The 288,358-nt window shown below is 45.3% G+C and overlaps 2 protein-coding genes and 1 non-coding gene across 4 annotated transcripts; 1 reads left to right on the top strand and 2 right to left on the bottom strand.

Annotated features, from left to right (window-relative positions):
- Window positions 1–110,990: 110,990 nt before the first annotated feature.
- Window positions 110,991–185,721, bottom strand: LOC146339432 (sodium- and chloride-dependent betaine transporter-like). 2 transcript variants are annotated; one of them, XM_084809358.1, is made up of 15 exons: window positions 185,569–185,721; window positions 164,043–164,257; window positions 158,095–158,229; window positions 155,485–155,625; window positions 152,677–152,764; window positions 149,743–149,875; window positions 147,987–148,121; window positions 142,976–143,079; window positions 141,120–141,244; window positions 140,496–140,608; window positions 138,501–138,638; window positions 136,079–136,181; window positions 125,441–125,541; window positions 123,654–123,824; window positions 110,991–112,684 (listed from the first exon to the last, which is right to left on the bottom strand). In XM_084809358.1, exons 2-15 carry the CDS (start codon window positions 164,251–164,253, stop codon window positions 112,532–112,534), a joined length of 1,851 nt encoding a protein of 616 aa, XP_084665484.1. In that variant the 5' UTR covers window positions 164,254–164,257; window positions 185,569–185,721; the 3' UTR covers window positions 110,991–112,531. The 2 variants fall into 2 exon arrangements, with proteins under 2 accessions (XP_084665484.1, XP_084665485.1); XM_084809359.1 differs by lacking the exon at window positions 185,569–185,721 and adding an exon at window positions 185,165–185,228.
- TRNAS-AGA (transfer RNA serine (anticodon AGA)) lies at window positions 129,521–129,599 on the top strand. Its single transcript has one exon. It is a non-coding gene; the product is annotated as a tRNA-Ser (tRNA).
- A 35,031-nt stretch (window positions 185,722–220,752) lies between the features above and the next one.
- Window positions 220,753–285,736, bottom strand: SLC6A13 (solute carrier family 6 member 13). The gene is made up of 14 exons (XM_084811716.1): window positions 285,526–285,736; window positions 273,347–273,481; window positions 265,354–265,494; window positions 265,004–265,088; window positions 263,264–263,396; window positions 247,113–247,247; window positions 239,455–239,558; window positions 237,649–237,773; window positions 235,974–236,086; window positions 232,987–233,124; window positions 228,201–228,303; window positions 227,376–227,476; window positions 222,463–222,633; window positions 220,753–220,950 (listed from the first exon to the last, which is right to left on the bottom strand). The coding sequence occupies exons 1-14, from the start codon at window positions 285,734–285,736 to the stop codon at window positions 220,828–220,830; spliced, it is 1,818 nt and encodes a 605-aa protein (XP_084667842.1). The 3' UTR covers window positions 220,753–220,827.
- Window positions 285,737–288,358: the final 2,622 nt, after the last annotated feature.

Here is a 288,358-nt window from a genome sequence, read left to right as displayed (position 1 = left end):
AACCTGAAACTTGGCATGTGTGCTAAGGGAACCCTAGGGGGGTGCACCTCAGGGTCATTTTGTTTTTAGATGCATTAATTAATTTTAATTAATGTAAATGTGTTCATGTGGTTGAAGCCTGCAATAACATCTTCAGCCACTAGGGGCAGACTTCCCTAACCAGCACATAACTTTGCAGTCCATATAGTTTGAAGTCAGGAGAGATTAGTAGGCTGAGGGAGTCAGTTATATGCCTGCCCCCTCCTCATTGCTGTGAGTCAGCCCCCCTCTCAGGAGAATGGAGCGGACAGGCCCCTCCCTTAAGGGGCTACAAGGGTGCACCTGGAATGAGCCATGCCTAGGGGTGCCGGTGGGCATTACTTCACTTAGACAGGGTGGGCAAAGTGTGCCCAACTCTGCCCATTCACACCTTGGATAGCTCCTTTAGAGTTCTGACTGGTTCTTACTGAAACCCGGAGCGGATGCACTTTCCCACTGACATCAGAGCCACCAGACTCCACTGTATCCAACTAGACTGGGTGATGAGAATTACAAGTTCAAACTGGTTGCCCAGACTCCTGAAAACCTGCTGCCTAAGAATTTAAACCTGCCTTCTGCTGACACTTAACTATTTGATCCTGGCTGGTAGGAATTGGAAACATTGAGATCTGCTTCCCAAATCAGAGTAGTGTTATCTGGAAAAGATACTAGCAGGAGATAAAGAGGTCTGTCAAGGTGCTCAGTGGCTACTAGCCATACAACGGCAAAGAATGGAGCCTCTACTTCCAGGCACTGTAGCCTACAAGAGGGGATGAGACCAAAAAAGTTGAGGAAATAGCCAAGGACAGAGGTGAGCTGGTACATTTCAAGAAAAACAAAACCTTCAGGACATCTGCTTGCTCTTTGAGAAATAATCTCCTGGAGAAAAGATCTTGGCCATTTTTTTCCTCTTTAAGAAAAGCATATCATTATTCATTGCCCTCTAAGGCAGGTGTTCAGGTTTCTATTAATTGAAACATGTTGGGCTTTTGATAGCTCTTCAGAAATAAATCTTCAGCAACAGTTTGAAGCACACTCCTTTCCTTATGTGTTTTCACAACAGGCTATAGCCAGCTCTCCATCCAGCCCTGTGTATCATCTTCCTAGAGACATCTGGCCAGACACTATTGGAGACAGAATGCCAGCCTAGATGGAGCCTTGGTCTGAGTCATCAAAGCATTCTTATGTCCTTTTTTAAGAGTTGAGAAATTGTCCCTTAAAAAAAGAAAAAAGTAAATTCAAATTCATCCCTCATGCAGATCTGGAGTTGGGAATGTGTTGGTGGTCTGCAACTCCCATCAGCCCTAGCCAGCATATCCAATGGTGATGTCTGATGGGAGTTGCAGTCCAACATCTGGAGGGCCATATCCCCATCCTCAGGGCCCCATGCCTGCTTTAGATATTCTTGGGCTGATTCCTGGTATTGAGAAGTTCATTCTGAGGGTCACAATAGGCGATGATGATGAACAACAAAGTGCCATATTTGTTTTTCATGAATCTGCCCCATTCTTGTATAAAGTGTAAATGTGGGTTACCTAATATTGACACCAAATGAGATGTGTGAGGGAGGGGTGCTGAACCCTTCCCCTATTTACCTCCCTACAGTGCATTACCCAAATTCCCTTTCCCACCACGCAGCCTCGTATTGATACCAGAAATGAGTCAGTCTAGGAGATAAGTACCTAAGGTGCTGGACTACAAAGGGTAAGGTTGAGGGGGGAGAGGATTCGGTTCCACTTACCCATGCTATAGCATCAAAGAACACCATGGGTAAGTGGAACCAAATCCTCTTACCATGGGTAAGTGGAGCCTTGCCCAACCTGTTACCCTCCAGATGTTTTGGACTACAGCTCCTAGCATTCTTGGCCATTGGCCATACTGGCTGCTATTGATGGGAGTTATAGTCCAAAACTTCTGAAGGGTGCCTGGTTGGGGAACGCTGAAGCAGAGCATGAAGTGAATGTCACGGGTTCAAATCTCAACCATGACCATAGTGCAAGGCATCAGACAAGCCTCCTCTCCCACTTATTTCAAAGATATTTGAATTATTTCTCTACAGGACATGAACACAATGTTGTATTAACAGCTCTATGTCAGCATAAACTATAAAAGAAAATAAAAAAGAAGAGAGCAAATTTGGCAATGTCAGATATTTTTATTCAGTGACTTCTATACATAGAAACATTGCGTTGCTGGCCTCCTTGGAGTTATATTATTATACGTTCCACATGCATCATGATAGTGAACCAGAGGTTTCACAACATGGTTTCGCAATATTCTGAGCACAAACATGAAAAGAGATTTAAAACTATTCCTAGAATAGTTTTAAATAGAAATTGAAGACTGGTGGTGCACCTTTGGGGCAAATTTGCCACAGCTCAAGGCCACGGTACAAGAAGAGAGGGGGCTGTTCGGGGGGTTGTTCAGACTGCTGTGCATCTCCAGCCTGTTCCTTGGGTGTGTTACATAAAGGCAGTGTGTCCCTTGCGCCTCTTTGAAGACAGCCCCTAGTGTGGAGAGGTGTAGCGCCTAGGGTGCTGCCGTTCACAGCAATTGTCTCCATCATGGTGCAGAACCTCCGGTCCAAGGGCCAGCGCTGGCTTGTCTGGGGTCTCAGTCCAGCCCTCTGAGGTTCCCCAGATGGCCACACCCTCTTCCCTGGCCACGCCCTCTTCCCTGGCCATGCCCTCTTCCCCTGGCCATGCCCTCTTCCCTGGCCACAGCCCCTCTGCTGGTTTCCCAGGTCTTGCGCGGTTTTCCCCCCATGCTGAAAGGCTGAAATGCCTTTCCTAAGGCTTAGTTACTGGCAGTGAGAACTTTACACTAAATTATGCTGGTAGTCCCCCCTCTTTTGTATTTGGTCCCACCCCCTTTGCCTTCTGCCCCACCCACCACTGGAATGTAGCATCCGAGAACTTCTCCAAAATGGGATTTGGCCCTTGGGCTGGAAGAAGTTCAACACTCCTGGTCTACATCACGGCAAAGTATTTCCTACGTACCATAATTTGTATAGCGCAACCCTATGCATGCTAACTCAGGAGTTAGTCCAATTTCATTCAATGGGACCTACTCCCAGGTATGTGCGCATACAGTTGCAGCCATCCTTCACTTCCCCTGCTTGGCAGGAGCAATGCATGAACATTTGGACCACCTGCCAAAGTGAAAGGTGCTTCATGCTGAACAGCTAAGATTTCAATCCGTATCTCAATGTCAGCTATTTTTATATGGTGGTAATAATAATAATAATACATACTTATGGATTCTTACATAGCTAAGAACCTTGGCATTGTACAAAGCAGAGTTCAAGTCAACAGACCCTGCTGCCTGCAGGCTTACAGTCTAGAAAATGCATAGAGAAAGATAAGGGAAGGAAAAAGAAAAGCCGGAGGGGGCAAAACTGCTTGGCTTAAAACTGGAGCTTAACTGAGGAAAGCCCTGGAAAACAAATGCAAGGACGTGTTTCTCAAAATCAGAGAGGGAGGGAGACTGTACCCCAGTGCAGGCATTTGGTGGTGTACTCACATGAGGGCTAAAAGTGCAGAGGGAGTGTGGGCGTGCATGAAAGGTGCAATGTTGCGGTTCCTCAGCCCCCTTCAGCCTTTCCCCTCAACACAGAAAGGTCAGGTACAGAGTGGGTTGGGGAGAGAGCTGCTGGGCATGGCTCAATCCAACCCCCTCCCCACTTTTACCCCACATGCGGGTAGGCTGAACGCCTGCATAGGGCTGCTGTCAAATGAAGAGCAGTGGCTTGAGTATCCCTTAAAGGTTTTTTAAGGATCCCCTGAGGGCCAATATTCATGTTGCGGACCAAGGAGATTCCTTTCAAGAGGTCACATAAAGAAAGGGGCCCACAAAGGAGTAAGATCATTCCTGCACATGGTCCTTGAGGGGGTCCATGTCAGGTCTGAAACCACTAAAAAAATGTGCTCTGCTACAGTCATCTTTTGTTGATTGAAACCAGTGGGAGAGATGTGAACATGATGAGAGGTGGCAAAGGAGGTCAACAGGCATAGTGTGAGCAGCTGCAGAGCAGACCGAGAGGTTTTCTTCTCCACCTAGACAGCAACCTCAGAGATGCTCCCATTTAGTGAAGTCTTTGGTTACAGTCCATTGCTCTGAACAGTCATGATCACATCTTGTGTCAGCTGGATCATCAGTTGAAAACACTGGCCAAAGGATAAATGAAGGGGGGGAGGGCGGGCGGGCAGGCAGAGACCGATGCAAACAAGCTTGGCACGAAGAATTGATAGAAATGGACACACCAAGTGTTTGTTGCTTGTTGTTCAGCATTCCATTGCCGTCGCCCTTTGACAAGGCAACTAATTCCTGTTTTTGCTGCCCAGTTATAGAACAGACTCCATCACAGCTTTCCCCAACCTGGTGCTTGGATTCCAACTTCCATAATCCCCCAGCCAGGCTGGGGAAGTCTGCTGCAGACCATAAGCAAATATATTCCTCTATAGATATAGTTGTGGTGACAAATGCCTTACTGCAGTGTGCTCTGCATGGATTTACTCCAACATGTTCTACATGGTGGGAGGGGCCATAGCTCCATGTGACAGAGCCCACGCTTGACATGCAGAAGGTCCCAGGTTCGATCCCCGGCTTCCCCAGGGAGGGCAAGGAAAGAATCCGGCCCGAAACCCTGGAGAGCCGCTGCCATTCAGTGTCGACAATACTGGGCTATGTGGACCCATGGTTCTGACTCAGTAGAAGGCAGCTTCCTATGTTCCCTGTGGTGGCTGCCTTTGAAAAGCCTCTGGAAACTTCAGATGGTCCAGAATGCGACCCCAGCAGTTTTGGCTAGGGATTGTCCTTGAGGGTACCTAAGACCTATTTTACGACAGCAGCACTGGCTTCTAGTTTTTTCCCAGCCGCAATTCAAAGTGCTGGTTATTACCTTTAATGCCCAAAGTGGCGTGGGCCCAGGATATCAAAAGAACGGTCTCCTCCCACACAAGCCTGTACTGCCCTGGAGGCTGTCCCCCCACATCCCAATGGGGACAGAGAGAGGTGCTTCTGGCGGATGCAGAAAAGGGCCTTCTCCATGGCGGTGCCTAGGATATGGAACTCCCTCCCTTGGAAATCCATTTTCCTCCCAGCCTTCCAACACCTAGTTAAGGCATATTTGTCCCTGTAGGCGTTTGACCTGCCTGACGGAGGCATTTTACTGACCTGCCCGCTTGTTTTTAAAGTCATTTTTATCAGCTGTGATGTCTTCGGTTTTGTTATTTGCCTGCGTTGTTTTTTCCCTGAAGCTTCACGAATCATTTGTGGTTGTCTTTAACCCATTGTAAGACACCTTGAGCACTGCATCTATATTGGAAGGGCAGGGTATACACCCTCCACATTCATTCATTAAGGGTGCAATCCTATGCACGTTTAGACAGAAAAATGTCCTGCAATTCCAAGCATGCTGGCTGGGGCATGCTGGGAGTTGCAGGACATTTTTTTTGTCTAAACGTGCATAGGATTGTGCCCTAAACCTCATAGTTGGAATCCCAGTAGGTGAAGCAGATTTGCCCAGTAGATGAGGGAGGCATCCATAGCCTCATTCTCCCACCACAGATGGGAAGAACAGCTGCAAAGTAGCTCGGCACCATTGTGAATAGGGATGGGGGAGAATTGCAGTTCAGTTTTGATAAGAATTTACCAAAATTTGCAATGGTCTCCATATTTTGCATAAAAAGAATTTGAGATTAAAAACAAAATTAAATGTGTGTGTGGGCAAAACTGACCGTTTTTTGTCCATCCAGGCCCAGAGATATGAATGCTTAGCTCTTAAAAGTTTGGGTTTGAATCCCTGTGCATTTAACCATGTTAGTGCTGAACTGGAGTTACCAACTCTGATTTTTTGACAGGCTTATCTATAACAGCTACATGATGGGCACCATGGTCCTCTCCATGCTGGGAATAGTTGTACCTATTGAATTTGGCTGGTGCAGATGGAGGAGAAATTTCATTCCAGTCGGTTTTTCACAAGAATTTACCAGAATTTGCAACGTTCCTCATAGCTGGGAGAGAAAGAACTGGAGGTTTTTAAATTGCAAATGCAAGAGAAAGCAAAACTGATCGATTTGCCCATCACTGGTTGTGAATAGAAGTTATTTAATAAGGCAGGATATTATGCCATCAAGAGAAAGGAAGACTCTCTCATGCTCAAAATCAGAAGCAGCAAAAATCTCCTTTCCTGGATGAGGACTAGAAAGCATTTTGCCCAACTTTCCTAGCACTGATGTATTGTTTTGGGGTTGTTGTTTTTTTACCTCTTTGCATTTCTACTTCAGTAGGACTGAAATGGCCTATAATCTTGCCTTCTTTGTCAGAACCACTTTATTCTGCATCAACATCTCCTTTCCCTCGGAGCCTCAGCTCTGTTACAAACTAATCTAGGTTTCTTGCAGAGGGGAGGGCAGGGCACAGCCTCACATGCAAATCTCCCTGCTGCCACCTGCTGTTTACTGCCACTATGGTGACTCAAAGGGGGAAAAGCAATGGAGCCCAGATGGTGGGCTTCCTTGCTATAAAAATAACATTCCACTGCACTGGGGAGGAGGGTCGTTGATAGGCCAGGTGTGCTCTTTTACAGAGCACACCTGGAGAGCTGTCAGAGGCAGTCCCCTATTTGAAGGTGTCCTCTGTTTGAAGGGATGCCCAGGTCAGGTCAGGTTTAAAGATAAAGAACCATCAGACAGGTGAGCCAGGGGCCTTGAAATTGCCCATCAATAGTCAGCAGCACCTGGACAGCAGTGGACTGAGCAGGGACACTGCTCACCTGGTCAGTCTTCTCCCTATGGGGAGATGTATTGTATTTCTATTTAAATTATAGTTATTCTTTTTCTAAATTTGTACCTATACGTATAAATTCGCATGCGCAGACAGTATGCAAATTGACATCGTCTTTCGTCCTCCTTTTCAGCAATACTTAGCGGCCAACCTAAGGGTCAAAGTTAGGGAAGGGTGAGAATTTTGTCAGGTTCATTTTTTGAGCAGGACTTACCACACTTTGCAAGTTCCTTCATAGTCTGGAGGGAAAGAATTTGAGATTTTAAAAACACGCCAAGGTGGGAGAAAGCAAACCTGACAGATTCGCCCATCCAGGCAGAGGGCTTTGAGTGCTTAGGTCATCATCATCTAGCTTTGTATCCCTGTGTATTCAGCCAGGGTTGTGGTGCTGACATTGGGTTGCCACCTCTTTTTTTCCTGTGGGGCTCCTCATCTTCAACAGCTGCACGGCAGGCGCAACAGGGCCCTCCCCATGCTGCCAATAGCTAGGCCTCCTGAATTTGGCTGGTGCAGCCGGGGGAGACTATTGCTTGGTTCACCCTTATAAGAACTTTGCAAATTTCTTCATAAATGGGACAGAAAGAACTTGAGATTTAAAAAGCCTGAATGTGGGAGAAAGCAAAACTGACAGATTTTTCCATCCCTAGTCAAAATGTAAAGGGCTACTGAGCGCCAGTGTGGTGTAGTACAGTGTGGTACTGAGAGCCAGTGTGGTGTGGTGGCTAGAGTGTTGGACTGGGAGCCAGGAGATCTGAGTTTAGTCCCCACTCAGTCATGGAAGCTCACTGGGTGACTTTGGGCCAGTCACAGACTCTCAGTCACAGACTCTCTCACAGGGTTGTTGTTGTGAGGCTAAAATGTGAGGTAGGTTGGGCTGAGAGTCTGTGACTGGCCCAAAGTCACCCAGTGAGCTTCCATGTAATCTTGTGAGGTAGAGGAGGAGGATTATGTACGCCACCTTGGGTTCCTCAAAGAGGAAAAAAAATGGGATATAAATGTAATAAACAGACAAACAAACAAACAAATAAATAAAGTACAGAATGGGAATGATCTACATTACTTTACAGTTAGGGTGTATGCTTAAAGAAACCTGATATGTAATGTGTGAAGAGGCCCTTAAATGAGGTTTTGGATGGATTCTCTAAAATAGCCTTTCCCATCACAAGGGAGAACCCACTCTTTGTTCACAGGACCCCTCCCCATACTCACATAGATGTAATACATTCTGGGTAATGCATAGTATTTGTTTCATTTTTCTTAAAGTACCCAAACCTCTGCAGTCCTATTGTTTTACATTTACCTTGGATGCACTTTGCATCACTCGCTTGTCATCGCTCGCTTGTCCTTAGCCAACTGTTCTTTAATTTTTGGCTTCTGCCAATTCTTTGCCCTTCACCATAAATGATATTACAAGCACAGCAAATAAAACCTCTCCCAATTTACTCCTCAACCGCTCTTCATCACGGATGCTCTTGGAAGTGAATTGGGCGAAGGGGTACTCATTTGGGTTTAACGTTGGATTTCTTTAACCTTGATGTGGAATATAGTTTGTGTTGCACATAATAAGCCAAGGAAATTCCCTCCTGTTTTTCAGCTACAGGTCTGTTCATCCTTCACTTGGCTTCCTAGCTTGTAGATCATAGAAGATCATAGAATAGTAGGGTTGGAAGGGGCCTATAAGACCATCAAGTCCAGCCCCCTGCTCAATGCTTGTACCCTGTGTGAGATCAGCAATAAGGTCTCACAGTCGTGCAACACACCCTCATGCATCCATTCTGCTAACTGAAGATGCCAAGGAAGCTGGCCAGACCCCAATGCGAGCTTCGCAGGCTTGAAATCCTCACCTCAAACAAGCAAGTGTTATGAGGCCCCTGAATTGTTCTCTGGCTTGGATAAAACCTGGGCCAGAGAAGATTTCCTGGCTTACCACCTGACACCTAGGAAGAAAGATCTCTTCTTCCTTTCCTGCTCTGATGGAAGAACTGCCCAGAGAGCTTCAGCTATTAAGCGGTATAGAAATGAAATAAATAAATAAGAAATATCCTGGTAGCCGCTGGGAAATGTAGCTCTCCCAAGGGCAAATGCAATTTAACTTCTGAAGTAGGATTGGCTCAGAAGATGAACCAAGCTATTCCTGATTTTTATAGATGATAGATGGATCATTTTCATCCTGATCTAGCATCAGCCAGTGGGTGGGCAAGAGTGGCTCACCTCTACTCCTAACGCTCCCCCTCCTTGCCAAGAGAAATTGATGAGTCAATCAGGAGACCCTGCATTTATCTGAACACAGCATCTCCCTGACCTCATGGAATAGAACCTAGGTGGAAAAGATTGTGTGAACCCAAGGCCAGCATCATGTTTCATCTGGGCCCAGTCCGGGGGTGATGGAACGTAATGAGTATGCAAGGCTCTAAAACAGGGGTGCAGAACCTCAGGTGCATGTGCCAAGTCTGGCCCACCTGGGGCCCCAATCCGTTCCCCAGATGGCCGTGCTCCCTTCCCCTGGCCCCATACCCTTTCATCCAACCAGCTTTTGGACAGTCCTTTCCCCCCATTCTGAAAGGTTGAAATGCCTTTCCTAAGGCTGAATTACCGGCAGTAAAATATTTGAAGCTAAAATATGCTGGTGTTTTTGATCTTTTTGCCTGCTGTTTTTGCCTTTGGTCCACCCCCGTTTCCCTCCAGCCCTGCCCACCACTGGAATGCAGCCCCCAAGAGCTTCTACAAACTGAATTTGGCCCTCCGGCTAAAAGAGGTCCTGCTCCCCTGCTCTAAAAGGATTGAGCCAGGGGACCCAAAACCTTGGAGACCAAGGAGGTAGTTTTCTGTTTGCTTTTCCTGATCCTAAAAAAAAAGCTAATTTTTAAGCAGTAATGGCCTTGAAGCTAACTAATTTTCCTCTGTGTGAACACATGAATTTTGAATTGAGGTGGAAGCTTGAAAAATAATTTAGTATCTCTTCTCTAGGGGATTTGTATTCAAGCCTATCTTTGTTAGGATCAAGCAGATTTATTTAATTATCCAGGCAGTCTGCTGGAAAGGCCACAAGCCTGATTAACCTCAGCCCTTTGCCTATCTTTCTTCTAGACATATTTATTTATTGTCCTCACATAAGATCTTATTCAAACCCATCAGCAGAGACAGCTTGACCTCACCAGCTAGCCTCAGCTCTGCACTGGGAGAAAAAACAAGAAGAAATTACACTGTTCTGGAGCAAATTATGCAAAATGAATAGGAAAGACTATATCAAAAAGAGGAAAACTTCCTAATAAGTCTGCTTTCAGCTGCAAAGTTATCGTTTCTCCATTTCCTCTGACATCAGTGTGCAATGAATAGAAACAAGGCAGTACTGTAACTGTTCTACCCTACAGGACAGGAGGAAGAAGGTCAAGGAAGCTTTCTAGTTGGAGGCTCGGTGGCTGCTTTTTGCTAAAATGGGTGAGGATCTCCCATTATATCTAGACTCTAAATTTTAGAGCAAGGAATAATTTTTCTCCTCAATAGGATGACTTATGGTACAGTCCTATGCATGTTTATACAGAAAGAAGTCTGACTTATTTCTGTCTAAACATGCATAGGATTGTAGCCTTAATGACCCTGAGTCCCCGCCGCCCACTTCCCCTGTAGTCTGTGAGCTTTTCTCCATGAGGCTGTTAATCTCCTGTATCTACTTTCGGTTTCATCACAGAATTGAGAGCACTTTCTGCAAGTTTTTTTTAGAGCAAGAAAATGTGGTATTGTTTGTGAAAGCAAAAGAAACACATTTTCCACTTGTGCATTTGTGCTATTCTGCTATACTACAGTGCCACCTAGAGGATATGTAGCAGAAAAGCAGGAAAGGAAACGCTCTTTGTGTAGTGCTCGGATCTCAATTCTGCGGCAAGAGTAGATACAGTGGAATAACAGCCTCCTATTGAAAAGCCCCAAAACTTGCAGAAAGTGCTGTTTAAAAAAAGAAGTGAAACTGGATGGTCATGACACCATCTAAAGGACCTGTAAACAACCGTGAGTAGGGAATAATGAGGACACAATAAATGCCTCATGGAGAAAAGCTCTGTGATGAAGCTCACATGCCTGTTTTCCATTCCTTAGTACTTCCCTAACCAAAACTTACTGTGAAAGACTTTGGTTCCCACTTTCTGTCACTATCATTACAGTCTCTCTCCTCCTCCTCCTCTTCTTCCACCACCACCCATAGCCAGTCAACATCCAGAAACTTCCCAAGTCAGCCTTCCTGATTCACACCCCACACCTGCTGTTAGGGATGGTGCGGACGCCCGACTGGGTCTGGGAGTCTGTTGGGCTCCCTCCCTCTCCCGCCCGTGCCCCCAGACTGCACCCACCGAGCCTCTGGCCTCGTTCACCCCCTTCCGGACACTCCCCGCACTCACCTGGACCTGTCTGCAAGTGCCCGCCATTTTACACAATATTAGAAGCATAAATGGCCCATTCACGCCTCTAATATCGTGCGTATCAAGCTTTCCTAGCCCAAATTTGTGCATATTTAAATATGTGCATTTTAATGACCTCCTTTTTTCCAAAAAAATAAGCTCGGCAAAATGGTGGGCGCTCACGGATGGGATCCAGGGTGAGTGCAGGTGGCTCAATGAGCTCGTGGGGGCTTGAGCATGGGTCTGGGGGGGGGAGCTCAAATGGGGGCAGTACTTCAGCAGGTGCCTGCCAATACCGGACAGGGGTGGGTTCATCCATCCCTACTTGTGTTCCTTCTCCAGTCTTCCCAATGGACTTCTCCCTTTGCACTTTTGTAGAGGGCCCATAGCTCAACGGCCCCAGGTCCCAATCCCTGGCATGTGCAGGTCAAAGGCTCAGGTAGCAGATGATAGGAATGCTGTCTGCCTGAGAACCTGGAAAGCCACTGAGAGTCAGAGTAGACCAGCCTTCCCTAGCCTGGTGGAAATCAGTGGGATAGATGATAATCAAAGATACATTATAATCTTGACATCATTCCTTCTAATACCAAACTCTGGTGGTGAGTGCCAACAGCATTGTAGCCAAAATGGTGCTACTGAGAAATAAGAGGGAGGCATCACCATGCTCAGAGGAACCCCAGGGTTTTCAGAAGTACACAAATATTTTTAAAAATCAGATGGGGGGGGGGACAAAATAGCCCAATGAAAACTGAGCATGCTCAGTAGCCATGGAATGTTATTTTCCATGCATTTTCCAACAAATGGAAAATGCAGGGCAGGATGGGGTGGGTAGGAGAAGAGTGGAATTCCCTGCTTTGGGGGGGAGTGGCTGGCTAGAACCCTGGACAAAAAGACTTTGTTGCAGTGCAAGTCCCATGTTTTCAAACTCTAAACAAACATTTCTCACTTCAAGCCAAATCAACCACTAGTCACAGAATCCTCAGACTGCCTTTGCTGTAGAATCATAGGCTCATATGGTTGGAAGGGGCCTACAAGAGCATCAAGTCCACCCCCTGCTCAGTGCAGGAAGCCTGATTCCCAGGCAGTCTCCCATCCAAGTATTAACCAGGGCTGACCCTGCTTAGCTTCCGAGATCAGATGAGATCAGGTGCATCCAGCCCTTTGAAGAAGAACCACAAAGAGGATCATGGCACTGCCACACTATTCCCTGCCCCCAGCCCCATATATGAATTCAAGATGGAGTTTTTCAGGAAATAGATGGATCTTGACACTATGGTGTTTTGAATTTGTCTCTCCCCTTAGCTTGTGGCAGGTAAATCCTCGTTAAGGAGAAGTGTTTTAATTTATTCTCCCAGCAGGATGCAGATGATGTGTCAAGAAGTTGAAGGTGTCGAAAATCAAATCTCAGGATAGTGACTATGAACACTGGCAATTAGATTTTAGCAATAATTACTGGAGAGGTCAGGGTGAGAGGCAAGAATCCCGCTTCATCCTTCCCTCAGGAGTACCAAATCCTGCTAAGGACAGCAAGAAATAATGCAACACAAACAGAACCTTTGCATTCTCCTTGGGTTGGCTGGCAACGACCCCACATCCTCAAGAGGTCATCCAAACCTGGAATCTCCCACTTGAAGTCTGATTAGCATTGGCATTACTTTATTTAATCGTAAATACAATAGGCTCCCTATGGCAGTGGTGGGCAGACTTCAGGCTTCCAGGATCTACTTTGTTTTTTACTAGAACCTGGAGATCCACCAACTGTAGGGTGGCCAAGTGTCCTACTTGACAGGGGACAGCCTTCTATTTGGGCTATCAAAGGGCAGTCCTATATTGGAAAGGCTGGCCAGTCCAAGGGCAGTTAACAGATCAAGAACCATAAGAAGAGCCAGCAGGGGCCTTGAACTTGCCCATCCACAGGGAGCACCTGGACAGCAGACTGGCAGGTACACAACTCACCTGGTCAGTCTTCTTCCCCAGGGTGAGATGTCTTGTATTTCTATTTAAGCAACAGTTATTTTTTTTCTAAATTTGCACCTATGCATATACATTTGCACATGCAAATGTTATTCAAGATGATGTTCTCTTTTGCCCTCTTTTTTAGTGATGAACTTATTTATTTTATTTTATTATTAAATTAAACTTCCTCCTTTTGGGCAAGACGTAGGTGGCCACCCTGACCAAGTGGCTCAGGTGGGAGGACATAAGCTAAGACAGCCTTCCTCAGCATGATGCCCTCCAGATGTTTTGCCTACAACTCCCATCATCCTTGACTATTGATCATGCTGGTTTGGGCTGATGGGAGTTGTAGTCTAAAACTTCTAGACAGTACTGCAGGGGTGATCAACTGTAGCCCTCCAGATGTTTTGACTGTCAATTCCCACCAGCCCTAGCCAGATAGCCAATGGTGAGGGCTAATGAGAGTTGTAGGCAAAAACATCTGGAGGACTACAACTTGTCCACCCCTGACGTTGGAGAAGGCTGCGCTAAGAATTATGGAAAAGGGTGCCTCTGAGCATATGCTCAGCCCAGAACTTTGTCATCAGTACTAGAACCAAGCTCATCAGTCCTTTCACACAAAAATACATTCCTGGTTTCCCCCCAGGCCCCCACACATTCCTTTTCAGCAACCCAACTTAGGGTCTGTGGAAACATTTTAGTTGTTGCTATTGTTACACAACTGGGAGCCAGAAACCCTTGGTGATCTACGGCAAATCATCCAGAGATCTACCGGTAAATCTTGATCTACCAGTAGATCCTGATCTACCTTCTGCCAACCCCTTCCCTATAGATATGATGGAAAAAGGGAATTGTGGTAGGAAACTACTTTGTAACCATGTATACATGTTTGAACATAAGGCACTGCTTTATTCCAAGTAAGCCATTGTCCTTTTGTGTATTCAGCTGCCTGTGGCTTTCAAAGGTGTCAGAGAAAGCTCTTTCCCAGCCCTGCTACCTGAGGTCATTTAAGTGGTGATGCCAAGAATTGAACCTGGAACCTTCTCCATGGAAAGGATGTGTGCTGCCTCTGAGCTATGGCCTGCTCTCTTGTTCTGCAGAGGCGCAGTATTACTCCTTCAGTCCCTGGAGGACACAATGACCCCTGTTCACCCTGCCCACCCCTCCCTGTTGATTTCCATTTCTCTCCATTACTTACTTTTCCAATCCTCATTTCATTCCGTCCCATTTCTGCATCAGTTTGCGACTTCTAAAAAATGCCTGCACTGAGATCTGGATGCATTTTCATGCACATTTCTTTTAGCATATGTATTTTGTATGCAGTATGCCCAGATATGTGCAGCTAATAAATCTAATAAATAAATAAAAGAAATAAGAGAGCAATCCTATAGCCGCTAGTCAGCAGCTAGATGGCCATAGGATATGTGGTTTTCTGGGAACTGACCTTGGAGGCCACGCTCCGAGGTTGGTTCCTGGAGAACCAACCTTCCCCGCTTCCATGCTGCCTCGCAGGCAGCACAGAACAACCCTAAGCTCCACACTCGGAAGAGGATGGGGCGTTCCGGGGCAAAATGGGGTATTCCGGGAAGCGTTCTGGGGTGGGGAAAGTGGAAATGCTGGTATGACTCATCCTATGTGTTGTCTGGCAGCCTCCTCCCCCGCTCCGCCTTCCTGCACCTAGACAGCCAAAATCAGCTGTCTAGCCGCAAATGCAGGGCAGGAGAAGCGCGGAGGGAATGATCCCCTCTGTCCTTCTCCTGCCCTACATTGGATAGGTGGTCACCTCCAAGTTTGGAGGCAGCCCCCTATCCCCATAAGATTGCGCCCTAAATAAATTTTATTTTGGCAACCACTTTCCTCTTATCTAATGTTTTTTGTACATGTTTTTCACTAATGTACTTATTTTTGTGTACAATTTTCCCTAAAATATGCATTTTTGCATGTGTGTTTTGTTTTGGTTCGCATATTTATTTGGAAACTGCAAACTTGGTTAGTTCTTTTTGGATTGTGAACTGAACAAAATTAGTCCCCATCCCTATGCCCCATCCCTTCAAATAATAGAAAACTGCTTGACTGTTGATGTCCAAAACATTACTCATAACCACATCTGATGAAATCATCTATCATTTGCAGTAATAACATCACTGTGTACAGTTCTCCAAAGAAAAATAATTTATACGAGAAAGTTTATATTGGTCTCTTTTGGCCTCTGACTTCCATGTGTCTGTGTGTGTGTGTGTGTGTGTGTGTAGGATTTCATCTCCAAACATTTTAGCTTGCATTCTTACATTAAAAACAGGCAAAGCTGTTTTGATCACAGGCTAAACTGGATTAACTACTAAGGTAAGTAAGCTACAGATCAGCATCCCAGATAAATTTGAGGCACTTTTGTGCTCTCCTTGGTGTTTCCCAGAATGGATAGCCATTGTTGAATTCTCCTATATGTCTCCCCAGTTGGAGATGGTAACAGGAAACAGGAAGTACAATAAGGAATACCCCATTAAAGAAATACTTCCTATTGTAGAGGTTTAGAGCTAACATTAAGCCGCATACAAATTTGCTTGTTTGGTGTAATTTATTCTCAGATGGAGAGGGAAGGAGCTATGAGCCTATGATGTCCTAATCCTTTCCGACAACTAGAAGCCCTGCCTGGCCCTATCCATCTTGCCGAGATTTCAAAGTCATAAGGACTAGATGCTTGACGTTAAAAAGTAAGAAAAAATAATTCAAAAAGTGGGAATCTCTGGATGAGGAATTCCATCATCAGTGTATACTAAATTGCATACTTGTTGCACTCATGGAAGTAGAGAATACATAGCCTAAGGAACACCCTCCTCATCTCCAGTGTCTTTTTAATTAAGTTCTATACTTCTGGGCCATTCAGATGCTTAGAGGCTGAACCAAGCCCAATAGATTTTTTTTTTAAGATGTCAACCTGTAATAGACATAGATTATAACCAGCAGACCAAAGGCCAGGCATTCATATCCCATACAATCCCCTGAGTCATTTAATCCTCAAAGACAGAACGACTTTCTATGAGTTAATGGAAGAGCTTTGGCAAAGTCAGAAAGAAGCTTAAAGAATAGCTTTGAGCATATGAGGAGGGATGATGGGTGATGAGGATGAAGTGCACAGAGTGTCTGAAAAGATGTGGGCCTGAAGAGCGGAGCTGGCTGGGGAGGATTCCGGGGGGAGGGACGGATCGCCTCCCCACCACCGCAGATCCCTGGAACAGAGCCAGGTAAGTGATCCGCCCACCCCATCTATGATTACTTAGGCTGCAATCCTATACACACTTACCTGGGAGTAAGTCCCACTGAATTCAATGGAGCTTACTTCAGAGCAGACATGCATAGGAACACACTGCATGTCATGACACCTCAAGACAAAGGGCATCTCTACACCAGCCTAAAATCCTGCATTTAAAACGGGGCTTTCTGTAGAATCACGACTCCCTTTTTCACCCACTTCCTTTCCCCCTCCCCCTCCCCTTTCCCCCTCCTTCTCCCCATATCTGAATCTTCCATTGTCTTTCATTGATCTTGCTCTTCTTCTTGCCACTTTTCCTCTTTTCACAGGAGGGAACTCAAGCGGCACATAACAGGGTAATTTGATAGCTCATTATCTGTGATCTATTTAAAAATGGAACAGAGGGCCTTTAGTGCGGGAGTGTCAGGGTGGACACTGAGCCCATAGAATCCCAGAGTAGTTCTGATTCGGAGGAAGAGCAGTCGCTCCTGGGAGAGGAGCGCACCCCTTTTTCCCAGGGCCCGCAGCTGACAGAGATTCCTCCCACCAACATTGCTAGATTAGAAAGCAGTCCAGGGAGTGACCCAGCACCGATAGCAGACTGGTTGGATGCGTGGTGCAGACGCAGAGAGTGGTGCCAAATGGAGAGCGTGGAAAGGAGGCGTAGCACCCAGTTGGCGCTCAAAGAACGGTTGCGCCCAGAGGAGCCAAGGGAAAAGGGGGGGATTCTCCCTAGTCCTTATATTCAGGGGTCTGCCAGTAATTGCCTTTCAAACGGGGACCAACTGTTTCAACTTAGGGCATAGGGATGCTGCTGCTCAGATCTAGTTGCTACCTGTAGAGTTATTAAGTTGTAAAAGAGGAATAAAGCTTTGAAAAGAATCCCTTTGTCTGTGTCTGGACTTGGCTACTGGATTAGACTGAGAGAGCCCTCCAAGGAGCCCTTGACAGGGATACACCCTGGAGGGTCATGGCGTCATATAAAGAGCCCACAAACCTCCGTGAGGGAGCAATCTCAATCACAGGATAAAAGCTCTGTGTGAAGAAAGCCTAAACTGACAGATAGGTAACAGTAACCAGTAGAGAGCTGTTGAGAAATTCGGTATCTTACATGGACTAGTCCAGTGTTTTCTGCATTCTTACTGTATGTGGTGAGATGGACAGAAAAGTATTCACTCTTTGTGCAATGTCTTTGACATAACCCCTTAATCCTCCATTCCAAATGTAACCAAGTTGTATTTATGTGTAACTACATTTTTCCAAATCCTTCCCTTGCTATCCTTGTCTTTCCCTCTCTCCCTCTGTTTTTCCTCCATTGTCTATTTGAGATAGCGTTTTGCCTATGAACCTCTGTAATGCTGCTTTTGTACAGATGGTGCTAAATCAGGGGTGGGCAGCTAGGGATGTTGGAGAAATCCACAACGGAACCAAATGAGTTTGGATTTTCATGAATCTGACCTGTCGATTCCACATCAGGCCAGCTTCTTCCCTGTTGGGCAGATTCCACAGACTTTTAGACCACTTTTCTAACTTTCCTGAATTTTGTGCAAATTTCATCATAGAAACATATGCAAACAATTTTTAAAAGTGGACAAAAATGCGCATTTCGCCTATAGGCTAAACATGAAATGCGCATTTGGGGGGAATTTGCACAGTTCTGCATGTGCAAATTTGTGCAAATTCAGAAACCAAAAAAATCTGATTTCGTGGATGGGTGGATGATGGAACAAAAGGCATCTGACAATACACAAAACACAGAATGGATTTTACACAATCTGTACATCCCTATGGGCAACTTGTGGCCCTCCAGATGTTTTGGCCTACAACTACCATCACTCCTCACCACTGGCCATACTGGCTAGAGCTGATGGAAGTTATAGGCCAAAACTTCTGGAGGGTCATGTGTTGCCCACCCATGTTACATCATCATTACAATGAAACTTAGAATATTGGATCTATACCTGAGTAAGCATTTGGAGAAGGACCACCAGGACAAAACAGGAAAATAAATGGTTGTTGTTGCTGTTATCACCTAGTGGGAAAAGAATATGGAGATCAGGTTTACCTGGCTGATGTTGGAGAATCCAATGAGGTAAGAGATTAAACACACCACCGCGATGAAGATTTTCTTCTTCGCTCTCAGTACGTGCGGATACTCATCCATCAGGGCTGTGATGAAGCCTTCCACAGTGCAGAACTGTTGCAATTCACAAAATTGCAACCTCCGTATTGAATCTGTATCCCCTTTCACCTACGCCCCCGGCGAACAGGGCCGCCCTAGCTCTTCGCCTCAATCTTTACATCTACGCCATCGCTTGGTTCAGATGTAACATCAATCCATGAGAACAAGCCTTCAAAAAAAAATGCTGAAGAAGTGTTCTCATGTCATATTTATCCGTTGAAAGACCCTGATGCTGGGAAAGACTGAAGGCAAAAGGAGAAGGGGACGGCAGAGGATGAGATGGCTAGATAGCATCACCGATGCAATGAATATGAACTTGAGCACGCTCCGGGAGAGAGCGCAGGACAGGAAGGCCTGGCGTGCTATGGTCCATGGGGTCACGAAGAGTCGGACACGACTGAACGACTGAACAACAAGTGCGTTGCTTCCAGTGGTATGGAAAAATGCCTCAGACACACAGGTAGGCTCTGTTGTACTGACTAAATGATATGTACAAAAGCACATTCCCAGTTTCATTTCACACAGAGCTCAGTGTGATACAGCTGAAGCAAGATATCATAAGGTAGTTCTTTCCTTACACACTAGTAGTGGTGTAGAGGTTAATTCTGAAGTGCTCATCACCACAGTCCCCAGAGCCACACCCCAAGGGAGATCCCCAAAATTCCAGGCCATTCAGCTGCGCCCATTCTTGGTTGCTGTGGTTCACATCTGGAACTCCCTCCTTGAACATACATATGGTGCCATTTCTCTCCTGTGCTTCAAATCTGCCCTCAAAACCTGCTGTTTCCATGTGACTGCTGCCTTATCCACTTAATGCTCATTCCCTAATGGAACCAACCATTCTCTAACAAAACGAGGTATGTGTGCAACAGATTTTGAGAGCAATGCCGTAGCCCCTAGACCGGGGGTGGGCCACGTGCAGCCCTCACAGCCCCCAGTGTGGCCCCTGCCACCCCCGTCCCAATTTGCATTAAAAACAAACAAACAGACAAGATGGCATCCGGAGCTGCTTTTTTGTTCGCAAGCTAATTTTGACCCTTCTGTGACTCCGTAGCAGCTATGGATGCCTTTTTATTTTTTTATTTGTTTTTTATCCCCCCCCCCCGTTTCTGGCAGCCATAGGGGGTGCAGCCCATGGGGTGGTCTGGGGGGCAAAAATGGCCCCCAGACCTCCTGAAGCTGCTCATCCCTGCCCTAAATGGTTTCTGAGGGGTCCTGGGATACAGCAGATCTCCTCCTCCAAGGATGGAGCTCTGACCTTGGAGGAGGAGATCTGGCTGTGCATCACCCCCTCATGGGTTCCAACACTGAGCTTTTTCTCCCACAACAACCCAGAGGTCTGTGTTTGGTTGTCGCGGTAAACAATCCAGCATCCCTGGGCTGTTACGCTCCTCCCATTTGCAGCAGGAATGATCAGGCAGCCAGGAGTCAGCATGCTTGTTTTGCTGGCACTTTTTCACAACTACCTAGGGTGTTTAAAAACCCTGGGTAGTTGTGATGTGCAAACCAGGCCATTGTGTGTTTTACCAACAATGAATACACAATCTACAGAGAATATGACCATAATTTAATTTTGCTTATTTGTTCATTACTTGCATATGTGGAGCAAATAATTTTTGCAAGAATTCTTGGCTTCCCCCAGTGGTTTGACTGGTGAGGCAGCAGGACAGCTCCGAATCCTTAATCCAAGAGGCTAGTGTGGTAGGCCTTCATGACATATACAATATTAACGGTACGGCCGATGGGATGGCTACAGACAGCTCTCAGATGTCACTCTTCAGTGCTTTCTTGTATAACACAACCCTGTGGGGCACTCCAATGTGCAAGGTGATTAAGAAGCAACACTAAAAGTAATTACCTTTAGAAGCATCTAAGAGAGTAGCGAGAGCTGTCACTTTAAAAGTATCTGGCAGCCACCCTGGGGGAAAAAAGCAGCTCTCAAGCAACTCATGTAAAATTAAATGCTTTTTTAAAAAGGCATTTAGTGGCATAAAAAAGAATAATGAATGAAATGAGTTGTTCGGTTAGCATTTGTATCATTTTTAAAAGGTCTCTAAATTATGAACCAGGTCAAATTCAGCTCCAGCTGCATCTCCTATCAGTATTAACTTATAAATAGCTGACACAATGAAACAAATGGATTTTGTGGTAAAATGAAGGGGCACTTTTTCATCTTAAAAGGGTGGGAGGCAAAATAAATCTGAAACCAAATCAATTTTTCATTGATTCACTAAGAGTTGATCTGGACACACAGCAAAATCACGTTTGTTTTTTCCCCTGGATTGTACTATTCTAATAAGAAGGGTGGATTGAAGAATCTCAGGTCTGAGGACCAAGTATGCTTAAAATCCCAGTCTGGCTATCCAGGGTCCCCCAGATGGCCACCCCCTTTCCCTAGGTCTCAGCTCCTTTCCCCTGACTGCTGACTGGGGTTTCCTGGCTTTTGTGTATTTTTTCCCCATTGTAAAAGGTTGAAATGCTTCTCCTGTGGCCTAGTTACTGGCAAGAAGAGGTTTAAGCTAGTCTGCTGGCATTTTTGGTCCTGCTCTTTTTGCCTTTGGCCCAACCCCCTTTTGCCAACAGGCCCACCCACCACAGGAATGGGGCTCCCCAAGAGCTTTTGCAGAATGGAACGTGGCCCTCAGGCTAAAAGAGGTTCAACACCCCTTGGCATATGTGCATTCCCTGCCCCTGCATGAAAAAGACCTCTCTGAGCCTACAGATTTAACAAGTCAAGGAAAGCCATCCGTTTGCATAACCATCTCAGGACTACCTTTGGTTTCATAAAAATTAACTTCTGCTCCAGCACTTAGGGCCAAGCAGACATTACTTTGAAGGCTAGCTAGTAGCTATGTGTTTTTCTATTTTACTTGAGATTAAGCACAGGGGGCGGGCAATTAGGATTGGGCTCCTAGCATGGGGGGGCTTAACCCTTTCACCTGCAGATTGGGGATCCCATGCCTGCAATTTATATTGCCAAATAGTGATCCATTTGATGTAAACGCTGTATTTGGCAATAAAAATTGCAGGCATGGGGTGGGGGTGGAGGCGGATCAGGACCACAGCAGGGGTGAAAGGGTTAAAGCCCCCAACCATGAATCCAGACTGGGGGCCCTGTGCTTACTCTTGAGTAAAGCAGAAAAAAGAATTGCTTTAATGTAATGTAATATCTGCTTTGGGTTCCAGAGTTTCCACTGGTGGTTCCCCAGACCTAATCCCAGGCTGCATCCTGCTCTTTCAGTCCCACCTTGGGTTCCCCACCTTTTCCCAACCTCCTTCTCCCTGAGCAAGGACAACTCTTTGCTCCCCCTGCCCCCCCCCCCAGGTCATGGCTAAGAGGCAGGGGATATTGGGACATGAAATCTCTAGACTCAGCAGTCCTATCAGAACAATGGAATTGAAGGCTTAACCTGATGCTGCAGCAGTGAAAGAGTCTCTGGATAATAAGAGCCTCTTGGCTCACTACTCTGTCACCTCAGAAAAAAGCAGTGATCAGCCTACATCCTGACAGTGACCTCTCTCTATGCCAGAGGCCTCCAGCCTTTGGGGGTTGGTGGGCTCATCTGGCATTTTGAGAGAGTGTTGTGGCTGTTATCACAAAATGGCTGCCAGGGGGGCTTGCCCAATCATAAAATGGCTGCCATGGTAGTCCTAGCTGTCACAAAACACTTATTTCCCAGAAGGCAAACTGGTGAGACTAAAAGAAAGGTGACTTGCCCATGAATCTAAGTACCAGTCAGAGCTACAAAACACAAAAATTGCTCTTTTGAACCCAAATAATAATGGCACTGGAGGGCGACGCTTTGCTTTGCAACATGCCATTGTCACCATTTTTAAAAAGAATTAGTTTTTAAAACATAATAAAGTAAAATCAGCAGGGGCAGGGAGTCTGGCAGGCACGAAGGGGGACAAATTGGTGCCCTCAGGCACCACACTGGAGACCCCAGCTCTTCGCTGTCTTTGCATAAGCAATGGAGATAGTGATCTCCAGATCTCCTGGCCATTATTTGAAACTCTGGCTGGCAACTAATAGAGATGCAAATGGTTTTTATATTATGCACATAATGGGGGGTGGGGATGGGAAAGTGAGGAGGGGGAATGGAATGGAGTATCCTCAAAAAGGCCATGATCAGCTGGCAAGAAGCCCAAACAGCAGCGCTCCATGCTACAAGAGTCTCTTGCAGGTCCTACTTGTACAGCTTATTGCTAGAAAAGAGCAATACAGACGACATCTTTGGTTCTTGCCCCGATTCATGTTCTCACAGGATTCTTTTTTTTTTTAAATACCTTACCTGGCTGTCAAGCCCAAGCATCATTGACATTGAAAGTAAGAGAACTGACCAGCGGGGGGACATGGGCAGCTTGGTGACGACCTGGGGTTAGGCGAGGTCGAGGAAGGCCAGTCCTGGACTGCAGCCAACAAAACACATGGGACGGTTCTTGTATTCTTTGCCTTTTTCAGCATGCTCCAGACATGAAGCACAGCAGGGTTAGGTATCACTGATAAGCAAAGGGGTGGAGCCAGGATGGACTGGATTCCAGGGGCTCCTGTTATTACAAGATTTCTCCTCTACCATTGCGCAGAAAGATCCATGGTGTAAGGTGGAACTGTAATTTAGCGCAAGGAGAGTGGTCACAAATTCTGGAAGTAATAATTCAAATAGTTGGGTTTGATCTTAATTTGTAATAATAATAATAATAATAATTTAGAGGAAGAAGAATGTAAATGTTTTTTATATTATGTACAATATTGTACTTTTAAGGTTTTTAATCTTTGTAAACTACCCAAAGAGCTTTGGCTATTGGGCAGTATAGAAATGTAATAAATACATGAATGAATGAAATTAACAAACAACAACTAAAATTATTACTAGGTGGCCTTTAAGGGTAGAGTCAACTCATAATAATAATAATACTAAGATCCATTAAAGGCCTGGAGAAAGGGTACAGTTTTAACTGCCCAACTAAGGACCAAAATAGACATTACTTTAAATGTGTATCTAGCAGCTACCTCTTTTTGGTTTTCATTTTTACTCTAGAGGAGGTGCAGGGGTCCTGATCTGGATCAGGACCCTAGTGTGGGAGATACAGGGGCTTTTAAGATCAATATTGGGCCTGCTGCACCTACTCTTATGTAAAAATGAAAAGAAGACATAGTTGCCAGACACACATCTAAAGTAGTGTCTGTTTTGGCCCTAAAACTCAGTGAAGATGGATCCACCCTGACCTCCCTTGGGAGGAAGTTGCATAGATGGGATGCTACTACAGAAAAGACCCGGTCTTTGGTACCTGCCAGTGTAACCTCCCCTGGTGGCCAGGTGGCCATGTGCCCTCTTTTACAGAGGACAGTCCTCTGTTTGACAGGCTGCCAGAGGACTGCCTTGTATTTGAAGGGGTGTCCAGTCCAAATCCAGTTTAAAGATAAAGAACCATCAGAACTACTGCCCATCACCAGTAGTACCTGGCAGCAGGCTGAACAGGCAGACACTAGGGTGAGATGTATTGTATTTTTATTTAAATTATAATATTTATTCTCTAAATTTGCATCTATACATATAAATTTTATGCAAATTGCTGTCCTCTTTTTGGGCGATTCAGAAACAGCTACCCTACTTGGTGGAGGGACATATCATAAGGCCTGTGATAAAGAGCACAAATTAAGGGCGGGCTCAGATTTGGAATGATAGGAAACAATCCTTTCTAAAAATTCTTGTTATGAACCTTTTGACTGCAGCCAAGGTTATCTCAGAAATCTAGTAAGGAGTGCCCAATTAATAGTGCAATCCTATGCAGGCTGACACTGAAGGAAGTCCCATTGAATAAAATAGGGCTTACTCCCAGGTAAGCACATACAGGATTCCAGCCTAAGTTCTTGAAACTATAGATGAAGAAGAAATGGAGTTGTTACGCCAGTCTCAGCAGTTGGATAAATGGAAACATTTTGCAATAGTACACACAGTGTAATTTTATTTCATTCAACAGAACTTTGTTTTGTAAACAAACAAAAATAAACTTTCTTGCAGGAATTGAATCTTGGCGCTCCACCAAGATCATCGCCCACTTAGCAGAAATGAATATGATATAGTAATAAATAAAAATACTATATAATTCATACAAATTAAGCACTGCCCCATGACCCTTGACAGCATTTGGAGCACATGGCCCAATGTTTAGGTAGACATGTAAAGATTTGCTTATGGAGATATTGACATATTGCTGGTATACAGTACACTGGTAACCCTACTTGACAGACAAGCATAGGCTCCCTTCCCTGCTGAAGAGACTGTACCTGAGGATGCCAACACGGCTATTGACTTCTTGGTGATGTGAGCCATAAAGCCAACGATGGAGAAAATAACAAATCTTGCAAAAAAATGCTAGTTGTGGAAATTATGCCACAAACAATGACAGGGTCTCTGGAAAAGCAAAATGCCCTTTAATTAAGTAATTAATCAGTGTAAGAAAATGCCTACCCTGCCTTTCAGCCCCTAAGGCAGCTTCAGTTTAAAACACAAAAATATAATGGGTTGGATCCAAAACTGTCATGAGCAGTAAAGCACTTTTGCTTATGCAAGACAGCTCCACTGTATTCCTCAGCTTTCCCCATCCCATGCAGTTCCAGAGGGTCCGTCAACCCTCAGGAGAAGCTTTGGGCAGACACAGGGGGCTGTAGTGTGTGTGTGTGTGTGTGTGAGCCAGGAAAGCCCTTTGCACAGGTGGAGTTCTACTTGATCTTCTCTGGATCCAACCCATTAAAACAACAACAATGAGATAAAACCAAATAGTCATAGTCAATTTATTTGTACACCGCATTTTCCACAATATGTTATACTCAAGGCGGTTCACAAAAACAAATACAGGGCTTCTTCACACAGAGCTTTTATCCTGCTATTGAGGTTGCTCACTCACTTAAGTTTGCGGGTCTTTATATGATACCATTAACTTCCAGGGCGCCTTCTGCACTAAATGACCTTTATTCCATTGTTTAAAAGTTCGGAGATAATGAGCTATGAAATTACCCCGCTTGTGTTCCACTTGAGTTCCCTCCATGAAAAAGGAAAAGCCTCAAGAAGAGGAGCCAGATCAATGAAACATATGGAAGACTTGGATAAGGGGGAGAAGGAGGGGGAGGGGGAGGGGGAACAGGAAGCACGTGTCAAGGGATCTTGCATTTAAAACGGAAGCAGAAAGCCGCCTTTTAAATGTGGGATTTTAGGCTGGTGTAGAGATGCTCACAATGACCATAGTAATACATTACCAGTGGTGTAGTAATAAACTCTGACGTGCAGGTGCTCAGCCTAACGGTCCCCCATAGCCACGCCCCCAAGGAGAGTCCCAAAATTGCAGGCATCCATGTTGATCCATGTCAACAAATCAGTTCTAGGAGTTTTCATCTGCTAGGAGCAGGTCTTTCGTACAGCGAATGGGTCTTAATTGCCCATTCAAGAGCAAGCCACCCTGAAAAGTACACCACGTTACAACAAGGAACAATGTGTTGTTGCTGGAAAAATTTATTTCCCCCCAGCTGCAATGAGGATTGCAACTAAGCTCAGAGGGAACAGAGAAGCCTGAATGAGGTGGCAGATGACATCAGTGTCCCTGCTAATAAAACAATGTCAGCACTGTGTCCCTGCAAGACCTGGTTCCACTACACCACTGAACGTTGCAGTACAACATTAACTCACTTAAACTTCATTTCAAACATATAACAATTTAAGTAAGCGCAAGATGTACTAGGTCAGTAAACAATATCCTGTACCAATAACAACATATACTTGCATTAAACAACTCACTGAACAGTTCATGTTAAGAGAACTAATAAGATACCTCATCCACATCAAACTCACAATGAAAAGGGAAAAGAACCTCCACCCTCAAGCAGCAGAAAGAGACCCTCCGCTCACCAGGGTCCCATGTCCTGAGCGGAGAAAGGGCACCCTCATGGCATCTCCCCTCTGGCTGCCTCTTGGCATCAGAGCACCAAGATGTTGGGAATATTGCAGCCTCGCCAGCAAGTTACAGGAAGGGGGCAGTGTTGCAATTAGTTTGTTCAGGGGAATTTTGACCACAGCTAGCCCTAGAATCTCTATAGCCCACAGTGTGGTTTCCTATGATTTCTTCCTTTTGCTCCTCCCCTTCCTTCCCCCACCTCCCTCCCTCCCTCCCTCTCTCTCTCTGACCTCCTCCATTGCTGGGAGCATTGTGTTTGCTCTCTCGCTCCTGCCAGTGTTAAGAACACACATGGACTGAACAAGGTCTTTTTGAAACTGTACGCTGTACCTGCATTTTATGTGCAAGAATACTCTGAGTAAACTACTTTATCTTCCCTTCACTGAAGAAAGGTGTAGTCTCATTTTTAGCCTTGTGTGCATGTGGGACTGGTGAATGCTCATTCTGTTTTGCCTTTTGTTTTTTTCTGCTAATTGCCTTTCTAACAGGAGGCGTCCATACGTAATTCCTATCGCAGGAGAGACAAGATGGAAAAGGCCTCTCACTCGGCAGATGTCCTCAAGCTGTCCTGGAGGCAGCACAAATACCTCCACACACACCCAACGTAGCAGCCCCTCCCTTATGAAGGTTCTTAGGGCTGGGGTATGTGGCAAGGCAGGTGGAAACAGCCACACTCAATGACACACACAGTCTCTCTCCCCTCACTAGACAACGTATCAGTGAAATCCACAAAGACAACATAGCTATGAAATCAAGGAAACAGCAGCATGAGAGGGCTAGAAAACAGCAGAGTCCATTAAGAAATACATTGCCGCAGCATGAGCTTAAAACAGAGCAAAGGCACAGTGGAGCAGAAATGTCCTTGATTTGATGCCCTCCTAAATTGCAAGAGAAAGGAGGCCACCAAAACTCATTCAGGACTCGGAGGGAGTTCCACAATCTGGGAGCCACTACTACTGTGGTCCTGTTCTTGTGTCCCTACCAAGGGGAGAAAGAAGAAGCCCGATGGTCCTAGGGAGGAAATTCCAGACTTGCAGTGCTACTACTGAGAAGACCCTGTAACTTGGCATCCACCAATTGAATATCCCGAAAGTTACCGGCCTCAGTACCTTAGGACCAGGGGAAATATAGATAAATGAATCAATGAACAGGAAAGCAGAAATGTAATTGGCACGGAACATTTTGAATGTTCCGAATGTTTTGAAATTGTATAACGGCTGGTTGCCAAAAAATACAATAAAATGCATCTTGATCTTGATCCACAGTGGACTTTGAAATAAGCAAGTATGCCAGTGACAGCATGGAACAAAAGAACGTGCTTGAGCTTGCACAGAGGATAAAAAGTAAGATAGGGAAATGAAAGCAAAGAGGAAAAGTCCTGTTCAAATGTTCATGCAACAGCTTGGTTGCCACCACAAATTGTTCCTCCCTGGTTGGATGAAGAGACTTAAATTCAGCTTGAGGATGATAAGCAAGGCCCTGGTTTCTAGTTAATGCATTGAGAACAGGTCAGGAAAGGGTTTAAGAGGTTTTCCCTGTAAATGTTTAAAGCCTTTTCAACCCTCTCCTGATCGTGTGTGTGTGTGTGTGTGTGTGTAATCTTAATTATGAATAAGGAAAGGGCAGCAAAGCCCATTTCTGAAGGAACATCTCATGCTCAGTGGCCCCGAGAAAGACTCTTCATAATAGAAAGGTTGTACCAGGAAAAACAGAGAAAATTTGGGTGTGATCAGCAAGTCGGAGGAAATAGCACCAGACAGAAATGGTTAGACAGCCTTTGCGAATGAGGCAAGAATGCGGCAAAACAGCAATGAATCATGGAGGGTTTTAAGACACTTACTGGAATGGGCAATTTCTCATACAGCAGTCTCCTGCTTGTAATGAGCAATTTGTGTGCCCCTAAATTAATCATCAATAGGAGGAAGGCCTTTGCAATCTGCCCCTTTGCTTATGAATGGTTATTTGGCTACGAGAGTTTTTCTACTGCTATTCCAAATTCCTCTTTCTGTAGTTCTCTGGCTGACAGTTTGCTTAGGAGCAATGGCGGATGGGGGCAGCTTTTGCCCCTTTTCTCCTTGGGCCCTGGATCCAGCTTTGGGAATGGACTGAGTCCTGTAACAAAAGTAGTGATGGGTGAGAAATTTGTTCAGCTGTCAGTTCAATATGAATTTACCAAATGTGCACGTCCTGAACCAAAATGCAAACTGGAATGCAGCTTGCTGTAAAAAAATCCATACATTTGTGAAGCTTGCAGTGCAATTCCGCCCCCCATATGTATATTTCAAAATAAATGTGCCCAACATTTGAAAACATGTGCACAGAAATGTTCTGTTCATTGGGAAATCACTTTCAAATGCATACATTTGAAAAAATGTATCAATCTTATTTTTAAACCTCTTCAGTTGCTGGGTTGGCACCCTCTACTGGGTCACAGCCTGACCTAAGGTGGGTTGCAACAGCAACGCTTGCACCATACACGTTTATGGTGAAATAGTAAGAAGAGGGTCCCCAAATGCATGTTTAGGCCAAAGATGGGTCCTTGGTCTGAAAAAACTACTCTTAAGACATTTGTAAAAGCCCTACTTGGCCCCAGGACTTTCTATACATAAACCAAGCAGGTGCAATGTAGAGACTAGGCTGCAATGCTAAGCACACTTGCGCTGAACACAGCATGACCTGCTCCCAAGTAAACATGCATAGGATGTGGCTGTGTAACAGACTGAACTATGACCAGAAAGACCCTGGTTCAAATCTCAGCTCAGCCATGAGCTGACTAGATAGCCCGAGGGAAGCCACTCTCTTTTAGCCTCAGCACACAGCCCCATCTGCAATAGGGGAATACAAATTGTGGGTTGTATCCAGTGTTCATCTAACTTAAGTCCCGTTCATTTCAGCAGGCCTACTCGAAGTAGGACTAACATTGAAGACCACGCAATGATTGGAATTACAATAAGATAATGTAAGTAAAGTGCTTGGAACACTTGAAAATTCTATATAAATGCTAAAAGCAGCTTTTCCCAACCTGGTGCCTTCCAGATGTGTTGGACTGCAACTCCCAGCTTCCCCAGCCAGCATGGCCGTTGGCAGTCCAACACATCTGGAAGGCACCAGGTAGGGGAAGGCTGGCTAAAAGTAGTAGTAGTACACACAACAGACCTATAGACATCATTGTGGAACCTGTTGTAGCTTCCCAAAGCAATCAGAGACCCCTAGGCCATAAGAGAAGATCTGTGTGCTGCATCCATCCAGACCTGCAAAGGAAGAAGGTGGCTTACCCGCTCTGTAGGCTGAATGTCGTCTCCTGGCTCACAGACTTAGAGGTTGTCACACCCAGTTTAGAGACTGTGTGTCAAAACATTTGTGAGAGCAGGATGCCCCAGTCTGACCTGCTTCCAATACATCTGATCTAACCTCTAAGCCAGACTTCCCCATCCTAGTGCCCTCCAGATGTTTGGGGCTACGACTCCCATGAGCCCTAGCCAGCATGGCCAATGGACACAGATGATGAGAGTTGTAACCCAAAATATCTGGAGGGCACCAGATTGGGAAGGCGGCCCTTAGCTTGCCCTTAGGAGATGGCCAGCAGTGGTGATGTCATCATCATTTCTCTCAAGCTTTCCCCATTTTGAGGGACATCCTGTTCTCCCAACTGTGGAAAGATGGAGGTAGATGGGACATATGGACAGGTGTTAACTGCACACCAGAAAGGTGGCAGGCCAGTCAAAAGAAACCCTGGATCTCAGGCCCAGCAGTGGGCAAGAACATTGAGCAGATAAGCAGGCAGACGCCAAGTCCCCTGGCAGAGCACAGGGACAGCCCGGTGGCTTCATTCAGCGACAAAGTGACCAGAGGGACAGAAAGCAGCCAATCATCTGGTTGGCCCTCTGAGGTCATCTGACCTGCCAGGCCAGGAGGACTGTGGGATGTTGTGCAACTGTGATAGCTGGAAGTGCCCTCCTCTGACTGGCAGCCCTGGTAGCCAGTGTATGATCAGCAGAAATCCCACTTCAAGCTAGGGATGGACGAAAGTCCCTTACCTGGTCCCGCAGCTTTTTTTGGGGGGGCGCGCTCCGTTTCTCCCCCCGAAATTCTTGGCGGGTGGGGAGGCGCCCCGTCCCTCCCTGCCGAAATTCTGGCCGGGGGGAGCGCCCCACCTCTCCGGCCCCGAAAGAAAAAAGTAAAGTAAAAAACAAAAACAAAAACGTGATAGGCTACGTAAATCTTTACATAGCCTATCAAGGCTGACTTTGGGGGGGGGGAAGCACGTACGCAAATGGCGGCGCCCATGGGCACCGCCATTTGTGTTCCTTATTTGGGCACGTGTAGTCTACGTAAACATTTACGTAGACTACGGTGAAAATAAGGGGAACGCTACACTATTTGCGTTGCCCTTATTTTCGCCGTGGTCTACGTAAATCTTTACGTAGACTACCCATGCCAAAATAAGGAACGCAAATGGCGGCGCCCATGGGCGCCGCCATTTGCGTACGCACTTTTTTTTTTTTTCAAAGTCAGCCGTGATAGGCTACGTAAAGATTTACGTAGCCTATCATGGTGTTTTTTGAAAATCTAGCCGTGATAGGCTACGTAAATCTTTATGTAGCCTATCACGTTTTTGTTTTATTTTTTTACTTTACTTGGAAATGGTGGCTGTGGCAGCCGGTTAGAAGACCGGCCGCCGCCGCCACACCGCCGCCACACCGCCGCCACACCGCCGCCGGGACCTGCCGCCACGAGGGACATTCGCACGAGGTAAGTCCCATCCCAGGGGGGGGCGGACCGTTTCTCCACCAGTTTTGGGGGGCCGAATGCGTTGGCATTCAGCCTCCCGGAGATTCGTGGAGAAATTCTCCGACATCCCTACTTCAAGCTCCACAGAGGAAATAGCAATGACAGGCAGAAAAATGAGCTGCCCTCTCCCAGCTCTCTGTATAGTAGACTACACAGCAGGAACTGCTTACACCTGCCTCCTGGATCTGCCCCAGACAGTGACAGGGCCGGATAACTGCCTGAAAGGAGACAGCCCAGTTCCTATGTTATCCAAGTGCCTTGTTTTAAAGAAAAATCAGCCCTTTTCGTTGCTGTGCCACCAAATTTCAGCAGCAAATTGGCATTTTTCCCATTGCTCTAGTTACATTATGCCAGCTTTGGTTTATGCTAGCACAATGTCATTAGCACTTGCCTCAAGCCAATGTTGGATAGTAACCCTTGAGATTTTTTTTTTTTTAAGTTGGATGTCGGAGAAACTGAAACTGACAGATCAATCCATCCAGGCCCAGAGCTTTGAGTGCCTCATGTTTAAAAGTCTGGGCTTGAATCCCTATCTATTCAGTCGTGTTAGTACTGAATTAAGGCTGCCACGTCTTTTTTCTGACAGGCTCCTCACCTTTAACGGTTATATGGCATGCAACCTTCTCCTTTCCATGCTGAGAATAGCTGTACCTATCAAACTTGGCCAGTGCAGATGGGTGAGAATTTTGTTTCAGTTTGTTTTTTATCAGAATTTACCAAAATTTGGAGATGTCTTCAGACTCAGGAAAGAAAGAACTTGAGATTTAAAAACAAAACAAAAAACAAATGCAGAAGAAACCGAAACTGATGGATTTGTCCATCCCTAAATTTGTGACCTCCTTTGGGCACACTTTTGCTGTGAGAACTTGGCACATAACTAAACTAAACTTTAACTCTATTATGATGCTTGTGTGAAGCCACTGCCATACAAAAACAGTGTCAGCAGCTTCCATACGTCAGACGCAGTGTAAGAAACAGCCTTTAACGACACGCCAGGGCATTTAGAGGATGTTATTTTAGAAATATGGATCTAAATAATTCAGTTCTGATTTCCATCTTGGGTTTTAGAACTTGCTGGGACAATTGGCTCCTGTTGTCTATAGCACTAATTAGTTCTACTGTCACAGGGCAGGATTGGACAGGAATACAAACAGGGCTGGCCCTACCATTCGGCAGAGTGAAGCAGTTGCCTCAGGCAGCAGATGCCGGGAGGTGGCAGCGAGGTGTTGGAGGAGAAAGCTGTGGGCCATGAGGCCTGCTCTGCACCCCCTAAGTTAGCCTGCAGTCTCCAGGAACAGTGGAGGATGCTGTCCCATTTTCAGTGTTGAACACAGATCCATCTGCCAGTCCAGTTGGCTTTTGCACATGGAATGGGAAGGGGCATCATCTTCTTCACTTTAGGAAGCAAAAGGTCTTGGGTGCCCCTGAATACAAAGCTCAGACCGGGAGCGTTTGCTGAAATCTGGCATAATGTAAAAGGGGATTCCCTCTTTGGCTCCTGGCAAGGTGACTCCATGAAAGAAGAGAATAAATGACATGAAGTAAGGGTAGGTAGCTGAGAAGGGCACAACCTGCAGGCAAGCGAGAGATATTTTGGACGTTGTTGTTAAATGTGAATCTGAAACGAGGTTGCCTCAAAATTCTCCTCCATTAATTATTTTCGTGATTAATATTTTCTGAATATTCCTTGGGTATGATGTCACCCTGGCCTTGGGCGTTGAACTCTTAGGTTAGAGGTGCCAAGATAGTGATAAATCAGACTCAAAAAGGTTTACTTACAAGGAGTACTTTATTGGGTAACTTACAGCACACAGGCGTACCCAATGGTTGGATCACATAGCTTCTCTGAACCCCGAGCCACTGGGCACAATGGGTCTTATACTCTACAGGTTAGCAATAAGCAGCGTTTCAGCAGCACGCGCCCTTAGCGTTCATTCTCAGCATAGGCTAGCAGTGTTTGGTTCTCAGGCACAGCCACCTGTAAATAGACTTTGCTTCCCAGGTGCATCAGAGATAAAGACTCTCCTCATTAGCAAGGAATGCACCAAGAAGGCTGTTATCGGCCTTTTGACTCATCTGCACATGCTCAGAGGCTTACTACCATGGGAATTGCACCAATAATGAACTTAAGCAAGCATTATGGACCTCTAGGCCCCTCTAACACTATACATGACTTGGCTACACTCCTGGGGCCAATATGAATGTAAATATTGATTGGTTTTTAAGTTCAGCAGCAGCGTTTGACAGCTAAACTTTCTATAGTAGCAACTAACATTTCCTGATGGTATCTGACAGCTGACATGCAGAAGTTGTCTGCATTTGATTATATCTGACATTTGCTATATGGGATGGTATCTGCCCACTAACATACATACAGTAGCAGTCAGCAGTTGACAAAACCTGGTCAACATTTGGTAGTATCTGACAAGCAGTAGCAGTCAGTATTTGACAGTATCGGATATATAGCAATCAGTATCTGAAAATCTGTGAGAGTTGATATACTATAGTAGCAGTCAGTATTTCATAGCATCTGACATGCAATTGTCAGTATGTGGCAGTATTTGGCAGCACACGTGCAACAGCAGTGAGCATTTGATAGTATCAGAAAGCAGATTTGCAAGATTTTATATTATTTTAAATGTATTTAACCCAAACAGGCAGATCTCAAATTGCAGTGGCAAATTTTGTTTCTGAAAGGTGAATGTTGAATTTTGGGTTCAAGTATTTGTCACTACCAAAATCCTTCTTAAAATTTGTCAGCTTTCAAAATGTTGCGAAACTTCGTTTCAGATCTATTTACAAGTAATATGGCAAGCAGCCATTAGATCAAGCCACAAGCGTCTTGGGTCTGAAAAGTGTCTCAGGCAGGCTGAAAACCCAGAATCTCTTGTCGGTTTCTGAAGTTGTGCCATGAAGCCTTCCACAGCTTTAAAAGGGCCAATTTGCATTAAAAATGGTTAGCTCGTTGAGTTTAGGGTGGCAGCAGTGGAGGATGTTCAACAAGAAAACTATGATGACGTTTGCTGTTGTGAAAGCTGAGGAAAGAGGATAAAAATTGGATACCAGTACCACCCACAGCAATTTTGCCTTGAAATGTAGCAACCCTAATTATAGGCACTTGGGTGAAAAAAAACTGAATCTGGAGGACATTTCATCATAAAGGAATGAATGCAGCAATCACAAGTAGCACTGGAGTACACAATTAGCACAACGTACCTTTCCAGTCCACTCAACACCTGTCCAGATGCAGAAATAGATCAGAAACCAGGCGAAGGCGAGTGTGCCAGCCGAAGGCCAGCAGACGTTACCTGGCTCCCCCAGGCCTCCAGAGAGTTGATGGATATTTCTCCTGCAAGCAGGGTGTAGGGCAGGGCAGCAGGAGAGAAATCGGAACAATTGGGAGCCACAGAGGCTGAATCATTAGAATCTCCAGCTGTTGATAGTTGTTGATAGATGGGATGCCAAGAAATATGAAGGGGAGAGAAAAGAACACCTGGACATAGGTAGGGTGGCCACTTACACATTGCCAAGAAACAGGAAACGCGTCACCCCAAAAAGATGAAAGAGGGTATAGATTTGCATAAGTTTTGCATATGCTTGTGCATGTGTGTGTGTACAGAGAGAGAGTGTGTACTATGGGTTGGATATCATTTCCATGAGAGGAAGGGACCTTCCTTGAGAAGAAGGGCTTCTTCGTGGAAGGTCCCCCTGCCTGATTTTGGGGGATCCCCCCCCCAGACACCACAGCACAGCCCTGACTCTCTGTGTAGCATTTTCATGGTCTCCAGACTCTCTGTGTAGCATTTTCAGGGGGCTGGAGGGCCTACCATGGGAAGGAGGAGGCTGGGAATTCCACTTCCACCAGCACAGTTGATCCAGCTTAAATCTGGATTCCACTGTATAATTTAAATAGAAATCCAAATCACCTCCCTGTGGCCAGGTGACATGTGTGCCTGTCTGCTCAGTCTGCTGCTGCCCAGGTGACGGTTCCCAGGTGTTAATGGGCACTTTCAAGGCCCCTGCTCTCTCACCTTACGGTTCTTCATCTTTGGCTTGGACGGGACTAGACTGCCCTTCAAAGAGAGCTGTCTTCTGACAGCCTGTCGACTGGTGGATTGTTCTCTGTAAAGCAGGATACATGGCACCCCAGCACCGCCCACCCCCAGCACCCACCACTACTGTAACAGTCCAGCAGCAAAACAACTGCCTGGCCCATTACACTGCCACAGCCGCCACAGCTGGGTAAGCCCGCTTGCAAGCGTGTGCAAGGGAGAAAGGAGGCTGGCGGTTGCTGGAGCACTGCTTCTAGGGGTCCAAGTGTCAGCATGCGTGGGGTGGGGCAGGCAAGGCATCAATCCTGCTGGACCCTGCTGGGAAGCATGGGCCCCAGCAAATGCCCCACCATGCTGGGTGATAATGATACTAGCCCTCCTCCAAAAGCCAGGTTAGAGAGAAGGAGAAGGGGAAAATACACCCACCAAATTTTGACACTGCTATTATTTATATTTATATATATATATATATATATATATATATATATAAATAAATAAAACTGGCAAATAGAGGGAGAAAACGTGGAGGCAGTGACAGACTTTGTCTTTCTAGGCGCAAAGATTACTGCAGACGCTGACTGCAGCCAAGAAATCAGAAGATGTTTATTTCTTGGGAGGACAGCAATGACAAATCTTGATAAAATAGTGAAGAGCAGAGACATCACACTGACAACAAAGGTCCGCATAGTTAAAGCAATGGTATTCCCCATAGTAACCTATGGCTGTGAGAGCTGGACCTTAAGGAAGGCTGAGCGAAGGAAGATAGATGCTTTTGAACTGTGGTGCTGGAGGAAAATTCTGAGAGTGCCTTGGACTGCAAGAAGATCAAACCAGTCCATTCTCCAGGAAAGAAAGCCAGACTGCTCACTTGAGGGAAGGATATTAAAGGCAAAACTGAAGTACTTTGGCCACATAATGAGAAGACAGGACACCCTTGAGAAGATGCTGCTGCTAGGGAAAGTGGAAGGCAAAAGGAAGAGGGGCCAACCAAGGGCAAGGTGGATGGAGGATATTCTGGAGGTGACGGACTCGACCTTGGGGGAGCTGGGGGTGATGATGGGCAACAGGAAGCTCTGGCGTGGGCTGGTCCATGAAGTCACGAAGAGTCAGAAGCGACTGACCGAATAAACAACAACGAATATATATATATATATATATATATATATATATATATATATATATTCTAGTTTTGGGATTTGGATGCCTCTCATCTCCTGTGTCACTAACATTGCATTTGAATATGGATGACACATCTAAGGCCTTTCCTACAGAAGGCTAGTGGGAGGATCCTGCCCCTCCCCACCTCTTCCCCATCCCTCTCCCCCGAGCCCCTGCACTGATGAGATGACCCCAATGCTGGCAAAACCTGACTTAAGACGTACTCCCAGGACTCGGTCACAAAGCTGGCCAGGTTGGTGGTGTCATTCAGGGAGTAGTTGGGAAATCATCTGTCCATGTTCCAGGTATTTCCACAGTTCTGCCATGGCAGGTCCTGGGAAGTGAATGGGAAAGAGAGGCCATGTTGAATGTCTGCTTCTTACGGAGATACAGCACAGGAGACCGGCTACAGGCATAACTCTGGCAACTCTGTTCTCCACCAAGGACTTGCTTCCCTGCAGTTCCACACACACCGTTAAAAAGCTCGTAACTTTAAAACCTAAAAACCTTACAGTGCAATCTTACACGTATCTACTCAGAAAGAAATCAGAAAGGCACCTAAGAGCAGGGAGGGAAGAAAGTATCTCAATGCATCTGCTTTTTATTGCTGGTAAACCTTTTGTGTGTCAAGATCATGGATGGGTGAGAAATTTGTTCGGTTCGCACTTTAATGTGAACTTATCAAATTTGCACCTCCCAAACTTACACACAAACCAGAATGCTGTTACGCAGTAATATGCATACTTTTCTGAATTTTGTAATGCAGCTTAGAAATAGAAAATGCATTTGTTGTTGTTGTTGTTCAGTCATTAAGTCGTATCCGACTCTTCGTGACCCCATGGACCACAGCACGCCAGGCCTTCCTGTCCTCCGTTCTCTCCCGGAGTGCGCTCAAGTTCATATTCATTGCATCGGTGATGTTATCTAGCCATCTCATCCTCTGCCGTCCCCTTCTCCTTTTGCCTTCAATCTTTCCCAGCATCAGGGTCTTTTCCAGTGACTTTTCTCTTCGCATCCACAGCTGAGTGTCCTTTCGGCTTTGGCCCAGCCGCTTCACTCTTTCTGGAGCTACTTGGAAATACCCTCTGCTCTTCCCCAGTAGTATATTGGACACCTTCCTAATTGAGGGGCTCATCTTCCGGTGTCATCTCTTTTAGCCTCGTGATACGTTCCATGGGGTTTTCTTGGCAAGAATACTGGAGTGGGTTGCCATTTCCTTCTCCAGTGGACCACATTTTGTCAGAACTCTCCGCCATGACCTGTCCGTCTTGGGTGGCCCTGTACGGCATAGCTTATGGCTTCACTGAGTTATTCAAGCCCCTTTGCCACAACAAGGCGATGATCCGTGAAGGGGAGAAAACGCATACAAAAATGTATATAATAGGGAAAGCGCACACAAAATGCATATGTTAGGGAAAAGTGTACACAAACACATTTTTTCAGGGGAAATCACTAGCAAAACATGTGTACGTTGGGGAAGTGTGCACAAAAATGCATATATTATGAGAAATGCACATGAAAATACATACACATTTTCAACTGAACTCTCAGGAAAAAAAACTGGCAAGCAGATGCAGAAACAGGTTTGTCCATCCCTGATTGAGACCCACTCGAAATTCACAAAAACAGAGTGTTTTCCATTTTTCTTGTCTCATTGTTAGTCCATTGTTAGTTATTATGAAACTGTTATAAGGATCATTCATTAATAAGGTAACACCTATTTATTGTTTGAATGTTATTGTTAAATTTACAAGTTGTTTAAAAAATGTCTCCAGTTGCTTTTATGCTAAAACCTTTTACCGCTGCTTAAACACTCCCCCCCCCCCGTCATCTGGAAGCGGAATTAAAATAGTGGTTCCACACAACACTTAGGGCACAATCCTATCGGGATAGGTGGTCGCCTCCAAACTTGGAGGTGACCGCCTATCCAATGCAGGGCTGGAGCAGCGCGGACGGGGATCTTCCCATCCATGCTTCAGCCACCTTGCATTCGCAGCTAGACAGCCTATTTTGGCTGTCTAGGTGCAGGAAGTCAAAGCAGGGTGGGAGGATGCTGGACGATGCATAGGAAGCGTCAGGAAGGCACGTCTGTCCGCCCTGCCCTGGCCCGCCCCCAGGAACGCCCCGTTTTCACTGCTCTGCAGTGCTCTTATGCGTGCGGAGCGCGGGGCTGATCTGCGCTGCCTACAAGGCAGTGCGGGAGGGGGTGGAGGTAAGTTCTCAGGGAACCGACCTCAGAGCGCAGGCTCCGAGGTCGGTTCCTGGGAACTGAACTATCTTATGGCTGGCTAGCCGCTCACTAGCAGCCATAGGATTGCACCCTTAATATAGCACTATTCTATCTGGCAATGTCCATCCCTGTGGATAAGATCCTTCTATAATGACTACTCAGAAGACAGTCCTGTTCAACAAAGGTAACATGCAATGTTAATTAACAGTTTTCTACTATTCGCTTCTGCCCTTTTTATTGCTTCCTGTTGAGTGTGGCGGTGGGATTACTGATGAATAGTCTGTTAATTGCTCCTTGCATAACCAATCCCATGATACACACCAAAGCAGACAATTCTAGATTAGGTAGCATTTAGCAGGATTTATTTAACTGGCTAAGCTTGTTGTAGTGTTCTGTTGGAAGTCTAGTCTTGTATTTTATAATCATATGCATTTTAGAGAGTTTTCAATTTTTGTAAGCCCCTTAGAAATGTTGTCCTGTAAGAGGGATGTCAGAGAATTCCACCACAGATCTCGGTGAGACCGAATGCCAGTGCATTTGGCCCCCCGAAATCCATGGCGGAATGAAGCACCCCGCCACCCCCACGAAAGGTGCGCGAAATGGAGCACTTACCTGCTGCCGTCCGTGCTGACTTGCAAATGGCAGCCGCATCTGCGGACACCATTCGATTCCTCATTATAGCCGTGATAGGCTATGTAAAAAATTACATAGCCTATCATGGCTAACGCAAGGACGTAAGTATTTACGTAGCCTATCACAGCTTAACTAAGGGAACACAAATGGTGGCGGCTACAGTGGCCACCATTTGCATTCCCTTTTTTTTTTTTGCTGTTTTAGCCTACGTAAATATTTACGCAGGCTATTACGGCAAAAAAAAAAAAAGGAATGCAAATGGCGGCTGCTGTAGCCACTGCCATTCGCGTTCGCTGTTTTTTGTAGGTTTTTTGCTGTAATAGGCTACGTAAATACTTACATAGCCTATCACGGCAAAATACAGGGATGCAAATGGCGGCAGCTACGGCAGCCGCCATTTGTGTCCCTGCAGCTGCCCAGCAGCCAGATGTCTGGCTATGGGCGGCCCCGCGGAATTTCCGCGGAGCCGGCCGGAGAGAATTTTGGGGGGAGGGACGGAGCGCCTCCCCCCCCCACGAATGTCACCCTTCGAAAAGGTAAGTGACTTTTGTACATCCCTACCTGTAAGGAAGATGGAGACTTTAAAATGGCTTTGATCAGCTGCTTCACACAACGACAGGAAAACATGTGACTGCTGAACTGTATGGGCAGTCGTGAAAGGCAAGGAGCGATCTCTGGGTTAGAAGCCAGTAACCCTAACTGGAACTGATGAGGTAACAGATGGTCGGGCAGCGATATAATTAAAGGAAGTAGGAAAATCAGATAAAGATGAATTAGCAGTAGCAGAGCCTGGATCTGAGGAAATGAGCTCAAGAGTAGCAACAGAGTCTCACTTCACCTTTTCCATTAGGATGGTCGAACTGCAGTTTGGAAACCTTTTCTGGCCCCTTTTAAAGCTGCAAGCCCAGGCACACTTAGAGTTACTTTAGAAGAAGTCCAAACCATTCATGAATATGGCATAATATTAAGTTTAATATTAGGAATAATTATGCACTGACTATGTCGGTTTCCAAACAGACTGCCAAGTTAAGGAAAGCTCTTCAAGAACTGTGAACTGTGGGACTTTTCCCCCCTCCAAACATGTATACGATTGCAGCCTTACATAATTTTCTAACTCTGCTTTTCCCAGCTTGGCACCCTCCAGAAGTATTTGACTACAACTCCCCTTATGATGGAAGTTGCCTTCCATCACATGGAGGGTGCCAGGCTGAGGAACATTCTTCTAACTTAACAACTTCTAGAGGAGGGCCAGTCAAGCTGATGGGCATCAAACTGGATGCTGGTTTTGGTAATATTGACTTCCTTATTGGAACGATGATAATATGCACATTACTGAATGCCCAGTTTCCATCTTCTGGTCTTACCCAGGCCTGAGAGCTACTTATGGAACTGGGAGAGGCAACAGCCAGGCAGCTGGGCAGGAAGAAAGGGGAAGAAGAAGTCATCTCTGTAAGTATCTGCTTCTGCAGAGCCAGATTGAAAAGAAGGGGGATCCACCTGAAAAGAAGGGCCATGGCACTAGCTGAAAGGAAAAGGGGAGGAAGAGGCCAGAAGCTTGCTTGATGCCCCAGGCCAGGGGAGGGTAACCTGTGCTCTACAGTTATTTTGGCCTACAACTCCCTCACCATTGACTGTGATAGTTAGGCCTGATGAGAGCTGTAGGCCAAAACACAGGTGGGCAACTCAAATTGCTCTCCACTGCTCCTGGCCATTTAAAACTGTAGGTACTGTTTTAGCCAGACCACAGCAGTCTCATTAGAGAATGCTTGCTTCTAGATATTCGTTCCCATCCTTTGAGATCTGGTGGTGCTTCCTTGCTCCATGTTTTCCAGTTTCCTGAGTTTCATAGGGACATGGAGGAGAATGGCTTTTCATGTAGTACATCCATATTATGGGCCTTGCCCAGGAGAATCAGCCAGGAGACATAATAATACTTAGCCTCACCTACAACTCCCATCAGCCCTAGCCAGCATAGACAATGGGGAGGGATAATGGGAGTGGCAGTCCCATCTGGAGGGACACAAATTGCCCACCCCTGCTTTAGAGAGTTCAAAGTTCCACACAGACGTTGTGTCAGTATTAAGTCTTACAACAATCCTGTAAGGTACGTAGGTCAATCTCCATGTCACTGACACTTCTGGCTTCCTTTGGCAGACAGCTGAAAACCTATTCTGTGGTGGCCGATTGATTTCTCTCTCTTGCATTTGCTTGACTTGCATTTCTTGACGTGTTTGTCAAGAAATTTGCTTGGCTTGCATTTCTTGACTTGCATTTCTGCTTTGAGCATAGTTTTTTGACAGAAAGGCAGCAATGGCTGCAATCCTGTGCATACCATTGAACTTGGGGGTGGGGCCTTCTCTCTTAGCAGACATGGCTACATGCTGCACTGTGCTGCACTGAAAAACACTGTAGGTTTTCAATGCACAATGTTCAAGAGAGATGCCAAGTTTGTAGGCAACATGCAAACAGATTTCACACCATGACCTACACCCCTTCCTGCATTCTGGTGTCATTAACCCAAATCAAGTCTTCAGGAGGGTAATCTCACCTCCTCCGTTCTTGCCACAGAGATAAGGGAAACGCCAAACATTGCCCAAGCCAGTGGCATATCCTATGCAGGAGAGCAGGAAGTTTGCCTTTCCAAGAGCTTCTGTCAGGGACCTCCTTTTAGTTCTTCCTCGTGGTGTCCTCCTTTTCTGGAGCTGTGGACTCTGGTTCCTCAAGGACAGCTTCCTTCACCTCGGAAGGGGAGTTCAACTCCACTGACATGTTGTCGATCTTTCCCATTGCTGCTTACATTAGCTCATGGAGGTGGGGAAATAGTACCCTCAGAAGATCGGGATGGATCAGAACACTGGACAAATTCGTCACCAGTTCCTGAAAGTTGTAAGAGAAGTTATCTTGGCAGCTAGCCTACAGAGGGTCAGGCTTCTCAAATCAAGCTCTACGTCAGGGGTGCAGAACCTCGGGTTTGGGGGCCAAATCTGACCCTCCAGGTTTCCCTTGACCACTGATCATTTGGTGCTTTCCTGGCTTTTGTGCAGTTCTTTCCCTGCTCTGAAAGGTCACAATGCATCTCCTAAGGCTTCATTACTGGCAGTAAGGGCTTTAAGCTAAGCGGTGCTGGTATTTTTGGTATTTTGGCCCTGCCTGTACAGGCGATCTGCTGGGACACCCCTCCCACAATGCCTGGAAGGACCCCCTCAGAGCCAGGCATCTTGGCCTGGCTGGCTTTCTGAACAGCAACGCTGCTGGCTGCTTCCTCCCACCATGCAGTTCATGGTGGCAAAGGTAAGTGGGGGGGAGGGGAAGGGAAGGCGTGGGGCTGTGACACAATAAAGAGAAGAGTTGGGGGTGCAACGCAGCAGCAGAAGGGGACGGGGGAGTGTCATGGTAAGGTGAAGGGGTTGTGGCCCAGGAAAGGGAAGAGAGTGGGGACACAACATGGTGGCAGGAAGGGGAAGGGGGTGGAGAGTCATGTGCTCTTTGGCCTCAGGCAGCGGGAGAGCTTGCGCCAGGGCTGGCACTCAGCAGGTGCCCAACCATACCTACTCTTGACGCCAGCCATGGAAACCAAATGGATGGGTCAGTATCTTTGAAGCAGCACTTGAAAGATGGCAGAGACAGCTTCTTTTACATACAAACATGCTGAGCTATGGCCCATCCTCAGAGGGGAAATAGGTCAGCAGCTGTCAAATATTTTAAAGGACGTCAGAAATAAAAGGGAGAACAATTGTATGATTTATCCACTGAGAGTAAGACAAAACAAGCTTTAAAGTGCTGGAAGGTGGCCTTAAGCCTAGTATTAGGGAAAACTTGCTAAGTATCAAAGCAATTGTGCAGTGGATTGCACATAAGGAGGGGTTGGAAAAGGTGTGGAAAAGGGCAACCAAAATGATGAAGGGGCTGCAGCCACTCCCCAGTGAGGAGAGGCTACCATGTTTGGGGCTTTTTAGCTTAGAAAGGGGGGCATGATAGAAGTGTAAAATCAGGCCGGGTGTAGAGAATGTGGATGAGGTGACGTTTCCCCCATTCTCTCTTAATTATACCAGAACCCAGAGTGATAGAATGCAGTGTAATGGTGGGAGATTCAGGACAGATAAAAGGAAGGACTTCACACAGCTCATAAACTATGGCATTTGCTGCCACAAGATGCAGTGATAGTGTAGTAAAAATGTAACCTAAAAGCCATTGTATGTGTCTTATGCAGCACATAGTACTGTAAGAGCTGCACATGCCTGGAATGAGCAGACAGTAACCCTAAGATAAGGTTGCTAAGCAAACCGCTGGCAACCAATCAAAAGTGACACGCTGGCTGAGGAATGCAAGCTGAGGTGATAAAACTGTAGCGCGGAGGTCGCCCAGGGTCGACTCTGCTTTTGAGCGTGAGCTCCTTTGTCGAACTGTTTGCAAACAATAAAATCGAGTTGGACCCAGCCTGAAGTTGACTCTCCTCTTTGGGGCAAATTGGACTAGCCTCCAGGGGGCGAAACTAGCATTTTGTGCAACAAACTGGCGAGCTGGTCAGGAGTCCCTTGGACCACCCTGGGGTCAAACGACAGAACCGGCAAAGGTGCCTGTGGGGCGCGCCGGACCGCCTTTGAGGTCTGCCACGGCACCAGAGAACGGGGGTCAGGACACCCAGGAGGTTAAAGGCGTGGACTCCATTGATTGAGTCAACCAGGCTGAATGGGTCTGAAGAGACGGCACTAGGGTGTTGGGCAGAGTAAGTACTTGATTTCCCTTCTGTCTTTCTGTTTGAGTTGCCTTCGGAGCGTCTGAGGTTTGTCAGACTCTGTGTAAACGTCTAAGGTTTGTCAGACTCCGTGTAAGTGTCGGAGGTTTGTCAGGCTCCGTGTATGGTTTCAAATAGAGGTAGGCACAATGGGGGCGGGTAGCTCCCGTTTAGAAAGCTCTGCCACTCCCTTGGGATGCATGCTAAAGAACTTTAGCAAAGTCAAGCGTCTGAGGTTTGTCAGACTCCGTGTACTAAGATGTCGAAAGGCAAGCTGGTTACACTCTGTCAATTGGAATGGCCAGCATTTGGAATTAGTTGGCCAGACATAGGATCCTTTGGTGTAAATCTTGTAAATGCTGTATATAAAAATGTGGTGAATAATGGGCAATGGGATCAATTCGCCTATATTGATGGTTGGTTGAATTGGTGCGGAAAGAATCCCCCTTAGTTACAGAAGTGTAAATGTGTAAATGTGTTACTGGCAAAGGACCACAGGGGCAAGAGACCCCGGGTGGTGTCAGAATCAAGTAGTAAGAGATAAATTTGCCTCAGGGAAGGTGAGGTTATCAGCATTTGGATGAGTGCCAACCCAAATCCACTGAAGGCGAGAAAAGGTTGAATATAAAGTTCAATATTGTAAAGTCATGATGGTATGCTCCGAGGTGAAGCCCAAAGCCCCTGTTCTCCCTGATTCAAGCCCCACAGAAGGAGCTTGAAGACTGGGAGACCCTGCCCAAGGTGCCCTGAGCTCCCCCCGGTCTGATTCGGTCTGTTAGGTTGGGAGGAGAGGTTGTTGGGGGAGGGAGGGGGCCCTCCAGAGACAGTTTGTCTGCCACCGTATCCAAGTTTGTTAGAAGAAGCAAAAGCAGTTAAAAAGTTGCAACTTCTGAAGAAAGAGATTTGTTTGACGACTTAAAGACTGTGGCAAAATCAAGAAACAAAGACAGAGCAAGTTCTTAAAATATCAGGGTCTGTGTAAGCTTATCTCTGTCAGCCTGCTCAGAGCAGAGCCAAGGGGGACTTGCCTAACCCCCCTTCGCCGTGGCTGGTTTAGCCTTAGCAAGCAGAGAGGGTGGAAGGTGTCTGTGAGGACCTGACAAAAGAGTGAGATTTGCAAAAAAAACCAAACAAACAAGAAAAGCATCACAGCTGGAAAGCTGAGCAGCACTGCTCTGTTCCTATCTGTGGAGGAATCTAGAAGAGGTGTAAGGTTACACCTTCCCCATTCGAACTGATGAAGAGACACAGAGCTTTTGTTAAAAACATCCCTTCTTTATGGCCCAAAGCCTTCTTTGTTAGAGGCACTCTGCACATGGACTGGAACTTTAGACAGTTAAAGACTTGCCATAAAAAGTACTGTGAGGCTTGTCATAGCCTTAAACTCCCGTTGTTGTAGATTGTGTGTTTGTTTGTGATCAGCTCAGTGTACAGTTTGATTTGTGATTTCAACACTCAGATAAAAAGCTGCATTTGACTGAAAGAACTGGGTATATTTAGCCTTGAAAAGAGAAGACTGAGAGGAGATCTGATAGCACTCTTCAAGTACTTAAAAGGTTGTCCCAGAGAGGAAGGCCAGGATCTCTTCTCAATCATCCCAGAGTGCAGGACACGGAATAATGGGCTCAAGTGACAGGAAGCTGGATTCCAGCTGAACATCAGGAAAAACGTCCTAACTGTTAGAGCAATATGACAATGGAACCCATTACCTAGAGAGGTGGTGGGCTCTCCCACACTGGAGATGAGGCTGGACAGCCATCTGTCAGGGATGCTCTGATTTGGATTCCTGCAGTGAGCAAGGGGTTGGACTCAATGGCCTTGTAAGCCCCTTCCAACCCTACTATTCTATGATTCTATGATTTCCAAGGCTTTGATTTCATTTACCCTAATGAAGCATACAGATACAAATTGCTAGAGATTTACAAACAACAAAATGGCAAACAGCCTAACTTGCAGAGAAAACAAAGAGTTAAAACTGGTGCATGGCACAGAGAATTTGAAACATGATTTGCAGAACAGGCAAGCCAAAAGATAAGTGTGCCTGTTACAAGAGGGAGGCTATAGTAGCCATAAAAAGGGGTGAAGCCCCCGTATGAAGCTTTAACAAAAATATTACCCACTAGAAGTGGACAATTAAAATAAAAAAGGCTTTTCTTAAATTGAAGCAAGCCTTAATATCACCGCCTGCTTTAGCCTTATCAGACCGCAGATCATAAAGTTTTTAGAGCTATGGTGCACATGAGAGCACATAAAAAAGTGCCATTCCTGGAAAAAGGAAAAGGCAATGCTGGCAGCCACCATGGGCGGAGATATAAACAGCAGCTTGAGAGCACAGAAGCGACCGGGGGGGGGGCAGAAAAGGAAAGGGCCGACCGGGGCTCAATAAATGTGCGTATTGCCGAGAGAAGAGGCATTGGAAGAAAGATTGTCCAGAGCTGAAAGAGAAGAGAAAAGAGACTCACCCTGAAGGCTGCCAAATGCTGGCAGGGTCCTCCAGTGGGGGGGAGTCTAGCTGAAGGGCCACCACCCTACGAACAAACGCTCGGGAGAATCCCAAGGTAAAAGTAAGGGTTGGTGGTGAGGACTATAAAGCCCTAGTAGATACTGGAGCCACATTTTCTATGATCCCTGTGAAGCCCCCCGGCAAGAGAAAGTGGAAAGCATGTAACTGTAAAAAGAATTAAAGGGGAAAAAAAACTAAATTGCCCATGTGTAAGCCCCTCCTCACAAAGATTGGAAATAACATACTGGAACATGCCTTTGTAGTTTCATCTGCATACCTGGTTGCCCTCTTGGAGCGGGACTTGTTAACAAAACTGCAAGCTAAAATCTTCTTCAGTGATAATCAGATTGTAGTACAGCTGCCAGCAATGCAGGGCTCAAATTATCGAATGGCCCTTCAAGCAATCAAGATTGTGTCAGAGGCCAAAGGGACTGAGATTTTAGAGAATGTTAATCCATGTGTGTGGGCAGACAGAACCCCTGCCCGACCAAATGCATAACACAAATTAAAATCTTCTTTAAAAAGGGAGAGCCCTGTGTGCGTAAGGCAGTATCCTCTGAAAAAAGCCACCTGTGCAGGCTTGAAGCCGCTCATTGAGAAGTTCAAAAATTATGGTTAGTTAATAAAGGGATCATCCCCCTTTAACACCCCGATTTTGAGTGCGCCCGAGGCAGATAGCACCTCCTTCAGGTTAGACCAAGACCTGAGAACAGTGGCTGACTGCCCTTTGTGCCTCAAAAATGATTCAAAGATGTTTGAGCCCCCAGCTCAAATGAGAAGTCGCCCATGCGCTTACTATCCTTTTCAGAGATTTCAAATTGACTTTTCAGAGTTGCCCCAGACTCATGGCTATCGGTACCTGCTAGTAATGATAAAAGCAATTGACTGCACCGCTCAGACAGTAGCCAAGATCCTGTTAAAAAGTAATCCCTAAGCTCTTGTTACCTAAAGAGAGTGAATCAAATCAGGGGCCCCATTTTGTTGGACAAGTGACGCAAGTAGTGGCCCAGGCATAACTAACTAACTAGAAGCTACACCCCCCTTGGAAACCTCAATCTACAAGTCAAGTTGAGAAGATGAACCGCACCTTAAAGACAATGCTCATTAAAATTTGTTTAAAGATTAAGTTGAAAGGCCACAGGCCTTGCCAATCACCTTGACTCGAGTATGGTGCGCCCCCAAGGGAAGTATTAAATTGACACCTTTTAAACGTTCCATAAGTGCCCACCTCGGATATTACCTATGGCTGATAGCTTAAATGTGAATTTAAAAGTAAAAGTTTTAAGATTCAGGGCTATGTTACTGCTTTGCAGTCTGTTTTGTTTTCACAGGTTTGCGACACCGCACCAATCCTGGCCTTTAGATGCTCCAGTGCATAATCTCAATCCCAGCGATTGGGTGCTAATCCAGTCCTAGAAAGATGAACCACCTACCAAGAAGCAGAAGGGTCTCTTTCAGATCCTACTTACCACTCCCATTGCTATGAAAGTCACCAAAGAAAAGAAGTGGATTCATCACACTGAATAAAGGCATCACCTGCACCAGAGAGGGTCACACCGGAAGCTGGCCCACCTGAAGGTCACCGTTGGAATAATGAACCCCTTAAAGGACTCAAGTAGCTCTACAGAAAGAGGGTGCTCTAGTTTCAAGGGTTCCTGATGAACGGAACAAAACTGAGTTCCAAAAGTTAAAAAAAAAGTGTTTTTGTTGTCAACATTCTAGTAGCTAGAACAAAGGCATCCCAGGCCTCACTTGCTGTTTAGAGAAAACCGTCAATGCCACAGCAATAATAGTTTGCGCCTTTAAGTGCATAGTCCACCGCGGGACCAAAGAGAGTATAAATTTAAGAAAAGCCTTTTGAGGGGGGAATTGTAGTAAAAATGTAACCTAAAAGCCATTGTATGTGTCTTAAGCAGCACATAGTACTGTAAGAGCTGCGCATGCCTGGAATGAGCAGACAGTAACCCTAAGATAAGGTTGCTAAGCAAACCAATCAAAAGTGACACGCTGGCTGAGGAATGCAAGCTGAGGTGATAAAACTGTAGCGCGGAGGTCGCCCAGGGTCGACTCTGCTTTTGAGCGTGAGCTCCTTTGTCGAACTGTTTGCAAACAATAAAATCGAGTTGGACCCAGCCTGAAGTTGACTCTCCTCTTTGGGGCAAATTGGACTAGCCTCCAGGGGGCGAAACTAGCATTTTGTGCAACAATAGCCACCAACTTGGATGGCTTTAAAAGGGGATTAGGCAAATTCATGGAGGATAAGCCTATCAAAGGCTAATAGTCATGATGACTATATATTATCCCCAGTATCTGGGGCAGTATGGCTCAGTATGCCAGGTGCTGGGAAACTCTAGTCAGAGGGTGCTGTTACACTCATGTCCTGCTTGTGGACTTCCTAAAGGCTTGTAGTTGGCTGCTGTGAGAACAGAATGCTGGGCTAGATAGGCCTTTAGCTTGATCCAGTACAGCTCTTGTTTTGTTATGTTACATTATGTCAGCTCCTAAGAGTCATGTCCAAGGTGACCTAATTACTGTGGGTTGTGATATAATATGGCTGTCAAGCAAATGGGGTAATTTGTAACATGTTCTTCTACCGAAGGTAGCTTAAGGGCACAATCCTATACATGTTTAGACAGAAAGAAGTCCTACAGCTGTGAGCATGCACCGGCCAGACATGCTGGGAGTTGTAGGACTTTTTTCTGTCTAAACATGCACAGGATTGTGCCTTAGGGGTATTGGCTGAAAAGCATGGTTACACTTAAAGAAACTCTAACCGTGTTATTGTTTTCACATATGGAGGTTCACTATGACAAGCCCAGAGAGTCACCATGGCTGAATCTACACATAGGAGTTATACCGTTATCATAACTGTTGGTACACACAACACCCATGGGCACCAATAATTAAGGTAACGGTACCATAACGGTACATCGTTATGAACATCGACATCTTGGGAATCAGCGAACTAAAATGGACAGGAATGGGCGAATTTAATTCAGGTGACCATCATATCTACTATTGTGGCCAAGAATCCCTTAGAAGAAATGGAGTAGCACTCATAGTCAACAAAAGGGTGGGAAAAGCAGTACTGGGGTACAATCTCAAAAATGATAGAATGATCTCAGTACGAATCCAAGGCAAACCATTCAACATCACAGTAATTCAAGTCTATGCCCCAACCACTGATGCCGAAGAAGCTGAGGTTGATCGGTTCTATGAAGACCTACAACACCTTCTAGAACTAACACCAAAAAAAGATGTCCTCTTCATCATAGGGGACTGGAATGCTAAAGTAGGAAGTCAAGAAATCACCGGGATAACAGGCAGGCATGGCCTTGGTGTACAAAATGAAGCAGGACAAAAGCTAATAGAGTTTTGCCAAGAGAACACGCTGATCATAGCAAACACTCTTTTCCAACAGCACAAGAGACGACTCTACACATGGACATCACCAGATGGTCAATATCGAAATCAGATTGATTATGTCCTTTGCAGCCAAAGATGGAGAAGCTCCATACAGTCAGTCAAAACAAGACCTGGAGCTGACTGTGGCTCAGATCATGAGCTGCTTCTTGCAAAATTTCGGCTGAAATTGAAGAACGTAGGGAAAACCACTAAACCATTCACGTATGACCTAAAACATATCCCTTATGGATATACAGTGGAGGTGAGGAATAGATTTCAGGGATTAGACCTGATAGACAGAGTGCCTGAGGAACTATGGACGGAGGTCTGTAACATTGTTCAGGAGGCAGCAACGAAATCCATCCCAAAGAAAAAGAAATGCAAGAAAGCCAAGTGGCTGTCTGATGAGGCTTTACAAGTAGCTGAGGAAAGAAGGGAAGCAAAAAGCAAGGGAGAAAGGGGAAGATATATCCAACTGAATGCAGAGTTCCAGAGAATAGCAAGGAGAGACAAGAAGGCCTTCTTAAATGAACAATGCAAGGAAATCGAGGAAAACAACAGAATGGGAAAGACTAGAGATCTCTTCAAGAAAATTGGAGATCTCAAGGGAACGTTTTGTGCAAAGACGGGCATGATAAAGGACAAAGAAGGCAGGGACCTCACAGAAGCAGATGAGATTCAGAAGAGGTGGAAAGAATACACAGAAGAACTATACAGGAAAGATCTTAATGTCCTTGATAGCCATGATAGTAATGTCCTTGATAGCCATGATAGTGCGGTCACTGAACTTGAGCTGGACATCCTCGAGAGTGAAGTCAAGTGGGTCTTAGGAAGCATTAGTAACAACAAAGCTAGCGGAGATGACAGTATTCCAGCTGAGCTATTTAAAATCCTAAAAGATGATGCTGTTAAAGTACTGCATTCAATATGCCAACAAATTTGGAACACTCAGCAATGGCCGCAAGACTGGAAAAGGTCCGTTTACATTCCAATTCCAAAGAAGGGCAACGCCAAAGAGTGTTCAAACTACCGCACAATTGTGCTCATTTCACATGCCAGCAAGGTGATGCTCAAAATCCTACAAGCTAGGCTTCAGCAGTATGTGAACCGAGAACTACCGGAAGTACAAGCTGGGTTTCGAAGAGGCAGAGGAACTAGAGATCAAATCGCCAACATTCGCTGCATCATGGAGAAAGCAAGAGAATTCCAGAAAAACGTTTATTTCTGCTTCATTGACTATGCTAAAGCCTTTGATGGTGTGGATCACAACAAACTATGGCAAATTCTTAAAGTGATGGGAGTACCAGACCACCTTACCTGTCTCCTGAGAAACCTGTACGAGGGTCAAGAAGCAACAGTAAGAACCGGACATGGAACAACCGAGTGGTTCAAAATTGGGAAAGGAGTACGACAAGGCTGCATATTGTCACCCTGCTTATTTAACTTATATGCAGAGTACATCATGAGAAACGCCGGGTTGGATGAATCACAGGTCGGAATTAAGATTGCCGGGAGAATTATCAACAACCTCCGATATGCAGACGATACCACCCTAATGGCAGAAAGTGAAGAGGATCTCAAGAGCCTCTTGTTGAGGGTGAAAGAGGAGAGTGCAAAAGCTGGTTTGAAACTCAACATTAAAAAAATAAGATCATGGCATCTGGCCCTATCACTTCCTGGCATATAGAAGGGGAAGAATTGGAAGCAGTGACAGATTTTACTTTCTTGGGCTCCCAGATCACTGCAGACGGTAACTGTAGCCATGAAATTAAAAGACGCTTGCTCCTTGGGAGGAAAGCTATGGCAAGCCTAGACAGCATAGTAAGAAGCAGAGACATCACCTTGCCAACAAAGGTCCGTCTAATCAAAGCTATGGTTTTCCCAGTAGTAATGTATGGCTGTGAGAGCTGGACTATAAGGAAGGCTGAGTGCCGAAGAATTGATGCTTTTGAACTGTGGTGCTGGAGAAGACTCTTACGAGTGCCCTGGACTTCAAGGAGGTCAAATCAGTCCATCCTAAAGGAAATCAACCCTGAGTGCTCATTGGAAGGACAGATACTGAAGATGAAGCTCAAATATTTTGGCCACCTAATGCGAAGAGAAAACTCTCTGGAAAAGACCCTGATGCTGGGAAAGACTGAAGGCAAAAGGAGAAGGGGACGGCAGAGGATGAGATGGCTAGATAGCATCACCGATGCAATGAATATGAACCTGAGCACACTCCGGGAGAGTGCGCAGGACAGGAAGGCCTGGCGTGCTATGGTCCATGGGGTCACGAAGAGTCGGACACGACTGAACGACTGAACAACAACAACCATAACGGTATAACTGCTATGTGTAGATTCAGCCCATATTAGCAGAAAGAAATCAACTTCCTTAAGTACACAAGAGAAATCCTGATGAAAAAATCTCTTCCAAGAAACTGGCACATATGATTTACTGTAGGAACTCTAGGCCTGGAGCCCTGAAACCATTTACCAAGCCAGTAAATTTCATTTAAACCTATGCCCAAGGTAATGACTCAGTAAATCTCCCAATCAGTTTCTTCCCTGGCTGCCTGGCTGGGCAGAAATAAGATTGTCATTTATTGGGGTTAAATGAAGACATCTTGATGAATGGTCAGTCATAGCCTTGCCAGTGCTGCCAAGCCAGAAGAGCTAGCAATTGTCCATGATGTCTCAGAAATAGCTTTCTTTCCAGTGATTTAGACAAATAATTTCTGCATCAAAACCAAAGCCTTTCTCTGATTAACTCAGAGGGCCAACTCATGTATCCAAACCAGGTTGAGTCTGTGATAGGGATTGCTGAATCTGTCAGTTTAGCTTTCTCCTGCATTCAGATTTTCTTTTTTAAAAAAACCCAAGTCCTTTCTCTCCTGAATACAAAGCACTTTGTGAATGTTGATACATTCTTATCAAAAATGAACCAAAACATTCTCATCCCTCTGCACCAGCCAAATTCAATAGGTACAGCTATTCCCAGTATGGAAGGGCTACATATGCCTGCCTACCTGCCATATAATTGTTAAAGATGAAGAGCCTGTCAGAAAAAAGTGGTGGTAACCCTGATTCAGGATTAACATGGTTGAATACATAGGGATGCAAACCTAGGGGTTCATCACACAGAGCTTTTATCCTGCTATCGAGATGGCTCTCTCTTGGAAGTTTGCGGGCTCTTTAGATGATGCCGTTACCCTCCAGGTGTCTCCCACCATTTCCTCCCACCTATCTCGTGTTTTCCCCAAACGCAAAAAATGTGGTATCTTTTCCATCCCACGGAACAGGAGTGCCATGACCTCAGTGTTAAATTCTCCAATAGCGGAAGAAACTGCTGTGTCTGCCTGCTGTGGGAGTTTGTTTTCTGTTGTTGGGGGTGCAGTCAGGATGAGATTTGACAGGCGCGAGGGCAAGAATCGCCTGCCGATTGCGTCTCCTGCCTCTGCATTTCTCAGTTGGAGGGAGAAGAGGGTAAAATGCCTCCCTGCAATGAAGGGAGACACATCTGATCCCCCACCCCACCAAGCTCAGAAGCAACATCCTCTGTTGTTTCAGAGCACCCCATTAAGTTCAGTGGGGCTTACTCCCAAGTAAGCGTGCTGAAGGTTACAGACTTACAGGGTGATCTCAGAAGTAAGTCCCATTGAATTCAATTAGGCTTACTCCCACATAAGTGTTCCAAGGGTTGCAGACTTACAGCACAATCTTACATTTTATGTCTACTCGGAAGTAAGTCAGAGGTTTCCGGGGGTTGTGAGAAAACAGTACAGCAGAAGGTAAGCTACGAAAACAAGACTCCCCCAACCCTTCCTTTGCACACATGCCGAGGAGGGAGAAAGGCACTCCTGCAGTTCAAACCATGTGGCTGTGGCTGCCACGTAAAGGAGCCCTTCCTAATCCTGCAAAGAAACCGAAAACAGGAAGCTCTGGAAAGGATGTGGGTTTTTGCGGGGGGCTTGCTTAATGTAGAAACACCCCTAGGCTTTTAAGAGCAAAGCACTCAAAGCCCTGGGCCTGGATGGACAAATCTGTAGGTTTCAGTTTCTCCCATATTCTTTTTTTTTTTTTTTTCATCTGAAGTTACTTTTGTCCCAAATATGGAGATCACTGTGGAGTGTGAATGCAGGTAAATTCTGATCAAAACTGAACTGAAGTGAAATTCTCACCCGTTCTTATTTGAGTCATAAGGCAGGCTGAGCTCAAAATAGGGTGGAGTAAGCAAGTCACAGCTCAGCCTTTACTGAGCCACCACCAAACCTGCCTTGTGTTGTCACAGGAAATGTGACTTGGTTTATGATCTGCATGTGTGTATGTGTGGTGAAGTGATCTTGCCAGATCTTGTACTGAGCCCATCTCCACTCAACCCACGTACAACTATGGTCATGCAAATGAGCTGTCAGTGCTGCCTTTATGAGATGGGTGCTGCAACAAATGCATTTAAAAGCTCATCTTTGCAAACTCCAAGCTAGGGATGTGGTGGTGGGGATAGAATTGCGTTTGGTTTGCATTTTGGTAAGAACTGACCAAATCCACACTTCCTGAACTCAGACGCAAACCAGAACGCAGTTATCCATTGGTTTTCACAGTTCTGAGAATTCTCTGATTCACTTCTCCATTTTAAAAATTAGTACAAAAATGTATAAAAAATGGGGGAAATTGTGTACAAAAAAAGCATACATTAGGATAAATAGCACCCAAAATGCATATATTAGGGGGAATGGCTTGGCAAAAAATGCATTTTTTTTTTAATAAGTGCTCACAAAAATGTGTCTGTTAAGCTTAAGCAAAAGGTGTACTAAAAAAGATTACGTATTTTCATCCAATCTTTTTTTTTTTTTAAGGTTTACAAATTGATGCAGAAACAGGATGGAATGAACTTGTGATTGGAAAAAACACACCCTGAAAATGAAAGAAAGCTAAATGGACAGATTCTGCCACCCAAGCTAGCCTATACAAACATGCAGTTGTGCGCATGAATTACATAAATCTGCCTTTTACTGAGATAGACCATTGCTCCATGTCCAGTAGCACAGTGCCAGCTCCAGGTTTTTGCAGGTCCATGGGCAAAACACACCTAATGGGCCCCCTCCTTCAGTGAGTTTACCTTCTCACAGCCATTATCACCAACTGCCATTGTTCCTCCTCCTCTTCCTCATTATTTCATTTCATTCATTTAGTATATTTCTATACCACCCCATAGCCGAAGCACTCTGGATTGTTCACAAAAATTAAAAACCATTAAAATACATTATATAAAATATAAATCCATTCACGTAATAACATAGAACAAATAACACACACAACAACATATATCTTAAACAAAAACAATCAGCCAGAGACAATCAAGAGACTCATTATACACTGCCAAATGCCTGAGAGAAGAGGGCAGTTTTAACCTGGCGCCGAAAAGATGACAATGTTGGCGCCAGGTGGGCCCCGTCAGGAGATTATTTCGTAAATGGGGAGCCACCACCGAGAAGGCCTTCTCCCTTGTTGCCGCCCTCCAAGCCTCCCACAGAGGAGGATCCTGGAGGAGAGCCCTAGATGCAGAGTGCAGCGTGTGGGTTGGTTCATGCCAGGAAAGGTGTTCTGTCAAGTACTGTGGTCCTGAGCCGTGTAGGGCTTTATAGGTCAAAAACAGCATTTTGAATTGGGCTCGGAAGCATATAGGCAGCCAGTGCAAGTGGGCCAGAATCAGTCTTATATGTTCAGACCTTCTGATCCCTGTTATCAGTCTGGTTGCCGCATTTTGCACAAGATGCAGCTTCTGAACCAACTTCAAAGGCAGCCCCACATAGAACACATTGTAGTAATCTAACTTGGAGGTTACCAGAGCATAGACAACTGAAGCCAGGTTATCCCTGTCCAGATAGGGGCACAGCTGGGCCACCAATCAAAGCTGGTAGAAGGCACTCGGTGCCCCTGAGGCTACTTGAGCCTCAAGTGACAAAGATGGCTCCAGGAGAACCCCCAAGCTACGAACCTGCTCCTTCAGGGGGAGTGAAACCTCATCCAGAACCGGTTGAGCACCTCCATCCGGTCAGGAGAACCACCCACTAACAGCATCTCAGTCTTGTCCGGATTGAGTTTCAGTTTATTAGCCCTCATTCTAGTCCATTGTTGCCTCGCACCCAGGCACCGATTTAGCACATCCACAGCCTCACTTGAAGAAGATGAAAAGGAGAAACAGAGCTGCGTGTCATCAGCATACTGATGACAATGTACTCCAAAACACCAGATGACCACACTTAACGGTTTCATGTAGATGTTGAATTACATGGGGGACAAAACCGAACCCTGTGGAACCCGAAACTGGAGAATCCACGGGGCCAAACAATATCCCCCAAGTACCACCTTCTGGAGCCGACCATCCAAGTAAGAGCAAAACCACTGCAGTGCAGTGTCTCCCGCTCCCAGCTCAGACAATCACCCCAGAAGGATACTACAGCCGATGGTATCAAAAGCTGCCAAGAGATCAAGGTGAATTAACAAGGTCACACTCCCCCTGTCTCTCTCCCAACATAGGTCACCATCCAGGGCGACCAAGGCTGTTTCTGTGCCAAAACCCAGCCTGAACCCTGACCGAGATGGATCTAGATAATCAGTCTCATCCAAGAGTGTCTGGAGCTGGTTGACAGCCACCCGCTCAAGAACCTTGCCCAGGAAAGGAACATTTGCCACTGGCCTAAAATTACTAAGATTTTCCCAGTCCAGGGAGGGTTTCTTTAGGAGTGGTCTCACCACCGCCTCTTTGATGTGGCCCAGGACCGCTCCCTCTTGCAAGGAGGCATTTATCACCTCCCTGGCCCAGCCAGCTGTTCCTTCCCTGCCAGTTTTTGTAAGCCAATAGGGGCAAGGATCTAATATGGAAGTGGTTGCATTAACCAGTCCAAGCACCTTGTCAACCTCCTTACTTGTCTTACTTGTCAACCCTTGCTTAGTCTGACAGGCAGGGAGCCAGTGAGCAAGTCAGCAGTGGCATCTCTTGCTCCTCCTTCTCACCACCATTGTTGCCTGGACAAGAGCGAGAAGCAGGTGTGAACAGGCAGGTTGCAATGGTGAAGAGGAGGGGCAACTCCAGGGGGCTCTTGTCAGTGGGCCCCTGCTGGTGTGTGGGTTCTCAGCAAGTACCCAACTATGCCTAACCGTGATGCTGGCCCGGCCTCGCACAATCACTTCTGATTGGCACTGGCCCTCCACTGCTTGGCACTGGCCTCAAGCAGGGAATGGGGTCTTTTCCCAGCCTTGCCACCTGAGATGCTGGGCATTGAACCTGGGGCTTTCAACATGCAAATAATACACTCCAACACTGAAATATGGGGCCCTCTCTGGGTAGCTCTCTAGGTAAAACTGTCCCTGCTCAGTAACACTTGAGAATACAGTTAGGGGAGAATCACATGATTAAATGTTCTCCCATATTACACTCCCAGAAGATATGTTTTAAAAACCATTAGATGTCAGGGAGAAAGATTCTAGCTTAATTTTCTCTCTGATTTATGTACAGGATTTCTTTATTTGATTGTGTGGAAGCATTCAAGCTGACAACACACATACGCGCTGCCCACAGTTCTGAACTGGTACAGTCTGGCATCAGATTTACCCTATGATCTGCTGTTTATGTAGACCAGACTTCAGAGATGTTTCAGCTTTTATGCAATATAATGGAAAAAATACATTTTGCACTTTCAACAATTATTTATTTTATGGTTTATCTGTCTGAGAAAGGCTGACTGTTACAGGACAGTCAATATTTTTTTTCTCCTTTATGTTTGCATTTGACTAACATTATACCAACAAATATGATTGCCAATGCTTTTCATCTCAAGACATTGCTATGTTTTATTGACTGAATATATCGATGGTACTCCAATTTAGTTTTTGAAAGCAAAAGCTAACAAATCTTATAATAAGCTTGAAATTGCCTGCAAAGCCACTAGCCATTTACTGCGCAAGCATTCTAGCTGTTCAAGATCTGGGGTCAGCAACAGAACAATGACAAACAGCACAGCTTATGGTGATGGAAGTGAGAGGTCAGTTTGGATGTCTGACTGAGAAGAGGCTATTGTGTGCATGGGAAACATATACACATACTGTAATCATAGAGGTTGAGGTCAGGGACCCTAACTGGGGGAAGAATCCAAGAAATAGAAGAGGTATGAAATATGACATCCAGAGGCAGAGTGGCTTAAGGAAGGGAGAAAAGAATAGGCAGTGAGCAGAGAAAGGGCTGGATACATGAGCCAAAGTTATGTATTACACTTCTAAACCTCTTAAAGAGGCTCACATCGGGTTTCCAATGGTCTCCAGGGAACTAATAGAACCAGACCTGCTTAGCTTCAGCAGTAGAGTTGTATCATATGCCTTTAGACCATCCTTCCCCAAACTGGTGCCTACCAGATGTTTTGGACTACAACTCCCAGCATTGATAACCACTTGCCATGCTGATGGGAGTTGCAGTCCAAAACATCTGGAAGGCACCAGGTTGGGGGAAGTCTGCTTTAGATCATTTTCTAGGCATAGAGAGGCACAGAAAAAGTGTGTGGTGGGGAGAGGTTTTGGGGAGGAGGGAGAAACTCACACAGGGCCTAAGAACAGCATTTCCCTGGGCAGGATGGTAGCCTATAGCTCAGACTAAAATGGATCTGTACATCCAACAGCCATTCAGAAGACTTATATGGCCTAAGCATAGCCTAATAATAATATCAAGGGCTCCTGAGAGAGAAAAAAATCAGAATGTGCTTTTCCCCAATGAGGCAAAATCATCACACAGTCTGTAAGGGCCTTATCAGCTGGTTGCAATGCTAAGCAAATAGCGATTGCTCCAGGCAAGTTGGCTGTCATTAAAACGGCAGGGCAGAAACAGATGTCTAATTGAGTGAACAACAGCTCTGGCTCTCTAATGAAATTAATTATCGTGCTACCTGTCTGTAAAAAAAAGAAAAGAAAAAAAAGAAGGCATCTCGATAGCTATTACAACTCCGCCAATGAGGCAAAAATATTTTGCATGGTAATTCTTTCTGATATTTTCTCTCTTTATTCTAGCTAAGGTCATTTTACATTCTTGACAATTTTGCCTTTCAGTTAGTTAATGGTTCTCGCCTCCACAAGCTGAAAGCACATTTTAAAGAGTCATTCCTCATGAGTCTCGGGATTCTAATGTTTCAGCAGAGATGGTGCTTTTCTCCCTAGATTTTCTAAATCTATAGTATGACAGAAATCCTTCCAAAATTAGACCAAGGCTCCAGTACAGAAAATTCATGGAACAACAGAAGCAGTTGAGGCACAAGCCGGGGTGGGGAACTATAATTGGATAGTGGGGGGCAGGATCACCCCCACTTGATCTTCTGTGTGCCTGATGATGTCACTGGCTGTGGCTATGCTCTCTGGTATTATTTGATCCCTGGTTGAAGTCCCATCTGGAGCTCCTCTAGCTGGTGCTTCCTTTGGAGACCTGGCTTTGCCTGCTCCACGTCTTTGGAGGAAGCTCTTAGCACACCGCTCCCCCTCCCAGTTGGGATGGTGAGCAACTCACTAAGGGAATTCCCACTGTTATCTCCAATTATTGATCGGAGATAACAGCAGGGATTCTGCTTTACACACCACTCCCCCTTCCAATGGGGCAGGGAAATCCCCACTGTTATCTCCAATCAATGATCACAGATAACAGTGGGGATTTTTCTCCCTGCTTGCCCTGAAGGGGAGGGGGGTGAAGCTTAGGAGAGGGGTGTGGCCTTGACTGAGGCCCATGGACTGGATGAGCTGGCCTGGTAGGCCAAATTGCCCCCAAGCAGGCGGTCCCCCCCATCTCTGGCTTAGGCAATGCCTTTGCTTGCCTCCCCCTTTGGCCCACCTCTGTTTGAAGGCATGTGGTGTCCTCTGTTTGAAGGGCTGTCCAGTCCAAGTCTGGTTTAAAGGTAAAGACCCACAAGAAGGACAAGACAGGGGCCTTGAGATTACCCACCCACATGAGCCTCTGGACAGCAGACTGAACAGGCACGCAGGACACCTGGTTGCAGTCTTTCCCACTGTGGTGAGACATACTGCATTTCTATTGAATGTATAGCAATTATTTCAAAATGTGCATCTATAAACACAAATTTGCATATGCGCCCGTTATGCAAACGGATGTCCTTTTTTGGTGAAGTGTTTCTTCTTCTGAGACAATGTGTATGTGTTTGCCCTATTAGGCCTCAGAAATGGAGGGGTGGGGGTTAACAAGCATCCTGCTCATTGCTCCTGCTCTGCCTTGTTGTTTCCCATCGATGGTGCAAAGGCCTGAGCTGCCCCCCTCAGCCTCCCACCCTCCGCCATATACAGTGGTGCAACCAGCACGATCTCACAAAGCTTCCCTGGTTCGTTGCAAGACTTCCTGGGCTTCCTGTAGGTGGTGTTGCAGTGCGCTGCCATGGCAACAGGGCTGCAGCTCACCCTGTCACTCATTTGTGGCTCTGGAGGAATACATGGCCCCTTAAAGGGACCACACATGTTCCTTCCTCACTGTAGATGATTGATTTCTCTTGCCACCTGAGATGGCAGGAGGGCATGATGGGGAAGTGGTGTCCAGACTCCTCCCACAAGGGCAGTACGGCACCGTCCCAGACAGTAGCTCTTTCTGCCATGTGCCAGGACTCGGATCACCTGCCATGGCAACTCTTTCTTTTTGAGCATAGCATTGTCTGGATTGGGACTCAAGGGCTTCAGAGCCAAGATGCATATTAAGCAAAGTCACATGGTGTCGCTCTTGCTGGAATGTACCATTTCAGTCATGTAGTTGATAGTTAGGTAATATTCCTTCTTTTTTATTAGGTTAAAATGTTTTGTTATTAGCATTGCACTGTAATAAAGTTACACTGGGTTTCAATATTGATTGTTTTCCGTTTGGACAAGAGTTGCTTTATAGATCAATTGATGGTGGAAAGGTGTCAAGGTGTGGATCAATTGATGGGAAGGCAGGATCTAAATATTTTAAATCCAGTCGGTAAGTTCTGAGGTTCAGTTAAGGTGAATCTATTCTCCTGCATGTTGGAGAACAGGCAATCACTTTCAGCACCTTGCCAGAACAAGATACAGAAAGCACAGGTGCTCATAAATAAACAGGTTTATTAATAAGGTTCTATAGAGCTCTAGGCAGGGCTCTTAATACAGGTCTGCAGCAGGGTTCCTCCTAGGCCAAAGGAATCCTGGAAGTGTCCTGCTGTCAAGGGCTCCTTGGAGGGCTCTCTCAGTCTAATCCAGTAGCCAAGTCCAGACGCAGACAAAGGGACTCTTTTCAAAGCTTTATTCTTCTTTTACAACTTACAACTCTACAGGTAGCAACTAGATCTGAGCAGCAGCATCCCTGTGCCCTAAGTTGGAACAGTTGGTCCCCGTTTGAAGGGCAATTACTGGCAGACCCCTGAATATAAGGACTAGGGAGAATCCCCCCCTTTTCCCTTGGCTCCTCTGGGCGCAACCGTTCTTTGAGCGCCAACCGGGCGCTACGCCTCCTTTCCGCACTCTCCATTTGGCGCCGCTCTCTGCATCTGCGCCGCGCGTCCAACCAGTCCGCTATCGGTGCTGGGTCACTCCCTGGACTGCCTTCTAATCTAGGAGTGTTGGTGGGAGGAATCTCCGCCAGCTGCGGGCCCTGGGGAAAAGGGGCGCGCTCCCCTCCCAGGAGCGACTGCTCTTCCTCCGAATCAGGACTACGCTGGGATTCTGTGGGCTCAGTGTCCGCCCTGACACCTGCTATGGCTGGATCAGGCTCATGTTAAACTAAGAGGCAACCCAAAAGCAAGTCAATCGACAGGCAACAGTCAGAAACACAGTTTTATCAGGCAAGAGGGGGCAATCCAAAAGAGAGGTCTGAGGAGCAGCCAAGGTCAAAAATGGAGATAAACAATCAGATGCCATATGCAGTCTGAGAAGCAGATTCAAGAGGAGGCCAAGGTCAGTAATGCAGAGATTCAGTTACAAGGCAAGATTAGGAAAACAGGCTCCAAGGCAGTAGGACGTGGTAGAGACCTTGTTTCTAGCCCTGGCTAGGAAGACACTGAAGGCTTTTAACACTGAAGCCTGCTGAGCCACACCCAGGACTCCACTGCAGTACATTAGAGTTCTCTGGTCAGAGCCTTACTCATGAGAAGCCATTTTCTCCTGAGGAGTATTTCCTTGCAAGCGAGCAGTTCTTCTCATGGGAGCCCTGTTGCTTCAGGTGACGACGCTCCTGGTGGCCGGGGGTTTGGCTTAGCCTGTGCCTCAGCAAGCCAAGGGGTTGTTCAGCCTCTGCCTCTGAGGCCTCAGAGGCGGAGTCCCCTTCCCCTGAGGGGGATGGACCTGCAGCCATCTCCCCCAAGGCTGGGCTCCTCCTGGTCTGGTGATAGTGACTGATCTGAGTGCCCTCAGTTTCTGAGAGCCCTAGCTATTCCTCTGAGGAGGCTTCCTCCAGTGGGGGCATGACAGGGAGGGAAGAGTCTGGAGTCTGGGCTGTACTTACAGGGACAGGGACAGGGTACAGAGACAGTTAATTCCCTGTACCCAAATACAACATAGATGTATTCATTTCAGATCAAATATTCCAGAATAATAACAATAATAAAAAGAGTATGCTCCCATGACTGTTTCATAGAATCATAGAATAGTAGGGTTGGAAGGGGCCTACAAGGCCATCGAGTCCAACCCCCTGCTTAATGCAGGAATCCAAGTCAGAGCATCCATGAAAGATGGCTGTCCAGCCTCATCTTGAATGCCTCCAGTGTGGGAGAGCCCATCACCTCCCTAGGCAATTGGTTCCATTGTCGTATTGCTCTAATGGTCAGGTAGTTTTTCCTGATGTGCAGCTGGAATCTGGCTTCCTATAACTTGAGCCCATTCTTCTGTCTCCTGCATTCTGGGATGATCGAGAAGAGATCCTGGCCTTCCTCTCTGTGACAACCTTTCAAGTACTTGAAGAGTGCTATCCTATCTCCCCTCAGTCTTTTCTTCTCAAGGCTAAACATGCCCAGTTCTTTCAGTCTCTCTTCATAGGGCTTTGTTTCCAGTCCCCTTATCATCTTTGTTGCCCTCCTCTGAACCCTCTCCAGCTTGTCTGCATCCTTCTTAAAGTGCAGTGCCCAGAACTAAAGTGCGGTGCCCAGAAAGTTTCCCTTTCATGAACTGCTGTCCTTGTTTGTGAACAAATCTCTCTCTAGAATGGCAGTACCTCATGCTACCATCCTCTCTCCCCCTCCCACCTGCACACTGCCCTTTCAAGATGTGTCTCCTCCTGGGCTCCCAGTTTCTGAATTTCCTGACTCGAAAGCTTTCCCTCCAAATCACTTTTCCTCAGCCAGCTCCCAAGGCTTTTATTCACTAACTGGGTCACATCCACCTTAAAGCAGCTCCTGCTGAGTTGAGGCAGGCCTGTGCCCAAGGGACATTAGATTTCAAAAAGCAGGTCGTGCCGTCTGAAGGAGGGCCTCAGTCCAGACATCATTCGAGAAGCTCAAGTGCCCTTAACAAAGAAGCCAGTGCCCTTATTAAGAACTAGACATAGCCCCAGCAGGGCACATTTGGAGCCCCTGAGATGCTACAGAACGAATAACAACAACAATATGTATAATAACAAAATATAATATAATATAATATAATAATATAAACCAGCTTCAGCAGCTCTGAGCATGTGAAGGTGCCATTGCAGGGAACGAATCACAGTGAAACCCTGAACTTGAGCTGCATACATCTGGGGACTGCTCCATTGCAGCTGTCATCTCCTCAGCTTTCCCTGTCACGGGTGTCTTTCTTTCTCTCCTTATCACTGCCATGCCATAGTATCCCTTCTGTCTATTTCTAGATGGGGTGACACATCAGATATCTCCCATTCAGCATCCGTTGTTGCTACACCGGCAGATTTCCTCAGACATGCTCTCTCTAAACAGAGTTGGCAGCTGCATTTTCTCTTCCTCCTCATAGACAATACACTTTCCAGAAAGCTGACTGAAGAAGGCCACCATTGGGGGTTTGGTTCTGCTGATAGTGTGACCAGGTGTCCTACTTTACAGAGGACAGTCCTCTGTTTTGGAGAGCTGGGAGAGGATAGTCCTCCATTTGAAGCTGTCCAGTCCAAGTCTGGTTTAAAGTAAAAAAAAGAAAAAGAGGGAGAACAGGGGCCTTGAAGTGGCCCATCCACAATGAGCCCCTGGACAGCAGACTAAGCAAGCACACAGATCACCTAGTCAGTCTTTTCTACTATAGTGAAATGCCTTGTATTTCTATTCAAATAGTAGTTATTTCTAAATTTGCACCTATACATAAGCATTTATCTATGCAAATGTTATGCAAAGTGGTGTCCTCTTTAGTCCTCTTTTTTGGCAATGTGTAAGTGGCCACCATAGTTCTGAAGAAATGTTTTGGTTACGACTCCCCTGAATACATTGAGTCAAAAGTAAGCCCCAGCCAAGGCTGGCCCAAGAAGATATTTTGGTTCCTGAGGCAATAAATAAATAAACAAATAAATAATCCAAATTTTACCTTCACCTCACTAATTAAGGGCACACAACTTCACTAGCACTTTCTCCTGCACACACCTCATAGAAATGAGTAGGCGGAGTGCCAAGAACACTGCTGTCCTGTGGATTTGCCATTTTGTGAAGTTGTGTGTTTTTTTTAATGGCCTCTCTGTAACGGCTGTTACATGCCTTGGGAAGAAAATATTGGGGGTGAATCCTTACAACAGCCCTATAAGGTAGACCAGTGTTATTGTCCCCAAGCACAGCAGTCCCAGTCCCTATTGGGGGTGAATCCTTACAACAGCCTTATAAGGTAGACCAGTGTTATTGTCCCCAAGCACAGCAGTCCCAGTCCCTATTTTCTTATCCCTGGTAACCACTGTCCTCATTGTATAGTATTTAAAATGGTGACTAAAATGTGCATTGTCCCTGTTGGGAGAAATCCTGTTGCAGGGCTTTGCTTTAGAGCACTTCCAGTGAGCTGTATATAAAACCCCATTTAATAAGCATGTTATTGTTGTGAGCAGAGGGTTGGACTAGATGACCTCTAGGGTACCTTCCAGCTCTCTGATATTATGGTTGTACAATGGGGTCTGGACAAGAAAAGGACTGCTGAAGTGGTCAAAGCAGTTGGCCAGGGGGATTCTTCATGACAATGAAAGGAGACAGAAGGAGAAGCCAATTATGGCTTACTCGAATTTTTCAAGGAGTCGGCTTTGCTCTGCGCAGGGCTCCACGAGCAAGTGTATTGCACTAGTAAAAGTCGCTTCACAGAACATACTTCCAGGGGGTGGGGGGTTGGAGTGAATGTCATGTGATGGGCAGGGGCTGCACAACCAATAAGAGAGGCTCCCCCCTCTAGGCTCTCCCCCCCCTTTACCTTTGATAAAATCCCAGGAGGTTTCCTCCTGTGTTGCTACATAAATCATTCTCCTTCTCTCTGTCTCTGTCTCTGTCTCTGTCTCCCTTCGCCAGCACTATTTACCCTGTTAAAGTGCTCCTTCCCCTGAAACTGATGATGCTGGGAACAATCTCCTTCTCCCCGCCCCCCGCGTTATTTAATCCCTTGAAGAACAATCACTAAAAGAACACAATGTTCTTTCTGCCCAGATCAGCTGATGTTGCAATCAATCAAAGCTTCAAAGCTTCGACATTAAGGCTCCTAAATGCATTACTTCAGTTCATGGGGATCTCAGTAACTTCGGGAGTGCACATTTTGGAGACAAGCCTCAATGCAAGTTACTTATGTGTAGACGCACATATGTTTGTGCTGGGAAAGAGGGAGGGGAAACAAAAGGATGGGAAACCAGCCCCCTTTCTAACTCGATGCTGCGCAGGATCCAGTGATCGAAGGTGGAAGTGGTTACTTCCGAATGGCAATAAACCAAACAACAGAGAACCGCAGCTGTGGGGAAAGCGCTTTACAGCCTTTCGGGAATTAGTGTTTTTTAATCTGCTATTTCAATTGAGGGGGATTTCTGTAAATGCTGGTGTGCGCATTCAGGGGACAAGCCTCATTGACAACAATGGGAGTTACTTCTGAGTAGACACTAATTGGTTTGTGCAGGGATGGGAAACACACAGGAAACCCCCCTTGACCAGGGTCACAGTGAAAAGCACACCCCTGGGCAGGGCTGGCATACCTGAGGTCAATGCAGGGGATGGGGCACACAGCAACTATACCAGAGAGAACCCAACTTGAGGGAAAGAATCGGACTTTAAGCAGTCTCAAGAAATCCTGTTTTTCTGTGATAAGCTCCAGGGAGGCTGCCTGATGGCCACAACGTCATATATCCCTAACAATCTCCAAATGCAGCCAGCTCAGAATAAATTGCTCATGGAGACAACCCCCCAAGTCTAGCCTGGCATAGGTTATGCATATAGTCCACCAACTTCAAAACAATATAATATAAATAAGAAATAGTTGCATAAAATATATAGACTGACATGAAATAAAATACATGAAATTGAATCTCCTATCAACATAAGAATAATCAGGAAACAATCATAAATAGTCTAGTCCAACAATATCTGGAAGGCCACATGTTCCCCACCTCTGGTTTACAGGGCCTCAGTTATCTCTGCCTTTTAAAAGTTTAGAGGGTTAGGGGCACAACCCTATGCATGTTTAGACAGAGAAAAGGCCTACAACTCCCAGCATTCCCCAGCCAGCCTTGTAGGCCTTTTCTATGTCTAAACATGCGTAGGATCGCACCCTAAGACATTAAAATGTGCAAAGAAAAAGCTTTTTGGTATTTGTAAATAAGACATCCCTCTGTTAGAGTCCGAACATGGCAAACCCATTGACCAGAGGGAACTGAGCCCCTGAGTTGCCCTACCCAGAATGGATGAGAATTTTGTTCGATTCATTTTTAAAAATGAGAACTTACCAAAATTTGCAAATTTCTTCATAAACGGGACAAAAAGAACTTGCGTTTTAAAAAAATGAGTTTGGGAGAAAACAAAACTGACAGACACATCTAACTCTATATGATAGGCAGAGATGACTTATCCTTATTCTCCACAAACACACACACACACACACACACAGCCAGGGCAAGGGGTAAACTAGGTCAGTGTGTGAAAAGATCAATAGACTTGCAGTTGCAATCAGACAGACTCAGAAGAGAGTCAGGGCGCTGAGTTTTGGACTCTGAAAGCAGACAGCATCTTGGGATACTGTCTGTCTTGTTGGAGATCTTATGAGGGCGCAACAACCAAAATATGCAATATGTTCCTAAGATCAGCCTCTGTACCAGAGGACTGGAAGATGGCCAATGTAACATCAATATTCAAAAAGGGATCCTGGGGGGATCTAGGAAATTACAGGCCTATTAGCTTAACATCTGTTTGGGGTAAATTGGTTGAGGGCATTATTAAAGATAAAATTAGTAAGCATATAGAAGGACAAGCCCTGCTCAAAAAGAATCAACACGGCTTCTGCAAAGGTAAGTTCTGTCTCACTAACCTTTTAGAGTTCTTTGAGAGTGTCAATAAACATGTAGACAGGGATGATATGGTAGACCACGGGCTATACTTCCTGGAAGATGGGCTGTTGGCAAGGGATGGGGTGCACCTCACAAAGGATGGGAAGAATGTGTTTGGCCACAGCATGAAGAACTTCATCAGGAGGACTTTAAACTGAATCCTACAAGGAAGGGAGATGTAAAGCTGGGGGTAACAATGGACGTAGGCTCATGCACTGCAACAGAGAGAATATCTCTAATAGCGCCCAATAATAGTCTTCAGACACATGTAGGAAGAAAGCCAGACTATGAAGCACATGGTCTTCGATGTCTATATAGTAATGCCCAGGGTATGGGAAACAAACAGAACAAACTTGAACTCTTAATTCAAGAGGGAAACTATGACTTGATAGGTATAACTGAGACTTGGTGGGATGACTCTCATGACTGGAATACAGCAATTGAAGGATATAACTTGTTCAAAAAGAACAGGAGGAACAGAAAGGGAGGTGGGGTTGCACTGTATGTGAAAAATACATATCTCTGCACAGAAATACAGGAGGATGAGCTTGGTAGCCCCATCGAGAGCATCTGGATCAAAATAAATGGAGCAAAGAATAAAAGGAACCTGGTGGTCGGAGTCTACTACCGGCCACCCAATCAAGGAGAAGACAAGGATTAAACTTTTGAAAAGCAAATAGCCAATGTTTTAAGGAAGCATGATGTAGTAGTAATGGGGGACTTCAATTTCCCTGATATTTGTTGGGAGACAAATTCTGCAAAACATGGCCCCTTCAGGAAATTCCTGACTTGTGTGTCGGATAATTTCCTCCTACAGAAAGTAGAGGAAGGAACTAGAGGATCGGATATCCTTGACTTGATCCTAACCAACAGAGATGACTGAGTGGATAAAGTAGCAGTTACAGGAACTCTGGGGGAAAGCGACCATGTTGTACTTGAGTTCTTGGTTCTAAGGGAAGCAAAAGCCGAGTGTAGTCAAACGCGTACCCTGGATTTAAGGAAAGCTGATTTTAATAAACTCAGAACAATGATCAGTAAGGTCCCATGGCAAGCGACGCTAATGAGAGAAGGAGTCCAAGATGGGTGGAGCTTTTAAAAAAGGAAATTCTCAAGGCACAATTACAAACAATTCCAACAAGAAGAAAAGGTGGAAGACAACAGAAGAAGCCAATGTAGCTTCACAAAAAGCTTAGAGATGACCTGAAAACAAAAAAGGACACATATAGGAAGTGGAAAGAAAGCCAAGTAACAAAGGAAGAGTACAGGCAGGTAGCACAGTATTGCAGGGATGGCGTCAGGAAGGCTAAAGCTGAGAATGAGCTGAGGTTAGCAAGGGATGCTAAAAACAACAAGAAGGCTTTCTTCAGCTACGTGCATAGTAAAAGGCAGAGGAAAGAAATGGTTGTTCAGCTATTAAATAAGGATGGCAAAATGATAACAGATGACAAAGAAAAGGCAGAGGTGCTCAATTCCTACTTTGGCTCAGTCTTCTCCCAAAAGAGGGTCTATGACCCCCCTGGCAAAGGCAAAGTACAGGCTGAAGGGGCAGGATTGCAGCTTGAGATTGATAGGCAAATGGTCAAGGAACACCTAATTACTTTGAATGAGTTCAAATCTCCAGAGCCAGATGAACTGCATCCTAGAGTCATAAAGGAACTGGCAGAAGAACTCTCGGAACCACTGTCTATTTTCTTTGAGAAATCATGGAGGACAGGTGAAGTGCCAGATGACTGGAGGAGGGCTAATGTTCTCCCTATCTTCAAAAAGGGTAAAAAGAAGGAACCTGGGAACTACAGACCAGTCAGTCTGACATCAATCCTGGAGCAGATTATAAAGCAATCCATCCGTAAGCACCTTGAAAACAATGCAGTGATTACTTGAAGCCAACATGGATTTGTCAAGAACAAGTCCTGCCAGCCGAATCTGATCTCATTGTTTGATCAAGTAACCTCCCTTGTGGACCGTGGGAATGCTGTAGACGTAATATACCTCGACTTCAGCAAAGCTTTCGACAAAGTGCCCCATGATATCCTGAAGAGCAAACTAGCTCAAAGTGGGCTAGATGAAACAACGATCTGGTGGATCCACAGTTGGCTACAGAATCGGACTCAAAGAGTGCTTATCAATGGGACCTTCTCAAACTGGGGAGAGGTAACGAGTGGGGTACCACAGGGCTCAGTTCTGGGCCCAGTGTTCTTCAACATTTTTATTAATGACTTGGAGGAGGTGGTGCAGGGAATACTGATCAAATTTGCAGATGACACAAAATTGGGTGGGATAGCTAATACTTTGGAAGACAGAAACAAAATTCAAAGTGATTTTGATAGACTGGAGCACTGGGCAGAAAAACAGAAAATAGAATGACATTTAATAGGGATAAATGCCAAGTTCTGCACCTAGGAAAAAGAAACCAAATGCACAGTTACAAGATGGGGGATATGTGGCTCAAAAACACTACAAACGAGAAGGATCTTGGAATTGTTGTTGGTCACAAGCTGAATACGAGCCAACAATGTGATGTGGCTGCAAAAAAGGCAAATGCTCTTTGGGGCTGCATTCATAGAAGCATCGCTTCCAAATCCCGGGAAGTACTAGTTCCCCTCTACTCAACACTGGTTAGGCCTCATCTGGAGTACTGTGTCCAGTTCTGGGCACCGCACTTTAAGAAGGATGCAGACAAGCTGGAGAGGGTTCAGAGGAGGGCAACAAAGATGACCGGGGACTGGAAACAAAGCCCTATGAAGAGAGACTGAAAGAACTGGGCATGTTTAGCCTTGAGAAGAGAAGACTGAGGGGAGATATGATAGCGCTCTCCAAGTACTTGAAAGGTTGTCACAGAGAGGAAGGCCAGGATCTCTTCTCGATCATCCCAGAGTGCAGGACACGGAATAATGGGCTCAAGTTACAGGAAGCCAGATTCCAGCTGAACATCAGGAAAAACTTCGACAATGGAACCAATGACCTAGGGAGGTAGTAGGCTGTCCCACACTGGAGGCGTTCAAGACGAGGCTGGACAGCCATTTGTCAGGGATGCTCTGACTTGGATTCCTGCATTGAGCAGGGGGTTGGACTTGATGGCCTTGTAGGCCCCTTCCAACCCTACTATTCTATGATTCTATGATTCTACATTGTTTACTTGGACTTCCAAAAGGCTTTTGACAAAGTCCCTCACCAAAGAATCGTGGGCAAACTTAGTAATCATGGAATAAGAGGACAGATCCTCTTATGGATCAGTAACTGGTTAAAGAACAGAAAGCAGAGAGTAGCAAATTTTTGTGAACCGCCCAGAAAGCTTTGGCTATTGGGCGGTATAGAAATGAAATAAGTAAGTAAGTAAATAAATTAGCAATAAATGATAAATTCTCCCAATGGAGGGAAGTAAATAGTGGGGTCCCACAGGGATCTGTATTAGGACCAATGCTTTTCAACCTGTTCATAAATGATCTGGAATTAGGGGTGAGCAGTGTGAAGTGGCCAAGTTTTCTGATGACACCAAATTATTTAGGGTGGTTAAAACAAAAAGGGATTGTTAGGAGCTCCAAAAGGTTCTCTCCAAACTGGGAGAATGGGCATCTAAATGGCAAATGTGGTTCAATATAAGCAACTGTAAAGTGATGCATGTTGGGGCAAAACATCCCAACTTCAAGTATAGCCTGATGGGATCTGAGCTAGCGGTGACCGACCAGGAAAGAGATCTTGGGGTTGTGGTGGACAGCTCAACGAAGATGTCAACCCAGTGTGTGGCCACTGTAAAGAAAGGCAAGCTCCATGTTAGGCAAAATTAGAAAAAGAACTGAGAATAAAACTGCCACTGTCATACTGCCTCTATACAAATCTATGATGCGATCACACTTGGAATGCTGTGTACAGTTCTGGTCACCACACCTAAAAAAAGATATTGTAGAGCTGGAAAAGGGCAACTAAAATGATCAAGGGACTGGAGCATCTCCTCTATGAGAGAAGTTTACAACAGCTGGGATTGTTTAGCCTGGAAAAAAGGAGGGTAAGGGAAGTGTACAAAATTATGCATGGTGTGAAGAATATGGATAGGGAGACATTTTTCTCCCTCTCTCATAATACTAGAACTTGGGGTCATCCCATGAAGCTGATTGGTAGAGATTTAAGATAGATAAAAGGAAGTCCTTCTTCACACAGTGCATAGTTAAACTATGGAATTCACTACCACAGGATGTAGTGAGGGCCACCAATTTGGATGGCTTTAAAAGGGGGTTGGACAAATTCCTGGAGGAAAAGGCTATCAGTGGCTACTAGTCTTGATGGCTATGTGCTACCTCCAGAACCAAAGGCAGTGAGCCTATGTACACTAGTTGATGAGAAACGTGGGTGGGAGGGTGCTGTTGCACTCATGTCCTGCTTGTGGGTTCCTGGTCGACAGCTCGTCGGCCACTGTGTGAACAAAATGTTGGACTAGATGGACTCTTGGTCTGATCCAGCATGGCTCTTCTTCTGTTCTTAATGTTCAATGGATTTTGGACTATCTGTTGGAGTGTTTAAGCTCCAAATATTACAGAACACCTTAAAACACTGCATTCCTGAAATTTGTCATTTCTCAGAGAACTGGAGTGTGTGTAACACTATGTTACCAATGGACACTGTTGGTCCTGAACTGATAGCCAACATTCAACCAACAACACACCTATTTTTGCCTTTTAGGAGATGCCTTTATTTGCATTTGTTAATGTGAATTGCTAGATGTCCCATTTCATAGAATCATAGAAACGTAGGGTTGGAAGGGGCCTATAAGACCATCGAGTCCTACCCCCTGCTCAATGCAAGAATCCAAGTCAAAGCATCCCTGACAGATGGTTGTCTAATTTCATCTTCAATGCCTCCAGTGTGGGAGAGCCCACCACCTCCCTAGGTAATTGGTTCCATTGTTGTATTGCTCTGACAGTCAGGAAGTTTTTCTGATGTTGAGCTGGAATCTGGCTTCCTGAAATTTGAGCCCATTATTCCGTGTCCTGAATTCTGGGATGATCGAGAAGAGGTCCTGGCCTTCCTCAAGTTCCTTTAATCAAAAGAACAAACTCTTTGAATTTTGCAACAGTGCAGGACAGGTGATTACAGAGTAAGAGCATACACCAGATGGTGTGAAGTCTTCAGCCATGTGTGATGGAGAGGATGGGGCTGAGCTCGTGACCCTTGATGTGAATACTGGGGTTATTAGTGTGTCCCTATTTTTATTAGAGCTTGGCTGAAATGTCTTAGAAGACTTTTGCCAAAAAAATTCTCTGGGAACATTTAGCCTTTCCCCACTGCAAAAAAGAAAGCCATTTTGTTGAATATTTACCAGATATTCTCCACCATTTCCCCTCCCATAATGTCCTGCCTTGGAGGGCACAGATGAAGGCCTACTCGTGAGTTCATAGCTAAGGGAAAATTGAACTGCAAAGTTCTTGGCTCCTATCTTGCACTTTTAGCAATGATGTGAATTACGCTACACTCTAATTAGAGCTGCACACAAACCCACAAGCACACACACACTGCCCCTATTTCCAAGGCTGGGAATTAGGGTGGCCGCTTACACATCACCAAAAACGAGGATGAAAGAGGATACCAATTTACATACAATTTGCATATGCTAACTTATATGCATAGATGCAAATTTTGAAATGATTGCTATAATTCAATTAGAAATACAATATATCTCACTGTGGTGGGGAAGATTGTGACCTGATAACCTGTGTGCCTGCTCAGGCTGCTGTCCAAGTGCTGACTTTTGATGGGCACCTTCAAGGCCTCTGCTTTCCCTTCCTTCTTATTTTATTACTATTACATTTATATCCCACCTTTTATCCTCTTGCAAGGAACCCAAGGCAGTGTTTGTGATTCTCCTCCTCTCCATTTTATCTTGTGAGGTAGGTCAGGCTGAGAGTCAGTAACTGGCCCAAAGTCGCCCAGTGAGCTTCATGGCCAAGTGGGGACTAGAACCCCGATCTCCCGTGTCCCAGTCCAACACTCTAACCACTATATCATACTGGGTCTCCAGCTCTTCTTATGGTGCTTTACCACAGACTTAGGCCAGATCTGCGCCATATATTGATATGATCCCATCATGGTGACACTATATTCCTCATGCAGATGTATACCTTGTAGCGCACACAATGACACCTGTTGCAGTATTTTGGATAATACAGAATAAAAAGCAGGAAATAATGCTAGAAAAGCAGCATATGGAATGCATAGTGTGCCCCAACAGTTATCAGTGCACCTCAATACTGGTAAAAAAGCACTGGTATAGATCTAGCCCTGGACTAGCCCTTCAGATAGAAGATGCCTTCAAATAAAGGACTGTCCACTTGACAGTGTTTCAAATATAGGACCATCCTCTAACAAGTAGGACACATGGCCAGCCTACCAAGAATATTGTTGATGAGTAGTTATCCAACAATGCAACCCCTGTACATGTCTACTCAGAAGAAAGTCCTGTTGAGTTCAGTGGGGCTTAGTCCCAGAAGGACACAAAACTGGGCATGCTGAGACAGAAAAAAGTCCTACAACTCCCAGCATTCCCTAGCCACCCATGCTTATTATACATGAAAAACGGGCTTTCTAGATGATAGGGAAATACACATTTTGAAATGAAGGGTGCAGCACGGCAGAACCAGGCACCAAACTACATAGAAAAGGCTTGTTATCCTATCACTCCCCTTCATGGATCACTGCCTTGTTGTGGCGAAGGGGCTTGCGTAACTCAGTGAAGCCATAAGCTATGCCGTGCAGGGCCACCCAAGATGGACAGGTCATGGCAGAGAGTTCTGACAAAATGTGGTCCACTGGAGAAGGAAATGGCAACCCACTCCAGTATTCTTGCCAAGAAAACCCCATGGAACGTATCACAAGGCTAAAAGATATGACGCCGGAGGATGAGCCCCTCAGGTCGGAAGGTGTCCAATATGCTACTGGGGAAGAGCAGAGGGTATTTCCAAGTAGCGCCAGAAAGAGTGAAGCGGCTGGGCCAAACCCGAAAGGACACTCAGCTGTGGATGTGTCTGGTGGTGAAAAGAAAATCCGATGCTGTAAAGAACAATATTGTTTAGGAACCTGGAATGTCAGATCAATGAATCAAGGTAAGCTGGAGGTGGTCAAACATGAGATGGCAAGATTGAACATCGACATCTTGGGAATCAGCGAACTAAAATGGACAGGCATGGGCGAATTTAATTCAGGTGACCATCATATCTACTATTGTGGGCAAGAATGCCTTAGAAGAAATGGAGTAGCACTCATAGTCAACAAAAGGGTGGGAAAAGCAGTACTGGGGTACAATCTTAAAAATGATAGAATGATCTCAGTACGAATCCAAGGCAAACCATTCAACATCACAGTAATTCAAGTCTATGCCCCAACCACTGAGGCCGAAGAAGCTGAGGTTGATCGGTTCTATGAAGACCTACAACACCTTCTAGAACTAACACCAAAAAAAGATGTCCTCTTCATCATAGGGGATTGGAATGCTAAAGTAGGAAGTCAAGAAATCACCGGGATAACAGGCAGGCATGGCCTTGGTGTACAAAATGAAGCAGGACAAAAGCTAATAGAGTTTTGCCAAGAGAACATGCTGATCATAGCAAACACTCTTTTCCAACAACACAAGAGGCGACTCTACACATGGACGTCACCAGATGGTCAATATCGAAATCAGATTGATTATGTCCTTTGCAGCCAAAGATGGAGAAGCTCCATACAGTCAGTAAAAACAAGACCTGGAGCTGACTGTGGCTCAGATCATGAGCTGCTTCTTGCAAAATTTCGGCTGAAATTGAAGAACGTTGGGAAAACCACTAAACCGTTCAGGTATGACCTAAATCATATCCCTGATGAATATACAGTGGAGGTGAGGAATAGATTTCAGGGATTAGACCTGATAGACAGAGTGCCTGAGGAACTATGGACGGAGGTCCGTAACATTGTTCAGGAGGCAGCAACGAAATCCGTACCAAAGAAAAAGAAATGCAAGAAAGCCAAGTGGCTGTCTGATGAGGCTTTACAAGTAGCTCACGAAAGAAGGGAAGCGAAAAGCAAGGGAGAAAGGGGAAGATATACCCAACTGAATGCAGAGTTCCAGAGAATAGCAAGGAGAGACAAGAAGGCCTTCTTCAATGAACAATGCAAAGAAATCGAGGAAAAGAACAGAATGGGAAAGAGTAGAGATCTCTTCAAGAAAATTGGAGATCTCAAGGGAACGTTTTGTGCAAAGACGGGCATGATAAAGGACAAAGAAGGCAGGGACCTAACAGAAGCAGATGAGATTAAGAAGAGGTGGCAAGAATACACAGAAGAACTATACAGGAAAGATCTTAATGTCCCTGATAGCCATGATAGTGCGGTCACTGAACTTGAGCCGGACATCCTCGAGAGTGAAGTCAAGTGGGCCTTAGGAAGCATTAGTAACAACAAAGCTAGCGGAGATGACAGTATTCCAGCCGAGCTATTTAAAATCCTAAAAGATGATGCTGTTAAAGTGCTGCATTCAATATGCCAACAAATCTGGAACACTCAACAGTGGCCACAAGACTGGAAAAGGTCAGTTTACATTCCAATTCCAAAGAAGGGCAACGCCAAAGAGTGTTCAAACTACCGCACAATTGCGCTCATTTCACATGCCAGCAAGGTGATGCTCAAAATCCTACAAGCTAGGCTTCAGCAGTATGCGAACCGAGAACTACCGGAAGTACAAGCTGGGTTTAGAAGAGGCAGAGGAACTAGAGATCAAATCGCCAACATTCGCTGCATCATGGAGAAAGCAAGAGAATTCCAGAAAAACGTCTATTTCTGATTCATTGACTACGCTAAAGCCTTTGATTGTGTGGATCACAACAAACTGTGGCAAATTCTTAAAGTGATGGGAGTACCAGACCACCTTACCTGTCTCCTGAGAAACCTGTACGAGGGTCAAGAAGCAACAGTAAGAACTGGACAGGGAACAACCGATTGGTTCAAAATTGGGAAAGGAGTACGACAAGGCTGCATATTGTCACCCTGCTTATTTAACTTATATGCAGAGTACATCATGAGAAATGCCGGGTTGGATGAATCAGAGATCGGAATTAAGATTGCCGGGAGAATTATCAACAACCTCCGATATGCAGACGATACCACCCTAATGGCAGAAAGCGAAGAGGATCTCAAGAGCTTCTTGTTGAGGGTGAAAGAGGAGAGTGCAAAAGCTGGTTTGAAACTCAACATTAAAAAAACTAAGATCATGGCATCTGGCCCTATCACTTCCTGGCATATAGAAGGGGAAGAAATGGCAGCAGTGACAGATTTTACTTTCTTGGGCTCCAAGATCACCGCAGATGGTGACTGTAGCCATGAAATTAAAAGACGCTTGCTCCTTGGGAGGAAAGCTATGGCCAACCTAGACAGCATAGTAAGAAGCAGAGACATCACCTTGCCGACAAAGGTCCGTCTAATCAAAGCTGTGGTTTTCCCAGTAGTAATGTATGGCTGTGAGAGCTGGACTATAAGGAAGGCTGAGCGCCGAAGAATTGATGCTTTCGAACTGTGGTGCTGGAGAAGACTCTTACGAGTCCCCTGGACTGCAAGGAGGTCAAATCAGTCCATCCTAAAGGAAATCAACCCTGACTGCCCATTGGAAGGACAGATAATGAAGCTGAAGCTCCAATATTTTGGCCACCTAATGCGAAGAGAAAACTCCCTGGAAAAGACCCTGATGCTGGGAAAGACTGAAGGCAAAAGGAGAAGGGGACGGCAGAGGATGAGATGGCTAGATAGCATCACGGATGCAATGAATATGAACTTGAGCACGCTCCGGGAGAGAGCGCAGGACAGGAAGGCCTGGCGTGCTATGGTCCATGGGGTCACGAAGAGTCGGACACAACTGAACGACTGAACAACAACAACAATCCTATCACTCCTTGTTCTCTACTCCAATAGGAGAAAATACTCTTCTGCAACAAGCACATCTATTTCCACCTGACCAATGCTGCGAGCAATTCACCCAGTGGTTTTCTTAACAAGTAAATAAAGAAATAAAATATGACTTCCTTGGGTTCTTTGCCCTTGCAACCTTAACAAATGGTTGGCAGGGGACTTCAGTTCTTTTCAACAGCTCAGAACTAGTAACATAACTACCATGTTTTGCTTAAAAGTACAAAAATAAAGTGCAATAAAATAAAATGGTTTCTGCTGCTCCTTTGTTCTTCTCATTTGTTACGTCTTCAGGCATAGCTAATTATATTGCCATCCCTGTATTCACTCAGTCCCCAAAGGGTTTTTCACATTTCACCTTCTATGCTATTGTTTTCTTAATAGGCCTTTCTTTCCTTTTTTAAATTCCTCCAGTTTTTCTACTCCCCCCCCCCAAATTACTTATTTAAAAGTCAGTCTTTCAGTTGTAATTTAGATCCTGCTGTCAAATCAAGGTGGACAGACTGAATAACTGGTAACAGAAGTTAATTAAAGTGTCAGGCAATTTTAGCATCAGGAAATGGTCTGTTCTGGCAAGAACGTCGTGGCCTATTGACAAGAACAGCTAAAATATACCTCACCTCGCATCTGGAGAACTAAAGTGACCCCTCACTCCTTGCCTGGAGAAAAAGAAAGGCTCAGTGGTAGAGCAGCTGCTTTGCAAGCGGAAGGTCCCAGGTTTGATCCCTGGCATCCTCAGGAAAGGCTGGAGACGTTGATGCCTGAAGCCCTGGAGAGACTCTGCCAATCAGTGTCAAAGATAGTGGGCTAGCTGGAACAATGACCTGACTCAATATATATGGTAGAAGGCATCTTCCTGTGTTCCTTATAGGAGTGCCCTGAATAGAAGGGAGCATACACACATATGTGTGTTGATGAGGTGGAGAATGTGCCTGATCTCGTCTGATCTCGGAAGCGAAGCAGGGTCAGCCCTGGTTAGCACTTGGATGGGAGACAGCCTGGGAACCGGGCTTCCTGCATTGAGCAGGGGTTGGACTCGATGGTCTTGTAGGCCCCTTCCAGCCCTATGATTCTGTGTCTGTGTCTGATATGGACCTCTCTCTTTTTTAGCCTCATAACAGTCGTGAGGTTAAACAGCCAGTGTGGGGTAGTGGTTAGAGTGACGGACTGGGACTCTGGAGATCTAGGTTCTCGGCCCCACTTGGCCATGAAACTCACAGGGTCAGTCACTGACTCTCAGCCTAGCCTATGTCACAGGGCTGTTGTGGGGATAAAATAGAGAGGAGGATTATGTATGCCACCTTGGGCGCTTTGGATGAAAAGCAGCATATAAATGTGACAAATAAATAAATAAGTAGAAACGTGAGGTTGAAATTGAGGGTCATGTCCTACACTGTCCCGTTTGTGAGGGGCCACATTAAATCAAGCTCCTTGCTACTTGGGTTGGTGTCTACACCAGCCTTCCCCAGCTTGTTGCCTTCCTGGGCAGATAAACTTGTGGATTCCCGCTCCTTCAGCATCTCCTGACATGCTATCCTGCAGTGGTAGATTCATGACTGTTCAAAGGAAGCATCTCTTCACACAGCACTTCCATTGCTGCATCGCTGACTGCCATTCAGCTGTTAAAAGCACTGGAACACCAGGAGGAACACGCACACACACACGCACACGCACACTGACAACCGCAGGCTATGGTCCTCATCTCAGGATGTCAGTAACCAGTAGGCCTCTTTGGAGGGAGATGCAGCCTACACATTTTGCAAACCAGAGGAAAATAAAACACACTATACATCCAAAGGACTTGCATGTTGCGGGTGTGCGACCAAAGTTAGACAGACCCCTGCAAAAGCACTGATGAAGGCACCAACTAACCATACAGTTGTCGCTGTGCCCAGGGATAGGTCCCTATTGGATCAGATCTCCATGCAGAGAGTTTCCCCTATGAATTCATGCTTAGAAACCCAAAGAGACACCTACCTTGTATCAAGGTCTTGCATAGGCTCTTTTTGTGGTTGCTGGGGAAGCTGAAGAGAGCATCTGGCAGAGGAAACACATCCTGGACACGAACCTTCTGCTTTGTGATGCACCCCACACCCACTTTGTCATTGCTGATATTGAGGAACCGCTAATGAGGTTGGAGCTCGTGTCTGATCAAATCAGTGTTCCATGTATGGGATTGGATGCTATGGAGGGCTGGGAAGGGAACCAATCCCACATGTTCTTGCAGCCATGGCCTGGAGAGGAAATGATTCAAGGGCATTCAAGTAGAGAGAGAAAGCAGAGGGAAGCATTGCCAAGCAGAGAAAGAGATGCAAAGAGCTACAGAAGACCAACATAAAACAGGAGTAGGCAACCTCCAGATGTTTTGGACTACTACTCCCAAAAGCCCTGGCCAGAAAAAGCCAATGGTCTAGGATTATGGGAGTTCTAGAGGACACCAGGTTGCCAGTCCCTGGGGTAAAAGTAAAAGTGGCAAAAACCACTGGCATTAGGAAGGACAGAGATGCACAAGGGGCAGGGAGGGGCAAAGGAGCAATGTTTGAGAGTGCCGGGATTCTTCAAACATCTCCTTACAGCTTGTCTCATGCCAGATCACTGCTTGCTCTGCACAACAGGGAAAATGCTCAAATCAAGTTGCAATTGAACATGAAATGTGTGCAAATTTCCCCAAATTTGTGCAGCTTTTCTCCATAGACTAATGCAGAGCTGTTTCAGTCTATGGGAGAAATTTGAACAAGTTAGGAAAGTTGTGGAAACCCAGCATGAACATGTAGTCAGCAATTTACGAATATTTTCAGCAGCCACGTGCTCATGCTCGCGGTCATGTTCGGGGTTGCAACCAGGTATGCTGGCATGCTTTGTGAGCAAAGATGAAATTCTCATACATCCCCGGTACGGGGCAACACATTTGCTGAAGCAGCAGATGGATGGATTTTTCCTTTCAAGCCCCCCCTTTATGGCTATCCTTCAGGCCCCTTCATGGGTGCCTCCCTGTGGTGCAGCTCCATGGGGCTTTTCATGCAGCTATGTGGGCTGGACCCACAAGTAGCTGTTTCCAATCTGATTGCCATTCTGCTGGGCAGGAGGGCAAAATGACCGCATGGGAAATAAACAAGCCATTGGTCCCACCCATGTCACTGCAGTCATCATACTGCACACACTGCAGCCACGGAAAAGGGGTCTCCTTGCAGCCATAGGTGGGTCTGTGAAGGGAACCTCGGGGACAAGAAAAGCAAAGGAACGATGGAGAGTCCTTTGCAAGGAGGCAAGGAAACGCATCAAGCATACAGGACAGAGGGGAGGGGAAGGGTAGGAGTTCTACTACAGTAGAGAAAGAGACAGGGGGAAGGGAGAGATGCATCAGTTACAGGAGCAGCAGTTCAAGTTGTCCAAAACTATAACATCATGTTGACTTAACATTCAGTGATAGAGAGGCCAAGTTACCTCAGTTTCCGGTCTCGTGTCCCTATAAACTGATAGGGCCAAATTCAATTGTGCTGCCAGAGAATGGACTAGGTAGGTGTTGTATAATAAATGCCGGGCAGAGGTAAACGCATGTTTGACTTAACATTCAACGTACTGAAGAAAACCAAACAGGGCTTGCAGAAGTGACCACTGCAAGTGGGAAGGTGAACCTGATGGGCCTGGGTTTCAGGTAGGGATGTGAGAACTCCCTGCTGCTCTCCTCTCCTCCCCTTCGTCGAAGCACACAAGTGATCAGCGGTCACCACCATCGATCATCCCACGAACCATTTGCGGCTTTGCCGGTTTTTGTTTTGACTCGGGAATCCTTTGCATAAAAAAGGACAAGTTCACACACAAAGCCTCGAATTTGCGCACTTTTAAATCTCTGAAATGCACGCTTTCAGCTACGTATGTGCAAAATTTCAATTGATTCATTTCAGTTTCAGTATTGCTCAATCGCCATTCAGTTCAGTCAGTTCGCCATTGCAATGATTTTGGGGAAGAGGGAACATGAGGAGTGTTGAGTTGTTCTTGCAATGTGCTAATTTAGCCTGCCCTTCTGTCACAGACACCCCCTATCCCCCCAGCAAAAAGAAGAAGCTGGCAGGGTCTCGTGTTTCCCATTCAACAATGATCTTTCCATGTAGTGAATGAATCTGACCATTTTTCATTCTGTAATCCATTAGCATGATTAGTCATCTCTATGACCCACTCTTTCAGTCTGTCACTGCTCATTGATTCGCCCGCTGCCTGAACTCTCCTCTCCTTTGTTTTACTAATATGCTGTTCCTAATTTCCTTCCCCCTTGCTACTTATTTTATCTAAGGAACGTAGGGAGGGACTGGCCAGTGGAGATGGGTAAGAATTTGGTAGGGGTTTTTTGGACAAAAAAAACCAAGGTTTTGACTAGAATGTTTGCATCATGATTTTGCCTCCAAAAGTCAAACCCTGCAAACATATTTGCCAAGTGCTGGGGGTGCATTTGGGGAGAGGCAGGCTGGATGCAACAGGACTCCTGTGCCATTAAGAGCTGTATCGAAACAGTGATTTCAGAAGGTGCTGCATGGTACGGGTTAGTGCGGCTGGGGAGAGAAAAGCTACAGATGTTGGAACAAATTTGCTATAGTTTAACCATCATGGGGTTGGTTAAACGGAGGTTGGGATTCCTTGCAGAAGATGTTGGGGGAGGAGATCGTGCACATGTGACCTTGGAGTTGCACCCCCACACTTCTGTAGTCTTGCTTCTGTAGCCTTGCTTCCATTTTGCTAATGCTGGGCACTTGAGTCTTTTGTTGTCTGAGAACATGCACAATTATATGCTGGTCTGGTCACTTCAGTGCTGCCATCACAGATTAGCAGGCATGGGAATTTTTTTCACACTAACTCCTGTCCGGTCTGCAGAAGAGGGCTTATTGCTTTATGCTTTTGTTTGGAGGATGCTGCTCTTACAACTTGTAGCTTCCTCTCCACCTGTACTTTTCCTTCTCTCTCTCTCTCTCTCTCTCTCTCTGTGTGTGTGTGTGTGTGTGTACCCTTGTTTTGGTGGGTGGGGTTCTGATGGGGTTCTGATGGCTTTCACACTGTGACAGACACAGAGAAATGCTAGAAGCAGAAATACAGAAAATGAGGTTTGTGCACATTTGACATTTCTAGTCTGCATGACTGGGAAGGAGGCACTGGAGGAAAGATTACGTAGGTATGTTGGTCTGCTCCTGGCATATTTCTTGGGCTGTCCTTTTGGTTCTCTCACAGCCCAGTGGTCACCCCGGCCAAGCTGAAACACAAACACACAAAATTAGGGATGTTAGAGAAATCTGCCACAGACGCCAATGAGGCCGGACTCCAAAGAATCCGGCCTCCGGAGTCCATGGCAGAATGGAGCACTCACCTCCGTCTCCCTCCAGAATCCTCGTGAAGCCAGACGGCGATCCTGCAGAGCTGGCTGCCGACTCCATATTGCTGGTGATACAGCCAGCCGCCATTGCCATGCCATATCGCTGGCTGAGTGAGGGCTGACTCTGGATGCAAGTGGTGTCTGCTATGTCATTTGCGGCCGTAAAGCTCTTAGATTAAGGTAAATGCTGCCGTAAATGGCTGCATTTAGCTTAAACTAAGGGCTTTACGGCCACAAACAGTGCGGAGTCCACCCTCACTCAGCCAACGATATGGCACAGCAATGGCGGCTGGCCATATTGCCAGTGATATGGAGCTGGCAGCTGGCTCCGCGGGATAGGCACGGAGCGGTGCCGGTAGAAGAGGATTCCAGGGGAAGGGACAGATCGCCTCCCCCCTGGGCGGATTCCCCACTGGGACGAAAGGTAGGGAATCTGCCCATCCCTACTCAAAATGCCACCACAACCAAAAGACCAAGACCACACTGCCCTTTTTATTATTTATTTATGTTTTTATTTATTTAGGTATTTCATTTCTATTCCTCCTGATAGCCGAAAATGTCTGGGCCGCGTTCACAAAAACTAAAACCTCAGCTCGTTCTCAGCTTTAGCCTTCCTGACACCATCCCTGCAATGCTGTGCTACCTGCCTGTACTCTTCCTTTGTGGCTTGGCCTTCCTTCCACTTCCTATATGTGTACTTTTTTTGTTCTCAGGTCATCTCTAAGCTTTTTGTGAAGCCACATTGGCTTCTGCTAGGAGGAGGCTTGCTGAAATTAAAAGCTGATCTCTGCTAGAAATGATGTTGATGATGCAGAGAGTCCCTGCTAAGGGGAGGAGGTCTCCTGGCCTGTAATAACTCTGTGGGCTCATTTTGTCCCTTTTCAAACTCAGGGTGCAGTTGGCCTCGATCATCTCTCAGGTTGCCTGGGGCAGCAGCCGCACCAAGAGCTGATCCATTTGGGTTCACCTGGCACAGCCTCCTCCACCATGTCCATGCTCCTCTCAATCACTTGGGGAGCCGGTGTGATGTAGTGGCTAGAGTGTTGGACTAGGAGTCAGGAGACCCAGTTTCTAGAACTTCTAGTCCCCACTCTGCCATGGAAGCTCACTGGGTGACTTTGGTTTGGGCCAGTCACAGACTCTCAACCCAACCGGCCTCACAGGGTTGTTGTTGTGAGGATAAAATGGAGAGGAGGAGGATTATGAAAGAAAGAGTGCCTCTGATCATAGGCAGATTCATGTTCTCTCAAGAATTCACAAATACAGCCTCCCGCACACACTTCATAGTGACGGAATATATACCACAGAGATTAAAACCACATCATTTCTTTTTTTAAAGATTGAGCACTGACCACGCCTACTTCCTGTGGCATACATCCTATGGCCCTCCACAAAACCATCCCTCCTCATTTTTCCATGCTTCAGCAACTCTTTATAAAACCAGATGATGTATTCTATTCCTGTTCATTGCAAGTCTCTTCTGCCGCCACTGTGATCAAGCTCTGGTTGTCTTCTCCACCCCAGAACACTTAATTTGTGCCAATACCTCCTCTCCAGAAAACAGCAGAACTGTCTGTTTTTAACCATATACAAAGTGCCTTTTCCTCACTACTGAAGTCAGAGTCCATGCAAAACGAAAACACACAACCCACAGAATGTAGGGGCCCGGGGGAATCAACCAGAGAGGACAGAGATGAATATGGGGGAGGGAACAATAGCAGTGAGCAAACTACTTAATGGGGGGGTGTTTTTCGGCCCCTATACTCGCAGAGAAATAAATGTGTCCTGGCAGCTGCGCAATTATTTCTTTTTCATAGAGAAAATGCACATATATGAAATCTAATAAATGCACAACACAGAAAGGTTGTGTCATCAATGCAATTCTCCCCCCCCCCCCATATCTATATGCTCAAATGGGGAGAAAATGTGCAAAAAATAAAATGATAGCCGCTGGCAGCAAAGCACTGCCCAAAGATATGCATGCACATATTGATTTATGAATGAAGGAGCAATGTTTGTGAGATGCCATGGTACCTAAAACCCATTCCAGCAGCAATCTGACTACTTGTTATTGGCAAGGAGAATACTTTTCAGAACATGAAGGAAGGACGGTTGGAGTAATTCTTGCTGTGCTGAAAAGGCATGTTTCTGTCTTCTCTTATCAATATTGCAATGTGTTGCTGGTTAAAGTCCTCACACAACAGTACTCTGATATGTACAGCTCCTGTTAAATCATAATGAGAAAATGAGGGGAAAAGGAGAGCTTTTAAAAAATGCACTGCACATTCAATGGGCCACAAGAAACTCTTGCCCTGCACAGCAGTTCTTCCTACTCATGATGGTCTTCCAGCTGTTTCCTATGAGACATTGTGAGCCTTGTTGGGGGGGGGGGGTTCTGATGGCTTCCACACTGAGACAGACACACAGCAATCATGCAAGAACTAGAAATAACAGAAAATTAGGGTTGTGAGCATTTCACCCCACTGACAGAAATGCCGGAAGCATAATTGCAGAAAATGAGGTTTGTGCGCATTTTCACTCTGCATGACTGGCAAGGAGGCGGTGAAAGATTTACGTAGGTATGTCAGTCTGCTCCTGCTGCAAAGCCTAGCACCACGCCTGCTGCACCTAGAAAGGGAACTTCCCATTTCTCCAGATACATATAGTCTATAATTCCCGCTAGTGTGACAATAGTATCACCATCATGGGCACATTTCTTGGGCTGTCCTTTTGGTTCTCTCACAGCCCGTCCAAGCCGAAACACAAACACACAAAATGCCACCAGGACCAAGAGAGCAAGACCACACTGCCCCTGCCGCTTTTATTATTTATTAATCTATTTATTTAGGTATTTCATTTCTAGTCCGCCCTATAGCTGAAGCTTTCTGGGCCGCCGTTCACAAAAATCACAACCAAAGAGCACGCAGTAAAACAATTATTTATTTCCCTGTTGAAAAGCACTGCCCAAATAAATGCACACATATATTGATTTATGAATGAAGGAACTATCTGTTTCTTTCCGTAATTTCTGCTTGTGAGCATATTCTCTCAAATGTTGGAGTGAGATTTGCAACATAATAGCACATCTTTTTGCTCGGTGGCTATCTCAGCTTGCAATGTTGAGGAACAGTACTTTCTAATTGTTACGCAGAAATTGAGGGCAATGGCCCATTTCAGTCTGAATGAAACAACCGCCATTCAGATAGCAAGCGGCTAGCTTGCTCTCATCTGATTTATGATTGAAGAAACTTTTTTTTTTCTTCCTGTTTTTTCTGCTTGTGACGATATTCTCTCAAATGTTGGAGTTAAATTCTAAGTTTTAGGAGAGATTTGCAACATAATTGCACAGGTTCTTGCAGCGGTGGCTATCTCAACTTGCCACTATGAAGGAATCGTTTCTAATTGTTATGCAGAAATTGAGGGCAATGGCCCATTTCAATCTGAATGAAATGACCGTCAGCTTGCTCTCATCGATTTCTATTCCCCTCCTTGACGCTTCCCCACCCCCCACAACACCTGGTTCTCTCTGTGGCTGAGGAATTTCTCTATTCATTGAATGCACAAAATCAAAAGGGCCCTGGCAGCTGCAGAATTTCTTTCAGCCTAAAAATGCGCATATATGAAGACGCGCACGTTGGGGGCAAATGCGAAAAAATGAAGGGCAAAAGCACAAAACCGAAGGGATAGCCACTGAAGCCATTTGCAGAGCAAACGATCGCTGAGAGCTGGGGGAAACTGGCAAACAGGATCGCCATAGCGCCTGAGACTTCGAGGAAATCTCTAGACTGGAACAGAGCAGAGTCGGGCAAGGGAGAGTTCACGAACTTCACTTCGGGGAGCCGAACAGAGAGACAACAGGCAAACACAAAAAAGGAAATGAATGTTCGCAACATCCCTAACTAAAAGACAGTAGGCAAGCCTTCCTGGTAAACCATTCAATTTGTCTGGCCAAGCTAGGCTTTACCGAGGCCCTGGTTCCTGCGTGGGAAGCTGGATCTCTGACCCTAACCCTACATCTAAGTCTTCACGCAAATTCTCTTGTTCAACTAAAACATCCCCCCATCCATACAGCATACTAAAAGAGAGGGGGCAAGCCATCCTGGTGCCTCACTCAGTCTTTCTGGCCAAGATCAGCTTTACTGAGGCCCCAGTTCCTGCCTGGGGAGCTGGGTCTCCCCAACCCTAACCCTCCCTTCAGTCATAACCCTAATTTTCTTGTGCAACTGAAACATCACACATCTACACAGTATACTAAAAGACAGTAGGCAAATGTTCATGGTGGCCCACTCAATCTGTCCAGACAAGCTAGGATTTAACAAGACCCTGGTTCCTGCCTAGGAAGGTGGGGCTCCCCAACCCTAACCCTAACTGGAGTCTTAACCCTCATTTTCTCGTGCAAGTAAAACATCCCCCCATCCACACGCTGTACTAAAAGACAGTAGACAACACATCCTGATAGCCCACTCAGTCTGTTTCACCAAGGTAGGCTGCACCGAGGCCCTGGTTCCTGCCTGGGAAGCCCAGTCTCCCCAACCCTAACCCTACCTTCAGTCATAATCCTAATTTTCTTGTGCAACTGAAACATGCCCCCTTCCACAGGGTGTACTAAAAGACAGTAGGCAAGCCATCCTGATGGCCCACTCAGTCTGTTTCACAAGGCTAGGTTTCACCGAGGCCCTGGTTCCTGCCTGGGAAACCTAGTCTCGCCAACAGTAACCATACCCTGAGTCTTAACCCTAATTTTCTTGTGCAACTAAAACATCCCCCCTTCCACACGGTGTACTAAAACACAGTAGGCAAGCCATCCTGATGGCCCACTCAGTCTGTTTCACAAGGCTAGGCTTCACTGAGGCCCTCGTTCCTGCCTGGAAAGCTCGATCTCCCCAACTCTTTTTTGTGTGTGGATATAATATTTTTTATTTTTTTTAAAAAAAGAAAAACAAAACACAACAACAGCAACACAACAACAATATACATACACTAAAATATCTCTTAAGATTGTAAGATATCTACCTTTGGCTCCCCTTACAAAACAAATGCTTATTCTTATTCTCTAGTTCTTATCTTAGTTGTATATCATACATTGAGTTCACAGACATTATCTCCTTTCTCCTAATTTTAACAACAGCAGAAAGAAGAGAATCGACCATCTCAAAGTTCAAAATCCACATACATAGATATCATTTTTCTCTATTTCTTGTACAAATTCCATAAAAGGTTTCCAATCTAACATAAATTTAGTTGTTGACCCTTCTTTAATTATAATAGTAAGTTTTGCCATCTCTGCCAGCTCCATCCTTTTCATGATCCACTCGCTCACAGTTGGTATTGTTTCATTCTTCCACTTTTGCTCATACAATAACCTTGCAGCCATTGTCATGTAGAGAAAGAGGGTTCCACCCTTCTCTTTTACATGTTTATCTGTTAGTCCCAATAAAAAAGTTTCTGGGTTTAGTTCTATAGTAGTCTTTAATATTCTTTGAGCTAAAGACTGCATTCGTTTCCAAAATGTTTTAGCTTTTTTACAAGTCCATCATAAATGATAAAACATTCCCTCTTGGTCTTCACATTTCCAACATTTTCCAGAAACACTTTTACACATTTTAGACGATTTAGATGGTGACATATACCATCTATACATCATCTTATAAAAATTATCTTTAAGACCTGTACATAAAGTAAATTTTAAATCTTTTCCCCACATACTTTCCCACTCTTCCATTGATATATTATGACCAACGTTTTGTGCGCATTTTATCATACAATCTTTACTTGTTCATCCTCTGTCTCATGTTGTTGTTGTTCAGTCGTTAAGTCATGTCTGACTCTTCGTGACCCCATGGACCATAGCACGCCAGGCCTTCCTGTCTGCCGCTCTCTCCCGGAGTGTGCTCAAGTTCATATTCATCACATCGGTGATGCTATCTAGCCATCTCATCCTCTGCAGTCCCCTTCTCCTTTTGCCTTCAATCTTTCCCAGCATCAGGGTCTTTTCCAGGGAGTTCTCTCCGCATTAGGTGGCCAAAATATTTGAGCTTCAGCTTCAGTATCTGTCCTTCCAATGAGCACTCAGGCTTGATTTCCTTTAGGATTGATTGATTTGAACTCCTTGCAGTCCAGGGGACTCGTAAGAGTCTTCTCCAGCACCACAGTTCGAAAGCATCGATTCTTCGGTGCTCAGCCTTCCTTATAGTCCAGCTCTCACAGCCATATGTTGCTACTGGGAAAACCATAGCTTTGATTATGTGGACCTTTGTCGGCAAGGTGATGTCTCTGCTTCTTACTATGCGTCTAGGTTTGCCATAGCTTTCCTCCCAAGGAGCAAGCGTCTTTTAATTTCATGGCTACAGTCACCGTCTGCGGTGATCTTGGAGCCCAAGAAAGGAAAATCTGTCACTGCTTCCGTTTCTTCCCCTTCTATATGCCAGGAAGTGATGGGGCCAGATGCCATGATTTTAGTTTTTTTAATGTTGAGTTTCAAACCAGCTTTTGCACTCTCCACTTTCACCCTCAACAAGAGGCTCTTTAGATCCTCTTTGCTTTCTGCCATTAGGGTGAAATCATCTGCGTATCTGAGGTTGTTGATAATTCTCCTGGCAATCTTAATTCCTACCTGGGATTCATCCAACCCGGCGTTTCTCATGATGTACTCTGCATATAAGTTAAATAAGCAGGGTGATAATATACAGCCTTGTCGTACTCCTTTCCCAATTTGGAACCAATGGGTTGTTCCATGTCTGGTTCTTACTGTTGCTTCTTGATCCTTGTACAGGTTTCTCAGGAGACAGGTAAGGTGGTCTGGTACTCCCATCTCTTTAAGAATTTGCCACAGTTTGTTGTGATCCACACAATCAAAGGCTTTAGCGTAGTCAATGAAGCAGAAATAGATGTTTTTCTGGAATTCTCTTGCTTTCTCCATGATGCAGCGAATGTTGGCGATTTGATCTCTAGTTCCTCTGCCTCTTCGAAACCCAGCTTGTACTTCTGGTAGTTCTTGGTCCACAAACTACTGTGAAGCCTAGCTTGTAGGATTTTGAGCATAACCTTGCTGGCATGTGAAATGAGCACAATTGTACGGTAGTTTGAACACTCTTTGGCGTTGCGCTTCTTTGGAATTGGAATGTAAACTGACCTTTTCCAGTCTTGTGGCCACAGTTGAGTGTTCCAAATTGTTGGCATATTGAGTGCAGCACTTTAACAGCATCATCTTTTAGGATTTTAAATAGCTCAGCTGGAATACTGTCATCTCCACTAGCTTTGTTATTAGTAATGTTTCCTAAGGCCCACTTGACTTCACTCTCGAGGATGTCCGGCTCAAGTTCAGTGACCACACTATCATGGCTATCAGGGACATTAAGATCTTTCCTGTATAGTTCTTCTGTGTATTCTTGCCACCTCTTCTTAATCTCATCTGCTTCTGTTAGGTCCCTGCCTTCTTTGTCCTTAACATGCCCGTCTTTGCCCAAAATGTTCCCTTGATATCTCCGATTTTCTTGAAAAGATCTCTAGTCTTTCCCATTCTATTGTTTTCCTCCATTTCTTTGCATTGTTCATTTAAGAAGGCCTTCTTGTCTCTCCTTGCTATTCTCTGGAAATCTGCATTCAGTTGGGTATGAATCCCCTTTCATCCCCTTCCCCTTTCTCCCTTGCTTTTCGCTTCCCTTCTTTCCTCAGCTACTTGTAAAGCCTCATCAGACAGCCACTTTGCTTTCTTGTATTTCTTTTCCTTTGGGATGGATTGAGTTGCTGCCTCCTGAACAATGTTACAGACCTCCGTCCAGAGTTCCTCAGGCACTCTGTCTATCAGGTCTAATCCCTTAAATCTATTCCTCACCTCCACTGTATATTCATCAGGGGTATGATTTAGGTCATACCTGAATGGTTTAGTGGTTTTCCCTATGTTCTTCAATTTAAGCTGGAATTTTGCAACAAGCAGCTCATGATCTGAGCCACAGGCAGCTCCAGGTCTTGTTTTTATTGTCTGTATTTAGCTTCTCCATCTTTGGCTGCAAAGGACATAATCAATCTGATTTTGATATTGACCATCTGGTGATGTCCATGTGTAGAGTTGCCTCTTGTGCTGTTGGAAAAGAGTGTTTGCTATGATCAGCGTGTTCTCTTGACAAAACTCTATTAGCCTTTGTCCTTCATATTGTACACCAAGGCCATGCTTGCCTGTTATCCGGGTGATTTCTTGACTTCCTACTTTAGCATTCCAATCCCCTATGATGAAAAGGACATCTTTTTTTGGTGTTAGTTCTAGAAGGTGTTGTAGGTCTTCATAGAACCGATCAACCTCAGCTTCGTTGGCCTCAGTGGTTGGGGCATAGACTTGAGTTACTGTGATGTTGAATGGTTTGCCTTGGATTCGTACTGAGATCATTGTATCGTTTTTAAGATTGTACCCCAGTACTGCTTTTCCCACCCTTTTATTGACCGTGAGTGCTACTCCATTTCTTCTAAGGGATTCTTGCCCACAGTAGTAGATATAATGGTCACCTGAATTAAATTCGCCCATGCCTGTCCATTTTAGTTCGCTGATTCCCAAGATGTCGATGTTCAATCTTGCCATCTCATGTTTGACCACCTCCAGCTTACCTTGATTCATTGATCTGACATTCCAGGTTCCTAAACAATATTGTTCTTTACAGCATCGGATTTTCTTTTCACCACCAGACATATCCACAGCTGAGTGTCCTTTTGGCTTTGGCCCAGCCGCTTCACTCTTTCTGGCCCTAGTTGGAATTTCCCTCTGCTCTTCCCCAGTAGTATATTGGACACCTTCCGACCTGAGGGGCTCATCTTCCAGCGTCATGTCTTTTAGCCTTGTGATACGTTCCATGGGGTTTTCTTGGCAAGAATACTGGAGTGGGTTGCCATTTCCTTCTCCAGTGGACCACATTTTGTCAGAACTCTCTGCCATGACCTGTCCGTCTTGGGTGGCCCTGCACGGCATAGCTTATGGCCTCACTGAGTTACTCAAGCCCCTTCGCCACAACAAGGCAGTGATCCATGAAGGGGCCTCTCTCATACCTTAACAGTAATTTATACACTTTAGCAATAACATGTTCATAATTTGTACACAGTGCTGTTTCAAACTCAGATTCTGTTTGTTCAAATCCACCATTTTCTCATCTATTTTAAACCTTTCTTTTACGTTGCAAATATGAAAACCACTGACATACATGACCTTCTTCCAATAAGCTTTCCCTTGATTTTAACTTATATTCCCCTTGTAACAGTTCCAGTAAATCATTATATCTTATCCATTTATGCATGCTATCAAATTCTCTTCTATGCATTGCTTCTTGTGAAGATATCCAATGTGGTATTTTTTGATAGAACCTTAATTTATATTTATTCCAAATTCTTAATACAGCCCTTCTTATATAGTGATTATTAAAATCTACATTCACTTTTGTTTTATCGTACCACAAATAACCATGCCACCCGTATCTCAATTCATGTCCTTCTAGTTCTAAATGTCTTCTATTTTTCAACGTCACCCATTCCTTCATCCACATCAAGCAGCAGGCAGAAAAATAGGTTTTAAAATCTGGTACTCCCAAGCCACCTATTACCTTTGCATCTTGTAAAATTTTTATTTTAACTCTTGGTTTTTTTGCTTGCCATATAAACTTTGTTATATCTCTCTGCCACTGCTTAAAAGGAAATCCGATATAATAATGGGTATCAGTTGAAACAAAAATAACATTCTAGGTAATACATTCATTTTGATCATTGCAATTCTTCCCAAAAGTGATAGTTGTAATTTTTCCCATTTTAATAGGTCTTGTTTAATTTCATTCCACACTTTAACATAGTTATTTTGAAAAAGCATACAATTCATATTTGTCAAAAGGACTCCCAAATATTTTACTTCCTTTTCAATTTGGTAGCCAGTCCTATCCATCAACTTTTTTTTTCTTGAACATTCAATTTTTTGTTAAAATTTTTGTTTTCTGTTTATTAACATTAAACCCTGCCACTGCTCCGAATTCTTTTAATTTTTTCATTAAAATTTCAATTCCCTTTAACGGTTCTTCCAGCATAAACACCAAGTCATCTGCAAAAGCCCTCAGCTTATATTTCTCCTTTTTAATCTTTATTGCTGTAATTCGATCATCTTGTCTTATATCTCTGTTCAATAATTCTAAAACCAATATAAACAATAGTGGTGACAATGGGCTAGGGATGTACAAAAGTCACTTACCGTTTCGCGGATCTGCTTCGCGGGGGGGGGGGAGGCACTCCGTCCCTCCCCCTGGAATCCTTGACCCAGGGGGAGGCGCTCCGTCCCTCCCCCCGGAGTCCTGCCTGGCCGGCTCCGCTCTGCGGGGATTCGGTGGAGCCGCCAGCTGGCTCCGCCTGCAGCCGGATATCTGGCTGTTTGCATCCCTGTACTTAACCGTGATAGGCTACGTAAATATTTACGTAGCCTATCACGGTAAAGTAAAAAAAACCGCATATGCAAATGGCGGCTGCAGGTGTGGCGGCAGGTGCGGCGGCTGCAGCTGGTCTCCTGGCCAGCCGTGGCCGGGCGTAGCGTACGCAAATGGCAGCGGCTACGGCAGCTGCCATTTGCGTTCGCTATTTTTCGCCATTATAGCCCACGTAAATATTTACCTAAGCTAGAACGGCAAAAAATAGTAAACAGAAATGGTGGCCGCCGTAGCCACCGCCATTTGCGTATGCTGCGCCCGGCCGCGGCCGGACAGGAGACCAGCTGCTGCCACCGCACCCACCGCCGCTCCTGCCGCCGCCCCCGCCGCCACACCTGCCGCTGCCGCACTCGCTGCTGCTGCCGCCCCCCCGCTGCCACCACCCCCGCCTCCGCCCCCCCGCCGCCACACCACACCTGCCACCGCACCTGTCGCCGCACCCGCCACCACCCTGCCGCCGCCCTGCTACCATTCCAATCTCCCATTAAATACCAACTATCAAAAGTTAGATCCATGAATTTGGATAAGAGATCCTCATAAAATTCCGCTTTGTGGTCATTAGGTGCATAAACCCCTAAAATCAACATTGATACACCATTCAGTGTAATTTTAACTCCCACAAAACAAACTTGTTCGTCTGACAGTACCAATTCTGGTCCCAAATGTGGCTTAACCCTAATTTTCTTGTGCAACTGAAACATCCCACCATCTACAGGGTGTAGTAAAAGACACTAGGCAAGCCATCCTAATGGCCCACTCAGTCTGTTTCACCAAGCTAGGCTGCACCAAGGCCCTGGTTCCTGCCTGGGAAGCCTAGTCTCCCCACCCCGAACCCAGACTTCCCTCTTAACTCTAATTTTGTTGTGCAACTGAAACTTCCCCCATCTACACAGGGTACTAAAAGAAAGTAAGCAAGCCATCCGGATGGACCACTCAGTCTGTTTCACCAGCCTATGCTCCAACGAGGCCCTGGTTCCTGCCTGCAAAGCCCAATCTCCCCAACCCTAACTCTACGTTCCATCTTAACCCTAATTTTCTTGTGCAACTGAAACATCCTGCCATCTACAGGGTATACTAAGACACTAGGCAAGCCATCCTGATGGCCCACTCACTCTATTTTACCAAGCTAGGCTTCACTGAGGCCCTGGTTCCTGCCTGCCAAGCCTGATCTCCCCAACCCTAACCCTACCTTCTGTTTTAACCCTACTTTTCTTATGCAACTGAAACATCCCCCCCCCCATCCACAGGGTGTACTAAAAGACAGTAGGCAACCCATCCTGATAGCCCACTCAGTCTGTTTCACCAAGATAGGCTTCAACAACACCCTGGTTCCTGCCTAGGAAGCCTTGTCTCGCCAACCCTAACCTTAACTGGAGTTTTAACCCTAATTTTCTTGTGCAACTGAAACATCCCCCCTTCCCCACGGTGTACTAAAGGCAGTAGGCAACCCCTCCTGAAGGCCCACTCAGTCTGTTTCACCAAGCTAGGGTTCAATGAGGCCCTGATTCCTGCCTGGGAAGCCTAGTCCCACCAACACTAACCATACCTTGTGCCTTTTTTTTTCATCTATAGTTTTTATTCTATTTTTTATCTTTATAAATGAAATAAAGAATACCAACAACATAATCACCATCTACAGATTCCAACATTACAGTATTTTTTGGAGGACACAGCAACAACCAAAAAAACAAAAAAGAAAATATAAAAAGGAAAGAGAAGGAAAATGGAGAAGGAACAGGAAAACAAAGGGAACAAGAAGTATTTTTTTAAAAGTTACATAAAAGGGTTAAATTTAAACTCTCTTACATATAAACTTCAAGTATCACTCTACTTAAAAGATTATACCATTACCAATATGACTATTCAGTACAGCCTAGGTAATCTATCTTATTCCAGTAACATATCCACAGACTTATAGCAAGGAAACAGGCATACAATTCCTTTCCCCTAGCCATAAAATGCTTTTCAACTAACATATAATGGTAAAGCTAAAATCAACCAACCAAGAATATTACTAATCATATTCTCAAAATAATAATAATAAGAAGAAGAAGAAGAAGAAGAAGAAGAAGAAGAGGAAGAAGAAGAAGAAGAAGAAGAAAAAGAAAAAGATAAGGAATCCTTAATAAATTCCAAGGATAAGAGAAAAAAAAGCAACAACAATCACTAGCATATTTTATACTATCTATATTTTAGATAGTATCATTTCTAAATATATATATGAGTGTGTATATTTCTATACACCCAGAAACTGGAATTTTATATACAGTATTATGTCTATTATTTAAAAAAGGAGATAAAAGAAAATGGAAGGGGGAAAAAATGGATATATGTAAACAATAATCTCTGGCGTACTGCCCAGATCTTGTAACCCAAACAGACCGACAAGCGATAATTGTTTATACATTCCCAGCTCATTGGACTGAAGAAGATGTCTCCCGTGCTTTACCAACAAGCCAAGCTTCTGCCATTTCATGATTTAAAAACTTTTTCATCTGGCCTTCAAAGAGAATGCAAAATGTGGCAGGGTATTTTATGTGATATTGTAAATTCATTTGTCTTGCCTGGTTTCTTGCCTTAGTGTATTGCCTTCTTTTATCAGCGATTTCTTTAGTGTAATCTGGAAATAGCATAACTTTATCTTGTTTTGGCCCCCCAAAAAGATCTCCCCCCTCTCTTGCCAAGTGCAGGATGTAATTTTTTGTAGAAACTCTTGCGAACAGAACTATAACAGTAAAAGCAGTCCCTTTAACACTACGCACCAGACTTGGAACACAGAATGCATGCGCAATGTCAAGTAAATAATCAGATGGCAAAGCAAGTAGTTCATGCGGAATTTATCCAATAATTTAGACAGGCTTACATCAGTGGGTAGTTCTTTGATGCCAATAATACGTAGGTTCGCTCTTTGAGTGAGTGCTTACAGTTGAGAAATTCTAGTAGACAGGATATAAGAAGCTTCCATTGCAAACTCTTGAGCTGACATCCGATCTTGCAGGCCATTAACTTTGGACTCCGTCTTTTGCAGCAAAGTATTAATTGGGTCCACAGCCCCTTGAAGGGCGGTAATGGAATCTTGGATTGTATCCAATCTCTTAGCCTGTCCTGACAGTTGAGAAGACAAAGTTTTTATCAGAGCAAGCAGCTCCTCAGTATTTCCATCATTTCTAGGAGCCTTTGCCAAGGGAGGTGTGTGTGTGTGTGTGTGTGTGTGTGTGTGGGCAGGGGGTCGGCGGTGGTCCCATTCCTTTTTTCCTTCCCTTTGATGTTAGCATCCTTCTCTTTAAACAAATTTTGCAGGTCCTCAAATATTGTTGGTATTCTTTAATCCATAAACAATAAAAACTAAATTTGCAGCTCGTCAGCCCTGTGTTCTCCTAATTAGATAGGAGTTTCAAAACAGCTTTGAGTAGGTGTCTTTGCTCCAGAAAACTAACATTGAAGTCCAGCCCTTCTGCTGCTATGCGAAAGAAGCTACTATTCAAAGATTTCATCCAGGTGGTACTCTTGCTTCCTCATTAATTCCAGGGGAAGATTAAAAGGTTTTTCAACATTTTAAAAGCTGTTTGAGATAGCGTCCCGTGGAGCCTCCGCAGAATGCTGCCAGGGCAACACTGGCTCCAAGCGGACGTACCCTACCTTGAGTCTTAACGCTAATTATCTTGTGCAACTGAAACATCCCCCCTTCCACAGCGTGTACTAAAACACAGTAGGCAAGCCATCCCGATGGCCCACTCAGTCTGTTTCCCCAGGCTAGGCTTCACCGAGGCCCTGGTTCCTGCCTGAGAAGCCTAGTCTCCTCAACGCTAGCCCTAACTTGAGTCTTAACCCTCATTTTCGTGTGCAACTGAAACATCCCCCCTTCAACACGGTGTACTAAAACACAGTAGGCAAGCCATCCTGATGGCCCACTCACTCTGTTTCACCAGGCTAGGCTTCACTGAGGCCCTGGTTCCTGCCTGCGAAGCCCGATCTCCCCAACCCTAACCCTACCTTCTGTTTTAACGCTACTTTTCTTATGCAACTGAAACATTTCCCCCCCCCCCCATCCACAGGGTGTGCTAAAAGACAGTAGGCAACCCATCCTGATAGCCCACTCAGTCTGTTTCACCAAGATAGGCTTCAACAACGCCCTGGTTCCTGCCTAGGAAGCCTTGTCTCACCAACCCTAACCCTAACTGGAGTTTTAACCCTAATTTTCTTGTGCAATTTCTTGTGCCCCCTTCCCCACAGTGTACTAAAAGACAGTAGGCAACCCCTCCTGAAGGCCCACTCAGTCTGTTTCACCAAGCTAGGGTTCAATGAGGCCCTGATTCCTGCCTGGGAAGCCTAGTCTCACTAACCCTAACCCTACCTTGAGTCTTAACCCTCATTTTCGTGTGCAACTGAAACATCCCCCCTTCCACATGGTGTACTAAAAGACAGTAGGCAAGCCATCTAGGGGTGCACGAAAGCCACTTACCTGGTCTCTCAGCTTTTCGTGGTGGAGGGGAGGCGCTTCGCTGCTCTCCCCGCGAAGTTCAGGCCAGGGGGGGAGGCTTCCCGCCTTGCCCGGCTGAAATTCAGGCCGGGGGGGAGGCTTCCTGCCTCAGCCGGCTGAAATTCAGGCCGGGGAGGAGGCACCTTGCCTCGCCCGGCCGCGAAATAAAAAGTTAAAAAAAAACAAAACACGCCCCCGTGATAGGCTACGTGACGATTAACGTAGCCTATCACGGCTAGATCTGCAAAGTCAGCCGTGATAGGCTACGTAAATCGTCACGTAACCTATCACAGGTGACTTAAAAAAAAAAAAAAAAGCTTGTACGCAAATGGCGGCCCCCATAGGGAGCCGCCATTCGCGTTCCTTATTTGACCGCTGTAGTCTACATAAATCTTTATGTAGACTACGGCGAAAATAAGGGCAACGCAAATAGCGTTGCCTTTATTTTCGCCGTAGTCTACGTAATCTTTACGTAGACTACAGCGACCAAATAAGGAACGTGAATGGCGGCTCCCTATGGGGGCCGCCATTAGCCGTACGCGCTTTTTTTTTTTTTTTTTTTCAGTCAGAACCAGTCAGAATTCTAAAGGAGCTATCCAAGGTGCAGAATGTTTCTACCATGCCAGTCTGGTCATTTAATACATTGATCCTGAGAAAGGAGGAGGAATACAGACTCCTCTATAAAGAACAGATATATGGAGGCTCCAGGACCAGCAGAGAGACATGATAGAAAAAGCAGACAGTCCATAGGGCAACTGTCTCCAACTGGGTGGCCTCCAGATGTTTTAGATTACAATTCCCATAAGATCCAGCCAACAAAGGCCCCAATGTGATGCCCTCCCAATGCTTTGAGCTATAAAACCCAGTAGCCCCAGCCAAAAGCATAGTCAATGGTCAGGGATTATGGGAGTTATAGTCCAACACAAAGGCACCTGGAGAAAGCTTTCACAGGGAGTTTCAGCCAATCATGGCTCCTTGACAGGGGTGCACCTGTATGATGCATGAGTTTTCAAACACAATTGTCTCATTTACACACTACATTTTAGGTATACAGTTAAAATGCAGAGGTGTACACCTAAAAATGCAACATGTGGTAGCCTTAACAAATACACTGAATGGAGAGAGCAAGAAGTGACGGAAGGAGAGATCAGAGAGAAAATATAGTGGGGTGAAGAAATAGAAAAAGATTTTTTGAAAAAAATTACAGGTGAAAACAAGGAACGCTGTGCATGGTAGATCCTGTTGTCGTTTGCTCATGTGACCTGTCGGCAGGAAATGAGCACTTGTTTCTGGTCATATGATTTCATCCCCCATGGGGGAGTTATTGCTGTCAATAGAATTGGACAGTTGGAAATTGCTTTGCAGTCACTTCATGGGTCGTACGTCAGTCTGTTGGCAGAATTACTGCTTGAATGCAGCTGACACTCGGGATGTCTGAGAATTCCGCCCAAATTTTAAATGGGATCGAGTTCTGACAAATCCGGTCCGCTGAATCCTCCTCGGAATGGCGCAGCCCAGTCGATCCGGAATGGCACTCACGCGGACCCTTTTTTGTGTGTCTGCCGAATGGCAGATTTTACAAAAATAATTACGAAAAGAAATCCGTAAATCGGAAATGGAGGAAGAGGAACGCGAACGGCTTTACTGTTTTTACGAGGCATTTTTCCTGTGAGACAAGGCTTTCTTTCACTGGGGCTGAGTCCTGAAGTAGGGATGTCAGAGAATTCCACGATGGATCTCGGTGAGGCCGAATGCAAATGTATTCGGCCCGCCGAAATCCATCGCGGAACGAAGCCCCCGCCTCCCCCAACCCACGAAAGTCGGGCGGCACAAAGCCCCCACCCCATGAAAATAGCACAAAATGGAGCACTTACCTGCTTCCGTCTGCACTGTCTTGCGAATGGCGGCTGCCCTGCAGCCACCATTCACTTCCTCTTTCATGCTGTGATAGGCTACGTAAATACATATGTAGCCTATCACGGCTAATGCAGGGATGCCTTTTGCGTCCCTGCGGAGGCCGTGATAGGCTACGTAAGTATTTACGTTGCCTATCACGGCAGGCTAAAAAAAAAACCCATACGCAAATGGCGGCGGCTACAGCCGCCGCCATTTGCGTTCCTTATTTTTGGCCATCTTAGTCTACATAAATATTTACGTAGACTATTACGGCCAAAATAAATTGGAATGCAAATAGCATAGTGGGCGCTATTTGTGTTCCCCTTTATTTTCACCGTAATAGTCTACGTAAATATTTACGTAGACTAAGACAGCCAAAAATAAGGAACGCAAATGGTGGTGGCCGTAGCCACCGCCATTTGTGTACACGGGTTTTTTGTTTTACCCAGAGCCCTCCACGGCCAGAAATCCAGCTGCGGACGGCTCTGGCTTGGGCCTGGCCAGCTGCTCCACGGAGCTGCCGCGGAGCACAGCCGGCCAGTTGGGGATTCCGGGGGGGAGAAACGGAGCGCCTCCCACCCATCGAGGATTCCAGGGGGAGGGATGGAGCGCCGCCCCCCCGCCGTGAAGCAGATCCGCAAAACGGTAAGTGACTTTCGTACATCCCTATCCTGAAGTCCACGGAAATCCTCCATCTTTTCTGTTTATTGCCTGTGGAGGTCAGGTCAGGTCAGGTCAGGTCTGGTGTAGTCAGATGAGGTGAGGTCAGGACAGGTCCAGTGAGGTCAGGTCAGGTCCAGTGAGGTCAGGTGAGGTGAGGTCAGGACAGGTCCCGTGGGGTCAGGTGACCGGAAGTTACATGGGGAATCCCCACGAAGGGCTTTACCCTTTTTACCAAAATAAATAGGCTTACAGAGACTGATGGCAGGCACGCGAAAAGGATTTTTCGGCGGTAGTTACAGAAGTATTTACATAAGTTCGGGGAGCCGGGGAAAAAACGGGGGAATCTGGGGCATGTGGACGGAGGAACGGGGCGGCCCTTGGCTCTGAGGAATCCTCGCGGAGCTTAGCCGCTCCGCCAGGATTCTAGAGGGAGGAACGGATCACCTCCCCCCCCCCAGCAGATTCCCCACTGGAATGGACGGTGGGGAATCCGTACATCCCTAGCTGACACCTCTGCCAAGGGTAATGGCAGAACAAGCTTTCTCCCCCTCCTCGCCCATTTCTTCCAAAGAGGGCAGAGGGGGGAGTCTTGCCGATGTTTTATCGAGGTTGCAAAGCAGTCTCTATTTATATAGTGGCAAGCAAAAGTCTCACATGCTTGCAATGCCAACAGTGATCTATTTATTCAACGGGATGCTGTCACAACTTGTACATCAGACTAGGGCAATTAAGAAACCAGAAAATGCAGGGACATTCATTCTCTTCCCCAATGCTTCCATGTGCATGTGTCATGCCAAAGAGCAGACAGCACGGAAACGTCACACAGTCATATCATCATCCCTTCCCCTTTGGCTAAGCCAGTGTTTTTTGGGAACAGGTGCAAAGCTCAGTGCGCTCCTGCCACCCTTAAGCATCACAGATGAACTCAAAGCAGGATATGACTGGCTGGTGTCACCTGATTTTTAAGGCCAAGGAGGCGTCTGGACTGTGATGCCCTCACTTGAACTGCACCCAGCTCCCTCCTCCAACCAGAAGCCCTGGTTGTACAAGAACCAGAGCACCCAGTCTGCCAAGATAGCAGGGCCTGATATCTTGGCTACTGAAGAGGGCAATGGTGCCCTTTCACTAGCAGAAATGATCAATGCCCCCTTTAAGAGGGACATGCATCACCTGCTGATCTAACAGGCATCCCACACAATTTGTTTTCTGCCATTAGCTGAGGGACCTCTGGGTATCTGTAACAATGAAGAAAAGCTGGATACTTTTAATGAACCAAAAAGTGTCCTTAAAGAAAAAGGCATAAAAGATTAATCCGGTCAAGTCAAGTTGACTGAAGGGTTTTCTTTGCCTATAGCACATAGCAGAGCACTTAGTGCTGATGGCACTTAAAGGCAATTCACATGTTTGGTGGAGGGCGGGGTTGAGAGGAGCCTGTGGTACAGTCCTCCTGGGACTGTGTGCCCTTTCAGAATGCAGGCAAGTGAGTGTGGGGGGATGATTGGACTAGATCCATATTTTCTCCCCTGGCAGGTTTGAATGCAACCAACAAATGGACAAAGGCCAAGTTTCAGGTAAGTATCTTGATGATGGCTTGCTTATAGGTGGAGAATTCTCCCTTTAAGTCCCTTTCTTAGCCACATCCTACCCTTCTAATGTTGCTCCACAAGGTTTAGTATATTATTATTATTATTATTATTATTAGCAGCAGCAGCAGCAGCAGCAGCAGCAGCACATTTCCAGGATTTTGGCCATTCACTTGACTTACAAATAAGATTATGAAATCAAGTTGGGTTAGTCAGTTGGCTGTGTCTCTACTTAGCTGGCTGGAATGGTGGCAAACTGTCTCAGAAGTTGGTTAGACAGCTGGTTGACTTGCTGTCTGCATTGTTAGTTGGCTGTCCCATTATGGGACCAAATACCAATGGGGAAAGTGGGCAATACACTCATAGAATCATAGAGTTCGAAGGGGACATATAGGTCATTGAGTCCAACCCCCTACTCAGTGCAGGTGTAGAAGAAATAATTTATGGAAAATAAACTTTATTAAGCAGATCTCCTGTTACCATGACAGACTCCTACTGCCTGTCTATATTTAGGTCCACAGAGATGTGGTTTTCCAGTTGATGAGAAGGACTCCATCAGTTTACACTCAACACATTTACTTTATAAATAGATGCTCATGGACTGTATTTTAAACATTGATTAACAACAAGCAAGTGTATTCAAGACAACTATAGAATGAAATTGATACCTTGGTATTTGTTGACAAAGGTTACAAAAGGAAAAGAAAACACAACAAAGCACAGTGCATACATTACCAATGTAGATTTCTGCCCACAGAGATTACTTCTTGCCGGGAGCAACCCCACCCAGTATCTACCCTTTACTTTTATAGTTTTACACTTGAACATGATATGTGATATAATTGCTTACTGTGCTCTAATTGGCTACTGTACTCTTTTAATCCTGCCTCATCATATTTATTCATAATGGATGACATTTTGTTTTTACTTGTACAGTTGTATAGAAATTTCCCAACTTGTTCATTGTGGTTTTGACCTGGCTGGGACAGGACCTTATTTCTTGTAATCTTCTCCCTTCCCCAGGTCATTATTGTCTCTTCCTGACAGTAATAGGTCAAAAGCACACTTTGGTTCAAACAGCCAAAGCTATGCCTCTTTGATATGCCTGAAATAACCATTTCCTTAAAATTACCTAGACAGGAATCCAGTTTAAAACATCCCTGACAGATGGCCGTCCAGTCTCTGTTTGAATACCCCCAGTGAGGGAGAGGCCACCACCGGCCTAGGAAGTTGGTTCCTTTGTCTGACTACTTCAACCATTTTTCCTGATGTTCAACCGAAATCTGCATTCCTGTAACTTAAGCCTGTTATTTTGTGTCCTAGTTGTGGATGACAGAGAACAGGAGCAAATCTACATGGAAATGGTTTTTGAGGTGGTTCAGTTTAAATACTGGTTTTCATGAAATAAGGTTAGCTCCTCCCAGGGCAAACGGTGGTCAGTAATGCAGTGTATACCTTTCCAAAATCCATTTGCATGGGGCAAACAAGTAGAACTGAATATCATCAAATGGGTAGGTGCGGGGAAGTGAGGAGGCTTCCTCTCCCCCACCCTCAGTGAAGCTTTTAAAATCAGCAAGGCTCTGCATACCTTTGCACTTCCATACATAACATACATAAACCTCCTTATGCTCCCCTCCCCACTCAGAGAATATTTAAAGGGACAGGCAGCAATTGAGCATGGGGTCGTCCTTGCAAAGCAGCAGGGCTGACTCCTATCCCCAAAGCAATGAGTTACTTCTGGGTAGACATAAGCCTCCACCCCATGCAACTCTTCCCTTCTGCAAATCAGGGCTGCTCCAGCCCACGCTGAAGCCAGCTGAGGTCACATGGACTCCCAAACGGCACTGAAGTCACTGTGACTGGAAAACCCACCACAAATAGAGTTTAAGAAAACAAAACAGATTTAGGGCAAGAAACGGCACATTAGCTATGGGAAGGGGTATGCATCCCCTGACATGATTGACTTGGGAGTGGAGCAGAACCAGAGTAAAAGCAACCCAGGTTGCAGCCCTCTTCTGTCTGACAACTTTTTAACTACTTGAAAAGTGCTATTATATCCCACTTCAGTCTTCCCTTCTCAAGGCTAAACATATCCCATTCCTTTAATCCTTCCTCATAGGACTTAGTTTCTAGTTACTTGATCATCTCTGTTGCCCTTCTCTGAACTCATTCCAGTTTATCGGAACCCTTCTTAAAGTGTGGTGTCCAGAACACAGTTCATTTGTCAGCTTCCATCTCTGCACTCAGGTGACACCTTCTGTCTCCTCCTGACCTCCCTTTAAAGCCCCATCTGCCACAGCCAAGAAATAGCATGGCCAATCAGAGCAGAGATCAGCCATGCCAGGGTCCAGCAAGCTCCTGCTTGGGTAACGTGCAGTTGGACCCAATGCAGAATCTAGAGCATTTATCTGACCATCTGGAGATTCTGCACTCCAAAGAAAAGGAATTAAGTGAACCCATCCAGTTCAATGAATCTCAGAATATGGGCTGGATCTAGAGAACTTCACAAGGAGTTCCATATGGCCCAGGGAGTTTTTGACTTGTGTTTTTCAAGCAGCAGCCCCTCATGTTACATGGCAAAACTTTACCAAACTGAAAGTGAGAGGAGTTTCAAAAGGTATATTAACAAACTTACTCTATGTAAAACATACTCAGCAAATCCAACATTTTAAAAAGATGTTAAGGTGCCATGGTTTCTGTTTATCTCCTATGGCACGGTGGGCAACTTCAGAGGGCCTGGGGTAAATTTGCACACACCCCTGAACCCACTGCAGGCTGTGCCCACCCACCCCCACTGCTGAAATTGCCGCTGCCAGATTTGGTGACAAAAAGCCGCATTTTCACTTTAAAATGAGATGTGCGGGGAGTCTGCACCTTGTTTCAATGTATAATTGTGCTCTCAGAACCCCGGAGGGTGCGAGCTTGCATTAAAACAAGGCCCATGCTCCACACATGCCTTGTTTTAAAGGGAAACGGCTGCTTTTTTGCTGCAACCGCACGGCTGAAATTTGGCCGCAATTCAGTGGGAGTTGTGGCATGTCAGCATCAAGAATCAGGTGACACAAGCAGCCGATGAGATTCCATTTGATTCAGTAAAGCTGTTGGCTTTTGCTGGACTCCTCAGTCTGACATGTTCCTTAGCTAACCCACCCCTCCTTGCCTCCAGGCCACCAACTTCATTCCCTGTCTGGACCTAAGAGCATCACATGGGACTTTCCCAGTGTGACCATTTGCAACATGGCAGCCACAACCATACTTGGTGTTGCCTAATGGTTCCTTAATATGTTGCAGCTTTGATGGAGCTTCTGGACATCCCATAAGCAGCGTGGCTGGGAACCCTGCCTACCTTCCTCTCTGGGAATTCCTTTCCTTTCTGCGTGACTTTCCACACCAAAATCTTGACAAACTGGAAAAGACAGACTGCTCTAAAAATAAACACCTTCCTGGGTGGAAAAGGTTCACAGGGAGGGGAGACAGAAAGGCGCCTGTATTCCATAACCAAATGAAGGCTTTTTAGGTGTTCCTGTGTTGTTGTTTTCTTTTGAAGTGTTTTTAAGATGCAGTCGTGCTTGCCCCTGGTTCCCGAGGGTGAGCTTCCACTTCCTTGACAAATGCTGTGGTGGTAAATGAAGCATAATGACAGCTGCTGCAGAAGGGAAAAGCAGTAACAAGAAGGAAACGGACAACCTTCTACTGCCCATGATGGGACAGAGCAGGTTCTGTCATGAGCAGAAGTAATATTAACATCAGGAAAAATGTCCTGACTGTTAGAGCAATACGATAATGGAACCAATTCCCTAGGGAGGTGGTGGGCTATCCCACACTGGAGGCGTTCAAGACGAGGCTGGACAGCCATCTGTCAGGGATACTCTGACTTGGATTCCTGCATTGAGCAGGGGGTTGGACTCAATGGTCTTGTAGGCCCCTTCCAACCCTACTATTCTATGATTCTATGAAGTATTGTCCACAGTCCCACACCATGCATGCATGCTACTCTGGCAGCCTTGTCAGAAGGGGGGAATGTCTGTCTGTCTGTCTGTCTATCATCTATCTATCTATCTATCTATCTATCTATCTATCATCTATCTATCATCTATCTATCCACTATAGATATTATGGGCTGCCCATAGGCATCTAATTGGCCCTGTGGGAACAGAATGCTGGACTAGGTAGGCCTTTAATCTGATCCAGTAGGGATCTTCTTTTGTTCTTATGAAGCTCCCATACACTGACTTTTGGTACATCTAGCCCCAGACTGTCTACCGAGCCTGGAAGCAACAACACATTCTGAAGGTCTCAAACAAGTGCCTTTCTAAGCTCTGATAGCTGAGATCTTTTGGGGTTAGAGCAGGGGGTCCCCAGCCTTTTTGGGTCAGTGGGCACATTTGGAATTCTGAGTGAGTGTCATGGGTGCTTGGACAAAATGATTGCTGGAGGTGCTTGCTAATTCACACACTGGATGCTGTGGTGAACATGGCTAGCCATAAAACACTCATTTCCCAGAAGACAAACTGGTGAGACTAAAAGAAACCTAACTTGCCCAAGAACTAAAGTACAAGGCAGAGGTGGGGGCTGAACTCCAAAACACAAAACCACTCTTTTTAACCCAAATAAAGGCAGTGCTGGGGGCAGCACTTTGCTGTGCAGCATGGCAACCTTTCAGTTTGAATTTTTCAGCTCTCCCTGCCCTTTTGATGATAACACATGCTCTGGCCACACTTCCCAGCCAATGCATGATTAGCCCTGTCTGAAGGGGGTGCAGTCTGCGTACGTAGGGTTTCCTCCATGGCGGTGGGAATCCTGACTGACCAAAAAAAAAGGTTGAGAGGAAAATAAGGGGAACGCAAATAGCGTAGCATCTACGCTATTTGCGTTCCCCTTAGTTTCGCCGTCTTAGACTACGTAAATGTTTACGTAGACTAAGACGTGTCAAAATAAGGAACGCAAATGGCGGCACCCATGGGTGCCGCCATTTGCATACGTGTGTTTTTTTTCTTTTAAATCAGCTGTGATAGGCTACGTAAACATTTACGTAGCCTATCATAGCTGACTGCAGGGACGCAAACGGTGGCGGCTATGGCCACCGCCATTTGCGGACCTGGCCGGCCAGGATTCGGGGGGGGAGGGACAGAGCCCCTCCCCCCCGGCCAGAATTTCAGGGGGGAGGGATGGAGCGCCTCCCCCCCGGCCAGAATTTCGGGGGGAGGGATGGAGCGCCTCCCCCCCCCCACTGCGAATCAATTTCATTAAAAGGTAAGTGACTTTCGTACATCCCTAGCTTAGGGCCTCAAGCACAGAAAGCATATTCTCTATCACCAAACTATGGCATCTCTCCCCCTTTCTGTTTTGTATCTCTTTGCACCCAGTTGGGCAGGAGGTAGATCAATGGTAGATTGCTTGATGATGATTTGCAGTAGATAGGGACACAAACATGACTCTCTTTGTTAATGGTAACAATAGCACCAATGTAGTGTTTCCTTTCCTCCAACTAAATTAGGCTGTTAGAATCCCTGATCTTTGTAGGTTACAATCCTATGGCTATTTACCTGGGAGGAAGCCCCATTGAACTCAGTGGGACTTACTTCTGAGTAGACATGAGTAAGATTTCACTGTTAGTAACTTGAATGTAGATTGTATATGCAGGTGAGGTGCATGGCTTGTTGGGTGCAGTAAGCGCCAGTCTCCTGAGCCACAATTTTGCATCTTACTCCATACTTGAGCCACCAGTTTGTGTTGGCTCCGATTGGGCTGGACTAGATCTCAGGGTTCTAAATGGATCTCACAAGCCTGTCTTAGAATATTGCTTGATATATCTTGCCAAATGATGACTTTGGTCCATAATAAACCAATACCTATTATACCTGGGATAGAGCAGCATAGTGCTGTGCAAGGTTCCAGTTTTTTATTGCTGGTCCTGCTTCCTGTGCCTTTAACAGCAGCCTGGCTTGCAGAAATTAAGCAAGATGGAAACTCATCCCATTACTTTACTTTAGTGTCAAAAAGGGCAACGTCAATATCTCAGTGGGAATTGCTTCACCTGTTTAAATTGTAGTATGCAAAGTTGTTGTTAAAGGTGTAGAACAAGTCCCCTAAAAAGTCAAAAAGTGGCAATTTACCTCCAGTGCAACTTAGACTGTCTTCTAGCCAGAGCTTACTCACTCCAAAATTTTCATAGCACATCATAGGCTAACACAGCATAGGGTTGAAAGGCAAATTATAGGTCTACTCCAGCAATAATTTTAGCTGCCTTCAACAAATCAAGGCAAAGTGACCAATTCTGATGAGGCAACAAATCAGTTGTGGATTCCATCTGACCTTCTGTAATGTATTAGTCAAAGGTTTTGTCTAGCTATTAAAATGAAGCATGGGCTGTGTCCAAGTTCACGACTTGAATGCTCCACTTCTTCCATTCTGTTCCATTAACTACTATTTGATCACACATCTGAGTTTCTTTCTTAGCCAGAGGTTACATGTTTCTGACCTCCTCTGCTCCATAGGAAAGCAAAATCAAAGCAAAAAACCAAAGCAAAACCCAGCACTACACCATAATTAAAGAAACATGTTTATTGAGCATATTTTAAGTGCAAAATTGGCACCCCACACTGGGTGTCTTTGGTACATGCAAATATTGTAAACAAGAGTCTGATTGCTTTTATGCAAATTTGTATTACTGATAAGGTTGAATGTGTAAAGGGACAAGCAGGAATGTGTGGGGCTCTCCCTGCCCTTTTGATGATAACACATGCTCTGGCCACACTTCCCAGCCAATGCATGATTAGCCCTGTCTGAAGGGAGTGCAGTCTGCGTACGTAGGGTTTCCTCCATGGCGGTGGGAATCCTGACTGACCAAGGTTTCCATCCCTGTTAGAAAATCCACACATGTAGAAAGGGCTGATCACACATTGGCTGGGGAGTGTGGCTAGGACTCACAGTGTCATAGAGGTGATGGGGTTACTCCCATATGTTTCCACTCGCCCCTTCACACATTCAGTACCCACAGGTACCAAACGCCTGAATAGGGTTCTGGTCTCCTTGAAATTTGGAACGTTGGCCAGATCTATACCTAGTGTCATATCATTACAATCCCATCATGGTAATGCTATATCCCTCTTGTGCATTTATACCTCATAGGACAACAATGACATTTGTTGTGGCATTTTTGGATGATGTGAAATAAAAAGCAGGAAATAACAGTATGGTATACAGAATGTGTAATGTGCCCCAACAGTTATCAGTGCATTTTAATGCCACTACAAAGCAGTAGTATAGATCTAGCCTTTTCCTCCTTTTGGTAGAAGAACCTGACAGCCCCAGATCCTGATGCTTACATCCTTGCTACATCTACAAGGAGATCCTATGCATGTTCAATGAGACTTATTTCCAGGTAAATGTATGCAAAGGTTTTGCTTCTTTTTGTAGCAGAACAAACAATAAGTGTGGCTGTCCCACAGTGGGCAGAGTACCCTCTGGTGGGCCCCATACCATATTGGTGGGCTTCCAGCCATGGCCTTACCTTGTGACAGAAGTAGGCAGCTATGAGCCATCATTCTGAGCCCTGGTTCTGAGTCATTGTGGGACATTTAAAATGGTAGCTTGTAGACACAGCTGCCTGGCACAAGGGACCAAGGCAGGAGTCAGTATTAGCTGTCAAAGGGTGCTGAGTGCTGATGCCAAGACTGGTCCCACATCTAACTGCTCTTCAGCCTTTTTGGTATAAGAGTTTACCTTTCCAGGAATGGCCCTTACATATCTACACGGCCTTTAATCGTATCAATATGACAATTACTAGAGTAGCCAACTGGCCAGAACAATTGGTCTGGTCTTTAGTAAGCTGTTCCCTTTAGCAGCTGGTCTTGGGACTCATAGAAGGGAGGTGACCTTGCCCGTATTCCTGAGTGGTGCCTGGGACCTGGTATGAAATGTAAGTGGCGATGAACCTATTGGGAGTAGTGACCATGATGCTATCCTGTTCAGCAAATCTGTCGATGGAAAGTTGTCAAGGAAGCCTATCGCAGGCTGGACAGCTCAATGAAAACATTGACTCAATGTGCAGCAGTGGTCCTCCTCCTGCCACATACATCCTCCTCCTGCCACAACCTCATCAGCTCTTTTCCTCTCTGCCTACTGGAGCAAAGAAAACAAGTAGCAGGCAAAAGGGAAGTGTGTTAAATACACCTCTAGGGCTGTTAAAGACATATGATACTTCATGAGGTTGAAACTGGGCTGGGATGCCATTGAGGGTAGGGGAAGTAGGGGATTGCCCATTATTTCTCAGGATCACCTATATCTTTGGTTATTGTATGTGGATAAAAAGCAAGCATAACAAAAGGTATTAAAATGCCTTCCTTCCTTCCTTCCTCTTTCTTTGTTTCTTTCTTATTTTGCAATTAATAGTGCAATCCTATGCATGTCTACTCAGAAGTAAAGCCCACTGACTTACTCCCAGGTAAGTGAAAATAGGACTATGACCTTAATCTTTAATAAATCTAAAAACAGGCCGTTGAATCTTGCCCTTCCTTTACTGGAACATGAAATAGCACCCCACAAACCTGGTACCACTAGTTCCAACTGCTATTTGGATAAATTATGTTAAAAGTGAGGGTTAATAGTAAAATTCACAAGCAATATTAAGGCAAAGGACTATGGCTGCAATTATATATACTCTTGCTTGGAAGTAATTCACATCGATGGGTTTGTAAAAACAACCCTTTGTTGTTTTTACAAGCCCTTTTGTTGTTTCCACTGCAAAAGAGTAACACAGCTACCCCTCTGAAAATGTTAGTGGAGTTCCCTCTTGGTGTTTAGGGTGTTGCAGCCTTCTTGGACTTGGTGCCCTCCAGATGGGTTGGACTACAACTCCCATAATTCACAGCCATAGTTCTCACAATTATGGGAGTTGTAGTCCAACACATCTAGAGGGCACCAGGGCTGAATGTACACATGGCAGTTATACCATTATCATACCATTATCATAACTATTGGTGCTCATTGGTGTCATGTGTACCAATAGTTATGATAATGGTACGATAATGGTATAATTGCTATGTGTAGATTCAGCCCAGGTTGGGGAATGCAGGGATATTCCATTGACATTGAATAGGAGTGAACCGTTAGTTACATAAGAAACAAAAGAAAGAACCTCTTTGCACCATATTTGTTATTTTGATTTGACATGTATTTTTTTTCCACTTCTTACTTTCGCGTCAAGAACCATATGCAAGCCTTTTATGTCACAAATGCTAAGCTAGTATCTGCTGAGACGTCAACTTTGGTATTTCCTGCATGGTCCCGGCCTGTGCTAACACAGTTTTGGCATTTCATTTTATGGCTGTTCCATTCAGTTTGCATTTCTCTAGTTTTCCAACAATCCATGGATGTCACATGGAGCTGTATCAAATGAGGTATATCCAAGCTGAAATACTGCCAGCTTTTCTGCACTAGTCTCTTCTCAAAGAAAAAAGAAAGAAAGATCTGAAGTGGCTTTGACACATTCTTTTTATGACAAACTCGTCTTGCATCCAATTTATCACTTTCTTTTCCTTCAGGCCCTCATGTAATGGGAGAGCCTGAGTGATCAGCTCTGATTTTAAAGTCCCAATAGGGAACTGTTGCAACTTTAAAAAAAAAGAAACTTCACCCGTAGCAGATCTACGTAAACTTTTCCCCAAGTAAAAAAGTAACCCACCAGATTTGTCAAGGGAGCACACATCCTGAGGTTCGACTATGCAAATTTGGCTGAGCTGGCTTATTTTGTATAATTTATAGAGCTTCCAAGGTTCAGGTTTGCAAAGAATTTGACATGTTTTGCCAAGCAGTGGAGGTGGCGGGAGAACTAGTGAATGGAGACTTGAGATGGCCAGCTTTTACACAACCTTTTCTGGCAAACTCACCTTGCTGCCAGTTTATCTCTAATAAAAAGAGGGGGATATATTTCAGTGGCAGAGCACATGCATGGCATACACAAGGCCACAGATTTAACTGCTGGCACTGCCAGTTAAAAGGATTTCAGGTAGCACCTGAGCTTTGCTCCCTCCCCACACAATTTTACAGCTCCACAGTGGCTGTTCTACTGGTGTGAAAACAACTAGAGCTGTGCGCCAGTGGACTCAGTGGCCAGAGAAATTGCACTGGGGGCGGGGGGTGATAGATAAAATTTCTCCAGGAGGAGGAAAAAAATCTCCAACCATTTCTGGGGGTGGGGCTCACTGTTACCAGCAGCAGTAGCGCAGCTTCTTTCTTTTTTCCGAAGTTCGTTTTTTTTTTTTTTTCCGCTGCCACTGCAAGTAGCAACATCAGCAACTGTGTGGCCAGCCGGGCAGCCAATTTGCATCCCCCACAATGTCATTGTGAGGGGGGCAGGGGGCGTGAATAGCAGCCACCACACAAGAAATATGGCGGAGAATATTCAGAGAAAATTCAGCAAACTGGCTTTCTTTTTCTAGAAACTTTTCTAGGTGGGGGAGAAAAAGAAAAATCTGAGAAATTTCCTCAGAAATACATCTTCTGAGAAATTTTGGCCCAGCTCTAAAAACAATGATAGGCTCTGCTCTGGTGGATATAATCAGCTGCTAGGAAAGCACGAAAGGAAGGAGATGCTACCATCTTAAGTGACCCCATCTCTGGTAGGCAAAGAGGCCTGGAGAGCACCTCATCGCAGGTGTAAACAGAAGAGGGACCTTTCTAAAGAAGTCATTCCCTCTGAGCTTTAGAAATGGGTTTCTTTCTCTGTCATGATGAGCACTTCCTTTTTGGGGTGCTGGCCTCCTGGCTTGGAGATGTCCTGCTGTCCAGAGAAGACAATCAGGTGCTTCTTTGGCTGGGGCAAGTCTTCTGATGCAGCAGTGAGCTGGTGTAACCGCTGCAGAAAGACAAGCAAGGGAGCAGACGGTGCCTCTGTTAATTAAGCTGATAGACAAACTGACACCCAATAGCAATCTATGTCAATTGCTGTGGGCAAAGGCATTGCAAGAGCTAATCCACCCCATTTCCTAATGCATACTTTTTGGAATGCACATCTAAAAGAGAAGGAGGGAAACAGCTTAACATTCTAGTCCACTTTGCCTTTGCACTCACTTTTTGTTGATATTATTGCAGTACACAAAAAACAACCAGCAATGCTTACGGATGGGTTGATAGATGGAGTGATTGTAAAAATACAGGATTAGGGAAAACCTCAAAGAATCCTGTGGCACCTTAAAGACTAACGTTTATTGTGGCATGAGGCTTCGTAGGCAAGGGCCTCACCTGTGCACCAGCAGTCATTGCTGGTTCCATGGGTGTTGCAATAATCAACTATTTCAACTACTCCCCCACTGAACAGGGCAAATGCATGTTTGGGTTGCAACAGCAAACAGTCACTATTTCTAGTTGCCGTAAATAACGGTGCCTTGAAGCAGTTGGTCATGGAACCATCTCACAGGGAGGTGATTCTGCACTTAATTCTGAGTGATGCCCAGGACCTGGTGTGAAATGTAAGTGGATGCACTTATTGAGAGCAGTGACCACTGTGCTATCATATTCAACACAAACATACACACACACACACACACATATACTTGTGTGTGTGTGTGCGTGTGTGTGTGCACATGCATGTATGCATGCATGCATGTGTGTGCATGTGTGTGTCTGTGTGCGTCTGTGTGTATGTAGATGGAAATTGCTAAGGGGGTCCAGCACAGGGTGGATCATTCAACGAAAGCATCAATTCAGTATGCAACAAATAGTGAAAAAGGCAAATCCATTTAATCATGCTTTGGATTATTAGGAAAAGGCTTGAAAATAAGACCGCCGCCATTGTCATGCCTGGATATCAGAGGTGGAAGACCTGTGGCCCTTGAGATGTTACTGAACTCCAGTTCCCATCAGCCTCAGGCAGTATGACCAATAGTGGGATGATGGGAATTGTAGACTAACAATATAAAGAGCAGCACAGGTTATCCACCCTTTCTTTATATGAATTGTTCTATTTATTTATTTGTTTGCTTGCTTACTGCTTTTGTATGCCACCCCATTATATAAAGGTCTCTGGAAGACTTAAAATAAACAAATATCAAAACAATTTAACCACAAAATAAAACATAGAACCATAAAATCAAAACCAACATAAAATGCAACAACAAAGCAAAACCCACAACACCCCACAATTAAACACAGAGATTTAAAAAACTGACATCCATAGTGTAGCCACATGCAGGTGTTTCCATAGCAAAATTAGTGTCAGAATTTGAATCCGGGACTTCTGAAAGCTTGCCCCACCTCAGAAATGATAGCGTAGGGAAGAAAGATGCAGAAAATGAAAAGGGGATTGGAGCACCTTCCTACAAGGAAAGGCAAAAGCAAGGCACGCGGGGGGGGGGTGTTATTCTTAAAAAGAAAAGACAACTAAGGTGGGGGGGACATTATAGAGGTTTATAAAAAGTTTACATTGTGAAGAGAAATTGCTGCTCAGGGTTCTGGGAAATAGATCCAGGGCTCAAGGCTACAGGCCCAGGCTTAGCAATGCCCCTGGTGATGGCCACTCCTTAGATGGCTATAGTTAAGCACATAAACTATGGCACTCACTACCAAAAGATGTAGTGATGGCCACCAATTTGGATGGCTTTAAAAGGGGGTTAGACAAATTCCTGGAGAAGAAGGCTATCAATGGCTACTAGTCCTGATGGCTATATGCTGCCTCCAGTATCAGAGGCCCTTGTACACCAGTTGCTGGGGAACATGGTTGGGAAGGTCATGTTGCACTCCTGTCCTGCTTATGGGTTTCCCGTGGGCAGGTGGTTGGCCACGGTGTGAGCAGAATGTTGGACTAAATGGTCCTTGGTCTGATCCAGCAGGGCTCTCCTTATGTTCTTATGATCTTATGGCTCTAAAAGGGGATGAGACAAACTTGTGGAGAATAAGTCTATGAGCAACTGTTAGGCATGATAGCTAAACGTATGTCTCACGTTCAGAGGCCATATGCCACTGAATGCCAGTTGCTGGGGAACAACGGTCAGGAGGATTGCTGCTCTCATGCACTACTTTTTGGCTTCCTGGAGGCCTCTGGTTGGCCCCTGTGAAAATAGTCTTATGCAGCAGGTACATTTTGCAGCTGTCCTTGGACCATAGGGAGGTTTCCCCCCTCTATTCATAAGGCTGAGAGAGAAATTAGTTCAGTTTGCATTTGAATGCAAACGTACTTAATTTTGCACTTTTGAGCCACTGTGTGAACCGAAGCTCAGTTATCCTTCGAAATTTGCACTTCTTCGAATTTTGCATTGGAGTTGTCCAACCAAAAACGCATATATTTGGGAAATAACTTTTAAACATGCAAAATGCTTGCAAAAATGTGTAAATTATGCAGAAATTCATACCAAATACACGTATTAGGAGACGTCTGCAAAAAATGCTTATGAAGTTTCATGCAAACCTTTAAAAAAAAACACACATATCTCTCAACATTCAGAACACACTGAACTTAAATCTGGAGAAATTGTCAAAATTCCAGATGAACTGAATTTAAGACTGGAAAAATGGGAAACTGAAATTGACAGATTTGGCCATCCCTATCTTTTCACCCCATACCTACTTGTGGAGATTGTGCATCCTCCCTGATGCCGACCAATTGCCATCTTCTGCCGTCTATCTATTCCATATGATTTCAGATTATTTCATAAACTCTGATCCTTAACCCTGATGTCTCTGGAGCACCTACTGAACTCAGTTTCTATATTTTAATCCAATTCTGTCCTCAGCTTCGGATTCCAGATTTGCTGTTTCCGTTGCCCAGGAACCTTCCCTCAGGACTGATTCCTGGTAAACTTCATCATGTACATTTCCTTCAAAAACCCTGATCCAGTCCCAACTATCCTTATCCTGGCCACCAAGCAGGTCTCTGTTATTATGTATGATATTTTCTCTTCAAAAATGCCTAGTGAATTGTACAGTCATGCCCATTTCACAGATAAAAAGCTTGAAGCATAAAGGCTTTGAACTTCAGTGGGTCATTTGCAGCCATGCGTTCAGGCAGCAGCAAGTGGACTCCAGGCAGTAACTTAAGCAAGAGTGCTCCTACAATCATTCCACTACCAATTCAGATAACTCCTCCACTATGGAGTACCACGCAGACAATACAGTAATGGTTTATTGCCAGAGTAAACAACAGCATAGGTTCAATTGTTGAAGCTCCATGAGAAGTCTCTGCTTTGGTTATATTACTCAAGATCTGAGGTGTCAATCAGGTGCCAAGAGCATCCGCATGAGAACTACCCATCTTAAACAAAAAATTAAATAATTAGCATTCTTCTCCTTCCCAGACTGAATGCAGGTGTTTGCATAGCTCAGCAAATGTCAGAATTTGACTCTGGGACTTTTGCAAACTTAACTAAACTTGGCACTTCACAACTTCAGGATTCAATACTTTGTGGCTGGTTCATGGGAAGTCAATTACCCCAGCTGTGAGCAAGATGAGGCCTGCAAATGTGTGATGGATCCCAACTCCTAAGGATCCCGACATCTTTTCTTTTCTTGTATTGCTTCCTTGCTTGGTAAAGTCTCTAGCTCTCAAGATTGTAGACAGACATTTAAAAAACATGATAGCAAACATAGTACATATATCCACCCGTCTCTCTCATTACTGGCATTCTACAGGTAAGTAAACATGTTTTTATTTTACAAAGTGTTTCCCAGGTCTAATTATGTAGTTACTGAGATGTAGAAGATGTTTCTATAAGTGCCTTCTAAACATAGTGAACCTAGAATTCTGCATGTAAGCAGAAGGCCTCAAATCAGAATGATATATCCACAAGGAATGGAGTTGTTAATACTGAGGGTTTTTATAATTTAATTTTCACAGCTTCTCGCAGATGAGAAGAAATTCATAGAATTGCTGTTTGCTGTGAAGCATGCAATTTAGATTATTTGTTTCTGGAATTGATTCAAATGGTAGACAGCTCCTTCCATGCCCCACTTCAAATATTAGTGTGGAAGTGACTTTTAATAATTCCAGTATGGTTCATACTTTATGGGGCACATGGCAGAGAGATCTGTTTCTCTGTCAGTGGAGACATCTATCTATTGAGAGAAGATTGACTTATTTTGCTTGTATCAGCATTTCTCCAATCTTTTGATTCCCCATTCCAAACTTACTTTACTTGCAGACCCCCTAAACCCAACACTGATCATTTGTTCCACACCAGGACCTAAGGCCCAGGGCAAAATCCAGCCAGATTTTTTTTTTGTACCTTGGCAAGTCTTGGAGTTTCCCCCAACCTGCTGATAATTTCCTCTTGTGCATAGATGGTGCCATTTTGTCTACATAAACAACAGCACTCACCTGAACATTGGAAATAGAAGGAGTGATCTAACAGGACAGCTCTAACCCCCTTTCTCAAACAGCATACAGGAAACCATCATGAGAACAAAGCAGCAGCTCTCCCTGAAATTCCTTCTTCCATGGTGGAGATGGGGATGGTCCTGTGGGTGAAGTCATCTCCACAACTCCATCATGGATCATCAATGAAGGAGAGTGTAGCATAGTGCAGTCAGCCTAACACGGTGGATAGAACAGCTTTCCCCAACCTGGTGCCCTCCAGATGTATTGGACTGCAACTACCAGCATTCCCAACCAGTATGGCCCATGATATAGTGTAGCATGCTGGCTCGGAATGATGGGACTTGCAGTCCGACACATCTGGAAGGTACCGGTGGGGAAGGCTAAGTTATGTTGGACTTAGAACATGGAGACTGGGGTTTGGATCTCTGCTCAGCTACAAAGCCAGGAGCCATTCAACCAACCCAGGCTATCAGAGGAAGGATCTGCTTCTTTCAAAACTCCCTATTCCTCCCTGTCTTGCCCATTCAAGTGTCCTTCCTCAGAGTTTGTCTTGTGTAGACAGGGGAGCCAATATTGGCCTACAGTGGTTCACATCAGGGCAGGGTGGTCAATACCCAGGGATTGACTGGCACACTGCAGCAGCAGCCCCCCGCCCCCCGTGATTTTGGAAGGAGACAAGGTGTGGAGGGAGGGTGCACCTCACTCACAAGCAGAATTGTGCTCCTGGGAGGCTTCTGGGAGTACGATCCTGTTTCCAAACAAGGCATGTGCTTCCCATGCATATTGTTTTCTTGCAAGATCACTGCTTTTTTGCTGCCACCACCGCAAATTCAGCAGGGAGCAGCTGGGGCAGGAGGCCATGGTTTACATAATAGAACTTGGCTTCTCAATAGTTCTTCACAGCTTGCATTTCCCTAGGAGATTATCTTAACAGTTTAATCAGGGCATTCTTGTTAAGTCGTGTCCGACTCTTTGTGACCCCGTGGACCATAGCACGCCAGGCCTTCCTGTCCTCTGCTCTCTCCCGGAGCGTGCTCAAGTTCATATTCATTGCATCAGTGATGCTATCTAGCCATCTCATCCTCTGCCGTCCCCTTCTCCTTTTGCCTTCAATCAGGGCATTATCCTGTGACAAATCACTAAATGGGGGTTCTGATGCCACCCGATTGGGTGAATGGTGCCACAGACGCTGGAGTTATTTCTACTGGCGTGTATGCCTGTTCTACACAATGACCTTCTCTGTACAAAAGTCTTACTGTAGGGTGGCCATGGGTCCTACTTTATAGAGGGCAGTCTGCGGTTTGAAGGCACCCTCTATTTGAAAGGCTGTCTGGTCCAAGCCCAGTTTAAAGATAAAGAACCATTAGAAGGGAGAGCAGCCAGGGGCCTTGAAGTGGCCCATCAACAGTTAGCACCTGAACAGCAGATGGAGCAGGTAGGGACATGGGTCACCTGGTGACAATCCTCCCCACTATAGTGAGATGTATTTCATTCCTGTTTAAAGTATAGTAATTATTTCTAAATGTGCATCTATGCATGAAATTTGTGTCTGTTAATATATATGTAAATCTGTGTCCTCGTTTCTATTCTTTTCTCCTCCACCATATCTTCCTGTGATAATTGTACTCTCCCAACTGCTTGTGGGAAGAAGAATATCAGCTGATTGTGGTTTTTAAGGATGGGGTGTGTGGTTAAACTATATATTTTTTTAAATACTTGAATGGTAAAATATATATTAATTTCCCTATTATGAGGCCTGGAAAGTATCGGCAATTAAGCTTGGTGGACGGGTGAAGCTGTTGAGAACCTTACCCTGAGATAATCTAAAGGTCTAGATTTTATTTTTAGTGGAATTAAGTAGCTTCTTTGAAAACCAATCTTCTTGTTTTTGTCAAGAATATTAATTTTATTAATATTTGTGTTTTCCTAATTCCTAATGCTGTGCAGGATTTTCCCTAGGCCAAATGGATTTTAATTTTTTCTCCATTATTACTTTTATTTTAGTAACTGGTTTGTTTTTTAGACATTTGTTCCATTTGTATATTTAATTGTTTTATTTTGGAACATTTCTCTCATCTGCATAAGATAACCATATTCTATGTTGCTTGTTATGGCCTCTAGCAAGGACAATAAATTGAAATGTACAAGCTATTCCATTGTAAATGGCTTTATGTTCTCTTATGTTTTCTTTATTTTAATTATCTTAGGGCACAATCCTAAACATGTTTAGACAGAAAAAAGTCCTACAACTACCAGCATCCCGCAACCAGCATGGCTGGCTGGAGAATGCTGGGAGTTATAGGACTTTTGTTCTGTCTAAACATGCATAGGATTGCACCCTTAAGCTGCTTCTACACTAGGGCCCATTAGTGCTGCAGAGCCTCTGCTGTTCCACAATCAGCTGGAAGTTTCATTTCTTCAGGTCTGAAACAGTACTTTCAGTTTTGAGGGATCAGGATATATAAAGAGAGCCAGTAGAGGGAGCTGGGGAGACCAGAGCTTGAAGAAGGAGCAGGAAGAAGCAGCAGCCTAGATAAGACTAAGTACAGCTAGGGTAAAGGAATTTGCATCTTGCAACTTTTATTCTCTCTTAATGCCTTTTGTATCACTCAGCTCTATTATGTAAATACTTTTAGTTGTGATTTGTTTGCTTTAATTTACCAGTAAACTGTTGTGGTTAAACCCTGTGTCTAGAATGTCAATCACCCCACACCTACAGCCTAAACCCCACGTTATTGGAAAGGGGAAGGTAAAAGAAGGAAGGTGGGACTCTTAAGGAGGCAAGAGTACCTTAAAGAGTTGCACAGGTGTCCTAAGGCAAACCCTGACAACCTTCTTAGCGGACGTTTTTGTGATAAGAAAAAAGATGGAAGAAGTGGTGGGAAAACATGGGAGAGTTACCAAATCCCATGCACCAAACACTTAATTTCTTCTGGATCCTCCCCCAAACCTCTGTGCTTGAGGCAGGGCACTTGCACAAATTCTTGTCTGGAAGCACCATTAAAATTCAAAATGCCCATCCACACAGCAAAGAGTAGTGGTGAAATGCCTTCTGTTGAAAAGTAATGGGGGGTAGGGACGAGTAGGTGAGTTAATTAAAAATAGTAATAATTTCAGGAACACAATTCTGATCTAGAACCCTAAAACATTTTAAAAACAAAATTCACACAAGTGCTGCAAATTCATTAAAAGTCATAACCATCACCAAAATCTCATCTTAAAAATACCAGAATTGCAACTCAGAAAACCCTAGAATGCAACAGACTAGCAACAATATGGTCCAAATTCTCCATAATAAGTGAGTGAATGAAGGATAGCCATTTCATTGAAAACGACTAGTGTGGAAGCAGCCTTAAATGGTTAATGAATATTGTTTTAATGTTGTTTTTATTGATTGTAAATCACCTGGAATGTTGCAAGCAAAAGAGTGACTCAGATGTAAGAAATATTACATTCATGTCCTGCTGTGGGCTTTCATAGCCATCTGGCTGGCCACTGTGTGAACAGAATGCTGAACTAGATAGGCCTTGACATATAAGCTGATCTGTGGTTGCGGGGTGGGGTTGTTAATTGGTTGGGTGCTATTTCTTTCTTTTATTATGGTGCTCTGAATTGTGTTTTTAATTTATTTGTTTTTATGTCATGTTTTAATTAAGATTTTGTTTTTAATTTGTATTTTATTGTTAGACACCATGAGTACCATTTTCTGGTGGAGAGAGGGGGATATAATAAATAAATAAATAACAGAGAATTTAAGAGTCAGCTTTAGATATTTATTTTCATTCCTTTACAATCTGAAGTGTGGTGTCACTAGGTCACTTCTCCAATGCAGTCAACTGAAAACAGTTGAATTGTAACCTACAAAAGTGGTAGGAGGGAACCATCAAGGCAGAGCCCAACTCTTTCCTGAAAATGCCTTTTCTCTCCTCTCCTCTCCTCTCCTCTCCTCTCCTCTCCTCTCCTCAGAAATCAGCTGCTTGTCAAAACTTGCACAAGCCATTCACTCCCTGTCAAATGAACTGCATTTCCTTGGCCTCACAGTCACCTTCTAGCTTTTCCTCAGGTAGGTGCCCTTTTCACCACACACATGGAAATGTGTCATTGAATACCAGGTAGTTGTGGATACAACCACCTGGAAACTACAAAGACTCTAATTCATAATATAGCATTTCTCTTATTTTTCCTTCCCATTGTATTTTTTGTTCATTTGAGCCCTTTGCCTCCTCTGCGTGTTTCACTGAAGGCCTTCCTTCCTTTTCTTCACTGTCTGGGGTTTTGCCTTACAACTTGTCCTCCTGAGGTGGACATTAAATCAGTGCCAACATCTCACCTGTCATTTCTCATTATGTTAGGATCCTTAGTCAGTAAACAAAGCCCTGCAGGCACAACATCACCTACCCAGAGGTCAGAGCATTGAGAAGGGCACCCACCTTCTCAACCCTCTGAAGTTCATTCTCTTCAGTCCTGGTGTGAGATTCCCCAACCTTTTGCCTCTGCCAGTTGAATTACTTCACCAAGACACACAGATACATCTCATGCTGTGAGATGCATGTCTATAAGACTGTGTTTTCTCCTTCTCAAATGATCTGTCATGCAGATTTTCATAGGCCAGTAACAATGATAAAGATTGTTTATCTAAGATCCTTGAGAAAATTCAAAGTTCACCCCAAACTATGGTTTGTATTAACTATAGTTTTAGACCAAAGCAAGGTTTGACCTTTCAGATGTGCAGGCAAACTATGGTTTAGGACTGCTTGGTTGTATTCATCTGCTCAGTACCAGTGGCAGCTGGTAACTCCAGTTCTGGAAGGGCTGTGATTCCATTCAGAATTTTATTTCCACCAGCCAAAACTCTAACAGTGCTATCCAAGGTGTTAAAAGTTGCTGGTCAAAGTGCTGAACCCTATTCCCAGAAGGGGTGAGCACCTTGGATAGCACCTTTCAGCACCTTGGATAGCACCATTCAAGTTTTGGCTGGTGGTGACTAAAACCCTGAGTGGAACCACAGCTAGGGATGCTGAAGAAATCTGAGATGGACTAAAACGAGCTCAGATTTCTAAGAATCTGACCTGCAGAATCTGCTGCAGAATGGCCCTCTCAGTCCATGGACTTTCAGATTTTTTTTTTACTTTCCCAAAATGTATGCATATTTATTTATAAGAAAATATGTGAGTTTCTGCTGAGGAAAAGTTGAATGGAATAGTGGACAATATGCTAAATATTATGTACTAAGGTAAATTATGTGAATTGTTATGAAAGTGCTCACATAATTATTTGTGTATCTTTCTGCATGACAAAAAAAATTGCATCCATCTGTGAGCAGATGATGGAACAAAAGGCGCCTGACAATCTGCGAAACACAGATGGAGTGGATTTTACACAGTCCATACAGCCCTAATCACAGCCTCTCTGGAACAGGAGCTGTCAGTTGCCACTGCTCAATACTCCTGTCCTTAGAGGTAGAGCAACAGCTATAACTATGGTTTGTCAATTCAGAGTTGGCACAGAGTGTGGTTTGCCAGTTGACTTCAAACCATGGTTTCTAATTCTGGTTTACCAAGTAATTGCATTTCAGATATCACTTTAACTATAGTTATGCTTCCTTAACCATAACTTGGTGTGGTGTCTGAACTGAGCTCATTTTGTTTAGTGGTCTTCCATTTCTCAAACAGTCTGGTGCTATTTGCCCATCTCCTAGAAGCAATGGCCCTGTCAAAATCAACCCAAAGTGACTGATATACTAGCAATAGGTTCTTGGTAGAGAACAGGATGCATACCAAACTATGCATGTTTTTAAATATAAAGATAAATGCTTGGAGTTCCTGCAATTAGGCAGAATTAAGGGTTAGGTCCTCTGGAATGGGGCCACGGTGGCTTAGTGGTTAAGAAGCTGAACTGCAGACTGGAAGGTCGGCAGGACATCAGTTCGAGACCCAAGTGCTGCATGACAGAGTGAGCTCCCATCTTCAGTCCCTGCTCCTGCCAACATAGCAGTTTGAAAGCAAGAAATTGCAAGTAGATAAATAGGTACTGCTTCGGTGGGAAAGGTAACAGCGTTCTGTGCACCTCGGTGTTCAGTCATGCCGGCCACATGACCACGGAAGCGTCTTCGGGCAGCGCTTGCTCTTCGGCTTAGAAATGGAGATGAGCGCCACCCCCTAGAGTTGGACACGACTGGCTGGGGACACCTTTACCTTTACCTCTGGAATTACCACTGTGTCAAACCTTGCCATCATATAATTCATGTTCCATGCACATCTCACAATGTGATGGAGATTGGGGTGACTTTCTCCCATTATGAAGAAGTACTGACCCAGCTGTTAGGGAATGAGACAGTACTAATGCTCAGCAACATCATGGCATGACTTATGATGTCACAGAAGAGCAGTGAGTCTGGGACACAAAAAACAAAGGCATTTCTGAAACCACCAGTTTTATCCCCTGTGAGGCAACTGACAGCCCTACTCAATAGCCAAGCTAGATTCTGTGTCCTCGGAGATGCCACACTCCCTCTTACCTGCTTGAATGACCCTTTGGTTTTCAGAAGGCTGAACACAATGTAGAATGGAATGCAGACCATAGAGGACAGTGCCATCAACCAGCCCACAGCAGTCCCCCATGGTGGATATTCGTACACATTGTTGTATCTGAGTGGTGTGTATCTAATAAGTGAAAACAGGAAGGTCGCCTGAAGAAGACAAGAGCAGACAGCATGACAGCTAGGATAAGTGGTACATTAGAAACATGTACAAAGAGATAATTCATGAGAAGGGAAAGGGACTGTATATTTAACTCAGAGCCTCTTAGAACAACCATTAAAAAAAGACAACTGAACTCCAGCCATGTCAGCCCAAAGTGAGATGGTTGTGAGGATCCACTAGAGAAGGCAGAATTCAGCCCAGATTTAGCTTTGGGGCTTCTACTCTAAATACTGTTCTTTCAGCACATGTAATGGGATGCCAACAGTTGAATGAGGCTGCAGGAGCCATACCTGGATAAAGAATTGGAGTTGGGGCTTTCCAGCCCTGAGGTCAGTGGCTGGATCCAGCACGTGAAGTGTAGCAAGCAGCAATTACTTGCTGACCAGGTGAAGGTAGACTCCTACTCCTACTATTCTGCCTTACATTGAATGTTCAGTCTTGTTTCACTAGATTCCTCTCCCATACATTTTGAAAGAAAGTATATCATTGTAAAAATCCAGATGTGCAGAACCTATTTCAGCCCAAGGGACAAATTACATTTTGGAGAAGCTTTTTGGAAATGCCTTCCAGTGGTGGGTGAGGCCAAATGCAAAGGGGTTGGGGCCAAAAATACCAGGATATTTTAGCTTAAAGTTCTCACTGCCAATAACTAAGCCTTAAGAGTGGCATTTCAACCCTTTAGAATGGGGAAAGAACTGTACATAACCTGGGAAACGGCCAAATAATTGGTGTTTGGGGAAAGGGGATGTGGCCAAAGGAAGGGAACCTGGCCATTTGGGGAACACAAGTGGGCTGGATTTGGACCCCAGGAATAAGGTTCTGCATCCCTAGCTTAGAACTTGGATACCTAAAGGACCACCTCCTCCAAAATGAACCAGCTATCTGCTCTGATCATTGAGAGATGGTGCATCCCACCATCATCAGTGGTTCAGCCGGTGGTGATATGGCAGAAGACCTTCTCCATCGCAACACCCAGAGTATGGCACTTGCTGCTCTACTTGGTACCTCCACTGGGGGTATTCCAATCCCATTTTGTTTCAGCAGCCATATGGTCGGGCTGATGTTTTATCCAACTTTTGCATACCTTCATTTTCTGGATTGTTTTATCTGCTGTGGCATTCATTAATATTTTTTTTAAATACTGCTGTTGATTTCTGGTTTTGCTGTTTACCTCTAAGCTGCTTTGAGCGGCTCATGAGCTGGAAAAGCAGGATATAAATACTTACTTAAAAAAAATAATACTACAACAACAGTGTTGTTGTTGCGAGAAGGGAGATGGGGGAAGAAGAGCAAGGAAGACTATTTCCTCCCACCCACAGCCAGGTGAGTGGAGGAGAGAAGGAGTTCTTTTCTGGCGCAGATTACAATTTGAACCAGAGAAGAGCTGACGAATGAGTGGGGGGGGGGGCGTGCATTCAGAATACTGGAATGCTTCATGAATGTACCAAATTTGTATTCTAAACCACATTGCCAGAAAATTCATCAACATTCCTACAGAAGACCAAGAAGCTCTTTATAGGAATTCTAATAAACATTTCTTCATTCCAATACAGAGATCACTCGATTAATTAAATGATAACACAAAAAAACACAATGTACCTACCAGACAAACCCCAGGTGTGAGAAAGAGCCAGCAGTATTTAACCAGGGGCCATGGCCGGTAACCAATCATATCCTCAATATTGTCATAGAAACGGTCTGCTCCTTGACCACCGCAAAGAAAGAGATGATTTTTTAAAATCAACATAAATTTGTAATATTATGGACCTCTGAAATACAGGCCACAGGTTAAAAAGTGTACTAATAAATAAAAATAAAAATCCAGACAATCATAACCCTACACTGTAATTCATTTGTATGTTTGCATTCCTTTTTTCCTTCAAGGAGATCAGGGTGATATAAGGTTGTTATTCTAAGACAGCCTCCTCAACATGGTGCCATCCAGATGTGTTGGAATACAACTCCCATCATCCTCAGGCAGCATGGGGCCATGCTGGCTGTGTGTGATTAAAGTTATAGTCCAGCACATGTGGAGGGCATCCAGTTGGGGAAGGCTGATCCAAGAGATTGAGGTACAATTTCATCAGCTTCCTGGCTGTCTAGGGTTTTGAACTGGGATTTCCCATATTTCAGCCCAATACTCTCCAGCCATTTCACTATGTTGGCTAGGACAACACATAATGAAATAAATTGAACAGATCTCACCAAGATTACTAAATATATTCATATTAGGCAAGGAAGATGTAGTATTAACAAATATAAGGAAAAACAAAAGCCTTTTATATTCGTTTATTTCAACGTTTGTGTGCCTGATGTTCAGGGCTAACCCTCCCAAGATGGCTCATATCCTACTGATACATAAATAATCCCATGCAGTTCATTATAAAATGACATATATAAATCGCCATACTAAAACATTAGAACGTGATCAGCACAATCTTATCTATGCATGTCTACTCAGAAGTAAGTCCCCCTGAATTCAGTGAGAATTACTTCCCTGGTAAGCCTGCATAGGATTGCAGCCTAAAAACTTCAACACAACAGCAATTAAAAACAATACAGAGCATTGCAGGTATTAATTAAAAGCTGCTTAAAATAGAGCATTATCGTTTTGGAACACCGGATAGGGCTCTATTGGAGGTAATTCCTTTCCCCTGCTGTAACTATGTTTTTGGAAGGTGTTTTATGGTTTGCTGTTTTTTTGTATCTGGAGTGAAAAGGTTTTATTGTTCTTTTACCTCTTTATGCAAAGTTGTTTTATATTCCATACTGATAGCTGTTCTTCTATGGATGGTCTGTTTTAGTGGCGTTCTTTAGTCATGAGGTTTGTTGTGTTATACGTTTTTCAGGTGCTGATCTGTATGGAATTGCATTGTATTGCATTGCAATGCAATGTATATTTAAGCTAATAAAGCAGATGAGCCAAGGGCCACTGAGCAACTGCACCCTCTACCTCCTGGGAAGAATATCACAATAATCCAGTGGGAAAGACCAGTGGTCCTTCACGTGGTCCTCTTTTGTGCTCTGTTTGGCTGATGCAGTGGAGGCTGGGGGTGCTGATATCAGTGGGGCAGTGAATCCAGTCCGGGTTTTACTCAGAACCAGTCAGAAGTCTAAAGGAGCTATTCAAGGTGCAAAGCACCTTGGATAGCTCCTTTGGAGTTCTGACTGGCTGAAACCTGGAGTGGATTCACAGCCCCACTAACATCGGAGACCCCAGCTTCCACTGATAAAATAAGAGCCACCAGCTTCCACTGGGCTGATGCATTTCCCCCTTTTGTCAATGCCTAAGTGGCCACCCTGCTCTCAGCCCCTAGAAGGACTCCACCCACCCAGGCTGGCACTGGATGCTCCTGGGCAAGAAGTATAAGAAGGCTTCCTGTTGCAGCAGCTGAACCTTGCTTGAGCAACAAGGTTTCCTAAGCTCTGGCTTGCTCCTCTGTCCTTGGCTGTGCTTCGGTTCTGGCTTGCTCCTCAACCTGGCCTCCTGGGTTGGCCTTTGGCCAACTTATTGTCCAGTCCAGACTTCTGGCTTGCCTCTCAACCCTGTTTTGTTCTGACTTACTCTTCAGTTCTGACTTCTGCCTTTTTCCACAGCTCCTGGTCCCTGGCTCACCTCTGTTTGCTGCCCATGGCCCAGAGCCCTGACACATGTTGATGTGATGGGTCAGGGAGGCCCTCTCCTTTCCGCAGATTCAGTGATCTTATGAAGAGCTAGGGATGTATGAGGAATTTGTTTAAGTTCGTTTTTTATCAGCCTTTTACCCAGTTTGCACCTTTGTGGACCCTCGGACACAATCCATGCAATGTGTGATTGAAGTCCACACATTTCCGAGCTTGCAATGCGATTTGCGGACCCCCAAAAATGTGTTCGACTGCATGAGTACTTTTGAAAAATACACACAAATACACTTTGATCAGTGGTAGAAGACTGTGTATATTTCAAAGATGTGCGCAATTGATGTGCACATTTGGGAAAATGCACATGAAAATATGTATGGATTTTCATGCAGAAAGAAAAAAAAACAAAGCTTGCAATCTGATACAGACTTGAGTCAGAAGGCGCTTCAAGATGGAATCTGGAGAACTTCAGTGAGCTCAAGTTTTGCTGATTTGCACATCTCTATGGAGAGCACCAATGAAAAGGGTTTTTTTTTTTGGCTGAGTTGAAATAGCCTCTCCAACTTCACAGCTTCACTCATGGGCAAAAGTTGCTCTGTCTAATTAGACCATTTATGCCTGTAATTTTGCATAAACTCAGCTATTTACAGCCACCATTTTATACAAATGGTGATTCCCGTAAATAGCTGACCCACCGTTTTTATGCAAAATGGTAGTTCATGGACAAGCAGGAAACCCTACGCTTGCCAGACTCGGCCCATGCGGAAACAGGCAAGTGTGGGGATCCATGGACTAGTGTCCGGGGGGCTGAGCCAACAAGAAATTGCTGAGCTCAAGCCCCAAACAGACTCCCAGGACATCCCTATCTTCTATATTCAGGACCAAAAATACTTTTTTTTAAAATTAGATGTGGAAGAAACCAAAACTGACAGATTCGTCCATCCAGGCTCAGAGCTTTGAGTGCTTACATGGGAAAAGTCTGGGTTTGAATCCTTGTGTATTCAACCATGTTAGTGCTTAAATTGGGTTCCCGCCTATTTTTTTCTCACAGGCTGCTCACCATTAACAGCTATATGGCAGGCAGATACATCCTGGTCCCCTTCATGCTGGGAATAGCTATTGAATATGGCCAATGAAGATGGATGAGAATTTTGTTTCAGTTTGTTTTATATAAGAATTTACCAATATTTGCAGAGTTCTTAATATTTGGGAGACAAAGAATTTGAGATTTTTTTAAAAAAAAATGAATGTGGGAGAAAGCGAAACTGATTCGCCCATCCCTAAGAATGCGTGTTCCCCACATTGCGTAGGAAACCGCAGTGCTCATCCTTGCCAGAAGAGAGTATTGCCCAGTTGCCTTGGCAACCCAGGCATGCTTGCCTAGCTTCTGGCACAGTGTTACGGGTGAGCATGAGCGTTTCCCAGTTGCCTAGGCAACATAGGGGCCCTGCCTACATTCTAGTACTGTGCTGTAAGCTAAGCAAGCGTCCCTGCATTGGAGGCAAAATGGATCATCATGGTTGGTAGCCAGAGAAAATACACACACACACACACTACAGTGGACTTCGCCCAGTGGCAAAGGTGGATAATTTTAGACTCTGAACTTAATGGTCTTATGAGGGAGGCTCTTTAGATGCTCATGTGTATTACTTCACTTATTTTGCAAAGTGGTTGTATAGCCCTGCTACGTCTGGGGACTCTCCTGCTTGTTCTGCTAGGTGAGGCTCTTGATATCTGCCCCCAAATCCTACCCTGATGGCACCACTGCCAAAATGCACTCCAAATTTCACATCAAATTTGTAGGCAATACTGCCCAGCTGTACTGTATTCAGACCTTTGGTGAAGGCATAGAGGACAAGACTGGGGACTGTAGGCCCAAATCTTGCTCCCTGCTCTATATATTCTGTGAACATGTGAAAAGGTCAGTTGTTAAACATCATTTGTAATGGTCCTGCTTGTAGCTCTGTATGTTGAAGTTAATACTATGTTCTTGAATTCCATCACAGAACCACAAAACCAAGTGTAATCTCTGTTTTCATCTCCAGGCTCTATTTCAACTTTAGGCATTGTGGCTTACAGTAGCTGGTTAAAGCACCTGTCTAGAAAACAGGAGATCCTGGGTTGGAATCCCAGCAATGCCTCAGATTCCTGTCATTCTTCTGTGGTTCCCAATTTGGGTGGGGCTTGGGGGCATGGCTCAGTGGTAGAGGCCATTCTTTGTATGAATAAGGTCCCAGGTTAAATCCCTGGCATCTCCAGGTAGAATTGGAAAAATCCTGCCTGAAATCCTGGAAAGCCGCTGCCAGTCAGTATCAACAATACTGGGCTAGATAGACCCATGGCCTGATGCAGTATAAGGCAGCTTCCTATGATCCTCTGAAACCACTCAACAGATCTTAACCAACAAGGTATCATTAAATGCCCATGTTATTTAGACAAAAATGAAAGTGAAATTTAATAAAAGTTACGGAGCTGGGATTCAGATTCTAAGGTCCAAGTGTTCAAATGCATGCCTCCAGGACATACAGCACCTAAACTACAGGCAGCCAAAGGCACTATGACCCCCTCCCTCACATACATGCCTGCTATGGTGTCATAGAATATTAGCCAATGGGCTCTAGGCAAGATCAGATGTCAAGTAAGAAGTTTTATGAGAGAACCTATCATAATAGCAGGCTTTTAGCTAGTTAAGAAGAAGGGAGAGTCTAAGGAAAAAAGAGAGGCCCTTTAAATCAGCAAAAATGCCTAACAGCAACAATTTGGTCACGTGCACTTCCAGTTAGCAGCATTGTTAGTGCTTTCTTTTCTGACCCATTTCCTGCAGAAATGCTACATTTCAAGGTTTCAGCAAACCCATCAAAGGCAAAGGGTGATGTAGTAGAAAATGATGGAACCTGACATGAATGGATTTACCGCATCCTTGGAAGGGAAGTTGGCATGCTCTTTATTTCCAAAGATGATGAAAAAATTAATCAGGCTTAAGGACTCATCAGTTCAGTCAGTCAACACTGCTCTCCAGTAAAAGTGAAACTGGGGAAAAGATGTGCCAGCCTTCTCTCCCCTCCCCCAAATCATCTATTTGGAAGGATTATGTACATTACTGGAGAGACGGGCCTTGAATAACCCCGCAGGGAGAGCTTTGTTTAAATAGATGGAGGTATTTGCTGTTATCCTGGACAACCTAAGGCACAGAATACTGGCACAATGCAGCAGTCTAGGCAATCAGAACTCCTGTCTTTGACAGCAGCATGATCTCATTTGTTTCAAGAAAAGACAATTCCATAACCAGAATGTAGGGATGTGCAAGTCAGCAAAACTCAAGCTCTCTCAGGTTTTCCAAAGTCCACTTCAAAGCTCAACCCATGTCTGTATCAGATCCTGAACTTTGTTTTTGTTTTTCTGATTTTTTATGTGCATTTCCACAAATGTATGCATCAAATCTGTGCATTTCTTAAATGTACACATTTTTCTCCCATTGATTAAAGCAAGTTTGGGCTCATTTTTCAAATGTACACATTTTTCAAACACATTTTTTTCACTCTACAAATCGCAAGCTTGGAATTCGACTGCAGATTGCATTCAAGTCTACATTCAGGTCCAGAAGTGTGAACTGGGTAAATTCTGGTCAAAACCAAAGTGAAATGAATTTGTCATACATCCCTACCAGAACGTACATGTCTGCTAGCTGTGTGATTAGGTTTCTTCATGAACATGTCCTACAAATCCTCTCGTGTATTTTTGAGGCTGTAATTCTATACACAAAGGTTGCACCATAAATCAGTTCCCCACGATCTGAAACTTGAAGATGAACTCATCAACTTGTGGCTCTAAAGGTTTCAGTACTTGCAAAAACTTCCAGGCCCCACAGAACAGACACAAAGGCCAAATGCTCCTTTACAACCACTCTGGCAACGTATGTTCTGCAGCCTGTCTGGGCTATATTTTACATGACATCAGTTTGCACTACTTACAGCAGAATTAGGCTGAAGATTCCTATACAGTCTTTTTTCTTTCTTTATTAGAATCCCGTCTGGTCCCCTGATGTGTTTTCAGTTTACACAGCAAGAGTGCAAACTCAGGCATAACTCTTAATAGTTAAGACACAACTAGCCAGTGTGAAGTGATCCTCCATATGCACTCTTGCTTAAAAGAACACTCCTAGCATTAATCCCAGCAACCCCATGGCCATTTTTGCAGGGGGGGCCTTCCCCCACTGTTGCTGGTGCTGAATTTCCTGCTGCCACCATGGCAGTGGCAAAACCCCAACAATTTTGCAAGGAAACAAGGCATGCACCCGTGCACTTGGTTTGCAAGCAAAAGTTCTGCTTGCAAACCAGGTGCATGCTCCCTATGCACCTCGTTACCTTGAAAAAAACCAGCTTTTTTGCCACTGCTGCAAATTCAGTGGCAAATTCAGCTGTGGCAGCCATTTTGGCAGGGTAGGGCATGGCCTGTGGTGGGTTCCAGGGGACAAAGTTGCCCATCCCAGGGCTAACTGGCCCACCAGAAATTGGACAGTGGTCCAGCATTGGATCATGATGATCTACCTTCTACCTGCTTCTGCTAGCCACCCTGCCTGGGCAGCCACCCTACAGCATGAGTGCCAAAACACTATGATAACTAAAGTTTAAGAGCACATTTCAAAGGTTGAAATTAACCTTTAATTAACCTTTAATTGAAACCTTTAACCACCATTAATGCAGTTCCATTGGTAGAGGCGTTCAGAGCACCGTCTGATCCAGTTTTATTGGATGAGTTTCAGTTACTGAGGCCTGAGGATGCGGACAAGGTGCTTGGCCAAGTCCGATCGACCACTTGTGTGCTTGACCCTTGCCCTTCATGGCTTATTAAATCAAACAAGGAAGGGATGTCCGGCTGGGTCCAGGTGGTTGTAAATTCCTCCTTGAGAGAGGGAGTGGTGCCTTTAAAAGAGGCAGTAATTAGACCACTCCTGAAAAAGCCTAACCTGGACCCAGAGGATGTTAACAATTATAGCCTAGGCCAGTGGCCAACGTCCCCTTCCTGGGCAAGGTGCTTGAGCGGGTGGTTGTAGGACAGCTCCAGGCACTCTTGAATGAAACGGATTATCTAGATCCATTTCAATCAGGCTTCAGGCCTGGTTTTGGAATGGAAACTGCCTTGGTCGCCCTGTGGGATGACCTCTGCCGGGAGAGGGACAGGGGGAGTGCAACCCTGTTGGTTCTCCTGGACCTCTCAGGGGCTTTCGATACCATCGACCACGGTATCCTTCTGGATAGGTTGTCTGGGTTAGGAGTTGGAGGCACTGCACTACAGTGGTTCCGCTCCTACTTGGATGGCCGATTCCAGAAGGTGGTGCTGGGGGATTATTGCTCTGTGCCATGGCAATTGTGCCATGGGGTTCCACAGGGCTCTATTTTATCCCCCATGCTGTTTAACATCTACATGAAACCGCTGGGGGAGGTTATCCGGAGGTGTGGGCTGAGGTGCCATCAATATGCAGATGACACCCAGCTCTACCCCTCTTTCTCATCAAAACCAGGTGAGGCAGTGGCTGTTCTGAATCAGTGCCTGGGCACGGTAATGGACTGGATGAGGGCCAATAAACTGAAACTCAATCCAGACAAGACGGAGGTACTGTTAGTGGGTGGTTCGTCTGCCCAGCTAGGTGATATTCAACCTGTTCTGGAGGGGGTTGCACTCCCCCTAAAGGATCAGGTTCGTAGTTTGGGGGTGCTCTTGGATCCAGAACTGTCACTTGAGGCACAGGTGAACTCAGTGGCACGGAGCACTTTTTATCAGCTTAGGCTGGTATACCAACTACGCCCTTATCTGGACAGAGATAGCCTAGCTACAGTTATCCATGCTCTGATAACTTCTCGTCTGGATTACTGCAATGCGTTATATGTGGGGCTGCCTTTGAAAACGGTCCGGAAACTTCAGCTGGTCCAAAATAGGGCAGCAAGATTGTTAACAGGGACTGGCCTGTGAGCTCATATTACGCCAGTACTTTTCCAGCTGCACTGGCTGCCAGTCCATTTCCGGGCCTGATTCAAAGTGCTGGTGTTAACATTCAAAGCCCTTAACGGCTTGGGGCCAGGTTACCTGAAGGATCGCCTCCTCCTATATGTGCCTGCCCGGACCTTAAGATCATCATCAGTGGCCCTTCTCCGTGAGCCCCTGCCAAAGGAAGTGAGGTGGGTGGCTACTAGGAGGAGGGCTTTTTCTGTTGTGGCACCCCGGCTCTGGAATGAGCTCCCTAGTGAGGTTCGCCTGGCACCTACATTGTATTCCTTTCGGCGCCAGGTGAAGACCTTTTTATTTTCCCAAGCATTTTAGCATTTTAGCTTTCTAAATTTTTATCTTTGTTGTTTTAAATCTGTATTTTAAACTCCTGCACTGCTGCTAGGTTTTATTGTGGTTGTATTGTTATATTGTGGTTTTAATGTTCTATATATTTTAAATTGTTTTATTGTGTGTTGTTTGGTTTTAATTTTTGTGAACCGCCCAGAGAGCTTCGGCTATTGGGCGGTATAGAAATGAATGAAATAAATAAATAAAAGGTTCAACTCTGCCTGCATTATCTCAGAAACCTAGCCCCCGACCCCCGTATTGCACAGAGGCTGAGCAAGCTACAGACTTCATTATGCTATAAAGACCCTGATGCTGGGAAAGACTGAAGGCAAAAGGAGAAGGGGACGGCAGAGGGTGAGATGGCTAGATAGCATCACTGATGCAATGAATATGAACTTGAGCATGCTCCAGGAGAGAGCGCAGGACAGGAAGGCCTGGCGTGCTGTGGTCCATGGGGTCACGAAGAGTCGGACATGACTGAACGACAACAAGATTTGAACTGTAGGCTTCCCAGTTCATGGCTCACCCTCTGATCCACTATATGCTACACCAGTGCTCTCTTTTCCTATCTGACTGTGTCTGCATGGGTGTGCTTGGGCAAGAAAGAGATATTTATTTGAACATACAAGAGACAGGTCATGGAGTCATTCCAAGGCCACCCACAACATTGCCTTGAGCATCCTTTCACCCACTGCCAACCCCAGTTATCTAAGATTCTAATAGCTTTAACCCAATTTCTTCTCCAGCACTGTCAGTGAGATTTCTTTTCGAATGACTAATCTCAGGGTTATGTGCGCTGGTGCTGTTTAGAAAACTCTCCCTGGTTTGTGTTATTGCGGCATCTGGCTTCCAATCTAAAAAAAAAAGTATGCTAGTTTTTGTTTTCTTATTAAAGCAGGCTCTCCCCCACCCACCCCCGGTGCTCCGGGCACTTCCCTTTGGCAACTGCAACAGCAGCAGCAAATGGGCTGGGAATGGCAATCTTTTCACAGAAGTAAAGCTGTATGCAGGAAATCCTCAAATCTTTATAACTGACGACTGCTTGACAAGCAGGGGAAAGCTGCCAGGCCGTGGGTGGTATCGTCATGGCTGGCAAGAGGCAAGCTTGGAACATGTGCCTTTATTCATGACATTTGCTTTAATACTTTGTAGCGTAAGCAAAAAGGATCTGGGATAAGTAGCAGTATAAGCAAAGAGGCCAAAGCACAGAGCCTGCCCTGGGCATGAGTTCTCCATTTACCGACCTGGTATTTCATACCAACATAGGGCTGATATTTGGGGTACAGGATTGACATTTGGAATTGGGGTGAGAAACAAAGATCACCATCTCAACATAAATAATCATGCAACCTTCACACAGCAGCCTAGAGGATCCTTCCTGATTGCATCTCATTGGAAAAACTGGTATGGATGTATGTTCTGCCTTTCTAAAGTAGCTGCTAGGATGTTAATAGTGGAATGTTATGGGATGGAAGATTATTTTTTAAATCTTAGAGTGGGCAACCTGTGGCCCTCCAGATTTTTTGGCCTGCAGCTCCCATCAGCCCTAGCTAGCATAGCCAGTGGTAAGGGATGATGGTAGTTGTAGGCCATAAACCTCTGGAGGGCCACAAGTTGCCCACTCCTGTTTTGATCCTTTGTAACACGTTTTTAAGAGGCAAAGTGTCTGGGGCATGCTGGGAGTTGTAGGACTTATTTCTGTCTAAAGATGCATAGAACTGAACCCTTAAAGCTTTTAACAACATCTCTTCATAACTTAAGAACCCCTAAGGGAATTAGCATTACTCTTGCATTTGGAGAACCCAGGCTGAGATCATGGAATTGCCAAGGGTGCTTCGTTAGTTCAACCTTGGACCAGGAGATGAAGCTATATCTCCCCACATACAAATGTATCCCTCAGATCTGGCTCAAGATGACCTATGACACTCTGAATAAAAAGCTAGGTTGGTTCCATGAACAATCTGTTCCGAAATGAGGTTATAGTGAAGATATAATTTAACCCAGCCTTCCTCAACCGGCTGCTCTCCAGATGTGCTGGACTGCAACTCCCAGCATTCCCAGCAAGCATGACTGTTGGCTAGCTAGGAATGGTGGGAGTTGTCATCCAACACATCCAAAGGGTGCCAGCTGGTGGGAGGATAACTGAACCCAACTGGAGGAATGCCACTGCATGTGCTTATGGAACATCAGCTCAATTATGGGCACTTCCTGCTATTAAAGATGACTGCTGCTGTCACAGACATACATGGAAGAAAGACAGTCCAGTTGTACTCTATGTCCTACATACCATAAACCCATCCAATGCAGATGACCTCAAAGACAGCGAGGAAGAGAAGGCATGTTCCACTGGCTGCATAATAATCAAATAGCTGAAAGATGTACATTCCACCCTGCAAGAAGCACAACGGGGAATGGTAAGACCATTTGCAAAGAACCAGAGTGAAACATGGGGGGGGGGAGGCAAGAAACAGAAGAACTACATAATACAGAGAGTTTACAGGTACAGAAGAAGGTGACTTGCTATAACACAATTTTCTAGGAGGCAAGCCAAGACACATGCCACATCACTGTGTCAGTGAGTTGTCATAATTGCTTACAAGTATTATCCCTGAGTGGAGAAGTTCACAATCCTTCTTTCCTTCCTCCATCTTGTAGCACAAGTACGTATATTTACAATTTCACAGTCGCTACCCCTGGAAAAGACCCTGATGCTGGGAAAGATTGAAGGTAAAAGGAGAAGGGGACAGCAGAGGATGAGATGGCTAGATAACATCACCGATGCAATGAATATGGACTTGAGCACACTCCGAGAGAGAGTGGAGGACAGGAAGGCCTGGCGTGCTATGGTCCATGGAGTCACAAAGAGTCGGACATGACTTAACGACTGAACAACAACAACCATCACCAGGGTGGGGGGCTACTTGTCCAACACAATCCTATACAACAGCTTTCCCCAACCTGGTGCCCTCCAGATGTTTTGGACTTCAACACCCATCAACCCTAAGACAGCATGGCCAATGGTCAAGAATGCTGGGATTTGTAGTCCCAGACAGCTGGAGGGCACCAGGTAATACATGCTCACTTGAAGAAGAAAAGAAAGTCCCATTACGTTCAGTGGGTCTCACTCATAAGGAGGTGTGCATGGGGTTTAAGCCCTAGTCACTAAGTTGGAGTCTTCCATGGTGTTCTCCAGGCTAAGATCAGCAACCATTTTATAGATGGCTTTTATTTATACGAGTCACTTCTGTATCCAACCCTACTTTTGTATCCAGGTTACATGTGGCTGTTCTATGTTATCCACACAACCACCTCTGTGTGATGTAGCACTAGACTTACTATGTTATTGTATTATATGGTTTTAAGCTTTGTCTTGTAAACCACCCAGAGAGCTTCAGCTAATGGATGGTATAGAAATGTAATAAATAAGGGCACAATCCTATACATCTTTGAACAGAAATAAGTCCTACAACCAGCCATGGCTGACTGGATGATGCATTGAGTTGTGGGTCTTATTTCTGTCTAAACATGCATAGGATTGCTCCCTAAATAAATAAATATAGACTGAGAGATACTGAAAGATACTGGCTCACCCAAGACCAATGTGTATTTTATGGCTGAGCAAAGATTTGAATCATGTTTTCTTCCCCAGACCAAGCCCACATGTGATCAACCATGCCACATTGCCTTTGAAGGAGTTTGCATTTGCCACCAACCATGGTAGGCACAATGAAGAAATTGCCCCAGCATGCAAACTGGCAAGCTTAGTAGGTTACTCCTCATGTGCCAGATGATCTCAGGTCCCTAGCCCTAAGTTTTGACTTAAGCCAAGACTCTAGGGAAGCAGCATCAGGAACTGTGCATATGCCAAGAGACAGAGTAGCACTCTCAGAAGAAGTACAGTTCACAGACTTGCACATTGAAGAAAAGCAGCTGTCAGACCTCAGTTATGCAGATCCCACTGAGTGAGCATCTCAAACCCTCTGGGCAATCCTTGTGCCAGCTGCCAAGGACAATGCGGGTCTCCTGTAATAGCTTGCCTAAGGCAACAGCAATCCTACTAGATGGGGGGGGGGGAATATGCACCAGTTGCATTCACTCCGCACTTTGTGCAGCCCCTGCCATGCCACTGAATTTGGTGGCAGTGGCAAAAAAACCTGTCCTTTAAGGGCAGTTTCAGTACTAAAGATAACTAAATGGTTCACATTTAGCTTGTTCTGAAGCTAAATTTGACTCTTTTAGAACTGTGTAGTGGCTACAGAGCATTTAAAGGGTCAAATTTGGCTTCAACACAAGCTAAATTTGAACCATGTTGCGCCCCATAATGGTTTGCTACTAAAATATGGCAGCAAACCCACCAATTTCTTTCAGGCACCCAGCAGAGTGTGGAGCAGATTTGGGGCACATGAAGAAATGCATGGGGGAGGCAAAATGCATTCCAACCGTGGTTCCGTTCTGGTGGCAGATGACCACTGTTGGATACAACCCATAGTTTTCCTACGATATATTAGCATACTTAATAGCTGAAAGTGAACCACACCACCTGCTGCATGTGAAATGGCACTCAGTGGTGTCTTAGAGTTCATGCACATGCATTCACATGCATGCACATTAGATTCAAGATGCATCCATCCCCCACCCCCTTGGAGATTTGACAGGCCTCCTGGTCAAACATCCCTTTTCCCCACCCACTGACCTTCTTCGCTTCTCACCTCAGTAACCAGTAGCAGGCCAAGCAGGTAGCATATCACTGCAATGCCCAGGATCAGCAGCTCCCGGCGTCCTTTCTTGCGGAAGACTTCCGGGAACAAGTCAATAACGGCTGTCACCAAGCTCTCGACACAGACAAACTGTGGAAGAAATGATTCAGGAAACCCAGGTTCCAAGAGCTCCCCTTTCTCAATCCTTCCTCTCCCCAACTTCCTTCTGTCCCACTACCTTCTTTCCATCCATCCTTCCTTCCTTTCTTCACCATTAAAATCTTGTCTAGCATTGGCTCCCAGCCATATCTTCCTGTAGCAACCCAGTCATGCGTATCTCCCAGCACTTGACGGATTGGGCTTGTAGCACATTGCTGCAAACCAATATTTTTCAGGCACTTGCAATGATATGACAAAGTGGGATCTGGATAGATTCTGGATGGAATCTTTCCCATGCCAATGGTCGCATGTGATTGCCTTGGTACAGGCTGAAGTGGCTGGAAGTCAAGTTTTCTTGCCCATAGGTGGGGCACATAACTCAAGGGTAGGAGCACTTGCTTTGAATGTAGAAGGTCTCAGGATTAGGGATGTGCGAATATAGAGCTTGCCAAAGTTTTCCAAATTCCATCTTGTTCCATCTCAAGTCTGTATCAGATTGCAAGCTTTGTTTTTCTCTTTTCTCATGAAAATCTGTATTTTCATGCATATTTTTTCAAATGTCAATTTAAATGTATGCGTTCTTTTCCTATTGAATAAAATGTATTTGTGCTCATTTTTCAAAAGTATGCATTTTTCATGCACATTTTTCAAATGTATACATGCTGTCAAACATTTTTTTGTTTTGCTTTGGTCCATGGATCACATTGCAAGCTTGGAAATGAACGGTCTTCGACCACAAATTGAATCCATGATAAGTCTGAAAAGTGCACATGATCAGTCTGAAAAATGCAAACTGAGTAAATCTTGATCAAAAATGAACTGAAATGAATTTCTCATACAACCCTACTCAGGATTAATTCCTGGAATCTCCAGTTCAAAGTCTGGGAATAGACCTCTGCTTGAGACACAAATAGATACCACTGGTCTAGATAGACCAATGACCTGACTCAGCTTAAGGCTGCTTCATCTGTTCATAGATGTCCTGTGGCCACCATGCACTGTAATGGAGACATGTGAGTAAACTCTTAGCCCAGGGATGGGGAAGCTGTGATCCAATAGATCTTGCTGGACTACAACTTCCATCATCCTTCACCATTGGCTATGCTGGCTAGAAGGTGCAGTCCAACAACATCTAGAGGGCACATGTTCCCCATCCCTCCTTTAGCCCAGGGATGAGCAGAAGGTAGATCTCCAGATGTTTTGGACTTCAACTCCCAGAAGCCCCTGCCAGCATGGCCAATGGTCAGGAATGCTGGGAGCTGAAGTCCAAAACATCTGGAGGTCTACTTTCTGCTGAGCCCTTTGTTAGTCAACTAAGCTGCTCTCCCCCACACACACACCTTCTTTCCCAAGATATTAAGCAGCATGAGCTGCTCAGAAACGAATTGCTTTATTTGGAAGAATAAGAGGGGGAAGACTCCATAACAACAGGAGGGCTTGCATCTGTGCTAGCAAAAATCTGTGCATCTGATGTGCATTTGATTCAGGTCCAAATGATAGCTTACCACATTTCACCTCTCAATCTCCATAGCTAATTAATGCTTAATATCATTAATTCATGTTGCTCCTGTGTGTTCAGATACCATTGTCTATTTTTTCTGCAAGGTACAATACATCCCCTGAACATAGGCCAGATCTACACCTTGTATCATGTCATTATAATCCCATCATGGTAACACTATATCCCTCTTACGCATTTATACCTTATAGGACACACAATGACATTCATTGCGGTATTTCGGATAATGTGGAATAAAAAGCAGGAAATAACACTACAAAAGCAGTATATCAAATGTGTAATGTGCCATAGATGGAACTGAAGGAGCACGGAATATTATTTTTCCATACTTGACTGTCCAGACCCAAGAAGATCAGCATAAGGAAGAATAAGCAGGCCCACAGCTGAGACACAGGCATCATGGTTACAGCTTTGGGGTAGGCGATGAATGCTAGGCCCGGACCTACCAATCAAACAAAGGAAGTGAGTGGCTGTTTCACCAACCCTTTGGTTCCCATTATCCCTGACCATTCAACCACTATTTTTTTAAAAAAAATTAGCATTCATCATGCCATGCTGGCAGGGGTTGATGGGAATTGGAGTCCAACAACATCAGGGGGCCAAAGGGGCTCCGCCCCTGCCTAATCTTACATGCAAATAGGATTGACACAAATCTACATCTACCATGAACTGTCTTTCCATATGCAGTGATATTCACTGTCTTTTAGATACGCAGACGTAGTTCCCACCAAATAAAAGACTGAGAACATGAACCATTTCAGAGGCAATGGAAGATTCTTCCATGTGCAATACTGACTACTTTCATGGGTCTCCTTACAGCAGCCTTCCCCAACCTGATGCCCTCCAGATGTGTCAGACTACAACTCCCATCCCATTCCTTCCCATTCCTAAGATATCAGCCCACACTTCCTATTTTAACCACCTCCTTTCTGCAACCACCACCAGATGCTTACCTGATTCAGCCACGTCTGAGATAGGTACGCCTTGTTCTTGTGCCATGAAGCCCAATACAGAGAAAATAGCAAAGCCAGCCACAAAACTGGTGGCACTATTCAGGAAGCAGAGCATAAAGCAATCCCTGTTGGGGCAATTCCAGAGAGAGCGAGTGAGATAGAGAAAGCATTGCTCACAACCAAAGATTGTTCTTGTTCTTTGCATGTGTGTTGGTGGTGTCCAATTTCTTGAACAGAGACAGTGTTGGATAGAACACAAGAAGCCAACCTGAGGCACGGATGCAACAAGAGAGGTACAGAAAGCAAAGACGATTTCTGGGCTTCCAGGACAAGTGAAAAACTGCTCATGATCCTGGGGGTAGCACAGAGTCAGCTGGGTACTCTTGTCTGCCTCCTCTATGCTGCACTGTGGTCCACTTCCCAGCTCAGTAGACTGGCAGCACAGCCACACTGCATGTGTTTGCTTGCATGCGTTAGTGGGGCACTATCTCACACTTGGGACTTGTGTCCCGGTGCCACAATTGCAGGGGGGCAAAAATGAACTGAAATGAATTTCTTGAATTAATTCCTGGAATCTCCAGTTCAAAGTCTGGGAATAGACCTCTGCTTGAGACACAAATAGATACCACTGGTCTAGATAGACCAATGACCTGACTCAGCTTAAGGCTGACACCATTTGTGCTGGCCCCTTTAGCTATTGTTTTTAGAATGCTGTGACTTGGCTAAAATTGGAGGGAGGGGTTTGTGGATTTAATTAGGGGCCTAACTACCTTGTACCCAATAATTTGGCATGTACTGGGCCTGCATGCCAAAAAGGTCGGCATGTAGAACAAGGCGTACCTATCTCAGATGAGGCTGAATCAGGTAAGCATCTGCTCACTTGGTAGAGCAGGTGCTTTGCAGGAAGAAGGCCCCAGGTTCAATCCTTGACACCTCCAGATAGATCTGAGAAAGAGCTCCACCCAAGAGCCTGGAGAATTGCTGCCAGCTATCGTAGACAATGCTGAGCTAGACATCAATGGCCTGACTCCACATAAGGCAGCTTTACATATACAGAAAGGGCTATTTCAGCGGAGGCACCCCATGTGTGGAATGGCGTGCTCTTCTCAGAGAGGCTTGCCTGGTGCCTACATCATGGTCTTTTCAGCTCCAGGTAAAGACCTTTCTATTCACCCAGCCATTTTAGGAGCTGTTTTCAGTGCTCTTGGATCTTTGTGCTATTTTATCCATGCTGCTGGTTTTACGTTTTGTTGCGTGCCCTAGTTTTATCTTGTTTTTATCTGACTTGTTTTATTATTGTTTTACTGCTGCTTTGTATTTTATGTTTTTACTTTGTACAATTTTAAAAGTGTCAGCTAGATAGATACATAGAATATAGACACACACACACACACACACACACAGAGAGAAACGGAGATCAGAACAAACCGATGCCCAGAAAGTAAACTTTACATTATATGTTGTTAGTAGAGTGCCTTTGCAAAATTAATGGATGCCATTACTATATGGTACATAGGTCTCACTATGCAGGAGCCAGTTGTTGGTTTCAACATGATGGGTGGGAGCAGGGATAAAGGGATTTGGACAATTCAAAAGGAATCATCACGATGGCCACAGAAAAATCAGTGCTCAACACTTTGGTGGAACGTGGACAGAAAAATCTACAGAATATTTCAGTTAGAGACTGTAAGTTTCTTACATATGAGTTTTGGAACTGCTTGCCACAGAATCATGTTCTCATGGGACAGGCATGGGAATGCATCCACAGCAGTGGGATATATTGAGGCAATAATTTGCAGAGATTTTTCTACCAAATACCAAGAGGGAAGAATTTAAGAGATGCCAGATACTCCTACCTGTAGCAATTGTTGTTGTACTTGTTGTAGCTGCCTAGGGCCGTCAGGCATCCCTGGCAGATGGCATAAGAAAAGAAGATCTGAGTGCCTGCATCCATCCATACCTGGAACAAGAAAGGCACAATCATTTCTAGAGTCAGGAAGTAAGCAGTCATAGAATCATAGAATCGTAGGGTTGGAAGGGGCCTACAAGGCCATCAAGTCCAACCCCCTGATCAATGCAGGAATGCAAGTCAAAGCATCCCTGTCCTTGCCAGTCATAGCCTGGGAAGACAGGAGTGGATCATTTGACACATATTCATCCTGTTAAATTCATCCTCTACCAGTTGGACTAGCAGACATCAGTATAAACATGACCACAGTGCTTGTCTGGCATGTGGGTACGAAGTCTCCTGAATTAAGACAACAAATAGCCATGAGATCTTCCATTTGGAAGCCCCCTGAGAAAGGCTAGTCATAACAAGCAACAGAGAAAGCAAACAACTGTGCATTCTCATTAACCCCTAATTATGCTCATACATTGTCTGGGTTGAGGATATTTTAAAGGCCGCCTCCCACCACCACCTCTGAGTGCCTGTGCACTCAGATCAACATTAGAGTTGATCTAGATATGCTCCTCCATGTCTGTTTGTTATCACAGGTACTGCAGGTCAGCACAAGAGACATGGCTTTCTTGGTCATGGGGCCTAAACTTTGAATTACCCTTCCTCAGGAGGCCAATTGGCTCCCTCTCTGCTCACCTTTCAGCAAGCACTTGGCTCAAGGCTGCTAGATTATGTGTTTATCAGTGTGGGTTTTTATGTTTTTGGAGGTTTCTGGTTTTAGCTTGCTTTAGATTTATGATTTTTTTTATTTTTATATTGAACATAAGAAGAGCTGTGTTGGATCAGACCAAGGGTCCATCTAATCCAGCATTCTGGTCACACACTGGCCAACCAGCTGCCCAAGGAAAACCGACAAGAAGGACATGAGTGCAACAGCACCCTCCTGCCTATGTTCCCCAGCAAGTGGCATAAATAGGCATGCTGCCTCTGATACTGGAGATAGCATAGAGACATCAGGACTAGTAGCCATTGATAGCCTTCTCCTCCAGGAATTTATCCAATCCCCTTTTAAACCCTTCCAAACTGGTGGCCGTCATTACATCTTGTAGTAGTGAATTCTGTAGTTTAACTATGCACTGTGTGAAGAAGGACTTCTATTTATTGCTAGCCATCTCAGGAGTTAATGTGACCAAAAAGAGCAATAGAAGTCTCTTCAGCAACAAGGGATAGAAACATGATTAGCTCCAGTGATGCAGCAAAGCCTATGTTTGCAAGGTCAAAGTGTCAGAACTTTTTGATTAGCAGCAACAATGACATCATCTACCACCCCAGTCTCCCTGACCAGACTTCCCTGTTCCCTCTAAACTTAGCTGTAATCCTCACAGTAGCTGGCAGATGTCGGGGGGATTGATTTTCCCAGCAACAATATATAGTTGTGAGCTATCCCTGTTGCAATGCAAAGTATTTGGGGGTGACCTGGTCTTGAATGGGCAATTTAGTCCATTAGCTTTACAAAAACCCTGCTCCTGGTAAAAATGAAAACTGCTAGAACTGGTTTGTTGATATAGATCAACACAGCTGCCTGCATTTTTGGACTCTCTTTCCAGGGCATAGACATGGGTACTGTCATGATAAGTGTTTGCATTTCAAAATTTCCACTATACCACTGATTAGCTCCCTCTTTTTTCCTCCTCCTTCTTTCAATTTTTCAATTAGCAATGGCACACAAATCTACAGCAAGGAATGGATTTACACCCACTAGCTTCATAGTTGTAGAACTACGCAATACACACAGAAATAGTTCTGACATTTCAGATATTTCCTGACTGTACATAGTCGACTATGCAATTTTTCACAGGGCTTCTTTTGCTAGGAACTCCAGCCTCTCGAGGGAAATTCTGGCATTATCCATCAGAAACTCAAGTCAGATCCCAGTAAATTAGAAGAGACATTATCTTTCTCTTTCTTAATCATTTTCACTTAGGGCTCAGAGAAACCATCTGTCATGTGTTGAATATTTAATAGGAGCAGCCACATTTGCTGTGCCTTAAGTGGCAATGACCGAACATGGCCATATTTTAAAATTGTTCTGGCAAACAGCAGCACTCATGCTACAGTGAGACTCCTGCTGCCCTTTTAAAAGGGCTGTTGCCTTCATAGTGGCATGCTAGGAACTGCCTTCCGGGAATCGGGTGGCTGAGAGTGACCTAGATCACCTTGTCCAGCACCCAGCAACCTTCATCTCTCTGATGAATCAGGAGAAGCATCATATCCAGAAATACACCTGTATATGTTGATTCCAGGTCAGAGATTCCCAGCCCTGTCTGAGTTCTTTTTTCTCTAGTGCTCCCATACAGACCTGTCCAGGCACTCTGCACTCTGTGACTTCGGGTGCTTCTAGATTAGGCTTTTATGTGCAATCACCCTGCCTCATTCACAGAATTTGACCAGGGTCCAGATGTCATCGTTGTTTTCTTCTCGTAACCTCCCATGTTTTCCCACTGCTTTTTCTGTCTTTTTTTCTTACAGCAGAAAATCTGCTCAGGAAGAAAAGACCGAATAGCTTCACAATGTCTTTTGATTATTAGCACTGAGACCTCTTTGTCTGGAAGCACCTTTTCTCTCGGGTCATTCGGTGGGTGAACATAATGGTTCTAGAACACCCTTCCAGTGGAGATTCATCAGGCTCCTTCTTTACTGTCATTTAGTCCAGAAGAAACTGAAAATGTTTATTATTATTATTATTTTATTTCCACAGGTTTTTAACGTATAGTTAGGCTGCTGTTTCAAACTGATTTTTAGAATGATGCCTGCTTTTAGATTGCACTGCTTTTAAATTTATTTACTTATTTATTTATCTGCCATAATTGTGATTTTGTTTAATTGAATTTTATTGCATTTTACTTTTCTTGTTGTGTAAGCCCCTCTGAGCATTCTATGAGCAGAATACAAGTAAATAACTGCAATAAAAATAACAAAGCATGGGGAGGATAATGTACTATTCTTCTTCCTGGCTCTCTTGCTTCCCTTCTTTGCCTGTTCACTTATAGCAGGGGTGGACAACTGCAGGAGGTCCAGGGGCCATTTTCATCCCCCAAATCCCCCCTCCCACAGGCTGCACTTCATGGAGTCCTTCACAGTCTATAGGGTGCCCCAATTTTTTTAATCTGTTGTTTTAGTAGAGCTATGGAGTACTACAAGGTTTGAATTTAGCTCGTTTGCAAGCTAAATGTAACCCTTTTAGCACCACATAGCAGCTACAGTGGGCGAAAAGGGTTACATTTACAAACAAGCTAAATCTGACTGTTTTAGCACCGCATAGTGGCTACAGAGGACTAAAAGGGTCAGATTTATCTTGCATACAAGCTAACTTTGTTCTGGTACTCCATAGCACTAAAACAACCATTCAACCCCACACACACAATATTTATTTGTTTGTTTGTTTGTTTGTTTGCTTGCTTGTTTGTTTTGCTGCCCCCAAAGTCAGCAGCATGGTGAGGATGGAGGGGGCTGCAGCAGGGGGGCAGGGGAAGCCACATGTGAGGTGACCTATGTGCTGCGTGTCGGCTACATCACAGCCTGAGATTGCGGAAACAGGTCAGGCCCCTTTGAGAGATCAAGCCTCAATCAGTATGGGGGGTGGGGCCAACCAGCCTAAAGTTTGCTACATTTCTATTTAAGTCTCTTGTCTTGCTCTGGTCCTTGTTGGAGCAACATAGAGATAACCCTGTCTAGCTTCCAGCCCCACTTGGAGCTTTCCATGGTGCTGATCTCTTTCCGTCTTGCTTTGGACCGCTGCTCAAGATTGAATCACTGCATCACAGAACTTCATCAGAATCCACAACCTGAGATGGTATAGGAAGAAGGAGCTAGGAGCCTCCCCTTTTCTGTTTCTCCTGCCTAAAGCTTGACACTGTCTGCTCTCCATCTAGGCCCCACAGGTGAAGATAAGTGAAATTCAGCATAGGCTCTCTGGGGCCAAGGGAAGTAGCTATCAGAGGTGGTCAGAGTGCATCCTTCTTCCTCTGATTTCACAGTAACTGTCCAGGACTGCTTCTGTCTGCCTGTTTGGGTGCTCCCACCTCCCAACTGGTGGTGTAGGGGGTCAGTTTTGAAGTGCAGGCATTCATTCATCATGACAGTCCCCGTAGCCATGCCCCCAAGGAGAGTCCAAAAATTCATGCAGCTGTGTTGATCCATACCAAGAAACCACTTCTAGCTATTTTCATCTCCACCAGGAGCAGGTCTTTTATAAAGCAAATGGGTCTTAATCACCCATTCAAGACCAAGTCACCCTGAAATACTTTGCATTACAACAGGGCACAACATATTGCTGGGGAAATTAATTACTCCCCAGCTACTGTGAGAACTACAGCTAAGCTCAGAGGGAACAGGGAATTCTGAGGGGAGGTGGCAAACGAAATCAGCATCCTGCTCATCAAAAAGTGCCAATGCTGTTGTGTCCCTACAAGTCCTGGCTCCACTACAACACTGCTTCCAGCTGAGGCTTCTCCTCTGCCAGGGAGCCCTTCCTCCACCCCTCCTCTCCACTTGCCTTTCTGTTCTTCTTTCCCTCCACTATGCAGTTGTCTTATCACTTGTCTCTCTGTCCAGCCTCCTTGTCCTCCAGACTCTTCCATTATTCCTGGCTTGGCTTCTCCTTCCACCTTCCACCCCCCCACACACACACATACACTATGCCCCCTGCTCTCCCTTCTCAACTCTCAGCCCCACCCTGCTTAATAAGCTGCAGCTGCAGCATTTCTGGCTAGCCAGCCGGACTGATGAGCAGTCCCAGGCATTTCCACCAGCTACTGCCCCCATTTGGAGCGTGAGGAGCCAATGAGTCCCAATGTGTTCCGCACCATCATGTTCAAGGGGTTATATTACCCACTTTAATCCCTCAGTTAGGCAGTTAGGAGAAAGGCCTGGTCTTGTGAAATCGATCCACCAAGCCACACACTCACCTGGGGATCTGCCAGTCTAGAAACATCCGGTTTCAAGTAGAACGTGATCCCTTCTATAGCACCAGGCAGAGTGACCCCTCGAACCAGCAGAATAATTAACATCAGGTAAGGGAATGTGGCAGTGAAGTAGACCACCTGAGAGCAAGAAGAACATGGATGCGCCCACAAAGGCCATGAAAAATAGCGGAGAAGCCCCTTTGGCGATCAGAAAAATAGCAAATCCCCTTTGGCGATCAGAACCACCCTTCAACGCAATCACAGGAGGACATTATATTATACTGATGGAATGGGGATGGTATACATTGTCACTCTACCTAAAACATGATAACATAAGAAGAGCCTTGCTGAATTCTGTTCCTACAGTGGCCAACCAGCTGCCTATAGGAAGCCTACAAGTAGGGCATGAGCACAGCAGCACCCTCCTGTCATACGTCTATACTTTGTCTATAATCATATGTCTATACTTTGGCTGTGTACAGACAATCCATTTTTAGGGATCTGGAGCCCATTCTGCCAAACTGTCATTGCCCCTAGTGTACATATTCATCGCTTTGTGCCCCACCAGTTTTGCAGATTTTTGTAGCAACTTAGTCTGTCCCTTCAAAAAGTCTAAACTAGCCCACAATTGGTAACATGAAGAGCAGCACTGCTGCAATGGATGGGTATGCTGGTGTACCTGTCAGTGACATCTATTGGATGGAGTCCATCATGGGAAACATACTCCTGCTGACACAATCTCCAAGCGCTTCTGGAACGGTTTTGATTGGTTTCCCCCTGTCCTAGCAAGATCTCTGTTCTAGTAAGGAGCATTCCAGTGCTGGGCTGGGCCTGGGCCTAGGGATGTTGGAGGAATCTGTCCCGGGGGGTGAAGTTCAGCAAGCTTTCATAAATTTATCACCCCAAACTTTGTCTTGCTTACCCATGAGCTGGCATATGGAGAGGGGGGGGGGGAGTCTTAAACTGACATTTATGCAAATTGCAGTTGCAATTTGCACAGATTTTGGCTGTAATTTGCACAAATTGCACCTGTAATGTGCTCAAACTATGGCTGCAATTTCTGCAAATTGCAATTTGTGCAAATTCAGCGAATTATAGCCACAATTTGCATAAATGTCAATTTAAGCAGGGGTGACCAAGAAGAGTTCCCAAATTTTGGGAAAAAGCCTGTGGCTTGGCTTGCAAATGTAAGCCGAGCCAGGGGCTCCAGGCAAATCCAGTGAGCCTAAACAGGGCCAGATTTCCCCATGACAGCCAGCCCTAGTCAGGCCTAAGGCAAAAGGCCAGGACAAAAAAACCAGCATATTTGAGCTTTGAGGTCTTATTGCCAGCAACTAAGTCTTAAGAGAGGCATTTCAACTTTTAGAAGGGGGGGGGGACTGTGCAAAAGCCAGGAAACCACCAAATGATCAGAAAGGGGGTGGGGCCAGGGGAAGGGGGTGAGGCCAGATTTGGGCACCAGATTAGGTTCACAGACCCGATGTTTAACACCCTTGACCTATGTGAGGAGGTCTTCATTACAAAGGTGGCCTGGGGTGTCTATTTGACCTTTCTCTTTCTCTCTCTTTCTCCCCTTGTGGATCTACTTCAATCCTAGTCAGAGTGGGCTCAGTCTGTGTTCAGGGTTTAGCTGCTCCTGCCAAATCTCAGTTTGACCCTCGTGTCCTCTCCCCTCATCTTTCTGCTCCTCCTTTGACCCAGGGAAGCTGACAGGACAGATCTCTACACTAAGAATTGGCAAGCACAGGACTGCTCCTACTTTGCCGGTGGACTTGACTCCTTTCCAGATGCAGAAGTAGCAGATGATCCAGGCAAGCAGGAGGCAGAGTGCCAGCTCCCACCGCACGGTGCCCAGATTATGCAGCCCATCCGTTAGTCCCAAGGCTCGCCTCCTGCCAGGACAGATTGAAAGATGAGAAGGTTGATGTCTCAGGACGACTTTCCCCTGCCAGCCCATATCAGCCCCTTCCTAATTATTTTCAGCTAGTCATTTTTCACTTAGATCCCCTCATTCCTATCATGCCAATGCTAAGTTACGTTCCTTCAGTCTCTCCTTTTGTCCTCTGTGCTCTGTTTTAATTTCTCTACTTCGCTCAGGCAGGGATCATTCCCCGCTTAGCCCCAAATCACCCTCCCACCCCATCACAATGTGGGCTTTGTCCCCCTTTGGACACAACGTATCATTCTTTGGGGAGGGCAACATTAATTCAGAACTGATCAGAACCCCTTTGGTTGTGCTCATGCGAGAATGGCAGTTAAGTCGAAAGAACAAATTGCTCTAAAGTTGTGGTAAAGAAAATAACATTATCAATAAAGTTATTTCTAGGATGATTTTTCAGATGCCTCAGCTAGGGATGGCCGAACTCACCTGCTGTCACCTCACGTGCCACTTGCCAGACCCCCGCCAGCCACCTGACTCTGCTTGGCATGCAGTGGAAGCTGCCAGATGGTCCATGGGCAGCTGGCAGGCAGCGCATGGTGTCTTGCTTACCTGCAAGCCGCCTTTTCGTGGAAAACCGCAGGTAGGTTTTTTACGTAAATGGCCATTTTGCGTAAACTGGCGGCCGTACATGCACACCTGCAATGTTGCATAAATGGTGCTATTTATGGCTGTCATTTTGTGCAAAATGGCCATTTATGTAAAGAGCTTATTTGTGTTTTTCCACAAAATGTCGGCTTGTGGGTAAGCAGGGATTCCCGAGCTTGCCCAACTCCGCGCATGCCAAATCAGGCAAACACAGGGTTAGTCCATAGACTGACATCTGGGGGGGCCAAGCAGGAGGATGTCCGCTGGACTCCACCCCTTTCCCGGACTTCCATGACATCCCTAGTCTCAGCAGTGGCATGAAAAGTCTGTGTGGGCAGGGGCAGCAGTGTGTCTAATTTCAACATGGGCAGGATGGATCGCAAAGTTAAGTATACACACCAACAACACTAGTCACCTAGTGCAGTGAAGCCCAGCAAGCCTAAACCCCTCCTGCACACAGCAATACGTTGCCATTCTGTCATTTCCTTTGGTTCAAAAAGGTATATGTTTATTTTTTTAAAGCATTCTCTGTTACGATGTGGAGCACAGATTCATCTTCACTTTGTTTTCCAAAAATGTGGTAAGTAGCAGTAATGCTATCCTGTTGCAACAGGGGTACGTCCCCCTCTACAGTGGTACATGGACTGGATATTGCACTGATGCCCTTGGGTTTGAGCGACAATTTGTATAAGGCTAAAATATGGGCCTTATGCATGCACACTTTCTGTGCATTAGCAGCACAACACCTGGCAAAGCTTGCCAAAGAACTGCATAGAGATCCTGTGTGGTGTAGTGGTTATAGAATCTGACTAGGAGTAGGGAGAGCTGGGTTCAAATCCCCACTCAGTCATGAAGCTCATTGGGTGACCTCAGACCAGCCACCACCTCTCAGCCTAACCTATCTCACAGGGTTGTTATGAAGATAAAAAGTGGGGGAGCCATGTATGCTGCCTTGAGTTCCTTGAAGGAAAGGTGAGATATAAATGTACTAAATCAATACATATCTAACCTGTGGATGTTTGATGCTTCTGCTATGTCCAAATATAGAGTCGTGAAGTGGGCTGAAGGATAAGAGGCTTAATTGTGAAGCGGGCTGAAGGTAGGAAATTTAGGGGTTGCAAATTTTGGACAACCTCCTCAGCTCCAGCTTCTTGCAGTTGTGAAAATGAGCAGGGAGGCAGCCTACGCTACCAAGTCTTCAGTACCCAGCAACAACCTGTGGAGGGTGGTGGCTTCAGTGTCAGTGGGAATCCATTCTGGGTTTTAGTCAGAACCAGTCAGAATTCTAAAGAAGCTATCCAAGGTGCTACCCCAGAGTGGATTCACCACCCCACTGACATCAGAGCCATCAGCCTCCACTGGCAACAACTTAGAGGCATTCTTCCTGCCCTCCATGGGAGGAAGCTGCCTAGATACTATGGGGAGCAAAGAAGGCTTCAGGTGGGGTGGGGGTGGAGTAGAGGAGGCAATAAAGTGGGGAGGGTGGATATGAATCCTTTTCATCTTGGCCAGTCAAAAGCTGAGGTGAGTTGGATGATCATATGCCATGTTAACCATTCAGTTTTTTCAAAGCACCTGCCCACTCTGACAACCATCCTGTGGATAAGCCCTTGTGTTCCCCATATGCTAGGGATGTCTGTCACTTCCAAATTTGGCCCTTTGGGGTCCTGACAGATCCCTGCTGCCCACATGGCTCAGCTTGCATTTGCAAGCCAAGCCAAGCCACGGGCTTTTCCCAAAATCCAGGAACTGCTTTATAATTTGTGCAAATTGCAGCCATAATTTGCATCATTTGCACAAACTGCAGCAGCAAATTGTGCAAATGATGGACATAATTTGTGCAAATTCCAGCTGCAATTTGCACAAATGTTTATAAGAAAAAAGGAAGAAAAACCTGGAAAATCCGCGAACTGGCTGAACTCGATGCAGATCAAGGCAAACCAGTTCATGGGTAAAGTGAGCTGAAGTCCAGGGGGCCAAGCTGATGAAATCTCAGCAAACTTCACCCCCGGGACAGATTCCTCTGACATTCCTACCATAGGCCTATGTTTGCAACTTCTGGTCCTTTGAACTTCTTTTTCTTGGAGCTTTATGGAAGCCAAATTCAGAAGTCCCCTCTCTATGAATTCTAGGGAAGAAAAGAATCTGAAAAATCAGAATACGTACTCCCAGAACTCGATGACTGGGGAGGTGGCATTTGCTGGTGACGTCCCATTCTCCCAGCTGGAGCTGTTGAGAACATCCATGCAATCTTCTGCAAAAAGAGGAATCATAGAGTCAGGAGGGATCTTGGAGGCGATCTAGTTCAACTCCCTGCTCAGTGCAGGTATGTCTGATGGCCATCCAGGCTCTGGTGAAATACCTCCGGAAAGGGAGGCTCACCACCTCCTGCAGCGGCCTGCTCCTGTTCCAAGGAGAATGAACCTGTGAGTGTCCAAGGCCCTCTTAAAACATCTATCCTTCCTTTGACTGGATTCCTCCCTGTCCAGAGTTCCAAAAGGTTGTGGCAGTTCCTTATTTATATGAAATCCGGATGGCTGTGGAATGCAGGTTATGATTAAGTAATGCTGACCGTAGCAACTGGAGAGATACCAATCTGAATTCTCCCTCCCCACATTCACCCTCTATCACTGCTTTGCAGTCATCCAAATCTGGCATTGTGTCAACTGCTCTCTCAGGAGTTTGTGTATCTGTAACATTCCAAGAAATATGAGCAAGCCACAAAAGCATGTAAGAGTGGTCATTACAGAGGCTGATAACATATTAAGAAAGAGCAGCATAGAGGCCAAAGTGGAGAACTAGGACCGGGAAGGACTGAAAAGCATAGAATGTTAAGCAGGAGAGAAGATACATAACTTGGAGGAAAGAAAGCGTCTGGAATCCTGCACCCAACACCCTTGTTGGTGGATCATTTGGCAAGGTAGGGCTGAGCTGTATTTGTAGTGGTGCTACCAGGGCAGGACTATGGATCAGATGTCTGGGGACTCACTCAGCAAAATGAGTGAGCAGGAAGGCCCCTAGGCACAGCAGGACTAGCTTAACACATTTTGAAGTAAGTGAAATAATACACATTATTATCTAAATAATATACATTATCATCTACTCTACATTCAGTATCTAAGGCCCTCCTCTGGGTACTTCTGAGGGAGGCTCAGAAGGTGGCAACAAGACAGAGGGCCTTCTTGTTGGTGGCCCCCCAAATGTGGAATGATCTCCCTGACAAGGCCCGCTTGGCACCAACACTGTTATCTTTTTGGCACCAGGTTAAGACCTTGCTCTTTACTCAGGCATGAGGCAGCATATGATGACTTTTTAATCAGGACCTGGGTTTGTCTTATGGTTGATTGTCTAAATTGTTTTTACTTGTTGTCTGTGTATGTGTGCTGTCTATTTATATGTTTTCATGTAACTGGTTTTACACTTTGTATAGATATTTTTCATGGTTGTTAAGCTTTGTAAACCGCCCAGAGAGCTTCAGCTATGGATCCATATAAAAATGTAATGAATAATAATAAAGAGGTAGGTGTGTGTTTGTGTGTGTAAGACCATTTAGTCCAAAGCCTAAAATTACCTAACTGCACCTACTGCGTTCTTGTGATGCATGAGGAGAAAGCTGTCTGCAGAATAGGAACAGGAAGCAGAGCCTCCGGGTATCCAGAAACATTAAGTGTCTGGTAAAAAGAAAAGAAACAGAGATAACAACACAGATACCCTCATTCCAGCCTGTGGAGAGAAAGGCAAAAATGAGTATGTTTAACAGAGAACAACAGAAGACAAAGAGGCATTCAGAGGTCAGGCAGAATCTCTGTAGGCCAGCCAGTGAAATAGGCCAGTGGATTCTGAACACAGTGAAATAGGCCAATGGCTGACTCAACAAAGGCACAGTTCACAGCCCCACTGTGTGGGACTCTGGTCTCTTCAGCTGCTTGAAAGTGAGAGGCAGGCAGAGAGGCTGTGCTGCATCTGATCGCCGCATGGAAAGTGGCAGCGAGCAGTGCAGCATGCTTACCACCTCACTCTGGAGTTCAGGGGGTCGCGAACAGCTCTCTGAATGGTTGCCCACACACCCAGAGATCAGTCAGGCCCAGAAAGGCCTTTAAGAATAAAAACTAAACTGTATTATTAGGAACAGAAGAGTCTCCAATGTGTCTATCTGGGTGGGAAAGCAGTGAGAGGGATGTGCAGTGTGCATTACCTGTCATTGTCCCCCTCCCCCACCAAAAACCCCACCCTCTAGGGGTTGCACTTATGGGATTAAAACGGCCACAGTCTTGTAGGGAACCCCTCTACACAAAGAGTTTTCTTCCCAAGTGGAAGGACAGCAGTGCGGTTCCATCATTAGAAAGCTCACACGCCACACTTGTAACATGATGTTAACTGGGCTGCGAGAAAGAGGACAGCCTCCTCAAGGACACAGATGCGTATGTCACAACTGCTAACTCTGCTGCTGTCCAAAGTCAGCCCTATCATTAGGCAAAGTGAGGCAGGTGCCTCAGCCAGCAGATTTAGGGTGCCTTTAAATCAGGGGTGGGCAACTGCTGGGGGCTGGGGGGCACACTGTTCCCCTGGAACCCAGCACTCCACCCCCGCTGCGGAAGCTTCTGCTGCACTGCCAAAAGCAGCAACTTTGCAGGAAACAAGGGGCACGGGCAGGAGAATTGTTCTTGACAAGGAGTACAATTCTCCTTGTCAACAAGGCGGCAGGGCAGCAAATTTGGTGGGGGAACACGATGGGGGCCACAGAAACAGAACTGGCGGCCGCAAGCAGCCCACATGTTGCCCATCCCTGCTTTAGATTGTCAGTGTGTGTCTGTGTCTGTATGCATGCAAGGAGGTGAGATTCTGATTTTCCATCCTGGCTGCCAAAATATCTTGAGCCTGGAATGATATAGGGAAGTAAAGAGAACCACAGGTCCACTTTTACAGAAAGCCATTCATGAACCACAAGGCTGCATTTTGCCAAATTTGTCGTACCTGAGTTCCAGGGATTATTGCAGTGGGCCCAGGGTAGAACAGCTGCAAAGGAGTTAAATAGGTAAAACAGGGCCCATGCTAAAATCACAATATAGTAGATATTCAGATAGGATTCAATGACTTGCGAAGCATATCCGATTCCTACATGGAAGAGAGGGAGAACAGCAAGGGTAAAGTACAGTCACAAAAGGGCCACAAGTTCCTGTGAAGCGGTGGCTGGAAAACACTGAGATCTTGTTCAGCCTTCCCCAACCTGGGGATTGGCTGAAATGTGGGGAAAGATGTGTTGGACTCCAATGCCCATCATTCTCCAATTTTAAGAAATGCATATGTTAGGGGAAAGCGCATACACAAATGAGAAAATAATATACAAAAATGCATTATATTAGGGTAATCCTTGCAAAAATGTGTATATTCGGGAAAATTGTGTACAAAAATGTATATATTATGAGAAATGCACATAGGCTTTTGTGCTACCATAAAAAAAAAAGCAAACTGATGGGAAAATCAGACGGGATTAAGTTAAGACTGGAAAAATGTGAAACTGAGCGAAACCCAAATTGACAAATTCGCCCATCCCTAGTTAAGGGGGGTGATTTACAAAATTCCTCTCTCACCTTAACCCTATATCTGTCCTCTGTGGTGGACTACAGCCTTCGTGGCTGTGTTTTGTAAAGGAAGGGGAAGACCAATGGGTAAAAGCACATGCAACTGACCATCTCACTGAGGATAAGGCTACGAGTGACTACTGGTCACATTGGCTATATATTAGCTCCAGTGTTAGAGGCAATATGTTTCTGAGTATCAATTGCTGGGGAATATGGGCAGGAGGGTGCTGTTGCACTCATGTCCTACTTGTGCGTTTCCCATGGGCATCTGGTTGGCTACTGTGGGAATAAAATGCTGGACTAGATAGGCCTGTGGTCTGATCCAGCAGGAATCTTAGGTTCTTATGTAGTTTGGCTATGAGCCACTCCCCTTGCCAGACTGACACTTTTCCTGACCTCATTTGGCCAGGACAGCTGTATCCAAAAAGAAAAAAAAAAATGGATGGATATTGCAAGAACTACAGTAGGGTTGCATGTATAAGCAAACCACCCTAATCAATTGCTGCTGCTCAGCCATAGTTAAAAATAAGGTTGCCTTCACAAATTGATCCAAGTCCATGCTTCACTTTGCTCCCACTGTTGTCACAATCCTGAACTGGTTCCAGTACTGGTACCAGTTCAGTAAGAGCTGACATGGTTCTTTTCCTGGTTCCAGCCTCAGCTTCTATTTCTCCTTGTCATCGGAGTCGGCTGAGGCGGTGAAGGTGCTGGACCGGTGCCTGGAGGCTATAATGGGCTGGATGAGGGCCAATAAACTGAAGCTGAATCCTGACAGGATGGAAGCTCTGTGGACTGGTGCTTCCCAAGTCTGGGAATTGGGTAAGCAACCTGTCCTGGACAGGGTTGCACTTCCCCTGAAGGAGCAGGTGCGTAGCTTGGGAGTACTCCTAGATCCATCCCTGTCACTGGAGTCCCAGGTGGACTCCATAGCCCGAAGTACTTGGGGCCAGCTTCGGATAATCCTCCAGCTACAGCCTTTCCTGGACAGGGATAAACTAGCCACAGTACTACACCCGATTAGACTATTGCAATGCACTTTATGTGGGGCTGCCCTTGAAGATGACTCAGAAGTTGCACCTAGTGCAAAATGCAGCAGCTAGACTGCTGACCGGAACACCTCATAAAAACTATATAACACCAGTTTTAAAGGAATTGCACTGGCTGCCAGTATGCTTCCGGTCAGAATTCAAGGTTTTGAACATTTAAAGCCCTAAGTGGCTTGGGACCTCAGTATTTGAGGGAGCACCTCTCTCTCTATATGTAGGGATGTACAAAAGTCACTTACCTTTTCGAAGAGGCGATTCACGGTGGGGGGGGCACTCCACACCTCCCCCCGAAATCCTTCTCCGGCCGGCTCCACTCCGTGGAGATTCCACAGAGTCGCCTGCCGGGGCCGCCCACAGCCAGAACTGGCCACTGGGCAACTTCCTTCCAGAAGAAAAAAAATGGCGTACGCAAATGGTGGCAGCTATGGCGGCCGCCATTTGCGTTCCCTATTTTTCGCTGATTTATCTTATGTAAATATTTACATAAGATAAAACGGCAGAAAAAAGGGGAACGCAAACAGCGTAGTGGGCGCTATTTGCATTCCTTTCTTTTTCGCCATTCTAGCCTACTTAAATATTTACGTAGGGCGGGATACAAATGTTTTAATAAATAAAATAAATATCTGCCATCTCTGCTCTGCTCATCAGCCTACACTGCACTCCAGCTTTACACATGCCTTGGCCTACCTCCAGGGTTTATTTAAAACTTGACTTGCTTCCGACCACTACTTTGGCCCCATCTTTTGGCTGCGTGCGGAGTGGTATCTGCCTCTGATCTCTGCACTTGGGGATGACTCACACTTTTGACTTAGACTGTAAAGTTGCAACAGGTACATCGTCGGCTTCTGGCTCTGAGCCATGCCCTGTAGCTGGGGAGCTCAGAGGGAATTAGATCAAAAAGTACACCGAGTGCTTGATGGAAAGTTACCAGGGCTTTCCATGTATGGCCAACTTGCCTTCAAAGATAGGGCAGATCTTTCTCCAGGCAGTGATCCCACCCTGACTGGTGTATTGCCCAAGGGCTGTCTCCAAGAGGAAGACGGGAATCCCACAGGCAAAGAGGAAGATGAGATATGGGATGAAGAAGGCACCTGTTGGGAAAGTAAGAGGAGGGATGGAACTAAAACAAACACATTTGTTAAATCCTCATGTTTTAAATATAAGTGGGGAAAACACTCTAATGCCAGGCTGGAATAACGATCATGCTAATTACTAACTGCACATCACACACAAATGCACATATTAGAGCCATTGCAGAAGGGGGACAATTGACAGCAGAGAAGCAGTGAGAAGGTGAGATCCTTTCCCTCTCCTCTGTTCCAAATTGCCCCCCTCCCCTTCAAGCCACTTTTCCCCCTCTGCAAGGTTCCAAGCACTGGTTTGCCCCCACAAACACACTTTTAGGACCCTGCAGGTTGGAGAAGCAGTTGTGGGGAGAAATTATTCAGCCACTCCCTCTCCTCCTCTCTCAATCGACCCTCCAGTTCCCTAAACAGCTTTTGTAAGAACAGCCCTGGAGTTACTTGAAGTGTGTAGTTAAGCTCCTAAGTACTTTACAAAACAAATACTGAGGACTTTTTGTGGTCTAACCATTTGAAAGACTCCAGTGCAATGTGTTAGATATGGGACTCCCCTTGAAGATGACTCAGAAGCTTCCATTAGTGCAGAATATGGTGGCCAGGCTTTCAACTGGAACATTAGGTTCATGCACATTACATGTTTTTTACAAGATCCTCATTGGCTGCCTGTCCACTTCCGAGCTCAGTTCAAAGTGCTGGAACATACTTCTAAAGCCCTCAATGGTTTGGGACCCAAGTTCATGGAAGAGCGTTTACCTGCCCATGTGTTAACATCTTCTATTGAGGCCTTTCTTTGGGTGCCCCCTGTTATGAGAGGTTTGTTATACAAGTACAAGTGAGAGAGCTTTCTCAGCTGCAGTGCCCCAGTTATGGGATACCTTCCCCCAAACAGGCCAACTTAGCACCTGCGTTACAATCTGATCCGCTCTGGGGGGAAACATTTTATTTTCTCAGGCATTTTCTTCTACTGTTCCTTTTAGCTTTGTTTATGGGCTGTAATGTATAATTGCTGATTATAGCTTTACTGTGGCCTAATTTTAAATTATACATCACCCTGAAACTCAATTAAGGTAAAAAGCAGTATATGAATGTTATAAATGAATATGGAAAATGCCACCTTGCTTATAACATATTGGCTAGGGTTTTATTAAGAGATGGGAACAACAGTTGTTTTTCATATCCATACCCTATTTTGTTGCCGATAAGCGAGTTTAAAATAAAATAAATTAATAACTGGGTGAATGAGAATCAAATGAGCAAAGTATGTAAGTAAGTGTAAAATTATGCACAATGGGTGGTGGGGCAGCAGCAAAAAAATGGGGGAGTCTCAAAATAAAACTGCCAGTATTGTGATGTCTTTCTGTTGTTATGAGCTCACATCCCAGTTCTCTGGGTGTCAAGAACTCCAAGGGTACAAGCAATTTATCCAGGTTTGGTTTGCTTGGACTCAGGTCACTGGAGACTTATGGCTTTTTGTGATAAATGGTTTATTTATTTACACATATATACAAGGTGCGCATATGTGGAGGCTTGCAGCATTAACACTCCAACACATTTCTTCTCACCTATTCAGTTTCTACGGAATCACTAGTACCACTGAACCCCTGCAGAGAGCAATTCAATTCTCTCAGTATCTTTTTCAATCCTGCTCCAAAAGCTGCCACTTGTCCTTTGGTTTCCTACTCAAACACAGCCCTTTGCATTAGCACATTATTTAGGGGAGAGGGGTGAAGAGGCAGCCCTCCTGATATCTGCTGCCCATAAAGAGCCAACGGCTAAACAATGAGGATCTGCCAGGCTAGATGTGTTCAACCAATTTAGGCCTCCTAGTAATCCTGACTTTTATTTATTTATTTTTACAAACAGAGTCACTGGGCTGTCAGGCAGGGATGGGGAACATGTGGCCCTCCAGATGTTGTTGGACTGCAACTCCCATCAGCCCCAGCCACCATGGTCAATGGTCTGGGATGATGGGAGTTATAGTCCAAAACATATGGAGGGCATCAAGATGGGGAAGGCTGGACTAGATGGGCATTTGAACTAGAAAATTCGTATATGGACCTTTGGTCTGATTCAGCCTGGCTCTTATCTTATCTTATCTTATCTTATCCTATCCTATCTCATCTTATCTTCTTATCTCATCAGTGTGACCTGTGGGCAAATTGCTTCCCAAGTCAATAAAGGCTTATTTAAAGCAAGATTATACAAGCCAAAGGTAGACCACCAGTAATGTTTCTTTAATGGCATGTCAGGTGTTTAAGGAACTCCATTCTGCTACCTGCCTGAGACTGCAAAAATTGAAGGGAGGCCACCACCACCCCTAAAATATGCGCAGCCTAATTTGTGCTGTTTTTTCTTCTCCCAGACATCACCTTCTGACATTTCAGAAATAACTTCTTCTGGCCCTAGTCAAACCAAAAATAAGTGGGGAGAGCTGGTTAGAAATCCACATGAATTTTTCAGGGAAGACCCATGGATTCTCCTACTCTACCCTACTCATGGATCATCCCTAAACTTTTCACATAGATTTTCAATTCCAGCATGCCCTTATCCACAAGTATTCCTCCAAGAGAATAATTAAAAAACAAAACACTTTTATTCCTATGAAGGAAAACTGTGGCCAAGATTGGACATAACTATTTTAGTTCAAGAAACCATGGTTTATTATACCATGGACAAGAATTGTGCCTCCTCTCCTTCCCTCCTCTGTTCTCTCTCACACCTTAATTCAGTACTTCCAGGGTTTCTTAAACAACAGTTTTATGTTATGGCCGAAAACTGTGGTTTAAGCTCTTTGCCTACAAACCATAATTGCGTACCACGGCTTGATTCTGGCTTGCAGGCCAGGATTGTAGTCAGAGCTTAAACCACAGTTTCCTGGTTCAGCCATGGAAGCATTGAATTAAAAAGCAAGAGAGAAGGGGGAAGGGAGTGCACCATAATAATGCTGGTTCTCAGTCCACTAAAGCACAGTTTATGGGATGAGATCATTATGTCTGAGCTGGGTCATTAAGTCAGTAGAAATCTGAAATCTCCAGGAAATTGGAGTACTCCAAGAATTTGGGGAAGTTTGGGAGCATCAAAGATTTTCTCCATAGAGCTTTCAGCCCTTACATTCCACAAGTTCTCTCTCATCACTTTATCAAATGGAGGACAATGCAGCCAATAAGCTGTCTCACTGGTGAGTCCAAAAGCTTATGAAATCCCACCGTATGCAAAAAGGAAAGGAAACATGTGCTTTCTCCTCCTCAGTGACCCAATACTTTCTGGATATACTTACAGCTGTTTGTAATAGTCACATCCTGTCTCCTAGGAGAACCTGATTTTGCCCTCTAGGGTTGTTCCTCTAGTGCCAGCAACAATAATTCTGACTAAGGTTCATTCCCATGACAGATAATTAACTACAAAGCCTCAACAAGGAGCAATTTCCCCCTGGACATAGTTAGCCAGTCATGTTAAAAAAATTAAGAGTCAGATCTTGCTATTTTCCTGGCAATGATTTAACTGTAGCTGACAGGGATGGCCAAACCAGGGTACCTGCTTTACCATACCAACTCAGTGAGGATAGAGGAATAAGACACTTTCTTCATGTATCAGCTGTAATAAGCTTTCTCTATGTGGGCCTTTCCAATGCATCAGTTTAGAGCACAACAAGTGTGTCATTGTTACTCATTGGTTACCAGGAATTTTAGTGTTGGGGTCATAGCTCAGTGGTAGACCACCTGCTTTGCATGCAGAAGGTCCCAGGTTTGATCCCCGGCTTCTCCAGGTAAGGTGAGGGAAGACTCCTGCCTGAAACCCTCGAGAGTCGCTGCCAGTCAGAATCATAGAATAGTAGGGTTGGAAAGGGCCTACAAGGCCATCAAGTCCAACCCCCTGCTCAATGCAGGAATCCAAGTCAGAGCATCCCCGACAGATGGCTGTCTAGCCTCGTCTTGAATGCCTCCAGTGTGGGAGAGCCCACCTCCTCCCAAGGTCATTGGGTCCATTGTCGTGTTGCTCTGACACTCAGGAAGTTTTTCCTGAGTTCAGCCAGAACTGGGCTTCTTGTAACTTGAGCCCATGATTCCATGTCCTGCATTCTGGGATGATCGAGAAGAGATCCTGACCTTCCTCTCTGTGACAACCTTTCAAGTACTTGAAGAGAGCTATCATATCTCCCCTCAGTCTTCTCTTCTCAAGGCTGAACATGCCCACTTCTTTCCATCTCTCCTCATAGGGCTTTGTTTCCAGGCCCCTGATAATCTTTGTTGCCCTCCTCTGAACCCTCTCCAGCTTGTCTGCATCCTTCTTAAAGTGTGGTGCCCAGAACTGGACACAGTACTCCAGATGAGACCTAACCAGTGCTGAGTAGAGGGGAACTAGTACTTCCCGGGATTTGGAAGCTATGCTTCTATTAATGCAGCCCAAAAGAGCATTTGCCTTTTTTGCATCCACGTCACATTGTTGGCTCGTATTCAGCTTGTGATCGACAACAATTCCAAGAAGATCCTTCTCGCTTGTAGTGTTGTTGAGCCACGCATCCCCCATCTTGTAACTGTGCATTTGGTTTCTTTTTCCTAGGTGCAGAACTTGGCATTTATCCCTATTAAATGTCATTCTATTTTCTGTTTTTCTGCCCAGTGCTCCAGTCTATCAAGATCACCTTGAATTTTGTTTCTGTCTTCCAAAGTATTAGCTATCCTACCCAATTTTGTGTCATCTGCAAATTTGATCAGTATTCCCTGCATCTCCTCCTCCAAGTCATTAATACAAATGTGGAAGAGCCCTGGGCCCAAGACTGAGCCCTGAGGTACCCCACTTGTTATCTCTCCCCAGTTTGAGAAGATCCCATTGGTAAGCACTCTTTGAGGCTGATTCTGTAGCCAACTGTGGATCTACCTGATCATTGTTAGTCAGTGTTGACAATACTGGGCTAGATGGACCCATGGTCTGACTCAGTATAAGGCCGCTTCCTATGTTCCTAATTTGTAAAGAGCTTCTGCTGAGGGGATATCAGCTTTCCCAGCATTTACAACACAATATTTTGTTATGGGGAAAATGCGGTTCCCCCACTCCAGGAGCTAGTGCAACATCTGAAATGGGAATGTGTGGAATGTAGCTGATCAAATGTTATGAGTACCTACTGGACAGCACCTGTGCCATCACCACTGACAGCTCCCCACTGCCACCTTGCCCATACCTATGCCTTTGAAAAGTTTTCTGTCATTCTTTGGAGAATGAGTGTTCACCTATCATACCATTCAAGAACACAGACATTCATTTTGCCCCCTAAAAATGTGGTGGAAACAAGCAAGGGTACGTAGACACTTACCAAGAGAGAAGATATGCAAAGACCCCTGTAAATATTCATATTTGTATTTATGGCCTTCAGCGGTTGAGGATCTTGTCCATTATCTGTTGCATTGCGCATTACACATTTCCCCTAGAACCAACAATTTTGGCACAGTTCCAGGACAGAGCGCCTCTGGGAGCCTGTGAAAATCTGTTATCTTCTTGCTGAGCGGGGCAAATATGCAGCTCATAAGATGCACTGGCATTGCAATAGATGAGAAATCAGTCTACTGCACAGAATGTGATTAGTACTAGGTGTGATCTTATCCAATGGTTTATAGGCTGGCCATGCCCATCTGACGATTTTATGATTAGGGTATTCATTTTACATTGTAAATTTTATAGCCAGCTTTATGTTTTAATCTGTATATTGCACATGGTTTGCTGTGTCACAAGCTTAAAAATTGTTTCTGGTTTGTTGCATAATGACCAATGGTGACAAGCAAATAAAGCACTGGGGAAAATATGTATATTGAATACTGGCCACTTACCACCTCCATTCTTGTAACAGAGATAAGGGAATCTCCACACGTTGCCCAGACCAATGATCTCCCCAGCCACAGATAGTACAAACTCCACTTTGTTCGTCCACTGGCCTCTGTCCTGGAGCTCATCATCCTTCCCCTTCCCTTTCTTTTCTTCTACTTCAGGCACAATCATGCTCCCGTTGGGTTCCGCATCCCAAGTTCCTTTGCTTTCCATGACTCTGGAGGGTGGGGAAAGACAGAGAGAGAAAAAGATCCAGAGACATGAGAAGTTCTCCTAGGATTTGCATCGAACTACTTTTTTGTCCAGGCATGTTCAAGGTGAGCATGCTGCACCCAGGAATGCTGGATGGGAAAAAGCAAGAACCTATTATTCAAACACACAAGTGCGCACACAAACCAGTGGGCTTGCTGGCTGCCATCTATAATACACAAATATTTAATTCAGCCCAAATATCAAATTCTATATAACTGAATTCAAAGCAACACAGGGTTGGATCCAGATTTAAGCTGGATCAACTGTGCTGGGAGAAGCGGACTTCTCCACCCCCTCCTCTCCACAGCAGCCCCTCCAGCCCCCTGAAAATGCTAGAGAGAGTCAGGAGACGGTGCCAAATGGGGAGAGCTCTGTGTGTGTGGGGTTTTTTTTTTCCCAAAATCAGGCAGAGGAACCTTCTGCAAGCAGAGCCCTTGTGGAAGGCCCCTTGCTCTGGCGGAAGGCAGATGCTGAATCCATCCCAGCATTTATAATTAGAATTTGAAATGAGAAATTCAAGAACTTTGGCCCATGGCATTTTTGAACAGTCATTCAAATTCCGAATTTTAAAAGATTTGGAAAGGGGAGCATCAAAATGCCCAAAATAACAATACATAAAACTAAATACAGTCAGACAAGATTTTAAATTTCAGCCAAAACTTCCCCCCTGCCCCAATACACATGCTCACCCAAGACATTTTGTTGCCTGAGGCGGAGCAACAAATGACTCCACCTCCCCCCCCCCTCAACTCAAGGTGCCAGGTATGCTAGGCCAGGCAAGTTATTTTGGTGCCTGAGGCCGAAAATCCCATAAAGCACCTCTCCTCACCCCTGTCAATATAAATACAGCCAAATTAAGCTGAATAGTTTAGCCATTTGCTGCCCTTTCATGTCACCCAAAGTCAGCCGCCTGAGGCACCCACCTTACTCTGCCTAATAGAACTGGCCCTGCCACACACATGAGCCCTGCCTCCCAAGGATCCATCTTCTCCCTGTTCTGATTTTCTTCCTCTTCCTCTCACTCCGGTTCCCTGACGTCCATGCCAGGCCCCAACCTCCTCTCCTCCCTGTCCCAAACTATCTTCCCCTTCCCAGGTTGTGCCCTCCATTTATGAGTGGAAACCGTTCCCCAGATAGTCGAGATACCTGCGGTCTGACACTGACCCACTGAGCCTTCTTTTTCACCTCGTCCTTTCATTGATGGACTCCCAGCTGCTGTGCTGAGGGTCAGCTTTGCCCATCCCATTCCACTTCTCCGAAATCCTTAGATAGCTAAGAGAGTAATTCTACTGTTACCAGATCTCTTGCAGTCCTGCCATCTGGCTACTCAGTGAAGCCAAGCGCTTGTTCAGCACCACGGATTCCTCCTCCTCCTCAGTTTCATCAGCGTCAAACATTCCATGGGCTGTCAAGTGAACGGAAGCCAGCACTTCGTAATGGAACCTGCCTTGAACCGTCACAGTTTTCGCTGCATTCCAGTTTTGCTACTGCCAAATGCAACTCGTCAAGCATAACGGCGCTTTTGCCCATGCTTATTAGCAATGTCATTATGGGCCAACAGAAGAAGATTTAGCTTCAATGTATTTGCTTATTAGGGATGACAACCATGCTAATCTACATAGCCAACCTGTTTTTATTACCATTTACTTAACGTGATGGCGGTGACACAATGCTTCTAAGCCCTAAAGTGACAATGTGCAAAATCAAAGCCCCTGGAATGCTGAACTAAACTGTTGGTGGCTTGCTTGCATAGAGCCATTAATTTAAATGCCTGCACACTCGATGTTGCCCACTGCAGTCTTAAACACTGCAGCACACTTAAGTTCCATGCTTGATCCTTTGCATGCAATAGTTTGGTTTTCAACAGAATTAAGAATATTTTTAAAGAGCGCAATCCTATCTAAATAGGCCTCCGAACTCAGAGGCGACCGCCTATCCAAAGCAAGGCAGGAGAAGCATGGGGGGGATTGTTTCCGCCACACCTCTCCTGCCCTGCTTTTTCTGCTAGACAGCAGTTTGGGGCTGTCAAGCAGTGGGGGGGCCAAGCAAGAGAGGAGGCTGCTGTACAACACACAGGATGTGTCATACATGCACTTCCTCTCTCCCTGCCCCAGAACACCCCCAGCCCTTTTCAGCTGCTCTGCGCTCCTGTTCCTAGTGCGGAGGATGAGGCTTCTCTGCACTGCCTCCGAGGCAGCACAGACATGGGTGGAGGTCAGTTTTCTGGGAACTGACCTCGGAGTGCGGGCTCCAAGGTCAGTTCCCAGAAAACAGCATATCCTAGGGCTGTCTGGCCACTGTCTAGCGGCCATAGGATTGCTCCCTCCAGGACTGGATATCAGGGCTGGCAAGCGAGAAGCAGGACTTGAGATAATCTACAAGCAGCCCAGCCTTCACAGAGAAAAACGTTGCTCTGATTGAGAGCCAGACCTGAGCCAGCAGGTTATATAAAGCTAGATGAGACCGTATTCGCTCTTCAGGCCATCTGATTGCTGTTCGGCTGACAACGGCAGAACAACATCTGACCAGCTGCAGCAGTGGTGCTGCAGTGCTGCAGAATTCAGGCCCACAATTCCCTCACCTTACAATCTGCCCTGGTGGCACAGAGACCAAGCAAATACTGTGGAATGAGGAAATAGCACTGAATCAAGGAGCAATGAAGAGGGGTCAAAAAAAACCCAGCCCCCAGGGTCATTGTCTCTATTATCCCCAGCCACAAGGACTAGCAACATGCTGTTATTTTTTTAAAAATGAAATCTGATATTACCAGACAGGCTATCACTGATATAGGCATGCTATACAGTGTACAAGAAATAATCCCTGCCACAGAGACCTTACAAAGTCCATAGGATAAACAAGACTTTTCATGCACATTTTTCCAAATGTATGCATCAATTGTGTGCATTTTTTAAACGTATGCATTTGTCTCCTATCGATGAAAGCACATTTGTGCACATTTTCCAAAAGTACTCATTTTTCAAATGCAATTTCTTTTGCTCTCCAAATCGCATTGCAAGCTCGGAAGTGAGCAAGATTCGGTTTCAGATTGCATTTAGGTCTGCATTCAAGTCCGGAAAGTACAAACTAGGTAAATTCTAGTCAAAAATGTACTGAAACAAATTTCTCCTACATCCCTAGTGAGTGGTCCACGGTCACACAATGAGCTTCATATAACTGAGTAGGGATTTGATCCCAGGTCTCCCTGGTCCTAGTCTGGCACTCTAATCCAAGGGTACCCAGGAACATGTGTGCGCTGCTCTGAGCTCCTTGAGGGACAAGCGAGGGACAAATAAATAAGAGCAAATAATGAACATAAGATAGGGAGACCCTATCCAGCTATATGAAAGGACTCATCCAAAGTTTGAAAGTTCAGCTTTTCATTTTAGTTTAAGAAAGCAAAACCAAAACAAAATGAAAAAAGTGTACATGGAGCCATGCTCAGTGACTCCCTGCATTCCCAGGGGAGCTCAAATCACATCCTTTCCTTAATCACCGACCCATTCTCTAGTCCAACCACCCATTAACTATTGTCCCCTCTCCCCTTAACAGAAAGTCTCCATGCCCAGAGGGTTCAGGTGACCTAATTTCCATTCACTGGAAACTAGCACAAACCAGTAGTTGAGCCACACCTTCCATTGGTTTTTAAATGAGGCTCTCTAATCTGATTACCTGCAGCAGCACATGGGGCAAGCTAGCTACAGCTATAGAAGTAGGCAGGCATGTGAGGGAGCACAGCTCACTGAGTATAAGGAGCCCCAGTGACATAGCACCAAGGTAAAAATGCATCTTTTAGCACACATGCGAGTTAAGTACCTGTGTGAGTTTAGCAACAGGTGAGGAAGGAAGGCCAGTGGACTCTTCCCTGCCTTCTCCTAATAAATAACCATAAATAAAGTGGGTGGGATAGCTAATACCCTGGAAGTCAGAAACAAAATTCAAAGTGATCTTGATAGACTGGAGTGCTGGGCTAAAAATAACAGAATGAAATTTAATAGGGATAAATGCCAAGTTCTGCACCTCGGAAAAAGAAACTAAATGCACGGTTACAAGATGGGCGATACTTGGCTCAACAATACTACAAGTGAGAAGGATCTTCTTGGAATTGTTGTCGATCACAAGCTGAATATGAACCAACAATGTAATGTGGCTGCAAAAAAGGCAAATGCAATTTTGGGCTGCATTAATAGAAGCATAGCTTCCAAATCACGGGAAGTACTAGTTCCCCTCTACTCAGCACTGGTTAGGCCTCATCTCGAGTACTGTGTCCATTTCTGGGCACCACACTTTAAGAAGGATGCAGACAAACTGGACAGGGTTCAGAGGCAGGCAACAAAAATGATCAGGGGGCTGGAAACAAAGTCCTATGAGAACTGGGCATATTTGGCCTTGAGAAGAGTGAGGGGAGATATGATAGTGCTCTTCAAGTACTTGAAAAGTTGTCACAGAGAGGAAGGCCAGGATCTCTTCGCGATCATCCCAGAGTGCAGGACACGGAATCATAGGCTCAAGTTACAGGAAGCCAGATTCCAGCTGAATATCAGGAAAAACTTCCTGACTGTTAGAGAGTAATACGACAATGGAACCAATTCCCTAGGGAGGTAGTAGGCTCTCCCACGCTGGAGGCATTCAAGATGAAGCTGGACAGCCACTTGTCAGGGATGCTTTGACTTGAATTCCTGCATTGAGCAGGGGGTTGCACTCAATGGTCTTATAGGCCCCTTCCAACCCTACTATTGTATGATTCTATGAAATTCCTCATCTTCTTCTAGTAAATAACTTAGTTTACCAGTTAAACAAACCCAATTAAAACTACAAAAAAAAAGTTATGAAGGCAGCAGGGTGTGGGGGCTACCCAGTGTACTGCACTGAGTGCCACATGTATGACTATCTGCCAGCTGGAGAAAAGTCATGGGAGTGCGCTCGGTGTAATGAGCTCCTGGCTCTCAGGGAACAACCTCTTTCCCTTGAAGGCAAGGTGGCTGACCTGGAGAAACTGAGAAAAGCAAAGAGGTTGGTGGACGAGACTTTCGGGGACCTAATAGTAGTGTCCCAATCCCTGGGTGACAGCTCCTTTGTTGTCACAGAGAATTGGGGTCTTGCAGAAGGAGGGTGCCATTCTGAGCAAGAGGGAATGATCCTTTAGAAAGGACCTATTCCTCGGAAGATGAACAAGTATCCTCTCACTTCGAGGATATGCCTTGGGGGGTGAGAAGCTTATGATAGTGGGAGACTCAGTCAACAGACATATAGACAGCTGGGTTTGTGATGGACGTGTAGACCATATCTTCGATGTTGGGCTTGCTGGGAAGGTTGCAGATCTCACATGCCATCTAGATAGTTTTGTAGATATGATACTGCCCTTATACAAATCTATGGTGACACCACACTTGGAATACTATGTACAGTCTTGTACACTGAGGTCACTGCACCTAAAAATGGATATTGTAGAGTTGGAAAAAGGGCAGAAAAGGGCAACTAGAATTATCAAGGGGCTGGAACAACTCCCTTATGAGGAAAGGTTACAACAGTTGGGACTGTTCAGCTTAGAGAAAAGGAGAGTAAGGGGAGATATGATAGAGATGTACAAAATTATGCATGGTGTGGAGAATGTGGACAGGGAGACATTTTTCTCCCTCTCTGATAATACTAGAACCCAATGGGGTCATCTCATGAAGCTGATTGGTGGGAGATTCAGGACAGATAAAAGGATATACTTCTTCATACAGAGCATAGTTAAACTATGGAATTTGCTGCAATATGGTGTAGTAAAGGTCAGCAATTCTAATGCCTTTTAAAGGGGATTAGACAAATTCATGGAGGATAAGACTATCAATGGCTACTAGTCCTCATGGCTATATGCTACCTCCAATATCAGAGGCAATATGCTTATGCACGGCAGTTGTTGGAGAACATGAGTGGGAGGGTGCTGTTGCACTCATGTCCTACTTGTGGGTTTCCCATGGGCAGTTGATTGGCCACTGTGTGAACAGAGTGCTAGACTAGATGGACCCTTAGTCTTATCCAGTATGGCTCTTCTTATGTTCTTAGTGGTTGAGTGTGTGTAAAAATTCCCATCAAAGTTAAATCATTCCCATTTCAAGTTAAAGCTGCATAGGAAGCAGAGTTGGAAAACACCTCTGCCAGAGAAACCCTTTTGGTATATTCAATGTATCTTAAGGGTCCTGCAATAGTACACTCTGGTTTCACCTCTGATACTTTCCTGGTGTGGTTTAGTTCCACTAGTTGTGGTTGCTATTTTGTTCCACATATATGTGTGTGCTGGAGTTAGTGGAACACTGCAGGAGCTGCCCTGCTTTGTTACAAGAAAACTATGTCTTGATGTATTGGTCCTAATAAACAGGAAGCTATTTATAAACCTACCTCTCTCTGCTGAGTTGTGACCTGAGAACAGAACCTACTGAGACATGGAATCCTATCTCACATACACACACACATACACACACACACCAGACCCACAGGCAAAGAGAGAAGTTTAATAACCCTAGAGAACAACCACCTATCAGGGTAGGCAACCCTGGGCATTTGCTAGAGTGTAGCATAAGTCAGCTTCTTATATCCTATAAAAACTAGGCAAAGGAAGAATGGAGCTCAATGGATCTATTTATCCTATGTTATTCACCAACGACTATGAAATTGATACGGGGGCATTTTTAAGCGCACTGCGTAATTCAGCATGACCTTTGCAAAGCACTCTCAAGTCATATGTCCAGTATGATTAAAGTATGAATGGTGCGTGCGTGCGTGCTTCACCAGTATCATTTTACTCTGGAGTGATTGTTGGGATGGGTCTAGGACAGGTCTGCCGAGCTTTCTAAACAGGATCAGTATCTGACCCTACAAACAGCTAGAAATAGGGATGTCAGAGAATTCCGCCACAGAACTCGGTGAGGCCGAATGCCAGTGCATTCGGCCCCCTGAAATCCGTGGTGGAACGGCCTGCCCCCCCGCCCCCCCTGCGGATCCCCCCCAGGATGAGACTTACCTGGGGCGGATGTTCCGGATGGCAGCGGCTCCAGCGGCAGCTTTGGCGGCGGCAGCTGCTGGTCTTCCGACCGGCTGCCGCCATTTGCAGTCTGGTAGTTTGTGGTTTTTTTTTTTTACCTAGACGTGATAGGCTACGTAAAGACTTATGTAGCCTATCACGTCTGGGTTAAAAAAAAACGCATAAGCAAATGGCGGCGGCTACAGCCTCCGCCATTTGCGTTCCTTATTTTTCGCCGTCTTAGTCTACGTAAATATTTACGTAGACTAAGATGGCGAAAAATAAGGAACGCAAATGGCAGCGGCCGTAGCCGACGCCATTTGCTTATGCGGGTTTTTTTACGTAGATAAAAATATCTACATAATAGTCTACGTAAATATTTACGTAGACTATTACAGCGAAAATAAAGGGGAACGCAAATAGCATAGTGGGTGCTATTTGCGTTCCTTTTTGATTCGCCGTTTTAGCCTATGTAAATGTAGGCTAAAACAGCGAATCAAAAAGGAACGCAAATAGCGCCCACTACGCTATTTGCGTTCCCCTTTATTTTTGCTGTAATAGTGAAAAATAAGGAACGCAAATGGCGGCGGCCATAGCCGCCATTTGTGTACGCGTTTGTTTGTTTTTTAACCCAGACATGATAGGCTACATAAGTCTTTACGGAGCCTATCACGGTTGAATGTTGTTGTTTTTGTTCAGTCGTTCAGTCGTGTTGGACTCTTCGTGACCCCATGGACCATAGCACGCCAGGCCTTCCTGTCCTGCACTCTCTCCCAGAGTGTGCTCAAGTTCATATTCATTGCATCGGTGATGCTATCTAGCCATCTCATCCTCTGCTGTCAAGGTTGAATACAGGGATACAAATGGCGGCGGCTACGGCAGCTGCCATTTGCGTCCCTGGTACCCAGCAGCCGGATGTCCGGCTGCTGGCGGAGCCGGCCAGCGGCTCTGCGGAATCCCCGTGGAGCGGAGCCGGCCGGGCAGGACTCCGAGGGGAGGGACGGAGTGCCTCCCCCCCATTGAGGATTCCGGGGGGAGGGATGGAGCACCTCCCCCCCACCGCGAAGCAGATCCACAAAACGGTAAGTTACTTTCGTACATCCCTAGCTAGAAATCCCTGCACAATCTACAAAGTGCACAGGGCAGAATTATCATCCACCTAAGGCCTGGTCTATGCATTTGGGAGCATCCTCCTCTGTTACAGCCCTTTGGGGACTGTAGCATTTCAGAATGCAGATGGAAGATACTATGATTGAATAAACCACCACCACCACCCAAATATGTAAAAAGCTTATCAGGGAGAAGGATTCTAGCCTAGCTTTCTTGCAATGTGCAATTTTCTATGTGCAGGAAGGTTTATGCAGGACAGCATGGCAAACGCACAGTCCCACATCTGCCTTCTGGAGTGGTACATTCTCGGAACATTGTACTTTGTGATTCTTCTGAGTGTACAGTTTAATTCTATGGCAGAGGTTCCAAAAATGGGACACTGCAATGCATCAAAAGATCTTGGAGTGCAATTTGTGGATTGTGAGCGGCTGGCGTTGTGAGATCTGACAGTTGTATCCTATACCATGGATCAGGGGCAGAGTGTAGATCAGGATCTACTGGTAGATCTCGGGGTGAGTTGCAGTAGATCTGCATGGGTTTCTGACTCCTGATTGTCTAACAAGAGCAACAGCTGAAAAGCTTCATCTTTTTTGTCTAAATTAGGCTGGTGTAAAGGAACACTTGGAGGGAAACCAGGAGTGGATTTTTGTGTGCAAGGACTTGTGAGCTTGGTTCTGATACTGACCACAAATTCTTGGGCTGAGCATAGAGATGTTAGAGAAGTCCATTTGAGGGCAGAGTTTTATGAGTTTTTCTAGGTACGGCCCCCCTGCTGTGGTGCCCAACCCAGTCTGTAATGAGTTAGGCTAATTCACTGATTTTCTGGACATTTCATTAATTTTTTCACAGGTTCTGCAATTTGCGAAAACTTCTGAGCAATGTGTGTGAATTTGGCTGTAATTTGCACAAATTGTTCAGAAATTTGCACTAACTGCAGAACCAGAAAAACAAATGTGCAAAAAGAATTCCTAGAGTTTTGGGGAAAGCCCGCAGCTCAGCTCACAAACACAAATTAAGTTGTACATGCCGCGGAACTCCATCAAGTCAAAAAAGAATGGTATTTCCCAGCGATGGACATCCCTAGCTGAGCATCTGCTCAGAGGCACCTTGTTGCTTCATGCTTAGCATATGTCTGCCTAGGGATGCTGGATAAATTTGAGATGGGCTAAAATGAGCTTGGATTTCTACGAATTTGACCTGCGGAATCCACTGTGGACCAGCCCCCTCAGGCCACATGGAGTCCATAGACTTTCGGATCTTTTTTTTTACTTTCCCAAAATTTACACAAATTTATTGGTAGGAAAATATGCAAGTTTCTGCTGCGACTGGTAAATATACATGGGGAAAAGTTGAATGGAAAGGAGGATACTACTCTAAATGTTACGCACTAATGTAAATGACATAAATTGTTGCGAACCCTCTTAGGGAATTATTTGCACATTTTTCCACATAAAGAAAAAAAATCAAATCCATCTGTGAACGGACGCCGGAATGAATGACACCACACAATCCACGAAACACATGCGCAACGGATTTCACAAAATCTGGACATCCCTACATCTGCCTGACTGAGCCAGTATTTTGCATCTGACTCCAGCTGGTGGATCTCAAGCTTCTAGTAAATAAACAAACTAGATCCTGCAACCATGAAGTGCCCCCACCCACCCTACACCCTCTGAGGGGTGCACGGGATGCTAAGGAATCGCAAAGACTATCGCTGTCCAAAACAAGTGCTGGCCTCAGACTCCTCACCCAGCCTTTGAATCCCCACCTCTGCTACCTGACCAATGGTCAAAGTAGTGTCAAGAAAACTACAACAGATTTTTGTTAACATTTTCAAAAATGTACACTAAACAGAAAAATAAACTAAGGCAAATTTCCATGATTTAAAGTTCAACAGTCACATTCCCTTTTGTAAATTCTGAGGCAGCTCCTGCTGGGCTTGCTGGCAAAGAACCTAACTAAGAGATTGTTAAAGTAACTTTGCAAAACCTGAGGTGCTGGATAGCTCTTGCAATGTCTGTCTGCAAAATGTTAAATCTGCTCTAACTATAGTAGCTCAAGTTTTGAAAAGGGGTTGTGTGTTTTTTTACATTAAAATCTCCCTTGAACATTCTGATTCTCCAATGCCTTGGATGGTCCTGGACAGGCTGGGCTATGTGGCCCAGTGCAAACAGCATTAATCTCAGGAGCAGAACATAGCTAGAAGAGATCTGCCTTTTTCCCATAACATACCACACATGTTCACAGGGAATCTGGTACTAGCTATGTCACTCATAGATTCCCTAATTATGGATTGTGGTTTGCACATAGGTGGATAGTTTGTTTGCTTGGATCTATTGAAAATTCGATTATTGAAACAAGCTGCTATTATTATTATTATTATTATTATTATTATTATTATTCCCTTCAATTATAAGCAAACTAAGATATTGAAAAGCTGGTAGAGAGCCTAAGCTACCGTGCAAACATTAACTTTGATCTAGCAATCTCAGCTGTTGAATTACTTGCTTTCATTGCCAGTTAAATTTTAAAAACCACAATGAAGATGTGACTGAACAGGACAAAGCAAACAATCATATTTCAGAATGGTTGGGAGGGAAATCAGGAAGGTAACTAGATCAGCCTCTATTGCAGAATCCATTGCATGCTAGTACTGATTTGTGCTGGTCAGGCCTTGAACTAGAGTGATCAGGTGAAATGAGGACAGGACTCCTGCAGCTTTAGTAATTGTGCAGAAGAGGGAATTTACACTACACCTGCATAAAGTCCCTCTTCTACACAACTATTAAAGGTGGAGGAGGCCTGTCCATTTTGCATCTGAATAGCCTATCTCCAATACCTGCAAAGAGTGAGTCTCTTGATCTGCAAGGGAATTCTAAAAGGGAATCTCCTCTCCTTTAGGCATAAGGATTCTGGAAAAGTAGTTTCCCTAGTAGCTTAGCTCTCTTTTATCCATGCAGCATTGATGAAGAATGGCCCTCCACTCACCCTGCCATACTTAAGTTTAAAAGGACATATTCAAATAAACGGTGCAAATGGCACAAAAACAAATTAAATGGCCTCCTTGGCATGGATAGACAGGGATTCGTGGCACTTGTGTTTTTAGTTTTTGCTAGGTAGGCAGGCCTGAAACACACAGATGTGTGAGTGGAATCCTGTGGGATAGTGATGGGATTAAAACAGTTTGGGGAAGGGAAGTTGCAGTGGGGAAATGGTGGAGATTGGATTAAGTAAACGTACACATACACACATACTCTCTCAAACTGCCATTTCTCTGCTCAAAATCTACACCTCCTGCAACTGTTTTTTTTCTGAGAGCCACAGTAGATTAAACATCTAGGGTCAGCCCAAGACATTTTCCTGCCTGAGGCAAAGGACAAAATGGCATCCAACAGCCATTCCATGTTACGGTGGTAACTTATGAATGGCCAAAAAAGAGAAAATGCATCATCAAAAAAGAGGACACCAATTTGCATATGCAAATTTATAAGCATAGGTGCAAATTTAGAAATAATTACTATAATTTAAATAGAAATGCAATTTATCTCATCACTTTAAGCCAGACTGGATACCTCTTCAAACAGAGGATGCCTTCAAATACAGGAGGATCCTCTGCCAGCTTTCCAAAAGAGAGGACTGTCCTCTTTAAAGTGGGAGACCAGTACAGAAGTTGACCATTCTAGCAATGGAATACTTCAGCACTGGAAAAAGGGCAGTGTCTTCCACTGCAGCAGAGGACAGCAGGTGAGAAAGCACAGGACAAGGCATGTGGCACACACAACTCAGTCCTCCAACAACTTGCTGCCAGTCTCTTCCCCTCCCCCTCCCCAAGATCTGCTGCCTGAGGCCATCTCCTCACTCTGCCTATTGGTAGGGCCAGCCCTGTAGATACCTAACAGGCAAACAGCAATATCTGAGAGGGCCATTTATATCTGGAAAATGGAGGAAGCGATCAAGTCCTAAACCTCCTCCCCCAGCATCATTGTCCCAGTCCAAATTGGGTGCCTTGAAGCCACTTAGAAGAAACAGAGATGGGATCTCCAATCTCTTGTCTAGTTTGACCCTTAGAAGACATGAGCAACACAGTTTTGTGACATACATTTGTATGTAATATGTAGTTCTGCCATGGGACAGTCCTCTTCCATTCCTACAGCTAGATATTTTTGCAGCTATAGGCCCCACTGGTGGAAGGAATCAATGCAGAATAGCCAGAATCTCAATACCGGTAGCTTAGTATGTGTAAAGTGAATTTATTGTATTAAATATTAACAAAATAAGAATGCTTTGTACAAAGTCTAAGCGCATGTGTAGCGCTCATCAGTCTACCTAGTGACTTTGAAGTCATAATTGGTCAGATCACTAAGGATGAATGAATCTGTCAAGCTCCATTTCTCATGTTTTCACCTTTAAGTTCTTTCTGCCTCATTTCCACACTGGATTTTGAATTTTTTTCCCCATCTGCACAAAAATCTGTACATATTTTTGCATGCATGGGGGGGGGGGAGCGGAACTGGTAAGGTTGGTTTTTCCCCTAAATATATGTTTTTGCAGGGTAAGGTGAACTGCGTCGCAAACTTTGAAAATGTGGGGATTTGGGGTGGTCAACTGCATTCCAGTTCCTGTTTAGGTTTAGGAAGTGCAAATTTGGTGACTTTTCTTTACAATGCAAATGCAACAGATTTATTCTTACCCATCCCTACAGCACACTAGAAGACTGGAGCAGGCTGATCACTTACTGAGCAATTCAATAGAATACTACCTGCATGCTTTCCCTTATATCTTGACAAATATAGGAGCTTGAGATTTAGTCCAGACTGAGGGTGGTTTAATGAAAGTGAAGGGGATGGTATATCTCAAGGGGAGGGGGCAGACAAGAAGGGCCAGTTACACATTGCCAAAAAAGAAGACATGCATTATCAAAAAAGAAGAAAAAAGAGGGCACAAACATTTGCTTAAAATCTACATAAGCCTATGTATATGTATAGATACAGACTGAGAAATGATTTCTATGGGCAGTATCTAATGACATTGTGCTAATGTACTGTGCTAGCGTAAGCCAATGCTAATGTGTCATTAGCACTAGTTAGGCAAAGGGAAAAAGGGGTAATTTGCCACCAAATTTGCACCTTGCCACCAAATTTCATCCCCTTCACGGATCACTGCCCTGTTGCGGCGAAGGGGCTTGCGTAACTCAGTGAGGCCATAAGCTATGCCATGCAGGGCCACCCAAGACGGACAGGTCATGGCAGAGAATTCTGACAAAATGTGGTCCACTGGAGAAGGAAATGGCAACCCACTCCAGGATTCTTGCCAAGAAAACCCCATGGAACATTATCACAAGGCTAAAAGATATGATGCTGGAAGATGAGCCCCTCAGGTCGGAAGGTGTCCAATATACTACTGGGGAAGAGCAGAGGGTATTTCCAAGTAGCGCCAGAAAGAGTGAAGCAGCTGGGCCAAAGCCGAAAGGACACTCAGCTGTGGATGTGTCTGGTGGGGAAAAGAAAATCCGATGCTGTAAAGAACAATATTGTTTAGGAACCTGGAATGTAAGATCAATGAATCAAGGTAAGCTGGAGGTGGTCAAACATGAGATGGCAAGATTGAACATCGACATCTTGGGAATCAGTGAACTAAAATGGACAAGCATGGGCGAATTTAATTCAGGTGACCATTATATCTACTACTGTGGGCAAGAATCCCTTAGAAGAAATGGAGTAGCACTCATAGTCAAGAAAAGGGTGGGAAAAGCAGTACTGGGGTACAATCTCAAAAACGACAGAATGATCTCAGTATGAATCCAAGGCAACCATTCAACATCACAGTAATTCAAGTCTATGCCCCAACCACTGAGGCCGACGAAGCTGAGGTTGATCGGTTCTACAACACCTTCTAGAACTAACACCAAAAAAAGATGTCCCTTTCATCATAGGGGATTGGAATGCTAAAGTAGGAAGTCAAGAAATCACCGGGATAACAGGCAAGCATGGCCTTGGTGTACAAAATGAAGCAGGACAAAGGCTAATAGAGTTTTGTCAAGAGAACAGGCTGATCATAGCAAACACTCTTTTCCAACAGCACAAGAGGCAACTCTACACATGGACATCACCAGATGGTCAATATCGAAATCAGATTGATTATGTACTTTGCAGCCAAAGATGGAGAAGCTCTATACAGTCAGTAAAAACAAGACCTGGAGCGGACTGTGGCTCAGATCATGAGCTTCTTGTTGCAAAATTTCGGCTTAAATGGAAGAACATAGGGAAAACCACTAAATCATTCAGGTATGACCTAAATCATATCCCTTATGAATTTACAGTGGAGGTGAGGAATAGATTTCAGGGATTAGACCTGATAGACAGAGTGCCTGAGGAACTATGGATGGAGGTCCATAACATTGTTCAGGAGGCAGCAACTCAATCCATCCCAAAGGAAAAGAAATACAAGAAAGCAAAGTGGCTGTCTGATGAGGCTTTACAAGTAGCTGAGGAAAGACGAGAAGCGAAAAGCAAGGGAGAAAGGGGAAGATATACCCAACTGAATGCAGAGTTCCAGAGAATAGCAAGGAGAGACAAGAAGGCCTTCTTAAATGAACAATGCAAAGAAATCGAGGAAAACAATAGAATAGATGTGCAAACACATGGGAAAGACTAGAGATCTTTTCAAGAAAATCAGAGATTTCAAGGGAACGTTTTGTGCAAAGACGGGCATGATAAAGGACAAAGAAGGCAGGGACCTAACAAAAGCAGATGAGATTAAGAAGAGGTGGAAAGAATACACAGAAGAACTATACAGGAAAGATCTTAATGTCCCTGATAGCCATGATAGTGCGGTCACTGAACTTGAGCTGGACATCCTCGAGAGTGAAGTCAAGTGGGCCTTAGGAAGCATTACTAACAACAAAGCTAGCAGAGATGACAGTCTTCCAGCTGAGCTATTTAAAATCCTAAAAGATGAAGCTGTTAAAGTGCTGCACTCAATATGCCAGCAAATTTGGAACACTCAACAGTGGCCACAAGGATGGAAAAGGTCAGTTTACATTCCAATTCCAAAGAAGGGCAATGCCAAGGAGTGTTCAAACTAGGGATGGACTAAAGTCCCTTACCTTATCCCGCAGCTTGCTTCGCGAAATTCTGGCCGGGGGGGAGGCGCCCTGTCCCTCTGGCCGCGAATCTCGTCTCCTGCCGGGACGCAAATGGCGGCAGCCATAGCTGCCGCCGTTTGCGTCCCTGCAGTCAGCCGTGATAGGCTACGTAAATCCTTACGTAGCCTATCACGGCTGACTTTGGAAAAGAAAAAAAAATTTTTTTACGTAGCCTATCACGTTTTTGTTTTTTTTACTGGGAAATGGCAGCGCCAGCGCCAGGGACATTTGCCAAAGGTAAGTCCCATTCCGGGGGGCGGGGGGGCAGACTGTTTCTCCACCAATTTCGGGGGGCTGAATGCGTTGGCATTCGGCCTCCCGGAGATTCGTGGAGAAATTCTCCGCCATCCCTAGTTCAAACTACCGTACAATTGCACTCATTTCACATGCCAGCAAGGTTATGCTCAAAATCCTACAAGCTAGGCTTCAGCAGTATGTGAACCGAGAACTACCGGAAGTACAAGCGGGGTTCCAAAGAGGCAGAGGAAGTAGAGATCAAATCGCCAACATTCGCTGGATCATGGAGAAAGCAAGAGAATTCCAGAAAAACGTCTATTTCTGCTTCATTGACTACGCTAAAGCCTTTGATTGTGTGGATCACAACAAACTGTGGCAAATGCTTAAAAAGATGGGAGTACCAGACCACCTTACCTGTCTCCTGAGAAACCTGTACAAGGGTCAAGAAGCAACAGTAAGAACCAGACATGGAACAACCAAGTGGTTAAAAATTGGGAAAGGAGTACAACAAGGCTGCATATTGTCGCCCTGCTTATTTAATTTATATGCAGAGTACATCATGAGAAATGCCAGGTTGGATGAATCACAGGTAGGAATTAAGATTGCCGGGAGAATTATCAACAACCTCAGATATGCCCTAATGGCAGAAAGCAAAGAGGATCTAAAGAGCCTCTTGTTGAGGGTGAAAGTGGAGAGTGCAAAAGCTGGTTTGAAACTCAACATTAAAAAAATGAAGATCATGGCATCTGGCCCCATCACTTCCTGGCATATAGAAGGGGAAGAAATGGAAGCAGTGACAGATTTTTTTTTCTTGGGCTCCAAGATCACTGCAGACGGTGACTGTAGCCATGAAATTAAAAGACACTTGCTCCTTGGGAGGAAAGCTATGGCAAACCTAGACAGCATAGTAAGAAGCAGAGACATTACCTTGCCGACAAAAGTCCGTCTAATCAAAGCTATGGTTTTCCCAGTAGTAACGTATGGCTGTGAGAGCTGGACTATAAGGAAGGCTGTGCGCTGAAGAATTGATGTTTCGAACTGTGATGCTGGAGAAGACTCTTACGAGTCCCCTGGACTGCAAGGAGGTCAAATCAGTCAATCCTAAAGGAAATCAACCCTGAGTGCTCATTGGAAGGACAGATACTGAAGCTGAAGCTCCAGTATTTTGGCCACCTAATGCGAAGAGAAAACTCTCTGGAAAAGACCCCGATGCTGGGAAAGACTGAAGGCAAAAGGAGAAGGGGACGGCAGAGGATGAGACGGCTGGATAGCATCACCGATGCAATGAATATGAACTTGAGCATGCTCCGGGAGAGAGCGCAGGACAGAAAGGCCTGGCGTGCTATGGTCCATGGGGTCACGAAGAGTCGGACATGACTTAACAGCTGAACAACAACCAAATTTCATTGGGAAATCGCTGCTTTTTCCCTTTGCCTAGCAAGTGCTAATGATGTTGATCTAGCCTCAGTTTATGCTAGTAAATTGGATACTACTCTATAATTTAAGTAGAAAGATAATACATCTTGTCATAGTGGACAAGATGGTGACTAAGTAGCCTGCATGCCTGCTCAGTCTGCTGTTGATAGGGAACATCAAGGCCCCCATTCTCCCTTCCTTTTCATGTTGGACTGGGTAGCCCTTCAAATGGAGACTGCTTTCAAAGCAGAGACTAAAAGTAGGACACAGGCAGTGGAGGCTGGTGGCTCAGGTGTCAGTGGGACACTGAATCCATTCCAGGTTTCAGTCAGAACTCTAAAGGAGCTATCCAAGCACCTTGGATAGCTCCTTTAGATTTCTGACTGGTTCTGACTGAAACCCAGGGCGGATTCAGGATCCCATGGACATGAGAGCCACCAGCTTCCACTGGACACAGGGACACTCTACACACAGCTGACACCCCCACCCTCCTCCATGGCTACAGCTGTGGGCTTGTGTGTGGCTTTTGTTTCATGTATAGAGGTTAGTTACTGCAGAGCCCTATACTCTAGATAGAGTAAAATCCCTAATGTAAAGCAGGGGACCTGAGCAAAAGATAACAGGATGATGTTAAAACTGCACCATAGGATCATTAATTAAAATTCATTCATTTATTCATTCATTCATTCATTAAAATTGTACCACTATGCACACTCACTTGGGAGTAAGCCCCACTGAACTCAGTAGCACCGACATTTGAGTAAACATGTATATGGGAAAATGCACAAAATAGTGTTCCCTACCATAACTATTGGTGTTCCAACAGGGCTACCCTGAACAGGATTACATGTATATCATTTTTACCTAGTGCTTCTGCTTAAACAGGCCCTCACGGCAGCTTACAAACAATAAAAATAATCTATTAAATAATCAAATCTTACAAAATGGGAAACTACAAGATACTAAAAGAAATAATACTATTGAGGCCAGCAATTAAGCTACAGTTCTCATCTTAGCTCAACGTAGCCCTAAGTAAAATAAAAGTGTTTTAGGTCGTAATCCTGTACACACTTACCTAGGAGTGAGTCCCATTGAACTTAAGGTGGCTTATGTCTGAGTAGAAAAGCATAGCATTGCACTCTTAGGATGCAATCCTATAGCTACTTACCTGAGGGTAAGCCACATTGGACTCAATGGGACTTACTTTGAGTAGACATGCACTGTCAATCTGTTCTATGACTATATTCACTGTTTGTGAATATAAATATGGATATGGCAGTAGGGTGTTTTTTCCCCTTTTTTTCTGTTGCTCAGTTAGAAGTATGGCTGATGTGGAATTCCTGAACCTTTGGTTTGGCAAAAGAAAAAAGAAGGGGAGAAAAACCCTGTTCCAGAGGATAACATTGGCTGGAATGAGAACATCAAGAATCCACTCTGAACTGAGACAGTGAGTAGTACTGGCCTAGCTACCTATAGTTCCCAGTGGTGGACCATAGGAATTTTTCTGAATGGTTGCCAAACCGCTGCTGATACAAGCAAGCACAGATAAGAAAGTCAATTTGCTAAGCACTCAACACATTTAAGGTTGATCCCAAATGATACCAGGCCAACTTAATATCTCTGCCTGGATTTCTCTGGAAGCAACTCTTTTCACCAGTGTTCAGAACAGGCTTGCCAGGGCCGGCTGTGGTACAATTCCAGTGGTAAAGTCCAAGGTTTAGCCTCTTGGATCAGAAATTGCTGCTGGAAGGGCTATAGAACTGTGTTTACAACTGCAACATTAAACTTTATAGATAAGGAAGTTCTTTGATGAACTTAATATTATCTCCTACATGCTCACTTTCAGACAGATCTACAGATGCACCAATAAAACAACACATGTATTGATGTGAGCACATAGATGTGCAAACACATGGGCATAGAGACCTATGGAAATCAGCCTTTTCCAAAGTAAGATCCAGAATTAAAGTTTGGGCATAATCCTATACATGAGTTACTCCCAGGTCCTACTGAACTCAGTGGGGCTTACCTTTGAGTAGACATGTATGGGATTGCACTAATAAGAACTTCTGAGTTAATTCACCCAATAATTCTATTCAAGGCTTGGTGCTTATGGCAAATACATATGCATCATCACTTGAATCAAATTATTCCAGGAAGGAACAACCTGTGATTCTGCATCACACAGCTTCCTTAAGATAAGTCAAAGGACAGCATTTGTAATCTTGTAATTTGTACTTGGAATCCAAGATTCACTTTACAATTCTGTACATGTCTCTGCTGAAGCAAGTACCATTGAGTTAAAGGCTTGTAGCCTTAGATGATCATTTGTCACAGCTATGGTGAATCACAGCAAGGGATAGTATGCAGCTTAACTTCAGGCAGAATAAAATTGCCCCATAGGTTCATAATCGATTCAGTTAGATTAGGGTCAAAGGCTCTCATTCTTATCTACTGAGCATAAAGTCCATTATCCAACCATGTGTCTCTCATAAGGATGCTGGAGGAATTCAGTTTTTATGATTTCCGAGGTGAACTGATTGGATCTGCAACTCCCAGACTAAATGTGTGGATTAGAACATAATTATCCTCTGGAGCCTGCACTTTTTCAGATTTTGCAATCCAGATGCAGTTTTCAGCTCAAAAAATGCACCAATATGCATTTTGAAATGTGTGTTTTATAATGAAACACATATATGAATGTGTAGATTTAGATAAAATTATTTTAGAAAGGCATGGTTTATGAGAAAATGCATTCAAAAATGCATGCTTATATATACATTTTTGTGCAGTTTTTTGTTTTTTTTTTAAATTGCACATTAATGCAGAAATAGGACAGAATAAACTTTGGAATGAACCTGTGCAAAACTGACATGAACCAGAAACAAACTGATCTGCCCATGCCTAGTCCCTAACGCTATTGTTACCAGCCTAAGGTTGAAACCGTGTTTCCTAACAAGTCGCCTGTGCCTTTAACATCAGTGTGACAGGCAGAAGTTCAAAGGAAAAGCTTTCCCCCATCACTGCCTCTCTATGCCGGGAAGACGCAGCTGGGGCGCAGGAAGCTGTGCAGAAGGTGGGGAGGTAATGACCTTATTTATTTGGTTATTTGTTACATTTATATCCTGCCTCAAGGAGCCAAAGGCAGCGTACATGGTCCCCCTCCTCTCCAATATATCCTCACAACAACCCTGTGAGGTGGGTTAGGCTGAGAGTGAGTGACTGGCCTGAAGTCACCCAGTGAGCTTCATGACTGAGTGAGGACTAGAACCCGCGGAGTCCCGGTTCGACACTGTAACCGCTACAACATATTGGCTCTCTCTTATCACTAGATAGACATCACTTTTCTCTTCCTGAGCGCATTTCAGGCCAAGATAGATATCCCTCTAACGCTCCCTGCACGGTGTTCATTGGCAACACCCTCCACTCCTTGCAGGGAGGCCCCCAGCCTGGACGCTGGGCGAGCACTGCTTTCGGATCTAATTCGGAGTCCACATTCACGACATTCTCCTCACACGGGCTGAGGCTCCTGAAACCATTTTCCCCTGGCAAGGCTCCTGTGCCCTTAACCTCTGTGTGACAGGCAGAAGTTCAAAGGAGAAGCGTTCTCCCCCAGCGCTGCCTCTCCACGCTGCTGCAAGGAGCTTGCTTTCGCGGCGGGAAGAAAATGTGTCAGCGAAAAATGCGACGTCTCAACCCCAGTTGAACGTAACCGCATTCCTGGAGAGTGCCCCCCCCCCCCGTCTTCTCTGCTTTGTTTCACGACCCTCTCCCTGCCCGTTTTGCACATGGCTTGTCTCCGTCACCGCCTCTCACTCCACACACACGCACGCACACCTCTTCTCTCCCCGCTTCCTCTCCATCTCTGTTGCCGCCGCTGGCTTCCTCGCCCCTCCCTGGCACACAGCTGTGCAGATAGCCCCGTCGTGTCCGTGGCCGCCCACCCGTGACCCATTCACCTCACGGGCTGCGTCTCCAGCCTCGCGCCTGCATGGCTCGTGGCCCTCCTGGCATCACCTTCCTCGGGACAAGGGGTGGAAAGGCATGCCAGGAAAACCCCACTGGCGGTTCCCTCAAGGCCAGCCCATTTTCTCTCATTCTCTGAGGCTTCAGACTGAACAGACCTAGGAGGAAGCCCTTCTCAACACAGTGACACCTCAGAGAACACATGTGTAGGACTGCACCGTGGGTTAAAATTATGTCATCTCCCTCTCCCTTCTAAATATATATATATACCCTTCTGCCACAAAGCCTTGCTGGTATCAGTACAACATCCCATGCTACTTGGCTCGCTCTCGCTCTCTCAGACTTCTGACTGAAGGGCACCAAACAAACCTGACAGAGAAATTGAAAAGGCACCCACCTCAGCTCCCACAGGGAGCTCCGTCTTCTCCCACTAAGTCACTGGAAAACCAGTTGGGGAATACAATGGAAAACAGACAAGTCCAGGGCCACCGGGAGAGACAAAGTTGGCTGAGCAAACAATCCCTCCCCTCTTCTCTTTCTCTCCACCTCCTTTCCCTCCCCTTCCACCAGATATTCCAAACAAATTATCACCAGAAGTTCTCTTGTGGGTGGAAGGTTAGGAGAGGAGGGGAGGGGAGGGGAGGGGAGGGGAGGAGAGGGGGGGGGTTCTTTCTGAATGGGAGGGAGGGGGAGAGACCAAACTCCCAAATCTCCTTAGAATATTCCTCGTTATGAAACAATGAGAGAGCGGGCGGGTGGGAATGATGCCAGTAGGCAGGCCAAAAATGTGAACATTTCACAATACCAAGGGGGAGTTTTATACACATGGGACTATTTGGACACTGGAGTCTTTAACGTACTTATTAGAAAGTTAACTCAGTGGGGCTTGTGTCCAAGAAAACAGGCATAGGAGTTGGTTGTGAATGAATGTGTGTGTGCGTGTACACGCACGAGAGAGAGCATGTGTCAGTGTGTACATGACATTTCCTGCATCTTTAACATCTGCTTTCTTTGTTTCATTCGTATTGCCCACCCTCCCTCCTCCAAAAAGCTCACAGATGATTTTAGCCTGGCAACAAGGCTGTGCAGTAGATTAGGCAGAGACACAGCAACTTTGCCCAAGGCTACTGGCTGAGCTTCAGAGCTGACTGTGGATTGAAACTGGGTTTCCCCAAGTACAAGTCCAACACTCTAGCCGCACAGAAACCTGCTTTCACAACAGTAAAGACATAAAACCTGCTTTCGCTGTTAAAAGCGTGGGCTTCTGCATTTTCTCCTGCATTGCCAACATTCACGTGTGCGTAGCAACAGTATGCAAGAGACCCGTGATGCTTTTAAGGTGGGGTGCAGAAAACTCCATGAATTAAAGTGAACCAACCTCTAGCAGACTGCAGTACTGGTGGGTCAAGTCAGGAACTACAAACAGGTCATCCCTCAACCTGAGTTGGGTCACAGGAATGACATCAGCACCATTTTATTTTTATTTGGTTTAGGGGGGCAGCAAGAGGTTGAGAGTATGGGTTAGGTACCTGAAGGAATGTCAGTGCCCATTCCAACTTGCCCATGCATAGAGGTCATCATCAGAAACATGAGGTAAGGCAGGTAGTGACTAGAGAGAGTCTTCTCAGGCAGTGCCAGCTCCAGGTTTTTTAGGGCCTTGGGCAAGACCCTCCATGGGCACCCCTCCCTCAGTGAGTCTACTTTCTCACTGCCATTGTCACCAGCTGCTATTGCTCCTCAACTGCTTTCTCAGTGTTGCTGCTTGCTTGCTTGACAGGCAGAGAGCCAGTGAGCAAATAGGCAGTGACATCTACTACTACTTCTCACTACCACTGCTGTCTGGGCCAGAGCAAGAGGCAGGTGAACAAGCAAGCTGTAATGGTGAAAAGGAGGAGCAACTCCAGAGTGTTCTTGTCAGTGGTCCCCTGCCAGGGAGCAGATCCTCAGCAGGTCCCAGCCATGCCTACCCTTTACACGGGCCCTGTTCTCAGTGTTGGTGCTCCATTTGTGGAATTCACTCCACAGAGAGGCCTGCCTGGTGCTAGCATTATTATCCTTTTGGTACTAGGCAAAGGTATTTTTATTCTCCCAGGCTTTTCAATGAATTTTAGGTTAAAAACCCGTGGCCCCTGGAGGGCACCCCAGGGGCTATAGGTTTTTTTGGATCTCCCACACTTAGGGTGGAGAGCTCCACCCTCAGAGAGGGAAACCTGACTTCGCAAGCCTCCTCTGTAAAGCTGCAGAAAGGTCCACAAAGGGAGGCATTCTGGGGCTCTGCCAGGAGAGGCTATGGATCTGCATAATCCAAAGCCCTCCCATGCCCCTGGAATGGGGAAAAGAACTATGCCAGGCCTGGGGTTGGTGTAGCTCATTTCCCTCTCACTGAAATCAGTGGGAGGGAAACTGGTTAAGAAAAAAGGAAAAGAGAAAGGAAAAATGCCACTTCTCCTTTCCTTCTAAGGCCCTAATGCCTGCATGGCAAGCTGCAGCTCTTACAATTCCCTCTTCTGTGCAACGCTGTGCAACGCTGCAGTTTCAGCAACCAATGGGCTGGTGGGGCGCTTGTGTAGCTGGTGGGCAGACTTTGGCAGTGGGTGCAGCAGCAGGGAGTCCATCAACAGCACTGTTCTGAGTACCCATTGGACTCTGGCACAGGGCCTGCATGTATAGTTAACACTGAAACCTGTCTCATGTTGTAATGAAAGGGAGGCCTCTGTGTGGAAAGGCTGTCCCTGAAAAGCTCCTGGTTCTTTATTATGGGATACATTGTGGGATGGGCAGAGCAATCCTAAGTGGGGAGTGAATCCGCCATTTCGGAAGCAATGCTGGATCATGCTCACTGGGGGGAGGGGTGTGTGAAGATCATTTCCCCCCCAAAACAGGCTCAGTAGATCTTTGTTGTGTTTAATTCCCTCCCCTTGCATTGAAATGAATGGGGGAGAAAAAAATTAACTGCCTGGTGTAGATCATGGGACTAATCCTGGGGCCTCTAGAAGGAAAGAATGGGCTTTGTTTGCAGCAGATCCAAGGACCCCTCCGAAATGCCCTCAACATGACCCTGGAATGCCCCAGCTGTCGCACTAGGGAGATCAGACTACACCCTCTTTCTTATGTTTTCGTTGGGCAGTGAAGACTATATTTTCCCATCCGGGTTTTTTGTATGTGTGGTTTTTTAATGTTGTTTTCTGTTTTTATTGGCATGAATGTCCCAGCTTTTATTGTTATTTTATTGTTATGATGCATTCATTTTATTCTGCTTTTACAGCTGTTTTTATCTGAATGGGGTATATTGCCTCAAGCACCTAGTGAGGCACCCAGAGGGGGATCTATAAATATGTAAAATAAATACATAAAACTACCACCATCAGCAGAATCACACCCGTGAAGCTTTCTGTGGGCCACCAGCACAGGGGCACATCCACCCCATCCAAAATCTCTCCTGCCACTAGATCTGCAGGTTAGGACTGCACTGTTACTTCCAAATATACGTGCATAACTTTATTTTGCAGAAGTTATAAATCTGTATGTTTTTATTGTCACATATTCTCTTCTCCCATACTCATGTTTTAAAGCTTTCAGAATTCAGTACTGCAAACTAGTAAATATGTGACATTAAATTCCTACATCAGACCTAGAAGATCGTGGCAGACAAAATCAGTATCATTGACAGCAGGTAACCCTCATTCCATAGTAATTTGGTGCAATTCCTGAATCTTTTACACACGATGAAGACATTGTGTGGTCTATTTGGTAAACATATCACTGTGGGGTGCGTGTCTGGGTTACTCCTGAAGTGTAATCACCCTTGACTTTGTCACTTGCAGAAGAAAGCTATGCATTTATAGTCAGATTATAACAGGAGCTCTTCCCTATAGGAAAAAGGTGTCCATTGCTGATGGAATTCAGGTAAACCTACTATATCCATTTCCTGATTCAAGCAATACCTTTAATAAGGTTTCCAAACAATACAACTTTGTATGATAGTTATACAAATCTCTATTGTTGTCATTCGATGTCCTCATCCCTCAAATCACACCTGTTGAGCTAAGTCTACCAAACTAACCTGTTTATTCTTCCAACTGGCTTGATTAATCAGTGAATTGATAGGTGGCTATCATGTGCAAATGTTCTTAAGGCAGGACAGAGTGCAGAAGGAGCCAAATTTAATTAACATTCTTCTGGCCAACATAGGTTTTGCATTCACTGTCTGGATGATGAGACCAATTTAAGCCCCACATGTGAAAATACTCTGATTTATAGTACAAACATAAGTCACAATCTGATTAAACTTCTCTAAAGCCCATTGATCTCAATGGGAGAATGAGGTATGTGTTTAGTGATTTGTCCTGTTTACCAAATTTAAACCCACCTTTCTGTTCAAAAGCCCCCAAAGCAACTACCAGATTATTGGAATGAAGAGGATTTACAAGTACGTAATTTTGGTTAGATTTTGCCCTATATTTGTATCACATGGTTCCTCCAAGGAAATCAGGACACTGTACATGAATTTATCCTCACAATAATCCTGTGAAGTTGTCTAGGTTGAGAGTAGTAGCCACCCAAGGAACTTCATGGCTGATCAGAGATTTGAACCTAGATTTCCCCAATCCAAAACTAATGCTCAAGCCACCACACCACACCCAAATGGGGGCTGGATTATCTAAAATGCCCAGCACTCTACAGTTCCTTTTCATGTTGCCTGCAGGTAGTGTGCCAGAATGGCAGAGTAGATTATTAAAAGGAGCACATTTCCTGTTTATCTAATCTGTCAACAAAGGCACTCCCATGCCTTTCTGATTTGATCAATACTTTTACAATATTCCCAATATGTATTATTGTGCATCTTATACAATGCCCATATGGTTCACTGAGCAATCACATCCATTTTATTCTCTTAGCTTCTAACATTCGAGCACCTTCACTATATGCACTTCAATGGATGTTATTAAAAGACAAAAAAATAAGGGTGGTAGTGGAGACTGGCCCAGTTCATATGACCAGAAAGGCAAAACCAAGAAAAACAGGAATTGTATGATGAATACAACAGCTATTCTTTCCAATGGCCAGGATTCAAAGAGCCACACAAGGCACTCTGCATGCTGAAGGAAGCTCTGGGTTTGTGTTTCTAGAACAGCAGTCTATTATGCCAAATGACACAGCACTCTTGAAACTGAGGATATGTTTTTAAAAATCCCACTAGGAACATAGGTAGTTGCCAGGTCAGGCTGGAAACTGGTGGTTCTGATTTTGGTGGGGCTGTGAATCCATTCTGGGTTTCAGTCAGAACCAGACAGAACTCTAAAGGAGCTATCCAAGGTGCTGAACCCTATCCCCAAAGGTCTTCTGACTGCCTTCATGCCAATAAGCCTGGGCTTATATACCTATAGTCCAGTTGTTGACTAGTCCACTCTGACTAACTCTACCAAAACACGTGATCTTCCTATTCTGATACAATGAGGTTGCAGGTGTACGAACATTCATTTCAGCAGTCCAAACAATATCTTCACCCATCTGGAAGTTCCTTCACCCTTGAGAGTGCATCATGCCTTATCTGTTTCAGATGGTTCGGTTCTGCCCAGCTCTCTGATGCAACTGCTTACCAAACTTAACCTCAGTGTATATGTCAGGGTGGACACTGAGCCCATAGAATCCCAGAGTAGTTCTGATTCTGAGGAAGAGGAGTCGCTCCTGGGAGAGGAGCACGCTCCTCTTTCCCAGGGCCAACAGCTGACGGAGATTCCTCCCACCAGCATTCCTGGCATAGATAGCAGTCCTGGGAGTGACAGAGCGCAGGAAGCAGACTTGATGGATGCGCGACGCCGACACAGAGAGCGGCGCCAAATGGAGGGCGCGGAAAGGAGGCGTAGTGCCTGGTTGGCGCGCAAACAACGGTTGCTCCCAGAGGATCCAAGGGAAAAGGGGAGGGATTCTCCCTAGCCCTTAAGTTCAGGGTCTGCCAGTGGTTCCCTTTCAAACGGGGACCAACTGTTCCAACATAGGGCATAGGTACTCTGCTGCTCATATCTAGTTGCTAACAGTAGAGTTGCTAAGTTGTAAAAGAGGAATAAAGCTTTGAAAAGAATCCCTTTGTCTGTGTCTGGACTTGGCTACTGGATTAGACTGAGAGAGGCCTCCAAGGAGCCCTTGACAGTATACTTGTGCATGTGTCTACGACACAGAGAGTTTTATAAGTTCATCTGCAGTAAACAAGCTTTATTATGGAAAAGCACATCCAGGGAAAATTGCCGCAAAATGTTAGTTTGAACTCCCCCTCGTTTCTTCAATGGTCAATTGAACAGATGGTCACAGACCATTCACATGGGCATGACGTAGGCAGCAACCAAGCAATGCTGACAAGTGAAGTGTGAGCCTGCAGCCCAGTTACTAATCCATGGGGTTGCTGTGGCTCTGCTGGGTGAGGTAGTAGCAGACCGGCTTCTCTCCTGTGGGGCAGATTCTGCAGACTCGCGGACCAGTTTTCTAACCTTCCCAAATTTTGCACAAATTTTGTTGTTGAAAATATGCAAAATAAAAAAAAAACCCAGCCAAAACTGTGCATTTCCCCCATAGGCTAACATGTGAAAATGTGCATTTGTGGGGAAATTTGTGCACTTTGCACATATACATTTGCATAATTGCACATTTTATTTATTTATTTATTTATTTATTTATCGTTAAATTTATTAATCGCCCATCTGGCTGGTCATGCAAATTTGCAAAAAATGCAATTTGCAAACATCTGGAAACAAAAAAAAAAATCCAATTCCATGGATGGGCGGATGATGGAACAAAAGGCGCCTGACAATCCGCAAAACACAGAGGGAATGGATTTTACACAATCCGTGCATCCCTACTTGTTACTGAAATCTCTGCTTGGATCTCTGACCAAAGGTCTTGAGACCTTTCTGAACCATTCATCCCTACCCAGCCCACATTTACAAAGGCCTGATAGCCAATTTGCTCTGCTGTGGAGGAAATACTTAAGAAAAGAAATAACTCTGTATCTTCCTGCATCTCTGGAAGTTCTAGCATATCTTCTGTTGGCAACTGGGACTATTTCACTGCATTTTTATTTTTAGGTCCTGACCAGTACTTAATTGTAAAATCAGAGGTTGCAGGGCAAGACAGCCAGTTGTGGTAGTGGTTTGTGGTAGAGAATCAGTGTGGGGTAGTGATTAGAGTTTTGGACTGGGATTCTAGAGATCCAGATCTAGTCCCCAGTCAGCCATGAAGCTCTCCAGATGATTTGGGCCAATCACTGACTCTCAGCCTGACCTACCTCATAGGCTTGTTGTGAAGATAAGCTGGAGAGAAGGATGACCATGTAAGCTGCCCTGGGTTCCTTGAAAGAGCAAAAACAGTGGGATATAAATGTAATTAATTAATTAATTAATTAATTAATAGAATTGTAAAGGTGTTTAATTTTTATTAATGATTACCTATTGTATTATTGATCGTATTTTTAAGATACACCAATTTAATGTATGTCTTAAAAATTTTATGTATATATATAAAATGTATTTTATGTGTCAAGTTGATATGACCATAACGGTTAAATAAATACTTACATGTATAATAAATAAATAAATGTTTACTCAGAAGTAAAATCCCATGCGATTGAAGCCTCAGCATCCCGTTTGTAAATGCTCTCCAAGGCTACTCCCCTGCAAAAATTAATATGTTTTCCCCTTTTGCATTATTTAAAACTACCTGGGTATTTAATTTGAACCCAGACCTTTGTAACTCAAAAGTCATATGGTGTAATTCACCTATATACTGTTATGGCCACCCCAGTTCTCCAGACAGTGATGTGTTCCAGGGGTTCCAGTGCTTGCTGAATACCTAGGTTTGTTTTCCTTTGGAAGGAAGTCACAGGAGGCTAATGGAATTTTGTAATCTTTGTGTTTTCTTTACAAATACACCGATTGGGTTCACAGCAACACTCCAAAGTTCACTGCTCCCCCACCAGATTTCTAGGGCATCAGCCAACACCTTCAGATCCAAGCAGAGAGGAACTCTGCCCCCTGTCTCTCTTTTAGTCAGATCATCCCAGAGTGCAGGACACAGAAGAATGGGCTCAAGTTACAGGAAGCCAGATTCCGGCTGAACATCAGGAAGAACATCCTGACTGTTAGAGCAATACGACAATGGAACCAATTCCCTAGGGAGGTGGTGGGCTCTCCCATGCTGGAGGCATTCAAGAGGAGGCTGGACAGCCATCTGTCGGGGATGCTCTGACTTGGATTCCTGCACTGAGCAGGGCATTGGACTCGATTGCCTTGTAGGCCCCTTCCAACCCTACTAGTCTAGGATTCTATGATCTGTCTCCCAAAAAAACCCTGCCAGACTAATCTTTTGTTTCCTGCTTAGGAAACAGAGATCTTGATCAATACATTCCTTAGGGAGGACGGAGGAAGAGGCATCCTATTAAGATATTTGCTGGCCATTGGATAAGGACAGCCATCAGCTAATCTCCATAATGTACAGGCTGCCAAGTTGAACTTGTTCAACCGGGTTGACCATTTTAGCAGTTGGAGAACCTCAAGAGGCCATCCATCCATATGTGCCAACAATGTGATGTGGCTGCAAAAAAGGCAAATGCTTGGGCTGCATTAATAGAAGTACAGCTTCCAAATCACGTGAAGTACTAGTTCCCCTCTACACAGCACTGGTTAGGCCTCATCTCGAGTACTGTGTCCAGTTCTGGGCACCACACTTTTAAGAAGGATGCAGACAAATTGGAGAGGGTTCAGAGGAGGGCAATGAAGATGATCAGGGGTCTGGAAACATAGCCCAAACGGGAGAGAAGGCAAGAACTGGGCATGTTTAGCTTTGAGAAGAGAAGGCTGAGGGGAGATATGATAGCGCTTTTCATGTACGATATGTTAAAAATACATATCACTGCACAGAAATACAGTAGGATGAGCTTGGTAGCCCCATTGAGAGCACCTGCATTAAAATAAATGGAGCAAAGAATAAAAGGAACCTGGTGGTCGGAGTCTACTACCGGCCACCCAATCAAGGAGAAGACGAGGACGAAACTTTTGAAAAGCAAATAGCCAATGTTTTAAGGAAGCATGATGTAGTAGTAATGGGGGACTTCAATTTCCCCGATAGTTGTTGGGAGTCATATTCTGCAAAACATGGCCCCTCCAGGAAATTCCTGACTTGTGTGGCGGATAACTTCCTTGTACAGATAGTACAGGAAGGAACTAGAGGATCGGCTATCCTTGACTTGATCCTAACCAACAGAGATGACTGAGTGGATAAAGTAGCAGTTACAGGAACTCTGGGGGAAAGTGACCATGTTATACTTGAGTTCTTGGTTCTAAAGGAAGCAAAAGCCGAGTGTAGCCAAATGTGTACCCTGGATTTTAGGAAAGCTGATTTTAGTGATCAGTAAGGTCCCATGGTGAGCGGCTCTAATGAGAAAAGGAGTCCAAGATGAGTGGGAGTTTTTAAAAAAGGAAATTCTCAAGGCACAATTGCAAACAATTCCAACAAGAAGAAAAGGTGGAAGACAACAGAAGAAGCCAATGTGGCTTCACAAAAAACTTAGGGATGACCTGAAAACAAAAAAGGACACATATAGGAAGTGGAAGGAAGGCCAAGCAACAAAGGAAGAGTACAGGCAGGTAGGACAGAATTGCATGGATGGCGTCAGGAAGGCTAAAGCTGAGAAAGAGCTGAGGTTAGTGGGGGATACTAAAAGCAACAAAAAAAAGCTTTCTTCAGCTACGTGCATAGTAAAAGACGGAGGAAAGAAATGGTGGTTCAGCTATTAAATAAGGATGGCAAAATGATAACAGATGACAAAAACAGAAGAGCTCTTCTTCCAAAAGAGGGTCTATGACCCCCCACCCAGCAAAGGTGAAGCACAGGCTGAAGGGTCAGGATTGCAGCTTGAGATCAGTAGGCATATGGTCAAGGAACACTTTGAGTTAGTTTGATTACTTTGAATGGGTTCAAATCTCCAGGGCCAGATGAACTGCACCCTAGATTAATAAAGGAACTGGCAGAAGAACTCTCAGAACCACTGTCTCTTATCTTTAAGAAATCATGGAGGACGGGTGAAGTGCCAGATGACTGGAGGAGGGCTAATGTTGTCCCTATCTTCAAAAAGGGCCAAAAGGAGGAACCTGGGAACTACAGACCAGTCAGTCTGACATCAATCCTTGGGGAAATTCTGGAGCAGATGATAAAGCAATCCATCTGTAAGCGCCTTGAAAACAATGCAGTGATTACTCGAAGCCAACATGGATTTGTCAAGAACAAATTCTGCAAGACGAGTCTGATCTTGTTTTTTGATCAAGTCACCTCCCTCGTGGACTGTGGGAATGCTGTGGACATAATATACCTCAACTTCAGCAAAGCTTTCGACAAAGTGCCCCGTGATATCCTGATGAGCAAACTAGCTCAATGTGGGCTAGATGAAACAATGATCCGGTGGATCCACAGTTGGCTACAGAATCGGACTCAAAGAGTGCTTATCAATGGGACCTTCTCAAACTGGGGAGAGGTAACGAGCTGGGCACCGCAGGGCTCAGTCCTGGGCCCAGTGCTCTTCAACATTTTTATTAATGACTTGGAGGAGGAGGTGCAGGGAATGCTGATCAAATTTGCAGATGACACAAAATTGGGCAGGATAGCTAATACTTTGGAAGACAGAAACAAAATTCAAAGTGATCTTGATAGACTGGAGCGCTGGGCAGAAAACAGCAGAATGACATTTAATAGGGATAAATGCCAAGTTCTGCACCTAGGAAAAAGAAACCAAACGCACAGTTACAAGATGGGGGATATGTGGCTCAACAACACTACAAGCAAGAATGATCTTCTTGGAATTGTTGTCAATCACAAGCTGAATGCAAATGCTCTTTTGGGCTGCATTAATAGATGCATACCTTCCAAATCCCGGGAAGTACTAGTTCCCCTCTACTCAGCACCGGTTAGGCCTCACCTGGAGTACTGTGTCCAGTTCTGGGCACCACACTTTAAGAAGGATGCAGACAAGCTGGAGAGGGTTCTGAGGAGGGCAACAAAGATCAAGAGGGGACTGGAAACAAAGACTTATGAGGAGAGACTGAAAGAACTGGGCATGTTTAGCCTTGAGAAGAAAAGACTGAGGGGAGATATGATAGTGCTCTTCAAGTACTTGAAAGGTTGTCACAGAGAGGAAGGCCAGGATCTCTTCTCGATCATCCCAGAGTGCAGGACACGGAAGAATGGGCTCCAGTTACAGGAAGCCAGATTCCGGCTGAACATCAGGAAAAACTTCCTGACTGTTAGAGCAATACGACAATGGAACCCATTCCCTAGGGAGGTGGTGGGCTCTCCCACACTGGAGGCGTTCAAGACGAGGCTGGACAGTCATCTGTCGGGGATGCTTTGACTTGGATTCCTGCATTGAGCAGGGGGTTGGACTCGATGGTCTTATAAGCCCCTTCCAACCCTACTATTCTATGATTCAACCCCCAATCCCTTAGTAATATAATCAGTGCCAGCTTCCAGTTTGGGGGGGGGGTTGTCCTCTTGGGCAAGACATCCACAGTGAGCTCCCTCCATCAGCGAGCCTAACTCCCCCTTGCCACCAGCCATTTGTTTGTCCTTTCTTTCTGAGCCCAATCTGCACAGCCACCCAAAGGGAGAGGCAAGGTGAACAGAGGCTGCTACTCCTCCTCCTTGCTCCTTTCACTGCTGTGTTGCTTATAGGGGACAGGGGATCAGGCAGCAAGGAGGAGGAGGAGGTCCAGGGTGGCCATGTACCCCCTGCCGGCCTCAGCAGGTGCCTAACAATGCTGAATGCTGAAGCCGTCTCTGTATACAACAGGGGTACACAACCTTTTGGAGCAGTGGGAACATTTGGCAATTCGCGAAACTGTCCTGGGCACCACCACAAGATGGCTACCATGGGAGGCATGGCAATGGACAAGTAACCTACTCAAAAGACTGAGTACAAGGTGGGGGGGGGGGTGTCTGAGCCCCAAACATGCTTAAGAATTCCTTTAAACCCACAGTTTTCAGCAGCAACCTATTTCACAGCAATCCCAGCTGCTGGCAAGAAAATGTGTTGTTATTTTTTAAGTGGTGGGGCAGCTTGGTGGATGCCAAGAAAGGTGCCGAGGACTGCATTGGTGCCTGGGGGACCTCATGTTGCTACCCCAGTATATAATAACTCTCCTTATCTCTGCAGTACCTGACAACATTTGAAATTCTGATGGCATCTGAGAAGCATCTTGGAGGATCCCCTAGGAGCTGTGGAGGCTGGTGGCTCCGATGTCAGTAGGGCTGTGGATTCGCTCAGGGTTTAAGTCAGAACCAGTCAGAACTCTAAAGAGCTATCCAAGGTAGCTCCTCTAGTGTTCTGACTGAAACCCAGATTCACTGCCCACTGACACTGGAGCCACCAGCATCCACTGCCTAGGAGTAAACTTCTGTGGAGGGTGTGGGATGGGCACAATGCTGGATCCCTGAACTCCTTAACTTCCATCGTTGCAACTAGGGCGGCCGCTTATGCATTGTCAAAAAAACACGAAATGTCTCATTAAAAACAGAAGGCAGCCATTTGCATGGCATTCACTAACCAGAGATGGAACAACCGATTGGTTCAAAATTGGGAAAGGAGTACGACAAGGCTGCATATTGTCACCCTGCTTATTTAACTTATATGCAGAGTACATCATGAGAAATGCTGGGTTGGATGAATCACAGGTCGGAATTAAGATTGCTGGGAGAATTATCAACAACCTCCGATATGCAGACGATACCACCCTAATGGCAGAAAGCGAAGAGGATCTCAAGAGCCTCTTGTTGAGGGTGAAAGAGGAGAGTGCAAAAGCTGGTTTGAAACTCAACATTAAAAAAACTAAGATCATGTCATCTGGCCCTATCACTTCCTGGCATATAGAAGGGGAAGAAATGGAAGCAGTGACAGATTTTACTTTCTTGGGCTCCAAGATCACCGCAGACGGTGACTGCAGCCATGAAATTAAAAGACGCTTGCTCCTTGGGAGGAAAGCTATGGCAAACCTAGACAGCATAGTAAGAAGCAGAGACATCACCTTGCCGACAAAGCTCCGTCTAATCAAAGCTATGGTTTTCCCAGTAGTAATGTATGGCTGTGAGAGCTGGACTATAAGGAAGGCTGAGCGCCGAAGAATTGATGCTTTCGAACTGTGGTGCTGGAGAAGACTCTTACGAGTCCCCTGGACTGCAAGGAGGTCAAATCAGTCCATCCTAAAGGAAATCAACCCTGAGTGCTCATTGGAAGGACAGATAATGAAGCTGAAGCTTCAATATTTTGGCCACCTAATGCGAAGAGAAAACTCCCTGGAAAAGACCCTGATGCTGGGAAAGACTGAAGGCAAAAGGAGAAGGGGACGGCAGAGGATGAGATGGCTAGATAGCATCACCGATGCAATGAATATGAACTTGAGCACGCTCCGGGAGAGAGCGCAGGACAGGAAGGCCTGGCGTGCTATGGTCCATGGGGTCACGAAGAGTCGGACACGACTGAACGACTGAACAACAACAACAATGCATATTTAGAAATAATAACTCCAGCTTAAATAGAAATACAATACATCTCAACATCATGGGGAAGACTAGGGATGTATGAATTACTTACCTGCCATTCCGGCGGAGTGGGAGGCGATCCATCCCTCCCCCCGGAATCCTTGCTGGCTGGCTCCGCTCCGTGGCGATGCCGCGGAGGCGCCGGCCGGCTCCGAAGCCCCATCGATACAGCCGCCATTGCTGTATTGCTGGCTGGACTGACGTACTGCGGATGCAAATGGCGTCCAGCGTAGCGGACGCCATTTGCGTCCCTGCTCTTTGACATGGTAGGCTACGTAAATCTTTACATAGCCTATTGCACGAAGGAACAAGGATGCAAATATGCCATTTGCGTCCCTGTTTTTTTACGCAATAGACTACGTAAAGATTTACGTAGCCTATCACGTCAAAGAGCAGGGATGCAAATGGCGTAGCAGGCCATCAGTCCAGCCAGCAATATGGCAATGGCGGCTGTATCGCTGGGGCTTCGGAGCCGGCAGCAGGCAGGAGCCAGACAGCGAGGACTTCACGGGGAGGTGGAGGTAAGAGATCTGATCCTCTACGGACTTCGGGGGGCCAGAATCTATTCAATATACTTCGGGGGGCCAGAATCTGGTCTCATTGGAGTCCATGGAGGATTTCTCCGACATCCCTAGGGAAGACTGACCAGATGACCTGGTCAGGGATAGGCTGTAGTTCAGTGGTAACAGCACTTGCTTTGCATGCAGAAGGTCACAGGTTCAATCCCCAGTACATCCAGGTATGGCTGGAAAAATTCCAGTCTGAAACCCTGGAAAGCCGCTACTAGTCAGTGCAGACGGTATGGAGGTAGATGATGGGATAATTTGGTATTGCTGCCTCCTGTTAAAAAGACAGTTAGCAGAGAAAAACAAAAGGTAGGACAGAATGAGCGTTTACCAGTCCCACATGCACACAAAGGCTAAAAGAAGAGACCACACTCTTCCTTTAGTGAAGGAAAGAAAAACAGCTTTACTCACAAGTATTCTTGCACATACAAACGCAAGCACAGCAAGGGTTTCAAGAGAGTTTGTTCCATCCATTTTGCATTCCATTACACGGGCAGGAGCAAGAGGCAAACCATGTGGTCCCAGCAAATGGAGGAAGATCAGAGAGAGGAAGAGGAGGAGCAGGAAGCCACACTGTCAGCTATAGAGATCCTAAGGCTAGCTATGCCCATAACTAACCCAACACTTCCTGTAACTTGCAAGAGAGGTTGCAATATTCCGAACAGTAGATGAACCAGAGGTCTGACTCAATATAGTGAGCTGACTGAGCTTCCTAAGTTCCTATGTCCTGAGGGCCTGCTCAGTTTGCTGTCCTGGTGCTAATAGTTGATGGACAACTTCAAGGCTCCTGCTTGCCTTTCACATGTAAACTGGACTTGAACTGGACAGCTCTTCAAACAGAGGACACCGTCAAATACAGAACTGTCCTCTGTGAAGCAGGACACCTGGCCACCCTAGATGCCATAGATATCTAAAAGGCAAATAGCAGCTTCTTCCATCCAATCCTTCTACACCCTTATCCTTCCTGGTAAATTGTCATTGGTTCTCAATCTCAATCTCTTGCATTTATCCTCATTCATTTCCTTTTTCCACTCCCTCCATGACCTCTTTTTGTGCCCTGTCTCTTGCTTCACCTCCACCGCTACCCCTCAGTCTCCAAAGCCTCCATCTAGAATGAAACCGAAGGTTTGGCTCAGACCTGACAGGAAAAGGAAAGGGGGGATGCAAAAGAGAGAAAATGGATATTCTTTCAGAATTATTTTAAATTGCATCTGGTGGGAAAGGATACTTGATCTGCATGGAGGGGATAGACTATGAGGCTCTGCCTTTTATTAATTTCAAAAGGATGCTATGTTTCTAGAACAGCTGTTATTGAACAAACACCTTTTCCTGATATATATTAAGTGTTTTTGACTGCTTGGAGAGCAATATGTTAGTGATGCAACAATCCAATGCAGAGACATGTCTGGATCTGAAGTTACGCAACAGAATGTTTGGAGACGTGGGGTGCAAATGTTTGTAATCAATCAATTTTATACAGCTGTATAAATTCTCCGTAAAATCTTCTGATTTCTTTATTTTTTCTACCATTAGTATTTCATACCCTTCAACATTTGACAGATTAAAATGACACTTTAGAATGCATCCAGAGGCAGAGCCTAGCGTCCCTGGTGGTGGGGAAGAACCTGTTGGAAGGATTCGGGCCATGAGTCACTTAACCTGAACTTGAAGGGGTAATATGTACCTGAGTCAGGTGGGAGGGGTGTCTGGGAGATCATATTGACTTTTCCTTGTCTCCTCCCCCTACTTTCCTGTTCTTCCTACTTCCTCCTGCAAGGGATGCTGACCATGAGCCAAATTACCTCGAGATGTAAGCTTGTTATATCTCCAGTAAAGTCTGTCCTTAACCTACCACTCAAGTGTGTTTTGTCTACATTCGTGGCTATTGATGGGGGGCTGATTCGGACTTCAGGTTATGGGCCCAGCAGCCAATAAAGAAGAAAAAGGCTTTTGCAAGGAATCACCCAGAAACCTGTGAGTACTGCCCATTGGATAGACAAGGGAGAGAAAAATCTCAGAGGGTGGAATGATGGCTGAAGGAAATGTACACGCAGACATGGAAAAACTAGGCATTGGGAACTACCAGATATGGAAGTTCAAGATGGAAATAGTGCTAGTGAAAGAGGACTTGTGGGAGGTTCTGGAGTTGGCTCACCCCACAGAAAACCCCCAGGACTGGAACAAAAGGGACAGAAAAGCAAGGGCAACAATTGCTCTATCAGTCCAAAATGACCACTTGCTCCACATCATAAATGTAGGGTTGGCGGAGAATTTCTCCCCGAAATTTCGGGGGGCCGAGCGCCAACGTGTTCGGCCCCCCGAACAAGTTTCGGGGAGAAATCCTCCGCACCCCCCCCGCACCCCGCACCCCCCCCGGGACGGGACTTACCTTAACCGAATGTCCCTCCCGGTGGCTGGTCCGGCCGGCGGTTCGGCGGGTGTTCGAGCGAGGCGGGAGCGGCAGCCGGTCTTTCGACCGGCTGCCGCCGCCGCCATTGCAATGAAAGAAAGAAAAAAAAACGCCCCCTGATAGGCTACGTGACGATTCACGTACCCTATCACGGCTAGATTTGCAAAGTCAGCCGTGACAGGCTACGTCAACCGTCACGTAGCCTATCACGGGTGACTTTAAAAAAAAAAAAAAAAGTGTGTACGGATAATGGCGGCCCCCATACGGAGCCGCCATTCCCGTTCCTTATTTGGTCGCTGTAGTCTACGTAAAGATTTACGTAGACTACGGCGAAAATAAGGGCAACGCTATTTGCGTTGCCCTTATTTTCGCCTTAGTCTACGTAAACATTTACGTAGACTACAGCGACTAAATAAGGAACGCGAATGGCGGCTCCCTATGGGGGCGCCATTCGCGTACGCGCTTTTTTTTTTTAACGTCACCCGTGATAGGCTACATGACGATTGACGTAGCCTATCACGGCTGACTTTGCAGATCTAGCCGTGATAGGCTACGTGAATCGTCACGTAGCCTATCAGGGGGCGTTTTTTTTTTTTTTTAACTTTCGTGTTCGCGGCCGGGCGAGGCGGGAAGCCTCCTCCCCGGCCTGAATTTCGGCCGGGGAGAGGCAGGAAGCCTCCCCCCCCGGCCTGAATTTCAGCCGGGCCGAGGCGGGAAGCCTCCCCCCCCGGACGGAACTTCGCGGGGGGACCAGCAAAACGCCTCCCCCCCACCGCGAACGTCCTTCGAGGAAAGGTAAGTGACTTTCGTCCACCCCTACATAAATGAGAAAACAGCTAAGGGAATGTGGGAGGCCATGCAGAAAGTGCACCAGCCTACCAACTTAAATGCAAAGCTCTTCTTGAAGAGGAAGCTGTTTAAAATGAGGCTTGAGAAGGAAGCCAGCTTGCCAGACCATATAAATGCAGTCTTGCAAGTTATTGAGGAGCTGCAGACAATTGGCTCAGATTCCAGAGGAGGATGTCGTGGCCATTATTTTGTGCAGCCTAGATGACTCCTATGAACCCCTCATAACAGCCTTGGAAGCGTTCCCCAAAGCAAAGTTAAAATTGGACTATATAAAGGCCAGGCTGATTAGTGAGTGGACTATCGCAGGATGGAAAACATGGCCAATGCCTCATGTAAGAGGACAAAGGCTAGGCCAGAAACAAAGGCCTTGAGGGAATCAGAAAAAGCCCTTAAGGCAAGGGCAAGAGAATGCTACAAATGTGTAGCCAGGACACATTTCACGAGAGACTGTCCTGAAAACAGCTGCAAGTGGGAGCTGAAGAGCAACAAAGGGCAAGGCAGCATAAGCTACAAGCCACAAGGGGCCCATGCTTGCCAGACTGTTTACCTCGGAGTAACCAGAGCTCAGAGGCACAACCTAGTTTGGGTGCTGGACTCAGGAGCTAGCGGCCACATAGCTAGCCAGAGGGTGTTCTTTAAGGAACTGGATCACCAAAATCAGGGTTACGTTTGCCTGGCTACTGGGAAACACATAAAAGCAGCTGGAATAACAGAAGGCGCCATAGATTGTATAGCACCACCACATGGTGGGAAAACAAAGCTAACAGACGTCTTGTTTGTGCCAGACCTGGAAGGGAACTTGCTCTCAGTAAGAAAGCTTACCACAGATGGTAAGAAGCATGCTGTCAGATGCTGTCTACCATTTAAATTCTGGGGAGAGGTGGTGTCTACGGCGGCCTACATACAGACCAGGCTGCCAACCAGGGCCACTAGGAAATCACCTTTTGAACTGGCATGGAGCCAAGCCGAAGGTGGGCCATCTGAAAGTGTTTGGATGCAAGGCCTATGCTCACATCCCAGAACAGAAAAGGACCAAGCTGGCTGGCAGAGCCATCAAAGGGGTCCTGGTGGGATACAGTCCCTACATTAAAGACTACAGAATTCTTGTTCCCCAAGACTGCAGCATTACAGTCAGCCGAAGAGTGCAATTTGATGAGACTACGAGGACCGGGACTATGGAGCTGATGGAGGTGGACCTGAGCACACCTGAGAGTGGAGAAGGGGAGCCCACAGCACCCGAGGAAGACAAGAGGGCAGCTGACACACCTAGTCCCGACAGTGAGGCCAGTGACACCAGTGAGCCCAAGCTGAATGCAGTAGAGCAGCAGGAACCCAGGAGGTTGGAGAGGGCCACCAAAGGTGTGCCGCCAGCCAGGTATGGGGCTATATTTTGCAGGCAGAGCACAGCAGATCCAATAGCCAGTAAGCTGGGAAGACATTGCTTCCTTGCCCAAGGATGAAGTAGAAAGGTGGAAGAAGGCAGCACAGGAAGAGATGGACTCATTACACCAAAATGGGACCTGGACCCTGACTGAACTTCCCCCTAGTTGCAAGGCAATCAGCTGCAAGTGGACCTTCAAAGTGAAGCTCAACTCAGACAGTGAAGTAGAATGCTACAAAACCAGGTTGGTAGTGAAGGGATACTCTCAAAAGTATGGGGAGGACTACGATGAAACGTTTGCCCCGGTGGTAAAGCACACCACCATTAGAGCAATGCTGAGCATAGCAGCCAGCAGGGAGATGCAAGTTAGGCATCTAGACATTAAAACAGCATTCCTGTATGTTGAAATAGAGGAATACCTGTACGTGACACAGCCACCAGGGTTTGTAGATCCAGGAGGGGCAAGGAAAGTGTGCAATCTGCACAAAAGCATTTACGGACTTAAGCAGGCTGCCAGGGCCTAGAATGAGAAAATTAATGGACTCCTAGTAAATCTGGGAAAGCAGACTCCTGCCTCTATACCAGGCAGAAAGGGGGCAGGTGGGCATACATACTGGTGTATGTGGATGATTTGGTCCTGTGCTATGAGTGGGAAAGCGATGGCACAGAAATTATGCGCAGACTAGGGATGGCGGAAAATTCCGCCACGGATTTCAGTGAGGCCGAATGCACTGGCATTCGGCCCCCTGAAATCCGTGGCAGAATGGCCTGCCACCCCCCACCCCCCCACAGATTCCCCCCGGGATGAGGCTTACCTGTGGCAGATGTTCCGGACAGCGGTGGCTCCAGCGGCGGCTGCGGCGGCTGGTCTTTCAACCGGCTGCCGCAGCCACCATTTGCATTCTGGTCTTTGCCGTGATAGGCTACATAAGTATTTACATAGCCTATCACGGCAAGCCAAGCAAAAAAAACCAAAAAACCACGTACACAAATGGTGGCAGCTACAGCGGCCGCCATTTGCATTCCCTATTTTTCGCTGTTTTATCCTACGTAAATATTTACATAGGCAATTATAGCGGGAAAAAAAGGGAACCGCAAATAACGTAGTGGGCGCTATTTGCGTTCTTTTTTTTTTCGCCGTTTTATCCTACGTAAATATTTACATAGGCTTTTACGGCCAAAAAAAAAAGAAACGAAAATTGCTCCCACTACGCTATTTGCAGTTCCCTTTTTTTTCCCCGTAATTGCCTACGTAAATATTTACGTAGGATAAAACGGCGAAAAATAGGGAACACAAATGGCGGCCGCCGTAGCCGCTGCTATTTGCATACGCAGGGGTTTGGGGGGGGCATGCTGTGATAGGCTACGTAAATACTTACATAGCCTATCACAGCAGCCTGGAAGGACGTAAATGGCGGCTGCTATGGCAGCCGCCATTTGCGTCCGCAGCAGCCCATCCTCGGCTGGAACTCCGGCGGCGGATGGCCCTGGCCAGCTGCTCTGCGGAGCAGAGCCGGCCGGGCAGGATTCTGGGGTGGAGGACCAGATCGACTTCCCCCCCATCGAGGATTCCGGGGGGAGGGACAGAGTACCTCCCCCCCCCCACAGTGGATGCCCCGACCGGAACTAGGTAAGAGATTCGTACATCCCTAGCTCAGACTGAAGCAGAACTTTGAAATCAAGGACCTGGTTCCGATAGCGCACTATTTGAGTATACAGGTCAAGAAGGGGGACAATGGGGGCTTCCTCCTTAGTCAGAGAGAGAAGATGGAGGAGATGCTGCTGGAGTGGAGTGGCAGAGGTTAAAGAGGTCAAGACTCCCATGACCACAGATCACCTGAAGGGGATAGATGACGACGTCCCACTGCCAGATAATCAGCAGTATCAAAGGGCCATCGGTAAGCTGCTATTCATTGCGACATTAACAGACCAGACATAGCTGCAGCCGTGGGCATCCTGAGCAGGAAAATGGCCAAGCGATCTCAACATGACTAGAACGGAGTGAAATGCTACTTGAGAGGTACCGCACATACAAAGCTCAAACTGCCCAGCAGCACATACGCAGGGCTGATCAGGTTCGTGGATGCAGACTGGGTGGGCGATGAGTCGGACCACAAGTCCACATCAGGAAACCTGTTCACATACTATCAGTTGGGCCAGTAAGAAGCAGGCAGTCGTGGCCATGTGTTCCGCAGAAGCAGAATACATGGCAGCAGCTAGTGCATGTCTGGAAGTGATCTGGCTTAGACAATTATTCACTGACATGGGACTGGAGAACATGTAAGCCACCGTGCTATATGAAGACAATCAGGGGTGCCTAAAGCTGGCATCAAGCGAGAAACTGAGGCCACGGACAAAGCACACTGACGTGAGGCATCACCTGATAAGGGACTTAGTAGAGCAAGAGGTGATTGAACTGAAGTACTGCCCGACTGAAGAAATGGTGGCAGATGTGCTGACAAATCTAGGAACGTCAGAGAATTCTGCCACGGATCTCGGTGAGGCCAAATGCCAGTGCATTTGGCCCCCCGAAATCTGTGGCGGAACGAAGCCCCCCGCCCCCCCATCCCAAGAAAGGCACGCGAAATGGGACATTTACCTGCTGCCATTCGCGCTGCTTTGCGAATGGTGGCCGCGTCTGCGGCTGCCATTCGCTTCTTCATTATACCTGTGATAGGCTACGTGAATAATTACATAGCCTATCACAGCTAATGCAGGGACGCCATTTGCGTCCCTGCAGAGGCCGTGATAGGCTTTGTAAATATTTACGTAGCCTATCATGGCAAAAAAAGGGAACGCAAATGGCGGCCACCGTAGCTGCCGCCATTTGCGTTCCCTTTTTTGCCGCGATAGGCTACATAAATATTTACAAAGCCTATCACGGCAAAACACAAGGGCGCAAATGGCATAGTGGCCGCCATGTGAACCCCTGTCTTTTGCCATAATAGGCTACGTAAATTTTACGTAGCCTATCACGACAAAAACCAGGAATGCAAATGGTGGCCACCGTAGCTGCTGCCATTGCGTTCCCTTTTTTTTTGGTCGTGATAGGCTACGTAAATATATACATAGCCTATCACGGCAAAAGACAGGGGCGCAAATGGCGGCGGCTACGGTGGCTGCCATTTGGGTCCCTGTGCAGCCCAGTGGCCGGATGTCTGGCTGCAGGCGGCCCCGGCTGGCGGCTCCGCAGAGTCGCTGCGGAGCACAGCCGGCCGGGGAGAATTTCGGGGGGAGGGACGGAGCACCTCCCCCCCACCGCGAATGTCACCCCTCCAAAAGGTAAGTGACTTTTGTACATCCCTAGACAAATCCTCGGCCGGGGGAACTGCACCAGCGCTATCTGATGGGCATGGGATTAGTGCAGTCAACCAGTGCCCTCAAGAAGGGGTGCTGGAAGGACTCGGGCCCCAGAGATAACTTAGTGGATAAAGTAGCAGTTACAGGAACTCTGGGGGAAAGCGACCATGTTGTACTTCAGTTCTTGGTTCTAAGGGAAGCAAAAGCCGAGTGTAGTCAAATGCGTACCCTGGATTTTAGGAAAGCTGATTTTAATAAACTCAGAACAATTATCAGTAAGGTCCCATGGCAAGCGACTCTAACAAGAAAAGGAGTCCAAGATGGGTGGGAGCTTTAAAAAAAGGAAATTCTCAAGGCACAATTACAAACAATTCCAACAAGAAGAAAAGGTGGAAGACAACAGAAGAAGCCAATGTGGCTTCACAAAAAGCTTAGAGATGACCTGAAAACAAAAAAGGACACATATAGGAAGTGGAAAGGAGGCCAAGTAACAAAGGAAGAGTACAGGCAGGTAGCACAGTGACAGAATTGCAGGGATGGCGTCAGGAAGGCTAAAGCTGAGAAAGAGCTGAGGTTAGCGAGGGATGCTAAAAACAACAAAAAGGCTTTCTTCACCTACGAGCATAGCAAAAGGCAGAGGAAATAAATGGTTGTTCAGCTATTAAATAAGGATGGCAAAATGATAACAGATGACAAAGAAAAGGCAGAGGTGCTCAATTCCTACTTTGACTCAGTCTTCTCCCAAAAGAGCGTCTATGACCCCCCTGGCAAAGGCGAAGTACAGGCTGAAGGGGCAGGATTGCAGCTTGAGATTGATAGGCATATGGTCAAGGAACACCTCATTACTTTGAATGAGTTCATATCTCCAGAGCCAGATGAACTGCATCCGAGAGTCATAAAGGAACTGGCAGAAGAACTCTCGGAACCACTGTCTATTCTCTTTGAGAAATTATGGATGACGGGTGAAGTGTCAGATGGCTGGAGGAGGGCTAATGTTATCCCTATCTTCAAAAAGGGTAAAAAGGAGGAACCTGGGAACTACAGACCAGTCAGTCTGACATCAATCCCTGGGAAAATACTGGAGCAGTTGATAAAAGAATCCATCTGTAAGCACCTTGAAAACAATGCAGTGATTACTCGAAGCCAACATGGATTGGTCAAGAACAAGTCCTGCCAGACAAATCTGATCTCATTTTTTTATCAAGTCACCTCCCTCGTGGACTGTGGGAATGCTGTAGACATCATATACCTTGACTTCAGCAAAGCTTTCGACAAAGTGCCCCGTGATATCCTGATGAGCAAACTAGCTCAATGTGGGCTAGATGAAACAATGATCTGGTGGATCCACACTTGTCTATAGAATCAGACTCAAAGAGTGCTTATCAATGGGACCTTCTCAAACTGGGGAGAGGTAATGAGTGGGGTACTGCAGGGCTCAGTCCTGGGCCCAGTGCTCTTCAATATTTTTATTAATAACTTGGAGGGGGAGGTGCAGGGAATGCTGATCAAATTTACAGATGACACAAAATTGGGTGGGATAGCTAATACTTTGGAAGACAGAAACAAAATTCAAAGTGATCTTGATAGACTGGAGCGCTGGGCAGAAAACAACAGAATGACATGTAATAGGGAGAAATGCCAAGTTCTGCACCTAGGAAAAAGAAACCAAATGCACAGTTACAAGATGGGGGATATGTGGCTCAACCACACTACAAGCGAGAAGGATCTTCTTGGAATTGTTGTTGATCACAAGCTGAATATGAGCCAACAATGTGATGTGGCTGCAAAAAAGGCAAATGCTCTTTTAGGCTGCATTAATAGAAGCATAGCTTCCAAATCCTGGGAAGTACTAGTTCCCCTCTACTCAGCACTGGTTAGGTCTCATCTGGAGTACTGTGTCCAGTTCTGGGCACCACACTTTAAGAAGGATGCAGACAAGCTGGAGAGGGTTCAGAGGAGGGCAACAAAGATGATCAGGGGACTGGAAACAAAGCCCTATGAGGGGAGACTGAAAGAACTGGGCATGTACAGCCTTGAGAAGAGAAGACTGAGGGGAGATAGGATAGTGCTCTTCAAGTACTTGAAAGGTTGTCACAGAGAGGAAGGCCAGGATCTCTTCTCGATCATCCCAGAGTGCAGGACACGGAATCATGGGCTCAAGTTACAGGAAGCCAGATTCCAGCTGAACATCAGGAAGAACGTCCTGACTGTTAGAGCAATATGACAATGGAACCAATTACCTAGGAGGGTGGTGGGGTCCCCCACACTGGAGGCGTTCAAGACGAGGCTGGACAGCCATCTGTCATGGATGCTCTGACTTGGATTCCTGCATTGAGCAGGGGGTTGGACTCGATGGCCTTGTAGGCCCCTTCCAACCCTACTCTTCTATGATTCTATGAGTCACTTAACCCAAACTTGAAGGGTTAATATGTACCTGAGTCAGGTGGGAGGGTGTCTGGGAGATGGTATTGCCTTTTCCTTGTCTCTTCCCTCTACTCTCCTATTCTTCTTCCTACTTCCTCCTGCAAGGGATGCTGACCATGAGGCAGACCCCAGCCAACTTACCTCAAGATCTAAGCTTGTTATATCCCCAGTAAAGTCTGTCCTTAACCCACCGCTCAAGTGTGTTTTGTCTACATCCATGGCTACTGACAGGGGGCTGATTTGGACTTCAGAACCCACACAATTCAGCAAGGGCTCATCAGGGTAACCATTATGTTGCATGTGCCAAGGCTCTGGAAATGTTGAGTTCAGCATTGGGGTTACTGTTAGAGCTAGCCTGCCAGGGCTGAACCCTGGCACCTAGAAGGTAATAGTCAAGACCAATGTGCATCTGAGCATGTGCAGTATATATTCCTCTCATTGCTGCATAAATAAACTCTATCCTCCACTCCTAATATTAGAGCTAAAGAGTTAGGTCAACGTGTGAGATTTCTAGGGGGCTTGAGCCCCAGGATTTAGGAGGGAAAGAGTCAAGATGGGCTAAGGAGGACACTTGCTGAATGAGTGTGCTTGCCTGGCTTTCACAAATTAGCTGAACACTACTGAACAGGTGTGCAAAGGAAAGAAGGCTAAAATCTGGAAGGCCATTGGTGGAGCACCTGCTTTGCATGCAAAAGATCCCAGATTCAATCTCCAGCATCCCCAGGTAGGGCTAGAAGAGACTCCTGCCTGAAACCCTGGAGAGCCACTGTCAGTCAGCATAGACAATACCAGGCTTGATGGACCAATTGTCTGATGCGGTGTAAGAGGCCACACCTACTGCCAGGTGCGTCAACAGCACATTGCCATTCCACATGGGAAAGGCCAGTGCTTCCATTTGTGTTGCAAGTCATTAAAAAATGATCTCAAAATGTATTCCCACCTTATGTTTTTAAGCGTACACTTAAGACTTCTTAGATCAGCCTTCCCCAATGTGATGCCCTCCCAATGCTTTGGGCTATAACTCCCATCAGCCCCAGTCAAAAGCATGGTCAAAGGTCAGGGATGAGTTGTAGTCCCAAACATCTGGAGGGCACCACATTGGGGAAGCCATTTTAAATGAACTCTTTGAAACCACAACATGAAGCAGGCTTCACACCCTCCCAGTGTTGGCATTCTTTAGTGTATCTTTGCAAAACATCTCCATTGGGAACCTTATGTAAGCCAGACATGGCTAAAGGATTAATCCCTCCTACAAGTTGGGACCCAGTCTCCATCTCTATGCTGTGTGTGCTCTTTTTCTTACTCCTTAAATATCATCCCTAACAATGGGAGCAAGCTGCAGCTCAGCAATTTTCTTATTCCGGCATGCCCTCTTCATCCTCTATTCATTTCTTGCCAGCTGGCAAAGCTTCTCTATCTCCTATTCTTCTTGGCCTTTTCTTCTCAAAACAGGTGCAGAGATTTTAATAGAATTGCGTAGGCTAGCTCATGACCCTTCCACCTGATTTGTTATACTGTGTCTCTTTTTAAAATACCTGTTGGGAGATGTTCCAGGGAACTCCCTTCCTGGCATATGAAGGCTGCTCTGGAGTTAAAGGCATGGAAAGCACAACAAAAGTCCACAGCGAAACAATGTCATCTCCCAGCTGTAGTACTACTATCTTTGGTGCACTGTCTTTTCCACCTCCTCACTTCTTTGGCTTTGGTTTGGGTCTCATCAGCCATCTTCAATTTGTTGGGATTTTGTCAGGTAATTTGTGGTTTTGGGAAAGATGCCAAACTACGAGTCAACTCACACTAGGCACAGTCTTTGAATTCTCATTTGTTCACTTTCTGCTTGGTTACATTCCAGCTCAACAGCCTCCAACTAAGATGCATGCAGCTTGAATGTGACATGCTGTCTTAATTGCCATGTGGCTGCTTCTATGGGCTTTGAAATGCAGCTCTCTATCTGACATAGATGACTGGGCAGGGAAACTACTAAGCTAGGCCTCTTGACAGCAAGTGACATATGTATGAAGAAATACCTTTAGCAAACTTGATGGCATATGGGATGCTTCTCTGGAATCCTTTGACTACAATATTGTCCAAAGAACAACTGCTGTGACTTATCCTACTCCTTGCCCAACTGACACACAAAAGCTTACCCCAATCCCTACCTTCCTATGTCTTGCTTTCCTAATATAAGAAGAGCCATGCTGGATCAGTCCAAAGGTCTATCTAGTCCAGTATTCTGTTCCCACAGTGGCCAACCAGATGCCCATGGGAAACCCTCAAGCAGGACATGAGTGCAACAGCACTCTCCCAGTCACGATTCCCAGTAACTGGTATTCAGTGGCATGCTGACTCTGATACTGGAGGTAATATATAGCCATCATAACTCGAAGCCATTGATAATGATATCCTCCATTTCCTTTTCTCTTCTTCTATCTTACTCCTTCTCTTCCTTCTTATCTAACTAAAAACAGATGATCAGATATTCAATAATTCCACAGGTGTCCAAGACCAGACATGGGTGAACTTTCTCAAGTTCACATGGAAATGATCCAAGATCTTCCAAAACACACCTCAGGTTCAGCCTCTTAAATTGTCCTTATTGAATGTAATAGAGCAAGGGGGAAAGATACAGCGAGAGAAAAAACAAGGTTGTGGGGTGAAAGTCCGTCCCATATGAGTCCTCCACAATGGACTGGCATTCACACACACACACACACACACACAGAGAGAGAGAGAGAGAGAGATTTTGCCCCACAGTCTCTTACTTTCCCCCTAATGGAGTGACATTGCTCCGATACATCACATGGGGAAACTAGCAATTCTTTAGCATGTTCAGTCCAAGCTGAAGAAGAATTTGAGGGCTTGTAGAGCTTGCCTTTCCTTTGAGATGGGCTTTAATGAGCCCCCAAAGTTGTCCTCCCAGCCTAGCTCAGGAGAACCTCACTGGCATTTCTACTGCACATTGCAACAGGGAAACAATTGAATTAATGGAAGCCACTTTCTAATAGTTAACTAACACCCAAAGGGATGATATATCCATTGAGGTTTTTTGTTCTACTTTTAGTTATATGGTAATTCTTCTCCTTCATTTCTATTATTATCAATATATTGACAAATCTTAATTACTGAAAAGTGTTGAGGAAGAGAAGGAGAATCAAGATGTTTATTTTGACTGAACCAGGGGTCTTTTTTTTCATAACAATGAAATATGCTCTAAAGAACAATGGCTGCCACCACCCCCAACATCATTATTGTTGGGGAGGGAGCAAGTGAGTGAGTAGCCACAACAACCATCATTGTGGCCAGAGAGGGCAGGGAAAGCAGCGGGCGGGGGGGGAGGGGGAGGAGGGTGGTGGCCACTGCTGCCATCATCATTGTTGTGGGACGGGGCAGGTGGGCATAGCTGGGGGTAGGAAGAGAAGAGAGGGCAGCAGCGGGAGGTGTTGTGCTGGCCCTGTTTGCAGGGTCCTACTTGTTCCCACACAATTCCTCAAAAGTAAGGATGGCCAGGAGCTGTTGTGCGTCCCCTGTTTGCAGGGTCCTACTTGTTCCCACACTATTCCTCAAAGGTAAGGATGGTGTTACACACCACTGACATACATCTGACAAACACATAATCAAGGGAAAGGATTCATTACCTCTTGCCAGATTTAAGTCATATTTCTATATGTGTCACCCTTGAATTGCCTGTATTCACCATGTCTGATGTACCCTAAAATTCCTACTCCATTGGGATGATGCTTTGGGATGAGAGTCATGAGAACACAGTAGTTGATATTCAGGGATTTAGCTCAGTCTCCAGTACATAATTCCTGTTGTTGTGTCAAGGGCTCCTTGGAGGGCTCTCTCAGTCTAATCTAGTAGCCATGTCCAGACGCAGACAAAGGGATTCTTTTCAAAGCTTTATTCTTCTTTTACAACTTACAACTCTACAGGTAGCAACTAGATCTGAGCAGCAGCATCCCTATGCCCTAAGTTGGAACAGTTGGTTCCTGTTTGAAGGGCAATTACTGGCAGACCCCTGAATATAAGGACTAGGGAGAATCCCTCCCCTTTTCCCTTGGATCCTCTGGGCGCAACCGTTCTTTGAACGCGAACCATTTGGCGCCGCTGTCTGCGTCTGCACCGCGCATCCCCCCCAGTCTGCTATCTGTGCTGAGTCACTCCCTGGACTGCTTTCTAAACTAGGAATGTGGGTGGGAAGAAGCTCCGTCAGCTGTTGGTCCTGGGAAAAAAGGAGCGCGCTCCTCTCCCGAAGGAGCGACTGCTCTTCCTCAGCATCAGAACTACTCTGGGATTCTATGGGCTCAGTGTCCACCCTGACATGTTGCCACAGACTCGGCATCACCACTGAATCCACCTGTCTCTCTCAGCCATAAAATGTTTGCCTATTTATTTGTTTGATTTGTACCCTGTTTGTCTACCAAGAAAAATGACACTCAAGGTGGCTTACATTCATCAATAAAAACTTGATTAAAACAATAATAAAACAAATGCATTAAAACACAATTAAAAACACAACAGAATAAAAACGTCATCCAATCCAATGTACCTGCTTACACACCAAAGGCCTTCTTGAATAAAAAGGTCTTTGCCTGCTGGTGGAAGGACAGCAAAGAGGGAGCAAACCTAGCCTCCCTCAGCAGGGAGTTTCAGAGCTTGGGAGCATCCACCAAGAAGGCCATCTTTCACATCACCACCAAATGCACCTCTGAAGGCAGTGGTCCTGAAAAAACGGCTTCTGCTGAAGATCTGAAGAACCAGACAAGCTCGTATGAGAAAAGACAGTCTTTCAGGTAGCCTGGTCTCAAGACATAGGTGTCAGGGTTCCCCTTATGTCCTGGACACCCTGAGCAGCTCCTTAAGGATCTCTTGCCTCCTTAAAAGTCCCACCTTCCTTCTTTTAAACTTCCCCTTCCCAATAATGTAGAGTTTAGGCTGTTCATATAGGGTGATTGACACTCCAAACATCTGGGGGTTTAACCACAACAGTTTACTGGTAAATTAAAGCAAGCAAATTACAACTGAAGATATCTACAGAATAGAGCTGAGTGATACAAAAGGCATTAAGAGAAAATAAAGGTTGCAAAAACACAAGTTCCTCTACCCTAGCTGCACTTAGACTTCTCCAGGCTGCTTCTTCTTGCTCACTCTTCAGCTCTGGTCTTCTGACTCTCTCCTACTGTCTCGCTCTCGCTCTCTCTTTTATCCCTTCCTTCCCCAAAACAGAAAGTACTATTTCAAACCTGAAGAAATGAAATTCAGCTCAAAAAGATGAAACCTAACCAGAGAAATGAAGCTACTCCTCTCAAGGATATCCCCTCCCAACAAAAATCCCTTTTTGACCAAGGCTGAGCAGGAGTACACTCAAACTACGAGCCTCAGTCTTCAGGGGGAGCATAACCCCATCCAGTACAAGTTGAATCTCTATTCCCTGATTTGTCTTTCAACTAACCAGGAGCCCCTCTGTCTGGTCTGGATTAAGCGTCAATTTGTTTGCCCTCATCCAATCCATTACCGGCATCAGACACCAATTTAGAGCTAAAACAGCTTCCTTGGATTTGGATGGAAGGGAGAGATAGAGTTGGGTGTCATCAACATACTAGTGGCACCGAACCCCAAAACTTTGAACAATCTCTCCCAGCCATTTCACGTATATCTTAAATAGCATGGGGGATCAGAATGAGCCCTGAGGGGCACTGCAGGACAACGGCCACAGCATCAAACAGGAATCCCCCCTGGATCACCCCTCCAAGAAGGACCAGAGCCACCATATAACAGTGCCTCCCAATCCCATCTCTGACAAACATACCAGAAGGATACTATGGTCGATGGTACTGAAAGCTGCTGAGAGGTCCAGCAGAACCAACGGGGACACACTCCCCCTGTCCAATTCCTGCATAGATTGTCCACCAAGGTGACAATCTAGCAGTTTCTGTCCCGTAACCAGGCCTGAAGTTAGATTGAAATGGATCTAGATAATCCACATCATCCAGAAATCCCTGGAACTCAGAAGCCAGCACCTTACCCAAGAATGGAATATTAGAGACCAGCCAGAAATTATCCAATACAGTGGGGTTCAGGGAGGGTTGTTTTAAACAAAAATCTTACCACTGCCTCTTTTAGGCAGGGTAGAATCGCACCTCATCTTAAAGAGGTGTTCACCACTACCCTTACCCACTCAGCTAGTCCCCCCCCCCAGTTGCTTTTATAAGCCAGGAAGGGGAAGCGTCCAGCACAGATGTCGTAGGCCTCTCCTCTCCAAGGATCCTGTCCACATCTGCGAGCTGCACAAATCGAAAAGTATCCATTGTAACTGGACAAATAGGGGCAAAAGTTTCATCCACCAGACCTGTATCAACTATGGCACCCAACTCAGCATGGATATGATTGATTTTATTTGCAAAGTGTTGTGCAAATTGGACACAGCAAGCTGCCAAACAGTCTACCTGTTCTCCTGAGAGAGTCGCTCTGCTGGGCAACTCTGTGCAGGCACAATGGTGGTGGTGAAATGTAATTTCCTCACCGCCTAATTTCTTCTTCCTGTTCTGACTGAAGTGCGGCAGGCAGCTACATCACCAGAAGGAGCTAAAGTACTGGGGACACCTTGTGGCAGCTAGAATTAAGCTTATGATTTCTTTAAACTGTGCAAAAAACAAAGGCAGCCATGTTGGCCATAAGAAAAAAAAAATCCAAAATCCAGATAGTGTAATACCTTTATTAGGCCAACTTAAAGATCCCCCAAAAATGTGCAAACTTTCAAGATCTCCAGTGCTCTTCATCAGGCAAGATGTTAGGAAAAGAAGCTGGGGAGGGGTCAAGAATAGGAGGGGGGAAAGAGTATGACTGGATGTTGTAGTCAGGATGTCAGAGTCTTAAGTTGATATGGAGAAGGAGGGTGTTGGTGATGTGATGGTTTTAAGTTTCGTTGTCCACTCGCTGGTGCTTTTAGAGGTCACTGTGTGATATTCACTCTAAGTGCACCACCCACCAACCTGCCCCTCTCCAAACAGGCATTACAGGAGTTATAGTAACTAGGTACCCTAGGCTGCTGGGTTCTCCAAGGGTACCCAGTAATCATAGGGTGTTGTTGGGTTTTTTGGACTGATGGTGCAAACACTCCCTTCTGATCCTGTATGCTAGAGAACTTAGCAGGACATGTCCTTGCAATACCTGCAACCTCTGGATTGAAGCCAGAGAAGCCAGTGGTGCAGCCAGGTAATTTTAGGCCTTGGATCCAGGTTCTTATGGGGGCACCCTTTAGATGGCAACGTGAATTACCTTCAGTTGTGAAGCACACAGCTAATGTCTCTCTTTCCTGCCCCTCCAACTGACATTCCATGCTTTCAAACTGAGTCTACCTTCCTAGTATGTTACAATGACAAAACTGTTTGTCAACCCTGATTTTAAAAAAAAAACCACTGAGTATGAGCAGTTTTGCTTTTTATGATCACTTAAATCAATAGTGCCATCATGACGAAAGGGATGAAATGCAGTTTGTTTCTGCATCTGCAACTTTCTGGGTGTCCATTTGGGGGAGGGGCTGGATTGCAAGCCCCTTAACTTTGGCTCCAAGGTCTAACTCTAGCTACACCACTGGGAGAAGCATTAGCATCATTGCAGTCCCTGCTCCTCACCCCCGCAAGACATCCACTCTCAGGGATTGGAGGAACCTCTCAGATTCTTGGGATGGGGCACAGTGGCTGCAGCAGGAGGGGGTATAACCTTGCATGAGCAGAAGTGTCTTTCCACTCATGGAAGGCACCTTTGGATCCAGCCCTCTCTCCCCACAAGCCATGAGAAATTATTTAAGATCCATTTGGCCTGAATGCTTTAGCACAAATTTCCTCAACCTGGGGCTTTTCAGATATGGTGGACCACAACTTCCAGCAACCCTCAGCCAGTGCATGCTGGGAGTTGTAGCCCAACACATCTGAAGGGCACCAGGTAGGGGGGAGGCTGCTTTAGCAGAAGTCTGCTGATTTAAGATGTATGGCCAATCCATTGCCTCACGTTGTTTTAAAAATAAGATGGTCAAATGCAGAGGCAGTGGAAGTTCTGTGAAACAGCACCACAGATGTAAACAAGTTAACAGAGTCCTTCTGTACCTACGTGAGATTCCAGCTGCAGCTCACTTTAAGTCCATTTTGCCTCAGCACTGGCTCACACAGTATACTAAAGATACTTTTCTACATGAAGCTTTTCTACATGAAAGTGTTAACCCACCACTTTACTGAGGCTTTTGCTGCCGGATTCTTTGTGGAATTAAGCTCGGCTCCTTTACGTGTGTTTTTTTCCAGGGAGTTTCTTTCTCTGCCTATATGTTCCATTACACAACCACTAGGTGGCACTGTGGTGTAGTGGAATTGTGCAAATACACCAGAATTCATGCTGCCATTCACAGAAATACCAGACTTTCCTCATTTGGGGGGGGGGGAGCGCTATAATGGTTGCAAACAACGGGAGACACCCTGGAGGATGACGACATCATGTAAAACACCTGCAAATTACCAAGAGTGAGGAATCACGAGTGCACAATAAATGCCTCATGCAGAAAGGCTCGGAAACACCACTGTACACATTGCGGCCAACAAAAATGTCTGCAATTGGTCACAAACAACAGCAGTTAGGCTGGAAAACTTGTGAGTTCTAATGTATGAAGTTGTGGATTTGTGTGCGCCAAAGCAGACCTAAATCTGTGACTTTTTCAAAGTTCCATTTATACGTCACTCTGTTAGGCCGGTGGTCGTTAGCATTCCATACTACAATTCCTCAGTACCTCTTGCTTCGTCATGTGACACGGTTTCATCAATCCACACCTTGCCAAATCTCGAAAAGGGCAGCTGAATAATGGACAAATAACAAAGCTGATGAATCAGGAAGTACTGAACAACAAATATCTTCATGCTTGGACTACAAAAATAATGATTTTTTTAAAGATCATGGCAAGAAATCCTTTTAGATTTTTTTGTTTAAAAAAACCAGCAGACATTTTCAGCACAGCCATTGTTTGCTTTGAATAGTTATCTGAGCAGCATTACCATTTTATCAGTCTCCCCCTTCTGTGGGCCATCAGGGAGCCACTATTCTGTTGAGCAGCAGCTCACAAAGGGGTGCTGAATGTATGAAGAAGAGCTGCCACTGGTGACCTGGGAGAAGGGTGCCCTGTCCAGATGGGCGTTGTGACACTGCGCCAGAGAGAGTGAGGTGTCTGGGTCAGCACTGTGCAGGTGTGCAGCTAATGGCTCACGCAGATGGCACCAGACATGCTACTACCTACCACATCATATTTCAAACAGTCTGCTTGCTCATTTTGAGTTTTCTTTTAGTTTTCAAAGCTCCACATGAACATTGGTGGAGCTGATTGGTGGGAGATTCAGGACAGATAAAAGGAAGTCCTTCTTCACACAGCACTAGTTATACTATGGAACCCGCTACCACAGGATATAGTGATGGCCACCAATTTGGATGGCTTTAAAGGGGTTGGACAAATTCCTGGAGGGAAAGGCTATCAATGGCTACTAGTCCTAATGGCTATGTGCTACCTCCAGTACCAGAGGAAGTGAACCTATGTACACCAGTTGCTGGGGAACATGGGTGGGAGGGTGCTGTTGCACTCATGCCCTGCTTGTGGGTCCCTGGTCGACAGCTGGTTGGCCACTGTGTCAACAGAATGCTGGACTAGATGGACCCTTTGTCTGATCCTGCATGGCTCTTCTTATGTTCTTATTCATGCATTTATCCATTCATTTGTCACCTTATTCTTTTTTTAATTACAAAATGTCTGTCACCCACCCCATCCCACCCCATAGCTTGATCCTAGAGAGAAATGAGTATTTGAGATAGATTGCAGCAAGGGTGGGGAGACTGCCCGAGAACCAAATTCCATTTTGGCGAAGCTCTTCAGGGGAACATTCCAGTGGTGGGTGGAGCTGAAGACAAAGGGGTTGGACTTGATGGCCTTGTAGGCCCCTTCCAACCCTACTATTCTATGGAGTGTGGCCGAAGACAATGGGGGCAGGGCCAAAAAACCCCAGCATATTTTATCTTAAAGCTCTTACTCAGTAACTCAGCCTTAGCAGCAGCATTTAAAGTGGGGCGGGGGGAACTCCACAGAAGCCAGGAAACCACCAACTATCAGTGGCTAGGGGCAGGGGAAAGGCAATGAGACCAGGGGAAGGGGGCATGGGCTTCTGGGAAGCCCCAGAGGCGTGGACTCCAGGAGGGGCAGATTTGGCACTACGGGCTGAGGTTCCCCATCCCTGGATTCTAGTAAGGACACTTAGAGAGGTCTTCCCCCTCTCCCATTCTAAAAAATGGTATATCTGTCTTCACAATAATAGTGAAAATTCAAGAGCCCTGGCCACGATATTTTCATCCTTTCCTGTGGAGGGCCTAGGGACAAGTGAGACTCGACGTTAAGGCATGTAAACAATTAATGTGCATAGTTTCTTTTAAAAATAGCTACGTTGAGGGAGCAAGCAGGATTAATGTGGGGCAGGGGTTTTTTAACCCTTCGTCCTTCTTCTGTCCCCAATTGTCCCCAAACAGCTATTAGACCTGGGAGAGGGGAGGGATGCTTCCACTGGTTCCACAGTACTTTGGCCCTTAAAGAGAAAGGAGAGAAGGGGGCAAAATCCTGACCTGTGGTGTAACAAAGTCAAAAGCCAACACAAGCAACAGAAAAACTGTACTGGTGTTACAACGTAATACATCACTGCAAGTTGGGGATGGAGCAGGAACCCACAGTCCCGAGTTACACATCACACTACCCCTGTAAAAACACACACACAACAAATCAGCAGAAGGAACAATGATTTTATAGATGGAATAGGAAGCTCCCTAAAAGCCACACAAGATAAACTCTTCGGGGAAGGATTTCCATCCCAGGGCCTTGTCCTTCCCGTTTCCACTCCCTCCCAGAAAACCTCATAGGGGAACATTTTGGTTTGAATCATCGCCTGAAAATATGCTGCCAGACAAAAGGTGAAGCAGCAGTGTCTGCTTCCTCCACAACATCCCGGGAGAGCTCTCCTTCCCTAGCAGTCGTCACTGATCCTTTGGAGGGGGGAAGGGGAATCCGCTCACTGGTCCCTCTCTCCTTGGCCACGGGCAAAGTCCAGGATTGTCCAATGCAGACGGGTGTGCCTCCCTCTAACACTGAGAATCCAACTCCGTCAACATCAGGAGCCCAGTTCCAGGGGCAGGAAAGGGCTGGTGACCTGGACACATCATCTGAGGCAAGTCTTCATCTGGACAGACAAGTTGATGGAATCTCTGAAAGACAAAGTGGGCAGAACATGAAGAGAGATGGAAGGAGTTGCTTTCCTCACCCAACACAAACAAATAGCATTGCTTGTGTTGGGAATAGCACAACCTCATCTGCAAGTTACAGGAAGGGGGCAGTGTTGCAGTTATCTAGTTAATCCATGGGAATTTAGACCACAGCTAACCTTAGGATCTCTATAGCCTACAGTGTGGCTTCCTGCTCCTCCCCTTCCTCCTTCCCCTCTCTCTGACTTCTACCATTGCTGGGAACACACGTGCTTGCTCTCTCTCTCTCCTGCCGGTGTTATGGAACACAAAGAAATGCACTGAACAAACTTCGAAATGCTACCCTGTACCTGCATTTATATGCAAGAATATTTGTGCGTAAGGCTGTTTTCTTTCTTTCACTAAAGAAAGGTGTGGTCTCTTCTTAGCCTTTTGTTGCATGTGGGACTGGTAAATGCTCATTCTGTTCATTCAGCCTCCAAGGGGGGCGACAAGGCAGAGGGCCTTCTCAATGGTGCCCCCCCCCCCATTATGGAATGATCTCCTCAACAAGACCTGCCTGGGGTGGTATAGAAATATAATAAATGAAAAATGAAATGAACTCCCATCCGCCCTAGTCGGCGTAGCCAATGATGAGGGATCATGGGGGTTGTAGGCCAAAACATCTGGAGGGCCACAAGTTCCCTGCCCCTGGTATAAAGAGACACAACATGTACACAAGGCCTTGATCAGATGCCCAGAACCCTTGAGCTTTGAATTGCTGCATCCACTGACCCATGCATGCAGCAACCACCTAATGAAATAGAAATGCATCTGGAGCACCTTTAGGGCAGGCTGCAGCCTATACCCCTGCGCTTCAGATCACACTTGGCCACTCCTCAGGAGCACCTACATGCCCAGGTATTGTGAAATATAAAAATAGGGCCACAGTTAACAAAGTCGGCTTTGGGGCAATTTAATCTTGAATACAATCTTTGAAGTTTGCTTTGAATCCCACCCACGCCCTCTGCCCCGGGTGAAACCTGAAAGGGTGTCCCTGAATCCTACAAAGGCACAGCTCAAGTGGCAAAAAAAAACACCCCACCAATAGCCAAGGCATAGCAGGTCCTTCAATAGCAGCTTTGAACAGGACAGTCTTTATAATCGTGGGAAATGAGTTTTAAAAACCACGCAGGAAATACACAGAGCGTTTTGTCTTGAAGTCAATAAGCATAGGCGCTGCAAAGCAAAGCTCTTGAACGGTGACATTTTTAAAGTACTGTACAGTCAATAACAAGCACACAAGAAGGAACTTGGCCTGTGTAGCCCTTGAGCCAACTCAAATCCAATAAAGCCACTCTTGCCAGTAACAGAGTGATCCTTGGCAAATGCATGTGCGGTCCCCGTTAATTATCTTGTAACACAACAAACCCACCTCAAAAGGCCTTCCCGTGAATACGCTGGTGACCAGCATGCCTCCCTCACCCAGGCAGCCTCTTTGCATTCCCAGCACCAGTCTGAAAACACCAACCTCACCTCTCTCAGGGATCCCTTGATGGTGGAGAGTTTATAGACAATCCAGAGCGGGATGCAGATCATGGATGAGAGCGCCAGCAGCCAGCCCACAGTGTCTCCCCACCATGGGTACACGTATTTCTTGTTGTATGACAGTGGGGTGTATTTAATCAGAGAAAAGAGAAACGTTGCCTGGAAAGGTAGAGCAGAGCGGGAAGGGTTAGGTGCACACTTTGTTAACTCACTTTGCTAAGTCATTTGTGCCCAGAACAAAATGGCCCCTGGCACAAAGTCCCTCTCTTGACTTAAATTCCTACTTCAGCCTGAGGAAGTATTTCCCCTCATGATCCTGCCAACTTGATGTAATATGCTATAGATACAACCAGGGCCAAACTCGAAGAAACACGGAAGATCCATAAATGGATCTCCTGGTGTTTCTATTTTTTCGTAAATGCAGCCTAAGGCACCATTAGGGTAAGACCATGGGGCACAGATCTGGGGGCCCACAGTGCAGAGGGCTCCAAACAGTGCAACGTGTTCTTTTCTTTTTTACAGTCCAGTGGGTATGCTGAGGAGCAAAGCTCCTTACAGTCAAGTCGACCATCAAATTCCCAATTCCCAGAGTGTCTCTGGACCCCATGTTAGGAAGGGAATGAACAAGCCCCTTTTATTTTATTTGGTCAAAACAACTGGCAGAGGTTGTTGTCAGGCCTGCTGGGCAGCAAAGGCAACAACCTCTGTAAAAAGTTTTGGGGGAAAGAAAGAAAGAAAGAAAGAAAGAAAGAAAGAAAGAAAGAAAGAGTTGTTTATTCCCTTCCTGACACCTACCCGGGGCGGGGGGATGATGACCAGGGAGTGAAGAGGTGTGTGGGTGTGGAGAGGCCAGAGGGGTGGTGGGGCCTCCAGAACTGATCTTGCTTGGAGGGCCCTCAAACCTGGCAGTTCCACTGAATGCAGCTGTGACAGCCCCAGCAGAACAGGGCAAATAGGAGCTTTAGCGGCACAATACGTGTGAATCTTCCACCCCTCCTGTAGCTGAGCCAGTGGAGGCTGGTGGCTCCGCAGTCAGTGGTGCCATGAAATTGCTCCGGGTTTCAGTCAGACCCAGTCGGAACTGTAAAGGAGCTATCAAGGTGCACCTTCGATAGCTCCTTTAGAGCTCTGACTGAAACCTGGAGCAGATTCACTGCCCCACTGACATCAGAGCCACCAGCCTCTACTGAGCTGAGCCCTTTAGAGTCAAGGAGATTCTACAAGACATGGTTAATTTGGCTGCTAATTATTACAGTCAAATCACCCCTCTGTATTGGCCCCAGGAGGGTGGCCAAGTCATTTATAGTGTTAGAGGGGCCTAGAGATCCATAATGCTTGCTTAAGTTCATTATTGGTGCAATTCCCATGCTAGTAAGCCTCTGAGCATGTGCAGATGATTCAAAGGGCCGATAACAGCCTTCTCAGTGCATTCATTGCTAATAAGTAGAAAGCCTTATCAGGCCGTGCCTGAGAAGTGAAGCTATGTGTTTATGCTGTGCTGCAGGTGGCTGTGCTTGAGAACCAAGTGCTGTTAGTTTATGCTGAGAATGAATGCTAGGGGCGTGTGCTGTTGTCATGCTGCCTGATTGCTAATGTGTATGGTATAAAACCCATTGTACCCCATGGCTCTGGGCTCAGAGAAGCTGTCTGATCCAACCATTGGGTACGCCTGTGTGCTGTAAATTACCCAATAAAGTACTCCTTGTAAGTAAACCTTTGAGTCTGATTTATCACTATCTTGGCACTTCTAACCTAAGAGTTCAACGCCCATGGCCGGGGCGACACACCCTCTTTCCACCAGTTTATAAAAACTGGTATTATTACCTCAGATCCCAAGGTAATAATTCTGGGACCCCAGCAATCTAGGACAGGTGGGAATATTTCAGATACCTACAATTGGAGAACTGACATTCCACAGATCCCAGTGTATCTGCCTATCCATGTCTGGAAGCATAGCTGACTGGGGGATTATGGGAGTTGTAGACTAACCCATCTGGAAGGCACCAGGTTGGAGAAGGCTGTCTAGGTATTCTAATTCTCACTGAAGTGGTGATCCTACATCTGACCTGGACCACTTCAGACTGCAGGTGAGAGTTCACATAATTGAATGCTCCTCCATATAAAAAACAGTAACATTCCTCATGGAAAACTAGCAGGTCAGGGAGACAAACAAGGCTAGAAACCTTTTTCTCCTGACATGCTGCTTTTCTATGTAGAAGGATTTTTGTTTTATTTTTATTTTATTTTTGTAAGACTGAATCATCAGTCATATGAATCCTACTTGAGATCTGAAGTGGTACATTCCAGGCACAGGTTTACCACCTCATTGAGAACTAGGCCTAAGATGACAACTCAAATTAGGAAGTGCTGGAATAGCCATGGCAGGGGATCACACCAAATAAGGTGCAGGCTAACGATTAAATTGTTCATGGGTGGGTTTTAAGCAGTCAGTGGGTGCAGTGACAAGAGTTACTCAGGGTGCAGAGCTAATTAACAGCTCAGCATGCATTAGAGAGCCTTGGGTGCAAACAGGTCACAAGTAGGAAGGGATATTGCCTAGTGCCAGGTCTCTTTTAGCCAGGGGCAGCTGCCAGCAACTTCGTGTCCTAGGCGAACCATGCAACCAGTGCCCCAACCCCCAAACCCCAAGGGTAGACCTAAGTTGAGGTTTTTGGGAAACTGGGAAACATTTTGCCCCTGCTTTCCATTTAATGTTGAAGCGTTTTATTTAAACAGAGGCATAACCATTTGGTTTTTCCATCCATCCGTCGGTCCAACCAATGTTTCTGAGATCAGAGACATGAAATTTTCAGAGACATGAAATTTTCAGAACAGATTTCTACATGACAGCTAGACGAGACATGAAATTTTCAGATTAAATTTTCAGAACAGATTTCTACATGACAGCTAGACGATATTTCAGTCTGATTTCAAATAAAAATGCATTAAAATGCTATTTATAATTATTGTTATTTTATTTGTATTTTTTAATTTGTATTTTTTTCTCCTAGAATTTGGTACCCCACTTAACTTGGCACCCTAGGCAACTGCCTAGTTCGCCTATATGGATGACCCTCCCCTGCTTTTAGCCTGGATTTCTTGTGTATAAAAGGACATATGTTCAGTATGTTCTGTAGTAGTAGTGGTGGTTTCATTCTGTTAGAAGCCTGGTCTAATTTGCTCTGCTGTTTTGTACTTCTGACTCTTTAGCCAGGGGACTGTTTATGACTCGGTAAGGTTTGCCAAGCCCTCCCTTCCTTTCTTTCTTTCTTTCTTTCTAAACTTCAAGAATGACTATATGTAATTCCAATTTGCATATAGATTTCATCCTGCTACCAAGTAAAGCGACACTTTTCTTTAAGGCTGTTTTTTGGAATGAAGATTCTGTTTCGTTGATACCAGTACAATATATTCAATCAACAGCGATATATAGTGGATCAGGAACATGGGGGAGCACAGCTTCCATACATTTTAATTTTATTTTACAAACACAGAAAAAATAACTACAAAGGAGATTGATTCCGTATGCTAATATAAACAATGATTAAGGACATACATGATCTTCAGATTTATCATTCCAGAAATTAAACTAACCACTTCCTTATAAATTGATTTTCATACATTTGGTTTTCATGAGCCTGAATATAATATGTAAGTTTTAAGTGTTATAGCTGTATCCCAAATCCCGTAGAACCAATCTGAAAGAAATGGTGCCTCTTTCTTTTTCCAGTACATAGCAACAGACATTTTGGGGCACAATCCTATGGCCACTAGACAGCATCTAGGTGGCCATAGGATTTTTTGGTTTCTGGGAACTGAGCTTGGAGCCAGTGCTCCGAGCTTGGTTCCCAGAAATCCAACTCCCCCTCCCCTCCCCCGCTGCCTTGTAGGCGGCATGGTTCATTCTCAGCTCCACGCTCAGAAGAGCAGTGTGGAGCGACCAAAATGAGGGCGTTCCTGGGGGCAGGGAGGGGACAGCGTTATCACCATAATGATACTTCCTATGTGCGATCCACCACCACCACCCGCTCCGAGGCACCCCAGTTAGACAGCCAAAATCAGCCATCTAGCAAATGCAGGGCCAGCAGAGTGTGGAGGAGAGGATCCCCTCTGCACTCCGCCCACCCTGCACTGGGTAGTCAGCTACCTCCAAGTTCGGAGGCAGCTAACTATCCCCATAGGATTGCGCCCTCCACTGGTGTTAATAAATTTGTGATCACCACAACATCATCTCAGTCAACACATCCTTCCAAATAATTTAATAATACTCATAATGGTTCAGTTGCAATATTATAGCCCATAATTTGTTCAATATAATACAGTACCCAGTACAGCTTTTAATTTTATCACAGCCCCAAAATGCATGCATATAATCTGCATGAGCTTTTCCACATCTCCAGCAACTGCCTTGAGATAAAACACTCGTCATCATCCTCTACTTCTTTGAGGAGGTATGCGCTGCAGTACAAAACAGCACTGATAAGGATTGGTGAGGGCCAGACCTACCATTAGGCAGAGTGAAGTGATCACCTCAGGCAGCAGATGTTGTGGGGCAGCAGCTTCCCAGCTGTTCTTCCTGAATTCCCCAGCTATTCCCCTCAGTCTAAGGACAGAGCTGTGTATGCCACACATCCTTTGCTGGGACTGCTGAACTAGCCTGCTGTTTCAGGTGTGGTGGAAGACATTATTCCATCGCTAGGGTTCCATCGCTAAGTCCAGCTGGCTCATGTGAATGATATGGGCAGGGGGTGCCATCTTGTGCTTCACCTCAGGCAGCAAAAGGTCTTGGGCCAGCCCTGGGATTAGCCATGTCTCCCATTTGCAAAACAGCCCAGCCCTCTGCCCATTTGCCCAAGAGTGCTCTTTCCCCTTGGGCCTCCACAGCAACATGTCTCACTCACCAGGCAGACAGCCGGTGTGATGAACAACCAACAGTATTTGATGACAGGCCATGGCCGATAGCCAATCATGTCTGCAATGTTATCATAGAAACGGTCAGCACCTATGAAAAGGAAAAATAAAGGATTGCAGGCAGGAGGAGAACCAGCTTGCCAGAAATGGATGGAGTGGAGAAGGAAAGGATAGTAGGACCTGTTTAGGAAAAATAAAAGCTACAGCGGGCTATAAAGAAAGGTGCAAGCAAGGAAAATGCACCAGTGCAAAGCAACAATCAGCAACATCTCTGGGCAATGGTACAATGCAGGGCAGGTTAGAAGAGCGACGAACTGTTTCTTTCCTCCCTCTCCCTAGCTCACTTGCTTCTATTAGACTCAAACGCCTCATGGTTACAAGCATACAGTGTTCCCTGCCTCCTGAAAATGAATACAAATATGAAATGAGATATGAAAAGGGCTCCTGAGACTAAAAATTCTAAAAAATTGGGAAGAGGGCCATTTCAAAATCAGCCATGGGCCAGATTTGGTCCACAGGTTGACCCTTGCCTACAACTGTTGCAAGGAAAAGATTCCATAATACTATTCCTCAGTTCTGGCATCAGGTTTTTAGTGCATTTACAGTGTCTCTGATCACAATTTTACTGTAATTTCTAAATTGCAATGTTTACATTTTTTAATTGCAATGTTTGGTGCAATTTTTAGTGTAATTGCAGTATTTCCATGCATGGTTCCCTAGGAGTTGTTCTAGACTGGTACTTTCATGGCTGCTTCAGGGACCATGGAAGGGATTTTAAGAAAGCAGCACAGGTTTCCTGCCACATTTGTACTTACCATATACCCAGCCAATGCACAGGGTCTCAAAAATGGCAACAAAGAGCAGGCACATTCCACTAGCAGCATAGTAGTCAAACAATTGGAAGACATACATCCCACCCTAAAGAGGGGAGCAGAAACATTGAATAGGAAGGGAAGGAGGAAGAGATGGAGGAGAGAAACCAGTGATTAAGGAGCTGCAGTTAATGTATAAATATTCCTTTTAAAACAATATTTAACAGCACTGAGTCCTCTCTTATTTTAAATACAGCATAACTTCTTTTATCTATAAACTTCTTCTCCGGAGATCAGCTCAGGAAATGGTCTTGTAATTCTAATTTGTTAACTTAACATTTCAATGAAATATCTTTTGACACAGGGACAGACAAACTAGACTTTTTTTATTCTCTAGGGCTAAAACTACTTACAGTATTTTACCCATATTTTCAGCATCACCAAAAAATGCATTCTTTTCTTTAAAAAAAAATATTTTTCAACACTCCTTTCAAAAAATGTATCTGTCCATTTTACAGTGTCCACATTTTCTCTTACTCTCTGTTACCTCCACTTGCCCACAGTGACGTCATCACCTTGCCAAATTCGATTTGCTATGTATCATTGAAACCATTCCATTTACTGCATGTTCTTTGATTGGATGGGATTACCCAGTGCAATGAACCCAGAAGGAAGAAAGCAGCAGCCATACTGCCAAGGGGGAAGTAGATGCAGTCAGGGGTAATGGTACTAAACAAGATGGGTGAATATTTGTACAAACATGTTTTTCAGGCTAGATTTGCTGCTGGAGTATGGGAAATGCTTCTCTGCTGATGAATGCCACATTGCCTTGTTAAGGATCTGTTAAGAGAAACCACGTGAGTCAGGCTAAAGGTGAGTTTTCCTCCCCATGCTAGAACACTAGCATGTGGAGAAATTACATCATTCACCCAATCTCTGTGGTTCCTGTTTGCAACTATTACCACTCTCACATGGGACCAGACCTCATAGAAGTAATGCCAATGCTGTGATAGTAAGAAATAAATTGGTCTCCTGGTTGCAGGCAGATTGACCAATTAAATATAATATTGCATGGGAATGAAGGTTACCCTCAGTCCATTCCTTTATTGTTCCTCTAGTTCACTGTGCCTTGTCATGCACTTCTCCCAAATTACACTGTAACTAGAGGATTTCAAAAATTAGTTCTAGAACAGAAAAATGGGGTGTGTGTTGCATTTTTCAATTTGTCCAGTTCATCTGCGTCTTTTTCCTCTCTTTGCTATTGATATGCAAGTGTGCATTGATAAAACACGCCTGAAAAAATACAGTCTTGATGGGATCATATATATAACTGCATCAAGATACCTTTTATGCACTGAATAACTAATATGCACATGCACTCCTGTACATTGGTAGAATGCTGCCCCAAAAGTACCTTGATACAGCTGTATATATGGTCACAGCCAGTTTCCATTTTTGTGTGCAGTGTTTTAGCAGTGCTCATGCACATTAGCAAAACTTTACACACATGAAATCTTGATGCAATCATGCATAGTGTCAGGGATTGCTAAACCCTCCCGCTGAGTAATGAGGTAACAGAGACTCGCTGTGCAATCCACAAAACTTTTATTCAGTTAGTTAACACCTCTTCACACCTGTAGCATTACACCTAATTAGCTAAACACAGCAAAGCAGTTGCCTGTCAACTCAAATGGATGGTTTCCCACCATGACCAGGTTTTTACTGGCCTTCTCCTTCTGACCCAACTTCTGATGGGCAGCCAATCTGGCGGACTGCCTCCCACCTTCTCTCAATTCTGCCCGCTTAACTCTGCACCAAACTCTGGCATCTGTCAGTTCCAGTGCTTCCTCCCCATCTGACAAAGGGTGAGTTCACACGGGAAGAGGGGATGATGGTCTCTGAACCTGGGCCTCCTGTTCGATAAGCCCCTGGGAAGATTCATCCCTGACTCATGGGTAGTGTTGGGGAATTTCCTCCGCCACTCCCTGTCTTGGCTGGGCTTCTTCTAGCTCTGCCTCTGAATCTGAATCGGAGTCCAAAACCAAACAAGGGAAGTTGGGCCCAATCCTGATACCTAGAATCAGATTCCACCACATACCCGCCCCCCACACACACACACACACTGTCTCTATGTATATTTAGGGACAACCACTGTTGCTTCAACATTCCCCTCCCTATAAATATTATGTTTTTAAAAAATAAATGCCCTAGTGGCCATTCAAATACATTGCACTCTTTAATATTAAGGGTGCAATCCTATGGCCACTAGTCAGTGGCTAGATGGCCACAGGATAGGTTGGTTTCCAGGAACCGACCTCGGAGCCCGTGCTGCAAGGTCGGTTCCCTGAGAGCCGACCTCCACCCCCTCCCGTGCTGCCTGTGAGGCAGCGCAGAATGGCCCCACACTTGGAAGGAGAGCACAGAGTGCAAAAACGGGGTGTTCCTGGGGGCGTGCCGGGGCAGGGAAGGCGGAAATGCTGGTACAACGCATTCTATGTGTCATCCAGCTGCCGCTTCCCACACTCCGAGGTCCCATGGCTAGACAGCTGAAATTGGCTGTCTAGCCACGACAGCCAGGTGTGGGGAGCGAGGAGGAGAGCCTCTCCTCACCACTCCTCCCACCCTGCACTGGATAGGTGGTCGCCCCTGGGCTCAGAGGCGACCATCAGTCCAGATAGGATTGCTCCCTAAATGTCCTAAACGACAACTGGTATGTGTGTTGGTGGGTGGGAGTCCTATATGAATAAATAATTGTTGCAAAAGCCCAACCTCAGGGACTGTTCCTTAAAATACGCCACAGCGTGATAGGAGGGCCTATGTTATGAACTTGTCTTTAGAATGCAATCTTAGCAATGTTGTCCTTTCAGCCTCTTATTACCATGAATGAGAAACAAGATGATAAGTTATGGTCTGGGAATGCAGGAGGTCTATATTTAAGTCTCCACATGGAGAGAAACTAGGAATGTGAGGTATCCAGGAACACCGTATCTACAAAACCTATTTGATGCCTCTGTAGTGAGCTGGAAAAGGAGCAAGCCCCACTACATAGATGCCAATGCACTGTGTGATGTTTGTTCAGTGTCCTTTTACATTTCCATCCTAAAGGCACTTTATTGATTTTATAAGCCCATAGGGAATGACACAAAGACAATTCCAGCTAATTCGCAATGCATTGGTACCTGGGATTCACAGAATTCTACAACTTTCGTTTTAGACTTCAGTATCAAAGGATTTGTCTAAGAAAATCCACATTTGACTGTTTGTTTTTATTTTAAGTATTTTTATGCTATTCCTAAGCTAAAAAGACTCCTGGAGTGGCTTACATATAATTAATTAAACAAGACAGTCCCTGCCTACTGGCTTACAATCTAAAAGACATGGCACACAAGGAGAAAGGAATGGGAAGGGAAGAGGGGGGAAAACGTCTTTCAGCAGTGCTTCTACTAGAGAGATTGCAGAGGCCTCTAGGATGACCTCCTATTTCTTGATGAGATGGGTGTCTCAAGGAGGCAGTAGAGCCCTTAGCTCCTTTTAGGGCCACTGGTACCAATGGAGCTCAAAAGAGTTCCACTGTTGCCAGAACAACCTCCCATTTCCCCATGGAAGGAGAAGAGGAGAAAAGATGCTTTTCCCTTGGCATTACTCAGGCCAGGAAAAAAAATTAAAGGGGAGGGGGGTTCTGGCAGCTGCCCAGAGATGTCAGGTGCCAACACCAGCCCTTCTTCTTTGAAAAAGAGTGTACTTACCACTGCCAGTGCAGAAGCAGGGTACTATTTGATGTTTTATATGTTTTTAGATTGTACTCTCTCAGTTCACATGGGGTGACAGCAAGACCCAGCAGGTCTGGCCACTGCTTTACTTTACCTGAGTGTTTCTCCCTAGAATATGCCCAGAAGCCTCTGCAATGAACAGGAGCTCCCTCAATAGGCAAGTTGACAAAGAATGAGTTCCTCAAGGTAGAGCGTTTGAAAAACACTGCTTTAAACTGAACTGCTGAGTGCATCCTTTCACGGTTAGAAAATAATGATTCTAGACTGATAATTCAGTCCAGCCACCAGTCCAGCCACCACCTCTTTTGAAGGCTCCTGATATATCATCATCACCTCCACCATGAGGGATGGGCAAAAAAACCTGTTGGGTTCGCATTTTAATGCAAATTTACCAAATTTGCAATTGCCGAATCTATGCACAAACTGGAACTCAGTGAGATAGAGATATTTGCATTTTCCCAAATGTTGCTGTGCAATTTGCAAATTAAAAAATGCGCACAAAAATGCACACTAATAATAGGTGGAAATGTGCACAAAACCGTAATGGCTTGAAAAAAAAAGTGTATATTTAGAAACGTACATACAGAAATGCATATATTTGGGAAAGTGCATACAAAAATGTGTACGTTTAGATAAATGTGCACAAAAATACGTACTTTAAAAAACCAAATTTGCAAACTGATGGGGAAACAGGAGGGAACAAACTTAGTATAGGAAAAATGAGAAACTGAGTAGAAGCAAACTTGACAGATTTGTCCATCCCTAACCACCACATCATTTCTATCCTGTCTTTGTTCCAGGGAACTCAAGACCACATTCAGGCATTGACCAGACCCAGAGCTACTTAGCTTCGGCGAGGATGCTACATCATGTGCCCTCAGACCATAGTCATAGTATTTGAAACAGTGACAAACCATGGCAAAATCCTTTCCCTGCATTAAAAGGATCTCAGTTGAATTGTACATAAAAGTTATATGAGCAAAGGAAACATACGGGCTTTTTTCCAATTAAAGCTATACCTCTGTGATCATGACCAGTCCCACAAGATATGAGAGGATGGAGACTAGAAGGATTAAAGTTTCTCTGCGGTTCTTCTTCCTGAAAATTCCAGGATACATATCGACTATGGCAGTCACCAGGCTCTCCACACAGACAAACTAGGGAGACAAGAATTGAGGCACCCATCAGTTCTATCCCAACAGGGAAACCCACTAGATGTTAACCCTCTTTTATCCTTAAACCCACTGAGACACCCACAAACTACCGAATACAGTCATAGCCTCAGACATTCCCTAGAAAGGTCTGGGAAACTGTGGCTGAACAGAGAGACAATAGTAGTTGTGGTTTTTTAAAGAGGCGATAAAAGAGTTGCTGCTCATGTTGTGTACACCCAACCCACTTTTGCCTCTGGTAAACCAAGTTTTTGCAAGTATCATTTTAAAAAGCTGCAAACCCTATCCAACCACAGGAAACTGTGGGATAATAGAAAGCATATTTAATATATGGTACTGAAAGAGTCCATCAAATTATTAAGAAGTTTTGTGGCGCCTTAAAGACTAAGGGTGCAATCCTATCAAGATAGTTGGCAGCCTCCAAACTCAGAGGCTACTGACTGTCCTATGTAGGGCAGACAGAGCATGGAGGGGATCCTCTCCTCTGTGCTCCATCCACCCTGCATTTGTGGCTAGATGCGTGTTTTCGCACGCCTAGCTGCAGCTTTGAGGAGGCGAGGGGAGGGGCCCAGAGACCCAATAAGAAGCTGTCTAGAGTGGCTTCCACTGTCTCCTCCGTTCCCCACCCCCAGGACCGCCCCCGTTTCACCCTCTCTGTGCTCCGTTTACGAACATGGAGATGGTGGTGGTGCGGGAAGAACAGGGGGTGGGGGAGGGGAGTGCATTTTCTGGAAACTAAGGTCAGACAACCTCGGTTCCCAGAAACCAAAAAATCCTATGGCCATCTAGACAGTGTCTGGCCATAGGATTGCTCTCTAACACATTGATTCTGACATAAGCTTTCATGGACACTGTCCACTTCATCAGATGCATTAAGAGTTAACCTCAAAGTGGCAGATCTATACAGACAAGGAGGCGGGGAAAGAGAGAGATCTGCCAATTTGAGGTTAATCCAAAAGCTTATGCTGGGGGAAAAAAAAGTCTTTATGGTGCCACAAGACTCTTTGTTGTTTTTGCTGCAACAGACTGCCACAACTACCCCTCTGGAAATCTTTAAATCATTGTTAACCACTAAAGCAGAGTGTATTATCCTGTCTACTCTGGAGGAGAACATTTGGGTTTCCACCACTAGAGAACAATGAGTGATTCCTCAAACCACTTTCAACTCTTGAAATTATTATCTGTGTCCAACCTGTGGGGAAAATATTTACCTGTAGGGAGCTACTAGGTGCTCATTCCCCCAAATGCTCACTAACGGGTGCTGCTGGCTTGCCAGGTGTTTGCTTCCAATTCTTATTTACCCCCCCAAAAAAGAACTCGGGAAGAATCATCCCTCTATTTACCATCACCAGCCTTCTACTATCATCAACTAGACATGGGCCAGTTCTTCCCTGCCTGGATTCAGATTAACTCAGAAATTATCCAAAATCTTTTCTGTTCTTTTTTTGCCTCCCCTGCCCTTAGAATCAGAAAGATCTCAAATCATTTGTGGAGTCAATCAAAGCAGTTTTACCAGGGGCAACTTTTCAAAGCAGCCTACTAGGCAAAGCAACAGAGGAACATCTATCTTGGGGAGACTACCCCCCCAGGAAAACTGAGAGTGGGACCCCCCTGTGAGGGTCCTCTTACCCCAATGGCCCCACAGGGGGTAAGCTTTTGACCCACACCCCCTGTTTTCTTGGAAGCTTCCCTAGAAAAGCAATGTAGATGTTTCTCAGTTGCTTCAAAGAGATGACTCTAGGAAAACTCAGACTGGAAAGTATGGGGGGCATGTCCCATGGGGGGACACTTGGGGTAAGGGGGTCCCCTGCCTGCTGCAGGTTTTGGCCCCTACCTGTAGTTTTCCTGCTGTCAGCTCGGCAAAGGAGGGGCAGGTCTGAAGTCTCCTCCCACTCAGATTTTATTCCAAGTTGGAAAGAATGTGTGGGCTTCTAAGTCCTCAAAGCTCTGTTCCAGGCCTGGACTCAGCCAACTTTACCGGAATTTCTACCCTCAATATTGACATGCCCACTCTATGCACCATGAATTAATTGAAGAGTGACATTAGAAGGAATCTAGGAAGTTGCCTCATCATACTTCCTTCCAGACCTTTGGTCCATCTAGCCCAGTATTGTTGACACTGACTAGAAGCAGCTCTCCAAGGTTTCAGATTCTTTCCTATCCCTCCCCCTGGCAATGCCGGGGATTGAACCTGAGACCTTCTGCATTCGAAGCATGTGCTCTACAACTCAGCTATGGCCCCCTCCCCTGATGCTGACATTTTTGCCCTCTCTTCAGACAACTGATTTCCCACCACCACCTTCGTCCAGCAGGTGATGGGTTGGCTAAACGCATAGACATAGATTAGAAGTTCAGTTCTAATCAGGTAGAAAAAGATATTTCAGCCACATTAGACTTGTCTGAGGTTCCTTTCCTCATCACCTGTCCTCATAATAGTATGCAAACATGAAGTTGCTGTTCATCATCCAAGATGAAGAGAAACAAGCTGCCTTCCATCTCTCAGGCCCAAGACATTTTGCTACCTGAGGCACAGCAGCAAATCCACAAGTCACAAATTGCGCCGCCCTGCCCTCCAAGTCATGGTCCTTAGTACCCCAGGCTGGTCAAGTTATTTTAGTACATGTAGCAGCAAATTGCACAAGCACCTCTCCCCCTCCCTGGCAGTTAAAATGCAGCAATAATAAAGTAAGCAACTAACACTTTGCAGCCCTTTCATGACACCCAAAATCAGTTCCTGCAGCAGCCACTTCATTCTGCCTAACAGTAAGGCTGGCCCTGCTGCCAGGCAATTGGTTAAATACTTGGCTGAACCTGCCCACTCAAGGCATCTTTACCTGGCTGTCCAACCCCAGCAGCACGACCATGACAAAGAAGAAGCAGGCCCATAACGGGGAGAAAGGCAGCATGACGACAGCTCGGGGATATGCAATGAATGCCAGGCCAGGCCCTGTCAAGAGAAAGTTACTCACCTAAGTGTGTTTGAATCTGAGAGCTTCTGAAGAAGCATTCTTAATCTGGCAGGTGCTGAGAACAATGCCATCGTAAGAACATAAGAAGAGCCGTGCTGGATCAGACCAAGGGTCCATCCAGTCTAGCGTTCTGTTCACACAATGGCCAATCAGCTGCCCACAGGAAATTCACAAGCAGGACATGAGTGCCTCCCACCTATATTCACCCACAACTGGTGTACATAGGCACTGGGAGCTGTTTCACACATTACACAGCACCAAATGGGCATTTGCTACCAAGCAGGCACTGAACAGGAGGCCTCAACAAATCCTGGCTCCCTGACAAATGTTCCTTCATAAGGGCTGGTTTTCATCTATAAAGACTTACACAGCTCGGGACTGCAATACCTGATAGAGCGCCTCTCCCAGAATGAACCAACACGTGTACTACATTCATCATCTAAGGCCCTCCTCCAGGTGCCTCCTCTGAGGGAGGCTTGGAAGCCAGCAACAAGGGAGAGGGCCTTTTTGGTGGTGGTCCCCCAATTATGGAATGATCTCCCCGATGAGGCCTGCCTGGCACTAGCATTGTTATCTTTTCAGTGCCAGTTTAATACCTTCCTCTTCTCTCAGGCATTTAGCAGCATGTGACGAGTTTTTAAACAGGTCCTAGATTTTTCTAATTGTTGATTGGTTAAAATTGTTTTAGACATATGTGTGTCTCTGTGTGTGCTGTTGGTTTATATGTTAATAGTTGTTATAATGAATTTAAAGGTTTTAACCACCCAGAGAGCTTCAGCTATTGGGCGGTACAGAAGTGTAATAAATGAAATGAAATAAATGAAATAATTCATGCATTTGCAGACGTGTGTTGGCCACATTCACACATTAAATTTTTTGACGTGCAAGTGAAATTGCGCACATACAATGTGCTTAAAAATTGCCATGTGTGAACTTTAAAACTTCCATTTGGAAAAGTTATCAAAGTTTGGGATGCACTGACCTTAAGACTGGAAAAATGAGAAACTGCAAGAAAGTGAGGTTGACAGATTTGTCCATCCCTCATGTCAGTTCCATTATGAGTGGCAAAGAAAGCTGCAGGGCAGTGGAGGTTGGTGGCTCCAATGTCAGTGGGGCTATAAATCCGCTCTGGGTTTCGGTCAGAACCAGTCAGAACTCCAAATGTGCTGAACCCAGTGCTGACCCCTATCCCCAAAATTGGTTTAGCACCTTGGATAGATCCTTCAGAGTTCCGACTGGTTCTGACTGAAACCTGGAGCGGATGCACAGCCCCACTGACATCGGAGCCACCAGCCTCCACTGGCAGTAGGCATTGTTACAATGGAAGGAGGAATGGGGAAAAGATAGAGGCCTCAACCACTGGTTGGAGAGATTTGGCTCTCCTGTCATGGAACTCCTGTTGCCTATTGGGGGACAGGGACAAGAGCAGCCTTCCGAGGCACGTTACATAAAAGCGGTTCATATAGTCACACAGTATAACCATTGTGGCCATCCTAGCCTGCCACTTTAAGATAAATCCCCTCACTCATACACTACTCACCGGACTCGGCTACCTCAGAAATAGGCACTCCCTGTTCTTGGGACATGAAGCCCAGGATGGAAAAGATGGCAAAACCAGCCACAAAACTTGTGCCACTGTTCAAAAAACACAGAGCAATGCAGTCCCTGGGAAGAAGAGATGATCGTCAGTGCAGAAGGCCAAGCAGCCAGACAGAAGAGAGCATTATGCGATAAGGAGAGGCAGCCAATCAAATAATAAGCATCATCAGTAGCCACTAAAACCAGTGCAGCCTGGTGGCTCTGATGTCAGTGGGGCGTTAAATCCACTCTGGGTTTCAGGCAGAACCAGTCAGAATTCTAAAGGAGATATCCAAGGTGCAAAGCGTTGCATCTTGGATAGCTCTTTTAGAGTTCTGACTGGTTCTGACTGAAACCCAGAGTGGATTCAACACCCCACTGACATCAGAGCCACCAGCCTGCACTGAACAAGACTGAAGTATCTATATGGAGATGTACACATAATAGGGCTGTCACTTGATCAATTGCGTGAATTTTAAATGATCACTGACATTTGCAAGCATTTCCATATGAATATAACAATAATTCTTTCCTGGTTTTGGATGAAGCAAGTATTCATGACAGCAAGCACTATCTCATAACAGGCATTCCCTCCTGCATGAATTGCTTTCCTCATGCTTTCCTGCATGAGGAAAGCAATTCCTCTCCTAAGGGGGTGCCTTGTCACCCAGAGATTTTTAGGTACGTACAATTAAAATAATTATCATTAAAAAAACACCAGCTACCAGGTTAATCAGGGACACCTTTTTAATCAAAAGATTACTAATAAACTGACTAAAGATTGAAGCCCTAATTTATATCACTAATAGTTCCACATGGCACTTAATATAATATTTTATCCAACAATGCCCATCCCAGTGGCCAGGATCCTAATGTTTACTCAAAGTCCCATTCAGTGAAAGTCCCTTGCAAAGTTAATTTGAAGTTTCCTCCTTGCAGCTACTGCCCCTTTTAATGTTTCCTATTGAATATGGCAAGGGGATTGCTAATGAATAGCCTCTTAATTTCAACTTACTCACTCAGTTCCTGTCCCCTCCAGTGAAGCTTTAATTACTAAATTCCTCCAATTATATTTTATTTTCATTTTTAGTAATTAAAGCCCCATCCCACCCCATGCAGGGACCAGGCTGAGTAATTAAGGTGCAATTAAAACATCAGTAATGCTGTTGCCACACTGAACAGGAAACTATGGAACAGAGGTAGAAGCTGCAAGGATGAAGCTAAGTTAAAGGTACAGTGGCCCTGAAAAATCCCAAGAGCACTTTGCCAGTCCACATTTACCAGCTGCAATTGTCTTTTTAAATTTAAAAATTGCCACAAATCAGGTCTGAAAAAAAGACAGGACCACACATGGAAAACACTGAAATGCAACATGTTGACAATCGCATCATCTGGATTCTCTGTAAGAAGTGGGTGAGCAAAAAACAGCATCTCCATATTAAACTGCTAGCTTGGAAGAAACCAGTATCAGAATACAGTGTAGGTTTTGCAATAGGGAGAGACAACTTGACATGAGGATGTCATTTTTGGTGGCAGCCCTGCATTTCTTGAAACATGTAGTTCACCCTTTCATTTTGGAAAGACGAAAACAAATAAACTCATTTTGAAGAGACAGAAATAAGGAAGAGTACTATATGTGGAGACAGAACAGAAATTCTTCAATGCAAGTAAGTTGTTCCTACCATGTAGAAGGGATACAGAAGGTTCAGAAAGGAAGAAGCAAATTAAGAGGGCAGGTCCTTGAATGTTAGCATCATACTTCAGTTACCTGTAACAGTTGTTGTGATACTTGTTGTAGCTGCCCAAAGCTGTCAGGCATCCCAGACAAATGGCATAAGAGAAGAAGATTTGAGTGCCTGCATCCATCCATACCTGTAAGCAGGAGAAAAACACAGCAAAGGCTTAGGAAGTACATCTATAAGCGCCTTTCCAGTAGCTGTTGGCTTGTCAAACATTGTAGAAGGAACATTCAAATTCCATATTAAAGGCAGTCTATAGGACTTATTAAGTCCACTCAGAGCAAACACCACAGACTGCAGGTTCAAGAGGCATGTGGTCCAATAACTCAACAAAAGAAAACCCTTCCTTCTCTAACCTACTTGTCCACTTAACAGTGAAAATAACTAGGACAGAAGCTATCCAACCCAGAGTGGGGGGTGGGGGCTGTTAATTCTTTCGGTCAAGCAAAAGCTACATGAGTAAGTGGCCTAGACTGTGACTTGACTCAGCAGGCTAGTATATCTACATGTAAATAATTCCTGGACTTCTCTTCATAAATCTGCAAAAAGCAGCACAGGATAAAGAGGGCCCAAACTGAGGAGAGCAGAAATTAGTGATGATATGAATATTCACAAATATTCAAAATTCGGTTTCTGAATATTTCCGAAATTTCTGAACCAGAAATTTCAGGGGGAAACATAAAGTTCTTTGAGAAGGGAGTGCTAGATCTCTAGCTGAGAATTCCTTCCAAACTACAATTCCCAGGATTCTTTGGAGGAGGGGAACCATGACAGTGGAAGTGCTATAAAACCAATAAGCTTGCAGCATAGACATCTCCTCAATCTGTACTTTCAGTGGCAAGCACAAGTCTAGGAAATGCAGCTTCCACTTCTTCATGGCAAAGACATATGTGTGTAGGTGGGTGATTTGTAGGGGGTGCTTAGTCCTCCTTTTTCCCTTCCTCCCAAGTCCCCTCGCCAGGCAAATTTCCCTACTTGACATGGCAAATACACCTCTGGGAATCTTGACTGGGGAGAAAGGAGCTGACAGAGGATATTGTACAAGAAAAGCACCATGGATGGAAAAGATTAAGCATGCACACACACAAAGCAATTCTGCCCTGCAGATTCCCCCTATCGCCACACGTTTGCAGCAGAAAAACAGAAGCTAGGATCCCCAAACCTGTTTGCTATTGAAAGTGTAGAGTTGCTTCTTAAATGGACATCCAGTCCTTAAGGGAGAGGGCCAGATAAAACTATGCCAGCCTTTCATAAACTGGCACCCTCCAGATACATTGGACTACAACTCCTATCATCCACAGCCAATATCACCGATGGCGCGGCTATGCTATCCTTTTTCCACTGATTCCAACAAATATTTGCCAGCCTGGGCAGGGTTTAAATGGGTTGCAAAGGGTTTCGCTGATCTACTTTTCCCCCAGGCGGGCACCCCTTTAATCTCCTTTGGAGATATCTCCTCCACACAAAAGGCTGGTACAGAAGCTCAGCTTGAACCAGAATTTGACATGGAGGAACTTGCCCTGAAGAGATTAAAAACAGCAGTTGAGCAGGGAAGCTTCAGCAAGGCAAACCGGACTGAGTTTGTGACCAAGGAAGAAAGGGGCAAAGGAGCGGGTGTGGGGACAAGCACAGAGTGTCTGGGAGGCTGAGGTTACAGTCGCCATCTCAGAGCAGGCACTCCAGATCTGTTTACTGGTCTGTTCTGGCCCCACAACACACTCTGTGCCTCTGAGTGTTGAAAGCAGTTGTTCATTCGTGGATATGAAAAGCACATCAGAGGCTGAAAGTGACAGTTTTAGAGTTACTAGTGAATATGTCAGCAGACCACCACAAAAAGCATCTATGGGCACTGTGGACAAAAGTTCACTGTATACGGGGAAGAAATCACAAACAGGCTCAGCCTCTTCATTGCACCCAATTGACCTCCATGCATTGGGAGAAACATGTGCCTGACAGGAGGAAATTGTGCGAGTGGCATACCAGAAAATGGGGCATGCTGATCACACAGTTCCCGTGAACGTATTATTGATTTAATATCTTCTTGCCCTTCTTTCAAGGAGCTCAGGATGGCATATATGGTTCTCCTCCCCATCTCCATTTTATCCGCACAACAACCCTGTGAGGTAGGTTAGGCTGAAAGATGGTGACTGGCCCGAGGTCACCCAGTGAGCTTTGTGGCTGAGTCAGGATTTGAACCCCGGTCTCCCCAGTCCTAAACGGGCACTCTAACCACTACACCACCCTGGCTTTCACTGTAGGCAACTACAAACATGTTTAGACCAATCCATGGAAGTCAAAACTGCTGGTTTTAATGCTGCTGTTCATTATGTTTGACTTGTTTTCATTGGCAAACTTGTTAAGACTTGTTTGTTCGTTTTTATTTTATATGGTAAGGTGCCATAAGCACATTTGATAGGATTACAAAACATCTGCACCAGGACCCAGCAAAACAAAAGGCACGCTAGAGGGAAGATACCCTTTGGGATTACAGAAAACAGACTGAGGGCGGAAAGCAAAGCAGAGATGTCAAGAGACCTGAATGGGCTTTTTTTCCTGAATGCCACAAAACAACATCAGTAAGACATTACAGGCACGAGGGAAGGAATAAGGCCAAGAGACAGAGGAGGAGAACTGGCAGCAGGGCGCAGGGCAGAGAAGAGGAGATGCCCTTGTAGCTTTGAGGGCTGTAACAGCCTTCTCCACAGAGCTCAAGACTGCTCCAAGCCCACAGAGGCTGCTGAGTACAATGTCCTCCTGCCTCTTTATACGAGGGGGCCACAGGGAAGTTTCACAGGTTGAAAACAGGGACACTTGTGACTTCAAGAGAGGGGCCGTAGCTCAATGCTGGAGCAGCTGCTTTGCATGTAGACGGTCCCAGGTTCAGGTCCCAGGTCCCAGCTGCTTTGCATGTAGACGGTCCCAGGTTCAGGTCCCAGGTCCCAGCTGCTTTGCATGTAGATGGTCCCAGGTTCAGGTCCCAGGTCCCAGCTGCTTTGCATGTAGACGGTCCCAGGTTCAGGTCCCAGCTGTTCTGCATGTAGACGGTCCCAGGCTCAGGTCCCAGGTCCCAGCTGCTTTGCATGTAGACGGTCCCAGGTTCAGGTCCAAGCTGCTTTGCATGTAGACGGTCCCAGGTTCAGGTCCCAGCTGCTTTGCATGTAGACGGTCCCAGGTTCAGGTCCCAGCTGCTTTGCATGTAGACAGTCCCAGGTTCAGGTCCCAGGTCCCAGCTGCTTTGCATGTAGACGGTCCCAGGTTCAGGTCCCAGGTCCCAGCTGCTTTGCATGTAGACGGTCCCAGGTTCAGGTCCCAGGTCCCAGCTGCTTTGCATGTAGACGGTCCCAGGTTCAGGTCCCAGGTCCCAGCTGCTTTGCATGTAGACGGTCCCAGGTTCAGTCCCTGGCATCTCCAGGTAGGGCTAGGAAAGAATCCTGCCTGAAACCCTGGAGAGCCATTGCTGCTGGTCAGTGTTGACAATACCGGGCTAGATGGACCAAGGGTCTGACTTAGTATATAGCCAGCTACTTATGATTCTACCCAGTGGTTCAGCTAGGTAATATTAGATCCTGGACTTAGGGCACAATCCTATGCATGTTTAGACAGAAAAAGTCTAAAAGCATGACTGGCTGGAGAATGCTGGGAGGTGCAGGACTTTTTTCTGTCTAAACATGCATAGGATTGCGCCCTTAATGATCTTGTGGGAAGCGGGGGCTGTTGAGATGGTTGTGTGTATTATTTCAATTGTGAAACACACAACTAACATTTCTCTTCTCTCCCTATCCCTATCCCATGCTTTACAACAGCTTCTACATTCCTCATAAGGTAGAACAAAGAACAAAAAACAAAAAACCTGTTTGTTAGGAAAGAAAGAATACTGTAAGCGTTTAGAGTATTCACATTTTAAACTCATATTTCACATTTTAGACTCAAATGATCATAGCACTATCGTGATGCTACGAAATAAAATTGAACTGCTTCTGCTGCCCTCATGCTAAACAAAGCTACTTGGAAATAAGCACCATTTTGGTGTAGAAAAAGAATAATATATATCTTAAGATAAAAATAATAACATTAGCATCTGGAACCATGTATGTGCCTGGCTTACTGCCACCAGACCATAATGAAAGGAGGAGGAGGATGGCTCAAAGAGCAGTCTGGGGATTCTGCTAATGTACTGCCCACCCCGCTGCATGACAGACTCCCTGGCTGAGGTGCTTGAGGTGTCTCTGATGTGCGTGTACGTCCCCTAACTTATTGGTGTTGTGGGACTTCAATGTACATTCAGAGGCTGTCCTCACGGGGGCACCTCGGGACTTCATGGAGACCATGGCTTCCTAGGAGCTGCACCCTATTGCAACTGGGCCCACCCATGTAGCTGGTCATGCGCTAGACCTTGTGTTTGTTTCTGGAGAAGTGGGGAGTGATCTGAAAATCGGGGGTATATCCACCACCCCCTTGTCATGGTCTTCTTTGGACTTCTTTGGACTTCTTTGGACGTTGGACTTCTCAGTTCCACAACCCCTCCGCAGGGGTGGAGGACCCATTAAAATGGTCTGCCCCAGGAGTCTCCTGGATCCAAATGGATTCCTGAATGTACTTGGGGATTCTCTGGAGCACACAAACAGCCCTGGTGGGTGGCTAGAATGCCGCAATCACTGGGGCATTGGATTGGGTGGCTCCAAAACGCCCTCTCCCCCTGAACAGGGTTTGAACTGCACCATGGTTCAATCCTTGGTTACGAGCTCTGAAACAGGAGGTGAGACAGCTAGAGTGCTGGTGGCAGAAGTCTCGCTCCAAAGATGATAAGACACGGGCTAGAACTGTATCTCAGCCTATCATGTGGCGGTGAAGGCAGCAAAAAAGGAATATTATGCTGCCTCTATCGCATCCGCAGAGTGCTGTCCCAGGAGGCTGTTCCAAGTGGTCCAGAGCATGGTCGGTCCAGTTGCTCCAGAACTGCTGGAGAATTCTAAAGCCATCTGTGAGGTCTTGGCAAGGCACTTTGCAGGTAAAATTTATTGGATTAGGAGTGTTGTTCTGTGTGCCATAGGTACAGTTAGCGAGCGAGAGGCGGTCTGTGGCAAACCGGTCTTGTGGGATTGGTTCCAGCTTCTTCCTTCTGATGAAGTGGACAAAGTGCTTTCACCTGTAAAGCTGACCACCTGCTTACTTGAACCTTGCCCATCTTGGCTCATTATGAGCTGCAGAGAGAGGCTGGGTGAGGGGATCAGGGTGGTGGTGAATGCCTCACTTGAGGGGGGAGTGATGCCATCAGCTCTCAAGGAGGCAGTGATAAGACCGCTCTTAAAGAAGCCCTCTTTGGATCCCCAAGTCCTGAACAACTTTCACCCAGTTTCTAATCTGCCATTTTGGGGCAAGGTGATTGAGCAGGTGGTGGTGATGCAGTTGAAGGCACACTTGGAAGAAGCCGATTATCTGGATCCGTTTCAGTCGGGCTTCAGGCCTGGGCATGGCATGGGACAGAAACGGCCTTGGTCGCCTTGGTGGATGATATGAGGAGGGCTTTGGATAAGAGCATATGCTCCTTCCTTGTTCTCCTCGACCTCTCAGTGGCTGTTGATACTGTTGACCATGGTATCCTCCTGGACCGCCTGGAGGGGTTGGGCATTGGAGACACCGTATTGCGGTGGTTCCAGTCCTTCCTCTCCGGCAGGTACCAGAGGGTAGCACTGGGAGAGGAGGTTTCGGACCCGTGGCCACTCACTTGTGGGGTGCCACAGGGTTCCATCCTCTCCCCAATGCTATTTAACATCTATGTGAAGCTGCTGGGGGCTATCATCAGGAGGTTTAGGGTGAGGTGTCATCAATATGTGGATGACACGCAGCTCTACCTCTCATTCAAATCTTCATCAAGGTTGGCTGTAGAATCCCTGACCAAATGTCTGGAGACGGTGAGTAGCTGGATGGGGAGGAATAAGCTGAAGCTGAACCCTGACAAGACCGAGGTACTTTTGGTGGGAGACAAGAGGAGGTTGGGGGATGTTGATCTGGTGTTGAATGGGGTACGGCTACCCTTGAAAGACCAGGTCCGCAGCCTGGGGGTCATTTTAGACTCCCAGCTGTCCATGGAGGCTCAGGTTATCAGCTGTGAGCCAGACAGCACTGTACCAACTCCATCTGATACGGCAGCTGTGCCCCTACCTTCCCAACCATCTGCTCCCATCGGTAGTACATGCCCTGGTCCCCTCTTGTCTAGACTACTGTAATGCACTCTATGTGGGGTTACCCTTGAAGATGGTTCAGAAGCTGCAGCTGGTGCACAATGCGGCAGCTCGCCTGATTAAAGACAGCCGCTGGTGTGATCACATCACTCCGGTGCAGAAGGAGTTGCACTGGTTACCAGCTGTTTTCTGGGCCAAATCCAAGGTGTTGGTTTTGACCTTTAAAACCCTATATGGTTCTGGCCCAGCCTATCTCAAGGAGCGCCTCCAGTAACACCAGACAGGCCGCTCAACAAGATCAGCCTTGGATGGCCTTCTCTCTGTCCCATCAGCCAGGACAGCTAGGCTGGTGAGGATAAGGGAGTGCACCTTCTCTGTCATGGCCCCCACTCTGTGGAACTCCCTCCCTAGGAAACTCCGCCATGCCCCCTCTTTAATGAGCTTCCACCATGCATTAAAAACATGGTTGTTCAGGCAGGTATTTGGGATGGCTTAGGATATTTTTAGAAATACAATGTTTTAATGTGGAATTTTATTATTTTAAACTGCTGTATTATTGTACATTGCCCAGAGTGGCCGGGTGACCAGCCAGATGGACGAATAAGAAATTTAATTAATAAATGAAGCAGAAGCAGAAGAAGAGAGTGCTGTGTCAAGCAATGTCAACCCCAGTGGTCTGCAGTATGCCCATGTCAGCCCAGGTTTTGACATCCGGCCTGTATGCCACTGCTCCTATCACTTGCTGCTGTTTGGGTGATCATTTGGAGGGACTGCTGGGCTGTGGGCCCTGGACTTCAGCCCCCAGATCTAGCCCCTAGCTCCATCAGTGTTTCTACCCCTATTTTCACACCTTTATTTATCCTTCCTGAGTCCTCCAGGACTGCTTCCCCCCTCTTTTTTTTTTTTACACACTGACTGGGTTTGCACAGCACGCTAACCCACACTCAGTGGTTGAGTGTGGGGTTGTTGTTGAACCTTGGGTTGTTTGTTGAACCGTGGGTTAGTGTGTTGTCTGAACCCAGGACATTTTCTGCAGGGTGGCTTGTTAACCATGCACTGTGACTTATTTTTCTTGAACAAGCCACCTTGAGAACCCATGGTTTGTTGTTGAGTTGTTCAGGGTGGTTAACAAACCACACTGCATGGTTAACAAGCCACTCTGCGGAAAATGTCCTGGATTCAGACAACACGATAACCCACGGTTCAACAAACAACTCAAGGTTCAACAGCAATCCACACTCAACCACTGAGTGTGGGCCAGCATGTCGAGTGAACCCAGCCACTGTGCAAGGCTCTTCTCTGCCTGCTATATGCTGTTTTTGTTTACACTGCAATAAAGCCTCCCCAGCCCTAATTTAAAGGCAAAGAGCTGGAGGAAATGATTCATCAGGCTGAAAGGAGGGATTAAAAAGAAACAAAGAAAGAGAAATAAAGGTGAATGGGATTGGGAGGAGGGAGATTCACAAAGCTATACACCACCCTCTGCTTTTTTGCTTTTAACTTACCTGGGGATCACTGAGTCGAGTGAGGTCTGGGTAAAGGTAGAAGAGGATCCCTTTAGATGCCCCAGGCAGGGAGACTCCCCTGATCAGTAGAACTATCAGCATGAGGTATGGGAACGTGGCAGTAAAATATACCACCTAGCAAAAGAGAAAGAGATAGTAAGCGTAAGCCACCACTGTGAAGAGCAGCCAGGTTAGCCAGAGAGACAAGCAGCTCTTTGGGTCAACCGTAGGGATGTACGAAACACTTACCTGGTTTTGTCCAAGGACATCCACGGTGGGGGGGAGGCGCTCTGTCCCTCCCCCCGAAATTCTCCCTGGCCAGCTCCACTCCACAGCGACTCCGCCGAGCTGCAGGCCGGGGCTGCCCGCAGCCGGACATCTGGCTGCTAGGCTGCGCAGGGACGCAAATTGCGGCCGCCGTAGCCGCCGCCACTTGCATCCCTGTCTTTTGCTGTGATAGGCTACGCATATATTTACGTAGCCTATCACGGCAAAAAAAAGGGAACGCAAATGGCAGCAGCTACAGCGGCCACCATTTGCGTTCCTGTTCTTTTGCCGTGATAGGCTATGTAAATATTTACGTAGCCTATCATGGCGAAAGACAAGGGCACAAATGGCGTAGCACCTATAGCGGCCACCATTTGCATTCCCTTTTTTGTCATGATAGGCTATGTAAGTATTTACGTAGCCTATCATGGCAATAATGAAGCGAATGGCGGCCGCAGTCATGGCTGCCATTCGCAAAGCAGCGCGAACGGCACCAGGTAAGTGCTCTGTCTCACGCGCCTTTTGCTGGGTGGTGGGGCGGGGCGCTTCATTCCATCACGGATTTCGGGGGGCCAAATGCACTGGCATTCAGCCTCACTGAAATCCGTGGCGGAATTCTCCAACATCCCTAGTCAACCGACGGCAAAGCCAGCCAAGGCTTTGAACGTTGGGTTTGGGGATATGGGATGTAGAAAAGAAAGGAATTAGCTCCATCTGAAGTCTCATGGGGATGGCTGATTTGTCAGTGTAGTTGAAAAATCCTCTTTATCCAGGCTTCAGGTCAAGGCATCTGATAGCATACGTCACTTTTGCTACTGATTATTCAGTGCCATTGAGCTAGGTGCTGCATTGCACATAGAAGTGACAGCTAAGCATGTAACAGAAAACACAGAAGGACCTAACCCTAACCTGGCTAACCCATATTTTAACGGGTTCTTGCTTATTCTATGTGCCCCACAGCTATATGGAGGAGAAATAACAGTTCTGCAGTGTGCTTTCTTGGTGCACTAATATTCATGTTCAAGAACAAGAGCATATGCACACGTATAGCACCATTATTAAATAAAATATGGGATCGCAGCAGCAACTGATCACAATGTCTCCCAGTAATTAATAAATACAACAATGGATTTCCCTACTAAATCCTATGGTATGTATTCCTCATTTCACCTTTGTTTATTTTTAGTCAGTTTCACCATTCCTACTATTAACAAGTATTCTTTAAGTAATTAGAAGCACTCTCCGATATTGAGCCCTGACTATTTTAACCACTGGAGGGCTTTTGTGAGAAGGGGGTGTTTCCATGGGGGAGCAACTGCCATATCCAAAACCCTGCACACTAGCTGTGGCAAGGGAGAGAGGCATGAAGGGGGGCAGCTTTTCCTTTTTTTTCCCTCCCCCACTGTTTTGTGTATTTCTTTTTCATTCCGTTGAGTCCAGTGGGAGGGAATTAACCCACTCCAGAGCTGATGTAGTTTGCAGCCTTTTTGCGGGGCACGTCTGGGAAACATAAAGGGTTAGGATCCTGATCGGTGGGTGCCCTAACACACCCGAATGCCCCTCATCAACACGGACAGGACTCTGCTGGTAGAGCTTCCTGCAGGCGTATTGGGGAACCTCCGGTGCCATACATGTCATCCCACCAGGAGACCAGACCTCCCCTCTGCCACTAGTTCAGCATTCCCACCACTTCCAAAGGCCTTTCAGACACCCTCCCAAGCAGTTTGGGATTGCTCCCTTAATGGCAATTTTCATTTTACCCTAGATGAGTCATCGTCGTTATTACTACTACTACTACTACTTTATTTACAGCATTTATATACCACTCCATATCTAGACAGATTCTGAAGCAGTGAACAATAAAAGATACAAAGATAAGATGAAAGAATAAAATTCCATATTAAAAATTATTATTTTTTCTTTCTCTTTCTTTCTTTCTTAAACAGAAGAAAAACTGTGCCTGGTCAGTCAAGGAAGGCTTTCTGAAATAAAGATGTTTTCTGGAGGCACCAAAAACAACACAAAGTTGGCTCTTAGTTCCAAAGAAAGGGGGCCACCACACTGAAGGCTCTTCTCCGGATGGACTCCAGTTGGCCATGGGTCCATGTGGAACCACCAGGAGCATGCCCTCTGTTGACCTCAGTGACTGGGCAGGTTGATATGGGAGAAGGCGCTCTGTCAAGTATCCTGGTCCCAAGTTGTTTAGGGCTTTATATACTAGTATCAAATCTTAAACCTGGCCCTGTAGCAAATACATTACATTAAATATCATTGCCAGGGGGATCAGAGTTATTATATATCCAAAAAACTAATAGTGGGTTCTTATTAATTCTTGATCTAAAGATCTAATAGATAAAGATCTAATAATTCTTATTAATTTTTGATCTAAGGAAAGCAGCTTTCACGTTTCTTTTTCCTCCGGGGAACTCCTTTCATGTGGGCTAGACTTCCAAGAAGACTTAGGGTCCAATCTTATACATGTTTCAGCAGAAAAAAAGTCCTTCAACTCCCAGCATGTCCCAGCCAGCCATGCTGGCTGGGCATGCTGGACATTGTAGGACTTTTTCTGCCTAAACAAGCACAGGATTGCAGCCTTAGTACATCTGCTGCAACACCGAGGATTTGGGAGCCTGTTCTATGGGACACACTTTACGGAGTGTGCTGGTCACAGACCTATTGGCTGTCACCAGTTCCCCATGCAAAAACTGAGAATAAACCCTAGAACACAATCACGCCCTTATGGCTTCGGCTACATATTACAAAGGAGGATAGGGAAGCATCCTTCAGAGAAGGTGATCAGATTTTATCTGTCTGTCAGCATTTCTAAGCCACCCAATAACAAAGTTCTCTAGGTGGCTTCTAATAATGAACTACAAAAAAAACCCAACATAAAATACAATGTAAAAACAACTGCACATAATAAAATCAATACAGCAGGGCTCTCAATAAAGGACAGGATTTTTAAACAAATCTTAAAAGTGGCAGAAAACATTAAAAGCAAACCCAAAATCATTTTAAATCTGCAAAAATAAAAAAGCTTTTCATCTGACACCAAAAAGAATACTATGTAGGCACCAGGTGAGCCTAATTAGGAGAGCACTACACAATTGAGGAGCCACCACTGAAAAGGCTCTTTCCCCAGTAGCCAACCATTACACCTCACTCAGCGAGATGCTGAGGGGCCTTAGAGAAGGGCCTCAGAAGATGATCTCAAGATCGAAGTAGGTTCATGTAGAAGGAGGCAATCCTTCAAGTAACTTGTCCTCAAGTCATTTAGGGTTTTAAAGGTTAAAACCAGCACTTTGAATTTGGGCCTAGAAATGGACTGGAAGCCAGTTTAGATTATGAAGCAGTAGCACGATATTTATGTGGTTTTAATTTTTGTGAACCGCCCAGAGAGCTTGTTGGGCAGTATAGAAATGTCATAAATAAATAATAGTGAGCCAGTGTAGTGTAATGGTTAGCATGTCGGACTGGGACTCAGGAGAACCGGGTTCAAGTCCCCATTCTGCCATGAAGCTGACTGGAAGACTTTGGGCCAGTCACTGACTCTCAAACTGACCTACCTCACAGGGTTGTTTTGAGGATAACATTTATTTATTTATTTAACAATATTTCTATACTGCTCCACATCAAAAGATTTTGGAGCAGTGAACAGCAAACATACAAGAGTTAAAACTCTTGTTTTAACCATGTTAAAACAATTAAGGGAGCAATCCTATGGCCACTAGTCAGCAGCTAGATGGCCCTAAGTTATCTGGTTTTCTGGGAACTGACCTCAGAGTCCGCGCTCCAAGGTTGGTTCCCAGAGAACTGACGTTCCCGCACTTCCGTGCTGCTTTGCAAGCAGCACGGAAAAGCCCCGTGCTCCGCACTCACAAGAGGAGCACGGAGTGGCCAAAATGGGGCATTCCCGGTGGGCGTTCCGGGGCGGGGAGAGCGGAAATGCCTGTATGACACATCCTATGTGTCGTACAGCAGCCTCCTCCCCCACTCTGCCCTCCCGCAGCTAGACAGCCGCAGTCAGCTGTCTAGCCGAAAAAGCAGGGCAGAAGGAGCATGGAAGGAACGATCCCCTCTGTGCTTCTCCTGCCCTGCACTGGATAGGCGGTTGCCTCCAAGTTCAGAGGCAGCTACCTATCTGCATAGGATTGCGCTCTAAAACATGTTTTAAAGAAACACATTCTGATTCTGATAAGACTGAATTTTATAAACTTAAACTACAGCCGGTCACTCAAGGAAAGCTTCCCAAAATAATGTCTTCAGGAGGCACCAGAAACAACACAACATTGGCTTGTTGTGGAGAGAAGGAGGACTATGCCAGCTGCCTTGAGTTCCTTGCAAGAGGAAAAAAGGCAGGATAGAAATGTAGTAATAATAATGTACAGTTCCTGAACAAACATTACAGAGCACAAGTGTATGAAACTGCCTTATACTGTCAACCACTAGTCTATCTAGCCTAGTATCTCATTAGCATAGGATCTCCAAGGTCTTACGTGGAAAGATCTTTCCCAGTCCTACAACACAAACTCCTTTTTAATTAAGAATGCTGGGGGCTTAACCTGAGACATTCTACATGCAAAGCATGGTGGTGCTGTTTTCCAGACACAGATTATGTTTAGTCCCCAATTCACAATGAATCATTGAGGTGTCACAATTTCTTGCTGAATTTGTGTGTGTTGTTCAATATTTTTCCATGTTCAGCTTGCCAAAAGCCAAATTACGGGTCAGGTGAAACTGTACAGATCAATGAGGATTCTAAAACAAAAGCTTAGACATTTTGTTTCTTGCCCTCTTTGAACTTGGAGAGGATCCAAAAGGAAAATTTCCTCCACTTTATTTCATGACTGAAATCAGAGGACTGGAATGGAGTTTGTGGGTCACCCAAGTTCACATGCCTGCTGCAACACTCCCCTTGCCATCAAACCTGCTATCATGTTGAGTCAAGGGGAGCGGGGAAGCTACTGAATCTCCCGAAATGTAACCAAGGCAAAAGAATAAAATGTGGTTTTGTTCGCAGCTCACCCCATCATCCAAAACCCAGATATATGGTGTCATGGAATCCCTCAAAAGGTCCATGAGATATTGATTCCTGGGAAGAATAAAGACTGTGAAAAACAGAGGTTGCCTTGTCAGAATCAGCTGTACATTGAGCCAAGAATCTCCTGCACTGTGCTGTCTGTGATGTTGGGCTACGTAAGACCAAAGCGTGAAGGATGAAGTGGCCATGTTGTCCTCCCTAGATCCCAGCACGGCTTCATTCACCACTCCAGACAGTCCATTGGTTATCCCTTACTTGGTGAGGCTATTAATGTCCATGCTAGGCCTAGGCGTTGCCTGGCAACAGCCAATCTCTGGTCTCATTTGTATGGCTCGCTGGTCTTGCTTCTAGTCTGCCTGCCCACCTCACTTGCTTCAAGTCTGCCAGATTCACCATCCACTCACCTGACTTTCTGCGTGTTGCTTCCTTACATCCTTGGCTCCCCTAACCCCCTCTCAGGTCAGTCCCTGGCCAGACCCTGGCCTGCAGTCGTCTCAGTTTGGATGGATGCTCCTGTGGATTTGAATCAGTGCTCCAGACTGATTCCTGTCCCACTGCTCAGATCTTTAGTACTATGGCCCTGGCTAGAGGCAAGAGCCTGCTGGTGACAGGAGGGTTGTCTGTGATAGCTTAAGCCACAATAAATGTGAGGTGCCCTATTGCCACTTTCCAGTTAGCTAGTTAATGTCAAGAGTCCAACACGTTCTTATGACGACTGGTGTTATAACACACATTCATGTCTTTCTTGGGACATAAAAATTGGGGTGTTAAGGAAGAGGCCTAGTCATGACCCAACTCTGCATTTGCATTTCCCTTTTTTAAAAACAAAACAAAACTCATAACCACAACAACACCAGCTTTTACGCTTATTGGGATTTACAGTTTGTAACCTGGAAACAGCATAAGTCAAATCCCTTTTAAGCCAAACCTCTCTCCCCAGAGACCAGTGGGGAACTCATTAACCCTTCCACCCAGTAGAATGAGGCCAAACAATTCTGTGTTCACACAAGGATTCTCTTCCTGTTCAACTTTTTTCAAACCAATGAGAGGAAAACTATTCCTTCTGTCCAGGTAACCATCTAAAGCAAGATTTACTTCTCACTGAGGTGATAATCCTTTGCCTGGGCTGTACTATTACTATTACTACTATAACTACTACCACCTATTTTTTTTATTATTATTATTATTATTATTATTATTATTATTTTATTATTATTATTATTATTTTATTATTATTATTATTATTATTATTATTAAACTGTTGCCATATCCCTTTTCTTTGATATAGTGAACTACGTGGAGGGATGTATTTATTTATTTAGGTATGGAGGACCATTTGACCCCTCACCTACAGACTGAAAGGTGCATGGCCCACACATACAGGTTAAATTAGGTGAAAATTAGACCCAGGCAAAATGCGGACTGGCAAATGTCTGTCTTCAGTGTTCCCCTGAGCAAAACATTCCCAGTGTTCCCAGGGGTGAAAAACAAGAACCAAGTGTCCTCCTCTTCTTAGTCTGATGCAAATGCCCAGGCCAGCCTTCCCCAACCTGGTGCCCTCTAGATGTGTTGGACTTCAACTCTCATTATTCCCAGCCAGCATGGCATGCTGACTGAGAGTGATGGGAGTTGTAGCCCAACACATTTAGAGGGTACCAGGCTGGGAAAGACTGGCCTAGGCAAGGAAACCTGCACATCATCCATGTCTACCTCTTGAGCTCACAACCTGAATCCAAGGCAAGTCCACTCACTAATACTAGAGCCAGATTGTTTCCAGAGGGTTGCCTAAGGGCATAGTGACTGCCCACCTTGTGCCTGCACAGAAGGCATGGTTGTATACTCCACAAGCCTAAACCAGTTTTTTAGTCATTTGTTTCTCATCAGGATCCCTGGGAACTGTAGGAGATGGGAGATGGGGGTCCTAGGCCTACCTAACAGAGACCCTCAGTATTCTCACCAACCACAATTCCCAAGATCCTTCAGGGGAAAGCCATGAGAGTTAAGCTGGTGTAAATATGATAGGTGTTTAATATTTAGGCCGGTAGCAAATGTTCCTTTCCTGAGGAAGGTCCTTGAGCGGGTGGTTGCTGACCAGCTCCAGACGTTCTTGGATGAGACTGATTATCTGGATCCATTTCAGTTGGGGTTCAGACAGGGTTTTGGCATGGAACAGCCTTGCTCACCCTGTATGATGATCTATGTCAGGAGAAAGACAGGGGGAGTGTGACCCTGTTGATTCTCTTTGGTCTTTCAGCAGCTTTTGATACTATTGACCATGGTATCCTTCTGAGGTGACAATCTGAGCTGGCAGGGGCAGGTGGGTATGGCACTGCAGTAATTTTGCTCCTACTTTGATGGCAGACTCCAGAAGGTGGTGCTTGGGGTATTGCTTGATCCTATGGATTCTCCAGCATGGGGTTCTGCAGGGGTCGGTTGTATATCCTCCATTGTATTTAATATCTACATGAAACCATTGAGTGGGGTCATCAGGAGTTTTGGAGCATGTCACCATCAGTATGCTGTTGACGTGCATCTCTATTTCTCCTTTTCATCCTCATCAAGTGAGGCTGTGGATGTGCCAGATCAGTACCTGGCTGTGAGAATGGACTGGAATGAGGGCTAATAAAATGAAACTCAATCCAGACAAGACTGAGATGCTGATAGTGGATGGTTCTTTTGACTGGATGGAGGGTGTTCAGCCTGTTCTGGATGTGCCTACACTCTCCCTGAAGGAGTAGGTTTGTAGCTTGGGGGTTCTCCTGGAGCCATCTTAGTCACTTGAGAGCAGGTGGCCTCAGTGACACAGATAGCCTTCTACTAGCTTTGGCTAGTGGCCCAGCTATGCCCCTTTCTGAACAGGGATAACCTGACATCAGTAGTCTATGTTATGGTAATCTCCAAATTAGATTACTGCAATGGGGCTGCCAGATGGGTACATGGGGCTGCCCTTGAAGACAGTTCAGAAGGTGCAGCTTATGCAAAATGTGGCAGCCAGATTGATAGTAGGGACCATAAAGTCTGAGTATATAACACCAATTCTAGCCCAATTGCACTGGCTGCCTGCACGTTTCCAAGCCCAATTCAAGATGCCAGTCTTGACCTACAAAGCCTTACACAGCTCGAGACCACAATACCTGATGGAGCACCTCTCCCAGTATGAATCTATCCAATACTCTATAATCAACAACTGAGGCCCTCCTCTGAGTGCCACCTCCGAGGGAGGTTCAGAGGATGGCAACAAGGAAGAGGGCCTTCTCAGTGGTAGACCCCCAACTGTGGAATGCCAGTGAGGTCTGTCTGGCACTAACCTTGTCATCTTTTCAACACCAGGTTAAGACTTTCCTCTACAGCACTTGATGGGGTATTTTAGTTTTTTACCAGCTCCTGATTGTTTAATTGTTAATTGTTTTTAAATTGTTTTTAAACTGGTTTAAATTCTTGAATGTTATAGGTGTTAGGATTTATCATGCTGTGAACAGCCTAGAGAGCTTTGGCTATCGGGCAGTATAGAAATGTAATAAATGGATGGATGGACAGATGGATGGATGGATAGATAGATGGATTAGACAGATGACAGATGATAGACAGATAACGAGAGAGAGGATGGATGGATGGATGGATAGATAGATAGATAGATAGATAGATAGATGCTATTGTAGCATAGCTATACCCAGAATGCCCCGAGCCCTCAATCTAATTTTCTTCTTTACTAGTTTTCCTCCTTGCTAAAAATACTTCCTTCCTGTCTTAGTGCTGCCATGGAACTGGTTCCCCTCAAGCCACGCACAACCACTTTCTTATTCATGGGTCTGAACTTATGCAGGGAGTGGAGGCTCTGCAGCTCTCCCAACACACTGGGCTTCCAGGGGTATCCCATCCCATCCCATCCTATCCAAATCGGGTCATGTGTCCTCTTTTATAGAAGTCAGTCCTCTTTTTGAAGGGCTGCAAAAGAGCTGCCCTCTTCTTGAAGGCATCCTCTAATTGAAGGGCGGTCCAAGTCCGGTTTTATCTTTAAAGAGATCTATATCTTTTCAAAGATAAAGAACCATCAGAAGGAAGAGGTAGGCCTTGAAGCTGCCCATCAACAGCATCTGGGCAGCAGACTGAGCAAGGCACACAGGTCTCCTGGTCACAGTCTTCCACACTATGGTGAGATGTACTGTATTTCTATTGAAATTATAATAATTATTTCTAAAATGCAACTATACCTATAAATTAGCATTTGCAAATGTGATGCAAATCAGTGTCCTCGTTTTTCCTCTTTATTCAGTGATGCATATTCTCTTTTTTGGCAATTCACAAGCGGTTAGCCTACATCCAAGCACTGGTTAGGCCCACTTCTGTGTAGCTATGATGACATCATGACATCATATGCTCTTCTAAACCATTCATCAGACTCAGTTTACAATTCAAGCCTTCCTTGCAAATTTGTAGCTCTTTGTACTTTAAGGCTTTTGCCTGCAAGAATTTGCAGTGGAACTGGGTGCCTGAAAACAGCAGAACATTTGCTTTCGTGTAAATGTTTGGCCCAAATCCAACACTGTGACCATGTGAGTTCAGTGAAATGATAGCAGATGTTTGGCTTAGACGTGACCTTTTTTTCCATTTCTAAAGCACTGTTCACACTGACTATATTACTAGAAAACCTACTGCGATCAGAAACATTGTTCTCTGCATCATGCTGTTCTATAACAAACATGATTTTGTTTGGGTCTGATCCACATGCCTTTGCCAAATTATTCCATCCAGGACATGCATTTGAAGGGGACAAAAAGTATTGCTTATGAGTTGCTTCCTCTTGTAGTAGTGGAACATGTTTATACATTTCCTAAAGGCATGAAGCTGCTGCTCCAGTAGAATGGAAAAAAATCAGTGAACACACCATCGCCAATGATAGCTCTATCATACCTCCAACAGCCCTCTTAAAAAGGATGTCTGTGTCTGGCCTAAAGCAGCTCCTTAGGGGCAAACTAAACAGGACTTAGAGATTCATTATCAGATGTCCCAACTTGTTGTTATTCACATTAGATTTTTTTTCATTTTTCAGTACCATACAAACAGTAAATACTTCTCCCATGCTGATTCCTTGCCTCTATTTCCGAGAGTACCAAGAGGCATACTGCCTTTGAAACCTGGAGGATCCATATAACCATCATCATGACGAGTAGCCACAGATGGACTTATCCCCCCATGAATCACACATCTCCTGCTGCATCTCATCTTGTTTGGCCCTTATCTCCTAGCTGGAAAGGTTCTGGGGACACAGCAAGTGTCCCTGGAAAAAGTAGGCACTAATTCTCCTAGATTGTTCCTACACCAGGCAAGGGCAGACCTCAAGCTTGCAAGGTCCATTTGTTGTTGTTGATGTTTTGACTGTATTGAACCCCCAAATCCACCAACCGGAGTGAAGTGCAAAATAGTGAGGGGAGAGGGAGGTGGAACTCACACAGAGATAATTAAGGAAAAGGGGTGCCTTTTTGGTTTTCTGTACCTCTCATACAAAATCCCATTCCTGGTTCTCTTCATCAGAGGGAAGCCTTATTGTTATTGTTGTTGTCGAACAATCGGGAGTCAGAAACCCTTGCTGATCTACAGAAAATTGCCCAGAGTGGTCCTATACTGTGGTCCTATACTGTGATGTCACTTACTTAGAATCATAGAATCACAGAATAGTAGGGTTGGAAGGGGCCTATAAGACCATCAAGTCCAACCCCTGCTCAATGCATTACATAACCCCCAGTAGTGTGTCAGCTATGTAGATAAGCAGGAGTTGGCCATAACGTTAACTCATGGCATGCCTCGCAGTTATGGATGTCGAAGAACTCTGCAACAGATTCAACTGAGTTCTTTCTATGAATCTGACCTGCAGTTTCTGCAGTGGACCAGCTTTTTCTGATCTTGCAGATCAGTTTCTTACTTTGGGGGGAGATTTGCGCAAATTCACACTTGCACTAATGCATATTAGTGCTCTTTTGTGCTTGTGCTAATACAGCTCAAGTATGAAAGAGCACTAATGCACATTAGCACAAGTAGAACTAAATTCTCATACACCTCTTTTAAAAAATCTGATTCCATCAATGAGCAGACGATGGAATGAAAGACACCTGACAATTCACAAGAAACAGACAGAATGGATTTAACAAAATCTGCACATCCCTACACCCAATGCAAGTGGGCTGCAAGGATCACAAAATAAGCACCTGTGTACAAGCTCTTGGGGTTTGAAGTGTTGTTTTTTCCTGGACTACCTTAATCCTTCTCTGATCTATTGGCCCTTCTAGGGCAGTAAGAGAGCACTTTCATCTTGTGCCATTTCCTCACTCAGCAGGAGCCCAGCATGTGTTAGAAAAAGCAGCCAAGCCAGGGTTGTTTTTGGTCAGCCACTGCTGAATGCAAACGTAGCATTTATCTTAATTACAGTATATGAGTTATCCCTAAACTATTTACATATTATTCTAGATTAAAAGGTTTTATTTATCCTAGATTATATTTACACAAAATAATATTTACATAGATGTCCCTCCCAAGAATGGAACTAGACAGGCTAAAAACTGAAGAGAAACTGAAAAAAGAAAAGAAGTTAGAAGTGGAAGAGAGAGAGAGAGAGAGGAAACACAGATAAATTGGAAGGGCTAATTATGGACTTTAAACATTTGATTGCTGCTTCAACCCTCCTGAATGGGGAGGGACCAGAGCTGACAGGCAGGCACACAGACAGCCCGCCAGGCTGCAGAGCAAAAGGGACATTCCAAACGACCCAAGCTTGCTTCCCTTTCGCATCCTCTGCAGCACAGAAAAGGGAAGCCCCATGTCTGACTGGGAGAGAGGTTCGCCCTCCTCCGTGCAGTGCAAGATCCTTCCCTGAGAAGTGCAGCCTTCTATTCAGGGAATCTGTGCCAAAGACTTTAAGCCAGTGACAGCTCTGATTCTGGTGGGGCTGTACATCCATTCTGGGTTTCAGGCAGAACCAGCCAGAACTCTAAAGGGGCTATCCAAGATGCTGACCCCTATCCCCAAAATAGGTCCAGCACCTTGGATAGCTCCTTCAGAGTTCTGGCTGGTTCTGACTGAAACCCAGAATGGATGCACAGAGCCACCAGCCTCCACTGGTTTAAGAGATCATATTCTCCTTTGTTAGACCTTTTTCTTGGGGTTGATGCAGCACATGCCAGCTCTGTTTTCACATAGCATATGCTTCACAACACATTCAGTTTTCACTACATCAGTTACCCATCGGCATGTTGGTCTTATTTCCTAGGCTCAAGACAGAGCCAGCCCAGTACATCGGGGTAGGCAAACTGGTGTCCTCCAGATGTTTTAGGTAACAACTCGCCAGCCAGCATGACCAGTGGCCAGGGACTGTGGGAACTGTGGTCCAAAATGTCTTCAGAGCACTAGGTTTCCTATACCTACAATACATCTCACTGCCCGAGACAAAGAACAAGATGCCACCAGCCTACCTCCAACCCCTCAGGATATCTAGATGCAAAAGAGAACAGGACTCCTGCCCCTGTCAATGGGTGCATAGAAGGGAGAATGACTGGGTTCACACAACAGACTAACCCACAGTCAGTGGTTGAGTGTGGGTTGTTGTTGAACCGTGGGTTAGCATGTTGTCTGAATCTAGGACATTTTCCGCAGGTTAGCTTGTTAACAATATAGTGTGGCTTGTTTTTCTCGAACAAGCCGCCTTGCAAACCCATGGTTTGTTGTTGGGTTGTTCAGGTTGTTCAGGTGGTTAACAAGCCACACTGCATGCTCAACAAGCCACCCTGCAAAAATGTCCTGGGTTCAGACATCACACCAACCCACAGTTCAACAAACAACCCACAGTTCAGCAACAACCCACACTCAACCACTGAGTGTGGGTCAGTGTGTTGTATGAACAGCCTAACTGTCAGCAGTTGAAATTCCCTCTTCTGCATAACTCTTTACAGGTGCAGAAGCTCTGTCCTCATTTGCATCTGGCCACCCACCCACACCCTCCACATGTAGAAGCCGACTGGTTGAATCTTACCTTAAGACTGGCCATGAGACAGCCTTCTCCACCACAGGAGAGGGAATCAAGCTAGTTTAGGGGGTGCAGGGGGTGCCACATGGCACGCACATCTCTGCCCGGCAGCACCTTGCCCAGCACCCCACCTGATGTCTGCTTGTTCAAACAAACATTGCAGTGCAACAGAGGCAGCGCCACGATGCGCCACGTGGGCAGAGCAGTGCTTGTGCCCTTGCGATGCCTGTGGAGTGTGCAGTCTGGGCTGGCTGCCTCTCTGCCTGCTCACTTGCTCAGGGGGCTTTCCCAATGGCACTCTCCAAGAAATTTGGGGAAAAGGCGCCAAGGCAAGACAGACAGGCCAAGCAACAAGCAAACACTGCAGGCACCAGCTCAGGAAGATAGGAACAGCCAGGAGGGTGGGAGGCTCAAGAAGAACAGAGGCAGGGGCTGCCACCGCTGCTCCCCCCCCCCAGCATCTCTGCCTGAGGCAGCCACCTCACTGCACATAATGCAGGGGTGGGAAACCTCAGCCCTCCAGGCCAAATGCAGCCCTCCAAGTTTCCCCAGAAGGTTCCCCGCTTTCCCCCAACCACTAATCATTTGGTGGTTTCATGGCTTTTGTGCATTTCCCCTTCATTCTAGAAGGTTGAAATGCCTCCTCTGTGGCTTAGTTACTGGCAAGAAAGAGCTTCAAGCTACAATATGCTGGCATTTTTTGCAGTTTTGGCCCAGCCCCTTTTGCCTTCAGCCCTGTCCACCACTGGAATGCGGCCCCTGAGAGCTTCTCCAAAATAGAATTTAGCCCTTGGGCTTTAAGAGGTTCCCCACCCCTGGCCCTGGTTCCGGACACTTCTCTCATCAACAGCAGCGCCCTCATGTCCACAGAATGCCTTTATCTTCCTCTCATTGTTTTTGTGGCTTGGTAGAAACCTGCTGACCCTTTTGGCACTCTGGGGAAGCCATGCTAGACTCCCATTCCATTTGCAGTGAAGGAAAACACCAAACTTTTTGCCACGCATGTTGATTCCACCTGGTCTCATAACCACATTGCATTTTGCATGTTATCAGGAAAAAGCTGTTTTCTCACCGACAACTTTTTGTTTCCATCTGTTCTTAACTCCAAATGCAAAGCTGGCTGGGAATGGCTCAGGGAGTGTATTAAAAACACACTAATGAGTGCCGTTCCAAATGACAGCAGCATATTGTGCCAACTGGGGAGGAAGCAGATGAGACGGAACATCTCATAACTATCAGGGTGCACAGCAGACACAAAAAAGGCTTGTCCATAGTGACTCTTAGCCAGATTGACCTGAGGTCATGTAATTTCCCCACGCTATGCACAAGATTTGGGATTTGGTTTTGAGTATCTGCAATGGCTCACCAAAGGCCAAATCCTGCACATGACCAGCTACTGCAGCCCTCAGGCAGGCAGGAAACCAACACAGACTAGGCTTTTTCCTGCAGCTGCCACACGCTGAAGAGAATGTGAAGTGCCTGTATGTTTTCCCCTGCAGATCATGTATTTATTTACTTACCTACCAATTGTGTATGAATCGCTTATATTAAAGAAAGATGTGGGGCCTGCAACAAATCTTGCAGTGTGGAATGCTTCTGTTCAGAGTTCCAGCCAGCCATACCCTTTTCAGGATGCACTATTCCATTCCCAACCCCCCGTTTCCTGTCCCCACCCAGTCAGTCAGCATCCGTGTCCACTAAGCACGCTCAGTCCTCACAGGGCTGCTTTGGGGGGTTTCCCACAAGTTTTTTCCTAAAGATGTTTGCACTTTTGCAAATCTTGGGGCTTCCCCAAGCCTGCTGATACCTCTGTGTTTTGCATAGTTGTTTTGGCTTTTGCTCCCAGTTGTCAAGCAACTGGGAGCAAGACACCCTTGCTGATCTCCCCGCAAATCTCACAGATATCTACAAGCAGATCTCTATCTGCCTTCTGCCCAACCCTCCTAGAGCATATGCTTTCCAAATAGCATACGATTGATCCATGCAAAGTTGTCAGGATGGTTGCAGTTTCGCATCAGCTCCAGAACAATGCACAACCAATTGGTTCAGAATCCAACCCATATTTTAGCATAGTGGTTACCATGATAACAGCCTTCTGTGGAAAACGTACATATGAGGGCAATCCTTCCAAGGGTCCAGCTGGGTTACCACCTTTTGCTGACAGAGGTTCTATGCCTTTTAACTGATGGACATGTTCAGCACCTACATTCTGCCTAATCACTACATCTCCATTCTAGGAAAAAGGTGTCCTGGTTGAATTTCTGCCTTTCACACAGACAGGCAGGCAGGCAGGCAGATATGCAATCCTGCAATGATGCAAACTGCACCCACTTTTGGCTCATCTGCCTCAGTCCTCAGCTGACTTTTGCCATAGGTCTGGGGTGAAATCCGTAGGTCAAATCCAACCCTCCTGAGAGCCAAATCTGGCTTTCTCAGGTCCTCCAGTTGGCCACGTGCCCCCTCTTCCAGCCACCACCACCCCTTTCCCCTAACCACTGATCATTTGGTGCTTTTCCAGCTTTTGCATGGAGAGGGGTCCACTCTAAAAAGCCTGAAATCCCTCTCCTAAGGCTTAGTTACTGGCAGTAGGCACTTAAACTAAACGATGCAGGTACTTCTGGTATTTTGTTCCCACCCACAACTGGAATGTGCCCACCCCCCTACCTGAGAGCTTCTCCAAAACTGAATTCAGCCCAAGGGCTAAAAGTGGTCCCCCACTTCTGCCATAAGTCAACAGCCCTTCATAAGAAAAAAGGCTCCCTAACCCTAGCATGAAACATCAACTCAAAGGGGCTTCAAGTAGCCCAGTTTGTGACTGGAGATGCTCACCTTGCCTGTAGACTTGACTCCTTTCCAGATGCAGAAGTAGCAGATGATCCAGGCAAGTAGGAGGCAGAGTGCCAACTCCCACCGCACGGTGCCCAGATGTTCTATGCCATCAGAAATCTTTAGCACTCTCCTCCTGTGAAAGAAACAGACCCTGCCTGATTCCTTCTGGGTTCACTTGCAACATCTAAAAAAAAATTAGCTACCTCCTGCACGGACACCTCCCCAGAATATACTCTTTTCACACATTGCCTCTCAATGTCATACAAGGTTGGCACATCTCAGGGTTCAACCCAAAGTTTCAAGGTTTTAGCCTCCTTCTCATGGCCCCCAGGGCAAGGAGTAAAATCTTAGGGTAAGGGGCCAGAATCAAGGGGCATGGGAGGTCAAAGGCAGCACAAGACATACCTTGGTTGGGTTGGTGCTATCTGTCCCTCTAGAGCAGCATTCCCCAATCTGGTGTCCTCCAGATGTTTTGGATTCTAACTTTCACCATTCCTGACCATTGCCATGCTGTCTCCAGCAACCATGACCAATGATAAGGAATAACGGGAGCTGTAATCCAAAACATCTGGAGAGCACCAGGTTGGGGAAGGCTGGTCTAGAAACAGGCTGCCGTTACAAAGTATATATATATATTATGTGCATCCAAATTCTCTGATGTTCCAGGGCTGCAGTTCCTGCACAAATTTCATTTCATTTGCAAGGAGGTCACTGAAGGCTTATTGGAGTTTCATAGTATTTGTGTTTATTTACAAATATACAGGTTGAGCAGAAATGGAAGCACACCATTTAAACCCTCCAAGAGGCAGCCACTGTCCATGTCTCCCACATCAGATCTCTGGGGAGATGGCCAGCACACAAAGATGCCCTCAGAGCTCAGTGTCTCTGTCTACCTCGACCTGCTACCTTCTCCTCATACAGTGTCAGGGTGGACACTGAGCCCATAGAATCCCAGAGTAGTTCTGATTCGGAGGAAGAGCAGTCGCTCCTAGGAGAGGAGCACGCCCCTTTTTCCCAGGGCCCGCAGCTGACAGAGATTCCTCCCACCAACAATCCTAGATTAGAAAGCAGTCCAGGGAGTGACCCAGCACCGATAGCAGACTGGTTGGATGCGCGGCGCAGATGCAGAGAGTGGCGCCAAATGGAGAGCGTGGAAAGGAGGCGTAGCGCCCGGTTGGTGCTCAAAGAACGGTTGCGCCCAGAGGATCCAAGGGAAAAGGGGAGGGATTCTCCCTAGTCCTTATATTCAGGGGTCTGCCAGTAATTGCCTTTCAAACGGGGACCAACTGTTCCAACTTAGGGCATAGGGATGCTGCTGCTCAGATCTAGTTGCTGCCTGTAGAGTTGTAAGTTGTAAAAGAAGAATAAAGCTTTGAAAAGAATCCCTTTGTCTGCATCTGGACTTGGCTACTAGATTAGAATGAGAGAGCCCTCCAAGGAGCCCTTGACATACAGACCCCTGGATGACAACATTCTTAGCTGGGACAGGAAGGAAGATCTATTCAGAACATTTCCCAACATGGGAAACAACATGTATTGAGAAGCAATTGCTCACCAATGCCTTAGACACAGAGGTCTTTCTTAGTGACCACTACCTGAGATGCCAGGGACTAGCAATTGGCAGAACTAGTGCCAGCATGTCCAACAGAAGAAGCACTCATGTGGCTGGTCCTCATGACTGGAAAAACAGAAGCTCCTAAACAAGAGTGGGGTGGGTGGAGAAGAGAGATCTTCACTTACTCCCAGAACTCAATGACGGGAGAGGTGGCATTTTCCACTGTCACATTTAGAGAAGAATTTGTCTTCTGGAATTCCACACAGTTCTCTGCAAGACAAGCAACAGAGACTGAGCAGTTCTTGGTAGAGAACTGGAATATATACATACCCATGGCATGCAACAAATCCACCACCCTCAATCAAGGCCAGCAATAGAATTACAAAGCCTAGTGCAGCGGTGGGGGACATTTTTTCTGATGGCTGGCGATGATGGGGGTTGCAGTCCAGCACACCTGGAGGACACCAGGTTGGGGAAGCCTGTACTTGTACTACTGAGATGACTTGCACAAAGGCAGAGGATGGCTCCAAGTTACCTGTGTTCCATTCGTGGTCACAGCTGCCCCACGGAAGATTTATGGTGAATGAGCTGAAGAGGTAAAACAAGGCCCAAGCCAGAACAATAATGTAATAGAAATTAAGGAGAACAACAATCACCTGGGAAGCATAACCAATTCCTGCAGAGAGAGAAAAAAACACAGTGAACAGAGACAGCAAGTAAAAAAAAATATATTACAGTGAAGCAGTGCTTCTCAAAGGTTTTTGAAGAGGGACCCACCTGTAAACTTACTCAGCCTTTCAAACCCTACTTTCCCCCACTACAACAGAAAACACACAAGAAATCACTAGTTCACAGGACAAGTTTGCATTTTGTTTTTTGCTTTTACTGTAAATCTAGTTACATATGGGCAGTACCCAATCCTGCTGCTACACCTCTGCTCATTCCGTTGTGCCCATGAGACCAGCCACCAGCACAACAGGAAGCTAATGCTTCCTAAACCAACAAGCCAAAAGACTCATTTCCAAATCAGGGCAGGGCATTGGAGCTCCCTTCTGCAAGTTCTGGTAACCTGTCCCATTTTGGAAATGAGAATTTTGGCTCATTTCCAGGAACCACTAGCTTCCCGTTGTGCTAGTGGTGGGTCCCACTGGTGCATGAGCAATGTTGGATACTGCCCATAGGCAGCATATGTTTGAACAGAATTTAAGCATGACATATAGGGACTGAAGGAGCAAGCACCACCCCGCTGACATTGGACCCACCAGCCTCCGCTAGGTAAGAAGTGTCAACATGTTTAAGACCTAGCCCTTTGCTTTGAGCCTACAGTCAATCATAAACTCCAGGCCTACCTGAACTAACAGCCCGGCTATCATAGTAACTTGCTTCTGAATGCAGCAGAAAGGCATCAAGAGCCCCTAATTACCCAGGGACGTTTTGACTCGCTTTCCATTAGTTCCAGATTCTGAGTAACCTTAAGTCAGCCTTCCCCAACCTGCTGTCCCCATGCTGTCTGGAAATGATGGCACTTGAAGTCCAACACATCTAGAGGGCACCAGGTTGGGGAAAGCTGTCTTAAATTATGCAAACAAGAAATCAGAGACTGAAGTGAGTTAGGAACTTTTTATCTCAGAATAGGAGAAAGCAAACCCTAATATAAGAACATGAGACACAGGTCGTTCCCACAAAATGTAGTTTCAGGATGCTTTGACTTTTCCTTTCACAGTTCAGATCCGTTCCCTCTGCACTTGCTTCCTTTTCTTCATCCAGTCTTCTTCTCACTTCCCTTTCTGCTTCCTTTTTAATTTTCTTAATTTTCCCTCTACTGTTCACACACTTTCTATCCCAGTTATGTTTGACAGGCATTATTTATTCTGTCTAGAATATTTCAGTTCTGTAGAAAACCAAATAGAAACCCCTATTTCTTCATTCCTTTACACTTTTATAGATCATAATACATAACCCCCATTTTTAATGCCCCGGTTCCAACATATCCCTTTTTTTTTCTGAATGTTGAACTAGCAGCCCTCATGCCAAGCAGGAGAGAGGGGGAAAGCTTTTGATTTAAAGCCAACATAACCAGATTAATAAAAATTAGACCTGAAAGTGCATTTTTACAGAGTCCAACAAACAAGAAAAAAGCTGTGATTAGCATTCACCTCATGCTGGCTGGTACCACATTTGTACCATTTTCTCTAGCTTGGCAGACCTTTTCTTGCAATCAGTCTAGTAAACATTCTCCCCACCCCCCACCACAGAGCTCTAACATTTCCTTTCAGCTGATGTACAACCAGGGCGTCTGTTTTTCTTCTGCATCATTAATTTTTTTTTAATTCTGAAATTCCTCAGCTAGTCCTGTTGCCTTCATGACAGTGTTCTTTTTAGTAATACCTGAGGTACAGCTGCACCCTCCACTAATATAATTCTTATACTGCAAGAAGCAGGAGGTGATGTTGCAAGGTTCATGGTGCCTTTAAAACGGGAGTGGGCAGAAGGTAGATTTCCAGACTTCTGTGACTCCCAGAAACCCCTGCCAGCAAGGTCAATGGTCAGAAATGCTGGGAGTGGAAGTACAAAACATCCAGAGATCTACTTTCTGCCCACCACTCCTTTAAACTAGGAACAGTGGTACTGCAGGAAGACCTGATGCTGAAGTCACAGCAAACATCCCAGAACGTTGACATCTCCATCTGAATGCTCACAAAATCAGCTGAATTTTGTGAACGCCTGAAAACAGATGTCTATTTCCATGCTTTTGGGACAAATGCTAACAAATAGCATCAATCACACTTAGGTAACTATCTACATTCATTTTCAGACATTTGCAACATTTGCCTGTGATTATCGGGTTTTGTGATATATTGCTGTGTTACTGCAGACCCATTGTGGATTCCCATGGAGTGTTTGCACCAGCAAGTGCTCCAGGCTACTGTTTGGATCTCGCGCTTTAGTTGCATGTTGTTTCACAAGTGATAAATAGGCAGCACACAATCGCCATATAGCACAGCTCATATTGTATCTACGCAACTATGCCCTATGTCACTACACAAGTGATTTATTGCACGCTCATGATTCATGAATAAATCACCCATGGAATTTTGCGGGTCCTTCACATGATGCCGTCAGCCTCCACGATGCCTTGCGCACATTTTCCCCTTTATCACACATTCAAAAACATTAGAGATAAACTAGTAATAAAATTTAACGTTGCCATATTGGCAGTGTATAATGCCAGCTTAGCACCATGAACTTGCCAAGGAACAACTTTCCTCAATTCAAACCACATGTCTCTCGATCACCAATCAGAGAGTAAAATGCCTCCCTGCAATAAAGGGAGTAAGTTCTGATCCCCCACCCCACAAAGCTCAGAATCAGTGTCCTCTGTTGATTCGGAGCAGCCCATTAGGTTCAGTGGGGCTTACTCCCAAGTAAGTGTGCTAAGGGCTGCAGATTTACAGCATGATCTTATGTCTACTCAGAAGTTAGTCCCATTGACTTCAATGGGGCTTACTCCCACATAAGTGTGCTGAGTGCTGCGATGAAATAGTACAGCAGAAATGAAAGCAAGACTCCCCTCACCTTTCAGTCCTTTGCCTACATGCCAGGGAGGGAGGTGCTTCTTCTATGCAAACCACATATCTGCTGTGTAAAGAAGCCCATCCTGATCCCACAAAGAAAGCGAAAGCAGAAAGCCCCAGAAAAGATGCAGGGTTGGGGTGGGGGGCTTAATGTAGAGACACCCTAAGTCAGCTGATTCCTGGAACACATATTTTGACAAAGAGACTGAGTAGCAGAGCAATCGTCAGAGGGGTCAGCAGCAGGTGGTGGGTTGGGGAGGTAAGATCCTGCGCAAACTGGCAGATCCTCCACCAAAGCCTTGACAGTTTGCGCCAGCTAAACCAGGCGGCTCACGCGGCAGGGGGTTCATTTACCTTTCCCATGCAGATGAGTCTCTTTAAAATTCCCCCCACTGATTCCAATGGGGGGAATTGGGCACGCCAACCCAGGACTAGGGGAAAGATCCTGGGGCTTCTCCACTGAAACAAAGAAGCTTTGAACCCAGTGGGTCCAAGGCTGCGTTCGTCCTGCTGCCCGAATGCCTTATTTGGGGGCCTAACAGCAGCTACTGCGGACACTTAACACCACTAACAGTAGATTTACATGGGCATACTGGGGTTCTCCATGGCGGATCAGTCCCCTCCACCAGCGGAGTTCCTCTCCCATCATGTGATGGTTATGCACGTGGATCAGCTGTCAGAGCTTCCAAGAGTGCATATTTTGACTAAGAGTTTGGAGTAGCACAGCAGCCCCTAAGTGGGGACTGGGAGGTAAGTGAAACAGTAGGCTCTCCACTGCTTCCAAAGCCCTGCCAGTTCCACATCTTCCTCCTAACGCCCTTTGGGCAGTTGTTCAAAGGGCGTAGAATTGCTCTGTAAGGTCCCTTGCTATGCACCTACATAAGAACACCAGAAGAGCTATGCTGGTTCAGATCAAGGGTCCATCTGGTCCAGCATTCTGTTCACACAGTGGCCAACCAGCTACCCAGGGGAAACCACAAGCAGGACATGAGTGCGACAGCACCCTCCCGCCCATGTTCCCCAGCAACTGATGTACAGAGGAACACAGCCCCTGATACTGGTGGAAGCATATACCCATCAGGACTAGTAGCCACTGATAGCCTTCTACATATCACATCACATTGATCACATATCACATTTATAGCCACCTGCATATCACATCACTAGATCAATAAAACATGGTATCACCGATTTCATAGCAACTCTCTGGCATCCCTGGTTTAGCTTGTCACTGCCTGGATCTGACACTTCAGTTGCATGCTGTTTCACAAGTGATCACCAGCAAGTACCAAATACAGCACAGCTGATATTGCAGCTTTGTCCCTAGATCGGCTGTCAGACTGTCCTATATGGAATAAAGAGATGAGGTCTTAGGATGCTGAAAAAAATACGTAGTTTCATGCCAAGGAGTTGCCCTTCGCGTTTCAGCCCTGACTAATATGCATAAGCCTTCTTCAGGGTTCTGTATTTCTCAAAGTGCCTGCAGAGATCTCTGAAAAAGAATCCTGCGACTGCAAGGTACAAAATATTACCATGCACTTATGTATCACATCACTAGATCAGTAAAGTCTGACATCACTGGTTTAGTCTATATGAGGAAGTGTCTAAATCGGGGATAGGCAACCTTTTTGAGCCTGTGGGCACATATAGCAATTAGAGAACCTGTGCTGGGCACACCACAAAATGGGCATGCTGAAAATGAAAGCATCAGCCTGCATCCACTTTCATTTCCTAATCATGTCTCTTAGCCCCTGTGTAGCCTACAAGCATTCATGGGAAAAGAAGATGGGAACAGGTAGAGGCTCTCACTTTGCTTTGAAGCAATCCCAGCTGCCAGTAAGAAATTAGGAGGGGGAGAGCATCTCAGCGGCAGGCACCAAGAAAGGTGTCCAAGGGCACACTGGGGCCCCGGGAACCCACACTGTCTACCCCTAAATGGTGAGGGAATGTTTTTCCCCTAGAGATGCTAATTGCAAATGTTCCCGGAAGTATAGATTGGCTAAGCAGAACATTCTAAAATCTAAATTCTTGAGAAATATTCTGGGTCTGCCCCGACGTGTAAAGAATGCAGCATTAAGACTGGAAGTTGGAGTCTCTTCTGTAGACACTTCAACTTGGATATACGCACTCAATTTTGATACACATGTAGCCCATATGCACTCAACGTCCCAACTGTTTATATATGTGCTCAGTGCCACAACTTACCTGGCACAGATATTGACTGATATTTAAGACTTGTCTTTGGCTGAAGAATATTTGGAAATAAAGCCCACCCAGCATCTGCTGTCTAGCGGTGTTAGCCTGAAACACTTGGAGCATTCACAAGACCAATTCAGTATGGCAAAATCCATTTAAAAGGTCAACTTGGTTTGGCTTCACAGAGTAAACTTTGTTCTGTGAATAAAATCATTAAAGAGAAGCAGTAACTTCTTTTGCATCCCAGAATGATTGTTTGTGTAGACAAGAAAGCCAGATGTGCAGGGCTCAGCAGGGCTCTTTAGGACATTTCTACACCAGCCTAAAATCCTGCATTTAAAACAGGGCTTTCTGCTTCCATTTTAAAGGCAGGATCATGATGACTCCCTTTTTCACGTGCTTCCTTTTCCCCCACCCCTTTCGCCCTCCTTCTCCCCATATCTGAGTCTTCCATTATCTTTCATTGTTCTCGCTCCTCTTCTTCCCGCTTTTACTCTTTTCATGGAGGAAACTGAAGCGGAACACAATGGGGTAACTTGACAGCTCATTATCTGCGATCCATTTAAAAACAGAACAAAGGGCATTTAGTGCAGGAGACGCCTTGGAGGTTCACTGCATCATGTAAAGAGCCCGTGAAGGAGCAATCTCAATCGCAGGATAAAAGCCTGGTGTGAAGGAGCCCTGAGACAGAACTACACATGATTAAAAAATGGCAGCTGAATGTCATTCTCCCTGTCATTCTCCATAACATTAAGTTCAGTGTACCCAGTGTCCCAACATCATTACACGGAACGTTTTCCCATCCCGGCCAGCCGCTGAAAATTCTGTGGAGTGGGGGCAGGAAAACACACTGCATCATCATGACATGCAGCAAGTTGCAATAGATGTTATGGGGGGAAGTGGAAACTCAATATGGGATTGTCATTTTCAACAGCAGCTCAGCAGGTAGTTATCTAAAGGGGGCTTAACACTTGTGGGGGAGGAACACTAGAAATGGCCACAGCAACACTGTTCACAGTTATCTTATCATTTGTTATGTTAACAAACTTCAGAAGAGGGGTGAATTTGGACTTTGGACAACATGTGGGCCATATTTGCTTAGAAGGCTGGGAAAACTTAGCCTGTTCCATCTTTTATACTTGTATTGGTTTTCCGCAACTGATTCTTAAGGTTGTTTCAGTGGCAATTTGAGTCTATTTCCAGTTGGTGGCAAGAATGAGATCCAAACTGAAACTGTCAGAGCTTTACTTGTAATTACTTCAAGTCCATCTCCGCTAGATTTTACTCAGTTGTGAATGTTTAACTTTCTGGTCAAAAGGATTTTGCACAAGCTAGACTAGTGACTTCTGGGGTGCTTACAGGCGTGGGTGATTTAGCAGCACCCAGTTGTTGTTATTCTGCTTCCAGCTGCACATGGAATTTCAGCTATGCTTCTAGCCTTCTGGAATCCCAATGACATTCTGTAGCTGGATAGACAGCTCCTTTTCCCCTATTACAGTAGCTTATCTTGGTGTTGCAAAAGGGATGAATGCAATCAACTACCTTAGCCCCACCTAATCACCAAGTCTCCGGCTTTAGATCAGTTTCAGTTCTACAATACAGGCTCACAGTACCAGGGCCCATAAGATTGTATCCAATCTTAGTCCCATTAATTTCAGTGGGTCTACTCTAGGTAGGACTAACGTTGGATACAACCCATTATAAACTTATCCTTTGGATTTCCCGGACACCGCACACTATTCACCTAACTCTCATCTCATGCATGTCCCCAGACTACTGAAGAGCTAACACAGTCTCCCCTAACCTGGTGCACTCCAGATGTTTTGAACTACAACTCCCACCATCCCCACCCAACATGGACTATAACTCCTACCATCCCTGGTCAGCATGAAGGTGGGGTGCTGGAAGTTGGAGTCCAGCACATCTGGAGGACACCAGTTTGGGAAGAGCTGAGCAAATGTGTCACACAGCTTGCATTTAAAAAAAAAATTAGACCCCAGCTATTAAGCATTTTCAAGTTTATAAAAGACTAGTGAACCCAACAATAGTAAATGAAAACACTGAAATACAACCCCTAAAAACAAATACAAAACCATTAAACAACAAAAAAGATGCCAGTAAAACTATAGGAATAATAAATAAAATGTCAAACAGCAGAATGACACCAACAGAAGCGACCCTCCCAGGACTAATAGCAGCAGCGTGCATGCAATTTTCATCTGGACAACAGCATGGGAGGAAAAATAAGCCCCCTTTTCAGTGCGCCATGATCCAAATCGTGATTGCGGCCCTCACAGATGCTATTTAAAGAACAAGAAGTTAGCACATTAAATGTTTACACATACTTAATGTCAAGTCTAGTTTGCCCCTGACAGAGAGAGAACGAAGAATTATTTTGCATTTGCTTGGGTTGTATCCATTGTTAGTCCCACTTAGAGTAGACCCATTAAAATGGACTTTTAATGGGACTTAAGTTAGACTAACATTGGATACAACCCATTGCTCCCTTCATAAGAAACCTGGTTCAGGCTTTCTGCCAAACCGGCTGGTCCCATCCAGTGGAGGCTGATGGCTTCGATGTCAGTGGGGCAGTGAATCCGTTCCAGGTTTCCAATCAGAGCTCTAAAGGAGCTATCCAAGGTGCTTGGATAGCTCCTTCAGAGTTCTGACTGGTTCTGACTGAAACCCAGAGGGGATGCACTGCCCCACTGACATCAGAGCCACCAGCCTCCACTGGTTGCATCACATTCAACTCACCTTCGAAGAGCGGACACAGCCTCCGCCAGGAAGTCACCCCTCCCTGGCTGGTATACTGCCCCAGTGCTGTCTCCAGGAAGAAGACTGGGATCCCACAGGTGAAAAGGAAGATGAGGTAGGGGATGAAGAAGGCGCCTGCAGATTCAGAAACATGCGAGTGTGTTACACGGTCAGACTTTAAAAACAAGAATCTTACAGGATGTTGATCCTGAGGGGAATGGACAGCTACGGGGCAATCCTATATGTCTACTCAGGAGAAAGTCGCATTGAGTTCAGTTGGGCTTATTCCCAGGAAAGTAGGTATAAGATTGCAGCCTTATTTAATAACAAAGCAAACAAACAACGTTTTTAATAATATTAACAAAATTAATATAGTATTGGTGAAAATCTAGCCGAAGACTGCATGACTTCTACAGTATTAAAACAATTTTGCTGAATCACATTGCTGCTAATATTAATACTTTATGTAGCGCTCTAGAGTGTTCAAAGCAGTTCACGTACTTAGCAATGTTTACAACAGCCCTGCAAGGTAGAGTTTACAGCATTCCTACTGTATTATCCCATATTGCAGATAGGGGACAGAGATTGTAATGGAGAAAGTAGAGGCTTCCTGGTTTACAGACCAGTCTCGTAGGTACTAAGCTACACTCGTTCTCACGTGTGGCTGCTAATCAAATCCCACAGACACCTAAGAACATCAGAAGAGCCCTGCTGGATCAGACCAAGGGTCCGTCTAGCCCATCATTCTGTTCACACAGTGGCCAACCAGCTGTAGACCAGGAACCCACAAGCAAGACATGAGTGCAACAGCACCCTCCCACTCAGAGCAGGCCTATTCACTCAGAGCTGAAATAAATCTGCTCCCAAAAATATTCACCTCAAAATTTGCCTCAGCAAACATTGAATATTTTTCAGATATGCTTAGAATACTCTCATCATTTGCCAAATACTTACTCTATTTTTGATATCTATGTTTTAGTTCCGATCTTAATTTCACTATTTGATACTGGGATATTATTTGCTACTTGACATATCGTGGTGCTTCATGTTTGACAGTGTTTGATGCGTGCAAGAATAGTTAAGATTTGGCTACATCCAATAGCTGACATGCAAAATCAAATATTACATGGCATTTAATATTTGATGCCATCCAAAATCAAAGCAATCAAGATATACCTATGAGTCTACATTACATAGCTCTAGCCTATTCAGCAGCTGTCCTCCCTTTTACACAGAACTACCATTTCAGCTGGAAAATGAGGGAACTGAAGCAATTTGTAAGCCTTTTGCTGAATAGTACTTCCAGGTTTGGACAGCTACAGACTCTGGGCATTTCTACATAAGGCTTTTATCCCATACCTGTACCAGAACTTCTGCTTCAGGATTCTTCATGGGATTAAGATCAGCTCCTTTATACATGCTTTTTTCTGGCAGTTTCTTTCTCTGCCTTTCTATATGTTTAATTATACAGCCACTAGATGGCGCTGTGGTATAGTGGAACTGCACAATTATATGGAGAGTTTCATGGCGTCATTCAGGATATACCAGACTTTCACGTTAAGGAAAAACCACAATAATGGTTGCAAAGCATGGGAGAGGCCCTGGAGGAGGAGGACATTGTATAAAGGACCCAGAAACTACCATGAGTGAACAGTCACGAGTGCACAATAAAAGCCTTGTGTAGAAAGACTCTCGGTTCTTTGGCCTTAAATACTAGCCCCTCTTTCAACACTTCCATCCATTCCAAGATCAAGCCAATATTTAACTGACTGAAAAGTTAACATTAAATGCAATTCATTCCTAAATCACTATAACAGTTTCAGCTCTAACTGGACTGAACCTGGCTCCCTATCCTGAAAGCTATACTAGGCTGGCATTGCAAGGCGCAGGACCTGCTTGCAATAACCTATCAAACAGGAGGGGGAAGAAAGCTGGCCCTTCCTCGATTCCTACTTAATAGTAAAGGAGGTTTCTTTGCTAAGCATGGTAGCATGATCCTGCATGTATTTTAGTGGTAAATTTGCAAAAGGTATATAAATTTCAAGTGTAGTACAGTATGCCCCCTTACATACCAACAGGGACCAACAGGGAAATCCTTACAACCTCTTGCTGAAAGAGTCATCCAAGATCTAATTTAAATAGGATGCCGGGTATATTTTTAAAATGCACAACAACAAAAACCTTACCAGTACAGGATTCCATGTGTGCATTAAGTTTGAACTGGGTGTTAGTACCTACATGTGCATTATTAGCATCCCAGGGACCTATGGCCTGGTAGTAAACCATGCCGGAGTGTTAATGCTGCAGCAACTATTCAGTTTAAGTGTACTAGGAAGCACATGGGAGCCCACACAGGTAACTTGGCTTTGTTTTTGTTTGACATTCACAGCACCACACCCAAGCCACACATTCAGCTCAGGGAAGGGAGCTTGTAATTTATGCTACTTTGCTGTAGCTCTCAAAGAAAAAAGCAAGACCTAAACACCCTGTCTCAGGACTACACTTGGGCATATAAGTGTCAGCTTCTGAAAAACCAGAGAGATTTGGGCTTAGGGCTGCTGAGCCTTCACATAAAAATGTGCCCCCACCTCTTTTTAAAGACTGAGGCACCAGGAGAGAATACAGTCACTGGGTCTCCTACTCCCCTTACTGTTGCTGGTTCCTTCTCCATCATCCTCACCCTTCCCTGGGGCAAAACTAGAGCCCTTCTCCTTCCTGTAGCAGACAAGGGAGGAGTGCCAGGATGCATAAATCTTTTGTTTTCTGTAATGTTCACATTTTTCCAAACACGAGTTCATTCCATCCTGTTTCTGCCTTGGTTTGCAATTCTTTAAAATAATCTGCACAAAAATTCTGCATCGGGGGTTGGACTTGATGGCCTGGTAGGCCCCTTCCAACCCTACTATTCTATGATTCTATGATAATTCATATGCATTTTTGTATGCATTTCCCAATATATGCATTTTTTTCAAATGATTTTCCCTAATATATGCTTTTTTCTATGCTATTTCCTCTAATGTCAGAATTTTTGTATGCAGTTATTGATCGGAGTCAGAAGCACTGAACTTCCTAGAGACTCTCAAGAAAGTAGAAGCTAAAATGCAGCTAATGGGAAAAGTTTGTCTTTCCTTTTCACGGCTTTGATCACATTCCATATGAAGCTGTGCCAAAGAAGAAAGCCTTAAGGCACTTAGGGAATGTGTTTAGGACCAGACTTCTGCAGGTTTCCAAGGAAAGCCAACAAGTGCTACCAGAGTTCAGAGGTTAGAGGCGACCTGTGTTCAAATCCACTCATAGCCACAAAATGTATTAGGTGGCCTTGAGCCAAACACAGGGTTGTTTCAAGGATAAGATGGAGGGGCATGTATGTTGCCCCAAGCTCCTAAGAATAATGGTGGAATAAAAATGTAATTAATATGAATGTGCCTGTATGTATTCTCATGATATAGACTTGGCACATGAATGGTTTATTAAATTTATACACCACTCAATCCATAAGAAATATCCAAGCAGTGACAAAAACAAATCCAATATAATACAATGCAGATAAGGCAACCCATGCTTAAAAACAACCCTAAAACCAGGCTTAACAAACAACGGCAAGCATATAGGCTGGGGAAGCTTGCATGAAAGGAAGGTTTTGAGCAAGCGACGGAAACCCAACCATGATTATGCTTCCTTAATGCCCGTTTTTAGAGTACAAGAATTAAAAAATGTGTTTACAAGGTTGCAGCCAGTTTGAAGTTAAGGTTTTCCCCAAAATGTAGTGTACCAGACTCATGACAAGTAGCTTATGCGTAACCCATTTGATCTCCACCCTACTCTGAGGAGCAATTCCTTCATGCAATATTAAACAAGGATGTTTGTTTTCACTCTACAAATGTTATGTGGCGGCCTTTCTTCTGACATGGCCACTTGAAGCATTTTGTGTAATGATACTTCCACATAGGAAACTGCGCATTTCCTGCATGTACCATGTTGTATGTGATGAAAGTACATGTCTATTGTGCCAAAAGTACACATAGAGTGAACCTACATTTGATGTTGAATTCACATGGTGAAACAGACATACTTGTTCATCACACACGTAGGTAGGAAACTGGTAATATATGAAGCAGCCTTTAGGCAACTTCACATGGGCTATAACACTTGGATCTTTATTGTCCTTTCCATTTCTGTTCCTCCACTCCATTTTTCATCTCTTCAGCATTCCTGCATCATATACATGCCTGCAGCAATAAACCATCTTGATTCCTTCTTCAGTCCCTCCTTCAAACCATCTTTCTAAACTCATTTGCTAGTACTTTATCCTTAGCTCTCAGGATTCTATAGGCTTATTTGTTTTATTTATTCAGAAGCTCTGTAAAGTGGAGCTAAGAGTCTCCCACTGAGGGCATCTGAGCTGATGGTGACTGACCAGAGAAGATCCTGGGGCCGTGGTGAATAGCTCAATGAAATCATCAACCCACTGTGCAGCAGCTGTGAAAAAAGTTAATTCTATGCTGGGGATCATTAAGAAAGGAATTGATAATGAAACTGCTAATATTGTAATGCTTTGATGTAAATCTATGGTATCACCACACTTGGAATACTGTGTACCGTTCTACTGATTGCACCTCAAACAGGATATTAGGGCAGTACCCAATGCTGCCTGTGCACCTCTGCTGATTATATTGCGCCAGTAAGACATACCTGCTGGAGCAAACAAGCTGAAATACTTGTTTCTAGAACAGGACAAGTCAGCAGAGATCTCTTCTGCAACCTCCACTGACCTATTCCATTTGAGAAAGGAGTGTTTTGGCTCATTTCCAGTTACTTTAAAAAGCACTAGATTCCCATTGTGCTGGCAGTGGGCCCTGGTGGCACATGGACAGTGTTGGATACTGCCTTATAGAGTTGTGAAAGGTACAGAAAAAGGCAACCAAAATGATCAGGGGGCTGGACTGGAGGAACTTCCCTATGAGAAAAGGTTACAACATTTGGGGCTCTTAAGCTTAGAAACAGGGTGAGTAAGGCAGGGGGGACATGATAGTCATTTATTAAGTTATGTACAGTACGGAGAACATGGAGAGACATAAATGTTTCTCCTTCTTTCATAATACTAGAACTGAGGGTGATCCAATGAAGCTGAATGGTGAGAGATTCAGGACAGACAGAACAAAGTCATTCTTTCTACAGAACATAGTTAAAGTGGGATTTGCTGCCACAAATGTAGTGAAGTCTATCCACTTGGATGGCTTTAAAGTGATTAGACAACTTCATGGATGATAAAACTATCAGTGGCTACTAGTCATGATGGCTATATATTACCTCCAGCATCAGAGACAGTATCCCTCTTAATACCAGTTGCTGGGGGAACATGAGCATTCATGTAGTGTTGTGGGCCTCACCCAGGCATCCAATTGGCCACTGTGGGAACAAAACGCTGGTCTGATCCAGCAAGGCTCTTCTTATGTTCTAATGCTAAGAGGCCATAGTTGTTAAAGGGGTATAAAACTGAGAAGCTATAAAATAGATAAGGTTTCTACATACCTAGATAGAGATAGCATGGCCACAGTTACCCATATTCTGGTAATCTCCTATTTAGACCAGTTGCTTCAAAACAAAGCCGCAAGATTATTAACTGGAGCTGTGTATTTTGATATTATGCTGGTGCTTTACGACCTATCTTGGCTCTCAGTCTGTTTCTGGGCCCATTTTAAAGTGTTTGTCCTAATCTATAAAGTCTTTAATGGGACCAGGTTACCTGAAAGAGTGCATTCTCCCATATTTACCTATCCAGACCTTCCAATCCTCTTTGGAGGCCCTGGTTGGTATGTCCCCACCAAGTGGAGTGAGGTGGATAGCCACTAACAGGAGGGCTTTCTCAATGTTGTCACAGCAGCTGTGGAATAGCCTCCTCAGAGAGGCTGCCTGGCACCTTTTAATGGTTTTTTCGACACCAGGTAAAAACTTTTCTATTCATTCAGGTTTCCCTAAACAAACTGATCATTTAAATAAACCAAGGTTTCAGCATTTAGTGAGGGTTTTTTTTTTAACTTAAGCTGCTAATTATTCTATCTCTGCCAGAAGGATTTATACTATATTTTATGGGGGGGGGGGTCTAATTATTGTATTTCTAACACTGTATTTATTTTGCTTTTTGCTCTGTAAGCTGCCCAGATAATATGTTGATGCATGGCCACATAAAAGTAATAAATAAATCCATCTGCTGAGGTTCAGACCTCCTGACTCAGGGATGTAGCATGGGAGCTCAAAGGTGATGGGCAGAACCTATCTATCATCATGTGATGATTTTTTAAAGAGAGATCAAGCCACTATCTGCAATGCAGGATTATTGCCCACAGTAGTGGGATTCCAAAATATATTATGCCTTAGTGGTGTCCTTCTCACTCACTTTCTGTCTTAGGCAGATATATTGAGCCTTGCAAAAGATTCTAGGGAAAGGGGGTGGTTTAAATTTTAGAATATGAAGAAGACTGGTGAGGAATCCCAGTGAGTATAGCCTCCCCTTTGGCTTCTGGTTTCTCAAGCCTGAGAACTAGCTGTTTATGTTGGAGATCCTGGATACTTCCAGATAAGGCTTTTGATGCCATCGCCTTGCCTCATTCACAGATGTTTACTAGGGGCCCAGATGATGTCATCTTCTACTCAAAATTGTGCCATGTTTTCCCACCACTTCTTCCTTCTTCTTTTTTCCTTATTAGATTTTCTGCATTAAGAAAAAAAGAAGGTAGAAGAGCTGCACAGTACCTTCTGGTTGCTAGAGCTAGAAGCCCTCTGTCCAGAAGCACCCCCTGAAAAAGATAAAATCCTGAAACATTAGGTTGAACCTTGCAACTTCACAACCCTAGTGGTACTTCTAGATGGAGAGCTCCTAGTGCTAGCAGTCAGAAGACACTGTGCAGCTGTTCCATCTTTTTCCCTTAACAGATTTTCAGCATTAAGAAAAAAGATGGGAAAAGCCGTAAGAAAACACAGGAGGATCATGAGTGGAAGACAACGGGCATCTCTACACCAGCCTAAAACCCTGCATTTAAAACAGGGCGCTCTGCTTCCGTTTTAAATGCAGGATCACATCACAGCTCCCTTTTTCACATGCTCCCCTTTCCCCCTCCTTCTCCCGATATTTGAGTCTTCCATTATCTTTCATCGATCTCACTTCTCTTCTTGCCACTTTTCCTCTTTTCACAGAGGGAACTCAAGCAGAAGACAATGGGGTAATTTGACAGCTCATTATCTGCGATCTATTTAAAAATGGAACAAAGGGCATTTAGCGCAGGACACGCCTTGGAGGTACATGGTGTCATGTAAAGAGCCCACAAACTTCTGTGAAGGAGCAGTCTCAATCGCACGATAAAAGCTCCATGTGAAGAAAGCCAATATCTGGACACACACACCCCATTCTGCGGACAATGAAGGAGGATGGCACCATAAAAGCCTTGTCTGAAAGCACCCTAAATATCAATAAGTCCCAATGCTTCAAAAAGCCAATCATGCACAAAACCAAGCTGTAGGGGGGTGCCTCTGCTTTTTCCATCCCAGGAGTGAAAAATTTATGTTGCTGTTCTCTCAGCTTCTGAATCTATTACAGAAGTCTAGGGGGAAACTGTTGAAAGGCTAGGGTTGCAATCCTAACACACATTGGATTCAGTGGACCTTACTTCCAAGTACACATGCATAGGCGCTGTAAAAGCAGGAGGAATTCAAAGCAAACCCAAGTTCAGGAACTTTCCAGATTCACAAACATAAAAACAAGAACTCTCCCCTCTAATCCCACCTCAGAAATAAAATTCTCAAGCACAAGAGAAAAAAAAAACAAAATGAAAGCTAGTGTGAAAGAAAGTAACTAACTAGCTAATCCCCTTCATGCTGTCAGGATGGGAAAGCGGTTTAGGTAGACCCGCTAGGCAAATCCAAGAGATTTCAGGCCAGAGTTCATAACCTATTCACCAAGAACTCTATGTGTTGCGAGTCCTCTTAACCTGTTTTCGTATAGGTTTCTGATAAGTCAGATTAAGGAAATACTTCTCAAAAACAAAACAGGGAGAATAATTCCCAGTTCAGTCCTTGGGTCTTTTTTTCCAGAACGCGCGCGCACACACACTCACACAGGGCAGGGAAGTGTTGTAGCAAATCACTGCCCTTGAGCTTTTAAAAGTATTTTAAAGGAAACATGCTCTTTAAAATACTACAGAAGCCTAGGGATTATCTTAACTGAAGAAAACAACTATTCATTTTATACAGCTCTTTTGATTTAAAATCCTACTGAAGACAATGACTGTAATTTTTACTTCAGGATAACTGGTTGAGATGAACACCTGTATCTCACAACTACAACTTATCTCACCAGTGGCAAAGGTACAGACAGGGATAAACACATTTCCTTGACGTTATTTTTTCATGTCAAAATAGAATCATGGGCCCTTGTTCTAGAAGGTGTGGCTACTTAGTCCTGGGGTGACAGGAGAAAGACCACATGAAAGACGACATGAGAAAGACCACTAATCCACCTACAGATCGTTCCCAGGTCCCCAGGAAGTGCTTCTGTTGTGAGGGAAAATGTTGTTTGCCAGCATGCCAACCCCTAACACAAGTTGCTGCTGGAAAACTGATATTCTTGCCCTAACATTATTTGCCGTGTGGAAAATAGTTTCACTCATGACATGAGGACTTTCGGGATAGTACCTGTGACATCACTGTCGCGTTGGCACCAATGGAGAGCTTTTTATATAAGCATTCTGGCTGCGTGAGGAGGAAGTTCCAATCATGCTGTGGGGGGAAGAAATAAGTCTTCCCTCCCCATAAGATATTGTTCCTTCTCTGTAATAAAGGGAAAATGAGATACCTAGCTGCATGCTACATATCAAGAGAATGCAGGTTTGCCCCTTGCCTACTAAGTCCGTATATACCTGCCCAGCCCCTAAGATGATCTTCAGTGGCCCTCCTCTGGGTGCAGATGATACTGGCCTTACTTTCAGGGCTGCCATTAAGATTACTGAGGCAGTGTAAACCCAACTAACAAACAAAAGCCCCGTAGCACCTTAAAGACTAAACAAAGCTGTTATGGCATAAGTTTTCATGGACAAGAATCCACTTCATCAAGTGCATGAAGGGTAACCCTCAGTTTGCACATGCACACAGGTGTGTATGTGGGGGGAGTGGTAAACAGTGGGGTTACATGGCCTTGGAATGCAAGAAGTACAGGCTGAGACTATTCAAAGTGTGCAAAATAAGCATAGCGCTCATCACTACAGCAATAGTACGGTACAGAATAGGGTGGCCAGGTGTCCTACTTTACAGCCCTTTCTTTGAGGCGCTGGCCAGTTCAAATCTGGCTTAAAATCACAATAAGAACCATAACAAGGGGGGGCGCAGAGGGCTTGAGGTTGCCCGTCCACAGTGAGCACCTGGACAGCATTAGACTGCGCGGGCACTGGTCACTTCAGGCACAATCCTACGCAAGTTTAAACAGAAGGAAGTCCTACCATTCCCATCGTGGCCCAGCCGTGATGGCTGGCTGGGGCATTCTGGGAGTTTTAGGGCTTTTTTCTGTCTAAATATGCATAGGATTCTGCCCTTAGTCAGGCTTCTCCACTCAGCTAAGATGTCTTGCATTCCTATTTAAATCATAGTTATTTCTAAATTTGCACCTATACATATACATTTGAATACGGACAACATATGGACATATTATACAAATTGGTGTCCTCTTTAGTGCTCTTTATAGCAATCATCCTAAATATGCTTGGTTAATTAAACACCTGTAGTGGGATAGGAAGCCATTGTCTTCATTCAAGCTCAGTGCAATAGAACTCAATTTCTTGATAAGTTGTGTCACACTGGAGATAGTACACATGAAGCACCTTCAACACTTGGCGTGCTATACAAATGCAAAGTGTTTTCATTTACCCTAACAAGTAATCGTGTTCCCAGTGGGCAAAATTCATGACAGAGAAACCTTTCAAAGTGTATTTTTCCAGCTTGAGGGATCTTTTCCCTCTCCTCCCAGATAAAAGTTACATACTGTATCATATTCATGCTACTTAACTCCCCTGCATATACATTTAAGGGGGTGGGACATGAATAGCGTATTTGGGACATGAATAGCGTATTTGGGACATGCTAGTTCTACAAGCGAGAAGCTAATTTCAGATTTCAACACATGGCAACAATACTCCCTTCCACCGTACACACTAGTTTCCTACAGCCACAACATACTTCAATATTTCTCAATGGCTGGAGGTTAAAACAAAGGACAATCAGGAATAATACTCCTTAAAAGAAGGGACAACTAGCTGAACTTGCTCTTGGAGAAATACAATTAAGCTGTCCATTATGGTAATCACTAGGCCAAGAGAATGGTCTGAATGCACATAATTTTGCCCTACTACTGAACCTAAAGGCCAAGTTACATCTTTAAGACGCAATTGGCCATTCTCTTTCCCAGCAAAGCTGATGCTGAGGCACCAGGCACTGACCTGGATCAAGACTATTGTGGATGGGGGGGGGGGAGTTAACGTTCCTCCCAACTGAAAGTCCCTCCCCCTCCCAAAGCTGGGAGATTTGCCCCTGAAGTTGAACCAAATAGCAAGAGGGATGATTTTCAGCAGGAAAATGGCACATGGACAAAGGGTGAACCTCCCTCCCCATGTGCCACAGTCCTGGTTTGGCTCAGACAGTTCTCACAGCAGCTTTTGTTAAAGGAGCTACCAGTTTAAGCACACTTTTTAAAGCTTGTGTTTGATGTGACATGTAGCTTGGTCCTGAGTGCGTCTGCTTGAAGAAGACCAGGATATACATATAACCAACCAGGGCCGGTTCCAGGGTTGAGGGGACAAATGCCCTTCATGGCCCTCTCCTACATCAGAGCCCCTCAGGCCAACGGCTTACGCAACAGCGGTGGCAGACAAGGACAAACCACCATCACAAATGGCCCATAATTAGCCAAAGAAACACTGCATTGGATACACTGGAGCATTGTGGGAAATTTGAATGGGGCCTCAGAGCTGCCCACTGCCTGCCAAAGTAGGCTCAGAGTAGACATCAGTGCCAGCTATGGTGCCAAGGTGTCCTATTTCGCAGTCCTCTGTTTGAAGGTGTCCTCTATTTGATGGACAGCCTAGTCCAAGGCTGGTTTCAAGTCAAAGAACCATAAGGAAGGAGAGCAGGGGCCTTGAAGCTGCCCATCAACCACACGTGGACAGCAGACCAAGCTGGCCCACAGGTCCCCTAGTCAGTCTTCTCTGTTATGGTGAGAAGTATTGTATTTCTATTTAAATTATAATGATTTCTAAATTTGCATCTATATATAAAATTAGCACATGGAAATGTTATAAAAATCGGTGTCCTCTTTTTTGGTGTGTAAGTGGCCAGTGAGCCCTGATGGGGCCCTGGGAGCTGTAAAACTGTAAAGCAGCTGTGTGTGTGTGGGCAGTCTGATTTTGGTCACAGCAGCACAGATGGGAGCTCTTTAACCTTTTCTCCCAGAACCATTTCCCCAATCTTAAAACAGTTCTCCCCTCCACCTCCCATTGCTTCAGTCCAAAATCAGAGACCTCTACAGTTGCACTGAAGTTTTTGTTTTACGTCATGTAATGGAACCAATTACTTAGGGAGGTGGTGGGCTCTCCCACTTGGCAGGCATTCAAGATGAAGCCGGACAACCATCTGTCAGGGATGCTTTGACTTGGATTCCTGCATTGGGCAGGGGGTTGGACTCGATGGTTTATAGACCCCTTCCAACCCTACTATTCTATGATTCTATGTGTGATGTGACCCACAGGATACACCCCCTCCTCACACTGGTTCTCGGTAATAAATTGCACAAGTAACTGGCTGCATCTCTAGTCCTTCCACTGTTCTAGGGTCATTGCATGGTAATGCGGGGAGAGCACTGAGCTTGGATGGGAAGCTCTCTGGGTCACTTTGTTCAAGTTCTTCTCCCTCACCCTAACCCAGGTGAAGGCGCTGTTTTGAGGATAAACAGTATAAACATTGCAAAGTATTTTGTATGTGGAAAAAAGAGCTGCCACCAGGTACACTTTTGTTGCCAGGGGGATAAAATTGCCAAGTGCACGCCTGAGCGTTTGAATGCTCCTCAAATCAGTGGAAAAAGAGTCTCGTCATTGAGAACTTCGACACACGGATGTATTTGCTAGAACAAGAACTGCACTTACCGCCACCATTCTTGTAACAGAGATAAGGGAACCGCCAGACATTCCCTAAACCAATGATTTCCCCAGCCACAGACAGCACATATTCCAGCTTGTTGTTCCAGTGGTCTCGTTCTAATGTTTCATTCGCTGCTTCTTTTTTCTTCTTCTTTTCCTCAGTGGGCTGTGCAGGTACTTCTCCATTGATAACTGCCCCGGGGACTCTGTAATCCATTCCACCTTCAAAAGATCAGTGCCGCCTTTCTCCCCCCCACTGTTATTGCTTACAACAATCAAAATTCAAGCTGGAATAGAAGTGAGAGACAAACTCAGGGACACACTCAAAAGTTCACACCACAGTTGCCTTGCTTACAACAGCAGGAGATGTTGATGTTCCTTGTGCACAAGCTGTACCCATAGACTTTACTGAGGTAGGGAGTATTTACTTTGGATTAGAAGAACACTGTCAGCTTAAATTTTTAAGAGAGTCATTGCAAAATGTTCTGGTTTCTCACAGAGCATCCTTTCAGCCAGCATTCACTGATATTTTGCACACCACCAGGTATTTTGTTTATTTACTTCCCCTTTTTATTTTAACTTATTTCACTTGTAAAAACAATTCAGTGAAAATATTGCAACCCTGTTTACTTTTCTAAAAGTGAGCCCAGAAACACTGGGTTCCATTGCACTTCTTGGGACAACATGTGCTCCTGTTACTGACCCATTGTCTCTTTCCCAGACCCATAAAAGCAATCCTATAGTACCCTCATTATTGCTGCCCCATAGCAAACATTTTTGCAGTGCAATGATACCCTATTCGCCTTGGGACCAGGATACCCATCTCGAAGTATTGCCTAGGATCATATCAGCCTGCCCATATATTAAGACTTTCTTCAGAGTGCCCCCTGCCTGGTATCTAATGTGAGGCAGGTGGCAACACACGAGAAGGCCTTCTTAGTGGTGGCACATTGGCTGTGGAATGCTGTTGCCAGGAGGGTTTGCTTAGCACCTATTTTGCTACTTTTTTGGCACCAGACCTTTCAACAGTTTTTCTTCTTCTGGAATTGGTTTTCAGCTGCTTTTATGTGCTGTTTTTATTAATTACTTAATTTTAATAGTGTGGGTTTTTCTGATTGATTGTATTTTTATTTTAATATGTTCCAAAATCTTTTAGGAGGGTGAGATATAAAAAATTAAATAAAACAAAAATGTGGCAGACAAAATGTTTTGTTAACACACCATGAGACAGCGATATGAACTGTTCACAGAAATTACCAGAAGGGGGCTCCAACTGGATATATCTGGTACAACATATCAAATTAGGGAGCATGCATTAGCACACTCAGGGCATCTCTATACCAGCCTAACATCCTGCATTTAAAACGGGGCTTTCTGCTTCCATTTTAAATGCAGGATCACAATGACTCCCTCTTTCACCCGCTTCCTTTCCCCCTTCCCCTTTCCCCCTCTTTCTCCCCATATCTGAGTCTTCCATTCTCTTTCATTGATCTCGCTCGTCTTCTTGCCACTTTTCCTCTTTTCACGGAGGGAACTGAAGTGGAACACAATGGGGTAATTTGAGAGCTCATAATCTGCAGTCTATTTAAAAACAGAACAAAGGGCATTTAGCACAGGAGACGCCTTGGAGGTTCACTGCATCATGTAAAGAGCCCGCAAACTTCCTTGAAGGAGCAATCTCAATTGCAGGATAAAAGCTCAATGTGAAGAAAGCCTCAATACTAAGAGGGGCCATAGCTCAGTGGTGGAGCACCTGCTTTGCACACAGAAGGTCCCAGGTTCAATCCCCAACACCTCCAGGGAGAGCTAGGAAAGAACCCTGCCTGAAACGCTGGAGAGCTGCTGCCAGTCAGTGTCAACAATACTGGGCTAGATGGACCAATAGTCTGACTCAGTATAAGTCAGCTTCCTATGTTCCTATTTTTAAAAAGAAGAAGAGCATGATGCTGGCCCCACTCCAAGGATACATGGCTCCCTGACCCCACATGAGCACGGATGTCTGAAAAGGGGAGGCTCACTCACATCATCTTTCATGGGCTCTGGAACTCTGATCACGTGGGATTCCAGGTCTCAGAGAACTCTATGCAAGTAGGCTGCCATGGCTGGGGACCACACAGCTCAACTAACGCTTTCAGACATCAAAGGCTGCCTCAAGCCATTGGCCCATCTAGCTCAGTGCTCTCTACTCTGACTGGCAGTACCTCCCCAAGGTTTCAGACAGGTCTTTCCCAGCTGTACCTGGATCTTCTGCATGCAAAGCAGGTACTCTACCACTGAGGTCCCCTTCAGGTGCCCTACAGCATTTAACAAATTATCTATCACCACCACCACCACCACATTTCAGTCTGGTGATCCAATCTATGGTGTGCTTGGCTAGAGTTTTATGATGAGACATGGAATCTACTGAGTGGGATCAGGAGAAGTGGCAGGGTTACTAGAAGAGGCTTGGGTTTCTGACAGCACAATCACATGCATGTCTGCTCAAAAGTAAGTCCCACTGACTTAAGTGAGGCCCACTCCCAGGTAAGTAGGGACCACACTCTTAGCCACTTTTTGTTAAAAAGTGGTTTTTTGTCTTTAGGGTTCTTCCTACTGGATTTCCCAAAATATCCATTGTGCATGAGGAAGATACACACTCTGTCATTGATAGCCTGCCCGCTTCCTCCCACCTTACCCCATGCCTCAGCCCCAGAAGCCATCAAAAGGAAGCTGCTACTGGAAGGAACTGCATGGGAGGGAAGGAGACATTCAGGCTGTAATCAAACAAAGGCTGAGGGAGACATCGGATTTAGGCCTGGGATGGGAGAAATAACTGGTTAGCACTGAGAATGTTCCTGGT

Source organism: Heloderma suspectum, chromosome 7 (genome assembly GCF_057233095.1).
Source record: "Heloderma suspectum isolate Gila_16-S chromosome 7, 16-S_ref, whole genome shotgun sequence".
In the NCBI taxonomy this organism is placed as follows: Eukaryota; Metazoa; Chordata; class Lepidosauria; order Squamata; family Helodermatidae; genus Heloderma; species Heloderma suspectum.
Note: the sequence above shows the minus strand (reverse complement) of the source record. Positions and strands in the feature narration are given on the sequence as shown.

Excerpts from the sequence above, each read along its gene's own strand:
- LOC146339432 (XM_084809358.1), bottom strand. The coding sequence starts at position 164,253 with ATGGAAAGCAAAGGAACTTGGGATGCGGAACCCAACGGGAGCATGATT. Across the intron at positions 149,876-152,676 it reads CCAGTCATCGAGTTCTGGGA|GAGGCGAGCCTTGGGACTAA; the intron begins GTACGTATTCTG and ends CTGTCCTGGCAG. Across the intron at positions 141,245-142,975 it reads TACAACAACAATTGCTACAG|GGATTGCTTTATGCTCTGCT; the intron begins GTAGGAGTATCT and ends TTGCCCCAACAG.
- SLC6A13 (XM_084811716.1), bottom strand. The coding sequence starts at position 285,736 with ATGGATTACAGAGTCCCCGGGGCAGTTATCAATGGAGAAGTACCTGCA. Across the intron at positions 265,089-265,353 it reads TGACCACGAATGGAACACAG|AGAACTGTGTGGAATTCCAG; the intron begins GTAACTTGGAGC and ends CTTGTCTTGCAG. Across the intron at positions 239,559-247,112 it reads CTCGACTCAGTGATCCCCAG|GTATGGATGGATGCAGGCAC; the intron begins GTAAGTTAAAAG and ends TCCTGCTTACAG.